Source organism: Cheilinus undulatus, linkage group 8 (genome assembly GCF_018320785.1).
Source record: "Cheilinus undulatus linkage group 8, ASM1832078v1, whole genome shotgun sequence".
Lineage (NCBI taxonomy): Eukaryota > Metazoa > Chordata > Actinopteri > Labriformes > Labridae > Cheilinus > Cheilinus undulatus.
In genome coordinates this window covers 11,035,054-11,278,846 of record NC_054872.1, presented here as the reverse complement: position 1 = coordinate 11,278,846, position 243,793 = coordinate 11,035,054, and the positions used below count along the sequence as shown (strand labels likewise).

Genomic DNA, 243,793 nt, shown 5'->3' with positions numbered 1-243,793 from the left:
AACCCACATACTCAGCTCTGCTGCTCATCCCACAAATGCATGATCCTTACAAACTTGTAAAATTGAAATAAACAGGCTTTCAAACAGTGTAAGATTTTTTTTTTGACAAGAAGCATTGTTACAACAAAGAAATGATCTACTAAACACAAAGTTCCTTACTTTTTATACTGCTGTAACTTGTGTGCCTTTATTTTCTGCACACACCGATTAAAGCAACAGCCTAAATAAGTCACATTAATCCTTACAAAATTTCATCAAGGAGACAGTCTGTAATAAATTGGGGTGAAATTCAATAGATTATTTTTTTAGGTTTTGTTTTGTTTTGTTTTTTTTTTTTTTTTGTTTTGTTTTGTTTTGGTTTTAGGTCTAATCAGTGCTAACTTAAAGCCCGTGGATTCATGAGAACAATTAATACAGTTAGTTCTGTTGGAATAACTGTCATGCGCGTTTTAAGTGACACTTCACGAGGGGGACTTTGCTCATCAAGACCTTCGGTTAGTTATTTGGAACAATAAAACATGATTGATAAGAACCCTCAGGGTTCGTCTTGAATTCAGTCAATTCACGAGCAGGCGCGCGTGCAGGGCTCGGTGTTCAGACCTGCGCATCCACTTGTTGAGTTCACAACAGTTCGCTCTATTTAAAGAGACAACAACATGGCACACGGTCTGGTCAGACGGGAGTCTGTGGAAACCGAGATGCACAAGTCTAATACAAAGAAGAAAACCTTTATTTTCACCAAGAAGAGGGGCTACGATGTTACCAGAAACCCCCACCTGAACAAGGTAAGAGCTCTGAGTTAGCTGTTTGAGTTTTTAGCTTGTTTCTGTCAACGACAAGGTTGACAAGTTGCTGCTGCATTTATGAGTGTGGGAAATATTACAACTCTGGACAGAGTAGCCGCGACCACCCATGTATCAGTATGGAAACAGATGGTGACTCCCTGTGACAGCATGATAAGAGAGTAAGCTAACACTCAAGGGGAGTGAGGACCTTCATACGGGAAGGGCTATAACAACTTTATGCTAATATAACTCAAACGGTTGCTCTTTTATCAAAATGTGTTTAAATTTTGCAACACTTTTAACACAATTTTATCACATTTTATCTCACATATCGAAAATATTTCACGTATGCCTAGTGGTTTAAGTAGGCTACTTTAATACTCTTACAAGTGGTTTCTGTTTATTTCCTGCTCCTCTGGTATTAACCCGCGAGTATTACTCGAACGCAACATTAGCTGGGAGGTATCAGCTTTGGACGCGGTTATTTTTAGATTTAAAGGGACCAAACGGTGCTGTCACACAGCGTGGGGCTTTTGTTAATACTGCCTTGTCACGTATTGCTGCCCTAAGACTGTGGTGTGGTAATAGTGCATTCTTAACTCAAGGAGAGTCACCTTAGGCCTTTCTCCCTACAGTAAGCACAACAGCAGGCCTGTGTGATTCAGCACATTGTGATAAGCTGCTGTGTGCTAACACTGAAAGCTGATACAGTATATCAAAGACTCAGAGAGGGCCGGATAACTGTCTTTATGCACCACAAAAATGTGAAAGCCTTGTCAACTTCTCTTTTCCTACACAAAAATGTGGAATTACATAATCTTGTACCAAAAATGCTGCAGAGCAGCTTTCTTGTAGATCATGAGATAAAGAGGATGTCTAAACATGTTCTTGCTGTGAAAGGGCTGTAACTCACCATGCTTGCTTTATCCAGCTTTAACTACATTATTAGCCCACTGTAGGCCCTGCCTGTGCTTTCAATGCACTGCTTTTTTACAAAAGAGCTGTTGGCAGCATGAGCCATTTCCAGTGTTTTCCTCATGGTTCGTGTGGTGTGACGGGCCCCCAGAGGTCAGACTGTGGTGACAGGGTCTCTGTCCATGGTGCTGACTGTCCATCTAAACAAGTAGCACAATTCAGGATCACTCTTATATAAGGCGTGCCCTTCAAACAGAGCATAGTCCGACCACTCTTTGTTAGAGCACTTTAACAGTGTAGTTTTCCCCCTCTGAGCCTCTGCCTGTGATCCTACTGCCCATACAAATTTCCCTAATGGAAGCTATTGAAAATCATTACCAACTGCAGGTCTATTGGTGTTTAATTGCGTATGATTTATGGTGTATTTCACTTCAAATGCTCAAAAACAGCTTTCTGTATAAAGCTGTGCCAATGTGCTAAATGTTACAGTCAGTTTACCACAGGTAAAGCAGCTGCCATCCAGGGTGGTGCCATCAATGAGATAAGTGAGACAGTGAGGTTCAAACAGGACCGTGTCCATGCAGTAAGTCATGGTGAGCTGGTGCTGGTTAATGACTCCACTCCTGAGACCACCTCATGCTGTGAAAACAAGCCTTGTGTGTTTGTTTCTTATGTGTGGAAGTGGGCAGGGAGGCATGAGGTGTTTTTACCTTCACAAGAAAACAGAAACTCCCGGTTGTGGTTGGATCATTATTCTCCAGGCAGGGTGCAATACCTCAGATGGGCTAGTATCTTATAGTTCAGTAGCTTGATGTGAGCATTTATCAGGCTTACAGAAATAGCATTGTGATGTAAGTAGTTTTAACTTCAAACACTGTACATTTTTTCCAAACAAAGAGGTACTAAGTACATTTTTTTTTTTATTACCTGTACAGTTGTGTTATCAGTCATAAGTCGGTGGACTCTTGGCTGTATAAAGTTAGTCCAATTGATCATTAAACCAATGAGGTGTTGCCCTGACAACCACTGATTGTTTACACTACAAAGAATGGAGGCTAATACTTCAGTGCTTGGGATGTGAAGGAATCTTCCTGGTGTGCAGATGGCCTAACAGTTAGGTCTGGCCTGTGGCGTCTTTTCTGCATGTCTCTCCCCGACTCTTTCATCCGTGTTTCACCTCTATCCACTGTCCTCCTCTATCAGATAAAGACATGCAAAAGATGCAATGAGCCACATAAATGTCACATTTTGCTGTGATTGTGTTGCTATAAAAGACTAAATTGACTTAATCAACATTGATTATAAAATGTGTGTAATAAAAAAGTTAAATGTTTATAATGACCCAGATAAGTTGACTCAAACAAACCAAATTCAAAGAAAATAGGCCTGATTCTTAATGTAGTTTTTGCAGGAAGTTGTTTCTCTTTGGTTTTTATGGCAGGTTAGCCAACACTTCAAGGTGCAAACCACCAAACAAGAAGTTGGTTTAACTAAGTTAAAAAAGTAACTGTCTGTCTTGTTTTCAGTGTTGGCATGCCTGTAGGATTTTATTTTGGTCAATAAGGGACCCAAACTTTGCCCTGTCACAATGTAAATATTTGATTTATTTCTATTATCATTATCAAAAAGAGTTTCATTGTTAGATGCCACTTGTCTTTATTGAATTACTCAGCCTTGATATTTTATCTGGCAGGCTGGCACCCAGCAGAGACCAGGGGAAGGACTCCACTTCTGCTTATCACCAACTAAACTCTACAGGTGGACATTGCCTGTTATTTTCCCAGGAATTCAGTCAGTGAGATAACCCTCAGAGACACTGTAATGCTCACGATGTAGGGTGATAAGACACTTGTAGGATCAAATACAATATATTCTCTGTCTCTACTTTTTCATACTCCTTGATTAGTGAATTTCTGATAACCTCATAAACATGTGTGGTTAGATTTGTTGAGTCTACTTGACACAGTTTTTTATATAGGACTGAGCATGGTAGCATGTTATAGTTACATTACTTCTAGTTGATGCTTTGGCCTACAGATGCACAATATCATAATATCAGAATTGGCAGATATGAACGTTTCTGTTGATAATTTTAGTTGATATATTAGCCATGTAACCTGACATGCCAGATGAATTTGTTTTATACATCCATCTGGAAAACCTTCAATACTCACTCTGAGGGTGACTGGATGAATGTTTGTCTGTCACATCTTTGTGCGCCAATCAGAGCAACAAAACACGTGACGTAGCCGCTACTGAGGAGTAAACTCCATAGAGAACTGCATAACACGAACCATGGCGACCGTAGACATGTCAGTACACAACTTTTGTCATTTTTGAAAAGAAAACAACTCACTGCTGTTCTTTGCTGTTCTTTTCAAAAAATGTCATCAAGTTCTGATAAACTGGCGCTGGCAGCATCAACGCTAAACTCTTCCGCCATAATTGCACCGGCCTGTTGTCGCTGCTTGCTTACGTCACGACTCCACTGTGCCTGAAAGCACTGCCCCTGGATGCTGATTGGTCCTGTCACTTTCTAACCAGGCCCAAACTTTTCAGATGGGAGCTTTGCGAGATGGATTCGCCAGTGAGAAACACGGAAACAGGCAAATCCATCTGCTTTGCAAGGTTATTAGCCATGCATATCAGCCATATAATCATCAACTTTAAATACTGACAAACTTTAGAATACCATCAGAGCCAGCTAGTGGCAAAAATGAGTTTACATCCCTACTTCAGCTCTGCTTGGAGAAACAGTTTAAAGCTCTGGCATGGTAGCCAAGCTTGTACCACTGTTGATGGAGTTTTACAGCAAAAGGTATATAAACTACTGAATAAGAAATTCAGTTTTAAATACAAGTGTAAGCATATTCTGCATTCACAAGAAAATGATCAGTTTATCAAGACCATGACTGAGCATGGTGGACAGTTTTTTATTCAAATGCTCTATGGAATATGACCTCCACTCAAGCAGAGGTCTGATGACCTGACAGCCTGTTAATCTGAAGTCAATGTGACCAGCACCCTTTTATGCCATCTTGACAACCCTGTTGGAGCTCCTGAAATGATTTTTTTTTTCTCAATTTTTGCCAAATTGGTCTGATTTTAAGTTGCTTTTGAATCTGCCTCTCAATAATGGAGGTCATTCTGGGACCCACAGATTCAGCACTTAAACCTGACCCTGTAAACTGTTTGTTTACATCTCAATTTACACCTTAGGACCCTGAATGGATGCTTTGTACCTGAGGAGCTGTTAAAGAGGGCCCATGGGTTGACCTAAATTCTTGTGAAAGCACATGGTTAGCACTTAAGATGCTATACTGACTGTTTACATGGAGGAGCTCTGATACAAAATGAAAGCTAACTCTTTCTGCTTGTCTCTCAGTGCCCTTATGGGTTCTCCTCAGTAATATGAAGGGTAAATGTTACAAGAGATGCTCTTCTTTGTTCCTGACTTTACAAGAAGGCTTTTCTTCTCCTTTGAAAACTGGTCTTCATAAATGAGCTCACCATTTGTGTTGTTATAGTGTTTTTGGAGAAAGGGCGGTTTAATAAGACTAATTAAAAGGGTTTTGGACTTCAGCAATAAGGATGTGAACAGCCTATTTTAATAGTTTGTACTTAACACAGTTCTTCAGCGGAAATCCAAAAACCTGTCTGTGGCATTTTTGTCTTAAAGAAAAATAGTAAAAGTCTTACATATGCACCTAATCACCAAAGTTTAGATTCTAGCACTAACTGTCCTAACTGTAATATTCACTTATGCTGCATAACAGGCAATTGGCCAATCAAAGTATTTAGCTGCATCTGATAAACTTTAGCCTTTCATCAGCTGGCTGAAATGACCAAAACACAAGTTAGAGTCATAGTAGAAAAAACAGACTCTTATACTGTGGTGAAACATTCACTGTCAGCCCCGAACATGAACTGAGGCAAGGAAATTAGAGGAGAAGGTAGGAAATGACTGCTAAAGCGTGCTAGCGGCCAAAGACAGGTAGGTTTCTGTGGCTGAGGCAGGGGCTCATTGTTGCCCTCCCTCTGATTTCAGTGAGCCCTGGGGATGAGGTGTGTTTACCTCCCTCAGCTGGCCCACTTCACCTCTAACAGGAGCCAGTCACAGAACAACCTGCTAATTGAAGCTGAGGGCGGCCGCGCTGAAAGCAGCCTGTCCTCACATCGACACGCTTCGATTTCCTTTTAATCTCGGCATGCACACGCATAAACATGCAGAGCTGATGCATGTACATGGCAGAAAGCTTCAGCATGCTTCATTAGCGCTCCTTCCTCCTCTTTCAGAGGTGGAAGCGGATATTATAGGTGTGTTTTGTACGTACTCGCAACGCAATAAAGAGATGGAGTGGGGTTCAAGCCGTAGAAAGGCTCCACTGTGGTGAGAGCTGGCCACGCTCCACAGACGTTCCTCTGTCTCTTTGCTTGATCACACATTAATGAGGCGTCTGTGTGAATCCTGCCGCTCTCTCTGACGTTGGTTCCGCCTGCCTTGGCCTTTAAAAACAACAACAACTCCTTTAAAAATGCTTAAAACACCCAGTCAGCCCAGAATCGGCACTGTTGTTGAATCATTGGTCGACAGATGCCTTTTCACTTGTGCTGCACTTGGAGAGAATAAAAGCTACATCCTGTCCAACCTGTTTTGCAGTTTTTTGTATGATTTTATCCTTTTTTGGCACATAAAGATTGTATTTATCAGAAAAAAGGGGAATAATCAATACACCAATTCAAATTCCATAATCCCAAGAATGCAAAGTGATCCTGTCACTTGCACTTTTAGCATTCAATCCAAAGAAAACTTTAACTAATCACCTTGATCATGCAGAAATATTTTGTTTGTCAAAGCTTTGCAATCACCAAAGTGAGGAGTCATTAGAGTGCATGAAAAGCAGAGCTTTTTGGCCAGACAGAGCTGCAAGTGGATGCCCCATTTGCGACGACAGACTTGAGATATGACAAAGAAAGATAGCACAGTGCAAGCCTAGAATCAGCTTTTTGTGTCTGGTGAGCGCCGGCCCTCGGTGTATCTGATCAGCCATTGAGGATGTGCTTGTATTCCAAATGGCGACATTCCTGATAACCCTCTGCAGCAAATGGAAGTCATTATGCTCTCATGTTAGATTAACTCTGGTTTGGCTGCTGCACTCATCAACTTTGACTCTCAGAAATGTTGCTCATTTCCTCACCAGGCATTCTTCTTTCCTAACAGACAGACACAACTAAATTTAGCAACAGATATAACTAACTGGCTTTGCTTTTATTTTGAAATGGAAATATTTTGTCTCTCTTGGCTCTATGAATCCTCCTCTGTGGTATGTGTCATGATTTGTTGGTTGCTGCACGGCAACTGATGTGATCTGGGTTTTCCACATGAAACTGTTCTCCAGCTGGTTTGTTTCTCCAGACCTGATAGGACTTTTGTAACAGAGAATGCACTTTAATAGAATTATGTCATAATTGGTGAAAGATGCCTGTGGGAAATGGCATGATGACCTGGCACCGACTTTAACCAGTGTTGTCTGGATCTTTGGTTCCCACTGAGTCACAGAATCAGCATAACCTGAGGACAGAGAGAGTGCCTGCCCAGTAAAGGCTTCCAAAGCTTTATGCCAACAGCTTTCTGTCTCGGTGAAGAATTACAGCAATGCTGTTTGCAACATTCCCATGAACAGTGGAAACATCTGAGCATTTATCAGTATCAGGAGAGGCCAGCTTTCTGCTCCCCATCAATCAAAAAATCAACAAGAGACTTTAATAAGGCCTAAGTCATTTACAAATGTTCCTAGTTATTCTAAAATGATCAAATGTTGCCACAATAGTCCTTCTATAGTTTTCTCAGCTACTCATTTCTTATCAAGAGTTTGATGAGAAAACTGATATTACAATACTTACTTGGTAGTTAGCAAAGTAAATGTAAAGCTGGTTCCAGTATGTGATCGTTTAAGTTGGTCTGAAGATGAAATTAATCTGTTGCCTGGCAAAGTTCAAGCCTAATAATATGGTCCCTTCATGCTGTCGATAAATGATATTTGTGGATGAAGCAAATGAGATATTATGTCAGTTTGTTAAATAAGTGTTGCAGGTGATCATGTGAGCAGCATGTTTCTGCAATGAGATCTAGAGAACCATAAAATACAAAAGATTGCAACGTTTAGAACAGGGGTGTCAAACTCAAGGCCCGGGGGCCAAATCCGGCCCGTGATGCAGTTATACCCCAAATCATGTGATATTTTCATTATAACTGGCCCACCAGTATGAGGTCTGCAGATTTCCTCAAGTATAAAAATGTTAACTTAACCTTGATGCTTTATAATATCCTTGTTGAGTCATAAAAATTAGAAAAAGTAAACAACAAAAATAATTTGATATAAAGTCATGAACATAGGAGAAATTAGTTTTTAATTAATTTGTGCCTATCTTTTCAACTTTGCATCTCACAGTAGGCAAAAAGTTATGGTTTTAAATGTTTATTTCATATTTTAACCTTTACATCTCATAATTTTGACTTTTATTTCATATTTTTACCTTTTGGGTTCATAATTTTAAATTTTATATCATATTTGACCTTTAAAAGTCATGATTTTGACTCTTATCTCATGTTTTGACCTTTTTAACTCCTAACTTTGACTTTTATCTCAGTTTTTTACCTTTTAAAGACATAATTTTAGATTTTATCTCATGTTTATATCTTTTTCTAATGCTAACTTTGACTTTTATCTTGTTTTTTTACCTTGTACATTCAGAATTTTAAATTTTACACCCTATTTTGACCTTTTAAAGTGATTATTTTGACTCTTATCTCAGTTTTTTGACCTTTCAAAGTAATTGTTTTGAACTTTATCTCACATTTTGACCTTTTCAACTCCTAACTTCGACTTTCATCTCATTTTTTACCTTTAAAATTCAGGATTTTTAATGTTATTTCATATTTTAAGCTTTAAAAGTAATTAATTTGAAATTTAATCTCATATTTTGAAATATGATTTTCACGATTTTGATGCTTATCTCATATTTTGATTGTTAGATATCATGATTTTGAATTTTTTCTCAGTTTTGCTGACCATTTCATCTCCCAACTTTGACTTTTATCTCATATTTTGACCCTTAAAACTCAGGATTTTTAATTTTATTTCAATTTTTGACTTTTGAAATTCAAGAATTTGACATTTTATCTAATATTTTGTCCTTTTTATCTAATTTTTTTGACTGTTGAAATTCATGGTTTCAGTATTCTATCTCATATTTTGCCATTTAAAAACATAATTTTAACTTTAAATGTTCTTTTTCTTAAATATTGACCCTCTTAGGCCCTCAGGTTAGACCCAGATTCAGAATCCAGCCCCTGCTGTGATTGAGTTTGACACCCCTGGTTTAGAATAACAATTGAGGCAATGCCAAGACAGATTTTTTTTTTTAACCTCTTTGGTCTAACACTCGCAACATGCTAACATTTCTCTCAAGTTGGACCACATAAACAGATCAGAGTTCGTTCAACAAGTGGAGACATCTAACCAATAAACGGTCTCTTGATTGATTCAGCAGTTGGGCATACCAGAGCCAGTGTTAAATCGATTGGACGCTGCAGTAAAACACTAGCTACTGATATCAGCTCAAGCCAAATTATTTGCAGATGGCCTTTCTCTTCAACAGGGCTAATACTGGCTGATACTGTTAAACTCATACACTGTGCATCCCCAGTGACGTCACTTCACAAGGAGAAGGTTCCTGTTTCTAATCTTCCTGTTAGTATGGGCTCTTATGTGTCTAGAGCATAAACAGGGCCCCTAATTTACCTTTGTTAGAATAATCAAGTCAATGAACGGAAGGAAGCTAGCCTGTAATTTTACTATTGGTCGGCTAGTCACTTCTGTCAAGACTTAAAGCATGTCTGTACTGACTAGACTGATTAGGTAATGCTAATGCTGATACTGCACTGTTCTTTCTTTCTGTCACATCTGTTTTCGATCAGTCATAGCTGTTACTGCTAATTTTTCCCCATTATGTTACCATCATTAATAAAGTGATAGCATCTTCCCAGAAAATGGGAGATACGTTTATGGCCACAGCTGACATAAAAATGTAATACTTTTGTTGTTTTGTTGTTTCTCTTGTCCCTCTCCTCTTCCTGTTTTTTTCACAGCGTAGGCAGAGGGCCGTCAACATGAGTCTGGTGTGCTCAACAGTCCTGCCCTTTAATAGAAAAGGCTTTTGTCACTAGTATGGGGTTAAATCCTGCTAGTGCTGTGCACATGGGGATTAACGCTAGTCTTTATAGTAATGTGGTATAGTCTTAATTATCTTATTAATGATTAACAATGGACTTTATTATAATCCATCCATCCATCCACTTTCCATACTGCTTGTCCCGTTTGGGGTCGTGGGGGGCTGGAGTCTATCCCAGCTGCCATGGGGTGAGACACGGGGTACACCCTGGACTTGTCACCAGTCTCTTGCAGGACTGACTTACAGAGACAGACAACCAGACCCACTCACACTCACACCTACAGCCAATGTAGAGTCACCAGTTAACCTAATGAGCATGTTTTGGTAGTGGGAGGAAGCTGGAGTACCCAGAAAGAACCCACGCATGCACGGGGAGAACATGCAAACTCAGCACAGAAAGGCCCTGACTGGGAACCTTCTTGCTGTGAGGCAACAGTTCTTAACCCTGTATCACCGTGCAGCCCCTTTATTATACTAGGGAATAGTATTTATTGTAATAGATCTATCATGATAGGCCTTCCCTCATTGCATAGTGTCTTGAGACAACTTTGGTTGATATGTTGTATTGGGAGATGCTCACCATTGTGAAAATTCCCGTGGGCATCCACTGTGCATAAAGACTTTAGTTGAGTTGTCACTTTTTTGCTTCCGTTTGCATGCATTACCTGGAAAGTCTTTTCTTTTTTACCATTTTATTCCTATTTTAGTCATACTTATGTACCACAAGGCAGCCAAACAACACCATCTATGAACTAAACTTGTTCCAGGTCTGACCGTAGCTGTGGAAGGAGCTGTGATTGGGTGACAGGCATCACTTGATGAATGTGATCATTGCATGTTGGGCTAAAGACTGTGTAGCCTGTTATGATTTAGATCTTGGATCAGAGTTAACCATAGAAAATAAATGTTTATTTACGTGGCAATGGGTACATCATTACTACCATCAACATGTTAAAGAAAAGCATGTTGTTACCATTGACCTTAGAGAACCAACTACATAAGCAGACTAGCATGACCTTACAGTCCTGTAAATATCTATGAATGGGGCCAGTTTAGCCTTTTCTCTGTTTACAGTAATTAACAAAAGCTGAGCAAATCTGCTTCAGATTTAGTTTAGTATTTAGCTGCTATAAGCTTCTTTTCTTTCTAACTCTGGGCAAGACAGGCAAATCATTTCTACTTTAAATTATTTCTTAAAATTTTGACTAAAAATTCCTCTGACCGGCATGACTTTTGCACAGCTACGTGGCCAGCTGGAGTTTTCCTTTTATACTGACTCTTTTTATGTGTGAGTAATGTTTTTGTATGCAGTGTGACATCATTGCACTCTGACTGGGTGGGGTAGAAATTATTGCAAAAATACCAGTATGTGAGTGTTTATTATAGTCTTTTTAGTGCTGATGACAGTGGTTATGAGATTGAACTCCATGATGTTTGCAGTCAGATTATGATTCTCTTTGAGTGGTGAAAAATAGGACAAACCTTTATGTCTTCAACAGCTGCACTGATCAGTCCTTCTCACTAGGTGGACTGTTGAATGCCAAATACAAATCAGAGTGTGTTTTTGCGTGGGTGTGTGGGTAGTCCCAGGTGTGGCCAGGTGTTTCAGGCTGACCTCACACATTGCTGTTGACCAGACATTCCTCTGATGGACTGAAGTGGATCAGCCAGACAGACAGAAAGTGTAGCCTCGTTCCCCTCCACTAACTTGCTGGATTTGAGCTTTACACAAAGACACACAGAGACTCTGACATTTCATAAACCAGTTTAAAAAGGTAGTTAACCTGCAGCCCCATAAGTGCTTTTATCAGTGTTTTCTTCAGGGCTCACTCAATAAACTGAGTGTAATATGATCAGACGCTTATTCAACCACCTTTACTGCCGTGTTTATTCAGCAGCAGGTCCGTCTTAATAGCCCGACCTCCTCAGCTCACTTTGGTGCTTTTTGTAAGATGGTTCTCATTCATGTGAACACAACAGACAAGCCATTAACTCGTCCCAGACGCAGAAAGGGAGACAGTCTAAGCCTCATCACCTTCCTATGAAGCTCATCTCAAGCATCCCACTTCTTTTAGCCCCTCCTCTTCTCCCCCTCCTCTTCAATGCTGCTTTTGTCTCATACATTGCCACAACAGAACTCTTTCTCAACAAAGACACAAGGATTTAAAGGCAGTATAGTGTTTACATGGCCATCATGTACAAATAGTTTTACTAAGGTCAGATAGATGGCTACCATTAGACTGAAGGCTTTAACATTTTTGAGTGTTTCTGTGGACATTTTTGCCCATTCTTTCTGTAGAGCATTTATAAGGAGAGGCGCTGATGTTTGATAAGAAGGCCTACCTGACAATCTCGGTTCCAGTTCATCCCAAAGGCACTTGATGGGGTCAAGTTCTTCCACACTAAACCCATCAAACCATGTCTTTATAGTCCTTGCTTTGTGCACTGGCATGGTAATGTGGAACAGAAAAGGGCCTCCACCACACTGTTGCAAAGTTGGAAGCATAGCATTGTCCAAAATGTCTCGGTATGCTGAAGCATTAAGCTGGCCCTTCACTATAAGGGGCCTAGCCCAAACCCGGAAAAACAGCCCTATACCTTTATCCCTCCTCCACCAAAATTCAAAGTTGACACTATGAAGTCAGGCAGGTGATGATCTACCAGCATCCACCAAACCTAGACTCACCCATCTTGCTGTCAAACAGAGATGAGTGATGAGTCTCTCCACAGAATAGGTTTCCACTACTCCATGGCCCAGTGTTGGTGTGCTGGACACCACTCAGCCTGACGCTTGGCATTGGACTTGGTGATGTGAGGCTTGCATGCAGCTGCTCGGCCTTGGAAATCTATGCATGAAGCTCTTGGAAGTTCAGGACTCTTCAGTTATGGAATCAACAGGGTGTTGGCGGCTTTTACATACCGTGTGCCTTTGCAGTCATGGACCCCACTCTGTACAGTTTGTAACACAGGAACGCAACAAATGACCATTCCTATAGTCGACTAGTCGCCGACAACTCCAACAATTAGTCGACTAGTCGGGTGCTGCGCTGTGGGATCCCTTGATGGCTTTGACGGCTCAATTTTTTATTTTAGTTTTCTTTGATAACAGCTTAAAAAGGAACTTTGATGTATTTATGAACTAAAAATATAAATTAGTCAGAGATCCTCATTCAAAAATGTATTTAATAACATTATGACAGCTACAGTGCAAAAGATGTGTAAAAAAGTAAAGTTTTTGTCCATTTAAAACCAAGGACAGGCAAAAATGCAAATATAAAAAGATAATTCATTTATTATTAATTTTAATTAGATCTTAAACTAATTATTGTAAGTTAGTTAGAGTTTGTTCCACTGTTCAAGTGTTGACAAGTAGTGAAGGAGATGACGTGCATCACTTCCTGTGTACATCAGAGGGAGAAAACGGGATGGGGGTGGGGGGTTTAATGTTATACTATTGAGTCAGGAGTAAAAAAGGGAAAGGTGTCGGGTTCTGTTTGCAGCACTGTAGTGTTACATTGATGTTTAAAGCCAGGACGACATCGCTAGTGGATGACCAATGTTCTCTAGCATAGAAGGTCAAAACGTAACCTTGCTGAGCTCGCTGCATCACTCATGAGTCCTGTGCCGTCTTTTCAAATGCTCGCATTCTGATGGTGTGCTCCTGTGATATACAAATATTACATCTTTTACAAGCAATCTTTCTTTCTAACCATCAAGAGTGAAATATTCCCAGACTTTTGAAGTTTCAGGAGGTGCAGATGTTGCATCAGGCGCCACCTTTTCTCTGTTGAGCATGTGCAGCTCTTGACAGAGTCTGAATGACAGATGGCTCACTCCATAGCATGTCAGCTTGAGAAAACAAAGTCTTGCAAACACAAAACACACCAACAAGAAGTGGATCTGCCTCGTTTGGCCTTATACCAGCTGTGTCTTCTCTCTCTACTGACAGCAGATATGTTCATTTCTTTGCTTGACTTAACATTTGTGAAGTTACACTAGTATCGTAGGGAAGCCTCAGAGAATCATCTTTCCTGTAAGTGAACATTTGATAATGATAATGAAGACAAGAAGTTTCAACAACAAAAAAAAAAAAAAACACTACACTTTGGCTCTCATAGAACATAACATGTTCACTTCTAATGCCTGTGAACGTTCCTATACTTTTTAGAATATCCTTGCTGCTGTAGTTGGGTTTATACTACAGAATAAGGGTTATCTAAGTGTTAAATTGGATTCAACCTCAGTGGAACCACAAGTGGATTAGTTGAAGGTCTAAAAGGGGTCAGCCAGTGGACACTTGGCTGCTTTCTGTGGCACACCGAGGATTATACTTCTTTTTGTATCTTTTTAAGTGTTTTAAGTTTGAGTGGACTCTGGTGAACAGGCCTCAGCTGTAGGATTTCTCTTGGGTGTCTAGTCCTGAAAAGGATGCGTTCAGAGTTAGACATGTTGATGTAATTCCTAAAAATATAAAGTTACACACACCTGTAAGTCAGATGCAGCTCTTGGGAATCATTCTGTTAACTTCAAATTGCATTAAAATGCTGACACATCAGTATTCAAACTGGATATTTAGACCAGTGACCTTGCTGATTTCTTAAAGAGTTTGGACTCTTTCCTGGCAACACTCAGGCTCCTAAGGGACCTGGATTGGGGAGCATGAAAAGACTGCCTCAAGGGATCAGCTGCATTTGAAGAAACTTATATGTCCACTACCTCCACCCACTGAAGGCTGCCCTCCTTGAGTCAACAGCAGCTCGGTATTCATGGCTGTTTGACCAACAAGCATGTCTGTACATTCACAAGTTGACACCTCTTGATTTAAGGAGCCTGCACTTTTATATTTGCTCAGGATCAGGAACTTAAGACGTTCTTTTTTCAGCCTAAGAGCTCAGTTTTTTGGTGGGGATCATGACTCATGAAAGTGGGATGTAAATTAGAGGCTGTGTTTCTGTCTGTTCTCTAATGGCAGATTTGGACAAGAGATGAGCTGTTGACTCAAAACTTCAAACACTATTTCTGGCATCTTTATCTTTCAGTATGCCAAAATTGCTGCTCTGATCATTTGCACCAGTATTTTCCACATCATTCCTCAGAAGCATTATAAATTTAAGAATGGACTGTAAAACGATCACGCCCTCTCTAGACACACTGCAAGTGCTGGAGAAAAAGCTGCTGTAATTGTGACAGGTTAGTACAAGGGCTTATACCCTCTAGTGGGTTGGACGATTAGTTTGTCAGTGAGCTCTCATTCACAAAAATGTCTTCAACAGACAATTGCAGAGCAGGAGAGAGGAAGAGAGAGAGAGAGCACTGATTGTAACAAACAAAGCAGTGCTGCAGATGAAGAAGATGCTATGGAGGGAAACAGCAATGTCTCCTGGTCCCTCAAAGGTTTAACCTTGCAAAGCAGATTGATACGCCTGTTTCCGTATTTCTCACTGATGAATCCTTCTTGCAAAGCTCCCATCTGAACCGTTTGGGCCTGGTTAGAAAGTGACAGGACCAATCGGTGGATGAGGGGCAGTACTTTCAGGTGCAGCAGAGTTGTGACGTAAGCAAGCAGCAGTGAGAGGCCGGTGCAATTATGGAGGAAGAGCTTAGTGTGGATGCTGCTAAAGCGCCAGTTTTATCAGAACTTGACGATTTTTCTTCATTAAAAGAAGAACAAAGAACAGCACTGAGTTGTTTTCTTTTCAAAAACGACAAAAGTCGTGTACTGACATGTCTATAGTTGCCATGGTTCGCGTTATTCCTCAGTAGCTGTGCACGCGCAGCTCGGTTGCGGCTACATCGCATGTTTTGTTGCTCTGATTGGCCTGTAAAGATGTCACAGACAGAACGTTCATCCAATCACACGCCTTTGCCCTTCCCCAAGTGCTTAGTATTGAAGGTTTTCCTGGTGTGTCAGGTTATCAAAGTTTTCCTTATGTCCAGATCTGCAGGCTTATTTTCAGTTTATCTTGGTAAAGACACTGATGGTGCAGGTTGTCTGGATGATATTTTATTACCCTACCTTGACTTCCAGACAGTGTTCATGCAGTATTTCTGTAGATTATCAGGATTAATCACACCCTATTTATCACATCCTAAAATTCCAGTATTTTGCATTTAAATCTATTTTTGTGTCATTTTGGATTTTTCTGTCTGTAACTGATGGCGACTGACTTTCATTTTTGATACAGACATGCATTAATAGGTACAGTGCTTAAATTTATTAGACCACCACCCAAAGTAAGGTTTATGCCACAGCTGCCCTAAATTAACAGAATTGGTAAAAAATCATTTTTTATGTTTCTGCAATGGTTAATACACCAATATGTAGAAGCTCTTTAACCCAAATGATAGTTTTAATGCTAAAATATAATTATTATTGTTATCCATGAATTTTCAAATTGACTGATTTACAAAAAAAACTGAAAAAATAGTAAAACACATTAATATTTCTTGATCAATATGTGAAATTGTAGTTATTTAGTTGCATTCCTGAACAGAAGAATGTGTTTTAGTGAATGTTATGATTGATTAATTTCTGACTTCTCAGAGAAGCCCAGTGAGCCGGCTCAAATTTGGGTATAAAAAGGTGAATTCAGTTTGAAATCCCTCATTTTTTTTTGCTACCAACTATGCTGTCAACAACACAGTAAAAGGTGAACAAAAATCTAACTTGAATTGCAAAAACAGATGACCATTCTGTGGCAGACTTACTCCATAAGATGTAGGCACTAAACAGTAAATTAATGTTCAGTTTTTCTCATTAAATTTCACATATTGAGAGAGAAAAGCTGTTTTAAAAGTGCCGACTTGGATGAGGCCACTTGAAAACACATTTTCTCCTTTAATGCGTGAAATTCATCCACAAAAATGAAACGCTGGTTTTCTGTATAGCACCTACAACTTATGGAGTTAGGTAATGGAGATGGGATTCAGAGGGGCTGTACCAGAAGACAGAATAGGTTGATGTACAGGAGGATCAGTGTCCTCATTTACCAGTCAGTTTCTGGCTCTGGTGGCTCAAACATAGTGAGCAGGACAGGTCCAGCTGAGCAGTAAGATAAAACCTCCATTGTCAGGTTATTGTAGCTTTTGAAAACTGGAAAATACAACTTACTGGTCAGTGTTCATGATGGCCTTAATTTTGTAAAGGTTGTATTTCAATTCATCACTGAAATATGTGTTGGTGGTATAACATAAGTCTTCTATGGTGTAATTTTAATTTTCATATTTCTAGTGCTTTACATAGATTTTATAATTAGCAAGGGACAAATGCATATCTCCCTCTAAATATTTCTGTTACAACCTTTACACTAATAAGTCAGTAGCTGGCCTGTCTGACACTCTGTTTCCTCTACATTTTTAACTAATGTTACTACTATCACCGACAGAGAGGAGCCTTAAAATCAAGGGAAAACATTCCTGTTGCTATCTGAACTCTTTATACTATTTATCTTTCTTTGAATTCCCCTGTAAGAAATAGCAAACTACTGTTATGGTAACAGTAGTCTGCTGTCCTGGCCATAAAGATGTAAACTCTGGCCCTATATGTGAGGACATTTCTACAATAAAGAGAGAAGAGACGAGAGAGTGAAAGCAACAAACAGAAATAAATGGCTGGCTGTTTTGCAGAGCCATCCACCTTCAGCGAAGCTTTTTTCTAGGACTGTCTTATTTTGTTGTTTGCATTTGCATAATCAGCAGTATAGAAAGATATTAAATCTTTGTCAGTAACAGTTCTGACCCTTAAAAACCAGGTTGATTGATAATGTTCTAATCCTGATAATCACTTTATTTGTTTAGAAATGAGAGTGCACTTGTGGGCCTTAACACGGCACATTTGTTGTGAGGTATTTCTCTGGGAAAAGCTTAGTCAGGCAGGATCCTGAGGACAGCTCACTGGAGCTGATGTGTGCTCTTTCTCTTCCTCCTCAGAGGAAAGGATGGATCTAAAGAGCTTTATTTACAGGGCAGTCCTCTTGAACTCTGCTGTGGTTGGAGTTTCAGCAGGAAACAGATGGGGGCATTTGGTGTTGTGTTGGGAAGATCTGCAGGATTTGGACACAAGGGTGACCTGTTGCTCTGCAAGTTCACTAAGTATGAGCATGTGCTGAAGTGAGAGCGTACATGATGATGAAGACAGATTCCAGTTTGTCATGTATTTCTGTCATCATGATTAACATTTAAACCAGTGTTACTCAGCTCTGGGCTCCTGAGCCACATGTGGCTCTTTTGTGGTAATTTGTGGCTCTTTTATGTCTTTATTTGAAATATTTTCCCCCAGAAAACCTTAAAAAAGGTCAACTTTAACCTCAGAAATTATACATTGCAAGTAACATTAACCTGTTTGTTTCCCACTCTCGTACAGTTGGCTTAAATTATCAACCTTTATTTTTCGTTTTTGTATTTCCATTGACCTTAATTGCAAACCCCCCCCCCCCCCGCCCCGACCTTTTTTTTTTTCGTTTTTAATCTATTTTTACAGATTTTGACGCCCAAGTTTGCCACTTCTTTTGCCCCTTTTGACCAGTTTTTTTCTCTTTTGTCCTGCTTTTTGCTATTTGCAAATTTTTCCACTTTTTTTGCCATGTTTTGCCCCTTCTCAACCATTTAAGCTGCCTTTTTCCATTGAATGCCCCTTTTTTTCCTATTTTTGACATTTTTTTTGTCCATTTTTATCTCTTTTCAACACTTTTTTTTTGCCGCATTTTTACAGGTTTTTGACCATTTTTTCCACCTGGAACTCATTTTTAATCAATTTGGCCACTTCTCTCCCCAGTTTTTGTCCATTTTTTCTCCACTCGTTTTTTGCCAAATTTTTGACTTATTTTCTGTTATCAATTTTTGCCATTTTTCAAAAATTTTTGCCTCGTTTATCTCGCTTTTTTTTTTCCTTTTTTTTTTTTTTTTTTGGCCCTTCTTGCATATTTAAGCTGTCTTTTGCCATTGAATGCCACTTTTTTCCTATTTTTTTTTTCTTTTTTTTTTTTTGTCCATTTAAGTCTCTTTTCACCAATTTTTTTGGCACATTTTTACAGTTTTTGGACCGTTCTGTCACTTTTGTCCATTTTTGTCCACTCATTTTTTTTGCCAAATTTTTGACTATTTTTTGTTATCATTTTATGCAATCTTTCACCAGTTTCTGCCTTGCTTATCTTGCTTTTTGCATCATTTCGACCACTTTTTGTCACTTTTTCCACAGTTTTTGTCCATTTTGTCAATTTTTTCTCCCCTCATTTTATCCACATTTTTGACTAATTTTTTTGTGATCTATTTCTTCCATTTTTCACCAGTTTTTTGCCTTGTTTATTTTGCTTTTTGCTATTTTCAAATTTTTCCCCCTTTTTGCCATTTTTTTGCCCCTTCTTGCACATTTAAGCTGCCTTTTGCCACTGAATGCCACGTTTGTCCATTTTTGCCACTTTTCACCACTTAGATTGTGGCTCTTGCTAAGGTCATTTTTAACAGTTTGGCTCTTTGGTTGATCCAGGTTGGGTAACAGTGATTTAAACTGTCAGTGGTATGTGTCCTTTAGCTGAACTATATCCTTCCTTTAAACAAACATCTGCTTTAGCCGTTGTATGGCGCTGTATGTCAAACTATTGTTGCTAAGTACAGAAACATAACCGTACTTACCTGGAGACAAATATTTGTTTAACTCCTTGGCCTATTTTTGAAACATTGTTCGTAGTAGATAGAGGCGATGTTTCCCTTCTGCTTTATAGATTATTAAAAGTCTCTTTGTGTGTTTTATGAGAAATCTCTGACCTCTTCATTCTTACTCTTTTCCTGAGACAAAGGCAAACATAAATGTACCCATTAGACATGAAGTATGAATTTGAACCTCCCACCTTCCTGCAGCAAACTTCTTCTGATACCATCTAACAGACTCAAGCCCTGGACAATATTTACTGTGGATGAATGTTATTTTAAACCTCCTCCCACATTTAGTCTTCGTTGAATGTGATGTTGTATTTTTTAGTACAAGTCATTGTTAGAGTATTTAAATCACATCCTAGCTTCAGTGAAGAGGTCATATTTCAGACTCATTGGGTTTTCTCTTCGGTTAATGACAAACCTAGGCACTGTTGTCTCACATACGTCTCTGAATGACCCGTATGTGTGGTATTTATGGCAGGTGGTCCTCTGTAGTTCTCCCTCTGACAGGTTTATTGGGTTCAGTGTGGTTCAGAGTACTGTCTATCACTCAGTGCTGCTCAGTGAGGAGGAGAGACAAGAGATAGGCTGGCCACACACTTAAGGATTTTAAGCCTGATTTGAGGCAAGACTTTCCTCCCCCGGGGGGTATCCTGAGTGGAGCCTCGTCGCAAACGACAGTGTCTGAATAATCCTCATGTTTCAACACATTTTTTTACTGCCTCCCAGACCCCGAATCGTAAATATCAAACATATTTGATGTTTACGATTCTAGGTGATAGTGCCTCTGACGGAGTACCCACAACAACCAATGAGAGCGAGCACACCAGATAGCGTCACCAGCCGGATACCTTAATTCCAGCCAGGATTTCATCCTGAGTCCTTCCCTTGTTTTATGACTTTTGCTGATCCTGTAACACATGCCAGGGCAGCCTATTGTGGAGGGACAGAGAGAGGGTATCGACAGACAATCATGTTGGTGTTTTTTTCTGAAGTCACGTGATCACACGAGGTTGTTGGCAGGTCTGCGGTCCCCTATGATCTCTCAGTCTGGCTATCGCGGCCTTACACCAGAGGACTTTGCTTAAATTCTTAAAAGACTCCAAAAACACCGACACCTGAGACCCTCTCACTTCTAAAGACAATTTGTCGGCAAGCCGTTGAGGTTTTAGTCTCAGGATCAGATTTTGCAAAGACTGGTGGTCACTAACTACAAGACTAGAATACAATTCCTTTTGAGATTATTTCCCATCATGCATTTGTTGGAAATTCCCAACAACATTTTTTGAGCAGAGAGCAAGATGTAGAGGGAGATGGAGATTGCATTTGAGTTAAAATCTCTTGTAATCTGATGTTTTTAAATCATTTACATCGAGTAGAAACAAAAGGAAAGTTAAACACCGAAGCAACTTTGCAAGTTACTGCAACAACCGAGGAACTACCCTGAAAATACTTCAGAATAAAAGTACCATATGAGAACGTGAGTCATCTCACCACAGAAACAAACTGATCAGGCTTTTACTTTGAAAATCCCAGTGGCGGTCTACTGTACCTGTCATGTCAGCCTGGAATGAACTGACAGACAAGGCACACAAACACCAAACAACTGAGACAATGAGAGCGAGCTGCAACTTTAGCAAGACTCCCATGATTTTACTCTGACTTTGGAAGTTTATTTGCGCCTTTAAATCAGAGGGAATGTTGTTAGGTGTAAGGCTGGCCTAAGTTGTTTAGTGTGTGCGTTTAAAGATGAAAAATCTTTTGAAAATCACCCCTATGTCTATGGTCTTCCACGTTTTTAAAGTTGTTTCAGATTTAAAAATGAACTAGTGTGTGGCCGGCCATAGAGAGCTTACTCTGTTTACCCTGAGATACAAAGAATACAGATTATAACATTACGTTCTTGTGAAAGGGGGAAGAACAAGATACAGGCTGATACACAGATGCAGTGAATTACAGTGAATTCCATGGTTTTCATTATAATTTCATTTCACACAATCTATGCACCACGGACCATTCAATCTTTTGAATTTCTTTAATAGAATTAATTCCCAAAAGTTCATAAGATACAGAAAAGAAAGTTCAGCTCCCCTGATTGTGAAAATTAAGGGTTATAACAATGTTTAAAATAATAATCAAGCCACCGACATGCCAGATAGACTCCTTCAAATATTAATTGTATGGGATGTATTTCAAATTCATCTGGGAAATCTCCTATTTAAAGGGTTCGGGAAGGGCAGGAGATTCCAAAAACATCCTCAGAAGGTGATTGGCTGACATATCTGTCACTTTCATCCTGAAATTTTTCAATCATAACAAATGTTTTAATGAAAAAATTGGTCACTTTGGAAAAAACAAACAAAAAATGTAACGGAACAAAGATATGTAGACATTTCCTTCAAAATAAAAGCACACCAAAGACTTTTTGCCACTTATTTTGTTTCCAGGCAGACAACTGTGACCCACTGAAAATAGTTTGGGGACCCTCTTTGGTTCCTGACTCACCAGTTGGGAACCAAGGTCCTAGGTGGATGTGAAATATATAATCGCACAAAGTTCATGTGCACAACCTGAGTGCTCACACGTTACACATGAAGTCAGGACTGACTGTGGCAGATGCCAGTGGAGCTTCCTGTGAAAAAGTGTCACACACAGAGGTGTAAGTCAGATCTATCGTCTTGTTTTCAGACTTCACATACACACACCCTAACAGCACTGCCATCCAAGGTCTGCAGGTAGGCCTGGTTCCTGCCTGTTTCTATCTTGTATGATGAAGGGAGCACATCAAAAGTCATTCCTGCTGTTTTCATGGTGATTTGAGATGCCGGATTCTGCTCCCTCTGTGAGAGTGTGTGCAGCTGTACAACAGAAATATCAAAAAAAAGCCAGAAATTTACCTGACCAGTTGGGAGCAGCTGGTCAGGCTGTCGTGTCTGTATGTATGCAGCATGACAATCGATGCATGTCTTCCAATTTAGCGTGTGAATCAAAATTTTTGTCTCAGTCGTCTAAATCAGGGGTGTCAAACTCAATCACAGCTGAGGCCGGATTCTGGATTTAGGACAAATCTGAGGGCCTAACAGGGTCACCTTTATAACTATAAAATGTCAACCTTGCTTCACCAGTAATAAAATATGAAAAAAAAAAAAAAAACTTAGCACTGGTGATAAACAATTTTGGAATTTAAAAAGTTAAAAAGATAAGTTTAAAGGCTCACAATAAGAGAAAAGTAAATTATAAGTTCAAAAAGGTAATGAAAAGGAATTGAAATTGGAAAAATAATGTTTTTTTAAAGGCAAATATATTAGAAATAAAGTCAAAATTATGAGTTTGAACGTTCAAAATATGACAAAAAAATTGTAATCATGAACATAAAAGTCAAAATATGATTCAAAATTTTAAATTGTGAGTCTAAAAGGTCAAATCATGGAATTATGAAGCCAAAGTTTGGAGTTGAAAATATGAGGTAAAATACAAAATAATTGGTTAAAAAGGTCAAAATATCACTAAATATTTAGAACTATGAATCTTAAAGCTCAAAATATTATATGAGAGGTCAAAATGATGAGTTGAAATGCTCAAAGTATGAAATTAAAAGTCAAAATCCTAAGTTTGAGTCATAATTATGAGATGCTAAATTGAAAATGTGAAATTAAAACACAAATTTATTTAATTTCCCACATTCCTGACTTCTTATCTAAATATTTTTACTCTTTACTTTTTCTGATTTTGTGACTTCACAAGGATATCTTAAATCATCAAGGATAAGTTCACATTTTTATACATGAGGAAATCTGCAGACTTCAGACTGATGGGCCAGTAATAACAGAAACATGAGATCATCTTGTGGGCCGGATTTATCTGTTCCACGGGCCGGATTTGGCCCCCAGGCCTTGAGTTTGACACCTGTGGTCTAAGATTACTCAGTGGCTTAACACTTAGCTTTGACATTGTTATGCTCCCTGCTGGTAGTGACAGCAGTAACTATGGCAACCAGTGGAATAAAAAAACGTAACTATTATTTGGTCCTTTCTGTGGAAACATAACCATACTAAATAGCAGAGGCGAAACATATTTTATACATTGGGGATTTAATGTAAATTTTAACATATTTATAAATATTGTGTTCCATTTTTACCAAGTTGGCTCCAATAAATGCTGCAGAGTATTACACACGGACCTTTTAATGACTTGCAGAAACATAAATGCCATTTCTCTCCTCTTTCATGTGATATTCTTTGTGGCACTCATGCTAACGTTTGTTTTACTGAGCTGTAACAGTGGATTCATTGTGGCTATAATGGAATTTCCACTAAAGGGAGCTTCCCCTTGATCATGACGTAGACCATCCTCGGGTAGCTCTGGGGAGTCTCAGGGTTTCCCACAGAAAGCCAAATGGACAAACTCTCTCTCTCTCACATCTTTGACACTCCTACACATTTGCATGCAGACAAACTAATGTACACCAGGCTGCGCAGGTTTTCCATTCATCAACACTACACCTGCAGGCAGAAGGCAGAGTCCATAAATAAATCCCTCAATCACACTCTGTGTATAAGGAAGGTTTAAGAAAGCCCCTCACTCTAACTTTCCAATGAAAGAAAATACAATAAAGGCCTTTGAATTAGCTATAAAAACGGCAGCACTCCTGTAACAAGCTTCGATTGTGTGGTTTGTTTGTCTTCCATCAGTTTCTGTTGCCCTGATGAAAATGTAAAGAGACTGAGGTGTCAGAGAGGGAATTTTTGAAGGGAAACACCTGTCTTGTGTTGAACAGAGAAGCAGCCACATGTGTCAGAGGGCAGAGGTCACAGCGTATGATTCTCTGGCATGTGTGGAGCTCTAAAATCGAGGAGTATGTCAGAGAAAAGGGTCATTTGAAGGACTTTTTGTTTGCTTTTACATTTTGTCTGAGCTTTATGAGAATGAGCACAGGCATCTTTGGCAGCCTCAGACTTTGTAAATCATCCTCTTGTCACTGGATTGTTTGGATTTTTTCTTGACATTATCATGCTGTCTTGATGAGACATTAGATGTAGTTAGATTGAAATATATTAAAACAAATGCCTAAATATATCCTCGGACTCTTCTGAGTGTTCAGTACATTTCTTAAAATTGAAACGGTCTTTGGATGCTATGTAATTAAAAATGACTTATTTCTACAAACTGCTGGAAATGTAAATTTTCAAAGTCCAAAATGTATGCTAACTCAGCTAACCCACTTTATAACCTGTACCTCCTTATTTCCAAACATCAAGGAAAGTAGGGTCATATTGTACAAAACCTGTCAGCACTACTGCCTCTTGTGAGTGAACATGGCTCTCTGGGTATTCATGCCTTTGCCAGTTCCCCCTTATCTTATCAAACAATCAAAAAAATAGTTTAATTTATCTATTAATTTATGCAGTTGTACAGTAAAGCCTTTTTTTTAATAAAAACAATGTAAGACCCTTTTCTTAAAACCCAGTTACCTTTATTTTGGTAATGTTAACACTGTGAATGGGCACACAGATACAAACCATTAGGAACGTTATATTGAACTTCATGGATAAGCTGATTTGCACAAATGTCAGAGAATAAGGTAGAAGGAACTGAAAAAACTTCAAGAAAAAATTCAGTTAATACTTGTGGAACAACACAAAAAAGCTGAAATTGGAAAATAGAAGTGGCAAAAGTGGCAGAAAAAGATGTGAAAAGTAATGACAGAGTGGCAAAAATGGGCTATAAAAGGCAAAAGGGGAAAAATTAGTAGAAAGAAATGGGTCAAAAGTGGTAAAAAAAATGGCAAAAATGGGCACCTAAAAGTAGTAAAAATGGGTTAAAAAATAGCAAAACAGGGATACAAGTGGAAAAAAATGGGAGAAAAGGATGACAAGAGGTCTAAAAGTGGCATGAATGAGTAATTTGAAAATTAGAACTCATACTTTGACAGTGTTCATCTCCAAAATGAGGTAACTATTAGCCAGCTTTTTAGCATCAGTGCTGCTGATCAAACACACTTGTGTTGATGTCATCAATGAATCACAACTTGGAGTGGCCAACTTGCTCAATGTTTCAGGGTCCCAGCTAATTCTGTGGGCAGGCAGGTCAGCACCACAGTCCTAGAGTGTCACAGTGATCTCTGATTGTAAACATGGACATTTCTTCTGTACCAACAACAACTGTAGGCTTTTATTGCAATACACACCGGTGTAGTAGAAGCAAAATATACACACACTATGATACAACCTTATTATTTGAAGTGCATTTTTATACTATACAATGACAGTAAATGTAAGAAGGTGCTCAGTGGTTTGAAAGTCTGAAAAACGATCATAAGTAATTGTCATTGTCAATTGTCAATATGAGTATTCAGGACACTGGTTGGCTCAGTATCAGAAATGTTGATTTAAGGATTTTGAGAAATGTGAACAGAGGATTTGAACAGCAACTTACTGATGGAAAAAGTGCTCTGACATGTTGAGCTCTAGAAGCATTGCCTGTACAGTGAAAGCACTGTGGGGTCACTATGTTCTTAGAGCCTGGTCAGAATAAGAATGTGGTTTAGTATGAAGACACAGATCAGATTTCTACAGGTTATATGAGAGCTGCAGACACAGCAGGATGACCCTGTTTCAGGAATGATGACCATCTTATGTTGCTGCTGTTTCCACTTGATTGCTGATGCCTATAGAATTTATATAGTGTAGGATGACTGCTAAAGCCATTTGGAACAATAAGTGCAGTGATGCCATCAGAATGGCTTCCTTAAAATCAGGAAATGCATTCCTGCAGAGTGTGGGGCCAATATGTAGCTCCTAAAAGAGATGCGGTGTAAGTTACCATGAAACCTGCAGAATATTTTCTATTTGAAACCTAAGAATATCTCTGCATCAACTCCATGCGGCTGTTTAATTGAAATGATTGACACTTCTACTAATTCACAGACCCCCCCCAGTGTTTGAGGGATATCCCATCATTTGGTGTAAAACGACTGACTGCAGCTATATTTTCAAGTACTCACACGTGCACACGCCCATAAATACTCTCCCATCCATTCCTGGCTTTTGCAAGATCCTCATAGAAAACGGGAAAGTGATCGAGAGCATGATAAGTAAGGAGGTCAACATTTCTAGGGGATTAGGAGGAGTAAAGGGAAAGAGTCAAATAAGTATTTGTTTTTCTCACAAGAACCAGTCCAGGGCTTACAACCATCCAGATTGAAGGTTGCTGTAGATTTTGCAGATCAAATGCAGCGAGGGGACATGAACACACATGTGCATGCACACACTTCTATGAATGAATGCATTCATTTTACCCTTCAATGCCTTCTTCTCTCTTACTTTCCTTTTCTTTCTACTCCCAACCCACTTGACCATATATTCTAATGTAAAACATAAGAGAACATATGAAACACATACACTGAAGCAGGGATGTCGACCGACTCTGCTGCGCACCGGAAAGCACTAAAGACGGCACAGTGGAGGTTTAACACTTGCTTTCTTCCTCTCTTTTTCCACCCCTTTCAAAGTTTTAAGGCCAGCAGCAACACTCTACATCAAGGCTTTACGTCATCATTGGTGTCTTTCCAGATAAGCTGCCCACTAATGCAACCAATACCATCAAAGATGCAGGCTGCACTGATAACAAGCTGGATGACCTTGCTCCTCTTCAGCCTGCAGGACACAGCATCTTTCCAAAAAGAATTTCAAATTTTGATTCATCTGACCACAGAACAGTTTTCCATTTTGCCTCGGTCCTTTTTTAAATGAGTTTTGGCGCAGAGAGCATGGTAGTGTTTCTGGATTGTGCTCACATGTGGCTTCTTCTTTGCATGATACAGCTTTGACTGAAATTTGTGGCACGGTGAACTGTGTTGAGGGATGGAAGTGTTCCTGAGCCCATGCAGTGATTTCCAGTACAGAATCATGCCTGTTTCAAATGCAGTGATGCCTAAGGGCCCAACAATGGAGCATCCAATGCTGACTTATGGGCTGGAGATTTCTCCAGATTCTCAGGATCTTTTGATGATATTTTGTACTGTAGATCATATAATATTCACACTCTGTGCAATTTTACATTCAAGGAAAATATTTCTGAAATTGTTCCACAGTTCTGAGAATAGTTTTTTGCAGATTGATGAACATCTGCCCATCTGTATTTCTGAGAGACTCTGCCTCTCTAGAATGCTCTTTCTATACCTAGGCATGCTACTGACCTGTTGCAAATTCCCCTTATTAGTTGCAAAATGCTCCTGCAGCTGTTTTTTATTAGTACCACTCACATTTCCAGCCTTTTATTGCCCCATCCCTACTATTTTGAGATGGATTGGTGCCATCAAATTCAAATGAGCTAAGCTACTATTTTTTTCACAAAATGCCTAAAATGTCTCTGTTTCAACATCTGGTTTTATGTTCAATTGTTAATTAAATATGGGTTTAGGAGTTTTGCAAATCATTGCACTCTGTTTTTAATTTACATTTTACACAGCAACCCAAATTTTTTGGAATTTGGGTTGTATTGCAACAAGCGTGCATTTCTTTTTTAACTCAACAAATGTATTTTAAAACTTAGATTCAAGTATTTGTTAAAGGTGAAACAAATATTTGTATGAAGGATGACCATACTTTTTTATTCTTTGATTTTATATTTCATACTTTTTTAAAAGTATATAATTTTTTTCTGTAGCTTTCAGAGCTTTTCTAACTTTTAAAACTAACACAGCACAGTGACAACAATTAAAGTTTTCTGCTTAGTTCTGCAATACTAAAAATTATGCAATTTTAAGACACTAACAAAAGAAAACAAGCTAAATTGAAATGAAAAGAATGCTACAGTATACTGTATGCAAAATTTTAAGCTTCTCAGTGTTTGAGAAGGTAGGCACCGTGTCAGTTTGGCGATTTTTTTATGTGGATAAAAACAACTGAAGTCGAGCAGACTGCAAATTTGCACTGCTAAATCATCAAGAAGAAGGGTGAGAAATGAGGGGGAAACTAGAAGTTTCAGTGGCCAAGAGTCACAATGTGAACTTGGCATAGTATGTATGACAAAAATAGCTCAGCATGTGAAAATTATTCCATGGCATCCACTACCCTTAACTGCTGAAAGCCACTTATTTTTTTTGTATGACTAATGGTAATGTCCCATTTACCCATTCACACCGAATTCACTGGTAACAGACTATGCTTAGTAATCCATCAGTGTTTATGTATCTCATCCATTCTCATGACACAGTAGTGGCAGCATTTTGAGGTTCAGGCTCTTCCTCAAGAACACAATGGCATGTGGTTGCATTAGCTGGGGATCAAACTCCCAACCTTCCAGTTGAAAGAAATCACTCCACAGAAATCACTGACAGCCCTGAGCTGACTTGTGTGAGTATCTGTGTCTGTGGTCAGCAGGGGAGTCAATCCTACACTCAGAGACATTTTTGAAAGATCTGTTTGGTCTCATTTCACCAGTAACACTCTCCAGGGTCTTTTTTAGTTTACAGTCATCTATCACATTTTGCTTCTATGTGCAATCTCTGGATATCTTCAGGAGCTTTCACAACTTTCTTGTATTTGTACAGTGATTTATGACATAAACCAGAAACTTCAGGGTCACCCAGTTCTCACTCTCTCTGGGATTTTTCTCAGCACTAATGGGGAGCGCTAGAGTATTCCCTGTTGCACAAACAACATATTTTAAGAGGGAATCTTTCTGAAGAATGACAACATGGTGTTAGATTTGACTTGATAACGTGATGACACATCTCTTCTAACCAGTGGTCACTGTTAAAGTAGCAAAGTTCACAGTTTTTGATTTGTTATGTGATTCTTTTTAGATGAATGAATGCGCTTATGCTCACGCTGCACTGACAGCTCTCTAGAGCCTGATGATAAGACTAATACCATCTTGTTTTAGTTTCTAGTTTTCCTCTTTGTTCAACTTTGCAGTGTATTTAAATGCTATGTGGCCATTTTCATCTTACTAGCTATGTATGCATTTGATTTCTGCACCCTTACTAAACTATCTCTACAACCCATGGAAACAGCTGTCAGTGAGAACAGGCAGGAAAAGCCAGAGATGTGGTTTGTGATTAAGAGGTCTGGAACAAGTTCTTTAATCAAACTTCAATAAGTTTGCATGATTCAATCTGCATGATTTAATCTGGCTATATGATGAAAAGGGACCCACAAGGCACAATGTGCACATGTGTAGGTCAGCTTTGGCTTAAGACAATTGAAAAACAGAAAAAACACTGTGGTTAACCAAAAGTTGTAATGACAGTTTTTCAAAAACCTTCAAAAAGCCATAACCACGTTTGTGTGTCTAGTCAAAGGCAAGCAATAGTTCTTTTTTTCATTTCATAATCAAAAAACAGTTCTATAAAGACTGATTCATGACTGACAGTGTTGTACCTTTAAATGTCTCAATTTAAAAAAACTCACAGGCAGCTATGTGGACAGGTCTTAAGATATCAGCACTTCGATGCATTTTGTGAAAAAATGCCATAATTTGCAAATTTCATTAACACACATTTTATTCACATTAGAACATAAGGAACATATCAGATGTCGAATGGGGACATTTTACCATTTCATGAAAATATCTGCAACTAATTGCATCTCTTCCATGCCATCCATAAATGCAAGTTGAAGCTGTAGCATGCACAGAAGAAGCCATAGATAAGCACAATCCAGAAATGATACAGTCTTCTCTGGGCCAGTGTTCTTTTCAAATGGACAAATGCAAAATGGAAAACTGTTCTGTGGTCGGATGAATCAAGATTTGAAATTCTTTTTGGAAGCCATGAACACCAGAGAGGGAGAGAGGGACCATCCAGCTTGTTATCACGGTTCAAAAGTCTGCATCTCTGGTGGTATGGGGTTGCATTCGCGCCTTCGTGTGAGCAGCCGATACATCTAGAAAGGCACTATCAATGCTGAAAAGTAAATAGAGATTTTAAAGCAACTCGTTCAGACAAAATCACTAAGGGAAGGGCATGCATACTTCAGAGAGACAATATTAATCCACATACCACATCCATCCCAACAGCATGGCTCCACAGTAGCAGAGTGCTGACATGGCCTATCTCCAATTCAGACCTTTCACCTACAGAAAACATTTGGCAAATTATAAAACTAAAACTCCTGTAAAGAAGACCAAGGACTGCTAAGCAGCTTGAATCCTACATAGGACAAGAATGGGACAACATTCCTCTCCCAGAACTCCAGCAGCTGATCTCCTTACTTCCCAGACAGTTGTGAAAAGAGGAGGGATGGTACCGATGGTAAACAGGACCCTGTCCCTACTTTTTTCAAACAGTTGCTGCTATCAAACTCAAATTAGCTAAAAATTTCATTAAAGGTTAAATGTCTCAGCTTCAACAGCTGACATGCTCTTTATTTTCTATTTTGAATAAGATAGGATTATGATATGTTCATTGCATTTTGTAATTTACATTTTACACAGTGTTGTTTTTTTGTGCTTCAGATAAACTTACAAATGTTGATCTACCAAAAGTTCCTCTTTTCTTCCATAAGTTACCCAACAGGTACTTAATTGTTAGCCTTTACTAAGTTTCTTAATTGGAGAAATCATTAGAGCTTCTGAAAGAGCAAATGACATCACATTAACTGGGATCACTGGACTTCACTGAGTCATTTTGAACATGCACTCCTGCATAATTTTTTATGTACACCAGTGTTAAATACTGTGTTTCACAGGATAAGCACTCTAGAGCTGTCCCATGCTGTCAATGTATGTTTGTAGACCACAATAATGTAGCAGTGGAGCACTCATTTAAAGGGATATTTCTGTATGTTGGGTTGTATGTACTTGGCAAAAGTAGTCTCTAGAGATCTTAGTGAACACTTCTCCTCTAAGCATGATGTACTTTGGGAAGCCAGGCTGTACAGCACTGCAGATGGATACAACTGCTCTGCATAATGTAGCGAGTTTTGGATAAAAATGGGCCAAAAACAATGCTGGCTTGATCGTTAATTGTGATTTGCCATTAAAATTCGGTGTGCAGTCATGATTAAAGATAGCTGTTTGTCAGTCTTAGGCTGAATCACGATTCTCCCCTTAACCCTCAATCTTACCCTGAAGCTCAGCCCTCAGTCTGAACTTGCACCTCAGAATCAAGTGCAAGGGCCATCTCGTGACTTAGAAATGGGACACCCCTTAAAAGCAGTTAGGATTTCAGACTGTAGAGGGCAATAATGAGCCAAAACTGCATCTGTTGATTCAGAGGAAGAAGAAGAAGAGGGAGAACGTGTTAATATTCAACCAATATCATGTACAAACACCATGACCACAGATATATTCAGCTGAAAGTCACCGTGTAACATGACCATTAGCGAACGCCAAACACCAGTTGTAACTCGTAGGCTTCTCTGCGACGGTTACTGGCTTGCGGTTGTAAAAATAAAAGTAAATGTTTTGCTACAAAAAGGCAAATGATCCATGAAATAGCATTAAACGAAGATATTGGAGTGGTTTTTGTAATTTTTAGATTTCTATTAACAAAGAAATTTACATTTGTAGCTCAATGTCTTCCCCGCATTCTTTCTTTGAGTGACAACCTTCAGTACCAAGGGAGCTCCAGGAACATCTCAAAATTGAAGGAGATAAAGCCCTCAAACTTGCCCCACAACTCAACTCTCAGGAGAATTGGGAAAGCCCTTGCATTTCGTGGGAGCGCGCATTTTGAGACTGAGGGGTAAGATTGAGGGTTAAGGGGAGAGTTGGGATTCAGCATTACTCAGTAGTACTCAGGAGTAATAACCAGACAGGGTGTCTTTGTGTGTCTTTATGTGTGATGTGGGGCTTTCAAAGCAGAATGTGCACACATGCTGGTCAGCTTTGTCCAGATTTGATCAACTTGTATATTTCTGCCATCGTTGGTGAGTTAACCTTTCTGTGGAAAGACTGTTTCTAGTGCTATTGTTGTTTCTTTGCTTGCTGTCCCCACGGAAGGATTCCCTGCATGTGACCTCACTCTGTGTCCCAGTTTCTGACTTGGACAGTTTAAAGAGGAGTAACCCACCAAACAAAATAACCTGAAGCAGCTTTAATGATTCTTTTACTTCCAGCTCCAGCCACGTCTGAGCAGAAACAGCCTTTGATAGCTCTGCTCCACCTCTGCATCTCCTCTCTCTCTCTCTCCTTTCTCTCTACGTGGCAGCACCAGACTGATGCTGAGCTGAGTGTGGTGCTGGTGAGAGGTCTGGTGGTTTTGTTGTTCTTATATAACAAGCCTGATTCGACACAGCCTAAAAGAACCTAGGAGTGCTGGCCTGGTCTGAGTGGTCTGTTTAATCCGGTCACCCACCAGCCAGATGCAGGCAGCCTGTTCAGTTTGTCTTTGACCTTCTTCAAAGCGTGTCTCCACCTCTTTCTTTGCCGCTCTTTACTTTGTTGTTGTCACTTTAAGCCCTGTTGTTTCTCTCATCTTTGGACTCTATCCTTTAATCCAGGCTGTGATAACTATGGGATAAATCTGTCATTCCACTGGGCTATCCACTCTCTTAACCCACCAGCTGTTTGTATAGTGTCTAGACACACATGCCATAATTGATGAAGCAAGAGGACACAGAGGTGTGCTGCTGGATAATGTGGATGTCATTGAGCGTGCATCTTCTCCTGCAGGATTAAATGCACTAAAAGTGCTCTGATATGTGGTTATTACAGATTTTATATGTGCATTTATGAAACATCAGAAGGTACACCCACCTGTATTTGAACTTTGTGTCTGCATACTTTGCATAAATCTGTTTTTTATAAAGACTTTATTTTGCATGACTTTTATCTCACTATTTTTGTATACATGCATATGTGTGTGTGTTTATAAACACGAGAGCTGGAAATGAGACGTCGAGGCGTATGACTCAGTGTTTCCTCCAGCTGTTGGCCAGAGTCTCGCCTTGTGTGGGTCAGCATCGGCCAAACCAGTGACCTCATCAAAAGGCTTCCTGTGATAGCATGTTTCTATAACAGTTTCTGCTGACTCTCAGTATCTGCCACTCTCCTGCATACGGTTTGGTTTGCTTTCCCTTACTTTGCACGTCTGGGACACATATTGAATTTAGGATTAAGATAAAAGATGTTTATGTGGGCATGTCTGAACCCTCAAGGCTCAAAACCCCTTTACTTTCAGGCCAAATCCAAATCCCCATCTTACTGTTTGTATGCTTTTCTCACACAGATATCATACTTTTGTGCATCGACTGCTATGATTAAGTGAAATGCAGTGAATGCTCAACATCAAACTGTAACAAGCAGTCTGGTGCAGGAGTCCTGGTGCAGTGTGATGAGAACACGTGGCGGTAATCGTGGGTTAGAGTCGATGATGCTGATGATGGTGTTTTACGGGAACAAACTCAGCAGTCGTCTGCTCCCTGTTTGGTCAGCTGCACAGAGGCTGATGCCCTGAGAAACTCTGACATCATGTTCAGGATTGACTCCAGAAACACTTCTGTAAGGTACAACAGTGTGGGCAAACTCGACCTCTGATAGTGACTTTCTCACAGCCCTGCTGAAGGTTACACAAATGTTAAGTCCTCGCAGTTTTATTTAAAGGTGGCTCCAAATTGCTATTTAAACTGGCAACAGCAGAGGACGTTTTATTTTACTTCAAGCACAAAGCTTTTCAGCTCCTTAGCCTCCAACTGGTGAAAAAAAAAATATCTACTGAGATTAACAGCATGGCTCATAGGCCTGGACCACTGGGCCAGCCAATCAGCTGCTGACATACTATTCCCGCATAAACTGGTTCTTCTTTGATCTGTGATCTCTCATATTCAACTGCTCAGGACTGTCAGTAGGATCAAACTCCTATGTGGCTTAAACATGGCACATGTGGAGTATGTGGAATTTGAAGGTTATAATGCTGTGCATGGCTTTAGTGAGTTAAAGCATTTCATGCAGGTATCATGATTTTCAGTGTGATACTATTAGGGCCGCATCAGATGATAAGTATCGACGATATTGCATGTAGGCAGGGAGTATTGATAGACAATGTGCCACTGAATTCAGACTTTTCCTTCATTCAAATTAAAAGTATATTTTGAAAGTCTACATGGCCATGTCTTTAGGTGACTGTGGCTGTCCTTGGACGAGACGCTGACCGTCAGATTTCATCTGTGGCAAATCAGTGAGTGACAGTTTATAGAGATAGGATTACTTAGTGTTGATGGGAACTTTACATCATGTCCTCTGTCATCAGTTTATGGATAAATGAATGTGACGAGTACTTGTATGGTCAGAAGACAAGAAAAGCACTATGAGTGTACAGTCTAGTTACCTGTTAATCACGTAATTGTTTCTATCCTCAAAATAGTGATTGAGATTTTTCTTCCTTAAAGTCCCTGTAGGGTTAAATCCAAACTTTGTGTCATAACACACTAGATATGTTGGAATAAGGTTGCTATAAACATGTGTAAACACTGAGATCTATGTGTGAATGAATTTTGGATTTAGAAAGTTGTTCAGTCCTTTCCTGGCTTGGTTTTATTTGAGCACGGCAAATTCTAACCCATGACATCACTGGTCTCGATGGGGAATAACCCCCCCCACCACCACCACCACCACTGTACCAAGTTCATCTTGGTACAGTCTGTTGTTAGCTGATGTCACTGCCTTCATTGAGACTTAACAGCCAGTTACATGCTGTGTTTTTGTTTATTGTCAGGTAAATTTCCCAACTCTATCAGCCACGGTGGACTACAGGTCATTAAAAGTATCATCATGAAGAGATTTGTGCCAAAAAAAAGTAAATTTAATCCCCAACTTCTTCTGCTCTGGCACAGAGCCAGGCACCTGCACTCTGATCAGAAGCATTTTTTAAAAATCTAACAGGATGGTATTTCTGCTCATTCAGCTGACATGCCTACACCATCCTGGAGCAGATTTTGCTGCCTAGTTTTTTTTTTTTAAATTTTGAAGCTTAATTTTATAAACTTAAAGGTTTTTTCATGACTGAAATTTGGCCTGCTTGTCTATAACACAGTGGCCTGTCATTTACCAAACCTAAAATAAAGATTTTTCTATCACTTTACAGGGACTTTAATAATAAATGGCGTTCAGCAGTGCAGACCGGCAGACAGATAACAAATTGTACCTCAGGAAAAACTTGGAGTTGTAAATCATCACACAACAACAACATCCGATTTATTGATTGAAGCAATAGTTTAAACTTTATGGTCACAACATGTTGAATGAAATGGACCAGACCCAAATCTGTCTGATCCAGTTCAGTGAGCAGAGGATTTGTTAATCACGTTGTATATTTGCATCTCAGTAATTAATTAGAGTGCAGGTCCTGATGCTGAGGAAAAGAAAACTTCCTTTAATTTGACAGAAACAAATAGGGAGGTGGAGATAAACACACGGATTATGTTTCCTTTTTGGCCAAACCTTTAAAAAGTGTGTTTTACACGTGTGTGATTGTGTGGGGGGGCTGGTGAAGTTACCACATCTGCTAACCAACTACATAAAGAAAGTCTTGACAATTCACAACAGTAACTAGACAGCTGCATAACAAACAATGGACTGAAATTATGATTAATGATTGTAATATCCAAATGATAACAAAACAGCTCAAATCTGGTCAGTTTATTTTGAATGGATGTTATTGTTTTTGAATGTCATGAATAGATATTTTTCTTTCTTCTTTTGGAAAGATAAAAGGCTGGTAAAGGTTACAAGTTAAAGACCTGAGTCAGCAGGTTTAGGATGAGGACTTTGCTTTGTTCTTAATGGCATCAACTTAGCAGAATACATGATCTGTTTAAAATGTTAATTGAAGCCATTTGTTAACACCTTTTAAACTCTTTACAGGTCTTCAGAGCGACTGATGTGGTTTAACTGTTTTTACTAAAGTGTGCTTGCACATTGACTTTGTTCTCTTTAACCTCGTGAACACTTTGTATTTAAATGCCTTGTAAATATTGTTGACTTGACCTGATACATGAAGCTCAACTGTCAGAAAACCATTCAAAAAGAGCTGAGGTGGCCCTAATGCAACATGAATGCAGGCCAGATAAATGAGGGGAAGCGGGGGTGAGATGGCTATCACTATACATCACTTTCAGCAAGTGGTTTTGCTGATAAACAAGTCATACAAGAAGGCCAGCTCTTGTAGTTTTTCAGCTCTGCCTTTTCTGAAAAGAAAGCCCCCCTTCCTCTCCCACACGGGTTTGAATAGAGAAGTGCTCTGTGGCCACACACATCTCTGCCAGGCCGTTTCTCAGTGCCAAACATTTGAGCCCTCTCTGCGCTGAAGGCCTGTGGGCTTTTGTCTCCATGTCTGATCAGCGACTGTGGTGGAGAGAGGCTCAATAGAGACGGGCCTCCCTATCGTGTTAGGCTCAGGTCCTTTTCAATAGGGTTTGTTTCTCCTGGAGCAAAGGACATCGGCTCTGAGACTGCAGTTTAGAGAACACAGGGACAGAAAAGAAAGGAAGCGAAGCCACATCCAACAGATCTCTGTTTGGAAGAGAGATTTGTGCGTTGGAGAGTAGAGAAGTGTGAGTAGAAAGGTCCCCTCTTCATGTTTAATCAAACTCTCACTCTCTGAATCAATCATGGCATTGTGCAGAGTTACATCATTTGAAAGATCAACCAGAATCTGGAAAGACTTTTGAGGGTTTGAAGATTTTGGTGTTTGTCTTTGTCAGTGCATTGTCCATCTTACCCACTTATTTAGTCTCATAGTGGGGCACAAAGCCACAAACATTCTTTCCAAAAAGAGAAAAGTAAAGTTTTGGCAAAAGAAATAGATGGACTTATTTCTTCCACATATCACATACAGCAGACCGAGGCAAGAGCTTTGTTTGTAGGATTACTTCATGGAAATTTGCAGCCACATTGCACCATTTAAAGAAGTAACTTTGTTTTTCTAACTTTTTTTTCTGCAAACGTGGTAAGTGTTAGCTGGGGATGAGTCGACCTTCAGTGTGGGAATAATGAATCTATGAGTTCTCTAAAGCTGTTGTGTTCAGTCATAGAGGGCTAACAGGTGATGCTTCTCACTTGAAACACAATATTTATTACACTGTTCCATTATCCTCTTTAGCAGAGCTACAAATTAGGCCCCCAAGCTATAACAAAGCTTGAAAGCAAATCCATCCATCCATCCATCCATCCATTATCTTCCACTTATCTAGGGCTAGGTCTGGGTGGTAGCAGGCTAAGCTGGTCAGCCCACACATCTCTTTCCCTAGCATCATTTTCCAGTTTATCCAGGGGGAATCCATGGCATCCCCGGGCCAGATGAGATATATAGAATCCCTTCAGCAAGTCCTGGTCCTAACCCAGAGTCCCCTCCCAGTTAGATGCGCCCGGAAGGCCTTCACATGAGGGCGACAAGGAGGCATCCTGATCAGATATACAAACCATCTCAACTGTCTCCTTTTAAGATGAAAAAGCACCTGCTCTACTTCAGACTTCCTCTGGATGTTGGGAGGATTCTCATTTCAAATGTTTGAATTCCCATCTCATTCTTCTGTCTTATAAGTAAATGCTATAGATCACTAACCTGACATGCCAGATAGATTTTTTTCACACATCCATCTGGAAAAGCTTCAATAGGAAACGTTTGAGAAAAGGCAGAAGCTTTGAAAAAAACTCGGAGTGTGATTGGATGAATGTTCTGTGTCTGTCACATCTCTACGGGCCAATAAGAGCGGTGAGGAATAATGCGAAACATGGCAACTGCAGACATGTAAGTACTCGACTTTTGTTGATTTTGATAAGAAAACAACTCACTGCTGTTCTTTGTTCTTCTTTTAAAGAAGAAATGTCAAGTTCTGATAAAACTGGTGCTCTAGCAGCATCCACGCTAATCTCTTCCTCCATAACTGCACCAACTCTTGCTGCTGCTTGTTTACGTCACAACTCTGCTGCACCTGAAAGTACTGCCCCTCGTCGCTGATTGGTCCTGTCACTTCCTAACCGGGCCCAAACGGTCCAGATGGGAGCTTTGCAAGATGGATTCGCCAGAGAGAAACAAGGAAATGGGCGTATCCATCTGCTTTGCAAGGTTAACAGATCACAGGTGTTAAACTTAAGGCTGGGGGCCAAATAAAAATGTGAACTTATCCTTGATGATTTAAGATATCCTTGATAAGTCACAAAATCAGAAAAAGTAAAGAGTAAAAATATTTAGATAAGAAGTCAGGAGTGTGGGAAAAGAAATAAATTTGTGTTTAAATTTCACATTTTCAATTTAGCATCTCACAGTTAGGACTCAAACTTAGGATTTTGACTTTTAATTTCATACTTTGAGCATTTCAACTCATAGTTTTGACTTCTCATATAATATTTTGAGTTTTAAGATTCGTAATTCTAATTTTTAAGTCATATTTTGACCTTATTAACCAATTATTTTTGTATCTTATCTCATATTTTCAACTCCAGACTTTGACTTCATAACCCACAGTTTGACCTTTTAGACTCACAATTTAAAATTTTGAATCATATTTTGACTTTTAATTTCATGATTGCAAATTTTATTTCATACTTTGACCTTTTAAACTCATGATTTTGACTTCTTTCTAATATATTTGCCATTAAAAACATAATTTTTTAAATTTTCAATTTCATGTTTTGACCTTTTTGAACTAATAAATTTACTTTTCTCAGATTGTGAGCCTTGAAACTTATCTTTTTAACTTTTCAAATGTCAAAACCATTTATCAGCAGTGCTAAGTTTTTTTTTTTTTTTCATACTTTATTACCGGTGAAACCAGGTTAACAGTTTATAGTTAAAATGGTGACCCTGCTGGGCCCTCAGGTTAGTCCTAAATCCAGAATCCGGCCCCTGCTGTGATTGAGTTTGACACCCCTGCTATAGATAATGTGATGTGAATTAGCTCTGTTTTCACTGAGTCTCCTTTTGTCAGAGTTGAATATGGTGGACAAAATATCAATGGGGAACTACATTAAAAGGGATAAATTATAAATGAAATCATACCAGCCCCAAATTGCATTAGCCCACTGGAAAAATACCCCGTTTGCCAGATCACCCTCTTGTTAAACATCAGTATATTTTTCTGAATAAAATACATGCTGACAAAGAAATGTGACATTGGGTTTGACATGTTGTAAATCTGACTTTGCATTGTGTCTTGAAGATAAATCAAATAAAATCAGTCTTTTTCCATTTAGCACCACTTTACAGATGTTACTTCTTGACATTTCACAAAAGGAGCTGATCTAGACCTTTCTCTTTGTCGTAGTTTTTCCAAGGCCCAACATTAATCCACCATGAGTGGAGCACTCAACAACAATCAGCAAAGTAGCAGGGACAAGGAAACTGGCCAAACCTTGACCACACCAGACTCATGATGAACCGGCATTGGCCAAAACTGTTTTTGGTCTTGGAAGTGGTTTAGAAGGCCCAGTAGGTTGAGTCAGTTAATCAGAGGGTGGTGGATTCAATCCCCAGCTCCTGCAGTCACATGTCAATATGTTCCTGGGCAAGGCACTTCACCCCAATTTGCTTCCACTGCTGCTACTGGTCCCCAGAGCAAACTCTGTCATCAGTGTATGGATGTGGAGTGCATGGGTTTGAATGGGTAGCAGTGACCGGGCAGTCAGACGAATAGAAAAGCACTATACAAGCTCAAGTTCATTTACCAAGTACCATTAGGCGGGTCTTATGAAAATCAGTACTGGCAACAAAAATGACTGTGAAATGGAGATAAACCAAAATGATTGCAGTAGTTGAAGAGGAGCGACTGTAAGAGTTGCCAGTTGTGGGACAGACCACCCGCGACTGATGGGGAGTCCCTGGACCATGCCAGGTCTAGTCTTAACATCAAAGTCATCCAAGCAGGTGGTCATGGTGGAACTCACTGCCCCTTGGTGAGTCCGGATAGAGGAGACCCATGAGCACAAGAGGGTAGATGATCCCCACCTGGTAGAGGACAGTACAGCCCATGCAGGCCCAGTAGGATTGGCAGCAGGCCAGTCTCTCCATCAGACATTTCAGTCCTCTGGACAACCACAGATAAAGCTACTAGGACACAAGCCAGAGTCTAATGCTGGGTCGCCCAAGTGAGGGTGTTTGATGATCCAAGACCAGAAAGACCCTATGACCCTGGGTTTATCACTAGGGATGTGTTCTGGCTGCTCCAGCTTCTAGTAACAACACTGACTTTTCTGTTTTCTGAATATTAACACAATGTAAAGAACATCAAGGGCATTTTTTTTATTGTTAATTTGCTGCTTCAAAATAAAACATTTCTACAGTCACAGAGCTGACATGAAGAAGTGGGAAGTACTTTTTCAAGAACCAGCGGATTTCAAAGGAGAAGAGTTTGTGAGAAACTCTTCAGAGCAGTGTTAACATTGTTATAAGGAGTGAAATCCTGTGGCTGAAATGAACCACACAGTGGCATTCAGGAGGTTTACTTGTCTCTGTAATGATGGGAGTGTCTCTGCTGTAAGTCTTCAGTCTGTGTGGTTGTTGTAGATGTAAATTAAAAGGTTGAGGAAGGAGAATGTTTAAACTTCTGCATCTTTACGCTGAAAGCGCAGCAACAGTCCCACCCTTTGAACTCCCTGGGCAGCGCAGAGGAAGAGAAGCAGAACGATCATTTTATCAGTCCCAAAGAGCTGCTGCTTTCATCTTTCTTGTTTGCTTTCTGGTGAGCTAATTAGCCGTTTCCTGCCCGCTGAGTGTTTTGGGGTGGGCATGGCAGCAGTCCGAGGTTAAAGGGTGGCACTGGCCAGCGGGGAGATTACAGGTTTGGATTTGTTACCACGGCTGCTGGAACATGGAGCTGTGGGCATCACGTGTTGGCACAGGGTGCGGGCACTTCAGATGTGGTCAGGGACATGTGGAAGCTTTCGAGGGTTTACCCTGCCCTGCCCTGTTTAGAGCTGCTGATGGGGGGAGAGAGAGCTGGCATTACAGTCAGACCCTGAAAACCTGTATTCAGACCAACAAACAGAGGGATACCCTGTGTGCAAACATGAGTGATAGTGTTTGCATTTTATGGCAGCTTTTAGGCGGTGCTATCTGGGTGTGTAGACTCTTAAAATCATGAAATATTTTCACAGTTGTGTTATTTCTGATTGACAAACCTTGTATTTTCTGTTTACATGTTGCATGTTTGGAGTTTTTAAGATTCACAAGTCAATTACAAGCTGGCTGACTGTTAACAGACTTAACAAGGAGCCACAAGGAAGGTTAAGACATATGTTTTGCTTCTTTAAGAACAGAATTGCTGGTTGAAGTTTAGGGTCTGTGTTCTGCCAAACTTGAGACAAAACCAAAAAGAGTAAACACTTAAAACTCTGAATCCTGTGTGAACTTTCAACAGTGAGATGGCGGCTCATCTTGGATTACTGCTCTCACATTTTTCCCGGCCTGTGTTGAGACAGTGTTCCGCCTTGATGCCCAAAGAGGCCTTCCTCTGACAGGCATGTTGACTGACAGTCCGACTGACAGGACCTTGGAGTTGAGGAGATTGGCAGCTCTATTTACACACTGAGGAGGGGGTTGCAAAGCCAACACTAAAGTCAAAAGTCAAAGAAACGTCAAATTCAGCTTCGTTTCCCACGCCAAAGTCCATGAAGCGTGCCCTGCTAATCTTGCCATGATGAAAGCCTCCCCCCCCTGCTCTTTTCTCCCTCCGTCACCAGTGTCCTGCTCTGACCCAATCAGCCAAAAAGTCACTCCACAGTCCAGGTCTCCCAGCAGACGCCTGTTTCTTTTCTGGAGGATAATTAGTGGTCAGTTTGGACCCAAATATAGGGCTGGTATCTGTTTCACATGTGACACTGGCAGCGTTTAAAAGGCCATAGAGCAGTATGGGTAATTATCTTAATGAGGCGTATGGCATTTTTCATGGGTCTTTTCGTTCATGTTTATGAGCCATGTTATACAGTAGAAACTCGACCCAAAATTCTGTCTAGTATTTTTGCTACTTTGACATTTTCAGACAACCTGACATGGATTAGATTTTTTTATAGACTGACCTTTGTATTTCTCCTTATGAATGAGGTTTAATGATCTGAACAGCTACATACAGTATTTTAACAAATATTTGAAATTGGAGCTGTGGCCGTGTACACACTCACCGACCACTTTATTAGGTACACCTGTTAATTGCTTGTGAACACAAATAGCAAATCAGCCAATCACATGGCAGCATCTTGATGCATTTAGATATGTAGACATGGCCTAGATGACTTGCTGAAGTTCAAACCGAGCATCAGAATGAGGAAGAGAGGGGATTTAAGTGACTTTGAACGTGGCATGGTTGTTGGTGCCAGGCTGGTCTGAGTATTTCAGAAGCTGCTGATCTGCTGGGATTTTCACGCACAACCATCTCTAGTGTTTACGAGAATGGTCAGAAAAAGGGAAAATATTTATTAAGCGGCAGTTGTGTGGATGCCTTGTTGATGTCAGAGGTCAGAGGAGAATGGGCAGATTGGTTTGAGATGATAGAAAGGCAACAGTAACTCAAGTAACCATCTGTTACAACTAAGGTATGCAGAAAACCATCTCTGAATGCACAACATGTCAGGTGGTAATCTTTATGAGGGGGATGTGGATTAGTGTAAACCAGTTACATTTTGACTGTTCTTATTTCACAGCTATAATCAATGTTACATACAAGATATAATATACAGGACACACTGCATTTGCAGTCCAGTTAGTGAATTTACAATGAAGTAACTCTTGCAAGGATTCATGAACACCTTTAACCTTGTTAATGTTGCTAAAGTTAACAGTAATACAGTTCTTAAATGCATTCTGCTTGGGTCTGTTTGTATTCTTTATGGCTCTTGTTTCATTGATTTAGCATCATTTTATATGTAGTGTCTGCCAGTTTTCTTAAACAAGCCTCAGATGAAGCTGTAAGAATCCTGTAAGTGCTACTGAGAGTGTATGTGAGCTAATGAAAGAGCAGTGACAGACTGTGAGAGGACTGAAACTCATTTTACAGCCATATGAAGCTCAGTTCGCCTTGAGTATTTTAAGACTTTTTTTCATATATATCCCTCATGGTCAGCTGTGGTTGACAGCAGACCAAACAGAGCAGCGGTGCATCGTGGCCAGCAGCTGTAGCAAACACACACAGAGTCTGAAGTGAACAGCTGGCATTCTGTAAAACAGGTTTTTTTTTGTTTGATAACTGGGGAAGGTTGTAATTCTGAGCTGCTTCTGTCTATTTGAGGGCCGGTAAATACAGACTACATCGAGCTCAGCGAATGACGGATGGATCAGAACTCTAGTTTTAGTAAATCCAAAAGCCTCTTTCAGTTGGATTTAGTCCTGTCAGCTAAATAACTAACTATGTTTGTGTAAGTTGAAGTGAACATGTTGGTTTGTGGTAACTACTAAAATGATGAACAGTTATTTCTGTTCGCTTGTAAGAAACACAAAGCATTTTTCTGCACATGTTCTTCCTGAAAGCTTGTTTCCTTCCCATTTCATGATTCATAAGTGTCCGCTTTTTAAAAGCAGGCTGCCTTTTCATTTAACAAAATGTACAAAAAAGAACTGGGAGCTAATCCATGGTAGAGCTGACGGCTCCTCTGACATCAAGGCCACCAAATTTTACCTCAAAAACTTTTTATGTCTCGTGCTTTTGTATTTCCTCTTAATGTGTGTCTCATGTGATTAAATCTTTTACTGCTTTCACATGACCAGATACACAGAAAGTGCCGGTGGCTTGGAAAGGCAGCTGCCTGGTCAAAGCGTCCATGGATGTGATCCAATTTATGGAAGCCACGGCCTTACTTCTGACTCACCAGGCAGCAACAGTAGCTGGTGTGTTGTGGCTGAGGTTTCAGCGGGTCGTTGGTCCTGTATGGATGAAAATGAACAAGAAAGTGAAAATGCTCACCGTTCTGTATCATGCCTGACTTGCAGAGAATAGTAGACAGTGCTGTTCTCCTTCTCAAAATAGAAGCCATTGCATGTTCTGGGTAATAAATCTGAGCTCTTTCTCATGCTAGGTCCACTTATTGACCATAGAGACACCGGACTATTATGAAGTCACTTACTGTAGTGGATGAAGAAGTACCAGTGTTAGATACTATGCATTGTGGTCAACACAAATGTCAATACAAGGCGTTTGAGAGCCAGTAAAGTAACAGAAAGTCACATAATTGAATTAGCCTACTTAACAAAACTGTCAGTGACTCCATCAAATGAGCTGAACCATTTTGAGGTTGCTCATTTACCAGGGACACAAAGACTGGACTGTAAGAGGCATTTCTATGTCTACAGGCAGGCCTGCCCACAGATTTGGCTGGGCTCATGACAAACTCAAAGAATAGGCTCTCCCTGGTTGTGATTTATTGATAGTATCAGTGTATCTATGTTGGATCAGTAGCATTGGTGCTAGCGTCCTGGCTAACAGTTACCTCAGTGTGCAGCTGAAAAATGTGTGAAGCTATTACTGGGATCTGTATTAATTGTGCCACTTTTTAACCCCTTCCATTAGTTTGATCTTAAAATTTGCACTTGTTATTTTGATTTTTCATCAATTTTGCACAATTTTCTAACTTTGCAAAGCAGATGGATACGCCTGTTTCCTTGTTTTTCACTGGTGAATCCATCTTGCAAAGCTCCCGGCTGAACCTTTCGGGCCGGTTAGAAAGTGACAGGACCAATCAGCGACGAGGGGCAGTACTTTCAGGCGTAGCGGAGTTGTGACGTAAACAAGCAGCAACAAGGGGCCGGTGCAATTATGGCAGAAGAGCTTGGCATGGATGCTGCTAAAGCACCAGTTTTATCAGAACTTGACGACATTTCTTTGTTAAAAGAAGAACAAAGAACAGTAGTGAGTTGTTTTCTTTTTCTTTTACTTTTTTTTCAGTGAGTTTTTTTCTTTTCAAAAATGTCGTGTAGTCGCCATGTTTCGCGTTATTCCTCAGTAGCTGCACACGCGCAGCTCAATAGCGGCTACGTCCCATGTTTTGTTGCTCTGATTGGCCCATAAAGATGTGACAGACAGAATGTTCATCCAGTCACACTTAGACTTTTTTCAAAGCCTCTGCCTTTTCCCAAACGCTTAGTGAAGGTTTTCCAGATGGATGTGTGTCAGGTTAACATTTTACTCTTTGTGATGCCCATTTTTACCACTTTGACCCCATGACTACTACTTTTAAAACCCAATGTCACCATCTTGTCTGCCCATTTTTGCCACATTTAATCCATCTTAATTCTGTTTTTAAGGAAAGGGGGGTTACATTTTTAAGAAGGCTTGCTATTACACCATAAATAACTTTAAAAAATGTTTGTTGCTTTGATAAGAGTTATCATTCAGGTAAAAACATATAATGTGGTTATCACTGCTTCACGTTACCATTTACCCCAATTTTGTTGACCTCCATGGGCCCCTCAATTTGCCTAGGCCCCAGCTTGTGGACAAGCAGTGATCTAAGCATACAAACGCCTCAGTGCCTACAAATACATTTCAAATTATGTCATTAAAAGTTCCTTTTTTTCTGGTAATTGAGTAAAAAAGAAGAACTTCCATTTATTTTGGATTCATTACTCACAAAATGAAGACTTAATTTTTGATGTTGATGAATAAAGCTTATAGCTCACCAAAAAGAATTTGAATTCCAATATCTCAAAATAGCAGAAGACACTGAAAAAAGGATCTGTTTTACAGGAATGTTGACTTTTGGAAATTATGTTCATGAATGCACCCAGTACTTAGTTGGAGCTCTTTTTGCATGAATCCCTGCATCAGTACGACATGGCATGGAGCCAATCAGTCCGTGGCACTGCTGAGGTAATATGAAGCCCAGGTTTCTCTGATAGTAGCATTTAGCTTGTCTGTATCGTTGGTCTGGTGTCTCTCACCTTCCTCTTGATAATACTTCATAGTTTCCTTATGAGGTTCAGGTCAGACCAGTTGGCTGGCCAATCAAACAGGAATACCACAGTCAGCAAACCAGTTTCTGGTAGTTTTGGCTTCACTGTGGACAGTTACCAAGTCCTTCTGGAAACGGAAGTCAGTATGTCCATAAAACTTCTCAGCAGATGGAAGCATGAACAGCTCTGGCAGATGGCTGACAGCGCTGACCAACAGCAGCAGATGACATGACACCCAAACCATTACTGAGCAACAGTCCAGTTCTCTTTCTCTGCTTATGATGTTGTCTGTCATTCAGGAGCGGCTTGACACGAACATCACAACACTTCTGTGTGTAGTGGCTCTTGATTTAACATTAATGTCTCATTTGGCTGGAAGTCACCAGTAACAAGGTCATGTTTTAAACTCTGGTACCAGTGTTAGCATTGCTGGTGTTAGCAGTAGCCTCCTGACAATTTTATTCAGCAGTGACATCCAGTAAGTAAGGTTCCTTTTGCTGTCCAGGTTGGAGGAGGATTGATTTTTTAGTGTCAGATGGAAAAGGTCAATAGAAGTCATTCTTACACGAACATACCAACTTTCCAAAGTGAGATCAATGTCTCCCCTCAAAGGTCAAAGGTCAGACTCTTCAGGGTGAAGCCCTTGACACAAAACGTGTGCATGTTTTTCAATATTCTCGCTCAGAAGTCAGAGGTGAGTGAGATCAAAGCCAAAGTAAAGGTCAAAGTGAAGCAGGTTCAAAGCGTGGGTCTTGTTATGTGTGTTTTTGAGGAAGCGTATTGGAGAAAGTGGACATCACACCAGTGTGTGAGCTAACAGCGGCCTCTCTGAACACAGATTTTCTGAGGAGAGCCCCTCTGAGAGCAAACACCACGGCACAAACAGAGGACACGTTTGACGTGCCACTTCTCTCAACACTCAGGACTGTTTGAACAGAAAAGATTGGTGAATATTTTCCTAAATATTCCATTGTTCAAAATTCAAGAAGAGTTTTCAGAGCGTGACGGAGCCAGGGGTCGAATACCAAGGGTGCAACAAGATTGGCTATGATTAAAGTGCTTTACTGGCAGAAAATTAAATCAGATCAGTTGACTTTATACTTTCTGTAGTTTCACATTTACAAGACAAACATAAGAGTCAGACTGATAGTCTCATATTTATCTCAGCAAGAAAATAATCAAACCTCTGTTGAACTTTTATTTTTACACATTTTTATGTATTTGCGAATCTGTTTCAGTTATCTTAGAATTTAAAGCGTGAAAAGTGGACCGATTGCAGATAAGTCGACATAGCAGCCTATGCCAGGCTGCATAAGTGCTTTAGTTCTTAAGAGAATAAGAGCTGAGTCTCTGATTGGTTTGATTCAGGTTATTCTAAAAACACATCCATGTACATTCAACTATCTTAATCTAACCTCTGTGTACTCTGTAATGGCACCCAGATTGTGCACCTTCAAGACACGGGGGGTAGATGAGACAACCAAAATCTCTGTGCACCATACACTTGAGATAACATCCATCCATCCATCCATCCATCCATCCATCCATCTCCCCAGGGACTCTTTCCAACTCTTCCTGGAGGATACTGAGGCGTTCCTAGACCAGACAGGATATATAATTCCTCCAATGCATTTTGGGTCTTCCCCGAGGTCTCCTTCCAGCTGGACATGCCTGAAAAATCCCCAAAGGGAGGCGCCCAGGAGGCATCCTGATCAGATGCCCAAACCATCTCAACTGGCTCCTTTGGCTGTGAAGAAGCAGCAGCTCTTCTCCTTGTTCCCTTCGGATGTCTGAACTCCTCAACCTATCTCTAAGACTGAACCCAGCCGCCCTACAGGGGAAACTTATTTCAGCTGCTCGTATCTGCGATCTCATTATTTTGGTCATTACCCAGAGTTCATGACCATAGGTGAGAGTTGGAAGAAAATTGATTGGTAAAAACTGGCTCAGCTCCCTCTTCACCGCTACGCCCACAAAACTGCTGACGCTACACTGATCCGCTTGTCAATCTTACGCTGTCTTCTACCCCCACTCATGAACAAGACCCCAAGATACTTGAACTCCTTCACCTGAGGCAGAGACTTGAGATACATGGCTTACATAATCAATATAGGACCCATAGAATAAATGTAGCTGTAAATCAGTGATTGAAATATTCACATCCTTTGAGTGTGCATCAAAAAAGTAAGCTATTCAGACCAGATCAGATTTTTAACCAGGCTCTGTTATGTGTTTATTTCTTCTGTTTAACAATGGACGTTCTAATGAACGTTTTTAATAAAACTTTCAGGGATTTTGCAGTCTTTTGGCATCATTCAATCATTCCTTCACACCACAGTTTTCCATTAGGTCCAAATGGGCCAAAACCATGCTAGAAAAATGTCCTCAGAGGCAAAGCAGAGCTATAAAATCCCATCACTGTAGGAGCCAACCTTTCAGGTTTTATATTAATTTGTTACATCTGTAAACAATACAGATGTTTCAGGACTTAACAAGACAACACTGGGAACAAAACAAATGGTAACAGAAGAGTAAAGCTGAAAAAAGATGGTCAAAACCAAAAAACGTAGAATATTTTGTAACTTTTTCAGCTATGGCAGCTAATCTAAAGTACTAACAGCATTTACATAACCCAGAGACTGGCGTCTTCTCAAAACTCACTGTTTTTTTTTTAAGAACTCACAGTCCTTTCTTGTTCTTGTCTTGTCAGTCTTTGTAACTTAAACCTGCTGTTAATGACAGCAAATCAAACTCCACATTATAAAAGATTGCTGGCTCAGACAGGGAACACAGCGAGCAGTCGATGCTCAAGGTTTTTCCCCTCCCTAACTCTGGATTAAGAAAGCAGTCAACACAGCTGTTTCTCACCCTGGATGATGCTGAGTGTTATGTTGGTGCGGGATAATGACGTATTTGTGTTTGCAGGGCATGGCGTTCACCCTGGAGGAGCGTCTCCAGCTTGGAACCCACGGCCTGCTGCCTCCTTGCTTCATTACTCAGGACGTCCAGCTGCTAAGGGTGCTTAAAAACTACGACATGCAGAAAGATGACCTGGACAGGTGAGACTGACATACTAACTATTAACACAACACAGCATCTTTTCATCTTCAGATTACTGGAGTTGAACTCTGACTGACTCCCTGGAGGATTTCCTTGCCTCTGAGCTCACTCAGAGATCCCACTGTACATCTGGAAGCCTTCAGAACACAAGAGGCAGATTAGTGATCCACATCCATCTCCTCACACCACATATTTTACAAAACAAATCCCTTCGGTTTTTTCTCCTCCATGCTCCCATTTCTCCTTCTCCTCCTTGTTCTCCTTCATGAGTGTTTTTATTACCCCCACAGCGACCAAATGAAAACTGCAGTCCAGTTTTGCATGCTTCATTGCACACTTAGAAGTCGTAGCTGTTGGCATTATGTAATGAATCTGCTGCACAGTCTGGACTCTTTAAAAAAAAGCTCAGGCCTCAAGCTGAAGTCACAGCTTCAGTCCACTGTTTTGAATTATACGCCAAAGCTCTGTATTATCAGTCTGTGAAATTGCCTCTTATTTCAGTCGCCCTCTCTCAGTCAACCATCTCGTCAGCTGTCAATCCTAATATCAGGGATGACTGAGTTGCTTCTGAGACAGGATTTAAGGTTGACAGGAATGTTAGCCTAATAAAAACAATGCAGCATCCCAAAACAGTCATTATGACTAGTTTGCAGGCATTCCCATGCTTTACCAGTGTCAGCAATAATCAGTCTCTTGGCCTTGGCCTTCCAGAGTTGGGCTCTAGTCCCGGTCCTGGATTAAGGACTTCTATTTGCCCGCCACTGCTCAGGCCTGCTGTGTGTACTCAGGATCTGTTCCCTGACTCTAGATCTTTGTCTGGTATTTACTGTTTGACACTGGCATTTACTTTTACAACCATAACTTTCACTGGTTCCCAGTCTATTTTAATCACAGATCTTGACTGCCATGTTTTCCTTTCAGTGGAATTTGTGGTGTTTTTTAATTTCTGTGACAAATTATGGCAAAGAAAATAGCTCTGCAGACACAATTGTTTATGATCCTAGATGATGGAGAGACCTTCATTCTTACTGTGAATAAACTGTCAACACAGGAAATGGATGTTCAAAGGCCTTTGCCAGCTGAAATACAGAAGAGTATAAAATGAAACAGCTTAAAGGAAACCGCATAAAGGTCTTAGGAAAGCAGTAACAAGCTTAAAGTGGTCCCCACAGAGCAGAGCTGGGTGATCAGTCATGCTGTAGTAGATTAAGATGGAGATAGATTATATCCTGGCTGCCTTGGATGACTTAAAAGGAAACTCTACATCAGTAAGTCAGCATAGATCCTGCTTCATAAAGCACTGTGTACTGTAAATATTCCTGAACCTGAGTTTGGGAAGGGTTTACCCCTTTTAAGGTTAAGGATAAGAATAATGAAAGAAACCTTCCTGCATGTTTGCCAGAATGAAATAAAATAATAGCTCTCTGGGATTCATGTTATCATAATTATAAGATGAGAATATGTAAAGAATTCTCACATTTGAAAAATCTTCTTTATGTCTTTATTTCTCTAGTAATTATTTATCATAAAAGCACTTGTAAAAATGATGAATGTCATTGTGCCTTTCCAGTTTCTTAAATATAGATGCAAGGGCATTAAGTCCTTAAAACAAGAAAAATAAAGAGACCCATCATTCTATTTAGTCAAAATTGTATTAAAGGCCCGATTGTAGGGCCAGGACAAAGCAGTGCAGGTAACCTGACATGCAAGCTAGACTTTATATTGCATAGCATATGTCCCACATCCATCTGGGTAACCACCCATTCAAAGTGTTTAGGAAGGGCAGAACCCCTGAAATAAATCTCGGGGATTGATTGGACAAACATACTGTCAGTCTTGTTATTTATGGATCAATCAGAGTGACAAGAAATAATGATTTAGTGGAAATGCACAGCTTCAGAGAGAACTCACCACAGTAGCTGCTCTGGTTGCTAACTGTAGCCAGTTATAGATATACAGTAATAGAAAAGCTGGAGCCAAGTCAAGAAAAAAGGATTCTGCCAAGAAAAGTTTTCACTGTGGTTCTTTGGTCTTCTTGTAACAAAGAAATGTGGTCCAGTTCTGATAGAAACTGCCACTTAACTATAGCCTCATCTGAACTAATCGCTTCACCAGCAGCAGCCATAACTAAACTCTGCCTGTAGGTGCCGCCCCATTCTCCTCAACAAGCGCTGATTGAACCGGTCCGTTCTCAGATCAGACACAGTTGTTTAAGATTGGAGCTTCGCAAGATGAATCTGCCTGACAACTGATATGGAGCCTGGCCAATCCACCAGCTTTGTAAGGTTACAGTTGTTTGTTGTTTAAGTAGCAACTGAACTATCACTCCTGTTAGTGCCTGTTGGCATCTGTGCACAGAAAACCAAAGTGCCTTAGATAACCTAAACTGCAGCTAAAGTGTGAAGTCTTTTGCACCAAATGATATTTAAAAGAGGCATTACAAAGATGAACATGCATTGAGCTTGTTCCACACATGCAGGTCTGTCTCTACTGTTTAATACCTCTGCATTTGCCAAGACATTCATGTTATGTTTTAAAAGTAACGTAGGTGGAGAACTTTTGTGTATTTTGAACAAGAAAAATTGACATAATAATAACCAGAGGCTGTGTAAGGTTATACTCACACATAACAGAAACACTGACTAATGATATTCAGCCCAGGAAAGTGGACATTAACCAGGGAAAGGATCCAAGGCAAACGGTGCTACCACAGCTATGATATTTTGTTTTTAATCAGATGTGAAATTATACATCACTTAGATTTTTTTTGGATCTGGTCAGTTATTCTGGGGAGTCTAACAATCATTGAAGCTCTGCTTTATTGGTTATTATGTACTGAACACACATACACATACTCCTCATGTTAAACAGTTTGCAAAAAATTGGCACTTGCAGTCATATTTGCACAATACCTCATAAAACCTTGTAATATTACCATACCCTCAGTTAATAAACTAATGCTTCATGTCTATAAGAAGGGGCATAACAACACTGTGGGTATGTAAACTGTCTTTAGAATGTATTTTTTATGAATTGGTACTTTAAAAATAAAGATTCATTTACAGTGTTTCACAACAGTGTTGTTGTACTCGGAGACCTTCTGTGGGCACAAAAGTACACTAATCTGAATTCCTGCATATTATTTCTGTAATTGTATAGGTTTTGTCATTCATTACTGTTCTTACCAGGGGTGTGGTGGTTCTGTTCATGTCTGACAGGCTGGTTGCTGGGAAGCTTATTATCTTAGATATTGTGTTTGTAATTTTGGAAAGTATATACTACAGTGGCCCTGAGAGCTCACAGCACTGCAACTTAAGAAAATACATGCAAAAAGACAAAACACAAGCAAATTAAGAAAACATCTTCATCAATTTGACAACACATGCGCAGCATTTAGAAAACACGCTGCAAAGATCAACACAACACATTAGAAAAACGCGCTGCAAATAGACCGCAACACATTAGAAAAACGCACTGCAAATACACCGCAACACAACGGAAGTGTTTCCAGAGGACACTTAAAAGTGATGCACACAAACATCTTCATCAATTTGACAACACATGCGCAGCATTTAGAAAACGCGCTGCAAAGACCAACACAACACGTTAGAAAAACGCGCTGCAAATACACCGCGACACAACGGAAGTGTTTCCAGAGGACACTTAAAAGTGATGCACACGTTCGGACACGCTTGTTGATGTTGTTGACGCGGATTTTGAGTCACAGTGGTGCTGGAAAATGAGATAAAAAGTAAGTGTTTTTGATTGATTTTAACATTGTGATCGTATGATTCAGATATTTGCCTATTGCAGTGATCTGCTGTTAAACTATCGTTAGCCTTTTGCTTTTAATTAGCCTGCCAACTCTCATAACCTGATGAAATAATACACACGGTTAATTCACTGTGAAACCATAGACTGTATATAGTGTGAAACACGCTGTTAGCTGGCTATAGTTACTATCAGAACCCTTAATAGGGGACAAGTAAGTTAAACTACCGGTGGGTTTTGCTGACATGGTTTCACACTATATACAGTCTATGGTTTTACAGTGAATTAACCGTGTGTATTATTTCATCAGGTTATGAGAATTGAAAGGCTAATTAAAAGCAAAAGGCTAACGATAGTTTAACAGCAGATCACTGCAATAGGCTAATATCTGAATCATGCAACCACAATGTTAAAATTAATCAAAAACACTTTTTATCTAATTATCCAACACCACTGTAACTCAAAATCCACGTCAACAACATAGATGTCAAGATGTAGATGACGTGTTCGCTATCTGATGGTACGTCTTTGGGGCCGCCATCTTGGCAAGGGCAAAAGAGTGAGAGTGCAACAGAGTTATATGGGCAGACAGCATTGAAAAAGCCAAATCCTGTGCTGACGCCCACAGATACGATGGGTTTCTCCCTCTGATGGTGGTGGTCTGGGTGACCGGGTTGTTTATTAAAAGTTGTTACCTTATTTAAAATATAATGCACCTGCTGTTTTGGAAGGAAATGTGGAATCTTTCACTAGGTGTAGTACTGACCGTCATCTGAATGTTAAAAGCCAGATTGGTCGTTTTAATGTTGCTGGCAGAAAGCACCTCCTGGCTTTAAGTATTTATTTTTTTACTCAATGTTATTTTAATGTCATTAAATACAATACTTAAAATATACAACTAGGTGATATAAAATTTTTTGGCGTTAGTAAAGCATGCAGTTCTTATCGCCCACTCCAAAAATATATTTGCCTTCATTTTCTGCTGTCCCACAAACCAATAAATCAGTCATCAGAAGACTGGTATTTGACTTAAATGCAGGAAAATTCTCTCGTTTTAACGGTAAGCATTATTATATGCACCGCAGAGAGAGAGAGTCAGTGTGCACCGCGCTGTACAGACAGTGTGAGTATCAGTTTGATTTAGGCTTTTTAGACAACATAAAGATGATCAAAGAAGCCAGGAACATTCAGCTTTAACTTTGCTCTCTCCTTCTTTGTTTTGCCACTTTTTGTTGTACCATAAAGAAGAAAATCATGAGAAATTAGAAATCACGTGACTCGTCGGGACTTTTACCTGTTGAGACTTTAGTTTTCCTCATGTAGCTCTCTCTCTCTCTCTGCCTCCCATCTGATGATCAGCTCAGACAATTTTCCTGGAATCTGCTAGCTCTGCGGATGTTTAAGTCAGAAATCCATCCCCTGCATTAGTAATTAAGCTGAGATTGGCCGTTGTGTCCTCACATGGCTAATATGCACTGCAAACTCAAAAAATCATCAGGTAAGAAAGGGCGTGACAACTCCCAGTGTATGCCTGCATGTAGCCTAGATTAAAGACCAGTTGCAAGATGAGAGGGAGAGAAATTATCTATATAAATCTATTTGGGGAAACAAAAACTATCTTATTATAGATTCTAAATATTCGATTACACATGTTCCCTGTACACCTCATAGACATAATAGGATTTTTAATTTAAAGTTGATCAGACCCACAATAAGTACCTCGATTTAACTCCAGTAAGTAATCAGTATGATGTTCAAGCTTTCATCCTTATAACAAAATAAATTTCATGTAGATTGGTTCAGGATTAAGCAAGGTAGGGCGGATTACAGGCGAAGTGGGCTTGTTTATAATGAGCGTTCACTAATCCCGCCAGTTCCAAGATGGCGGACCGGCAGATGCAGAGCGGCTACGTTTAATAGCTGTGGAAGCGTCATCTACGTATCCATAGCTATGGTCAAACAACATCAATAAGCGTGTCCGAACGTGTGCATCACTTTTAAGTGTCCTCTGGAAACACTTCCGTTGTGTTGCGGTCTATTTGCAACTCGTTTTTTCTAATGTGTTGTGTTGGTCTTTGCAGCGCGTTTTCTAAATGCTGCGCATGTGTTGTCAAATTGATGAAGATGTTTGTGTGCATCACTTTTAAGTGTCCTCTGGAAACACTTCCGTTGTGTTGTGGTCTATTTGCAGCGCGTTTTTCTAATGTGTTGTGTTGGTCTTTGCAGCGCGTTTTCTAAATGGTGCGCATGTGTTGTCAAATTGATGAAGATGTTTTCTTAATTTGCTTGTGTTTTGTCTTTTTGCATGTGTTTTCTTAAGTTGCAGTGCTGTGAGCTCTCAGGGCCACCGTAATATACAGTTAAAACATTGGAATAAAATGCAGAAAACTTTGCGCTTTCTGCCACATCTCAGAATGTTCCTCAGCTGATGCATTTCTATCAGTCATGGAGATATTTGATGTGGTTGAAAGTTTTAGCAAAAGCTACCTGATCTACGGGAACAAAAAAAAAAAATCTGCCTACAGAAAATGTATCTAAGACAAAATTGACTTCAACTCCAAACCCTTCCTGTGATGAATTACATGTGGCAGAAGCTAATTTGGTTTAGAAATATGAAAACAGTTTTCTTCAAGAGCAACTGTCACCACAGTGTATTGAGCAGCCGCTGTGCCTTAACCTATAGCAGGGAGGGCGTGCATGCTTTTTATCCCCTTAACAAGAGGCACCTTGTGCTCCTGGCTTTATGGAAACTACTCTGATTAGAAGTAGAGCCCTTCTGGCGTGCTCTACTTAATTTGGGTCATATGCAAACTCTCAGTTCCCGCTCAATCAGAACAAAGAGCTTGTGTAGACTATCAGAGGGGTGGATTTTTATTCTTGTATTTTTCCAGTCATTTGGAACAGAAGCAAAACAAATCTCTACAAGTAATTATTGTTCATGTGAGTTATTTTCTTCTCCTTGCTTTTCTCTTCTTTTTGCACACTTGTTGCTTTGTTTTCTCTGGCTTTTCCAGATTTGTATGAGCCTAACAGACCAGTATACAAATGCAAATGATTCCAGGACTTCTCAGTTCTTTTCCATTTCCCAAGGGTTGTCCTCAATGTGCAAACCAAAAATACCTTGGGAAGCAATTTAGTACAGATTTGTGACTCATCAATGCAACAGAATGTGTCCCAATATATGGCGGCTTTCAGGACACAATTTAATAACAATGAGAATACAGGCAGTCAAAAAACTTTGGCCTCCTTCATTCATTGACATATTCTCCTCCAAGTATTTCTTTGTAGGTCCTCATGTCACTCACAAACACACAGGAATTTACATCTGACTTTCATAAACCATCCTTCATCCCGCAGATACGAGCCTTCAAGATGTAAATGATTATCATGCTGTGCTTCCTCCCTCTCCTCCCTGTCACTCACAGATACGTGTTCCTGATGGGGCTCCAGGACCGCAATGAGAAGCTCTTCTATCGGGTACTGATGTCAGACATCGAAAGGTTCATGCCCATCATTTACACCCCCACTGTGGGCCTGGCCTGCCAACAGTATGGACTCATTTTCAGAAGACCAAGGTAAGACAAACTTAACCACACTGAACTTTAGCAAAGAAAGTTTCCATGTTGCTGTTGGGAAAAGTCAAAGCAGTGTACAGGAAGGCCAGAAGGAAGTGGGTGTTACTGTTCTCCCTCACACTGCCAATCCTTCACCACTTAGTTATGAGGTGTTTTATGGCATTGGCAATTTCATTGTTTTTGTTGCAGCGATTTCTTCAAATGCTGGCTGTGTGGTACAAGTATTTTACTGGAAAGATCTGCTTGGCTGGAGATTTTCAACAATCACAGTTCATATATAAACATCTCAGCCAAGGTTGAAGTAAGTGATCAGCCATCACTTAAGTGGCAATTGACTCTTAGATGCAAGCAGTGAGGCTAAGTGTGTTGCCTTTAACCCATAATTTTCCATTCTGAATTTTCCATTTGTGAAGTCTCAAATTCCAGCAAAATTTTGAAGGTTTTTTTTTTTTTTTTTAACAGTAAGCATGGTCCATACAACAATGCAACGCCATAGTTTGTTATTTATGGACTTAAGCTTGTAAAGTGATTTTATACTGCAGGTCAAACCTACCCATTCACTCCACATTGATGGCACAGGCATTTATGGAGAACTGGCTATCAATATCACCTAATCCCATTCATACACATCCATACCCATTTACACACCACTGAAGCAGCAATAATAATAATAATAGATTTATTTAGAAAGTGCTTTCAGTCAAAGTGCTGTACATAGAGATAAAATCACTTGACAATAGAAAAATCAGAGAATCAACAAACATATACAAACATACTGAAACAGTAAAAAAAGACATCAGTAAAACAAACAATTTAAGACTAATACGCAACAGTAAACAAGTGGATCAATCTCAGCAGTGGGAGCAAATTGAAATTAAGTTTATTGCCCAAGGACACATCAACCAGTGACTGCAGGATCAAACCCGCAACCCCCCAAATCAAGACAACTATCACTAAGCCACAGTCAACCATTGTGGTGAAAGGTAGATGGACACATAGAGATCAAACCCTTAATCTGAGAGATGAACATCTCTGCCAACTGAGGGGTCATCACAGTCAACATTTTAGATGATTAAAAGATCCATCCAACCATCCATCCATCCATTTTCTATTCTGCTTATCCCGTTGGGGATCGCAGGTGGCTGGAGCCTATTCCAGCTATCATTGAGAGGCAGGAGACGGAGTAAACCCTGGACTGGTCGCCAACCAATCGCAGAGCTGACATTTAGAGACAGACAACCAGGCTCACTCACACTCACACCTACGGGCAATTTAAAATCACCAGTTAACCTAACGAGCATGTTTTTTGGTGGTGGGAGGAAGCCGGAGCACCCGGAGAGAACCCACGCATACACGGGGAGAACATGCAAACTCATCACAGAAAGGCACTGACCGAAAGCAAACCAGGGACCTTCTTGCTGTGAGGCAAGAGTGGTAAGGTTAAAAAAAATCTACAATCAACAGTAGATCCCCTATTAAATTCTTAGTTACTAAGTACTTCACAAAGCGTCATCAGCAAAAAGAACCAAAAACAGATACTACAGTAAGAAGTAAAATGCATCTAAATTACTTTTGAAATTGTGGTTTACCATAAAGCTAGGAACACAAGTTGCTCTGGTATGTAAGATACAGTCTATTGGGGGCTCTCCCAGAGGGAAGAGGGTTTATATGAGGCTGTGTAGCTCTTTTGGTGCCATCTGCTCTTGCCCTGTGGAGTTTGAAATTCTGCTAGTTATCAGTGCAGTACCTGAGCTAAGCCCACAGTGATAGTTGACAGATGAGCCTACAGGTCACAGGTCACAGGTGAACGCCAACATCTGCTATCACTTGTCTTAACTGAAGAGTCTTTTTTAAACCAACAATAAACCAGCTTTATCTATTGAGCAGTATACCAATTGTTTTTTCCTTGAATAGATGATTATGAGTTCATTAAAGGGGCTCTATGCAAGATTTAGAAAAATATCAATGTAGCGACACCGCTGGCCATTAGGCGAACTATAACATTATTGTGTTGCTCGTCCATGACGGCACGCTCCTTGCTCATGAACGAGCCTCCGATTTATCAGCTGATACACACGCAGACCAAGGTGATTTACTGGCATCGTGTATACAGAGGAGGTAAGTGAAGTAACACTTAAAAGTTCCACCAACTAAAAATGAAAATGAATAAAGCATATTTGAACCACTAGTGCGAACATGGCACAAAGACTATTAAAAAAGGACCATATTTTTGTGACCATTTCTATGAATGAACAACTTAGCGACTTAGTGCAGCACTGACCAATTTAATTGTCTTTTTACGTGTGTAATGTGTAATGTGTATTGAACGTTGCTTAGCTCTGATAATGGTGCCTCGACCACATATATCAGATAGCTGACATTATGTGTTGAAGATATTTTACAAACTAAGTATCAAAACATAAACTCAGTAAGTTGAGTCCAGTGCCAGGAAGCAAGAAAAAGATGAAATATTATCCGGAAAACACTATATGAGTAACGTGACATTCTCGTTGTTTGGATAGCATCTTTGTAAGCAAGCTAACGTGATGTAGCATATGGTTTATACAACATAAAACACTACATTGTATTTCATGGTCCAGAGTGATTCTTTACCTTTTCCACAGAAAGACGGCCATCTCTGGATCAGTATTTATCCCGAGCGTCAAGCGTAGCTCCCTCTATTTCTCAAATGATCCATTGATATTTATCCTCCATTTCCCCCTGCGTCGGTTACACTCTCTTTTAGCTTGACGGGCTTCAGCAGATAAAACTGTCTTACTTTTTTATGTTTTCGAGGAGTTTGTGCGGGTGTTTGGGCTGAGCTAGCAAGTCGTTTACTCGCGGAAGCAGCCTTCTCCATTCAACACGCCGTTGTCAGGTATAAACAGAGCAACGGGGTGCGCGCATTACGTAGTACCCGACGTCACTTCCGTTGAGATTTTGCGGAAAATTCGGCCCGAGTTCTTCACAGAGAAACGACTCCACAGGCTTATACAGGCAAACAAGGAAGACATAAAGAGCCTCATTCTTCACATCGGGACAAAGTGCGCACCATTATATACTCAAAAGTGGGAAGTTTTAAAGCAAAAATCTTACATAGAGCCCCTTTAAAGGAGAAAAGCTGTTAAAAAGTGCTGCAAACCTTGTAATTATTGCACTGGCTGGTTGAAATACACTGTGAAAGAAGGCATATTTTCAATAGCATGTCCAGTGGTTAATGATAGTGGCTATATAGGTTCAAGCCATTTTTAAGGTATCTGAAGTCAATCTTATCCAGTGGATATTATGTTGAGTAAATTCGGCAAACCTCTTTGAAAGCTGTTGATTTTTACAGCCTGGAATTTCAAAGAGAAAAGGTGCTCAGCTGGGAGATATCGACAGTTTGTATGGACTCACTTCAGTAAGAGGTCAAAAGAGTGGAGAGAAGGCCACAGAGAGTTTGTAAAACTATCACTGAAACCTTTAATTCTTAGAAAAATATTCTTAGTGAGAACAAGAGATTGCAAACTGATTATGAACTGTGTTGTCAAAAGATCCACTGAAGTGTCTGTTCCACTGAAAGAAATACAAATAAATACAGTTAAGAAAAATAGTTTTTTGCCCGCCCATAAAGAGACTGTGACCCAGTTTTCTCAAACATGGTGACACTTCAGGGAGGTCAAGTCAAGCTTATAGTACTCCTATCATTATAATTCCTCCAATCTAGTTGAAAAACAACATGACAAGGTATATTTTTATAAGCTACATCAAATCAAAGGACTCCATTTGTTTGAAACAACACGGTCAAGGACGTTTAAAAGGCACTTTTATGTTGGTACTTAATTTTTAAACCAAGTCTGGATGTTGCTTTGGCTCTTACAGCTCCAGTGTGGTTAGCTTGAGGTAAACCTCTGTAAGCTGTTGAAACAATTCAGGGTCCACCTTGAGTGGATCTGGCTCTGCTCTGAGCACCCAGACATTCACTGGTTTCCTCTCCATCTCCTCTGTAAACACTTTAACTCTCTTCCTCTCTCACACACATATTGACCCCCTTCTGCTAGTATCTGGTTTTCCTCAGATGGGTTCATCAGGTCCAAGTATCTTGTTATCTTCCAGCAACACTCCCTAGGCATTATCTTATAGATATTAGGTTGATAATAGCTTTATTAGTGGTGCTGCATTCGGTTAAACGCTGTTTGGTTTGGCCAATCATTTCACCTTACACAGGTGATTTCCAGGGCAGGGTTTGGGTTCAGTCTTATCGCTGTGATTAGAAAAAAAAAGACCACCCTGGTCAGCAGTCCTTCGCAAGTTTATTAGCTCATTTACTGCCAGCCTTGACCACTGACTCCTAACTTAACTTATGTGGATTTAATGAGGTAAAAATACCCAGTTGTTAGCCACAGAGCATCCAAAAAAATGTGATTGCTACAGGCAGAAATTTGGCTTTAAGTCTGGACTGTCAGCATGGATAGTATGACAAAACAACACAATAGTGACTTCTTTGGATTGTTCTAGAGAGATTTCAATCTGACTTTCCCATACACTGCACAGGTTTCATCAATGGCCTGACTGATATTTCTCTCACCACTGTTAGCTGTGAAAAATCCCAGTTTGCCAGTTTGTGTCCAAGCTGTTTTACATTCACTACTTACCTTAGGTGGATCTGAAATGCTTGAAACCAAAGTTCTCACATGTACATTACTTTTTCACCCAACAGCTCCTCATTTCCTCATCCCTTCAGAAGTATGTGGAAAATATTTGTAGCATACTTCCCTTACTCTCACCCTGAGCTGACTGGAGGAGTCAAGCACTCCTTCAATCCCACACTGTGGGCCTGGACCTGCTGGCTGAGGCCCAGGGAGTGGGAGTCTGGGCCTCTAGGAAACACACATCAGGGGATCGGTTAGCAGGATACTTTGCAGGCATTGTGGACTCATGACAGATTTAGATTCTCAGCCAGGCTGATTCTAATTATTAGTTATGACTGAAAAAAGATGAGACACTGATACCCAATTTTTTCTTAGTGCTTACAGCCAATATTGTGGCTAGGTTCAGGAAAAGTTAATTTTAGCCAGTCATTTAATCTTATTGCAACAGACTGAACTTTCTCAACAACATCAGGAAATATAGCCCCCCCAAAAAAAAGGTTAAGATTTGATTCATCTTCAGAGGCAATGCTTTGTGCCGATAGATCCTACTCACTTACTATTATCAGACCTTGTTTGAAAACAGCAGGCAGTAAACTTGGTTTATGTTAGATGTAGAAAACATTCAGACAACTGCCGAGCTCTGAATATTTCACATACCTGCAAAAAGAGTCCAATTTCTAGTTTGCATCTGACTGAGGCGGATTTATGGAAGAGTTTATCAATTACCAACCACATGTCTTGATGTCTTAGTCCAACTCTCATAAACCATATTTATTCACAATAAAACATAAGCAAACTATATAATGTGGAAAATGAGACATTTAAAAAAAGGAAAAATGATAGCTCATTTTCAATTGATGGCAGCAACAAATCTCAAAAAAGAAAAGACAGGGGCATGTTATCTGATGTATAGCATCTCTTCTTTTAACAAGTCTGAAAATGTCTGGGAAGTGAGGAGACCAGTTGCTGGAGTTTTGGGAGAGAATTGTTGTCTTATTCTTGTCTGATGTAAGATTCAAACTTCTCAGCAGTCCTAAACATATCTTCTTGGCCAGATTATTGATTTTATAGAGTTCGAAAATGTTTTTTTAGAGGTGAACAGTCTGGACTCCGGGCAGACCAGTTCTGCCCCAGGACTCTTCTACTGCGACGCCATGGTGTTGTGATGGATGGAACTGTGCCAGGATAACAAGCTGGATGGTTCCTCTCCTCTTTAGTCCACAGGACACAGCATTCATGGTTTCCAAAAAAATTTCTGATTTTGAGTCATATGACCACAGAACAGTTTTCCATTTTGGCTCAGTCCATGAGGCAAAATGGAGAACTTTAAATAAGCTTTGGCCCATAGAAGACAGCAGCATTTCTAGATCATGTTTACATACATCTTTTTATGCATGGCACAGATTTAACTTGCATTTGTGGATGGTAACCCAAACTGCATTGATAAACAATGATTTCTGGAAGTGTCCCTGAACCCTTACAGTGATTCTAGAACAGAGTCAGACCTGCTTCTGATGCAGTGCCCTTAAGGGCTCAAAGACCTCCAGCATGTAACATCATCCTTGTCCCTTGCACACAGAGATTTTTCAGATTCTCTGAATCTTTTGGTGATATTTTATACTGTAGATGGCGGGATATTCGAAGTCTGCATATTTACAATAATCCTCAAAAATACCTCAGATGGATTACAAATTTCTCTGTGCGTCCATGTGTGTCTCTGTGCATGCATGTCTTCCAGCTGGACCACCACAGCAGCAGTTTAGGTCTCTAATCACCGGCTCTCAGGTGGGTATAAAGAGTTTCTGTATAGGAGCAGCAGCCTTTCCTTGTCTTGCCTGACTTTACTTGCTAATCTGTCCCGTGAAGACTAAACACTCCGACACCAGGCTCTGGATCAAAGGCCAAAGGCCAAGCCCCATTAAGTGTCAAAACATGGCTGATTCACTGATCTTTAGGTGAGGCAGAGGCAGGAAGGAGAGCAGGAAAAAGGAACACATTCACATCATTGCAAGATTAGTAGACATGCTTACTTTTATTAGTACGTACGTTCATGAGCAGACACAGTGTTCAGAGGAGTGAGTTGATCCGTCTTACTCACAGATCAACTTTCAGACACAACTTTGTGTCTGTTTTCTCCACAAATGCAGGTTGTGTACTTTGTTTGACAGGTACAAGCGCCTGCTTGTGATAGATGATAATGTTTTGTAGCAGAAAAATGATCCCAAGTATTACATGAATGTAATTAGGTTTAATTCTGTCATTTGTAGCGTCATCATGCCCTCTGTGGTGAACTGCTGTTAAGTGTCCAAATAAACTTGCTATAAAGTTAGAGCCTGACCATTCAATGAGCCTTCTTGTTAAGTGACATGAACTAATCCATCTTGCTGATGGTGATGGATGATCATTGGTAGCCTATTAGATTCTTGGTGCAAGGGTCAGCAAGTCTACTACTACTATAGCTGTCCTTCAGGAGATGGAGAGTAAGACATTCCTAATCTCTAGAGAGGAAGGGTAAAGACCAGATGCTTTACTTCTGTCTTCTCTGTAGTTCCTGCTGTGCTAGTCATGGCTCTTATTGTATGTAGAACAATGTATCTAATCATTTAGGCCCCGCCCACACAGAGAATGATTCAGGAGTATTCAGTTTCATCTCCATGTGGACAGCCAACCGCATCTTTCTTAAAACAATTACATCATACATAGCGTAGCCCACTTAAGCCTCATGGCGGGTCAAACCACAACAACAATGGCGGATACAGGGTTGTGTTTGTACTGCAGAAGCTACTGAGCTTATGCAGGCTTTTACAGCAAAATCTGATGCTCCTTTACCACCACCAAGAACAGTATACACCAGATGTTTTTAGAAGCTTTATACGCATGCTCTGTAGTCTTCTTCTCTCTTTTTGGTGAATTTCTGTGGCAGCGTTACAGCGCCACTTACAGGCTTGGCATTTATACTACAGCGTTTTCAGTCGGTTTTAGTGATTCTGTGCTCACACAGACATTTCCTGATACAATCCCGTATTTCAAAAAACATTTTCAAACTATATCATTTTCTTCTCGTTGTGGACAAGGCCTTAAACAGCTCAGCTTTATAAGAGTAATTTGTTCTATTTGCATTTACAACATAAATCAGTATGTATGTACAGTGTGTTTATGCAGATATTAGTATGTGAGTATGTATGCACATGGGTGTGTATGTATTGGCACCCCACTTTTCACCTTTTTTGTCATATGGCACTGCATTGCTTGATGGCGCTTGCCGATAATTTCTCGGTGCAGATGGCTGCAGAGGCTTCAGGTTCTGGTTTGCAGCACAGAGTTTTACACACTCTTTGTACTGAACTTTGTGCCGCTGTTGTAGATGCTAGAAGAGATTCTCATGCTTGAACGTTTTGTTGCATCATGTTTTCAGCACTCTATACAGAAAACATTGCTCTGCTCCTGTTCTTAAACTTCAAACATGAAAGAGGAGGCACAGGGTGATGTCTTTGACAGGCAGTGACAAGACAAATGAGAAGACGAGCCGGTGGCTGCACGGAAGAAAAGTATTGTGTTATTTTAATTATATAGATGTGAAAGCTATTGTCTTATACTATATCTCATTTGAAAATATATTGATATATTTGAAAAACCCCATATACCACCCAGCTCTATTGTGGATGATGATGGGAACGATATGATAGATGATAGATGGTGTATGCCTCTGGGAACTAAAGTGAATTTCTCCATTAATCCAGTGGAGCAGCAGTTAGCTTTAAACTTCTTCCAGGCAAGACCTCCTGTTCCATCTGGCATTTATGCTGCTGTCATTTCTTGGTCCATAACTTTCCAGAGTAGTGCAGTTCACCCCTTTAATCTGAGTTCAACAGCAGAATGTAGGTTACGGTTGCTGAGCTTGTGTTCATGTCATGAGGCAGAATAAGAATCTAAGTTCATGTGAATGTTGCAGTAAGGAGCGAGCTGATCCAGAAGGCAAAGCTTTCAGTTACTGTTAACCAGTCGATTTATGTCCCAAACCCTCACTTGTGGTCGTGAGCTTTGGGTAATGAGTCTACGAATGAGATCACAGATACAAGCGGCCAAAATGAGTTTGCTCCAGAGGGTGGCTGGGCTCAGCCTTAGAGACATCCAGGGGAAACCTGAAGTAGAGTAGCTACTCCTTTGCATTAAAAGGAGCTGGCTGAGGCGTTCAGGATGTCCTAGGTGATGCTCTATGGAGGTCTTCTGGGCACATCCAACTGGGAGGAGACCTTGGGGTAAACTCAGAACACGGTGGAGGGATTATATATCCTGTCTGGCCTGGGAATGTCTCAGGATTCCCCAGGATGAGTTGGAAAATGTTGCTGGGGAGAGGGATGTCCTGGTTGACTTGCTTAGCCTGCTGCCACCATGACCCAGCCCTGGACAAGCAAGAGAGAATGAAAGGAAGAAAGGCCATGAAATATCTGTATGAGCGAATAAAAACCACTCAGTAATAAAGCTCTTTCAGAAGTATTATCTATCACCTAAAATATGTAGCACAGAATGAGCTAAAGGCAGCCATAATGAGGTCTGACCTGTGACTAAACCAGAAGTTTTGAGCTGCAGGAGGTTTTAAAGGCGTAATGAGAGGGATCAGCTGAAGCCCTGTCACCTCTGGTGTGGCACACGCTGGATGATAAAGTGTTCCAACCCTGCAGATTAGGGGTATTTGAACTGTGATCTCAGCCCCCCAGGCCCACACACAGTGTTACTCTACACATGTGAGAGAGGACTCTTTTGGATTGATGAGCATCCAGGGGAATGAGAAATTAGCCTTGTCTTGTTGATCATTAATCCACACGATTATTGAACCATGATGACATGCTTGAAACCATGAAAATCAAACAACCACAATTCCACATAGAGGAAGTGCAGAGAGAGTTTCCTTCCTGATTGCATGACTTTGTCTGATGTGTCTGTTTATTGCTTATTTACTTTCCTATTGACTGTGAAGCTCCGTGTGTGCCTCGGTTAAATGGAGAAGCCTTGAGGAAACGGGGAGGACAGAATTGTTTTGAAACAACACTGATCTCATGAGGAACGTGGCAAGCAGATGAGATTATTTCTGAATAGGAATTCTGGGCTTTTAGTACCTTGTTGAAAAATATACAGAGATCAGGTGGGAGGAGGGCTTGGTGCCAGTGAAAGCAAAGGAACTCACCGGCATAGTGTGCTGTTCTCCTGCAATAACCCCTACATAGAACATATCAGAGAAAACTCAACATAAATCCACCACAAGGTCATGTTCACTGTTTTAGCTTGGAAAGTAAACTTTCATAATGAACACATGTTTAACTAAGTTACACATTCCAATCAAGCTATGAATCAACCAGTCAGTTTTGATTTGTGCAGTGCAAAATACTGGCAAATGTCAGCACACTTCACAATCAGAGTGAGTCTAAAAAGCTAACACTGTTCTATGATCTACAGGGTTGATTCCTTTTCGGCCTGTGCCCATAGCCAAGGATGACGGCTAATTTAAGTGATGCACCTAGGGCTGAAGAATTAATAATGAAATAAAAAGTAAATTAGAAGAGGAGTGATTAAAATGGAGGTGTGTCAAAGGTGACAGAGGTCTAGATTTGGATTGTAACTTGGCCTTGGGGTCACAGTTCAACAGATTCATCAGGAAAAAAGAAACAAGACGTCCCGGATGCATATTAATATGTTTCTTTTGTTTTCTTTATTTTGAACTTACAAATTGATTGAGATAACAGTTCCAGTTTAAAACTACCTGTTAAAGCTAATAATGTTTGTAACAAAGAAAGAGCAAAATAAAACCATACAAAATTAAAGCAACAAAGAAATGAATACATTTCTCTCATTTGAAATTATGAAATAGAGATGTGATATGGTGATGTGGTTGAACCCAGAATGCAGATGCAGATGACGAGTTTTAACAGATTTATTGAACACAGGTAATAGTGCAGGGGTTTAATCCACAGGTCCAAGGGAGTGAGGGTTTTAAGGGAGAGAGTGCTGAGGCTGGACTGCGGTGGAGCGGTGAGGGAGGCACTGGACGGGAAGAAGAGGCACGTTAGTAAATTGTCACATTTAACACTATAAATATGCAAAATCATAAGGTGAGTGAGAGCCGTGAGCTGGAGGTTACCACTGGAGAGTAGCAAACAAAACTCTGGTGCTGAGGAGAGTCTCTGAGGACTTCTTGTACAGCGCCTCAGCACCATGTGGGGAAGGGAGCAGGCAGGAGAAAACATAGTGAAGTAAGCGGCTGGTAACACAAAACCGGAACCGGAAATGTCAAAAATAAAACTTAATCAACGAATAAACACCACAAGAGAGGGCATAACAAAATTAGATATTTGCAACCAGGAGCTGTTTAGTAAACTAAGTTGATAAAACTTCAAACTTGTATGGTAAAACAAGTTATACCATAAAGATGCAAAGTTGGTTTACAGAATGTGGCTAATGTTAGCATTGTAGCAGCCCGTGCCTTTGATCCGTCCTTATTCCTGAGCTGAATGCTATGGTTATATGTGAGCAAAATCTGACATAGCCTCCAACACAGTCTGGCAGTGGGCCATCTGTCTCTGACAGCCACCCGTACAGACCGTTTATCTGAGGCACCAGAATATATGTCTCAGAATGGAAATACAAGCAACAACTTCATAAAGAAAGTCGGTCATGTTAGAGGTTGAAAGTTAACAACCTGACCTGCAAAACCTGATTTAAAAAAAAATAATAATAAATGCAAGTAAAAAGCTTGTCCTCCATGAGGACCATACAACCGTCGTGGCAGAATGTTATCTCACACTGTGCGACTGAATCGTTTACGACGCACAAGCACGAGTTGTGTGCTCACACTGTACGATCCGACTGTCGTGTACAACCCAAGTGCTCACACTGTGCGACCCAAGTCAGTACGGACTGTGACAGAAACCCACGGAGTTTCCTTTTTAAAAGGCTCACACATGCAGGTTGAAGCATCTCCAGTCATATTCTCCCCCCCCCCATGTCTCTCCCACTCTCTTTCTCTTGCTCTCTCTCTCTCTCTCTCTCTCTCTCTCTCTCTCTCTCTCTCTCTCTCTCCCTTTCCCGCTGTCTGTGACTGTGAGATAGGAAGCACCTTTGTGTCTGCAGCTGCAGCAGGTCGGATAGGAGTATTTCCTGCTCGTTTATTTACTTTATCATAGCGGGGTGCATCAGAAAGTCATTCCAGCCGTTGTCATGGTCATTTAGGACAAAGGAAAACAATCCCCCAAATTTGTTTATTCTGCTCACATTTCTGCTCTGACTGTGTAGTGTCTGGAGTCGTATGACCAAAATATCAAACATGCCAGAAGTCCTCCCAACCAGTCGGGAGCTGATCGTAAAGTCGTAATCGGGCCTAAATTCTCTAAATTCGTAGCTGAATTGCAGGAAAATTGCACAGTGTACACCCAGCTTAAGCTGCATTAGTTTATTGAGCCATGGAGGTATTGGAGCTATTGTACATTGCAGATGTTGCTAAAACTAAGCTCATATGCTATGTAAGCTAAGTATCTCGGTTATCTATGTAGCTAAGTTAGACTTAGCTTTGTTAAAGCACTTCATGATATTGGATGGTCTCTGAGACAAATATGACAGATGGTCTAATAAATTTGTTAGGCACTTTATGTAGCTAACGGAGGTAGATAGCTCATGGAGCTTAGGTAGCTAAAGATAAACACACAAAGCAGCTACATATGCTACGTAGATATGTTCCCTACAAAGCTACATTAGCTTTAGCTATGTTTGGGAAAGATCAGATGGCTCAAACTAACTTAGCTACATTGACTTATGTAGTAATGTTAATTATGTACTAATGAAGCACACATTCAAATATCTGTATCAATACTGGAAGTGACTTGTAAGTTTGTAAATATTGGCAAATACGGAATATCAGCAAAAAATCAAAACCGTGCATCCCTAGCTTTTGATGTCTTCATCAGTCATGTGAACTTCACCTTACAGGTCTTAGAGGTCTGTTATTTTTACTGAAAAATGGCTAATTAAATAATCAATCAGCTTCATTGGTCAAATATGATAGTGCAACAAGGAATTTGACTCCACTTAGCTTTGCTCTCAATATGCAAAATTTAAAAATTAAATATGAAAATATTAATAAAACTGGAAAAAGGTATTAAAATCTCTGATTTAAATATGAAAAAACTCCTGGTAATATTTTCTGTAGTATAGACAAGTCCATGTGCAGTGGTATAATGGTTGCAAGAGCTTTCGTACAATATTTCAATTACAATAAAAAGTTGAGTTTGTGCATGTGCATATGAAGTGCATATTTTGCTGCAGTGAGCTTTCTTACAGTATTTGAGTTACAATTAAGCAGTAATAGCCTGAGCCTAGAAGGGTACAGGTCATGGATTGAGGGGACATGGGTCCTGATAATTCACTCTGCAGACCTGATTGTTCTCTGCAGGCTGTTCCTGTCCTGTTTGCTGGCAGATCAGGAACGAACTGCAATGAACAACCAGGCAGACTCCTAGAGAAGACGAAAATGAACTTTTTATTTTCCTCCTCTGGAGCTGCTGAATGATGCATTAATGCAAGCCTCTGAATACCCACTGAGGACAAAATTACAGAGTACAGTTCAGTTTGGCTGCTGGCCTCACACCATCTCTATTGGGTGAATGTGAGTGCACAGTGGTGATATTTCACCAGCCAACAGTGGAAAATACGACTCGCTGTAGATCCCACAAAGCATATCTGATACTGTGAGTGAATCATACTTAGCCTGGTTTGTAGATTTACAAACCCAAAGGTGTCTTTGCAGCGCAGCAGGAAATTAATACAGCATATGTAACATAAGTTAACAAGGGTGGATCCTCATGAGTGACTTTGAATTGAATTTCATAGTAAATTAAAGTGAGAGGAAAAGTTGAAAGGAGAAAAGTATAAAGAAATGGGCCTTCTGCCTGAACTTAAAGTGAAATCACTGGCATTTCCTTAAGCAATAGCCTATCTATCCCCCTGCTTTGAAAGACTGTGGTGGGACTGTAAAACTTAGAAGTGGAAGGGATTGGTGAGTTAAATACGATGCCGTATGGAGTAGCATATGTTTTCAAATGTTGGCCACTTCCACCTCTTTGTACTTATGCGCTCTGTTTGTTTTAACAATGTTATCTTTCCTCCACAATTACTGCTGCAGGGGCCCCGTAAACCCACAAAGAAACCACATATTGAAAGAACCTATATCATTCCTTTATTGCACATGTCAAGGCTGATATGTGACTGTGTTACTTGGAGTGCCAAAGCTCATGTTTGAGGTGGCTTTACAAAGGCTAGTGTAGGAGGGCTGCCAGAGTCCCACCAGAGTCATTTTATGCACTTGGCCTCACTCCTGTGTGACTTGTTGCAGCCAGATTGGTATTTGTGTTGTAATGCAGTGCATGTGTGCAATGCTTAAGTATGCATATTAATAAATGTGCAATCGTGCATTCTGTAAGATTCTGTATCTTGAAAATGTGTTGACTGGTTTTCATAATATCTTTCTCATTACTGACTTTCTACCTCAAAAAAACCTTTACTCACAGGTACACAATGAAAAAAGAAGAGCTTTGTTGCAATAATACCTTTGGAAGTGCCGCTACCCTGATGAAGTAATTCCAAATCTCCCTGAATGGAAAATAAAAACAAAGATTCACTCACTCTTACAAAACATTTTTTGCATGGAAAATGTGAATAAAATTAAGCATTTTTTCATTTGATATAAAAGCATCAGGCATGAAGAGTTAGCATAAATCTTAAATCTTAGGGATTGCACCCATGCACATTCAAACCACTAACAGTATTCATGGAAAAGTATCTCAGTAATTGTTAAATCCAGGTTTGTTTCCCCCGGGAGTGAGTGGAAACTCCAAACCAAAATTTCCCAGAGTCACAGTCCAACCTTTTTGGCACATCAGAGTGTAAAACTCACATTAGGTCTAATGGAATGATGCAAAGATTACAAAAATGGAAAACCATCTTTATCAGATCCAAGTTGCTGCCTCTGATTGTATGTGATAGAGCTCAGTAGTGGACTGATGAAGCTTTATGGACTATGTGGATGAGTAAAGAAGGTGGGGCTTGGCAGTCTGCAGTCAGAGAAACTAAATGATCATCTTTATCATCTTAGTCTTGATTTGTTTATTATCATTTTTGGAAACAAAGGGGAAGACCTTGTATGAATTTGCTGGGCAAGGTGGTGTGGCAGAGTTTTCAGGTCCTTTGTTCTTGTGAGGCCTGAAGGCCAACTGAATTCCAGAGGCGGTGCCTGGATTCCTTTTATGACATTTTCTCTTTGGGGTGTCTAGCTTCTACGAGCACCTGGTGCACTTTCCCAGGCCTGATCTAGCTCTCCGCATACTGGATGCCCAGGACCCATCAGGGGCAAATGCATGTGATGTCAAGGAGTTAGCTGGGAAGATACTTGGAGAACTGGGGCATGGGCCTGGCACAGGAGGCCAGAGCAGTACAGGGCCACTGACATATGCTCTCATACCTGACCTGACCTGACCTGACCTGGCAAATTTTAAAGGTTAAAAAGCACCCTCTGTCTACCAGCAATCATGTAGCTTACAAATGACAGTATCTTAGTCCACTTTCAGATCCAAACAAAAACTGAAACATCCAGTTTCCTCACGTCAGTGTGAGCACAGAGCTTCCAACAAACCCAGAGGGTGTTTGACTTCACTGTCTCTGAGGAAAGCATTACTCCACAACAGATTTGCAAAGAATATAGTTAATTTTTGCAATTTAAATAATCCAAATTTCTCCTGTTAAATCTTTGAATCTAGACTCAGATCTTTCCTGACACTTAAACCAAGATTATTATTATTCTTAATTCCTGCTCTCATTCAGATTGTAAAAACAATCCATATGTGAAAGGAAATACACAGCTAAAAGAATGTTGATCAGTTTGTGGAGTTGTTTTCACAGTGGTAAATTTAAAGAAACATATAAAAAGCTCTAAACATGGTGTTCTGTATGTTGTGGTATGAGGCTTAGCTAAACAGACCACTAAACCCCTCTGAAAGTGGGTCAGCCTCATGTTGACATGGGACACTCCTCACTGGTGATAAGAGCAAAGTCAACAGATCTCACATTAATCTCCATCTTACTGCACTGTTTTCATATCTGCACCCCGATAAAGACATACTTCTGTAAATCAGAACCTATACGATCTGACATCAGTCTTTTAAAGGACTCTGCTTCTTTTTTGCCAGTTCAGTTCCTCCCTCTGCTTGTTAAGAGACGTGGTACAAAAGTGCTAAAAGCTAATTTCTCTTTGTTTTGACAGCTCCACCGGCTCTCAGCTCAGCTTTGGCTGTGAACTCATGTAGTCTGTCATGTGTTTGGCCCTGAGGTTAGAAACAGAAATCTAGATGGTTTCCATCTGCACACAAGGTTCTGTGTGAGAAATTACTGAAAAGGCTTCCAAACTTTAAACATTTACTACAAATCTGATTTCATTAAACCAGCTTAAATACAGCAATGTATGGTGAGAATTAAGACCAGGCACATTTTTTAAGTTTTTTCTCCAATAACAGTCCAGAATCAGGATTTAATCTTAGGAGTTCACTATTACACAGTTTATACAATTTATTTATTTATTTATTTATTAGCTGGTATTTTGCATTTTTTCTTGAAAAGTAAAGGTGAAATAAAGAATGTTTGGTCTTTGAAAACTGCTGGACACATGTTTAAAATTGCAGGATTTTTAAGTGAAATCTCTCAACAGTTCAAGAGGCTTTAATATTGGGAATTTGTTTGAAGACCCATTCTGTACTAATAAAAAAATTGGCTGTTAATAACGATTATGTTCATCTGTTTGCCTACACAAGCAGCAAAATGTTGAAACATTAAAGATTTACAGCCATTTTCCTGTGACTGAATTTATTTTACCCTGAAGCTAAAAAGAATTTCACATATTTGAAAAACAATATAACTTGAGAGTTCTTGCACAAACATGTTCAATCAGTCCCCTTTATATGTGATCCCAGCCTGTGAACATTAATACCATCATATGTCATCATGCGTGACAAATATATGTTGAGCGTATTTCAGCAGATCACCCTGAATTTAAAAGCAGACCTCTAAAACCATCCTGCTGTTTAACAGCTTCATATTTCCCTTTATACGAGGGTATGCTTTAGGTCACATATTGCACTTGAATGTTTCATTAATCTTACATGTTACATAGTAAAAGTACATCAAAATGTGCTGATTCTACACTGCATTCAAGTGTCAGTCATCAGTCAACAGCAGTTCTTAACCGACCTTCTGGTTTGAGATGATGTCACTATGAGATGATTGGTCTCAAAGGTGATGTTGCTAATTTTCCCTCACTCTTTGTGACCTCTGACACCTTTTTCCCAAATGGGATCTGACCCCAGTTAACTCCTCTTGTGACTCTCTTTTATCTGTGTTTGTAATGTCAGACTTCACAGCTCCCCTGGTGCATGAACATCACTTTAAATTTGGCCTCAGCATTACGTCACTGACAGTTACATCTCCAGGTCCTCTTTAGAGAGATGGAAAATGTCACCTAAAGGAGACTTTTATAAACATGGAACACATTGTTTTAGTTTGGCCAGAAGAATAAGCAGCAGGAAAAGAGATTTTCTTAAGAGGTGTATTAGGTTAGAATTACTATACTAAAGATATGGTGTATGACTGATAAAACAATCAAGTATTGAAAATTGAACTGCTGGTCTTTTATTGATAACTATGGTTATTTAATGGTCCATATTGACGATTTGATGCAGCTCTTCCAAGAGTCTTGATTTGGGTGTCAAATAATATGGGATATGTTTTATGATCTTAACTTTTAGATTTATTATTTGAGTCCTGTAACATCACACCAGTTTGGTCTGAAACATGATTTTGAGGTTGGAGACAGCTTTAAAGGGCTTTTGCTGTGCAAATAAGTGTTAAAAGCTGTAAAACATCATGAAATATGCAGGAGTGCATGTACAAAATGACTCACTGAACTGCAATGACCCCCAGTTAATGTAACAGACAGTATTGAAATTATATAGTGACTTTCAGGGACCCCCATTTTTCTAATGTGCACCACAGTGTTCTAAGTCACATGCACCGCAAGTTTATACGTAAGTGCAGTAATGTCAACATCAGCATTAACAATCATTGTGCCATTTCTGCAGGGGAGTTAATGCTGTCAGTAACCTGCCATTTAAGCAAAATAACAACAACTCAAAGACGAGCTCAGATGCCATGAACTGAGCCAGATTTTGGATGACTGCAAAGTCAGAGTTTATCATCAAACTAGGGGCCTGATTTTGAGCTTCAGGAAATGAACGCTCTTATATGCAACTGTTGCATGGCAGAACTTTTTTTATGGTCATCTAGTTTGACACCTTGATCTGAAATTAGTGACATGAATCCTCACACCTGCCAATAGGAGAGTATTTGCTCCTTACCTTTCTGTCATTATTAACCAGAGGGACATTTTCCAACTACTCTCTTTTTTGTCTCCAGCAAGGTTAACTGGGCTAATTTTCTTGACATGATATAGAATTCATACCGGAGTTCTATTTGAAGGATATCTGGTCCATAGGTTCCTCCCCTTGATACATTGGGACGAGTCCATAATTGTTTCTTGTTTGTTTTTTTGCAAAAAAAAAAGCTAGAATCACACAGATCATTTCTGTTGTAGCAGCAGTCTGGCTCATTCTCTTTGACCCGCCTCTCCTATGACCTGTAAACTTAGGTACAGTCATAGATACAGAACTGACATCTGCATACAATGAGCAGTTGGTATCACGCTTTTACCTCAGATTTCCATATACAGTGACCGCGGCACAATCCACCAACAAATCGTACTGCAGAGCACATCACTCCCTGTAGTCAATCAGAGCAGGTCCACAGTCAGCGATCCGGTCCAGCAGTGACACGTCCCTGGAGCACCACTCTGCTCTGCTTCTTTCAAGATACCATAGGTCCATTTTCAGCACCAGCCGCTGCCAATCTGCTTCGATTCCTGTACATCAGTAAATCACAAGCGTAGACTATCAGGTTCTTTCAAAATACAACACAATGCATGGACTCCTGATTGTAAATCATCACTATATCAGCATTGAGCCTTATCCTGCAATGAGAGCAGAAGTAACCGGGGGGCCAGAGGGTCACAGAGTTACAACTCGACATTCATGAGGAAATTTAACTTTTAACTTTAATTTGATTTAACTTTTGAGGATATTAAGCCAAAGAATTTTACATGAAACCACAGATTCTTTAAGCAAACATTATCATTTAAACTTCCTAATGTACTCATCCAATGGCAGAAGCAATAATATCATGGACTTATACCAGAATAATGATAAATTAACCCCAAAAGGTAAAATTGTCTGCTGTTGACATACTATTCTTGCGTAAACTCGCAGTTGTCCCGTGATCTCTGCCCACTGATCAGGGCTGCGCACCGCAGCACTCTAGACATGCTTGGGCGAAGTCATTCACCTTTGGTCAGACCAAACCCATGACGCAGTCGTCCTATGTGGAAATTGCGGGTTAGTGTGGCCAGGCTGTCGGCCAAGATGGGACAAGAGTCTTGTCACATAGTCTGATGTGGTGTTGTTGTGAATGACCAAAATAATTGTGTCATCTGAGCCAGTCTTATCAAGAAACTGCTCTTTATTATGCTAGTTCTGTACTGTCATAGTAAGCAATAATTAATAATCATAAATTCAAACAAGGATCAAGAATTTGCTACAGATAGAAAAGGACAAAAGCTCTCATTATCATGATTACTGCATTAACTTCAACTATCTGAGACTGAACCTTCCTCAAATAACTGCAAACTTCAGAGAAATATGCATAATGCAAATGGGTTTGTTCATTATGCAAATGCATTGTGTCTTTCTGAGGGAAACACTGTTCATGTAGAAAATGGGAATGATTATTTTCTAGGCAGAAGAGTCCTAAAAACAGGGTACAAGCTGATGAAAGAACTGATTAATTCAACAGATGTTTGCTGATTCTTTCCAAAGCATTGACAAGTGAACTTAATCATGACCATAACCACATGGTTATTATGGTAACCATGACACCAACAAACCAAAGCCCAGGAAAGTAATTTAACTGAACACGGTGATGTGTTTCAGATCCTAGTTTTAACTCAAAACACATTCAGACCATGACTAGGTTACTAAATGATCCTCATTTGCTGAGTTGGTACCAAATAATGTGGGTACTTCATTTTTACAAAATGTAAACAAGAATGAAAAGCTTGAATATTCTACATACCGATAGATTTCAATACAAGCTTAAGCCTGCTGGATAATCTTGCAGCCTTTTTTCTGTAAATGTTAAGGAAAGCATCAATTGTACAATAAATGCCAACTCCTTCTTACAGGCTGCCTTCAGCAGCCTTTCTCTGTGTGTCGTAACATTCATGATCGATCTCTCCAGTTTGAAGCCATGAAGAATTGGAAACTCTTAAAGCATTTCTCCATCTGTTTTACTGTTGATACTAGACATTCACTCGCCACCTCCCAGACGCCTACAATGGAGTACACATTTTTTCTGTAAATGTCAAAGAGAATACAATAAGTCATTAATCACTGTCGTCCATACAGCGCTCAATGGTTTTACAATGTTCCCTTAACCTCCCTGTTATCGTCAGTAACCTTATGTCTGCTTCCCATGAAAGCATGACCTATTGGAATGTTATGGGATATAAAGATTTCCTGTAAGGCATTATGCTGTCCTGACCACTTTAGCTAATGTAAAGCTACATTCATAAATAAGCACTTTGCAAATTCTGCATAACTGAAGCCAAGGAAACGGTTTGAATGTAACTTTTCAACCCACGCTAAACATCACTGCCATGTCCAAATGTCATGACGTGTGTAAAAAGGCAAATGAATGGAAAACCTGGTTGCAGTGGGCTGAAACTCTTCTAATAACCAGCTGGGTTCATCAGGTCTGTGCCTCTGATCCCTTTAGCAGGGCCTTTGTGTTGGAACAGGCCTTTCCCTGCTGTTTTCTTGCCCTTTGAGTTATGTAAGGTTGGCTGAGAGAAAGGCCGGACTTTCACAGCAGTTGTCTGGACCCTGGACTGCCTCTTTTCTACCATGCAGCAGCAGTATCAGACTTGAAACCCCAGAACTTTATGCCGTCTGGTTGCTATTTTCATCGCTTGCAGGTTGGCTTGTGCTAAAGTTTCTGTCGTTCTATGTTACGCCTCAGCGAAATATCCGTAGTAATGAAAAGGCTGATCAGATTGGTGAAATTGTGTTCATTTTGGCCTTCAATCCTCTGGAGTTCCCCCTCTTCTCAAGGCATGAAAATGCCTCTCAGGGGAAAATTAGTAGTCTCGTTAAGGCCCCAACTGATTTCAGTGGGCTGCTGTGGAATGAAGTGGGGGTGGGCTATGGTTTTCCAAGGCCAGGGCCTGGAACTGGTCCTTGCTTGTGCAGAAAGAGGGGGTTGATTTGGGCAACATGTCGAATAGTTGTAATATGATGGATTCTTGTCAAAGTCTGAGCGTGCTCCAGAGGGTGGGAGGCCGAAGAAGAAGAAGAAGAGGGCATTGTCTTGAGAGTCATACTGTACACAAGGAAGAGGGTGTGAAGGAAAAGTAAAGAAAAGAGAGTGGAAAGAGAATTCCTGTCCGTCATGTTTCATTTCCAAGTGATGAGAGCTGGTTAAGACTAAAATGACTGGGCTCTGTTGCTTCTGGATAATTTCTTGAAAGATTTTAAAAGAAAGACAGTCCATGGACATCCATCAGACAAAAGTAAATAAATACAAGGAATCTCTGGCATGTGCTCTTAGATATGGGTTATGTACTGGATAATTGTGCTTTTTAACTGAGTTTGAACATTTCCCCATTATCCATCATGCTTTTTTCTCTTCATGTATTTAAAGTGCACTTTTCTCTTGTAACAGAGGTCAGTTTCATATTTATTTTATTCAAAAATCATATTTTCCACTGCAATTAGTTGTTGTTAAAACGGTCAAAGTTTGCGTCAGCTCCGGCTGAAGCATGATCGTGGTCGTTGACTGGCACTGCCAGACCCTCCTTGCATTATTCATTTTATTTTTCTCCTGTATTGGTCTGGTCAGCTGCTTGGCTGCTTCATTTCCTTCAGGATAAACGTTACTCATGATGCCAACAGCTTCACTTTTTGGCATCACTTACCTAACTGCCTTGGAAATGATCAGTAGGAACAAAACCAAGAGTTCAGTCTCACTTATAAACCCTCCTGTTGTATGGAGGTTGCTTATAGTTTGTGCATAAACTGAAATAAAACTCTCCTCTTTCCACAGAAAACCATTAACATATTAAATACCACTCAGGAAAGGAAGCAAGGATGTTTAAACTAGTGGTCTCATTGCCTAAATATTGTGCTGTCAGTTTTTCTCCTCAGCTTGTGGTTGGATACCACATCCAGTCAGAGAAATGATTCTGTCTCCCTCTGCGTGCTCTGTTTGTCTCTGCATGTGATGATGTATCGGGCTGAATCATTTGGTGTTGGCCTGAACTTCAGAGGTTGCTCTACTCAGCTGATATGCTGACAGATAGACTGACATGTCTCTCACACAGACCAGTGTCTTCCCAGTTCATTCAGACATTGGTTTTTGCTCTATTAATAGATATATGAATAATATCACATAATGTAAAAGCCATAATGCTGGATATTCATATCATGGAGAGAAATGAAATGTTTGGTTCACCTTTGGAGAGTTGAAACCAGGACTCAAATGTTGCCGGTTACAATACTGAATTGTAATCCTCGTCATGTTTCTATTTGCCCCTGCTTAGGCTGCTCAGAAACAGCAGTGTTGTGAAAATATTGATGATTGTTCTGCGTGGTGTTGAGTGACTATGCCCAGTGTTTGGGAAACTGCTTCAAAACTGTAACTGATGAGGCTGAAAGGTACTCCACGTTGGAAAAATTAACCATGCATCAGCTTTGAAGAAAGAACCAAGCTTCAACAGTCCATCAATTATCTACACCGCTTTTCCCATTAGGGGTCGTGGAGGGCAGAGCCTATCCCAAGTGTCATCGGGCAAGAGGCAGGATACACCTTAGACCGGTTGCCATAAGGCTGACATATAAAGACAAACAACCAGGCACACTCACAACTATGGGCAATTTAGAGTCACCAGTTAATCAAACGAGCATGCAACTTAGAAAATGGAAAACGGCATGCAACAGTCTAATGTTTACCTGAAATGTAAACCACTTTGACCTTTTAACATGAAAAAAAATCATGAAATATAGATTTTAGGGCTGCACGGCGGTGCAGGGCTCAAAGCAAGAAGGTCACTGGTTCTCCTTCTGTGTGGAGTTTGCATGTTCTCCCCATGCATGTGTGAGTTCTCTCCGGGTTCTCCGGCCTCCACCCACCACCAAAGACATGCTTGTGAGGTTAACTGGTGACTAAACTGGCCGAAGGTTTGAGTGTGAGCATGCCTGGTTTTCTGTATCTATATGTCAGCCCTGCGATTGACTGGCGACCTGTCCAGGGTGTACCCTGCCTCTGCCCAATTACAGCTGGGATAGGCTCCTGCCCTCCTGTGACCTCCAACGGGATAAGTGGTATAGAAAATGGATGGATGGATGGAATATTGATTTTGCCATGCTGGTCCATTATGCAGCCTAAAATCTGACATAGGCCTTTAAGTTTCACTAGTATCTAAGATGCAGTCTATTTGGGGGAGGTCTACCAAAGGTTATAGAGGTTGTAACTGCCCTCCTCCCTGATTGCTATTGCATTCAGCAACAAATTCCACAGTGGTGGATTCGGGCTGTTTAAGGAGCAGGGCAAAAATAATAGAAATGGCACCTGCTGTAAGCAGTGGGGTACACACACACAAAACGGGTATACATTTATGTTGAAAAAACACTGGTTGGGATTATTATCTTTTAATCTGATTATACTTATTACACCTCTAAAATAGAATAGTTGAGAAGTTATAACTACACAGCCATTTACCACATCAGTTCTTGAGCTGGGTCTCGACCAGCTTCAGTTTGGAAACTGTCAGTTCTGCTCAGACAGTTGTCACTGGTGATGTGGCATTTGTGTATTTCTAGGTGCTTGGTCAGTGTTAGAAAGAAGGCATTTTGTCACAGCTTGAAATGTGAGGGCACCCTGGAGGGCACTTTACCATGTTCTGTGAAATAGAAAGGCACCCATAGGCCACTTTAGGATGTTTTGTCCACTTCAAGGGCACTCAGGAGGGGACTTTACCACGATAAGGTGCACCCTAGTGCTCTTTCTCTATTTTTTTTTAAATAAAGAAATGTCTGCTTCTGACAAAACCGCTGCTGTGGCTTGTCCATGCTAATCACTCCACTAGCAGCCCAGTACAACAAACCCTTTACCCCCACGACTCTCACAAACTCATGGCAAAGCAAGTCAGCAGAAGACCAAAAACATCTTTTCCATCTTGTAAAGCTTTAAGTGTTTGTCATTCTTAATTTCATACATAAATGTGGTCTAGTTCTGATAAAACTGCTGTTATGTTGTAGCTACATCTGAGCCAATCACCATTCTGGTGGCAGCCATTGCAACCGGTCGGTCAGTCAGGCAGTCACATTCAGGTCCATGTGTAGGGCTGACCCAGTGGTCAGCCAAAAAAATCTGCATTAAAATGCCTCTTGGATTTTACAGTAACACATTCATAGCCCATTGGCTTTCAATAGCTCTCATTCTCATTTAGTATGCTGATTGGAGGAGCTGTAGATCCAATGAACTTTCACAAAGGAACTCACCCACTCTACGTCTTTGGCACAGAGACCTATAGAACTAGAATGATAAGTAGTGTCTGATGCACCTCACTGATAATAAAGATGACTTTTTAAAAACAAAATAATGATCTAAAGTCAGATAAGGTTAAAGCCTTTTCTCTGTCTGTGACTATTTAAACCAAGATTAAGTGGCAAATTACTCTAATCTGTTGCAAATATTCTTGTCATGATATTGGCAACAGCTTGTTTTCCTTTCAGTCAGGTCTGTTGAACTTCCCAGCTTTAATAATACGATGTCTCATACGTCCCAGCAGCTGGTCTGTCGCAAATGATCTGATTTGTTCATTTTGGAGTGATGCTCATGTTTAAACTTGTTTTGAAAAGCCATGGATTTTAACTTGAGGCCTCTACCCCTGAAGAGATGTGTTTCTTTTTCTATCAGTCAGAATGATACTTGGACCTATCACCACTTCATTAGTCTTTTTTTTTTGTTTTCATGAGTTATGAGTGATAAAATTGAATGCTGTGCATGCAGGGTCCAGTTAGGAGAGACCATGTTTTCACAGTGTTTTCAGTGGAGAATTGTAACCTTTTGTTGAATGGGTTCTAGAGGGAAACGGGATGATTTCTGTCACAGTTTAAACTGCCACCAGTAGGGCATGGTGGCACCATATTCAAGATGGAGGAATACATCAATGGGGGACTAATGATTCCGCCTATGCTGCTCACTCATGGTTGAAATTTTTCATGGGGTCACTGGTGGTGGCAACCTCACCTTATTGTCCATTCACACAAACATTAGTGCATTACCCATTTTTGTGTATTTACACCTCACCACTCTGTAGGTATGTGTATTTACACATTGTTTCATTAAAAGGTCACTATGCCAACTGCTTGTCTGGTGCGGTATTTTTAGTCATTTTGCAGATTGTGTGAAGTGGTTGTCATCTAAACGTTCCTATCTGACTACAGAACTTTGGCAAAGCACAATTTTTCAGTTTATTGTTTCCATCTAAATGTGGATTTATTGTTACTCAGCATTTTTCATCTTTCCCTGAGTGCATCTTTATCCCTACAGTCTGTGAGAGTAAGGGATTCCTTTACTCAGAGTGCTAAATGTGAACACCAACAGACAGTGATCCAGTCACTGTTGTGCCCCTAACTTGATCGGCATGTCGCCGCACATGGCTTGCATAACTTTTCTTGTTGCATAACACTGAAGAAACGGTGTGTGAGTGATGTGAAAGTGCCCTGAGTAAATGAATGAGAAGTCAGAGTTGTAGTTTGATTGGTAAATGATGGCTTCAGCTGGATCAATGCTCAAACAGGTTCAACTGTCATTTAAATTAGATATGTCTTGTACATCATTTCAATGCCTGACAATTTTGTTTTATTTTTTACATTGCATTTTTAATCCAAAACTGACAACTAGAGATGAACACTTTCTATATATAAAACAAGTTGTTTTACATGACAGTGTGCAAACTATGTCACCACTTTCAGGGAGCAGTTTGTAAATTCATGGGAAATCCCACAACCTATTGAAAGCATTAATGATGGCATCATTGTCTCACCTCAGAACACATTAAAGCATACCTTGAGTGTAATTTTGCTTAATTTCAATAGTAACTAAAACAGGACTCATTGTACTTAAGAAGCCAATTAATTGACATGACTATGAAAGTCAAAGTCAAAAACAAAATCAGCCAGACCACACACCAGTTAAACTTTTCTGTCACAGCTAAACAGAGCAGTCTTAAATCTTGTTATAATTATGTTGGCAAACACAAGCTATAACAACAGCCAGCATAAGAAATCTAAGTACCAGTAGAAATATGCAATTCTGCCAACAAGCAGTCACCATCAGGGGTTGTTGAAAAATAATAATAGTAATAAACTGCCAATATTTTAGAGACCCCCAAGACTTCCCAAGTCATGCTTTCAGTCGAGCTGATGTCTTACAGTGCTGTTATTTTACCCCTTCCAGATTTCTTATGTTTTAACATATTTGTCACACTTTAATATCCGTCAAACAAATTTTAATGTTTATATTAGACAAAGACAACCTGAGTAAATACAAAATGCAGTTTTTAAATGATTCTTTCATTAACTAAGGGGAAAAGCCATATAAACCTACTTGGCCCTATGTGAAAAAATGAATCACCCTTGTTAAATCATGAAATAACTGATTTACCCAATTTTTGGAAGGCTGAGTTCAGTTTCAAGAACAGATGAGAAACCAACTCATTGACATCTATCAGTTTGGAAAGGGTACAAAGCCATTCTAAGGCTTTGGGACTTCAGTTAACCATTATTCACAAAAGGGGAAAACTTAGAAACAGTGGTGAACAACTACAGGAGTGACTGGCCTACCAAATTACTCCAAAAGGGTATTGACAACTCATCCAGGAGATCACAAAATATCTCAGAACAACATCAACAGATCTGCAGGCCTCACTTGACCCTGTTCAGGTAAGAAAGAGATGATGACCCCCAAGGCTTTTGGGAAAATACTCTGTGGACTAATGAGACACAAGTTAAACTTCTTAGATTGCATTTCATTAAAAACAGAACATCATGACAACAGTCAAACATGGGGGTGGTAGTGTGATGGTCTTGAGCTGCTTTTCTGGAACCAAGAATTCTGCTCTCTACCAGAAAATCCTGAATGAGAATGTCCAGCCATCAGTTTGTGACCTCAGGTTTAAGCACACTTGGGTTATGCAGCAATAAAATGATCAGAAACACACCAGAAAGTCCACCTAAAAATGGTTCTAAGAAAAAAATGAAGGTTTTAAAATGTCATATTCAAAGTCCAGGCTACAATCCAATTAAGATGCTGTAGCGTGACCCCCGTTCATGTTTAAAAACTCTCCAATGTGGCTGAATGGAAACAATCCTGCAAAGAAGAGTGGGCCATAATTCCTCTACAGTGATGTGAAAGACTCATTGCCAGATATCGCAAATGCATGCTTGCAGTTGTTGCCTCCAAGGGTGGCACAACAAGTCATTAGGTTTAGTGGGAAATTAGTTTTTCACATAGGGATAGGTAAGTTTGGAAGGTTTTTTATTTAAAAACTGCATTTTTAAAAATACTTGGGTTATCTTTGTCTAATATTAAACTTTGTGTGATGGTTTGTAACATTTAAGCATAACAAATCTGCAGGAAAAATAAGAAATCAGGGAGGGGGCCAACACTTTTTCACAGCACTGTATTAAGGGGAGCCATACAGTCTGGCTGCTGTTAAGTTTGCATGAAGCTCTTTCATATCAGTTTATTTATGCGACTGAAAGACTTGCTGCTTATATTCAAACATAGTCACTTCTTGCCAAAAAATAAGATGGCTAACACCAAGATGCCAAACTCAGAGCTCCAATAGTGCTGGTGATGTTAGCATCACAATGGTTGATGGGATTATAGCATAGCCTCTTTATCCTGGAACTTCAAACTTAACTTTGATTACGTAAACATCAGGAATTGATATGTATTACAGGATAACTAGAAGATTTTGCTTAATGCAGCAATAGTTATAGCACACAAGGTCCAGATAAAGGATGTGATGCCTGTTATTTATGGGGTTAGGTGTCAAAAGGCCAAACAAAATCACTTAACAAAGAAAGATTTTTTTTTCCTTGCATGGTATCATATAAATCATTCTTCAGAAATCTTGGAAACTTTTTAAGTACATGAAGATCTTCTGAAAGTGTCTTTTCAGAAGCATTTTATGTTGAGTTCAAACTGCAAAGCAGCACAACAAGTCGCCTGCCTCATTTAGCCGACATTCGCCTCTTCTTTTTGGGAAATGTCAAAACACAAGATGTTCACTCCATTCAGCTCCAATTAAGCCTTTTCAAATTGTCATATTTTTCTCTGGGGATGGACTTTAAAAGCGTGTCTGTTGTGGCAGATTTGGAGCTTAATTAGTTGAAGAAATCTCATAGTGCGTGACTGTGACCTTTCGCACCCTTTTCACAGTGGTTCTCAGTGATTTGTGTCCACTGTGTCAGTTGAACCTTATGTGGCGCGCTAACTGAGGGCGTCCGGCGCTCTGAAGAAAAGGTTATGCAGTCGGGGTGAAGAATGGTGACTGCTAGTGTTTTGTGTGGACACGGGTCAGTGAAAGGAGACCGGCTTCCTCATGGGGCTCTGTGTGTTTTGGGGTCATGGCGTGGACAGCAGTTTATCCTCATGCCGGCCCCTGCTGCTTTGCACAGACCCAGGGGTGTGTTTTGTGTTGGGCTGCAGGTCAGCGCTGGCTGCTGTTTTAGACCATCAGGTTGTTTTCTTTATGCGCTCTGTTCTTGCCACACTCTCTCACTGAAGGAGCCAGACATGGCAGCTCAGTGCTTTGTGGCACTCTTCTCATCTAGAAAAATGAGGCGGCTGCTTTTCAATGTGGTTATTTTAGCAGCGGCGGTCAGACACGCATGCACATACGCACGCACTCACAGTTCAAGTCTATGAGTGTTGATGTGAGTAGAAATACGAGATCCACAACCACGGATAGCTTTCTATTGCATAACTTTTTATTGCTCAGAGGTATGTGAAAAGATTGTAGAGTAGCTTCAATAGCTACTTATTAAGAAGATAAATCCAGACATCAAGTTAGCTGTCACACTAAATACCACTAATAATAGGTGTGGAAAATCTTCTTACAATGCTAGTACAGAAGGAAAAGTCAAAAAAGATGGTGAGAATCATTTCCTTTAAGTAATAGACAGACAGCTGGAGAAGTAAAAACTCCTGAAAGGAGTTTTTATGGTTATGAAACAGACTGAAACTAATACTGATGAAACTGATTCCTCTATATAACCTTTGAAATGGAAAGAACCATCAACTTTAAGAGAGATTTTAGTTATTTCTGCTGTTAGCCAGTGCTAGAAGAATACATTTACCACAAACGTTTTATATTTCGACTTCCAGCAGTAAATACTCACAGTTATTGGTGTGTTTGATAGTTTCAGGAGGAATAATTAGAAACATTAACCCATAATTTATTGATAATATATAATTGCCAGACTATATAATTCTTATCTTGTGTTTTTAGGCACCATGTCAGTCTTGTCCTGTGTGATCCAGACCCATAATCATATACTGTCTTAACTGTCTCTGCAAATGTGTGGGAGTTAATACACTTTAAAAAATATTGTTTTGCTGGTAGCAGGAAATATCCAATCAAATAATTCAAATAGTACTCAAAGAAATGAGTAAGCATGATTGCTTTTTTAAAGTGGGTTCATTTAACCTATATCAGTGGTGCTCAAACTGGGATCCGGGGACCCCTGGGGGGTCGAGATAATTCAAAATAAATTATTAAAGTAATGCCATGTAATTTAACATCAATCAAATACATATAGGGACCACAGCGCAATGAAACAACCATACTAAACCAATCACTCCCACATAATTCAGCTTTGTGCCGATAAAAACTCTTTTATTGTGAGATATCATGTAAATGCATCACTCATCACGCATTATAAAAGCACAAGAAAAAGCACAGAGTGCTTCTTATTTGGCTGCTCAAAGGATGGCAGAAAGTAAGAAGCCACACTCAACTGGAGAAGAGCTTGCATTGAGGTTGAAGAGTTTAAAATACAGCATCTATGAGTACAAATGGCAGTTAACATATGTTTAATCAGCGTGAGGGTCATGTGGGCGTCCTTGAAAATTTTTAAGCCCCAAAAAGTTTGAGAACTCATGATCTGTATCACCTGTTTTTTAACAGTAACTGTTGCAACACAAAAAACTAAGTAAACTAAAAATATTGGGTGTATACTGCAAAAAGCCCATGCATCATCCCTTGTTTTTTTCCTGAGGCTGTTATTGGATTAATTTGTGTGAGGAGTGGTGACCTTTATACAAGGATCCTCTAAATTTAAAACTTTGGTATTATTTTCAGGAATCAGACTTTAACACCAAAAGTTCTGATGCATGCTATAGAATATCAGGAAGATTTAATAAGTCATCCTTGGTATCTACAGTGTCTGTGATGAGCAAAGGGATGCCACCTCATCGCTAGTCATGGACTGCAGACAGAGTTCTGTGTGATGTTGGGGACATTGCATTAGCATGTGTACTATTAATGGGTATAACTTATAAACCATAGACTCATTCTGAAAATAACTTAAGCGGTTGATTTATCAAAATAGATGGAAATAAATTTTCTATCAACCAGTTATTCAAAATATAGATGCCACTACAATCAGGAAAAGCTGCATTGAATAAAAAACTTTAGCAGACTTTACCCTGCATGCCCTTTTTATCATACTTTTGGTCAAAAAGTGTAAAAAAAAAACTGTTTAAATGTGTTCTGAAGTCTGTTTTACAGCAATCATTGAAGATTCTTCAGCAACAGTAGCAGCAACAGGAAGAAGGTTCAATGAGAAATTCCTAGAAGGAGGCGCCTATCGTAGTGGAGGTGTACACACTTCTGCAATGATCTGACCCCCGTGATGCTTATATATGGAAACAGGGATGCAGTTTTCCAATTAAATGACCTAATCAAGCTATAACTGTGCACGTCAACACGCTGTTTATTGTGTAAAAATGTCAGAAGTAATACTGTAGATAAATAGTTGGCATATGTTTAAAAAAAAAGTAATTGATTTAGAAAAATACAGCAAGAAATAATAATATGAGTCACTTTGAGTAAAGATTTCTGTTTGGAATAGCATTACAGGGAGGTTCCTGTGTTCTTATTGAGGTGGTACTGGCTGATCTAACTGGGCAGTGCCTGTCTGTCTGACAAAGGTTGTTCAGAACTGGTGTTATGAATGATGTCAAAACGTCATTTCTCCTCTCCAGCATCCTCTACAGACTGGAAATCATGCAGGACATGTTGTGGCTTTCCTTTTATGTTAGCTAAACAGCTTTAATCAGAGGAAAGAATTTTCCTTTTACTCAAACCCTAACCCCAAACTAACAGTAACCCCTCAGAAAAGTTCAGTCAGGCCATCATGACTTCATTTTGCAACAATGCTCTCACCAAATATGCAAAAATCCACTTTCTTTTCCCCTTTTTAGTTATAACCCACTCACACCACACATCATAGGCTGTGGATTCGTATCTGTCTCATTCCCATGTCATCTGCTGTTTACTCTCAGTGATTCATTAAGCAGTGGGGTTTTCACCGTTTTGATTTTCTTGTTGTGAAAAATTGTCATTGCTATCTTCCAAATATCACCACTCCTTATATAATGAGACTCTTCTGACTGTGAGTGGTTAGATGTGGGATTAGTTAGTGTTTCATGTTTGTTTTTCTGTCTCTCAGAATCACTTCTACGGCTCTCTGTGGTTTAATTTGTCAGTGCCAAAAGTTCTGGAGGTCAACAGCTCTTAAGAGTAGCTGATAATGAGAGCAAGAGAAGGGGAGGAATAATAGCAAGTTGGACCTGGAGTGAGTTAGGTAACTTCCAGGCCAGGTTGACATGGATTATGTGAATCCACCATGCTGCCAATCTGCATAAATCCAACTCATTAAGTGTTCTCTAACAGTCATTATGTGAGGTTAAGCTGCATTTTCTCACAATACTCCTAACAGTATTATTGCTATGCCAGTCACAGCTGACAAGCCAGGGCTGGTGGCATTGTCTCACCTATCTGTCTGTTAGTCCATATCTTTTTTCAAAACATCCCCGTCATTTTTGTGATGCACTATCTCCAAAGCTTTGAGAAATTCTCTTCTAACTTCTCAACTATGTCCTGTCTGACTCCAGGGTAAACTGTTTAGATATGGGGGTCACTGGTCAAGGTCATAGGCCTCATTTTCATCCCTTTTTTTAAAAAGAATATCTCAAGAATACGTTGAGGGATTGTCCTTTACCTTTTCACATGTCCATTCTCATCAAAAGATGAACTGATAACAACCTTGAGCTCATAGGTACTGTGAGCACAATATTTTAAAATGCATCGGAAAATTCGGGCACAAATCTACTCTTGGACTTAAGAGGGAACTGATCTGGTTTTAGATAACAGAGGTCAGTATTTAATTAATCAGTTAAGACTTTAATTCACAAAGCATTCACAACAAAACATGCACTTACACCTCAAAGATATAAGATTTCTACCAGATCAGAAATCACCCCTTTCTTCTTAACCTACCACTTAATGTTCATTGTCCAGCAATTTTATCCCCCGCTGGAAGTCCTGGTTGGTGTTGAGGTGACTGGTCTTACAGGTTCAAGGTAATCACATATAATGTTGTACATTTTCTCATCTTTTGTTCTTTTACTCACTTTAAAAATCTAAAGTCAAAACTCCAGCTCTGTACGGTCCTCCCCTCAGTGATGACATTTGGTCCACTCTTCACATGATATCCCAGCGGTGCGTCTGAAGCAGCGTGATGACAGATGACAGATGCCAGATGTTATAGCCTGTGACCTCTGAGTGACCCGCTGAGGTTTTGGCTCTGGGAGGAAAAGCTGTCAGTCTCCATCTTCACATACTTATTCTGTTATATTTTTAATGCTGAGCTTTAATTTAACAAGTATAGATTTAAATTAGTCCAATTTTAATCCCCATCACAGTTCATCACATTTTACATTACATTACACTTTGCCCCATCTCCACACAGGATCTCTGCAGCTCAGTCAGAGTGACCATCGGGTTCTTGGTCACCTCTCTTACCCTTAGTAAGAGTCCTGGTTGTGCCAAACATCTTCTACTTGAGAATTATGGAGGCCTCTGTGCTCTTGGGAGCTTTCAGTGCAAGAGAATATGTTTGTAGCCTTCCCCAGCTTTGCAACAATCATGTCTCACAGGGCTTACCATCGCTATGTTTTTGAGAAGATGCAGGTCAAACATAGACAGGCTTATGTTTAAATAGGCCTATGGTGTATACTGCAGTATAAATTAAGAGCAGGAGAACAAATCATGCTGAACAGTTCCTCTTGTTAAATGTGAAGATGACAGCAGCTCCTACCACATCTGTGTCTTATCAAAGCATATTAATGCCATATTTTTGGTGTCTTTCTTCTTCAGAAGATGTTGTAATCTTCCTTTAACTACATCAATGTTTGATGTCTTTTTAATTTATTTTTTCCATGGTTTGGTCTTTGGTGATTCTTCACTGTATGCATGTATAGATTCTTACCGGTTGTTGTGGTTTTACAGTCACTGACATGTTACAGAGTTTTTACCTCCATACTATAACCACATGGGTGTGTTGGGTTAGTAGGATGCTGCAGCTGGACCCCACACACAGATGATCTTTTTATCCTGGGATTGGGCCGGAGGGAAGAACCTTGATGCCATGGACCAGGGAAAGAAAAGAGGGGGGTATAGGATGGGGAGACTCCTATAATGAATATTTGTGGAGCCTCAAGGGTCCAAAGAAAAACGCTCTGCTGAGGCCCCCAGCTCAACATTAAAATCCCAGGTGCCATGAGCCTTCAATAAAGTCCTGGTCTGAAGAAAGAGAGACAGAGAAGGAAAACCGTCCTCACGTCAGTGTCTGAGAGACAGCTTAGAGCTGTTTTTCCAGTAAATCTTGTATTGACAGTGTTTAAGCTTTCATGAGGCTGCTCAGTTTTAATGTTTTCCCTCTGGATGGCATGGTTATTTTAGTAACATTAGGCCTGATTAGAGTGAAGCCTGACTTACGCTTAGGGAGTAAGAGGACAACTGCCAGGTGCCCTGTGATATCTTTTAAATATGTATGTGATCCCATTGTTTTCTCTCTTTCATATGCTAAAATAAACTCTTCTGTTGTTTTTTCCACTTTCCAGGGGGCTGTTCATCACTATTCATGACCGAGGCCACATTTCTACTCTGCTCCAGAACTGGCCAGAGAAAGACATCAAGGTAAATGCTGCTTAAGCAATGAAATAAGCTGTAACATCAGTATTAAACACTTTATGTTTTCCACACGACCACACTGTTGAAATCAGGCAAGGAAAGAAAAGTGTTGAAACCGACTAAATATTACATCTTTTCATGGGATTTCTAGATATTGATAAATTATAGAATACGCAGCATTTCAAAAATATTAGAGACTGAAGGTTAAAGCAACATGAGCCCTCATCTTATTGTCAGCTTTAGTTTACTCTGTACAAACACCAGGTTTTGTTTCCCATGAGAAACTATTCAAAGATCTCTACTTTCATTAGATTATTACTGCGTTATCATAAAGCTCTCCTATGTCTTCATTACTTTTGATAATTAAATGTCATCCATCTCACACACTTTTATTAAAATAGTAAGGTCTCTGTATCCAGTCATCTGTTTGGGAGGTGGAGGATTGGGGTTTCTGTTCTCTTGACCTGCTGTACTGGCCAATTTCCCAAACGCCCCAAATATTCTTTTAATCTTATGAACAGAGAAACTATGTGCAAGTCATAATCTGGTCATATTTAGAGTGACGTTACCAGTAGGCATTCCTAGCATGTCAAATTTACCTGCAGCCTCAGCCACCTGCTCAAAGCTGTCAACAGCACAGCATTTACCTGGGTGCTGACACACCAGCTCTCATTGTCAGGGTGGTCTTATCATAAACTCACCTAACCTGGCCTACTTTTAACATTTCCATAGAGCAACAGGAGCCAAGTTAGTCTTCTGTTGATTAGCCTTGGCAGCTTTTCTGACACATATGAAGACGTGATAGTTGCAGGGGTGAAGGTGTTAATGGCCTTTATAGTCAGTATAGATTTTAGAGCTCTAAATTAGGAAAACTTACTACACACCATAAATCTGAGGGATTGGGAGAAGAACAAGGCTGTGAAAACTGCATGCCAGATGTTTCTTTTTTTACATCACTCTGATGGTGGAAAAAAATCTGTTTCAATTAGGAACATTTCACAGTAAATGCTTCTGCTGTTTATGTTAAGAGTTACACAACCGATACTTTTCATTTCAGCTAATCACTCCTGAGGGCTTTCTGCATATTTTATCATCAGTGTAGGGTTGAACAATTGAATGGTAGTAAGGAGTAGAAGACCTGGTCTTCACTGAGGTAAAAAACAAATTCCTAAAAAAAAAAAAAAGTTTTTCAATTGATTAAGATTTGAGAAAAACAGTAGCCTAAGTTTAAAAAAAATCTGGGGGGGTCAATGCCCGAGTGGTTAGGTTGCACCCCATGTACCTGGACAGCCAAGGTTCAAGCCTGGAGTGTAGCTCTTTCACCCCATGCCATTCCCTACTCTCGTGTAACTTTAATCAGGTCTTTCCACTTTCCTGTATCTCTAATAAAGCTCAAAAATAAATATTTTTCAAGACAAGACTAGGTTAAGACCTAGTATATGGTTGGCCGCAACTCTCTGGGATGCCTGTTGAAATCCCTGACTGAATTGTGAGTTCTGGTAGAGTGATTAGTTTTTGGGGTGTGTAATTATGCTTCCCTTATATCTGTGGGTTGAGAATTGAAGGACCCTAAAATTTAAAACATCCTGTCAGCAGGAAACAGCTAACCTGACACACCAGATCAACTCATATATCCACTGCATGAGTATATATTTCCCATAGAAAACATTTGAGAAGGGCAGGACTTCTCAGGAAACCTTCAGAAGGTGGTTGGAGGAACGTACTGTTCATGACGGGCTTTCAGAGCGACAAATGACGTAGTACACATGCGCTACTCTTGTGCAGGCTACCACTGCCTTGGATTGTCATTGGCGGAGCTTCATCTAAAAATGATGCCAAGGCCGACTGGGAGGCGTGCAAAATCTTTTCTGTCAAGCCAAGCTTTTAGTGTGACTCTCTGCTCTTGTTTTAATATGAAATGTGGTCCAGTTCCAATTAAACCGCTGCTTTCCTACAGCGACATCCAAGCAGGATACACCAGAAAGCCCCACCATAAGGATTGCATGAACTGTTCTAAGGCTTCGTATTCACAAAACTTAAGCATTAATTTAGTTTCACATCCATCGCGGGTAGACCAGGCTGATGTGAGCCTTCGGGCTCTGCTTTTTTGTGCTTAAAATCAGGTCCAGATAAATGTCAGTAAACTTGATTTGTGGTCAGATATCCATAGACTTGGAAACAGTTTGGGTCTCTGTCGAGTCCAAATATTTCCGATTCAAGCAGATATAAGTCCATTTTTCTCCCGCTTTGCTGCTCCTCACAGAGCAGACTTCCGTGTTTACATGCCATGTTGATCAACGAATAGGGGAACAGTTCAACCCAAGACTAACTTAGGACCACCCCCTCATCTGCATTACATTTCATGCTACATTTCATGCTGACAGTGTCTGCAGCATGAAATAAATAAATGTGAGAGCAGAGCACTTTTATCTATTTATTGATATTTAATTCTATTTATATATTTATTTTTGTATTTTCCACTTTTATACATTTATTTATATTTAATTTTTGAATCTTATTTTTTTTTTTTGTTTATTTTTACTTTTATTTATTTATTTATGTATATGTTTTTTATTTTTGTATTTATTTCTATTTCTATTTATTTTTTTGTATTTCATTTTTGAATTGTCTTTTTTAATTTTTAATTTTTGCTTTTATTCTTACGTTTATTTATTTATTTTTAATTTTGGCAGGTTTGGTCCTCCGTAGCGCTCTGCCCATGTTTTAAAAAAGGAATGTGGTGCAGTTCTGACATCACTGTCACTATGGCTAGTTCTGAGCTAATCACTCCACTAGCATGCATTGTCTACAACCAACAACTAACCATTTCCCCATAACTCTCACAAGCTGCCAAAGTAGGTCAGCAGAAGAGCGAAACCATCTTTCCCAACATGAAAAGCTTCTAGGGTTGTTTTTATTCCTTATTCCATACAGAAACGTGGTCTAGTTCAAGTAAAACGGGCGCAATGCTAAAGCTATATCCAAGGTATCTTCGCACTGGAGGCAGCCATTACTGATGGCCTTCAGTACAGCTAAACCCCGCCCATAGCATGACTCTGTATGTTTGACTTTGAAAGTATCATCACCCAGTCAGCCAGTCAGCCAGCCAGTCAGTCAGTCAGTCAGTCAGTCACATACAGGCCCATTTGTAGGGCTGACCTCATCTGTCAGCCAAAAATCTTTGGGGCTCCAGCAGCACTGGTTTAACAGGACATGACACCTTCAAATATAAAGAATGCATAAAGGGAATGCTATATAAGGCATGCAAAAATAGAGAACTACAAAAAGTTTTGAGTGCTGTGTGAAATGCAAATTAAGAACAGAATGCAATGATTTGCAAATCTGATTTTTCCGTGAAATGGTAGAATTTATCCGTTTGAACATCTGATATGTTGGTTATATTTTGCTGTCTAATATATGGGTTTATGAGATTTGCAAATAATTGCATTCACAGCGCCTCAACTTTTTTGGAATTTGGGTTTACAAAATAAAACAGATAACATCAGACTAAAGTAAAGAATTATATCCATTACGTAATAGCCTTCATTTGGTATTATTACAAACAGATTAACATTGATGTAGTGGTTTCTGAGACTTCGGTTGTGAATGAGTAACATGTTTTGTATTGACAGGCGGTGTGTGTGACAGATGGAGAGAGGATCCTCGGACTGGGAGACCTGGGCAGCTATGGTATGGGTATCCCCGTGGGGAAGCTGGCCCTCTACACGGCCTGTGGAGGCGTGCCGCCGCAGCAGTGCCTGCCTGTCATGCTGGATGTGGGAACAGACAATGAGGTAAGAGCAGAGGTCTAAATATAAACTAACAGAGTATTTACATTCATCCTTCAGTCAAAGTAGATTTATATACATTTATGGGTTGAGCCAAACTGTAAAAAAATGCTTTTGACAACTTGTTGACTTCCTATTTTCCTTTCTGAACTCAGTGGGTGTTAGATTTAATGAAACTCTCTGTACTATGAAGTAGCTGGGACATGGTAGCTTTGAGAAGGAACATCGAATTAGCTTCGCCTTCCTCCTCACCTCTCATCTCTCCTGCCCTGGACCCTTAAACTCATAATATTGTTCCAACAAATTACGTGCCAGAGGTTCATGATACAGTTTGCCAGCAGGAAAATGCTGCTTATCCACCGTAGCCAGGTAGGCCTCGCTTAGGGATTCAGCCAAGAAAAAGAAAACAAATCTCACACTTTACAACCAGGAAACACCCTTTACATAAGTGAGCTAAGCAGCTCCATTGATAGATGCCAGCTGGGAAAGCACCTCTCCCTTCTGGCAGGCACTGAGAGTGGCAGCAAACAGAGCTAAAGTTACCCACCTATGATCCCTCCTCTCATCCCTAATAGATGATTCAAAGTGTGGGCAAAGCAGCACGTGTGTCTGTAGCCTTAAACAGTCTAAGAATAGGCTGTGTGCACTTCTATATATACACAACTTTCAGTCTTAGCCCAGGGCGTGGCAGCATTAGATGCCTGTGTACCAGACATAGCAGAGCTCAGGCTGGCACAGGCTGTTCATCCTTCTCCAAAACAGTCTTCACATGACTCAGTCCTGATGTTCAGTTTCAGCAAGCATATGTCTAAAGTAGCCTGAGGATAAGATTGATGAGTTTTGATGAGTTAAGCAAGAAATCTAGAAACAAAAAGCTATGGGAGAGGTGCTGGAACTGTGCAGATGAGGAGTAGGAGACGCACTGATTGCACACAGGTCATAGCATCCTCTGTATAAAAGCACTCGCCCAATAAACACTTCATCAAAGTTAACCAGGTCACCATAATCCTTTACATTATAACACCAGGAACTCAGCAGTCATCCCAAAAAGCCCATAAAAGATATTAAATTGCAACAGTTTCCATTGGTAATGGATTAAGAGAGCAAAGTGGTCTCTCAGTCTGCCAAGTCCACCACCTCAGCTCTATATCTTTATAAGCCCAAAGTATGCAGCGCTACCTTTTGACCTTTTCTTTTACCGGCATCTATGAATTCAAAGTTTCCACAGTGTCTAGCCCTTGGAGTGTTTGATTCTGGTTGAGGCTGATAATGCCATCTGCAGATTAGATTCCCCTCTCTTACAGCAGCTTTAGACATTTATAGACATCACAACAAGACTTTAACAAGACACCTCATTGTATTTTATCTCTACCAGCCACACTACCTTATAACTGTTGCTATGGTAGGGTAAATGGATACACTTTAAAATGTGTGTGTATGTCTGTCTGCAAGCATGCATGCAGAAATCAAATGTTATCATAGCTGGGTAGAAAAAACACCCTAAAGTAGGTGGAACTGTTTTGGAAAGAAATAGGCAAATTCATACACTTTCCTGTAAGTTGCAAAAATCAACTCTAATGCCTCTGTGTTAACTGTTGAGACTGGTTTTGTCAAAAGTCTATTGTTATATGTTAAAACACCTATTTATCTTACAAATTACCACATTACAAACTTGTTTGTATGACTCATGCACATACAATGTGTGGTTTTGTAGGAAGTGCTCTGTGTCCCTGTTTTCTCTAACTCTTACAAGCAATTCATAGCTGTAGGCCAGGGTTTAAATTACAAGGTGTTAATTATGCATCTCTAAAGTCGCTGGTAGGCATTGTTTTTATGTTTGAAGAGATGAACAAGCTGTTTCCAGTTGTTTTCCCCAAATCCAATAATCCAATAACTTTGGTTCATTACCTCATGGCTCCTGGGCTGTGATTAATGCAGTTATGTGCAATGTGGGGCTGTAAAAAAAAAGAGATAAATAGATATTTTGTCCCAAAACAAACATGATGCTTTTAGGTTAAGTATTTAGCCCATATTAAAAAGAAGGAAGACGACAATCAACTCCAAAATTATCAAATTAATATTTAATCTTCTTTCTCACTATTCCAAAATTATAACAGTAAATCTTATTAATATGTTCACCAGCTGTCTATAGTTATGTTTACTGTAGTTATACTAAGACAAGTTACATCTGCCTTACATCTGGTAAACACTCATAGACAGCATTTGGGAAAGGGCAGAGAACGTTCTTTCTGTCACATCTTTACGGGCCAATCAGAGCAACAAACCACATGATGTAGCCGCTACCAAGCTGCATCCATTCCAAAGGAGTAAACTCCATAGAGAACTGCATAATGCAAACAATGGCAACAGTAAATGTCAGTACACAACTTTTTTCATGTTTGAAAAGAAAACAAATCACTGCTGTTCTTTGTTCTTCTTTTAACAAAGAAATGTCATCAAGTCCTGATAAAACTGGAGCTTTAGCAACATCCGTGCTAATGTTTTCCACCATAATTGCACCAGCATCGTGTTGGTGCTTGCTTACGCCGCGCCCGAAAGTACTTCCCCTCATCACTGATTGGTCCTGTCACTTTCTAACCAGGCCGAAACGGTTCAGACAGGAGCTTTGCAAGATGGATTCACCAGTGAGAAACACGGAAACAGGTGTATCCATCTGCTTTTCAAGGTTAATATCTGCTGTGTCAAATGAAATTCAAGGCACTCTTTCACCCAAATGGCACCGACATGTTTGATTTACCAACAGACTCCACTGATAGTTGTACTGACATACTAATGATTGACTGATGTAGTATACGTACTCCTTGGTGGCAGCACATGCCGACTAGGTGTCATATTATATAATTATCCTCCAAGAGTTTTTTTTTTTTAAAGGTTCTGCATTTTTGAAGAACTATTGACGAATGTCACCCACATTAATTTGAAATATACTCAATATTTGTCTGTCTGGCATGCAAGGTTAGATCAAACATGTTTCATCCATGCTTTTCCATGGTTTCAATCCATGGACTAAAAGAAACACTAAGAGTGTTAGTCATCTCTGATTAAAGTAAGTTTAGTTATTGGGTGCTAGTTTGGCATTGTGGGTGGAGCAGGCACCCATTCAGAGGCTGCGGTTCTCGGTGCACTGGTTGCCGGTCTTGCCACTGTTTAGTGCATGTTTTCCCCGATTCTCTCTCCCCATATTTCCTGTCTCTCATCAGCTATCCTATCAAAATAAAGTCAAAGAGCCTAAAAAATAATCTTGGGGGAAAACAGTACATTTTGACATGACGTAGACAAACCACAACTAAAATGTGCTGGTGTGTTTAAAACCCTATTTCTACACTGAGCGTATACTTGGTAAAAAAAAAAAAAAAACTCGGGAGAAGAGAAATGGCAGAGAGCTTAAAGGTATTTCAGTATTTTTCAGAGTGAATGTAATATTGACATTTATACAGAATTCAAATGAAGCACCATATGAGCTTGAGACTGCATATCTAAATTGAGATATATCCTACAAATAGCAGAAGAGTTTGGGCTAAAGGCAAAGTAGGGTGCTGAGAGACTTTTGCTTTTCTCTGGTTGACTGGTGCTGAAGTATAACACTTACTGGTTCAAAAGTTTTATCAAATACCTTTAAACGAAAAGGCTAACGTAGTTGCTGGTTTGCCATTCTTCTCTTTTTTTTTTCATTTTACAGTGATGGCAGTTTAAATGAGTTGAAATGGAATACTTGGGTCATCTATGAAGGTATATTTTTCTATGTGTAGACCTTTTAGACCATCTTTATATGTGGGGCATTGGTTAGCCTCCCACCACTATGTGCCCTGGCTCACTCTGCTGCCCTGACCATGACGGCCTGATGGGAGCAGATGGAGTTGGAAGGCTATGAGGTAGTGGTAGCTCAATATAATTATTAAAATGACTGTAATTATGGGATTATATTTGTCCTTGAGTGGATGTGGGGATAGAAGAGAAGGCAGAAGGCAGACATCCAAACAGTGGAGACCCCTGGACAATTATGACTTTGTTTGTCTATATAAATACTTTGACATTTTTAAAACATTTGCATTTGCTTTCTTGCCAAGAATAAGATGGGAAAATTACAACCACTCTTATGGTGAGGTAGTTATGAAGTTACAGTCAGAAGAGAGGTAGCTAGCCTAGCATGGAGTATAAACAGCCACCCTTATAAAAGGTCACAGAACGTGGCTAGTAAATTCACTTAAAGTAGTTATTAAATCAGTGACCAAATCCGTCTCTTTCCACCTTGAACATTTTGCCAGAATAAAGAACCATCACTCTCAAACACTGTGGCAAAAACCCACAACTACGTATTCATTACCTCCTGACTGGACTAATGCAATGGAGTCCTGTGTGGGGAACCCAGCAAAGCCCTGGACAGACTCCAGTAACTCCAAAAGGAGTTCATATATGCATTAGGCCTAGCAGCACATTACTCCAACCTTGATCAAACTTTACTGGCTCTCAGTTAAGTTCTGCATTAACTACAGAATCTTCCTCATCTACAAATCCCTCCATGGCCTTGTCCCTTAGTAACTCTTAGACCTTCTTCATCCATACCCCCAGTCCCAGACACGGGACTTGTGTTGTAGCTCTTTGCCTTGCTTTTATAAAGAAACGTGGCACTATTCTGATGAAACTGCCACTTCCCTACAACCAATCCCATCAGCAGTAGCAGCTATTGTATGCAGTGGCTTACAGCAGAACTCAACCTCCCCCTTTAACCATCACAAACCACTGAAGCAGGTCAGGGAAGCTCAAACACACGTTTTCTGTCATAAAAAGCTTCCAGTGTAGTTCTTGGTTAATAATTAATGGTGACATGTGTTGCAATTCTTATAAACTGGCATCAAAGCTAAATGCTTCACACCATTGCTATCAACACTGCTATCGACTTTCACTACAACTAAACCCCACATGTGGCTACCGCCTAATTCTTCGCAATTTACACTGATTGGTCTGAACCCTGTCCAAACCACCTGATGACAAACTGGCAAATCCACCTGCTCTGCAAGGTTACATTCATAGATTCAGTGACAAACTAGCTTGAGCTCCACAGGTAGTCTCTTTGTCATTGTTCACTATCAGCGGAGCCAGTTGGTAAAGCAAACTCATGTGGAGGTTGGTTCGGAGAAGTGCAAAAAAGAGTAAAAACATGCGTCCTGCAAAGGATAGCTTCTGTTGTAGTTCTTTGCTATTGTTCTGCCGCTGTCGCTACAGCTGAGCTAATCGCTTCTCCAGCAGTAGCCATTGTTTACTGGCTTGCAGTACAACAAAACCATTTCTATAATTACCACAATCTTGTGCTGAAGCCTATTAGGAGACAAGCAAAAACATATTTCCCACTAAGAAAATTTTCAGTGCAGTTCTTTACTCATATTTTTAAAAAAAATGATCCAGTTTTTATTAAAAAAACTGCCACTATATCTACATTGCAGCTAGTTATTTCATTGGCAGCCGCTGTTTACCTGCTCTCGTACATATAAGAGCCTCGTTCTCCTCAAATGACACTTACTGCTCTGTCAATTCTGAGATGGGGCATAAATGGTTCAAATTGGAGCTTTTGCAAGATTCCCTGACAAACATGGAATCTGGCCAACCCATCAGCTTCATCAGCAAGGTTGTCAAACACTGCTACTACTAGACTCTGTACTTGCAGAGTCAGAACCTTTGGTGTACAGTCCAACTATCACTCCTGACCCTAGTTAAAACACATTTGTGAGCACACCATGAAGTTGAACTCTTTATCCACTTGTCTTAGATGCACTGCTCAAATACAAACACTGTCGAAAGCTATCACTTCCACACAATCAGACTCTACATCATCAATGAGAAAGGTTTGTTAGTAAGCTAAACCCTGACAAATAACCTTTTTACAGGCAGCTTGAGGTCTTCATTTATCTTCTGCTGGCCTCTCACAAGTTCATGTTCAATTCCGTCCTTCCTCTATTGGTTTGTCCTGACTTATTCCTCTACTGTCCTTTTTTCTCAAATGTATTTGTTGACCTTTATGGCTTGAGTTAATCGAGCATTTAACTATTGGATCTACTATTTACAATTATGTTCTACCCCTTCTTGAGTCTGTGTTCTTTATTAAAGGGGTGATTGTGGCTGTTACCAGAGTCTGACCTATGACTAAGAGTTAACAGGCTTTTGAAAACCTGGAGCAAGTTACATCCTGAGATAAGTTTTATTTAATCTGTCACTCTAGCTCTCATCAAGAATGCGATCTGGCATTTTTCTTAATTCCAAACTATTCCTTTAATGTGTTATCAGATCATTAGGCGCCTCAATGCCTGTGAAATGTCCGTTAAACTCCTAGGTAGTTGCTGTTTTTTTCTGCAGAGGTATTTTGGTTGAGCTGTGCAATCTCATGTGAGAAGCAGCAATAAGCTCTCATTACTTTTATCACTCATATCTTTGAATCATACCTGCAGAGAAACAGGCACAGAGACACACCCAGCACAGAGGAAAGTAAAGTGAATCATCTTTTCTTCATCCTGTTACCCAGCTAGACTGTATCTGTCTGTGTAAACCAGGGCTAAACGTCACCTGGAATAACCTCTCACACTTGAGCTGCCACGAGAGTCAGTGACTTCATACTGAACAATACGCCGTTTGTGTCTTTGTACTGTGTGGGCTTTCTCATGTCCTCAGTCTACTGTCCTGTACCTAGTCAGCTATTCAGGATTTCTGGCTTCTTAAACTCTATTTACTCTTATTGCTGCAGTCGTCTTATAAAACCGCTTCGACTCCACTACAAAAAATGTAAGACAGTGTCCTTTTGTTTTATAAATTACCTGTTTGGAAAAGTTGCAAGAGTGGAAATGGAGCTTTGGTGTCTCTAGTGAGCATGAACTGTAAAGCCTCACACGAGGACTAATCCCTCCTGAGAGAAACAAGGCTGTACAACACAAAGGACAGCTTAGCCAATCAACAGAAGATAATCTGCAACAGAGAGACAGATCATGTCAACAGTTCAGCCCAGTGTCAACAAGGTCAGAATAATCAGCTGTAATGCAGCTCAGTCAAGTTCAACTTTAAAGGTAACAATTGGACAATAAGTCAAAATTTCTGCTGAAATATTTACATTCACTAAAAATGGCCTACTCCTGTGTTATATCTACTTTTAGTTGAGTACTTACATTGCCACAAATATTTTCAGCCATTTTCAAACCTCCTTAATTTCATACTAGTAACAGACCATGTTCTGTCACAGCAGCTGAAGTAACAGAGACGTCATGACAGACAGGATGTGTTTATTGTTGCCTTGAAACAGGTGGATATTGTGTTAAAGACTGCTACTGTAGAGAGCAGAACTTCTGCAGAAAGCTGCTGTTCTGTTTCTGTATCTCATTCATGGTTTGTGCTGCTCATTTGGAGCTTGTTTTCATCATGGAAAGGGTGGTGTGGATAGAGTGGCAAATGATTTCCTCAATGATTCCCTGCCACTCTAAACATCATCTTTTGTCACTGTTCTAAATAAAGACCATCCTGACTGCAGAACTTAAATAGCCTACTGTGGATTGGACCAGTACATAAACCAAGGTCCCATATCACAATCCACTTGCCCCCCCCAACACCCACCCCACCCACCAATCCCCCACTGCAATGTGGCCCCACTAGATATTTCTAGATATGCAGAAATGATATGTCAATGTCATGCCATGTAAATAACAGTGACCTGTCAGTGATTAGCAGCGACATTGATTTTTATGCATTATTTTTTGCTCAAGCTGCTCAGTGCAAAAAAAGCAGTTTTCATACAGTAGCTATAAAAATATTACAGTAATATTTTATTCTAATTTCATTGAGCTAGTTTATTTCACTTACAACTGACCTAATTTAGGTATCAAATATTCATTAATTCTTAAATATTTTAACCTTTAAATGCTACTTTTTTATGATGCCACTATGTTTTTCAAAAAGAAGAATGAATCATTTTCTATGTACTACATGTTATTTTTTGTAATTACAATAATTACAGCCTAGGGTAGGTCAGTGATTAGCAGCAACATAAATCTGTATGCATTATCATTTTTTGCACGTTCAGCAGGTTTTTTCTCCATATGCCGACTACGGTCAAAATGACGCCATCTGGTGGAGAGTAGTAAAAATGACTCCCAGATATTTAAAAAAATGCCTGTATTATGGAAGAGATATCAAAAATTGCAGTTTGAATAGGTTTTAATGGTGCATTTTTGGTGCTTAACAGCTTGAGTGTAACTCTTACTTGTAAACAAGGTATTTCAGACTTACTGTAGGTGCTGAGCTGGAAATACCAAGAGCGATTAAAAATACCTGATCTTGCTAAGATTTATGCCATATATATGAGCACAGCCAAAGTTATCAGAAGATGAAGAGTAAAAAGCACATAAAATGTACACAACCTCCCCTAAGGGTTAAATGTCAGCAGAACTTAAACTTGCTACGTTTTCACTCACTCCAGGCAATCCCTGCCAAGCCCAACCATGTTTGAGCTCCAAAGTCCAGTTTCTTTGACTTTGACTTGACCCTGGACCAACAGCCATCCTTTCAACCAGAGACGATGACATGATTTACATGCATGTGTAAGAGGTAACCACGCTTAAGCAGAGGGCCATGAGCGGATGTGGGGCACGCTAAAAAGCAACAGGGCTCAGTGTGAGTGCACCTTTACGCCTGGTGCAGCCCATACCGGGTTAATGCTGCCAACAGTGCTAACCAGGAAGACCACTTTTAACAGCTTTTCTTCATCATTATGTGAAATTCATCCACAAAACAATATAAAGGTTTACTGTTTAGTAAATACACTGTATCAGGGGCAGTCATTTCCAAGCATGAAGTAGCAATGGAGAAGGGTGGAGCTGATCAGTGTGTCTCTACTCGTCATCTTTTGTTATTGTTTTGATTGAGATCCCCCTGGCTCTGGAATACATTTAAGATAGCATTGTTAAAGAGTGTTAAGAAACTAAAAAAATCAAAATTATTTCCATAATACTTTATAATTCCTAAAGGTGAATCAATCTTTCCTCAAAATCTCCTTCATTGCATGTTCTTGCATCATCTTTTGAAATGACCACCAAAGGCGCTCTCTGATATCACTCCATCACATGAAAAATGCTTTACTTGTTTCAATTACAGTTGACCTTGGCCAGCTGTAGCCTGTTGCTGCCCATTAAAGGTCTGCCAGGAAATGAGCTGTCAACTTCAAATAAATAAAGTCTTAAATAAACCTTTGGAGCTGTTCTTGGACATGGCAGCTATTGACCCTGCCACGAAGAGGTGGCTTCTGCCCTCTCCAAGCCGCTCATCTAAGTGGCACCCTCAAATTATCCCTCTCATGTGAAGGTCGCCTGTCCCAATGAGACATGACAGGACTAATCCAGATACACTTCTCCACCCTTTAGGATCAACATTTCCTTGAAGTCAGAGTTAACTGGGAGTAGCACATAAAAATTGTGATTCTATCTTCCACCATCTGTGGAGGTATAAATCTACATCTTGTTGTGTGTTGAAACTCAGCCATACTGAGGTCCAGTGTGTCAAAGGTCTGATGAAATATGGGCCCCAATGATTACCCCAAAGGAAAATCTGTAAGTAATTTATCACTGCAAGGTGGCTTTAACGTCCTGCATATTCATCACAGTCTCACTCTCTTTCGTGCTCTGTCTTCTTGTCGTATACATGGCTTCCCATCAGCCTCTGTTCTTCATTTTCTCAGCTGTGGCCCTCAGTTTCTCAGAAATACCAAGGTATGAAGGTGGAGAGTCACTGATGCTGCTCTTTCATCTCTTTCATGTGCCTCTAAAGGAATGAGCCAAGGGGTTGATCTAAAAGTAAAAAATGAAGCCCCAGCTTGGTGTCCTTCAGCCCCTATAGTCACATATTTACATTCTTCATTCTCCTGAGGAATGCAGTGAATCTCTATCTCTAATTCTTTTTTGTTGTATTCAATTTTTTTTTACTGTACATATGAGGGAAGGTCTGTCTGGCTGTTTTTTGACTGTTAGTCCACCACTCAAGGACAGTAGATAAAACTGTCATGGAATTTTCTGAAAATATCTGTAGTCACAAGAGGGTGACACATTATTATCTAGATACAACAGCATTAGTGCTGAAACTATCAAAAGGCCTATCCTTCCTGAGGTTGAACGGTTATAACTCCGAGACTGTCTGATGCATTAATGAAGCTTAGCATTAGTTCATGCAGGACACAGTAGTGATCAGCTGGCAGCCAGCTGATCCCAGTTATTGCCTTCCAGCTTCCACAGCCAATCACAGCTACTTCTCTCAAGCAGCGGCGTATTTAAAAACCATGTACTTCTCAATAATCACTGCAATTATGCTGATGTACCAGGCTGCCACTGCTGGCAAAATTGTACCCCCTCCACCCCAGCCTCCTCTTTTATAGCATAAAGCTGTTGCACCCATTTTCAGATTCATGCTGCTATGGATTAATTGCTTCTGAACTAATTCTGCTGTATTCAATGCGCATTGCCACAAATGTATCCATCCATATGGGGGTTTTTAGCCATGCGCTCACTGGAAAGTCAAAGCATGCTGCTTGACTAACCCAGGGAGCATGTTTTGAGCAGAGCCTTCTCTGCCTAGTAAAACTGGATATCCATTTTGCAACAAAATGGTTAAATGTACAACGAGTATGGGGCAAAGGTGGCCGAGTGGTTTAAGGCGTGCCCCATGTACACGGACAGCCTGTGTTCAACTCCGGCTCGAGGCCCTTTACCGCATGTCTCTCCCCCGCTCTCGTCCCTGTGTCTGAATCTATCCACTATCCTCCTCTATCAAATAAAGGCACAAAAATGCCCAAAATAAACCCTAAAAAAATTTACAACAAGTATGTTCCTGAGTGAATTGTGCTTATTTTTAACATCAAAATTCAAAACTTTTTTACAAGTTGGGCACATGCTAAACTTGCATGATGCACAGAAAAATTATTTCCTCCTACAAACAGCAATTGAGAATCATTAATGTAGGAATGTTAGCTTGCTCTCTTAAAAAAGCTAAAAAAAAAAAATAATAAAAATAAAAATAAAATAAACACTTTAATAATTTTGACCGAATACATCTTCCCTGTAGAAAACACCATGGCCTTGGCACCTCCATTGTCACTTGCCTATTACTTTCCAGACATAAGAACTTCTTTGCAATATTACAACTCTTGATGCACATGATGGAAAAAATACTTTAATCTATACAACTCATATTATGGCTGCACGCATAAGAGGTCATGCACAGAGAATCTAGAGAATAAAGGGCTTGTCTTTTTTTCCGAGTACCACTCGCAGTTCTCAGCCAAAATAGACAGGAAAATGATAGAGAGGCAATGTGTTTGTCCAAATTGGTAGAATATTTTTGCAGTGTGTTTCTTGTTGACCCAGATGAAAGCCTGAGTCAAAATGTGTCTAAACTTCTACTATTAGATAAGTTTTATTTCCACTCTGGTACAATATGTCAAAGAAAAGATTGTGAGGGAGATCACACAGGGTGCTTACTGAGTGTGATCAATCAGTGCAGTGCCAGGTGTGTGTGAGCTGATGGCTCCTGATTGTGGCCAGGTGTGGCAGTGCCAGGTGTCCGTGTGAGCTGATTGCTCCTGATTCTGGCCAGGTGTGGAAAGCCTACTTATACTCCTGGTTTTCAGCTCTCAGTGCTGACTCATTACCTCACCTTCAGAGCTAGTGAGCGCATCTCCTTGTGTTTTCCTGTGTTTTAGTGAGAGTTTGCACAAACATAACTGACAACTTACCTGAGTATATTATCTGGGATTTACCAGCTGAAGTGGTTTAGTGCTGGAGGCCTTTGCCCAGTCCTTTTGTTTAATTTTACACTAGTCTGGTGACCTTAGTGTTTCATTGGAGGAGGCTTTTTTTTCCCCTTAGAGCTTTGTTTCTAGTCAGCTGCTAGGCAGCGGTGGTTTTGTTCTCTTTTCTCAGTATTTATTTAGTTGGGGAGATTCTTAGTTCTGGTTGCCACCAATTTGGGTACTCTCCCTTCCTTTTCCCAAATATCGCTTGCGATTTTAGTGGTTATCCTTCTGGGATAACTTTAAGAAACCCGGGTCCGCAATTGTGTCCCACTTCCCCATCCTGACAAAGATAAACACAGTACCAGTACACTTTAGGTTTTTGCTTTCCAAAGTAAAAGCTGGATTTAGTATTCCTTTGGAGAAACTCCTTTTGTTTGTACAGAATTTTTTGGGATTGAATTGGTAAGTGTGACCTGAGTTTTAAAAGTGCTTTGAGTGGTCCAACAACTAAAAAAGTGTTTTAAAGCTCAATGGGCTTAAGGTTTTCTGACCCTTACTCACTGTAGGCTCAATGATCCAACTAAAAAGCAAGGTGGAAGAACATCTCTTTAAAACACAGTATTTGTACTGAAGAAAAACTCAAAGCATATAAACCTCCTTAAACATACCAGAGTACTGAGATTTGACAGATGGTTTGATGTATTCAAGGCCAGCGTACTTCTTATCCAGCAGCAAGAACATAAACAACAATGTATAGAATGTGAGCTTCCAAAAACAGTCAAAGAGAACATAGAGATGATGGACTCTACCTGTATGGCTGGCATAGAATTAAATCTCTATTATTCATTTGATTGCTTAATGTATGTTAGAAAAATGTAAATGACTAGAGGTACTGCTGCTACCTCTACATATACAACCATAAACATCTTTGTTTTACTTTAGATAATGTATTTGATGGCAGTTACTTAAAGTAGTATTTTTTTGTGTTCCTATTGTGGCATCCTATAACACAATAACACATTTTCCCTATTCTAGGTATTTTTCTTATAAGGTGCAACATGTGATAATACTTATAAAAATTTCTAAAATACTCTGGTCCAGGGTAATATTGACTTCTCTACTTAAACCACACAGAAGTGACTAATGTCATGGTGAAAATGAAAATATTTGTTACAGGGTTAAAATTTTTCTATATGATGTTTCAATATACTGTGTGGATCACACATGGCTTACATTGCAGCAAAGCTCATCTGTAGAAACACAGGTGTGTGTATGTGAGAGGATTTGCTCTTGTGCTGTACATATATCTCTTGTCTTTAATTCACATCCCCTAAACGTCAAGCTCAGACAGAAACAGAGCACGGAAACATCTCTCTCATGAAATTCCTTGAGTTCCTCTTTCCTCCTGGTACAGACGGGGTGAAATGTTATGAGCACAGGAGGGACTCAAATACCTGAACGTACTCATAGTTTTTGTTTACAATTGTTTGTTTCCATTCAAATATTTAGAAAAGAAAGAGTAGGAAATGGGTGAGACCACCTGTAGCATACTCATATTTATTCTTGAGGTTGGAGGATTAAGCCTACATTTTTAAGCTTTATCATGACAATGGAATCACAGAGTAAGCTGTGAATGGTCAATCTGCATTGTGGAAATAGAAATCTATCTCTAAAGAGTGCATAGACTATAAAAGAAGACATATTTGGTTGTCTTGCAGTAATATTTATAACAATGATATTATTGTGCTGCAATGCCACTGCTAAATGCTTGAATTGCTACTTAAATGAACGCCTCTCCTTTGTACCTTAGAGGACAAAAAATTTGAAATCAGATTTCTTCCCCTTTACCCTGCTTCTCCTTCAGTTCCTTTATTGGTTTAAATTCCCCTTCATCTCATGGTCCTGTTTTCTTTCTCCATGTGTTTTTCCAGACTCTGCTGAAGGACCCTCTCTACATCGGGCTGAGACATAAGAGAGTACGAGGCCAGGCCTATGATGACCTGCTGGATGAGTTTATGAAAGCTGTGTCAGACAGGTAAATTCATCACCTTCCAACTCTTTTTATATGTCTGCTATTGTCATCTCTATATGAATATCAAAATATGCTCTCAGAAGAAATATGTTCATCTTTTCAGCAAACTCAGAGCACACATTTTAATGTAAATCATTGGCATGGGTTTCCGGAGTCTGTTACCTCAGTCACAGATGGTTGAGGTTACTTCCTTGAAGTTCTGGTTGTTAAAAATGTCAATCACAACTTTGCTTTGTAGCTAAATGGTAACAAGAGCTTACTGAGAAGTGATCAGAGAGGCTCAGGCTCTTTTGATTTCTATAGCATGATGAATTCCCCAGACACAGCCAAATATTATGAAAATAGTTGAGATGAACCGTGAAGTTGTTTGCTTTCCAAACTTGGCAATGGTATATTATACAGTATTTTTTAATTTGGCCAAGCATCTGAAGACATTGAATTAGTTAATAAAAATAAAACAGGCTGGCATCTTTGTTTGTTGTAACACATTGGGTGGATATATAATTCTTGATATTGCTGCAGGAACACACGCAAATCAGATTAATGTTTTTTTAGGCACTGCCATCTTGTGGTAGCTTCTGTTACTGCTGCTGTCTGCTGACTGTGACAGCAGTGCAGATATGTGAAAAATCTGCTGATGAAAATATCTTTATCAGACAATCTTTACTTTGGTTAGCTTTATAATATGAGAAAATAGAGAAAAATATTGCAACCATGCACCTAATATTTCCATATCTATAATGGTGTGCTCTTTAGACATATAGTATGTAAGTCCTGCCCCACAGGGTCTTCATTTGAAACTCAACCTTGCACAGCAGATGGACTGACCTGAGACCAGGGGGGTTACAGGCTGGGTTAGGTTGTATTGGTGTATTGTTTAGCTCAGTTGTAGCTTTAGTATGGCGGCAGTTTTATCCAAACTGGGCCACATTTGTTTGCCAAAACAAGGGCAAAGAGCCACACTGAAAGCTTCTCTTGGCAGGGAAGATGTTTTTGCACTTCTCCCAACTGGCCTTGATTTGAGTTTTTTTTTTTATCCAAACTATGGTAGCACCTAATCCAAGCTTATATTGTTACCGGAGCTGCGCATGCTTGCTACCTTATTTTGTCTTGTTGCTCTGAATAAATGTGACTGACAGAACGTTCATCCAAAAACACTATTAGAGAAGTTTTGAAAAGTCCTTTCCTTTCCAAATGCTTTGTAGAGGGAATTTCAAGGATTAATGTGAAACACATCCCATGCAATGGATTTATGAAAGCGTCTGTCTGGCATGTCAGATAGCCCCCCCCCCCAACATCTTATTGACCTTAGTCAAGATGAGCACTGTGTTCACCAGCTTGGGTGACAGAACATTCTGCCAATTGCAGAGCCTAATCATGGCCTGTAACAAATGAGCAGCACAAAACATGAGTGAGGTACAGCAACAGAATGTCAGCTTCCTGTAGTAGATTATTCATCATTGATGCTTCATCCAGCTCTTTCGAGGTAGCAATAAACTTTTTATAAAAATCAATAAATCACATAGATTCTATATTTTGCTTCTGTAATGATTTCATGTACCTCTTACAAGATTGTGTTTACTAGATATTAAAAATGAGGTTATTGTATTAACCCTCCAGTATCATTCATGTTAAATACCCTAATAAGCAATTCACAAACAAAAATGCACCCTGTGAAAACTCATTTATTAAATTATTATATAAAGATAAATTTCCCCAATTCTTATATTAATTCTTTTCATCATTTTTGTTTTGTTTTGTTTTTTGTTTTTACTACTTTCCACTTACAAAAACTGTCACAAAAAATACTGCAGATAAATATTTTTCCAAATTTTTGGCTTAAATCTTTCAGTCAACTCCAGTCCTGACCAAAACTACCAAATATTCAAATATTTTGAGGATTTTAACCCTTTAAAGGGCAGTTTGACTACAAAAAGTCCTGGTTGATTTTTATGAAAAAAAACACAGAAAATTAGTCAATTCTAAGATATAATTGTAATAGTTGAATATTTGTTGATTTTGATCAGGACTGGAGTTTGAAAAGACAAGCCAAAAAAAAAAAACAAACCAAACCAAAAATATTTATCCATTTTAGTTTTCCCAAGTAGACATTTATGTCAATGACTGGCTTATTAGGGCAGTAAATTTCTACAGAGTAAACTTGCAAAAAGTACACAGCAGAATTTCAAAATCTATCAAGAAAACAACCTTCCTCCAAAAAAAATAAAAGTGAAAATTTCACCCTTTTGCACAGAAATGTCCATGAGTGATACTGCAGGGTTAACTACCTGGAGATGAACTGTAAAGCTATCTTTATATCACTCAGAGAGGTTACAATAGTTGTACCATTGTTTAATCTCTTCTGCAGAGATCTTGCAGTGTTTCCTGTATTGGTTAACAATTGAGCTTTGAATAAAGGTGCTAGAGGGGATAACAGGAGATCTTGTTTTCTGCTGTGTTGACACCAGTGATCCCAGTCCAAAGCAAATACTGTATGAAGCCATTTCTTCCACAAATACAAATGATGTGTTAGTCAGACTTGCAATGTCATGGTGACACACTTAACCCTGTTTTTATTCAGCAGAGGATCATGCTGAGGGATCACACTGAGCCTGTTTGACTTGGAGCTACAGCAGAAGTTTAGTATTCAGCATCGTCACTCATTTGGTTTTCATACAGACTATTTTCCTCCTCTCTGAGCTGAATTTAATGGTGTCGTGCTGCTTCTCCTCTGTGCTTGTACCACATTTGTTTATTGCAGTCCTGTCCTTGATGAGACTCTTGTATACTTAATTCTTGCATGCATAGTGACATGTCTTTGAATCTCTGTGTCCCTGTGAGCCACAGAGCCATCACCGCTCCACACACATGGACCTGGTTAAGGGTTCAATCTAACCCAGAGAGAGCAGAGTCCAGAGGGAGCCTGGGTCTGGGCCCCCTCCAGCTGGCAGCAGGAAGCCATGACTCTAATAACCGGGTGGCTTCTCAACTACAGGGAACAGCGAAGCTTTTTCCTCTACGGAGCCAGATCGGTGGAAAATGAGTAATTATGGGCTCAGAGATTGGATGAATGATTGCAGCTCTGCAGTCTTTCAAGTAATATTCATGCTTAGTTTTAACTAAAATGTGCTAAAATGCTTCTGATAGACTCGTCATCAGTAGGCAGGAGTTGCCTAAACACTTAACGACCCCATCCATAATCATTATCCTTTAAATGAGTGTTTGACGTCAGAGCAGCCATCAAATTCTGTTGCTACTCCTCTTATCAGATAATCATCAGGTATTGTCTGCTGCTTTTATCTTCTCACCGACATGAATCCTTTAATCTCACTGGCTTTTCTCACTCTCAGAACAGCTTCAAAATAACCAGGCCCAAAACAAGATTTGAGACTCTGAATGTCCTAATTTAGGTGTATTGTAGGGTTACCATAATTGTACTGTTCGTGCTAAAGCATTTATCACAATAATATTGGAGCTTTTTTCTTCAGTAATTATTTTGTTTTATTTGACATTACTCACTCTAGCGTAAGCTCATTTGACACACTGAGAAGGCATTTATTGTCAGCTGTATTCACGACTTTTAGTCATGTGAATGGTGCAGAAGTCTGGCAGGCTAAAAGAGTTAGGGAAGTGTCAGCAAACATTGAATATTATGTAGAGCTGCAGCACTGACTTTTTAATTTTCCCATCTCTTCAAAACAATTTTTTTCATCATCTGACAACCAAAGAAACCCGGGAAAATCTTCAAGTTTTGGGCTCTTGTAGCCGTTGGCACTATTTCAGTCATTTAAAAGAGCAAAGTCTTTACCAGATCTTCATCTGGTGGTTGTTTCATACTGTTTATTTTGTGGAGAATCCTTCCCTTCACACAGAAACCAGACTGAAAGACATTATAGGGAAAGTTTTATGTGCTTTCAGTGCGGCTAGGTCAACCAAGTTGGGACGTGAGTGACAATATACTCTTTATCATTATAGCAGGTGCGTTCTACTTAGTTAACGCTAGCCAGAATGTTAGCTTATGTATAACAATAGTATCACTGTCAGATTTTATTTTCAGTGTCTAGAATTCACAATCTCCTCCTTTCTGGGATTTTTTTCTCAGATGGGATTCTGTAAAAGTACAGCCTAGCAAGTTAGTGTACCCAACTGAAAAATCTCTCTCTTTAGTTTAAGATTGAACTTTTTTCCAAGCAAACACAAGATATTTGTGCTCTACAGAAAGGATAAGTGCTCAGCGAAGAAGTCACTAAACCCTGTTAAATCCTTACTGTGTTCCTCCACAAGTCAACCATGCCGACTGATAGGCAGCAAGAAGTCTTCACTTAACCAGGGTTGTCAAGTGGGAACCCTCCTTCATTGTTGTTGTAAAACTTGTTAAAGCACATAGGTGGCAGTAAGGTCTGGTGACTCATCTATCTTGCAGCAATGGAAAGCCTTTCTTGTCTGCCAGTTGGATGACTCCATCAATGTGTGACAATGAAAACTGTGTACTGGTGTGGTCAAACTATCCATATCAAAGAAACCCATTTATAGCTTTCATGTAATGTCAAACACTAAAGACCTGTTCCCCTGGTGGGCAGGAAAGGCTCCCTGCTGCTTTACACTAAGTCTGGGCGATTAATCTAAATTCAATTAAATTGCAATATAGCCTACCTCAAATTTTAAAACCCAGAGGGTGCATTATTTCTTTAACCCTAAATGTGTGTCAAGAAAACAATTAAATACAGCTTGATTGCAGCAGAGACATTACTCTCTACACATCATGAAAACATTTAAATGTCAATTTTTTTAGAATAGTTTACAAAACTTCCTGCTTCCCTCATTTTTGTTTGTTTTTCTGCAAAGTCAGGTCAATAATTCATACTGCATTTGTAATATGAGTCAAATAATCGTGATTACATATTTTCAAAGTTGTTCAGCCCTAGTTCATCTATCTAATAATGTGTTGGTTATGGTATAGTATGATTTCTTGCTTGTGCTGGTTGGAAATACAGAAGATGAGAAACTTACAAGATAATTGCTTACTATATTGCAATTGCAATACTGGGTTGAAAAATACATTTACATTATTTTCCCATATCAGCCCTACTTTACACCACTGAAAGATCGTTCCCCTCAGTTGGCACCTCTCAAAATATGTAAGAGTGCTTGTAACCTTGTACAGCAGATGGATTGATTTCATGTCTCTCATCAGGCAGATTCATTTTTCAAAGCAGTCTGAAACGACTGTGCTTGGTCTGAGAATGGACCAGTCTAATTAGCATCATTTTAGGAGAACAAGCTAGTGGTTATGGGCATGGTTTCACTGTACTGTATGCTTGTAATGGTGATTAACTCAGATAGCGGTAGTTTTCTCAGAACTAGACCACATCTCTTTATTACAGAAGGAGCAGAAAAACAAAACATTTTTTCTTGGTGGAAAATATGCTTCTGCTCCTTTCCCAACAAGCCTTGGCATTTCCTTATCCTGCCATCAAACACGGTGTTAACTTGAGCAAAATATGACTGTATTTAACTTACATTACAGCACTAGAACACTGACTGATACCTGACAGGGGTCTTTATGTACAGTGTACATTTTAATTCAGTTTTTTTTCAATTCAACTTTATTTGTATAGCACATTTCATACAGGTGTAAACTCAATGTGTTTTACAGAAGATTAAAAACAAACAAAAGCAATCAGCGATTCAAGCAACCCCCCCCCCCCCACACACACACACACACACACACACACACACACACACCCCCACACACACACACACATACACACATATGTACAGTGCAAGTCATGTGTACTCCTTAGAGTACACAGGCAGAATGCTAATGTATTGTACTTTATCTAACAGTCAAAGGCATAAAAGAAAAGTAGTGTTTTCAGACCGCTCTTAAAAGATCTTAGACTGTCTACTGACCTCAGGTCAATTGGCAGCTTATTTCATAGAACAGCACCACAGTGGCTAAATGCACCTTCACCTGATTTGTATTTTACTTTAGGCACATTTAGAAGGCCCATATCTGAAGATCTGAGCAACCTGGTTGGGTGATAGTGAGTGAGCATGTCAGAAATGTACTGGGGTGCCATACCATTCAGTGATTTATAAACAAGATGGAGCACTTTAAAATCAATTCTATATTGGATGGAAAACCAGTGAAGATTTTTCAGAATGGGTGTGATGTGTTCTGTTTTCTTTGTTCCTGTTAGAATGCGGGCTGCAGTGTTTTGGATGAGTTGGAGGCGATTTATTGTCTTTTTTGGAAGTCCAGCATAGAGAGCGTTACAGTAATCTCATCTGTTGGATATGAATGCATGGACCAGTTTTCTGAATCAGACTGAGACATAATTGATCAAAGTTTGGAGGCTGTTTTGGTGATGGCAGTTATATGATGTTGAAAGTTTAAGTTTGTATCAATGATAACTCCATGATTTCTGATATGCTCACTGTACTTAAAAAGAAATGAACATAAAAGCAAAATGAATTCTTGTCTCTATTTTTGTGGACCAACTAGCAGGATTTCTGTTTTTTCTGTGTTAAGCTGAAGGAAATTCTGTGACATCCAGTGGTTTATTTTATCAGTGCATTTGACCAAGTGATTTATGGGATTGAGATTGCCAGGGGAGAGTGAGACATAAAGCTGTGTATCATCGGCATATGAATGTAGGAGACATTATGTTTCTGAATGATTGAACCAAGTGGGAGCATGTAAAGGCTAAACAACGGTGGACCAAGAACTGATCCTTGTGGCAGCCCACAGTCCAGACTGAAATTTCCAGATGTGAAATTGCCGAGTGAAACTGAGAATGATCTTTCCTTTAAATATGATTTAAACCAGTGAATGACGGATCCTGAGAGGCCTATGGAATTTCAAGTCTATGGAGTAGGATGTTACGATCAACTGTATCAAAGGTGGAGCTTAAATCTAATAATACTAAGATGGAGAGTTTGTTTGAATCATTGTTGAGTTTTAAATCGTTGATAACCTTGACCAGTGCTGTTTCGGTGCTGTAATTGATTCTGAATCCTGATTGGTAGAAATCATACAGATTGTTATGGGTTAAGTAATTGTGTAGTTGATTGTAGACGACTTTTTCTATGATTTTATTGACAAAGGGGAGGTTGGAGATGGGCCTGTAGCTCCTAATTATTGATGGATCAAGCTTGTTATTTTTGAGTAATGGAGTGATAATGGCATGCTTTAGAGAAATGGGGAAATCACCCAAGTCAGGTAAAGCACCAGGTCTCAGAAATAAAGATGTCAGGAGAAAAAGGCATCAGGATAAAGGCGTCAGATGATGTGGATGTAGCTATAAAGCATTCTGAGTATTTATGGATGTTTACACCTGTATGAACTGTAACACATTATAAGTATGTTTATAAATCATTACAGAAGGGGGAATTGTAAGTCATTATGACTGCTATTATAAGGTATTACAAATAGTCATAAGTGCATATAACTATGGTTATACCGCATTAAAGGCACATTATAATTGTGTGTGCTTATAATGAGTTATAAAGCATTATAGAGAGGAGGCATAGAAAGTGTTACCCACATGTTTTCTTGAGACCTGAAACCTATTTTTCTGATGCCTTTTTTCCTGAAGCTCTTTTTCCTGAGATGTGACGCCTTTTTCCTGCACTTTTTTTCCTGAGACGTGACGCCTTTTTTCCTGTAGCCTTCTTCCAGACACCTTTTTTCCTGAGACCTGATGCTTTTTCATATGCCAACTGACACCTCGCTCCGAGACCTGAGGATGCCCTAAAACGTACACTGTACTTATGATGTAGTCAAGCAGCATGAGTTAACTTATGCCAGCTAATTAGCACTCACCTGTACTTTAATGATGAAGAAATGCTTGCCTTTCACATCTAATACAGCAGCATTATCAAGCCAGACTCATTATGAATATGAAACTGTCCTTACTTCTGTAGACTTTCATCCTGAGAGCTGTCTTAAGGAGAGAAAGATTCCTTGCTGCAAGAGAAACACTAGTTTGCAAGGATCACTTAAGCTAAGTTCTAGCTGGAGCTTTTCTAATTTTCACTAATTGGTGCCCAAAGGGCTGTGAAAGGATCTATGTGTCTAAACGTCCTTTAAATTGATATATCTGTTTTTCTGCCATTGCCTAGAGATGTTTGCATTTGTTGTTTGTAGGAGCTGCAGGATTAGAATGCAGAGTGCACAAGTTGGTCAACTGCTACTGTCCTCCAGACTCTTACTGCTGGTCACATGACTGAAAGCAATGAATGAAGTGGTGACTTTTGTGTGGGTGGTGATGTAATGGGAGAAATCACAATACATGTCAGCTGAGGTAGCATAGAATGGCAATGCCCCTTTTGGAAGCCTAAAAACTTTCATCTACTACCAGAGATTGTGCCACCAAAGTGAAAGAGAAACTGAAGCTATGCATTCAGTGTGACTTCACGTGCTCCTTTATTTATATAGTTTTCTTGTCATTCTGCATTTAAAGTAAAAGAATATTGTGCTGTTTTCAAGTCTAACAAAAAGATTCTCAACTAACAGCCATTTAGAGTTGATGTTGATTATTATAACCATGATATTGTTCACATTCCTCTGGTACTTTCAGTGGGTTAATAATCACAGATGATTGTGTACCTTCTGCTACAGTTGCCCTGTCTGAAGCTGTCTAATGGCAGTGATAATGTGATTTAATGATGTGATAACCTCCGGAGCAGTTGCTTGGTCCATGTTAATCTGAGTCGCATGCAAAGACGCCAGGAATGTCTTCAACTATTTTAAACATTCAGCACTGAGAGAATAAGGACCAGAGAGGCTGACCATGGGGTTGATAAAATGAGCAACAGAGGAGAGGACTCAAAGTGCAGAATGCGTCTTTGTTTTTAATGGCAGCCTGGGGATTTTGGAAATAATGTGTGCTGAGAGATGCTGGCTCTCTGGAGAGAGAGACAGGGGGCTGGGGATTTATTAAAGTTTCAGCCATGCTGCCGTGAAGCCCCGTAGGGACGCTGGTAACAGACTGTGCATGTCTGTCTGTGCGTAGATGGACACACAAACGTGCACACAGGTTCGACAGCTGTGTTTGCACAGAGCAGCCTTGTCTGTGACCTTCTTTACAGAGGTCCTCCTTGACTCTGTGTGCACACAGGCTAAAAAAGATTACTTCATACCTTCTCCTCTGCTTTAGCCCCCATTCAGTGTTAGAAGTACACATGACATCCACCTACTTCCTATTAGCTGAGGATTCAGATTTCATCAGGACTCAGATGGAGTCAGATTGTGTTTCCTGAAGGAGCTGGGTCGCTCATTAAATTCCTTGTCCTACAGATTGGCCTAGACATAACACCACATGTCTGATGGATTCACCACATGAGAAAGCATCTGTTGCATTGAATCTCAGACTCTTTTCATACTTACAGATATAAATCACAATGTCACGAGTATTTTTCTACTCTATATATATATATATAAACCCTGAAAGTCCTGCTGCAGAAAACAATGATACTGGGTATTTTTCTTTCATTCCACTACCCAGATTATAAATCACAACAGAATATACTGTAAGTATAAGCACAAAGCACAAAGGAGCTTTGTGTAGATTCTCCAAGATAGCTTTAACAGTCAGATGGTAGGAAAGGTTGGTGTCGTCTTTTCATAAAAAAAAAAAAAAGAGGTAGGTCTTAAAAATTTCTCTCTGTAAATGAACATGTGAGACTTTTGTGAGCAAGCCAAATCAATAACTGAACTGAAAGATGTTCACATAATATTATCACTATTTTCAATATGTGCGTATTACAAGACCTGTCTGCTTGGATGGAGTGGATTTCTGAGCTACACTTGAGTCTCTGTTTGCAGCACTGAGCTCACTGACAGCTGCTTTAGCAGAAGTATGTTGCTAGCTAAGTTCTCTGTAAAAGATTAGAATTCGCCATCTGTAAAATCTGGAATAGACGTCTCCCTAGTATTAGATACAACTGTTCTTTTGGAACCTTTAAGGAAATTAGGTGTAAATTGTCCTCCTGTATGGCATTTTCCACTCTTTTAGTACCATCTGTTTTCACTGTAAAGAGTTTGTTCAGCTACTAATAACAGTGTGGTATTGGTAACAGTGAAGGTACTACTCCTATTTTCTGTAAATGCAATTGAATTTAATTGAATTGAATTTCAGCACATTGTGAGTAGTGAAGCTGCAATACACAGTGAAATGAGCAAATTTTCAGGTCAGAGACACTTGTCCATGAGGGCTGTAAAACAAAAACAGCGACCTGAAAGTGAATTCAGAATTCTTTAATCCTTACGCTGGGAGCAGTGCAAGGATTATAGAATAGGAAAGATGTGAGCTGCTTTGCTGGATCCAGTCAGCAGTCCTGCAGCAGCATTTTGGACATATTAATTGGGGATTTTTTTTTCAAGCAGGTGAAGAGGGCCACACACATCACAGTCAACCCAGAAATATGTAAAAGCATGAATACAAATTTCTATTCAGTCTGGCATGTTTCTAAAAATGAAAATTACAAGAATGGGTCAGTAATTTAACATGCTGATCAAAAAGCATTGGGTGATTAGAAATTACCCTGAGCTTTTTTTTTTTTTTAGATTTTCTTTTAAAGAAGACCAGGATCCAAAATATTTGGCAACATGGGAAGGCAGAGATAAAGATTAATCTGTTTTTTCAGTGTTAAACTTAAGCATAGCTGGGAATATATCAGGATTCTTGCAGCTGAAATCGACCACCAAATTGGGATATTTGTCAACTAATTGGTAAATGATGCAAAGTAAGGTGTGAAATCAGCAGGGCTTGAATTGTCTCCCTGAACCACCTAGCAGATGCTGATCCACTGGAGCTGTTCCAACACTGGTGATCAGCTGCTATTTTTGATTCCTCAACTAAGTGAAATAAAATTTGCCTATAATGTGCAAGAAGAGTCCTATAAACATAAGCAGTACCTCAAAGTGGACAGAACTTCATGTCAGAGATGATGACCATGAATGAATCAGTGAATGAAGCCCCATATGGAAGAGATCAGTTCAAACCTTTTCGTTTATCTCCCATCAAAAACCTTCACCAGGCACTGAGAGCAATAAGGAAAGCAAAACTTCTGAACACAGTGGTATACTTTGAGTTTTCACTGATTTTTTATTTACAGGTTAAACAGGTGGATGCAGACTTATTCCCTCATACTAGTTATTTAGTAGCTCTCACATGAACTGAACTTTTTGTTCTCATAACTCATAGAAGAGACTGTTGTTGACAAAGCACAGTACAAAGACACTGAAAATGATCTCACTGTGAAATCTCGACAGAAAGGATGGACTGCCTCTGTGTTTATTTTTCCATAACAACCTTTAGAAGTGGAACTCGATTAGTGTTTTGGCAGAAGAAGTTCACAAGAAGTTCAGGACTTTGTTTTGAGTCATAATCCATCATGTGCTCCTAACCTACTTTTATAGCATTTCAAAGATTGAATAAGAAATAATAATAAGGGAAAGGTTCAAGTATATACTATACATGCATAGGCATCAATTTGGGGGGGGGGATGTGTCCCCACCACTTTTTGCCAAAGGTCATTTTGTCCCCACCACACACAAATCCTTCATGTGTAAGCTATTGTAACCCTGGTTATTTTCAGTAGTATAGAAAATTCCGATGCTCCTGAACACACCATCCGCACGCGAGAGTTGTAAAGAGACCCAGCAGACCTCTGCGAGGCAGCGAGCCATGCTGCTGCTGTAGATTTGAGTCTGTGCCAAACAGGTCGCGAAAAGTAAAAAGCAAAAGTCACTTTTGCTAATAGTTATTGCCCCCCCCCCCACTTTTCAAAACAAACTGACGCCCGTGTATACATGCATAAACAGATTCAACAACATTGTTCCCAGGAGCCTGTGTTGTCCTCTCCTGTAAAATTATAAGCAATTAATCTAGAAAAAGAGTCCTATTTTTCATTTTTTCCATTGTAAAAAAATATTTCATTTTGAATTGATTTTACCAGTAGGCTACTTAAAGCAAGTAAAAGACAGCCATACTACACATTTTAAATAGTTTTCCTTGCTGGAAGCATAGGGATGAGGACCTATATCTATTTGTGGCTCTGAGAGATTATCAACCCTGATATGACATTATGAACTTTTTTTCATATTGCCCTCCAACCCTACTAATACTGTCTAAAACTAATGGTTAAGGTAAAGCAAACTGTTAATGAAACACAGTAATTAAATCACCTGGTAGGTCATTAGAAAATGGGCCAAATGCAAGACACCGCTCTGTAACAAGCTGAATTTTGCTTTATAATCTTAACAACAAACCTCCAGATCAGCCTCACTTTACGAAGTCATGTCTGGTAATAATAACTGAAAAGGCAGCTTACATATCATTCTCTTCATTCAATTCAGGATTAAGTGTGGCATTTTTAAAATACTGAGATGCTCTCCATTCTTCAATGTCCAACCAAGGCTGACTGATTAGTCTACAATAAATATTGACATGAATTTTTAGTGTCATAAATCATTTTTTTAGTGATTTGGTCCACAACAGTTAGTGATGGCCTGGTTTGCTTTGCAGAAGCATCACAGTTACATTAAGACTAAATATTCCCTTTCAAACCTGACTGAGCGGGCGTGCTGGTAGTCAAGTGGTTAGGGCGTGCACTATGTACATGAGTGGCCCGGGTTCAAGTCTGCCCTGGGGCACCATTTCCCGCATGTCTCTCCCTGCTCTCTTCCCTGTTTCCAAGTCTATCCACTGTCCCCCTTTATCTAATAAAGGCACGAAAAGGCCCATAAATAAGTCTTAAAAAAAAAGAAAAAAGAAAAAAAAAACCTAACGAGCAAGTTAGATGACAGATAGACCTTTTACACCATCAGCGCCTGTACCACAACTTATTGCCCTTTTTCTTATTTTGTCTCTAAGTTACTAAGGCTGGTCTTCATGGAAGAGTCTGTCTCTCAGCCAGAGAGCTCCTACAGTCACGTGTGGGAATGTCTTTACAGAAATCGACCTGTCATCAGTTATTAGTGAAAATCAATCCAGAATGAGCAAAAAAAAAAACAAAAAAGCTGCATCTGCTGTGCTGGTTGTACAACCCAAATTTCCAAAAAAGTTGGGACGCTGTGTAATATGTAAATAATAGCAGAATGCAATGACTTGCAAATTTCATAAACCTATGTTTTATCCACAGATCAACATAAAGAACATATCAGATGTTGAAACTGAGACATTTTGACATTTCATGAAAACATATTTGCTCAATTTAAATTACAGGACAGCAACAAATCTTAAAAAAGAAGGGACGAGGCCATGTTTACCATTATATTGCATCCCCACTTCTTTTAAAAACAGTCTGTAAATGTGTGGGAAGTGAGGAGACCAGGTTCTGGAGTTTAGGGAGAGGAATGTTGTCCCATTCTTGTCGATGAAAAATTATAGCTCCTCAACAGTCCTGGGTCTTCTTTGCCAGTCATTTTATGATGTGCCAATTGTTTTCTATTGGTGAAAGGCCTGGAAATATGGGTTTATGAGGTTTGCAAATCATTGCACTCCATTTTTATTTGTTGCACTTTACAGACTGTGTACGGTCAAGAGTTGTAGTCTAGGACCTGAGATTTATCAACAAACTGTACTCTTTTATGGCTGAAATGTTGCTTTTGCATGCCCTGTCTACATCTTTTTACATTTTGTTTGATTTTTTCACGCTGTTCTTATCACTTTTATGCATGCTGTCATTTAACATTTGTTCACTGTTAAAATCTACTTAAACCTTAAATCGTATCAAGCTGTTCATGCAAAAATGAGGCACACATGTATGGCCTGTCCTCAGGCTGGCATGATATGCACATACTTATTAGTCCATTCTTGGTAAAAGCTGTGCTTTCTTGAGTCACATTTTTGATTCAAGTTCTTTGAGAGTGAAATTTTCCTGCCTGAGAATCAAAACAAAAGACCTGTTTCCTTCATGTGTTTTTCACTAGTCACAACATAACATATTAACTTCAAACTCAGAAATGGACAATGTGACAACCCCAGAAGTATGTAGCCAAAATATCTCTATCTCCCTCTTGTGGCTAGCTGCAGTAGAGACAATAGGGAATTATCTTACAGTTAAAACCTAAAAATTAAGTACATTTTGAAGAAATTTAGATGATATAAAAACATTTACTTGCTACTTAGACCAAAATATTTCTTTTATTATGCTTCATTTGGGGATCCCTCACTTATCAGGCCCATCTTTGGAATCATCTACCTCTCTATATTTAAGAGCAGACCAAAACTTTCCTTTTTGATAAAGCTTATTGTTCAGCCAGGCTCAGGCCAGGTCCAGCTCTTAGTTATGCTGTTATAGGTTTAGACTGCTGGGGATCATAGCACACTGGGACTCTTTCTCTCTTTACAGCTGCTTCCTCCATCAATATCCTCCTTACTTCACAGTGCACTCAGTAATGTCACTCAGAGTCACCTTTGGCTGCAATCACAGCTCTGAGTCTGTGTGGATAGGTCTCAGTCAGGCTTGGACATCTGGACACTGCAATTTTACTCCATTCTTCTCTATGATACATCTCAAGCTCTGTCAGGTTGCAGCACACTTGTTTCTCTTGAATAGCCCTTTTCTAGTCTAGCCACAGATTCTCTAGTGGATTGAGGTCTGGGCCACTCCAAAACATTCACCTTGTTGTCTTTAAACCACTTCTGTGTAGCTTCTGCTGTATGCCTCTGGTCATTGTCTTGCTGGAAAATAAATCTTCTCCCAAGCCATAGTTCTCTTGTAGACTGAATAAGACTGTCCGTCAGGATTTTCTCATATTTTGATGCATTCATTTTACCCTCTACCTTTACAAGCCCTCCAGGGCCGGCTGCCGAGAAGCATTCCCACACCATGATGCTTCCGCCAACAAGCTTCACAGTGGACACAGTGTGTTTGAGGTGATTTGGTCTCTGCCAAACATAGCACCTTGTTGAAGAACTTTCTCCCTCTTGACCACGGAGTCTCCCACATGCCTTTTGGCGAACTCTAGTTGAGGTTTAATATGAGTTTTCTTTAACAGCGGCCCTCTCTTTGCTTCTCTCCCATAAAGCTTTGGCCAGACCCTGGGCAACAGTTGTTGTATGCAGAGTCTCTCCCATCTCAGCTGCTGAAGCTTGTAACTCCTTCAGAGTAGTCACGGGTGTCTTGGTGGCTTCTCCCACTTGTCTCATTCTTGCACAGTCACTCGGTTTGTGAGGACTACCTGATCTAGGCAGATTTACACATGTGCCATATTTCTTCAATTTCTTGATGATGGATTTAACTGAGCTCCAGGGACTGTCCAGTGCCTTGGAGTGTTCCTTTGTCTTAATGGTGTAATGGTAGCCAGGTACACTGATTAACCAGTCACTGGACATTCTAGTGTCTTTATTCTACAGTGACTTGAGACACATTCACTGCACGTAGGTGATCCCATTTCACTAATTGTGAGACTACTATCACCAATTGGCCGGACCTCTGTTGAATTAGATCAGTCACTTTAAAAGAGGAGAATATTTATGCAATCCCTTATTTTATCTTATGTACTTTTGTTTAGTTGACATTGCTTTGAAGAATCTGTTTTCACTTTGAGAATGAAGAGGTTTTTTGTAATTTTATTTGTCAACAAAAGCCAAGTTATTTGTTTGTTTGTTTGTAAGTCTTTATTGTCCCCGAGGGGCAATTCGGATGCAACACAACCAAACATACACACCAGACAAAGTGCACAAATACAAACACAGATCAAGACAAACACAGATCCAGAGGCAACAGCCCAACCATACAAGTACAAACCACCTACCAGCAATCAGATAGTGCAAAGTGGCACAATTTACAGAAACAGAGATAATAATGCATAACAGAGACACAGAATAAGGTGCTGATGAAACTACAGGTTCAAGGGGAGAGACGCAAACCTATAATTGTTTATTTAGAGCCACGATGGCCTTGGGAATGTATGAGCGCTGAGCTCTGGAGCTCTTGAGCCCAGGTGCTCTGTAGCGCCGCCCTGAGGGCAGAAGATGGAACTCCTGATGTAAGGGGTGTGATGGGTCAGCAACAATTGAAAGGGCCTTTCTGACCAAATGTCTGTCATATAGTGCAGACAGACTCAACTGGGGCACCCCTGTAATTTTAGAGCAGGTGTTCACCACTCTCTGCAGTTTGGCTCTGCACCTCTCCTTCAGGTTGCCAAACCAACAGATAAAAGCGAAAGTTAAAACTGTAAAACAGGTTTAAAACAGGTTTGTCCACACTAAAAGAGTTAAATTTCCTCAACAGAAAAAGTCTTTGCTGTGCTTTTGAGTGAATAGCATTGGTATTCTCCTCCCACTGCAGTTTATCATCAAAGATTGTGCCGAGATATTTATAAGTGCTCACAATTTCGACCGTCTTGTTGGCAAGACGGTCGAAATTGTGAGCACTTATAAATATCTGGGCGGTTATAAGTTATATTGACCATGATTGATTTACAAAATCAATAAAATGGTAAAACATCCAAGGGGGTGAACAGTTTTTATAGGCACTGTATTAAAAGGACTATGCTGATATCTTGCATGTACCAAATAATCACATCATGATTTCCAATATTTTTACCTAAATAAATGACTTACTCCCCTTCTGACATTCCAAGACTACCACTGACAGCAGATCTACAATTGAAGTTTGAAGTCCAAACAACTGTGAATAGTAATTATGGTCATTTTAGTGTGAGAACAGCCTCCCAATCCTTCAATCTTTCTGCTCTACAGCCCAGCGATGAAGAGATTTCCCTCAGTACAGTTAAGAGTATGGGTCTGGGTTTTTCATCTTTGGGTGTGCCCCATTCTGTTTAGGTTTCTCCCCATGATACTTCAGCTTTCATTCAAAGTAAATCCTGCTTTCCTTGTCAAAAGATATTTTTTTATTGAGGAGAAGAGGTGCTTTGTCAGACTCAGCGTTCCATTCAGAGGGTTGTCAAGGAAAGACAACAGACTCAGGCAGAATAGGGGCCATGAATACAAACGGCCTCCAGCTTTGTTCAGGGCAAAAACACTCCCTCTATCTTTACAGGCTCAGGCCACAGACCAGAGAGCTTCTACATTGGGAAGATGTGCCATTCTTTTTGCAACACCACAACCACAGATCTGCAGTTTATGGTCAGTGGATGCTCATAAATGTGCATGTGTTCACAGCTCAGTCATTCAGAGATCTGTGTAAGGTGACCCTGATCTTTCTGGGCTGTCATTTTTAAAACAAACAAGGGGATTCAGTGCTGTTTAAAATGTGATCCCTTGTATTTTCTTGAGCATATTTGCAGGTTGTGAGTATGACTCACGGCTTCTGCAGAGGACAACTCTCCCAAATCCACCTCTGGACTCGTGCATGAGCAACTTGGTTGAACTGGTTTGACCTCTCTCAAAGCGGGTTTCACCAAACCATACAAGAGCACGCTGCACTGGCAGAGGGGCAGGCCACATCTATCCTCGCCTGTCGCCTGACTCTGTCTACGTCTTCTAAAGCCCCAACACAATGAAAAGTTTATAGCTCCCTTCTTGGCCTCATTATTCATCCTCTTTACACAAGCGCTCAGTGCTTTAGAGCCGCTCTCTGCTTGATAGAAAACACATTTCTCTCTGCGGTGCTACCGCTGTGCTGGCAGTAAATCAGCCAACCCGTCAGTGTCTGTGTGAGGAATGAGTGTCGTGCAGTGTGGCAGAGGGAAGGATAAACAGTAACCAAGATATGGCACTCTCTCATCAGGATGCTAAGTTTTATTACAGATGAACTCAGGTCACTTCTCATCCTGCGTTTCTTTGTAGCCTTGCTTCCGTTTAGCTTCCTCCTCCTCCCACTGAAGTTTTAAGCAGTTTAACAGTGACTGTAACAAGTGGCAAAGAGCTTTAGAGACTGCAATAACAGTGCAAGCGCTGTATGAGGTATGAGGCGGGGTTCTTTATGAAAAGATAAGAAACTAGAGGAAATGATGCATGCTTAAGATGAAAAAAGATGACACCAAACAAATTTAAGTTTGAAAAGATGAATAGGACCTTACCTTGGCTTTTGTTCAGATGGTACTTCAGTTTCATCCCGTTTGCCTGGCCTGACCGCAATTTCCTCTACCAATCCTTCATGGAATATGAACTCTTTTCTCTTGTTTGGGTTCAGGCAGCCTCTCCCTTTCCTCCTATTGTTTTGAGGTAGAAAAAAAACATAATAAAATTTATACAGCTAATATATTTTTTCAGACAGTTACATCACTTCAAGGAGTATTTCTGTGGTTGTCCCAGCCATAGATTTGTAAGGCTAGGTGCCATCTGGGTCACCTCTGATGCATCTTTTTGGACAGAATTCTTTAATAGCTCAAAATGTATACAGTCTACGGTATCCACATCTGTGGACATCTATCCACAGAATGAAAACTGGGTTTCAAGCCATTTGTTTTGACAAGCCTGTCTACAGAAATCGTTGGGCCCCTTAATACCCAGTGAGAAGGCCCTCCCAAGATGCGATTTCTTACTATTAATGCATGTGTGTTGGATTTGTAACATTGGCATTAGCCACCTGGCTAATATTCACCTGGTTTTGGTGCTGAAAAGTACCTAAAGTTATTTTTGGGTTCAAAATGTTCCAAGTTTTCCTCAAGTTCTTCTCTTTTTGTGCAGGATATTTCACAGATACAACATTTGACAGACCAAGGCAAATGGTTTAGTTAAGTTGGCCCGCCCACATCAATAAAATCCCCCCCCCCCCCAGAAAAAGTTGGCTTATATCATTTGGAGAAAAATAGGTTTATATTTTGAAACAGGCCAGGTTTTACAGAAGCTGTTAAAAATAAAGTGTAATTTTGTTGCATTGTAAAGCATGGTGAGTATTGCAAAAGTATGTTTTTTGCAGCTTAACTTTACAGTGAATCATGTTATGCGACTGGGCCCCAGAACATTCCCACCACCATCCTTTTTTGAGTACATTTGAAATCAGTGCTTTTAGTTCTACTTAAGTATGTTTTAAGAGGAGTAACTTTACTTAGAGAAATGGTCTTTAGAGTTGGAGTTAATTGACAGTGCTGATCACCACTGTTCACTCAACTCTGTTAAGATTTAATTGATTTAAGCTCCGCCCACTGCTATTTCAAATCTGGGGGATATGTGGGCAGAGCTCCCCATAATGCCCTTGGTCAGTGTTTAGTTGTGGTTGATATCTGTTTCTGTTGGATTGTCATTGTTTTTGTTGTGAGTCACATTTACACCATGAGTGAAGTTATCCACTGAGTTAGAGCTCTTGCCTGTGACTTTCAGTGTTCCTGAAGGTGTCACAGTGCATCAGTGTGCATTCCCTGGCTATGAGGTTGACTGTGCTTTATTCTTGCCAGAGGAGACCCACCAGGTTTTCTAGACTTACCGCAGCTCTGCCATACTGTAAAATATTTACCACTTTCAAAAGTATAGTTAACTATATGTAGTGTGGATCAATATTAACACTTCTAGAGTGTTCAATTTAACCCGCTGGCATGAAAAAAAAGAACTAGGATAAAAAGAAAAAGCTGTTGACATTGGATTAAACTGAGTTTATCTACAAACATTAGCAGGTCCAGCTATCTCCTGTAGTTGCAAAAACATGCCCAAACACAAAGTAGATACAAGGATCAATGAGTTATTTTTAACTGATGACAGTGAAAGGTTCAGTTTTGGAATATATCTAAAAAGTGAAGTTCACAGTTAACAATAGCAAAACCTCAACAATCAAAGAGTCTGGCTCTCAGGTTAAAGAAAAACATAAAGTATTTCCCCTTTGTCTGTCTGCCAGTAGCTCTTATGTTATCCTTCACACCTAACCAGGTTATTCTTTCCTTCCCTACAGCTTAAAACCTGTCTCTCATCTTAGAGCACGGCAGCAGTCACTCTCCAAACATCCAGTAAATTCCTAAACCAAAGTTCCATCTGTTGAGAGGCCTGGGAACTCTGGATTCCTCTTTGTTGCTGCTAAATCTAATTTACAGACTCATAACTTTGGCCTTAGGGCTTATTTTTGTTGCATGATGTTTATGCAGGAGCTTATTGGAACAGACTTCTGTGTTGCTTTATTGAAAGTGTCTGATAGGTGGTCTGTGTAGCATCTTGTAAAATTGAACAGTGCTGATTTTACAGGAGGCCTGGGTGGGCTTTTGTGTTCTTTTCCCTCAGATTTGGTGCTTTTGTGACTCTGGTCCTTTGTGGAGGTTTGACCTTTCTCACTGAGACTCATTGTGAGGTGAAGTCGTGAAGTTTGGGGAAACAGGTGTCAGCTTGTCAAGTGTCCAATAAACAAATCATTGAACACAGATCAGTAGTTTTTATTTTCTCTTTAGAGAAAAATCCTGTCTGTTTGTTGAAAAACCTTCATACTGTTATATATTTGTATAAATCTATGCCAATGTTTGCACTGAGAAGCCAGCAATCCCTTCTGCTACAGTCATCCTCTCCCAGTGATTTTATGTGTGGTGAAAGAGCGCCCCCCTCAGGACTGATGAAGAGCCTTTTGTCTCCATTAAGATCCCTGCTTTAGTTTTCTGTAGGTTCAGAGAGATTAAATAAAGTTTTTTCTGTTTACAGGTATGGGATGGACTGTCTCATTCAGTTTGAGGACTTTGCAAATGTTAATGCCTTCCGACTGCTGAGCAAGTATCGCAACAAGTACTGTACATTCAACGATGACATCCAGGGTAAGTCGACAACAACAGACAGACTTGTACACAAAGTCACAATGGACAGCTCTGGATCCATTCTCTACATAACCAATATTTCATCTGAGTTTTGTTCTGATGAGTCATGTTTTTCTGTCCAGACAGCCAATTTACAATGAGCCATGAAAACCAGAGTAGCCTATCAAACAATTTGATAGAGTTGTCAGGCAGGATTACATGTTGAATGTTGGAGGCCAAGGATTGTTTTCAGACATCACCACATCAGCCACAGAACTCCAGATGAGGGGTTGGAAAGGATTTCAGTAACTAACAACCTGACAAGACAATAACTAGGTGGAAAGAGATCTTTTATAATAAGACTTTGACTTCAAGGAGACAGAGACATCCAAAATCCTCAATATTTCTCTGCTGTGGGTAACATTGTTAATTTTGACATCTGTTTTTAATTTTAGTCTCTCTACCCTTTTTAGTTTAAGTCTAGTTTTAGTCAAAAGAAACTCAGAAACATTTTAGTCCAGTTTTAGTCCATAAAACGTTCTAACATGTTAGTCATTTCCTTTAGTCCAAGCATTTATTTTCTTGCCTAAATCTGGCACCAAATCATGCTAGTGGGTTCTCTGCACTCTGCCAAACCTGGGGTCCCTGCTTTCTACAGCTGAGAGGCAGAATAGCTACAGATGTATTGTATTTTGACAGATTTACCCACAGTAGAGAAATATCATGGCTTCTGAATGTCTGAAAAAAACTAAATTACATTATCCCCGTTTTTACAAATCTTCTCATTCCTATCGAAAACATGCACCGCTCTCATTGGAGAACAGGTTGTTCAGCTACAAAAAGATGGAGAAGTATGCTTTTATATCTGTTTGTACAAGAGCTGTGCTCACCCTGAAATATGAGCATACTGGTGTGCAAGAAATACAATTTTTAGAAGGCATTTGGAAACAACTTGTGCTAACTTTACTGCATTTTTACTAGGCCTTAGAATGTTTTTTCTGAGGAGGTTTTGGAGTAACCTCATTATGAGCAAAAATGTCGCATCATTTTACGGACTTATGTAGAATGAGGAAGCGCTAAATTAGCATCACTAGCAGTGGGTTAGCATGGGTTCAAGACAAAAGAAGTAGCCTTTTATACATGGACAGGAGGAGAAAAAAATCCAAAACACTGATTGATTTCTTAAAATTATTATACATATGCTGTGCAATATCCTTCTGTCCCTTCTTTGGGAACCTTTCTTAGGAACTGGTCCTTATTTAAAACTAATTGAATACCCCAGTCATAGAGAAACAGTGACAAACATATGGATTAAGTCAGACTGAGTCAGACCTGGCTCATGTATGCAGCAATGACTTTAATTAAAGGTGAGACTATAATCACTGGGACTTTAGAATAGCATATTTCCAGAATGTCTGATATCTATCAAGTGTAGTTGATACTGTCAGCTGCAGCTTGTGTTTAAGAAGTAATTATCAAGCAAACATACTCAGCCAATCAAAAATAAGATAGCAGCGATTCAATTCTGTGTTTAATCCATCATTGTTGATCCAGCAAAACATGGAATAGTTGTGAGCCTCAAAAATCTTGAAGGCTCTCATTTGGCCAGCTGGGTAGTAGAGGGTCTGCAGGACTGAGTAACTTGTGACACTGATCACCTCTACTCAAGGAAAACGAGTCAGCTGGTGGGATAAATCACTGTTCCATAAACATACCAAATGTGTCAAGGATATTTCTGATAATATGTGTGTGTGATTGTATCTAAAGTTTTAGCACAAACACAGTTTCCTCTCATCTGACTTTAATGCATCATTGGGATCACCCGTCTGCAAACAAGCGTTTAAGTGCTCAAACTAGGATTGTTATTTAAAAAGAATAGTTAAAGCAGTTTTTTCCAAATGTTTTCTTTCCTTTTTGTTCACGCTTGATGGTTATTTATCCCTTCCACCTACTATCAATTAGGGTATTATATTTATATGTATTTTCATGACTTATTATTTACTATGATGCAGAGAATTTGAGAAGTATCTTTCTCTAACTTACCTGTGTATACTCGACTACATTTAAAAGTGAAGTTTAACATGTATTTGAATTATCCTGGCTAATTTTTTGCAGTTAAGTTATTTTAAACCTGAATTGTTGTTCTGTAAACTTTAGGCACTGCTTCTGTAGCGGTAGCTGGACTCCTCGCTGCCCTCCGCATCACCCAGAGCAAAATGGGCGACCACACTGTTGTGTTCCAAGGAGCAGGAGAGGTATGTGCAGTATCTATATATAAAGATAGAATCAGATTTAGTATGAATGTGTGGTCAGAGGGGTGATCTTAAGGGCTTAAAGAGTCTTTACTCTAAAATCAAAAGTTTTAAAGCCATGTATTAGCTGTTAAGAAGATTTTCTCTCACTTATAGCATCTCAAATAGACTCTAGTATAAATGAGATACTATTTTTGAAGCTGAAAATGGTCAAAACAACATTTCTTAAAGTGCAGTCTTAAAACTTTCCTTCATTCTTTGTACAACCATCCAAAGCTTATCTCCATCAATGAAAAATGATGTTATCAAATATTAAGGGAACAATGGTGTGACTCAGATCATGAATAGCAATGGATCAGAACTGCTGCTGTTTCAGCAACAGAAAAAAATTGCCTCATTTGTGCAGAGGAACTAAAATATAATGAGTTTACTCTCTATTGCTGATTTTAGTGATCATGGATTGGACATTAACTACCAAAGCTTGAATTCAGATCTCAGGATTTTTCTCTTTGTCTTCTCCCAGGCAGCGATGGGGATCGCTGAGCTGATTACCATGGCCATGGAGAAGGAGGGACTCCCAAAGGAAGAGTGTTTGAAAAAGATCTGGATGGTTGATTCCAAGGGTCTCATTGTCAAGGTGCTTATGAAGACACTACAAACCCATATCCAAATACTCCTGGCCTGACAGGCACTTAACACAAGGATGAAGTTTCCTCTTTTCCAGAGTAGTTTGACGTTTGTTTCTCCCCAAACAAGAAAAAACTTTCAGATGATTCATTAATTCATAAGACAGAGGTCATTCCTGGAAAAATCTGCAAAAGGCTTTTCAGCATTAGCGTTTGTTACACATCTGTTTTGTCAACCATATCCATGTTATTTATTCATCATTCCGCCTCTTCACTGTCCTCAACTCAAATCATGCTCACTGCTTCATCCTCTCTTCCTCCTCCTTCCATCCCACTTCATTTTTTATCTCTTGTTTCCTCTGTTGAACCTCAGGTCCAGAGATTCAAAAACAGATTCAAAAACAATTTATTCCAATACTGAACTCAACCAAGTGTCCACAGATGTTTTAATGTTGTTTAATGTCCTCCTCCTCATACGCCCAACATGAACTTCAGGGTCGAGACCACCTGACTCATGAGAAGGAGAGGTTTGCTCATGAGCACCCACAGATGAGGGATCTGGAAGATGTAGTCCGAGAACTGAAACCTACAGCGATCATTGGTAAATCAACAAACATATCCTGTCAGCTCTTTTTAGATATGTGTTTAACAGACTGGCTCTGAAAAGAAGGAATTTGTTGATAGAAAGGGCAGGTGGAACTTTTCCTGACATGAAAAACAATTTAAGATCAAATGGAGCATCTTAACGATGAGTCTGGGACTTTCCATGATTTTGAAGATTACTCCAGATCGTTTGCACATTGATGTTTTTCCATCACAGGTGTGGCAGCTGTTCCCGGAGCATTCACTGAGCAGATCATCAGAGACATGGCTTCCTTCAATGAACGTCCAATCATCTTTGCCCTCAGCAACCCAACCAGTAAAGCAGAGTGTACTGCTGAGCAGTGTTACACTCTCACAGAGGTATTCTCTCAGGACATTTGTCACCGCTGATATACTCCCAAACATTAAACAGTTCATCACTCACCTGGAATAAAAGTGTAAATAAGACTAGTGGTATTTAAGAAATATGACATGAAATCATGTTGCAGGGTCGGGGCATCTTTGCCAGTGGTAGTCCGTTTGATCCCGTCACACTGCCTGATGGGAGGACACTCTACCCCGGCCAGGGGAACAATGCCTACATCTTTCCTGGTGTGGGCCTGGGGGTCATCGCCTGTGCTATCAGACACATCCCTGAGGAAATCTTCCTCACTGCAGCTGAGGTAACACCCCAACAAACTGATGATATGCATACTTTTAGAATCTTTGTTATAGTTATTTTATAAAACATAAAGCCACACATTCAAATTGTGCTTTCATTAACTTTGTTGGCTCTGAACCAAAGAAATGGGGCTAAATCTTTATGTAATACATGTTTTTGGTTATGTTTCAACTGATTTAATTTGCCCTGTGGGTAGATACACCTATGATGATGTTTCATATTGTATAACCAATTCCAAAAAAGTTGGAGCACTGTGTAAAATGTAAATAAAAACAGCATGCAGTGTTTTTTAAAACTCATGAACCCATATTTGATTTACAATAAAGGATTAACAACATATCAGATGTTGAAACTGAGACGTTTTACCATTTCCTGATTAACATTAGCTCATTTTGAATTTGAGTGCAGCAGGCTGTCTCAAAAAAATAGAGACAGGGCCATGTTTACCATTGTGTAGCATCCCCTCTTCTTTAAACAGTCTGTAAATGCTTCGGAAGTGAGGAGACCAGCTGCTGGAATGTTATTTTGGGGTTTTTATGGATGTACCAAATGTCTTCTATTGGTTTAAGGTAGTTCAGCACTTGGACTCTTCCACTGTGAAGCCATGATATTGTGATGGAACTAGCAAGAGGTCTAGTGTTGTCTTATTGAAATATGCAAGTCCTTCCCTAAGAGAGTCGATGCTTTGATGGGAGCATATGTAGCTCTATAACCTCTATATACGTTTCAGCATTGATAGTGTCTTTCTAGATGTGTAAGCTGCCCACGCCATAGACACTAACGCAACTCCATACCATCAGACATGCAGGCTGTTCGCTGATAACAAGCTGGAAGGTCCTGCTTCTCTTTAGTCCTCAGAGCGCTGTGTCTGTCATGTCCAAGTAGAATTTCAAATTTTGATTCATCTGACCACAGAACAGTTTTCCATTTTGCCTCAGACCATTTTAAAAGAGATGTGGCCCAGAGAACACGGCATTGTTTCTGGATTGTGTTTAAATATGACTTCTTTGCATGATACATGAACTTGCATTTGTAGATGGCATGGCAAAGTTTGTTGACAGACAATGCAGTGATTTCCAGTACAGAACCATTCCTGTTTTTGATGCATTGTTGCCTCAGGGCCCAAAGATCATGAGCATCCAGTATTGGTCTTCACCCTTGCCCCTTGCTCACAGAGATTTCTCCTGAATCTTTAATTCTTTTGATGAAATTATGCACAGTCATTAATGAGACATTCAAAGTCTTTGAAATTTTACATTGAGGAACATTTTTCTAAATTGTTCCACAATTTTTAGATTTAGTAGTTTTTGCAGGTTGATAAACCTCTGCCCATCCTCACCTCTGAGAGACTCTGCCTCTACTAATGCTCCTGTTATACCCAGACATGTTGCCTATTAACTTGTTTAGTTCAGAATGCTACTCCAGCCTTTTTTCATCAGTAACACTTACTTTTTCCAGTTTTTGGTTGCCCCATCCCTACTTTTTTGAGATGTGTTGCTGCCATCAAATTCAAACTGAGCTAATATTTTCATGAAATGATAAAATGTCTCAGTTTCCACAGCTGATATGTTCTTTATGCTCTTGTGATTAAAATACGGGTTTATGAGATTTACAAATCATTGCATTCTGTTTTATTTACATTTCACACAGTGTCCCAACTTTTTTGCAATTGGGGTTGTACAAGCCTGTGTCCAAAAGCTACACTGTCAATAATCTGTGTCTTGTTCTCTACATATTTCAAACTGAGCTGAAAGTAATCAGACTTCTGGGACTCGTGTACTCAGTATTTATTTTCCGTTCTGGACTGTAACATGATCATGTGTTGTTCGTTTGTCAGGCTCTGGCTCACCTGGTGACAGAGAAAGACCTTGAGGAGGGAAGACTGTATCCTCCTCTCAGCACCATTGGGGACGTGTCTCGTAAACTGGCTGTCAGGGTGAGCACTGAGGTTACGCACCATTAAGATCACCGTAACTGTAATGCTACTACACCTCTAATATTCTCAAACCTGTGCCCTACAGATCATGGAGTATGCATATGAGAACAACATGGCCACACTTCAACCGGAGCCATCTGACAAAGAAGCTTACGTGAACTCACTCACCTACAGCACTGACTACGATGAGTTTGTTGTTGACTCGTACCGCTGGCCAGATGCCAGTATGACAGTGCAGTCATGCAAACTTTAATGCACTGAGCAGAGACAGAATGAGCCCTGGAGGGGGGCAAGAACTACTGAAATGCAATGTCATCACAGGACATGTTTGAATATGAAAGAGGCTGTGTGTAGAATTTTCTCATTGATATATTACTGTGAAGGAAATGATGACAACACATGCAGAGGTTAAGGACTGGATGTCACTGAGGCTATACAGCAGTAAAAACATTAGTAGTGACAAAGTTAAAGAGATAGTGACACAATAAATGGAAATAAGTTCAGTGTAAAGGGAAGCTCTTTGTAATACATGTGAAATATGGCACTAAAGGCAATTTACAATAATATACTTTGGGAAAGTTCTTCACTGGTAACTTTTAATTGTACTGTAATAGACAGTTACTTTATGACTGTGTCAGGTTTATTTCAAAAACTATTTGTCAAATAAAAAAGTTTTTGATAAAGTTTTTCATCTCTGATCACATTTACACAGAAATCAGGAAAAGTAACTTTAGAGAATAGATATAAAAGAGAGTGATATTTATTTTTTCTTTTCAGAGTTCAGAGTCAGTGACACACTAATTGCTTTTATTGTATCTTTTGTAGGTTTATCACCAGATTAGGACATTTTTAGGTGAATTTGATTCTTCATAGCTTGTTACTTTCTGTTAAGTAGACTAAACAACTGGATAATGTAATTTCTAAAATGTTTATTCATGCTACTCTGGCTCCCTTTAGAGGAAAATCTGTGTCATTGCAATGAAATTTGCAGCTAATTATTCAAGCTCTAAAGGGAACCCTGCATATTTAGACATACTGACTTACTGGTATGTCTCTTTTATATGTATGCTGTACAAAGGAGCACACTGCCTATATTTTAGAAAATCAACAAAACAGATTCTGTCTTAGGCTGTCTCTGTTTCCAGTACACTTTTTCAGCTCTGTCCTCCTTAAGGCCCTTTTAAAGTCCCTATAGAGTGATTAAAAAAAATCTTTATTTTAGGTTTGTTGTATGACAGGCTATTGTGTTATGAACCTCCAGGCCAGATTTTAGTCATGAAAAACATCTCTAAGTTTATAAAAATTAAGTTGAGCAGAGAGTTTATGTCATTTTAGTGTTAGGGGGGTGGGGTAAATTCCCCATCAAGACTGGTGACGTCATGGGCCCATGTATTTGCCCTGCATGAAAAAAACCAAGCCAGGAAAGGGGTGAAAAGCTTTCGAACAGTCTAAATCAAAAATTTAGTCACACTTAGATCTCAGTGTTTTCACATGTTTAGAGCAACCATATTCCAGCATATCTAATGTGTTACGACACATTTTGGTTTCACTTTAAAGGGACTTTGATCATAACCTGACTGCAGTTTAAAAGAATAGAAAAATGAGAAACTTACTGTAACGCAAACCAAGCTGAGAACAGTCAAAAAGAACACCTTGGTGGCCAACATATGCATCTAATTTTCAATTTTCTCAATGCAGAAATACTATAAGACAAACTTTGCACAGCAAACATAAAGAGGGTACCAATGTCAAAGTATCTTTATTTATCTAGTCATACAAAGTAGTACACTTGCAAAGCAGTTTGCCAGACTGTCGTCAGGCAAAGCCATCTCAAAAAATTCCAGTCCATATAGTTTGTGAGGAATGAGGCATTAGCTTTAGGGGGTTTAGTTGTACTGTGAGCTGCAGTGGTGTAGTGGTTTTTGCAAAAGTGGGTAAACTCTAGATTTATATACTCTTTTTTTGGGTATACTCTTTATTTAGACGTGGGTGTACTCTATGGAGACTGAAGAAAGTGGGTATACTCCATGTACTCCACTGCACACTGGCCGTTAGCAACCTCCAGTGGAGCTGTTGGCTCAGATGTAGATGCAGTATAGCTACAGTTTTACCAGAACTGTACCAGATTTCTTTATTAAATAAAGAGTAAAGAACAGCACTGAAAGCTTTTCATGACTGAAAAGATGTTTTCTTCTTCCTCTGACTTACTTCAGCATGAGTTTGCAGCTGTTACGGGGGGGATGTTTGAGTTGTACTGTTAGCCAGTGGCTACCGCCATGGTAGCGATGAGCTTGGATGTAGCAAAAATATCCAAACAGTTGCATGCAAAACATCCAAATGGTTGCGTGCAAAAAACACCAAACGGTTGCGTGCAAAAATATCCAAACAGCTGCGTGCAAAAATATCCAAACAGCTGCGTGCAAAAATGTCCAAACAGCTGCGTGCAAAAATATCCAAACAGCTGCGTGCAAAAATGTCCAAACAGCTGCGTGCAAAAATATCCATACAGTTCATACACTATGGTAGGACTGGCCTGTATAGCTCAGGTTAGCAATTGAGCTGTGCATGTCTCACCTCATTTTGTATTGAAGCTCTGATTGGCCCATCGTGGATGTGACAGACAGAACGTTTGTCCAATCAACTTTTAAGAATTTTTGATAAATCCTGCCCTTACAAACATTTTGCATGGGAGCTTTCCTGGATGAATAAGAAATATATCTATGTAATGGATATATGAATCAGTCTGTCTGGCATGTCAGATTAGCAAGGGTCAATTGGCAACATTCTCCGTCTGTCATCCATCTTGCAAACTTTCAAGCCAAAATGCATTTTCCTGGTCGGAGGATGACTGCACCATCCAGTGTCATTTGAAGAGAAAGAGGTGGGAACTACATACAGGGCTTAGCTTAAGTAATGTAGTGGGTTGTTCCATGAGATAAAAGTGGCACACAACTACATCACACGTTTGGTTGCTCTGATTGGTCAGTAATGTGACAAACAAAAATGTTTTAACTTGTTTTTGAAATGTTGTGCCCTGCTCATATCTGTCCATGGAGTGTTGCCCAGATGAATGTGAAACATATCCGCTGCCACGGACATGTGAAGCAGTCTATCTGGTATGTCAGATTATTAAATACTGGGTTCTTTCAACTTATCAGTTAGTTTGCAAATTTGTATTTCTTTTCTTTGGTAAGCTGATTTTTGGAGAGCAGATTTTAACAAGTAATGAAACCTGTTTTACCTTTTACCAGTACATGATATTATCATGTTTTTAGTTGTTTTAAAAGCGATCATGAGTTGATGATGGTATAAAAACAGTCTTCCTCTTAGACAAATGTATATTACATAGAAACTGCACAGACATAAACTCAGCAGTTGAACTATGATGTTTATTGCCCAGCAGTGTACTTTGCTCAGTGTTATCTCATTTAAACTGAGGATGATTTTACATTAATTAATCAATCAGTGGCCAGACAGTCAGTACCAGAGGCCTTTTCTGGCCTGCTGCCCATCCCGCTCTGAAATCAATAGAGAAGCAGTCAGACCAGTCAGAGCTCAGAGCTGAGTGTCTGCCGCTGGCACGATTTTGAGGGACAAACATAATTTTTCTCACTTTCTTTGCTTGACCCTGCCTTTTAATTCAGCTGCAGGCGAGCAGCACTCTGACATGATGATCAATATGTCTCAATGTCAGAACTGTCTAGTTACAAAGCTGTCTAGGCCACAAATGGTAGATCAGTACTTCAGCACATAAACAACTTCCCGAGGCTCTGTGTGGATTAATAAAAAAGATAATCAAATATTTTGACTTGGATGACAGGAAAAGAATAAACCTTTTGGAAACCGTATTATTCTTGTTACACCAGTCATCTTTAAGGTTAAAAAAAAGCTTTTATTTAACTCTTGAAGTGAAGCAGCTTCATGAAATTTAAACCCCAAATCTGTTTTTCATGAAAGAACAACCATAATATTTTCAAATAAAATGGTGTATTTGACCCTGTGCATTTTTAACTGTGAGCTGTTTGCCATTTTTCCATCAATTCAAAATAAATGTTTCATTTCTTCCTTACTGATTTGTAGCTTACTTTTTTGACCACCCAGTAACATTTAGCAAGGTTTGGAGTATGCTCTGCTAGATCACTCTTGAAACGACTATTTTAAGAATGAAAAGTTGAATATTGCTGCTTTAAGTTTAAATCTTCTCACATTCATTGTGTTTTTCCATGTAGGCTCAGCGCTAGATCCCATTTTAACCCCTGGAGTAAATGCCTCACTGTTAATACTGATTTACTAAATCTGATTTTGCCACTCTGTCCTATTTCCTCTCCTCTTCACCTTCATTCTCACCCTACAGTTCACCATAGCACCTTGCTGCTCACACACAGGCCCAGTGATTGGCAGCTTTAACCAGACATCACTTTGACCTTGTTTACAATCTCACATTAAACGGCACCTTGCTGAGACCTTGTGGTCAGCGCCAATCAGTGCAGCCCCTGAGGGAATGTTTCATTTGTGTGAGTCTGTCTCCTCATCCTACTTTTCTTTCAGCATAGGGCTTACAAACCACTGAACATTCATTCATATCTTTATGAATATCTTCAGGATGTTACAATGATGAAAACTGAGTGGTTTCTTGTCTAAAATTTTGATAGCTTGTGTATATAATGATTCCAGATGTTTTAGGGCTGTAGTATGTATTTGACATACATACTACAGCCCATAAGTGGGGGAAAAAGGGGAGAGCTTCCTGGGGCCCAGCCAAAATGGGGGCCCATAGAGATCAGCAAAATAATGATCAGTTCTACAGTTAAGCTCTGATAACTACATTTTATTTTGAACAATAACCACTGTTGTCAAAGCAAGAAAACATGAATTTCATTTTCACTTAATTTAATGCAACCCCCTTTTATTAAAACAGAACTGCCATTTTATTAGCAATGTTAACGATGTGGATGATGCACTGAACTATTAAGGAAGTAATGTTCAACTTAATAGCTAGGCCATGATGTGCATGAATGTTAGCATGCCAAAAAAGAAAATAGAACAACTTTTCTGAAAAAGAGAAAAGTGGTAACATGTTAGATAAATGAGCAAAATAGGCTCAAAGTGACAAAAAATAACAAAAAGTGTCAAAAAAAAAAAATGACACAAAGTGGCAAAAAGCAGATAAGCAAATACGATATTGCAAGAATGGGTAAGAAAAGGGGCAAAATATGGTGAAAAAAGTAAGACAATTGGGTGAAAAGGGCAAAAAAAAGTTGGTTTAAAGTCTCAAAAAGATGTTGCAAAAAGGGGCAAAAAATTACAAAAAAAAATGGACAAAGCGTGGCAAGAAATGGGCAGATGGTGGAAAACCTTAAAAAAAAGCTGCACACGTGTCAAATACAGCAAACACTGGCAAAAATGACAAAAACATTGACAAAAAGCAGCCATATCAAAAAGATGCTGCAAGAATGAGCAAAAAGAGGGGCAAAGAGTAGTTTAAAAAGGGTGGTTAAAAAATGACATAAAAAGGTAACACAGGAATAAAAGTAGCAAAAAAGATTCTGAAAAGTGGTAAAAAAAATTGGGTCAAAAGCTGCCAAAGGATGTTACAAAAAAGGGGAAAACTGTCTGATGAAAAAAAAGTGTTGAAAATGGGCAGATGATGCAAAAATTGAAGAAAACAAAAAAATGGTTAAATCCCACCAAAAAAAAATGCAAAAACTGGAAAAAAAATAGACAAAAAACAGATAGGCAAATAAGATGTTGCAAGAATGGGCAAGACAACGGGCATAAAGGGGTGAAAAAGTGACACAAAAGGATGAAAAGGGCAACAAATGGTAAAAATGGCAAAAAAAAAAAAAAAAATTTTGGAAAAGTGACAAAAAATGGGCAATGAGTGACAAAAAAATGGCTGAACAGTGGCAAACAGTGACAAAAACAGCCAAAAAGTGGCAACAAGGGCCAAAAGTTGCCAAAGTGGTTAAAGGTTTGAAAAAGATATTGCAAAACTGGCAAAAACTGACCGAAAGTGAAAGGAAATGGGCAGATTGTGGCAAAAATAGAAGAACAGAGTAAAAAAAAAAAAAAGGTTAAATACAACAAAAACTGGCAAAGAAGAACAAAAACTGGACAAAAAGCAGTTTTTGCAGAAAACGTTGCAAGAATGGGCAAGAAAAGGGGCAAAGAGTAGTTGTAAAAGTGACATAAAAGGGTGAAAAAGGGCAACAATGAGATCAAAGTGGCAAAAAAGGGCAAAAAGTGTCCAAAAATTGACAAAAAATGTCAAAACATGGGCAGGTGATGGCAAAAAAAAAATTGAAGAAAAGCAGAAAAAATTTAGATGCAGCAAAAACGGACAAAAAGCAGCTAATTGCAAAAAAGATTTTGCAAGAATGGGCAAGAATGGGGTCAGAAGATGGCTAAAAATGTGACATAAAAGGCTGAAAAAGGGCAACAACGGGATAAAAGTTTTTGAAAAGTGGCAATAATGTAACTGTTAGCCAGGACACTAGCACCAATGCTACTGATCCAACACACATACATTGATATAATCAATAAATCACAACTGGGCCGGGCCCATTCTCTGGGTTTTTTGGAGGGTCCCACTGATTCTGTAGGCAGGCCTGTACACAGGAGGTGATGTAAGAGAGAATCATCGAGTGTTAGTACATCTTAGCTGAAACAGTTGACAGGGAATTTCTGATAAGCTGGAAATTTTACAGACTGAATTTAACTTTGTGATGGATTTTTTGGTCATGGTTTTTGAAGCCAAGATTAGAGTCAGTATGAAGCTCCAAGTATTTGTATTCTGACACAGTTTGTGAGTTTTGTCCTCAAGTAACAATGTCATTGGTTATTTTGAGTGCAGCACTTTTACCATGAGTAAAAACAACCGAGTCATCAACAAACATTAAAGATTATTAATTATTACAGATTATATATTTTTAGTAGAATTTACTTACTAAAGATCTTTCAAAATGTCTGATCTTCTGTGAGAGATCATGGGACCAGGAGAATGATCAGAAAATGATGTGAGATCAGTCTCATGGTTCTACAGCTCCCTCTAGAGGCTAACCTTTGTCATCACAAACATTTACAGCCTAAAGTCATAAAATCTGTTTTTATGTCTGTGTAAATCTACATCTGTTTTATTTACTTCTTTTCTGTCAAAGAAACCATTTAGGAAGTATTTTGACTTCAAATTTGTGCACAATGCTTTTGAATAATCATTATTTGTGTGTATTATATAATGAGAGCAAACAAATACATTCATTCTTGTTTAACTTAGAAAACTAAGTTTTTCTTTGAAACTAATGTTTATGCACAAACAAAAGTTGTGTCTATCTAAACTACTAGCATGATATCAGGTGAATGATAAGGGTTTGTGATCCTAAAGTGTATTTCTATCCAGTGTTATCTCATTTAAACTGAGGATGATTTTACATTAATTAATCAATCAGTGGCCAGACAGTCAGTACCAGAGGCCTTTTCTGGCCTGCTGCCCATCCCGCTCTGTAATCAATAGAGAAGCAGTCAGACCAGTCAGAGCTCAGAGTGGAGCGTCTCGCCTCAGGGATGATTTACAGAGCAGCGTTTGTTTTTCTCACTTTCTTTGCTTGACCCTGCCTTTTAATTCAGCCGCAGGCATCCAGCACTCTGACACTCTGACATCACGATCAATATGTCTACGTGTCAACACCATATACATCCAGCTTTGCTGAGGGCCCCGCTACCACACATCAACTGCCAAACTAAGGTTTCACATGTTAGATACACTGATATCTACTTAATGTAATTGATTAATAGGGACATGAAAGACATCAGGAACTAAAAAGAGGAAGGATTGGATGTGATTTGGTTGAATTTACATTCTTACAAAAAGTAGATTTTAGCTGTTAGAACCTAATGTTTTACATCCTTTTGACATCAAGCTAACATCCCAGTTTACCTGTACTGTCCTGTACCTGTGCAAATGGCAATAAACATCTATTCTATTCAATTCTATTCCATGCTAAAGCATGTTTTATAACTCCATTTGTCATTGGATTTCACATATGTATAAATGAATATTTCTAATGTCTTTTTTCTCATAATCTGATAATGGCCCTTTATTAGATAAGGTATATTGCATTATGTTGTCCCTCACAGTGGTTCCCAACCTTTTATCATTAGGACAAACATCAATGTTGTGATGGTGTGCCAGGGCAACTTAATATGAGGATCTGTTCATTTTCAAGAAAAAACTCAAAATTCTCAAGTTTAAAAAGTCGTTAATCTATGAAAAAAAAAAAATTAAATTTTGATTTATTTTTTATTTTCTGGTGTCAAGTTGAAGACTTTTTAAACTTGAATTTTTTTTTCTTTTTTTTGTAAATGTCAGACTTTATAAACTCTGAAATCCGGATTTTGATTTCTTGTTAATATCGGACTTTATAATTAAAGAAATATATATGATAATAATAATTCCAAAGATTGTGACTTTTTTCTCAAAAATTAACACTCTCTTAATTTTTTCATCTTTTAGGTTGGCCCTAATACATTATTTTTCTAATAATGGTTTAAAAAAAAAAAAAATATATATATATATATATACATATCATTTTGATCTCCTCAACCCCTGGTCCATGCTTGGAACCACTGACTCAGGTAACTCCACGTCTGTTAATAACAGATGAGTGTGCATGTACATATACTTTATGTTCTTAGTACTAATGGTTCAGATTAGGGGTGGGCAACTGGGGACCCAGGGTCCACCTGTGACCCTTAACCTCACTGAAGTTAACATCAAATACCAATGAATTATAACCTTGAAGAAAACATGAAAAATCTGCCATGAAAACATGAAAATAGGGAAAATGCTCTGACAATCTTTGATTACTGGTGTGTTTTTAGTTCATTGCCATAAATCGATGCATGTCATCAGCTGTAATTGTTTCTGTAAACTTTTTCATTTGCGCCAATGAATGCATGTGCAAAAATATACAAGAAGAACCTATTAGAATAACAGCAGTTAGCATGTTCTCTGCATTGAAAAAGCAGCTTAAAATTGATTTGATGTGGTGTTTATCTCATTACATTAACAATGTCTGTTTGATCTTAAGTTTTTAAATGTTGGTTTCATAAGTGATTATGAAATCATTCTTGTTTTATTGAATTATTCGTTATCACAATGATAGAATCAAGGATGTCTGAATATCTGTATCTGTAACTTCGGCATTGATGATAAAATTGTTCAAAGTTGCCCACCCCTGCCTTAGATGACTGAAAAATAGAGTCGTGGACTAAGTTCTCCCTCCACACCCTGCAGCTCTCGGCGGCACCTTGTTGGTCACAGACTGGCCAGGTGAGTGACAGCTGTTACCCAGCATCACTTTGACCTCATTTACAGTCTCACATTAAATGGCACCTTGCTGAGACCTTGTGGTCAGTGTCACCCAGTACAGCCCCTGAGGGAATGTCGCCTGGCCGAATCTGTTCACCCATCCTCCCTGTCTCCTGTCTGGCACTAAGCCCAAAAACGCTCACCCATCTGCTCGACCACCACCGCACCCTCAGCTTGTCCTGCTTGAGTCCTCGTGTAACCACAGCTTAGGTCAGAGAGCATCAGACTCTGATTTCCTCTCTCACTGCTAAGTCATTTATCATTGATGTTATTGGTTTAATTAATCTGGATTACAATCTGGAATCACAGTAAACTGTCTATTATTCCTCATTGAATTCTCTTTAAGTTCAGCTATGTATGGAGCATCAACTTTCAATAACAGGCCAGCAGAGGGCACTCTAACATATAGTTTGAGCTGAGGCCATTAAGCCCCACATATGATTCAACATTTAGGATCATAGTGATTTGAATGCACACATCTATCTTTTGTCATCCATGCAGCCGCTTCTGTCTGTCACTGACTCTTAAGTCTGCAGCAACCTGTGCAGCTAATAATATCATATAATGACACAAGATAATGATGACCCAGAACTATAGATGACTGCATTTACTCCTCTCAAATCTGACCAGCTACATCATTGTGGACATATAATAGTTCAGGCTCCTGTTTTGTTCCTGGTCTTTGTAAGCCTGAGTCTGTAGATGCACATGGCATTCAGCCTGAGAACATGATTGTTCACTTGGACAAAACTGGAAAATATAATAGTCTATAATAGGCTAATGGGATAAATAGCATTAGATTTACACATTACTTAATGCTGGCTTGCTTATGATAACAAATCCCATCTCTGATGAAGAGAAGAGAATCATGCAGGACTCTTTAAGAAGATTTGATGACTGGCTTTTACTTAATCAATATATTTTTAAAGATATATTTTATAATAATCATGCCTTTATTGTAGAGATTTATCACTGCGGATAAATTTAGCCAATCACTGATATCAACAGCAATGTTTTTTCATTCAACCTTTGGTGTAAGACTTGTAGTATAATGTTTTACCATGTTGAAAAAATAAATAAAACTTTGTCAGGGAATTTCATCCATGAATTGACCAATTTACCTGACATGCAGTGCAGACCTTCTGCTACAAGTCTAGCAGATAAAGGTGGCCAAGAGTCTTGAGAAGTCCTGTACTGAGCTAAGGGGCTAACTGTGCCCCTTTGACAGCTTTTCAACTTAATTTTGAAAAAACAAACAAACAATCAAATGCATTTACACTGGCTCCTCCCTTCAGCTGTAACAAATTACTAAATGATCTAAAACTGCAGACTTATTTGATGCTTTAAAGAGGATGTTGGATGACTTGTAGGCAGACACATCTGTAGATTTTCTGCCTGATCTATGGGGTTTTTATGATGGTGGTCAGCTTTGGAAAAATTGTTTCTTATTTAGGGTTGCATGGTGGCGCAGGGGTTAGCACTGGTTCCTGGTTTGAATCCCAGTCAGGATTTTTCAGGATTGTGCAGGCTTTGCATGTTCTCCCCGTGCATGTGTGTGTGTTCTCTGCGGAACGTAGTCCAGCTTCCTCCCACAGACCAAACACTTACCTGTTAGGTTAATTAGTGGCTCTAAATTGGCCGGAGGTGCGGATCTAAGCATGCCTAGTTGTTTATCTCTCTATGTCAGCCCTGCGATTGACTGGCGACCCGTCCAGGGTGTACCCTGCCTCTCGCCCAATGACAGCTGGGATAGGCTCCAGCCCCCATTGACCCTGAACGGGATAAACGGTGTAGAAAATGAATAGATTAATTAATTTATTTTATTTTTTCTAGTTTTCTAGTTGGCTGTTATGCTTGTATGTGTGGCTGTTACTTTTCTGTACTTTGTTAACTCTGCTGCTGTCGGTCTGGACACTCTTGAAAAAGAAATGTTTAATCTCAGTAAGGTTTTCCCAGTTAAATAAAGGTTAAATAAAGAAATAACACAATTTTTGTCATAAAAATGCTTTTAACGGAAACATAATATTAAGTAAATAAACCTTGTGGGAAAAGTGACCAAGTTATGATGTGTCATTGGTGAATGAACCAATTCTACAAGCTGACTGATAAGAACAAACAAAGCTGGCTCCTGTTTGAGAGCCAGTTCCTTTTTTATATTGTTGTTATTCAAAATACATTTAAAAAGGCAAACTGGCACCAAATACAAAACTGTCTGGGAGACCAATAAACCTGCTGTTGTTGTATAAAGTACTCTAAAACTGTACTTGAGTAAAAGTACAGATTTCATACCAAAAAATTACATAAGTTGAAGTAAAAGTCGTCCGTCACAAAACTACTCAATTAAAAGTCTTAAAGTTTTTATTTTTCCTTTTGTATAAAAAAGTATCTCTCTTATATTGTACTCAAGTATTAAGTAAAAGTAAATGTTAATTAATAATTCATTCGACATTCAAACAACTAAAATTGCATTTATCGTTGAAAAACTTTGGCTAGAATTGTTCATCAACAGCCTTTAATCCATGACAAAGACCAGACTAAGATTAACCAAAAATAGATCTTTGATGACTAAAACTGACAAAAAGTAAGTTTAGTTTCATCAAAATGACTAAAACTAGACTAAAATGTAATTTAGTTTTTGTCAGACATTAAAAATCCATATAATTTCTCCACTGTGGGTAAATCTGCTAAAATACAGTGCATCTGTGTCTATTCTGCCTCTCAGCTGTAGAAAGCAGCGACTCCAGGTTTTGCAGGGTGCATAGAGCACACTACCATGACTTGGTACCAGATTTAGGCAAGAGAATAATTGTTTAGACTGAAAATTAAGACTAAAATGTGAGGATTTTTATAAACTAAAACTAGACTAAAATGTTTTTGTTGACTAAAACTGTAAAGGGTAGAAATTATTAAAATGTGACTAAACTAAAAGGGTTTTAATCTGAAGACTAAGACTGACTGAAAAGACTGAAACTAAAATTAAAAACAGCTGTTATGATTATCTGTGCCAGGATTTGTTCAAAGGCATTTAGCCTACAGACTAATGCCAAAGATAATCCCAGCAGTGCTGGTTTCCTGTCTTTAAGACATTTTTACATTTAAGAAATTTAACGTTAGGCAGTGAGTTTTTAAAAGCCAGTATTTCCGAAGAAGTTTGCGTAGCATGAGTTCCCTTGGTGTCGAGCCTATGGGATTTTTCAATGGGTTTTTTGATTATTGCTGAAAATAAGTTCTGATAATAAGCTATGAAACTTACGCGTTTTGTTCATAAAGATAATTTTCACAAATTGATGGTATAAGCATCATATCTGGTTCGTTAAAACTGACGAAAGTAAAAAGCTAACATCATGCTATATTGAACTACAACACAGTCAACTGAATTTAACGTCATCGCCCGCGGGTACATGTGAACGGCACGCTCAGTTGCCGTGCTTCGGACGATGACGTGTAAGCCTCTCAACAAATGCTGTAAGTCCTTGTTAGCTATCTTTAGCAACCGCCTTTATTGAGGCGTGAAAAGATACACAATTCAAAGGTGGGGAAAGTTTCAGATGTATTTCATGTTGTAGGATAAAATGTTAAACTCTCTTGAGCTTGTGTTCACCACAGACTGTATTTCAGGCTTTTAACCAAAAATGCATTCAAAATTCCCATAGACAAGGGAACCGGAAGTGCTAAAATGCTAACTCACTTCTGCGTTTTAGGACTCATTCCTGCACCACTCTATTAAGCCACATCCATTTCCTGGGAGGGGTGTGGTCAGTGGTGAAGTCAGACAGCTCAATAACATTTCAAGCCACAGACACAGAAACAGCTGGGCTGAAACAGACTGTTTTTTAGACATACAAAAAAACAATACTGGAGTGTTTTCAGCAACAGACTTCACAGGCATGTTTTGGGGACCTCTGAGACAAATATACAATAACTTCACTTAAAAGATAAAATATGTCCCCTTTAAGGGAAGAGCAGGGCCCCCAGAATTTTATTTTATTCAATCATGACACCAATTAAAATAAATGAAAACACACTTTTCATTGCAGGCTTCTCAAGGGCCCCTCCCGACCGTGGGCTTGGGTATTCAGTACCCTTTGCCCCCCCATGGCTGAAGAAGAAAAAGCCAGATCAGGGTTTACCATGGCAAACTGACAAATTGTTCTGAACCAAGCCCAACCTCCTGGTGAAAACGGACCATACTCAAGAGTTGACTGACTCCACTCCAGACATCAGACAGAGGGTTTTATTGCGTGACTGCCTACATTTCTCTGTAAATTTTTACATGACGGCACAGATCAAAACTTTGGGATTCTGATCCCTTCATCCGGAGTTCTTCGCTGACATGATGTCATCTCTAAATGACCTTTACATGACCTCCCACTAATAAATCCCTAACAATACACTGTACCTGATTCCAGCATTAAATTGATTTGACACAACAGGTAGTGGCTACAGATATTTGCTGAATGTTTATCATCAGGGGTGGTGTCAGCTGATGCTCATGTTAAACTGATGCAACAGTGCACACCTACTTTATAGCACAGATAGAACAGAGAGCGAATGGAGACTGAAGGAGCCACAGGCCAGACCTAACGCAGACTGTCTCCCTTGAGGACAACACCCCCTGTTCATTGGACATACATGGGCATAACCGTTAAGCTACCAGCGTCTCAAACACGTAGTCTTGAATCAATAACAGCAGTGTTTTCACAGTTTGTCTTTAATCACTTAACATCTTGTCTTAAATAGTTGAAGTTGTCCAAAATGAAACATTTTTAGAGCTTTCTAACCTCCTTTTCATTATTTATAATGTGTTCCAAGGAAACTGCTGCTTAAACTGAACGCACATCTAAAGAGTTGATGTTCAACTGTACCTTCAACAGACACATCTTTGACAGGCATCTTAAAGATTCTGAAGGTTTATCTTCAACTGGAAAACTTTAAAAAGAAAAATAAAAGAATTTGACAGAGCTGTGTTTATTTCGTCGTTTTCCAAAGATGAAAACCTTGGAGTATCTCGGAGAAAACTTCAAAGCCATAGGCCTTGGCAAAAATATAATGTCACAAGCAGAGAGAATCTAAACTATTCTGTTTGAAAGTGTTTTTAAAACATGTTGTTTCAACAGCCTTACATCGGCTCCTTGAATTGCAAAGCAATTCTGCCTGACTAAAAGTTAGATGTCCACGCTTTAATACACACCGACACACAACACTTTGTTCTCACTCACAAAGAGCAATATGCGTCTTTGCTGAAGGTGGCTGCATGAAGAGTTGAAATATATTGATTGCAGAGCACACTACAACCAGTAAATATGAATAGAACAGGACCAAACAGAAAACTTTTCTATGCCCTTTAGAAATAAACGTATTCATGATGGCTGGCTGTAGGTAGTGAGAAATAACATCACAAAAGCTCCCTGACAGAATAAGCTTTCCATGCTCCCGCTTTTTTATGAATGTTGCATCCAGTATAACTATGCCTTTGTTTGCTGAACAGACATCACATCAAAAAAAGAAGTTTCCCTGCAAGCACCCTGTCAGAAACCAGTGTTGGGTGAAAAGAATTATCAAAATATCTATATAAGCCTGGGCTTACATGCACACATATGGAAACTCCCTACTTACTGTACACCAGTGTTTGTATTGACTCCAGCAATAACATGGGTTACCATGTTATGATTCTAACAAAACACATGCACAACAGGTTTAACACTCTTTCTTATTTCAGCCACACAAAGTCTAAAAGCATCTGCTGGGATCAATATCAGAGGTGGAGAGAAATGCTGTAGCCTCGCTGTTTAATAGACATTTCATCTGCTGTGTCTGTTAAAGAAGGAGAACAAGATTGTTATTACTGCTGCTGCTGGAGCCAGAACAAAGCTGGATGACTGTAAATACTTGAAAACAGTGTGGAGGTCTGATTGAATTTCTTGGCTTTTAAACCAACTTGAATTATAAACAAAATAGCCTCCAGAGGAAAAAAAAAGCTCCAATGACTGCAAGTGGAGACAATAAAACCATAGTTAGTTTTCAGCAAGTGGGAACCGCAGTTCTTCAAGTGTCCACTTGAGGTTGGCTACAGAAATATCAAGAATCACCACATGTTCTACATTTACAGAAATAAACATGTTTACAGTCTGGTTAAAGAAACAATTCATTGGTAGATGCTTTAAAGAAGATTAAATTTTTATATAACTTTTCAGTTTTGGTGTTAAGAAAGAAGCCAGTTCTGAATAGTTCAATTCAATTCAAGTCAACATTTTTATTAATCCATCAACGGGCAATTGGTTCAGAGCAGCTTGTACATAAAAACATAGGTAACTAGAAAAGCACTCGGAGAGCGCAGACCTCCCCAATAGCAAAGAATTCTTTAAAAAATTCCTTGATTCAGATGATGATCCGGATCACTCCCAAAATCTAATCAGTTCTTCCTTTATGCCATTTCTGACATTTCCTGAAAATTTCATCAAAATTCGTCCACAACTTTTTGAGTTATGTTGCTAACAAACAAACTAACAAACAAGCTAGCAAACCCACCCGATCACATAACCTCCTTAGTGGAGGTAATAAAAACACAGTGACTGTGAAGCTGATATAACTTAAGACTGAAAGAGATATACATAGGACCCTAAAGAGCATTTAATAATCTGACTGCATATGGAATAAATGATTTTAAATGGCGGTTGATTTTACAAACAGGTAAAACACCACAATGTCCTGATGGTAATAGAAAAAATTTACCAATAAGTACATGATCAGGAGAAGCCAGAATACACTCAGCCTTGCAAAGGATCTGCTGGTTACAAAGGAATTTAAATCTCTCTGTTTAACCGATGATTTTTGAACATACTTTAACATTACTGTTCAGACTGCTTCTGTTTCGAGTTTTGGGCATGGCTGATATGACAATACAAGTTAGTGCGTTGGACCTGTTTGTCTGGAGGCTTACCCCTAATTTCCACATACAATGCCAATAAACAGCAATCACCTCCACGGATGTTTTATCCTTTTATATATTTTATACATCAATCATGATCAATATAATTTGGCCTTTTTGAAAAAAACAATAGTGAAAACAGATTTCTAGAAAGTTATGTTGAATACAAACATGCAGTGAAAAATAAGTGACAACATAAATATTCTCCCCCCTCAGATGCACCTTTGGCTGCAATCACAGCACTGAGTCTGTGTGGAATAAACGTGAAATAGCTGCAAATATTAGCGCTGATTTAAAGAAAGTGGTGAATACAGTAGATGATAGGAAAATGTGCATCTCTCTCTCTCCCTACTGAAGAGAGGTCATTATCTTCATCTGTGACCTTTGACCTCACCATGCAGACCAATCAATAACTGAAAATCAATTAACTCTACATATTGATCACACAGGCATAAAGAGCAGAAACTAATACTAAAACTAGATACTTTTTAATTTTTTTAGCAACACATTTTCCCTCCTCCCACAGCCAAAATTTGTCATGTTTCACAAAAATAATGTAAAAACTATTTCTGCAGTATGAAGTACTTTTTCTGGTGTGAGACAACACAAGCTGCAAAAACCAGTGACCTTTATTTTCTCTGCACATTGTGTGCCCTGCTGGCTGGTGGTGGACTGAATGAGGACAATAATCAAAAGCACCTCCGTTCAGCAGCACTATACCGTTCTGCCATTCCCGTGAATGAGTCTGTGACTAATTAAAAGAGACGTCTGTGTTTCACAGACCGTTCGTGAGGCCCGCACGTCGCACAGGTTTTAGCCTGAGAGGCAGTGGTGGGCGCAGGTTTCCGACAGCCTGTTGTTTCTCGGACGGGTACCACGCGCGGATACCAAGCAGGAGCGCCAACGCCTTGACAACTTTTCCATAATTAGATGAAGCCTTGCACTCAGCGTGAGGATTCTTACACTAAAATCTAATGTGACATGTGTGATCACGACCCAGAGTCCTGTTTAATTAAATTTTGTTGCAGTACAGGCGCACAGACATCATTCCCTGCAGCTCTCATCACTGAAAAAACACATTCTGCTTAAATAGGCCACTTTGGAGCATTTTGAACAAATGCATGCAGGTTTGAAGAGTTTATGCTTTAACTTTAACTTAATCATACTATGTGAAAGATTAAGATAGTTTGTTTCATGGTATTCTATCTTGTAGTCGAAGAATAGGAAAATTGAACATGTTTAACCCAGTTCAGTGTGGCTTCACGTCATGTTGCCTTTAGCCGTTGAGCATGTCTTTGCCGCCTTTTGAATGTCGGCACATGCTAGCCAGGCTTGTGCTTATTATTCTGCTGCAAGCTCCAGATGGATCAACACATGCTGAAAATATTACAAGCAAGACATTTGAATCTGACCTAAATCTTCTGCTCCACCATGCAAACAAGTCAGTCTAAAGACATTTTTGGTGACCCTGGATCAGAACATTCGCTCTGCATGAGATGTTTTTCTCATCACTTGAAGTAAAATTATGATTTGCAGCTCTGGCAACATTAGCTTGAAACATCTTATTTGTACAATATTAGTTTGGGCAAGCATTCAATTCATTTTATAATATTTTTTGTGTTTTAAAAAGGGGATAGGTTTCTGGGGCTCGGCTAAATGAGGGGCCCAAGAGGAGGGCAGCAAAATCATGGTCCATTGCAAAATGAGTCTGTGATAAACCGGATTTATACCTAACTGGAATAGTAAGACTTATCAAAGCAACAAACATTAATTTTATTTATTCATGCAGTAGAACACTGTGGCCTATTACAGAATGTAATCCAGTTTTCTTAAAACAGAATTACCTTTTTCGTAGCATTAACAATGTGAAATTGACTAAACAACTTGTAAAGTAATGTCAGACTTTATAGCTAAGCCATGATGTGCATGAAGATAGAGATGCCAGAAAAAAAAGTAGAAGGAATTGAGACAGGTTTAATGTAAAAATACTCAAATAATTGCAAAAATTGGTTAAAAGTGGCCTAAATGGATTGGAGGTGGCAAATGGCAGGAAAAGTGCTTAAAAGGGCTAATAGAGTGGCATAAAATGGATTCAAAATGGTAAAAGGGGTCAAAAAGTATCAAAAATGGGTTAATAGTAGCAACAATGTTGCAAAAATGGCCAGATAGAGGTGTGAAAATGGGTTAAAAAGTAGTAAAAATGGAACAAGATCAAGTTGGCAAAAATGGGTTACTACAATGCAAAAAAAGGGTCAGAATGGGTGGAAAAAATGTGAAAAGGGGTTTATATTGAAAAAAAAATGAAAAGTGGTTAAAGACTGGTAAAATGGGAATAAATTAGAATAAAGTTTCATTAATGAGGGACACTGCAGGTGAAAGGCCTAGAACCAACTGGGGAAGGCCCTTTCATGGCATTTTTTCAGGGGCCAAGCCAATTGTTTGGGTTGGCATGGATTCATGAGTGGTTTCAATTTTTTTTCTGAATTTGGGTCACCATTTAACATTATTAGGAACCACTGCTACAAAATGAGATTAACCAGAGGCCCTCTACAGACTGAGTGTTCCAGGAAATATCCAAGAATGTCTTAAACATTAAATTTAGTCTACAGTAGTTTCTCTGTAGTTAAGATTTGAAAATGACTACTATCTTGACTTAAACACATAGTATTGAAAAATCCGCCACCAGGGGGCTCTCAGTCAAAACAATAACCAGGAACAAGCCATTGTTAACCAATCTTAAATGGGCCTTAAATTATTAAGTAGAATAATTGTGCATTATTGCATTTTTTTAACAACTTGAGTAATGTTTATACACCATTCTATATATTTGTTCATAAGGAAGGATTTTACTACACCCCTTTGTAACTGTTCTGAGGGGCATGGAGGAACTCAAAACCATGGAAGAGGGGTAACAGAAATGCTACTGTGTCTAAAAATCCCCATATTAGGCAGCAAAAGCAGATTGTTTATTTTTGTCTATTTTTTGCATTTATAATTTATGTATTGTTTTAATTGCAGAGTGTAGTTTGATGATTGGGTCGTATTACAGATTGAAATTTATCTTCCACAAGTACGCTTATAGACCATGGTGACAAATGAAATGAATTGTTGAGAGGTAAGCCCACCATCACAAATGCACTCAAGACCAGTAAGAGAGCACAGATAACAAAACCTGAATACACACCCAGACGGCCTTTTGTCTGAAATCACATTTAACATGCATGCATTTTACAGCATTAACATGCATGTATTTGCAACAACAGCCGTGGTTATTGTTTTCTGCTTCTTCATTAATTCTATAATTGTTCGCCTGCAGTGATTTACTGCCAAGTTTTGTGAACATCAAAGCTCCTTCAATTGGTCTGAAACCAGAGATAATCCATTAAGTTAACATGCGTGTTAGATCTTGAGCTCAATAAGTTGCCTAATTAATAAAGAGAGGAAACCTCAGCCTCTGGTTTGTTTGGATATAGAAGCTATCATTGTGTCTCTATATGGTGATGGTGTACCTAGCGTGTATGTTAGTGTGTAGCTGATTATAATGAGAACACTGTGGTGTATGTGATGGTAATGCAGCCTCCAGTGCTCTCCTTGCCCATTAATAACCAGGTTCCCTTTGATGTGGCCACGCTGAGCGAGGTGGCCTCTTCCCTGCATCACTTGGGGCATGTGAATCCACCTTCTGTGTTATCCCCTTAACTGCTCAAGAGTCCACCTGAGTTAGTCCACCTGACGACAGATTAAAGAACCTGCAGAGGCTGTGTCTGTGCTTTGTGATCTGTGTACCATGATAACACAGTCAGGGGAGGTTTTTGGGGTGCCAGATAAAGAGCTATGTGAGGACCTGCTTTTGCATTTACATTTATTTCCTAACTAGTTTGTTCAATACTTGCTCCTCAGCTCTTAAAAGAGCACTTCATTATCAAAACTTCACACATTTCAGTGTGCCAAGTGTTACTTATGAAAATAAAAAAATATATGGTCAATTTTGGTGTTAAATCATTCTCCTGTTACAAAATTTCCTGCATTTATTGCATACCAGTTTACCTCAAATTATCACAAATTTATTATTTTATTATATCTTGGAGCTACAATTTGCCTGAAGACATTCTGGGGCTTTTTTTAGAGGCCTGGACCTTTCCTTTTGGGCCAGTGGTCCTTCCCAGGGACATTTTTTGATAATCAGTCTAATTTCAAATTATTTTATATCACTCTTGCCCCTTAGCATTCTAAATACAACATCTCAGTCATTCAGAGAGTATAGTGACTATATCTTGAGGCCCGTTGAAGCACAAGGCCCCAGGCCATTGCCTACCTATACCAAATGATAAACCCACCTATGCACACACTTCCCTAACAAAGAGGTACACAGATTCAGTGAATATTACTTGTTTAAATGACACAGAAGTGCAGGAGTTTGAGTCTTGTGACTGTTTTTGTGAATGAAAAAGATTGATACAGGATATAGACAAAGAGTCTGAGATATCCTGACTTATTCTATGTAATACTTAAGTTGAAGGGAAAAAGTCACACCACACACAACAGGTATGATGTACTTCTTATTAATCCCTGCTTACATCAATACTAATGCACCACAATGCTGCTGGCAAATCTTAACCTCCTACACCCCAGCCTCCTTTACAGCATAAAGCTTGTTGCACCCTCATATTCAGATTCAAGCTACTATAGATTAATTGCTTTTTAACTAATTTGTTATATTCAGTGTGCATTGACATAAATGTGACAATGGAAAGTCTAAGCATGCTGCTTGACTAACCCAGGGAGCATCTTTTGAGCTGAGCCTTCTCCGCCACTTGAAACTGTACCTGTATATCCATTCTGCAATAAAATGGTAACAGACTGAAAGGAAAGTTCAGTTCATGACATCTCTGATCACAACATGGGGATGTTTGTAGTGTGACACATACACTCTACCACTCTACTTTATTTGTTTCTGTTATGATGTAAACAGACCAACCCCTGCTTGATTTGGGCCCCTCATCACCATTAAACTGTACAGCTTCATATCTAAGCTCCTGAATCGATAAAGACCCCGTCTTTCCTATCTACTGTCACCCATTCAGATGAGTTTTTATCAATGAAAGGGAGGGGGCTAGCATAATTTGGGCAAAATGGGTTGTTCTTGTTAATTTTAACTTTACTTCTGACTGGTCTATTAACAAAAAAAGTGAAGCAGATTTGATATAAGCCCTAAGTGTCCTGATGAAAAGTTTTAATGCATCCACATTATAATATATGTATGTATTTTATTGGTTTTTATTGATATTTTTGTAAATGATTGGATAAATGTAAGGTTTTGTGGAATCAGAATGGATTTTTTAAAACATAAGCTCCTGAATAGTGTGTTGCAACTAAGAATTGAGCTTTTAATGCCAAATTTGTTGTTGTATCAGGATGTAAACATGTTTATTCCTGCTGTAAAAATCAGCAGTTTAACATGGGACCTAATGAAGGTAGCTGAGCTTTCACAGCCACCCCCAAGTGGACACTTGTGGAACTGCATTTTTTTTTTTTTTTTTACACTTTCCCATTGACTTTGTTTTTCAACACATGAAGTTGCCACTTAACAAGAACAAAGAAAGTTTAATAACACAAAATTCAAGATTTTTTTTTTTTAACTCACAGTTCATTGTTTCACACCTGCGCTGTCAAGTTGTAGTTGGGGATTTAGATGCAAAGTGTCATCAGTAGAATCATTGTTGGACATTGATACAACAGAAGGCGATCAAATGTTATAATTGCTGTATTGACAACTAATGCCTGCTGCAGAAAAGCTGCACAAAAGAAGTACAATACTGACTTATTTGGGGTTAAAAATAAAAGGCAATCTCTGCAGTCAAACATCATAGTACAGGACAGGCTTTTTATATTGAAGTTTTATTTTCTTAAAAATAACCCAAATATTCCACAAATTCAGCCTCGGCTAGCTTCTTTAGTGGCTTTTTTTTAGATACTCATCTGTTTTTGCTGGTCTCTGAATGTCTCACAGGCCTGTAAAAAGCACCTGATCAAACCCTTGACCTTGTGGTGAATACTTGCTGTGCTTTCCTCCACTCAAACCCAAACCTTCACAAACTCTCACAGGAAGAAGTTCAGGTCAGATAATGTAATAAAAAACACATGCAAACAAAAAGGATAAATCAGAAACAAGTGAGGACAGCACTGTCTGAGTGTGTACCTGTCTGTGTGAAGTAGATCTGTGTGTTGGGTATGTTGGGCGTCTGCTGGCTGTGTATGGTTGGATAGTCCATTATCTATTGTCAAGGCACAATGGTCTGGAGGCCAGGCTATGCTGGCCAAACAGCTCCAAGCACAATACCTGTAAACAGCGAGCAGCATAATTGAAACACAGCATTCTCGCAATAACAAAGCACATCATGAAGAGGAAGGTGGGATTTTTAAAAGGAAAGCTTATCTGTTCAGAAGTGTGTTGCTAATAAAAGGCTGCAGCAATGAAAGTATCAAGTGTAACCTCGTTGTTTTTTCCTCTCTGTTTCTCAAACTGCAGGTGCTCTGACAGATGTTGTTTCTACAATGCTGATGTTTAAATAAACCAATATGAAGCTACAAACTTTAGATTTTCAAGCTGGGGGTCCCAGCTGGGGGTGCTTAGTGGTTACCGAATCATGGAGGGCAAGCAAAACCAACTTTTTACATTATTTGTGAAAATGACATTTTAATATGCCTTTTGAGATGCTGAAAATTGAAATCTGTACAATATTTTAGCAAATCAGATTCTTAGAGTGGCTCATTTTCAAATGGATTACCATCCCATGTTGTAAACAAAGATGTGCAAGACCATTTTGAAAATTTCATCATCACCCCTGGACAACAGACAGAAGATTGTATAATTTATTTCAGTAAACTAGGATTATGCACATTAACCATATCCTTAACACGTCAATGTAAATATGTTGGAATAGCACCGTAACTAAGAAGGGTGATTATAAATAGCACAAAACTGGTTTATATTTACAGGACACCTGAACAATCAGCATGATAGCACACAGAAAAAAAAATTGTTTTATTAATAAGATTCTCACAGATCTTTGCAGACCCACATACAATATGCTTGTTGTCTTGACCCCATTTCTGTGTAGCTTTCACTGCCTTGGGTCATTTTCTTGCTGGAAAATAAATCTTCTCCCAAGCCATAGTTCTCTTGCAGATGGAATGAGATTGTCATCCATGATTTTCCTATATTTTGATGAATTCATTTTACCCTTTAACTTCACAAGCCTTCCAGGGCCAGCTACTAAGAAGCATCCCCACAGCATGATGCTGCCACCACCGTGCTTCACAGAGGGGATGGTGTGTTTGTGGTGATGCGCAGTGTTTGGTGTCTGCCAAACATAGTGTCTTGTTTGATGGCTAAAAGCACCGTTTATGGTCTCATCACTCTCACTCCACCTAACCATGGAGTCTCACACATGCCTCTTGGTGAACTCTAGTCAAGATTTGATTTGAGTTTTCCAGAGTAAGAGTTGTATGCAGAGTCTCTCCCATCTCAGCTTCTGAAGCTTGTAACTCCCTCAGAGTACTCATAGGTGTCTTGGTGGCCTCTATCACTAGTCTCCTTTTTGCAAGGTCACACAGTTTGTGAGGCCGGTCTGACCTAGGCAGATTTATACATGTGCATATTCCTTCCATGATGATGGATTTAACTGAACTCCGTAGAATTGTCAGTGCCTTGGAAATTTGTTTTGTCCATCCCCTGACATACTTTTCAATAGCATTTTCTCTGAGTTGTTTGGGGTATTCTTCTGTCTTTGTGGTGTAATGGTAGGCAGGAATACTGAATAACCAGCGACTTGACCTTCCAGACCCAGGTGTCTTTAAACTACAATCACTTGAGACACATTCACTGCACTCAGGTGATCATCATTTTCTGTGAGACTAGAGCACCAATTGGCTGGACCTCTGTTGAATTAGGTCAGTCACTTTAAAGGCTTTAATGAAGAGTAAATATTTGTGCAGACAATTATTTCACCTAACATATTTTTGTTTAATTGAAATTACTTTGTAGAAATCTCTTTAAACTCTAACATTAAAAAGTTTTAATTTTTTGTCAAAAAAATATACCTTATCATATTGACTATGATTGATTTATAAAATAAATAAAAAGGCTACAACATCATAGGAGTTTTTACAGGCACTGTATTTCTATTTCAGCCAATAATCTCATGTTGTACTTTATTTAAGCATTTATTATGGTAACATAACATGTTTGGGGTCAGGCTCCAACTTAATAACTCCTCACAGATTTTACATACAGAATTTGAAGAGTGATAAGATAACTGCGGAACCAACAGATGGATGCTGGGGTGGAGGGGGGCTGAAAGCGGGAGCACAGTGCTGATGCAGAGCAGCAGGCATTTGCAGAGCAGAGGAAGAGACTGGAAATCTTGCAGCTTGAATAGACCACTAGTTTAGGAGGATGCAAACCATGTGATTTGATTAAGATGTATGTCAGGTGTGAATCATTACGTTCGAGATTATTGACAGAACAAACTTGTGAGCTTCATTTTATTCTATGTAGACTAAAAATAAGTGGGAACTCTACATACCAGTATACTCTGCACTACACCACTGATGTCAATCAACTGTTAAGTGTTGGTAGGATCATGAAAAGACATAATACTAAAAATTTTACTGGAAATTGTTGGTCATGGCAATGTACAAATAGTTTTTTTTTTTTTTTTTTTTTCAAGAGATGGCTTCTCATCAGAAGTTAATGTTGAATCGTATCAATGGAAATTTTGAAAAACGAAAATCTGGATTTTTCTCCTAAACTTTCTTTGCAGCTCCTCTTAGGCTTTCCTCGGTTATGTCTGGGGTGATTTGGATGGCACTGCTGTGCAAGAATGAGAAACAATTTATCTAAATTATCTAAAGTATTTGGTGTCATTTGCATTACTCTGTAATATAAGAAGTCATTTAATTGTTTAACATGGGAATTTGGAAAAAGTGGATCCATGTAAACATAATAAGATTTCCCAATGATAATATATATAGCTTATTTTTGCAGTTTGACTGGTAAATTTATAGTTGTTTTAAAGGAAGATCCCCATGACTTCCCACAGTTAGGATATGTAAGGAACAAAAAGTAACCAGTAGATTAAATTTAGGCCTTATAATTTGAAACATTTCTTGATTTATACAGAATTGCAAGTGACGTTGCCATTTTTCCTTCCGTCAATGTTATTTCCGTGTTAATTCATGGTCAGTCACAACCCTGGCCTAAAATTATTTCAGAATCAGTTTTATTGGACAAGTATGCTTATGCAACAAGGAATTTGACTCTGGTTAGGTCTGCTCTCAATGTACAGGAATTAAACATCAAATACAAAAATAAACTTACAAAAGTATTAAATTAAGATTGATATATGTTCAAGCTTTTGCTGGTATTATTTCTGGTATATACAGTACAAGTCTGTGTGCATTGATTGTATGGTTGCAAGATAGGCAAAGGGTTCAGGGATGCTGACTAGACATGATCAGAGTACCAAGATATAAAAGGATGTGGGCAGATTTGCATGATTAGCATTGCAAATTTAAAATGCAATTTTTTTCATTAATTTCCTTTTGATTTCCAAAGACCATGAATTTAGATTTATTATTAGATAAAGTTAATTGACATCAAACCAAGTTTTGACACAGTCCAGTTCTATTTCAACATCACTTAAACAATCGGTTTAAGAAGAAAAATATAATTTAGTATCATCTGCAAATATTACATATATGAAGTAGTAGAAATGTTGCAAATATCACTGACTTAAAGTACACAATTTTGGACCATTTAGCACAGTGTAGTTAGTGGGGATGCTGCATAAGCATCCACACTATTGTTATCTTGTTCTTTATTTTTCTGTTATTCTTGTGTATGCAGTGATGTGCGTGCAGGCTCGAAAATATGGTGACATAGTGAATCTGAGTCTTTTGTTAGATACTGCGTCTGTTCTTTTGTTGGACCTAAGGACAGGAGAGGATTAAGTTAAGTTCTAGACTCAACCTTTATTCCAATGACCACGTGAAAGGTACTCGGCCAAGCTCTTTCTCTCGTCACGCAGGATTGAGAAAAAAAGAGCGATTTCCAGGTGTGTGTCACATTTATCTTCACAGGAAGGAACCCTGTCAGGACAATGCCCTCCCTATCCATTCTCCTTCTTGGGTGCAGAAGAGACAGAGAGCACTCTCACAGAGCTGTTGAAAATAGTATAAACACAACTATGTGGCAAAATACTATGTGTATGTTAATGTAAGCATGTATGACCTTCTGTGTCATGCCCTTTTCTGTTTATCAAACGTACAGACAGGCAAAGACACTGCTTCATCAATGCATTGTGTTAACCTTAGCAGTATTTCACACTTTTATGGCTAACATCAATGATGATGAAAAAAACTGTGCTAAACCTGAAAAACCAAAGAAATCAGAAAATTAGAGACTACTTTGTTTCCTGTTGAATCTGAGCTCGGTCTTATTGTGACAAAGGGAAATGTTGATTACTGCTCAGAAAAATGATCCTAGCCTTGCTATGTGCCTTTCCTCTGCTGAAACTGCACCTGATAACCAAAACTCTGCTCTGTTCTTTTTTCAAGATGGTGTGCTTAGTCCTTCCGTGCCGGGTCCAGGGAAGCGTGCCATGTCAAAGCACGGAAGAGTGTACTCATGCTGGTCAAATGTACTGGACTTTTAGGCTCAAACGTACCCAGGAACAGTACAGATTGCCCAGTGTGAGTGCACACTAACTCGGTAAAAAGGCAGTTTTGTGTCAAAACCCACTCATATTTAGATAAAACATGAACTAAACCATTAAATTTTTCAGCAGTGAGTGAAACATGAGTGTAATTTACTCTTGAGACAGAGAATGACCGCTCATGCTATGAGTTACCGGGAACTAGAGCTCTGTGAGATAAAGATGGAAAGACAGCACTCGGTTATCATCCTGCACAGTTTGTCATCAGTTCCCAGTCCTGTAATTTAGAAACGATGACTCTTCTGGTGTACTTTTCAAAGTAAAAGCTTAACCCTTTTCAAGGCCCACTTTGAGCGGCCCCGTTTTCACAGACTTTTATTTTAAAGTCGTTTCTGGGACATTTATTTAGTGAAGAAGTCAACTGCAAGTTGCTTCGCTCTTCGTTGGCTTCTCTGCCAGACTTTCGTATTGTTTAATAATAACAGTTCTAATTGCCTAATAGTGATAATAATTTGAAATATCAAGTTATATTAAACTTATTCATCTGAGATCTCTCTTTTACGCCTTGCCATTCTCTGTCTTTTTTTGTGCACATGCTGGACTACCTGTTAGCAAACATTCTTAAGATTGTGTTTTCTTTCGTTGTTGGAACGAGGTTGATCCACAGCGTAAATCCACCAGGGAAGTAATCCTTTTCCTGCTCCCTGACGCACGCTCCAGCCTCCGCGCAGAGAATCAAACTGGTACACTATTTACTGTCTTCTGTCATAACTGCTGCCTACTTGCATGTTTCTTTCTTTTTCTTGTATTTTATTTTCAGGTCCTAATTTCACAGGTCTGCCTGCTCCTTTTCTCTCTTTCTTCGCCTCTTCCTTCACGACACATCCTCCTTATATTTTCTCGTCTTATTTTACACATTATTTTAACCACATATCAATACAGAAAAATGACATCAAAATACCAGAATGACAGCAGATACCCACATGTCATACCATTAAATATACAGGGAATATTTTCTTTTTAACTGTACAACGAAAACCTGCCGTTTTCCATCATTTCATTCATTACCATAAGTTAAAATAAACTCATTTTAATTTTCTTTTTAGTGACACTGTCACAAGGTACTGCATGACTCCTTCTCGTTGCTGGCTCCAAATCTGCTCTGAGTTCCTCCAACAGCTCCAAAATGGCAAGGCTGGAAAGGCGATATGTTTTAATGACTGTTTCTACATTCATTCCAAAAATGTTCACACAAGGGTGAAAAATGCGTTCTTTCATCCTTTCAATGTCTCCTTCTTGCCACAATAACTGCAGCCATGTGTGCGCAATTACGCATACAAACAGTTTGCACCTCCCTTTGAGAAGTGTTAAATATAGGCACAGTTTCCATGAGCAAAATTGATTTTAGGTTTGATAAATCACTTTGCCTGTGCTAAAATAATACATTTACTTTTTCTCCTCCCAGCACACGCACAATTGCGTGTAAACACCCCATATTGCATATTCATTGCAGTGAACATACTAACTGGATGCAGACGCGCTATTTTGCACCTTTAAAAGACACAACCCTTAGTGCACGCTGTTAGTAAATGAGTTTGTACATTTCTTTGTGTGTGCAATGAGTTTGCACACATTTTTATACACGCAAACCTTAAGTAGATCCGGCCCTAAGAGGATTAATGTAATAATAATACCCAATAGCAGGTAGTGAACATATGCAATAAACATTAAATTTACGTACTTGAACAAGACCTCTCTAAAATTAACAGATGGAGTTCCCTCCTCTGTGTAATGACCTGCCTCCTGCAGGTAAGACTTCTCTTGAGCACTGCTGAATAAAGGCAGAAAGACACAAGAGACTCATTACTATCACATTAATGGAAATAATGTATTGTCAATTTTTTTTTAAATGTAATTTAAGGTACCTAATATTAGGGATACACAATATATATGACATTAGTATCTGCAGATATAAAAATTACTGTCAATATTTACAACTGATATTTGTCTATAAAAACCTGCCTATATCTATGGAAGCTCATTTCCGCCACTTAACAAAATGTGCAAGTTTAGGCAATTAAAAAAAAAATCCTAAGTCATAATTATGAGCCAAAAAGTCAAAATTATAAGATAAAAAATCAAAATTGTGAGATAAAAAGTCAAAATGATAAGTCATAAATATAATTATTATGCGAAATCCCACATAAGTAGATTGAAATGATGTAGTAGTAACTGCCTCTGGGTCAAACCAACCAAAACAACAGAGGGCGAGCATCTGTGGGGGTGATTGAGTTTCACTTCAAAATTGGCGTAAATATAAAGACATTTAATCCGTGCTTAGTTGCAGGTATGCTTTTTGACACCTCTGTCAGCAACCAGTTGAAATCCTCTGGACAGCTGCCCAGGTACAGATGGGTGTGTGCCAAATGCACAGAGCTAATATTACATGTCAGTAAAGAAAATGTACTAATAGATTCGAAAAAGATGGCATTCAATAAGACAATTGAGCCATTTACAGAACGACTTTGCAAAAGGAGCTCATTTCATCTGGCACTAGGATTCATATGATAATATGAGCCATATGGAATATGTATCAATGGGAGCATTGGTGGCTTTTCAAGGAAGGTCAAATGGCTTTATGCCTACACAGCATTTGGCATACACCCATCTGTACCTGTGCAGCTGTCCAGAGGATTGCAACTGGTTGCTGACAGTGGTGTCAAAAAGCATGCCTGCACCTAAGCACGGATTAAATGTCTTTATATTTACGCCAATTTTGAAGTAAAATTCAATCAATCACCCCCACAGATGCTCGCCCTCCATTGTTTTGGTTGATGACAACTGGTTGGAATTCGACCAGATCCAAGTTTCATGATGGCAGTCACATTTCACCCCAAAATCTAGCTACACTGAAAAAAGTAAAACATTGGTTGAACTTAAAAAAAAATGAAGTAATCAATCACACAAAACATTTTGAATTGAATTTTTTTTTTTTTAATTAGGTAAATGTACATTTTTTTAAGTTCATAGAAACTATGTTTAAAGGTTTAGCAAACCTAATTATTTTGAATTGTCCTTATCTAAAAATAAAAATTTACCTGAATCAACCGATATAAATATTCCACTCATTTGAACTTAAAATGTTTAAGTTCATACAACCATTTTATAAAGATTGGAGAATTTTTTTTTAGGTTGTTTCAATTAAAAAATAATTATTGTTTTTATTTTAAATGTAAAGTAAAGCAAATTAAATTTTCTAAAAATGCTTTAAATAGAGAATACAGCACACAATCCTTTATCAATCCAGCCATTTTCTATACCGCTTATCCCTCTGGGGGTTGCCGGTGGTGGGGGCTGGAGCCTATCCCAGCCAATACAGAGTCACCATTTAACCTATTGAGCATATTTTTTTGGAGGTCGGAGAACCCAGAGAGAACCCTCGTGTGCACAGGTGTGAACATGCTAACTCTGCACAGAAAGGCCCTGACTGGGAAGCAAACCAGCGACCTTCTTGCTGTGAGGCAACATCTGAACCACCGTGCCTCCCACAAGTCAACTCAACACATTTTTCCTGAAAACTCTTGCTACTTTGGCTCGATGAGAGAGCAGAAATGTATTAAAGGGGACATATTTTACCCTTTAAGACAAATTTTTATCGGTGTCAGAGGTCCCCAACACATGCCTATTAAGTTTATTGCTGAAAAAGCAGTAGTATAGGATTCTTGCAGGAAATGGATGTCTCTCTCCTGATGTTTCAGGCACTTCTATCCAAAGTTTGAAGAAAAACCTGAAAAAGTGATTTTTGCATAATATGTCCCCTTTAAAATACTGCAGTGAAATTGCAACCATGTAAGAACAAGAACATCTCAGAAAAAAAAAAGCTGACAGTCTCTGAACTTGAGCTGACATATTTGTAACCTCTGGAGATAAACCTCAGCAGTAAGGGCAATCTCTTAGAGGGAGCCATAAAGGCTAAGGATAAGCTATATTTGGATTAATTCAACTGCACACAAAGGTTATGTTTTTCCTTTCCGTTATCAACTTCGCATTTTCTTCTCAGTTGAAGTTGGTTCGGTGGATGCCTGTGCTGGAGCGTAGAGGGAGAGCCTATCAGAAAGTGACGGCTGCTGTTGCATCAAGTGTTTTTTTGAATCCACTCAGGACCTACGGGATGTTGTTACAAATGTGCATGCGCACAGCAGGCTTAATGCTATAAAAATACATTAGATTCAATGATAGATTTTAATTTGGTGTCCAGCTGCCAGTTTAAAAAAAAATATAGGTTTAACCATTATGATAATTTAGAAGATTTAGACTTAATGAACAAATCAGTAGTTTTAGGCTGTTAAAAAACAAAAAATTACATCAATTCAACAACAGCATTGTTGTACTTTTTCAGTGTATTTCAAAAATACGAAAAGTGTGCCTGCGACTAAGCATGGATTTAATGTCTTTTCATTCAAGGCCAATTTTGAACTTAGGTAAAGTTAGAAAGATATTCACAGATTCAGCCTTTCCACCATAATTACTCAGCAGAGGATCATCACATTTACAAAATCCCTCAATCACCATACATATGTCTATGATTTCAATCTAGATTTGCGAGATCTCCCAAATCAACTGGCTTTGCAAGATCTGTGTTTCAAAAAAAAAAAAAAATTTCTCCCATTTTTAAATTTTTTTTCTCCCACGTCTCTTAAGGGGCTCCGTACCATCCAAATGAATACAGGGAAAAAAAAAAAAAAAAACTAAAATAACATTATTTCAGATAGGCCAGCTCTTTAAATCCTCTCAAACTCCTTCAACTTCTACAGACTTCATGTTTGCTTTAAAATGTAGACAAACTCTTCAGCTATGTAGGTATGATTCACATTATTATCTTTCTTATCTTTCACAGATTTCTTATAATCACTGATAAAACTTCATGAATATTTGAGCTCTCTCAGACGCTTACAGTGGGGGTAAATGACGAGGCTTAGAGTGATGACATCATTGCTAGAGTGCAGGACAAGAGTTGTGAGAGGAGGCAGCAATTCTGAACAAACTGTTCTCCTGAAAAAAATATTTGCTCCGGAGAATTTTTTTTTTTTTTTTTTTAATTTAAGATTTATTTTGGGGCATTTATTAGATGAAGGAGGACAGTGGATAGAGTTGGAAACAGGGTCAAGAGTGGGGGAGGGACATGCGGTAAAGGGCCTCAGGCCAGATTTGAACCTGGGCCACCCACATACATGGGGAGAATATTTGAGGTCAATACTATGGAAATAAAATCCTATGTTTATTTGAGAGCATGCTGTAATGTTTGAGAGCAAAGTTTCAAGTTTTGAGAGCAAAGCCATTGTGTTTGTCATGCTTGAGAGCAGATTTACATGTTCTGCTATTTTACAGCCTAAACAACAATATTTAGTGTAATATTAGGCTGTTAGGTAATACATATTCTGTGGTGACTTGTAACGTATCTGGTGCTAAGGCCTGGATACATTGGACAATGTGAGTGCAGGCCAAGGGGGGGACAGGGGAGGTGGGTCAAATGGCTTTAACACAGTACGAGCACAGACTGCCCTGTGTGAGTACCATAGATGGTGAGTGTGGTCTAATCTGTCACTCATCTGCCCAGTACACACACCCTGTTATCTGCCTGTAAAGGGGCTCAGACTGTTAGCTAAAGTACAAACTCTTAGGAATTCACTAGTTATTGAACAGTTTTTTATTCCAGAAAATCATTTTTAAAAAACCATATAGACATGAATATTTATAAAACAACACCCCAGTCTCCCATCCCATCTCCCATGACAGACATCTATCTTACCACTGAGCTAATGGACAAGCTGGTGACATTAGCACAGTTTAGCGAAGACGACACCGGAAGTGGCCAGAAAAATGGATAAAACACGTATGTGTATTAACACTAGAACCGCCACTGCAGTCTGACGGACGGTTTGGGATTTTCGGATGCCAATAAGTTTGTTAAAATTAAAATTCCAAGCTTGTAGTGCCATGAGTTTTCCTAAATATATGTTCTGTATGTTTTCTGAAGCTTATAAGGTTGTCTAATAAAGCACTAATGATTTCTGAGCATTTATTCCTCCAACCGCTGCTGCCGTCACACAGACGGCTGTGGAAAGAGGCATAATGATACATTTCGCGGAAGTGATTTTCCCGCCGCTGTTTTTTTTTTTTTTTTTTTTTTTGGGTTTGATATAACGTTCCATCCAATTACGTCATTCTTCCCTATATATATGTGCAAATATTTTTTGTTTATGCGCGGGAAGAAGGAGACAAAGGACAATAAACAGGCATACACAGAGATACAAACAAACAAACAGACAATCAGATCTAGACACACACACATAGTGAGACATAAGCAAACATGAAGAGAGGACAACCTAAAAGATTTTCTGTAGAAGAGGCTTTTGCCAAAATTCAGGAGATGAGTGAGGGGGAGTCTGATGGTGGTGAGATCGGTGGCAGTGATTTTGACTGGAGCACGGAGGACGAGAGCTCGGACTCCGAGCCTGAACCACGGCCAAAAAGGTCAAAACCTTTTGAGCCAGCTGCCCGGTCTGCGGCGTTATCAACCCAAGGTAGGAATGCTGAATAATTTCATTTTTATTCGTTTTTAGATTGTTATGGTTGATGGTGGCACAAGTTATTGACTATAGCTAGCGCAGCTCAGCAGTTTGACAAACTGTAAATATGGTCTAAAACTAGACCTAGTTTATCTTGATGCCTAGCATAGGCTACAAACAGTAAAAATATTTATAATCGTCCTCACTGAGAAATAAAAACAATAACTAATCCCAACAGAACAACCTGATGTCGCACCGGAGTCTGACAGCACTCAGGCTTCATCTTCAGGTAGGACAATAGTCTATGAAAGGCAGTTTACACATGTTTATCCTACATAAAATATGAAACAAACTTATAGCAAACAGGCACAAAACTCGTCTTCCCTTTCCCATCAGCAGAAACACCAGCTGACATGACAGCGGCCACTCCGCCGGACGCACCGTCCACAAATCATGGTAGGCTATATTTATGGCTAAACTCCAACAAAGTTCACCAAAACTCATATTTTTCGTTGACATATATTTTTGATAACGAAAATAATCAAGAAAAAGGCAGAATGTGATTTAACAATTATACATCTATGATTTGTTATCAATAAATGATCGCATCCTTTTTCTCTTTCTTCTATGAAACTTTGAAAATTGCGCAGCCTCTCATCAGGTATATGTACTATTATTTTGCAGTCCTGAGGCAGTGTGAGCAGGCGAAAGATGGGACCGTGTGGGAGGTCATCCAGCCTGGCGCACAATCGGGGAGAGCGCAGTCCCAAAATATGCTCACCGAGTCCGCGGGACCCACGGCTCACGCAAAGCGCAATGTTGAGGATGCCGTGAGCGCATTCTTGTGTTTGGTGGACAGGAGGATGCTGCAACACATGCGGGACTGCACTGTTGCAGAAGCCCGCAGTGCCGAGGAGAGGTGGGATCTCTCCGTGGCTGAACTAAAGGCCTTCATTTCCCTGCTGTATGTGAGGGGGGCGTACAGCAAAAACCTCGAGATGGAGAGCCTGTGGTCCGAGGAATGGGGCTTGCCATTCTTCAGGACCACAATGCCAAGGAGCCGCTTTCGAGAGATTATGCGCTATCTGCGCTTCGACAAAAAGAGCGACAGGCGTGCACATCTGTGCACTGACAAATTTGCTCTTTTTTCTCATGTGTGGAGCAGCTTCATTGATAATTGCATTGCCTGCTATAAACCCGGAGCCTACATCACGGTGGACGAGCAGCTGTTCCCCACCAAAGCAATACATGGCCAACAAACCCGACAAATTCGGCATCAAATTCTGGTTGGCAGCAGATGTGGACTCTAAATATCTTTTGAACATGTTCCCTTATCTGGGAAAAGAGGAAGCACGACCGGCACACCTAGCCTGGGAGAGAGCATGGTGCTGAGGCTGCTGGAGCCCTATGTGGGAAAGGGCAGAAATGTCACCACTGATAATTTCTTCACCTCACTAAATTTGGCAAAAACCCTCCAACACAAACACACCAGCCTGATTGGAACGTGCAACAGGAGCAGGTGTGAGCTTCCACCTGCGGTGCAGCAGGAGCGAGAGGAGCTGTTCTCGACAAAGGTGCTGAAGCACGACCGTGCCACCCTCACGGTGTACCAGGGAAAGCCCAGGAAGAACGTGGCTCTCCTCAGCACCATGCACCCATCTGTGACCATTGGGGCTGACAGGAAGAAAAAGCCAGAGACTGTCAGCTTCTATAACGTCACCAAGGTATGCTGGAGGTTTATGAATAATTGATCATGTTTTTGTTGTAGAGATCATAATTGATATATTTCTCTACAGCGCTAAGGTGATTACTTGTTTACTATGGTTTAAGATTTTATTTCATTTTATTTTATTTTTGAATGCTGCCATCCTGCTTGATTATAGTTTTTTCTGATCTATTACTTTACCAGGAGGGTACTTAGCAAGGAAAGGTGTTGCAGTAGCTTAGACTATTGCTATTATTATTATTTGTCTTATTATTATTATTATTTCTAATATACGCGTTGCCTGCTTCTGCCCGTTGTCATAGGTGGGAGTCGACGTCCTGGATCAGATGGCTCGGCTCTACACCGTAAAAGGTGGAACAAGAAGATGGCCTGTTGCCGTTTTTTACAACCTGCTGCAATAAATGCACACGTCCTCTTAAAATCCTGCACCAGCCAGACTATCCCAAGGAGAGCCTTCATTTTGCAACTGGCCAAAGAACTGCTGGAGGAGCACCTCAGTGGCAAGGTGTCGCTACAGCCACAGGCACTGGCAAACAGGAGGCAGTGCCAAATCAACAGCCAATGCAAAAAAAAAAAATAAGACGGGTAAGGGTTGCCACCGACCCGTGTGTGGGAGATGCGCTGTCAGGGTGGAGAGCTTTTGCCCCAAGTGCACGCTGTAGTCGGCGGCGCTCTCCGCGGTGCTGATCCTGACCACTGTTCCATTTGTTTGTTCCACGTTTTAATAGTTTACTAATCAATTTGATCATTTGTTCGTGTTATTCTTTAATTGTTCACTAATCAATTTGAGCATTTGTTCCTGTTATTTTCATTGTTGCAGTTCTACAGTTTTTGCACTAGTTTGTTTTTTAATGTTTCACGTTTTGCCAGTTCTAGCAACCTTGTTATGTTATTTATCATGTTATTATATGAGTGTGAGTTCATGAAATAGCGCTGTGTGTGTGAGAAAGAAACAGAGCGAGAGAGAGAGCGAAAGGGGGGACCAAGTGAGCGAAATGCAGAACCTGTGCAAATAAAACATTTGTTAATCTTCCCATCACTTCGTTGTATCTCTTCTTCTGTTACATTATATGGCGTTATATAGAGGAAAAGCAGTTACGGATAATTTTGCTATTAAATGTGTTTCAACAAATTGCCCATTTCAACAGGAGACCTGGTGCAGGGGTAAAAATAAAATTAAAAAACACACGCAATCACGAACATTTTAAGTTAAATTCACACAAGGTGTAGTAATAATGTTTTCAATCATGCCCAGTTTCATTGATATATTCTTTCATCATCATAACTTAAAGTAACAGCATCAAAGGAAAAGTGTAAATGTGTGTTACTGGGCAAAACAAGTGAAATGCTACATGACCGTCTCACAGACGGCTGCGGCGCTGGAAGGGGGCGCTAGAATGTTGGCGGTCCTAGTGTTAAACAATACAACATGTACTACTGCACTGACAAATAAACTTGTTTAATCAATAATTGGATTTAATAACGCATCAATGATTCAGTCAAACTGATGTAAAAACGATAGTCCGCTGGTTTCCTTAAATTTCCCAGACGTGAGCTGAACAACAACTTCCAGTGCATCTGGAGTGACTGAGCCATCACTCAAACACTCGCTGGCCAATAGGGATATGCCCCAGAAAAGCCTGCCCACATGTGACATTTGTGTCAAAATGTAAGCAAAAACTCAAGGAACGCAAACAAAGGATCGTGGAGCGCAAACGCAAAACAGAGAAGCGAGAGCAAAAGTCTCATCAGCGAGAGAGAAAAAAATTGAACCATAAACAAAAAGAGAGATGTTCAAAATGTAAAGACTAATTATTTGTTTGCAATTTTGGAATTTTACTCTCAGTGTGAACTTTTTTGCTTGGATCACATTTTTTTGTTCTCAAATGCTAATTTTTGTTTGATACTGAAAAAGTTTTGTTTGCATCTTTTTGACACAAATCTCATTCCATAGGTTCGCTAGATTGAGCAGAGGGTCCAGTACAGGCAGCTCCTCTCCCATCTCCCATCTGTTCCCACTCTAGCGCCACTTAAAGATGTCATCGGTAACTTTTGCTAACCAATGCTAATTTTTTCTGTTCTATTTAGATTAAATGTTAGTTCATCCATAGAGAGCGCTTAATGATAGGAGTAAAATGACACTATTGCAAGATCTCTGTGTTTCCATATGCCTGAGTAATCAGAAGTCAAAAGTTCTCCTCCGCTCCAGGTATCACCGACCAATCAGATTCGCCTCTGACTTCTCTACCCTGATTGGTCGAGGGACAGATTTTAAGGCCTTTTGCACTCTGGGTCCGATTATTTCGTCCCAATTCTTCGCACGTCAGAAAATAAAATCGAGCTCATGTTGTTTAGATGACATTTTCAGACTGATGCCAAAATATTCCTCCATCATATTTTTATTCAGAACAGGTTTGATTTTATGCGAAATTTCACATCAGTCCAAGTCATTTAAATCTATGAGTGATGATTCAAAACAGCGCCCGCTGCTTCCTCCTCGCTTGCTCACCCCCGCCAGACCCCTCCTCCCTCCCTAGCTCTCTCCTTCTCCCTCGCACTAACCTCACTTTAAACACCAAAGTTTGCTAATTTATTCTGTGGATATAAACCATGGAAATATAACATGTAAGGGTGGTTCATGATTAAGATCAGCGCCCGTTACTTTATTCTCTCTCGCTCACTCACCCCCGTCCAACTCCTCCCTCTCTCCCACTCCCTCTCTCTCGCTGTAAACACCGTATTTTGCTGGTGTAACATGTGGATATCAGCTATGGAAATACAACAGATAAAGGCATACATTGTAACCAGGGCTTGACAATGAGTGTGTTTGAAACCGCATACTACCTACTACATATTTCCATACTTATACTATCCATACTCAATTGATCAGACAGTATGCAAAGCATTTACACTACAGCATACTACATGATAAACCACAATGCATTGCGCTTCTACCCGAGCCAAAATCGACAGGCTGAAGCTGATGTCACTTTAGCTCTAAACTCTTTAAATATATCACTTTATCGTGATTTTTTTAAAAATCAGGCAAAAAAGGGGCCGTGTAGATCCCGAGTGTGTGTCGTTTCTTTGTCCAAATACCAATCGTTTAAAATTTTGTTAGGACGAATTCGGCGAAATTTAAGCTAGCCGTAGTGAGTAACGCACTTCCGGTTATTTTCACAAAATAAAACACCCCTTTCCTTTCTCATACATAAACCCCATAATGATAAATCAGTGCTTTTACTTTGAAAAACAAAGCCGCGAACCTACCCGCAATATATCTTGCTTGACACCGCCATTTGGACTGATCTCGTCCCGTTAACGGAATTTGACCAGTCATGATGCCTTACCATCGGAGAGTCTTGTCGGCTATGAGACGAAGATCGGCCCACTGTCTTCGGTACATCGTGGTTGCTATCGACTTGGACTTGTTGTCAGATGCAAGTTACTTGTATTTATTTTATTTTTTAAATCAATGTAAATCCAATGAGAAATCACTAATATAACATGCCTCCTAGCATAAAAATTGGAGGGAAAATTATATCTATAACCTTACTCAGCTTGGTAAATTTACATCATTGAGAAACATTGTGAATTGAATAAAGTTTATTAAAACAAATTACAAAATAACCAATGATGTGTAACAAATTTCTAATAAAATCTTTTACAGGTGGCTTCAAGAGGGCCATATTGCAGGGTGAATCCCCAGGTTCCTCTTCTGCGCCTCTATTTTAATGGAGGTGACACCAGGAAGGACTTCCGTGTGTCCCGGGAGTCCCTGGAGAGCCTCATCCAGCTTGTCGCAGACAAGGACCATGGATGGGGAAAGTCCTTTCAGGTCCTGGTGTTTGTGTATTGGTTGGCCTGTGGCATTTGTGGCCTGTGGTTGTGTCAGAGGCATTTGAAATTCCCCGCACCACATGCCATGACATGATCCACGGGGTCAGCAGGGTCATTCAGGGGGTGTTCAGGAGGCTCATCCACTTCCCTGATATGCAGGAGCTGGAGGAGATTGGTGCTGGATTCCAGCAGCTGGCTGGTTGCCCGGCTTTCTCCAGAGTGGCAGGAAGCATTGATGGGTGCCATGTCCGCATTGTCCCTCCTGGGAGGTTTGCAGGGGACTACTTCAACAGGAAGCTCTTCCACTCAATCTAGTTTCAGGCCATCTGTGACCACAAGGGCCGTTTCCTGACGTGGTGGTGGGCTTCCCTGGCTGCGTGCATGATGCCAGGGTCCTGAGGAGCAGCTCCTTTTATGTGCACCAGCTGTACCCACCTCCTGGATGGTACCTGATTGGGGATGGTGGATACCCATGCTTGGCTGAGCCGATTTGCCTGTTGACACCCTTCAGGGAGCCTGTCCGCAATGCCATGGAGGGCAGGTACAACGCCAGGCTGTCCAGGGCACGGTGTGTGGTGGAGAGGGCATTTGGAGTCCTGAAGACGAGGTGGCGCTCCATTTTCCTCAAGGCACTGGAGGTGAAGGTGGAGTTTGTGCCTGAGGTCATCACTGCCTGCCTCTTTCTGCACAACCTCTGCATCGCCACTGGGGACATTTTGGAGCCTGAGCCTGTGGAGGAGGAAGATGGTGGTGATGAGGGGAAGGCCATGAGCCAGTGCAGTGGTCTGGGGACACACTAAGGAACAGGCTGGCAACTGCAGTCTCTGCACCGAGAGACCGGGTTCTTGTTCTGCAAGAACATGATTATTGTTAATACAGGGAGTTTAGTTTGTTCTGTTCTTGAAAGATGTTCTAATAGTTGTGATTGTTTTTTTCAACCCTGTTGTAAATAGTTAGTGCCTCTTAAAAATCCAACCCCTCGTCCAAGTCGTAAGAGGTGGAAACAGCTAAAGTACAGGATTGCCAGGCAGGGCGAAGTATGGTGGGTGGTTCAGTCACCCTGGCCGATACAGTAACCGAGAAGGCCTGTCTGGATCTACACCTGGAAACATGCTGGCAAACGGGGCTCTGGCAAATGTGCAACAGAACATTGCCTTTTGGTGAATCTATTGAAACATATAAAACAAATATTCTATTTCTTTCTGTCAAATCTTCTACATCTATATAAATTGTTAACATTTGAGTTACTGCTTTTTAATTCAAAATATATTTTGTTTTTAATTATTATTTGCCTTTGTCTCTTTCTGCATTGTAATTGTGCAATTTTCCTTGTGTGGGATTAAGTTCTCTCATTATAATTATCAACATCTGGGAAACCAGTCACCTGGTTACAAAAAACATATTGGTTATATGAATGTATGAAACTTGAGACATGATAGCAACTGTTTACCAAATCTATAGAATTAAAATACTTTTCTATTTAAATGTATAAATAAAATGTATTTTTTTAATTAATCTGTCTACAAAGGTTCTTATTCATCCAGTTCATGGCTATCCAAAGCTGTCACTATTCACTCTGCTCTAACTTCTACATCCCCATACTGTTTTTAAGTTTTTGAAATGTGTAAATGTAATACTGGCACTGTAAAATATGTGATATGATCAAATTTTATCTTTTCTGATCCTATTCCATTCAAAGTAATCACTATCATCAAGCTCCCGGAGGAAAGTGACCCAAAAGTCACGTTTCCCCTGGGAGAGTCCTGATGTGGATGCTTGGGGGGGGCACTGCTGTAGGCGGTGCCACAGATGAGGTGATGAGGACAGGGGGGGTTATAGATGGCCTGTCCCCCAACACCTCATCCATGGCACCAAACCACTTCCAGTTTGCAGCAGTGGGCTCTCCCCCCTCCGTACTCACACCTGTGCGAGGAGCCTTCAGTTCCTACAAAACACATACAATATGCACAGCACAGACACATACACGGACAAGGTTCTGATCATGATTCAAATGCTTAACTTTTCAATGCTAGTCAAATACTCATCGCCATCCTGTTTATCTAAGTTGTTTACACTGGCACTGTAATGCTTTTATTATTCAACTCACTTTATACTTTTGTTTCAGATTCTCCCATTTCTTTTTCACATACGAGGCCTCCACCTTTCCCTCCAATCCATTGTCCTTCAAAAATGTTCTGTACAAGCAAAATAGTTTTGGACATTTGTTTGCTTTACACAGCTACAACAACATCTTCTGCTCTTAAACCCTGCCCTTGCACAAATCCACTGAGGAAAAATTCCTCACCCAGGATGGCTATTTTAATATATAGCCTATGTTATGATCATTCAAAGACAAAAAATACTCAAAACCTTTCACCACTGCATTGCGCCTTCCGGTGAAGAGGGCCTCGTTCTCCCCCTCCACCTAATGAGGCGCTCCTTGTCTTCAGCGGTCCCTTGAAGAAACAAACACACCAATAACGCTGAGATAAGCGAACTAACTTGGGATCTAGGTTAAACATTAACCAGGTTTATAAGTATTTCTACATCACAAGTCCTCGTTCTTGGCAAACTGTATTATATTAGCTGATAACGTAGTTTCTACTGCTAACATTATGAGACATCGAATGGGCTAATGCTAACCGGCGGGAGCGATAACACAATGTAATGTTACATCTAACGACCAAAACAACTGATAGAAAACGTATACTTCTTCATCTGATATGTCTACATATTACTCAACCACATACAAGCCGTCAAGTCGCTGAAATCCTTTACAATTTACTCACATTTGTATTGTTCTTTTTGTGGCGCGTCCATCCTTCTCCTCAGTGCTCATTCAGAATTGTTTTTTTTCCTGTCCTGTTCGCGGAAAGGAAGTGACGATCAGTCACGTCGCGTTGCATCTTGGTTAATTTGGGTATGCGTAGTAAGCTCATGTTGCATACTCAACATTTCTGGCAAATGCAGTATGCATCCGGGAACTTCTCGCATACTCAAAAATCGCATACTGCCAGTGTAGACACACTGCATACTCAAATAGTTAGTATGAGTAGTTGGTAAGTATGCGGTATCGAACACAGCCATTATCTTTTTTGCTTACCAGCCACAGTGGCTAGTGGTTTTGCAAACTTACTAGCCACTTAGTATTTCCACTAGCCACAATTTTGATGTTGAAAACTATGAGCTACAATATATGTCAAATTTGGTACAAAGGGTATGATACAGTATGACACGTGTGCTCTACTTCTCCTGTCCTCTGCTCTATTCTTCTTGAAACTGTATGGTGGAAATGTCTTCATATGTGTTTCTAAAATTAATTAAAATATCTTTTTAAATAATAGATGACATATATTTGGTGCATGAAGCTCACATTTACAGAACAATAAACAACTTTACTGTCTGTTGTTTAATAATATAAGCAAAAAAAAAATCACTGTTTAGTTTAATTCCCTTTGACTCCAAAGTGAACTGTTACAGACTTTTATCCTTCTGCCTCTGTTTCTCACTGCCTCAGTGCACTGATTTAAATTTTCGGAGTTTCTCTCATCTTTTATATGCGTTAATGATCGATATATGGCAAATTATTATACAAACGTATTAATAACATTTAAATTATGTGCGCATTTGCGGAAGTTTTATCCTTTAGAATGCCCTCAACAAAGAAAGAATATAGATGGAGCATTACTTAAATAATATTCAGACACACTGCACACCTTGGCTCGCATGATCGAGACAGACACACAGCTGGAGCGCACATGCACACAAACACACGGCGCTGATGCATTGATCCTCTGTGGAGAGGGTGGCGCTGTAAAGCAGAAATAATGATCAGGTCTAAGTTTATCCTCCAACATTCTGAAACCTTTTCCCTAAACAGATAGAAGCCTTCAGTCTAAATTACCAACATGCCAGCGCGAGTGTGTGTCTGTATATGTGTGAGTGTCATGTTTTTGTGTGTCATGCAGCATCAAAGCCCTTGGCACTGCGTAAAAACGCACGAATGGATGAAGAGACCAGCCACTTTTCAGTTGTTTTGGGGGAAATCTGAGGCTTGTATGTGCCAAAAACACCTCTCTGTAACAAGCCTAAATCATAAAGGCTAACAGACAAGCACTTTCAGAGTGAAGCATTGTGACACTGATAAATTCAACCCGCCATTGTGGCTAGTTAGAGTCATGCTGTTACCCGCCACAGCTGAAATCCAACCGCATTTGGCTAGATGGCGGGTGTCAATGTCAAGCCCTGGTTGTAACCTACTCACAGCTCATAATAGAGACAGAATTTATAAAGTTGCTCTCTCTATTTCTCCCACATGGCTCAGTGCTATTACGCATGAATGGGTGCTGAATGAAGCTCTCTATCAGGATGGATCGTGCAGAATTTTTGACAGAGACGCAGGCTCGTAGTACGAAACTATTTGCCACATTCTCTGAATTTTCGCAGGGAAGGCAAATAAAAACACATCGGATCCAATGTGCAAGGTCCGAGTGTGTGACGTTTTTTCGGATTTCGGATCTGAAAAAAACACATCCGAAAATAATGGACCCAGTGTGTAAAGACCTTTATTCCCTTGCCTTGTCAAGGAGTTCTTGCTGCATGAATGCACTTGAAGAAGTAAACAGCATTGATCATGGCTGAAAATGGCTGACAGTTGTCCCTCAAGGAAGAGAGACGATATTCTAGTTTTTCTTAACACAGCTATCAGCATACCAGTAACAGCACAACTAACACTGCAAATGCTCGGAGAGAAGAGGACTGAGCAGGAAATCAAATGAGAGTAAATATTGGTGCAGCATGCCACAGGTAACTGGCCTTTTTCTTTATTATGCTACATTCAGAGGTCACATTAATGAATATTCTCCGGCATTGACAGATTTTTTTTTTTTTTTTAAGGATGACAGAGAATTTTGAAGGTTGTCCGTCATTTTGACAGAGCCTGCATTTCAGCACGCACACAAAGATGCACCTTTTCCAATAAGCACACATGGACTATCAAGGAGGCTATTTAATCTATTAAAAATCTTGTACCCAATGGGCTCTCTCTCTCTGACCTCGACACTGTATTTGTAAAAGCGCGTTGGTCTCCATGCTGACAGCACACTGAGATGTTGCTGCAGGTGTCTCAGTACACGGGTCGGCATGCTGAGTGTTAAGACCTTTGCACAATGAGCCCGTTTCATGTTGTTCTAATCAGGTCTGCACACTGGTGCTGAAATTGTTGTTTTATTCGTTTCGTTTTTTCGCAACAGGTTCGATTTTATGCAAGATTTCTTATCAGTCCAAGGTGACCGATGATTCAAGACTGTTCCCGCTGCATCCACCTGGCTTGCTCACCACTGAAGCATCACTTTAAACACCAAAGTTTGCTCATTTATCATGTGGATATCAACCACTGAAATATAACAGAGATGGGTGAACAATGATTCAGATCAGCACCTGTTGCTTTATTCTCTCTTGCTTGCTTACCACCGCCCGGCCCTCCCTCCTCCTCTATCTCTCTCTATCTCTCTTACCAAAACTTCACTTTAAACGCCGTAGTTTTCCTGTGTATTATGTGGATATCAACCATGAAAATATAACAGATAGAGGCTTATGTTTGTAGCCTACTCACAGGTCATAACACAGAATTAAAAAGTTGTTCTCCATCTCTCCTGCTTGTCTCAGTGCTGATGCATGAGCTGTATGAAGCTCAGTAACAGGATGGATCCAGCATGATTATAAAGGAGTGACAGAGACACAGGCTCGCAGTTCGAAACTATTTGCCACATTCTACAAATTTTCGCAGTCAAAGTCAAACATACCTGACAAAGTGTGCAAAGTCAGAGTGTGTGATGTTTTTGTTGGATTAGACACCTGTGGAGCAGACAACAATGCACACAGCTCCACAGTACAGCCTTTCAACAACTTGTTGCCAGCTATGGTCGTCGAACTACAACATCTTGATATTAAAAATTTCCTTTAAACTGTACCTGATATCTTAAATGGTGCAGTTCATAGTAGCTTGCTTAAAGACAAAGATTGTTGCTCCACTATCACTGCATAAAAATGAGGAGGAGTAAATGCTGCGCTGCTGTGTTTATCTCTCAGCGCCATTTAAAAATGCAGAACCTCAAAGATTGTTTTTTGAATGTAAGTTTAGAAAGGGTGCTTCATTAATTAGAGACTAGAAATAAAGTCATATTGAATTATATTACAGATATTAAAGAAAAAATTATAATGACGGATTGTAAAATGGCATGATGGAATTTTTACGACCCTTTCCGTCAAAATTACAGATAACAAAAACAGTCCAGCGCAACCTCTGGCTATGTTGTCTCGCAACGAGAAATATAACTGTTATATAGTATAACTGTCACCTGCTGTAAGATTTAGCTTTGTTGAGGCCTACTTGCCCGCGGCGTCTCGTAGCCTTGTTGACTGGGGAAATGTCACTGCCGTTGAGGCCTCATTACCCCAAGTTAGGAGGATTGGGGAAATTCAGGATTATATGAACATACAGTCATTCATACATACATACATACATACATTCCAGAGCCCAGCTGGTAGGATAATTTTTTAGTTTTAAGTATCATTATTTTGTGCTATAGAAAAAATGACAGGGAATGTATGGCATTGTGTTAGATATTGGTTTATAGACACAATAGATTTTAATTTGCATAAACGACTAAACTGTTGTCTTCATAGCATGCATTCACTGGAGGTTTTAGCCCATTTGTTCTATTTACAGATCCATTAAGTTCATTGGAACATTATTACTCCAAGGCAGTGATCAGCAAACACCTGTGACCCTGAATAGATAATAATGAGGGCAGCTTCATCTACGTATGTTATATTTATGTCAGAGTGCTCAATACAACAGCAAGGCCATTGAAATACAGCACAGATAATCTACAGCCACACTGTTTAATTTACAGGGCATTGGACTGTGGATCAGTGTTCTCTGATTTCTTTTGTGCCTTTCATTTTTGTTTAAACAGGACAGGTGGTGACCTTCAGAAGGAGCAATGGTGGGATGCACTTCCAGCTGTGAAACTCTATTAAACCATGGATGAAGATTAAACTCCTAAAGCTGTACTCCTACCTCCAGACCATGTCCCAGTCTGCTGCACTGAAGATCTCACAGGACAAGCATTCATTGCTAGCTGAGTTCCAGATCTTATGTCTAAAATGCTGTTTAATTTATCTAATAAAATACTTTTGGACCATATTTTCTCACCTTTTATGCAGCATTGTACTTGGTGATATATTAGACAAAGTGACAGTGATATCTTACATAAAAGAGGATGACGAGTATGTTTTACTGATTTATTTGAAGAGTAGCTTGAAACATATAAATTGCACATTTATGATTTTATTTTACCCTTAAATAAAAATGTTTTAGCTGCACATCTACAAGTAGTTTACAATGCTAAGAGAACAAAGTAAAAGTATAGCAAGTGTTGAAATCGCTCAAGTTAATCTAAAGTATAAGGTAAGATCAAATTCTAAAGTGAAAAAATACATTTATACAGTAAAAAAAAAAGGAATTAAAGTTGATAACCTGGAACCTAAAAAGTGAAATGTATGTAAATGTCCACAGTAATAAAACAAACATGTATGATGATGATGGCTGTGAATGTGAATGTGGAAAACATGCATTCAAAAGACATACCCACTCTTCTGCTATTTCCTGAGCTCTTACAGGCTTCACCTCTACGAGATCTTTGTCTATCGGACCGTAGGCTATTGGTCCTCCATGTCCACGTCCGGCCATGGTCGCTTCTCCCTCGGCTCTGCAGCTTCGGTCGCACCAGCCCACAAAATCCCGGCCCGGCTCCTGCTACACCTCGCCTTCCAGCTGTGAACGGTCCTGACTTTTAGCCACTGCTGGAGTCGAGGCTTCCTTCTTTTTCATACTGAAAATAAAAGTGTGTTTCTTTATTCAGTGCTCGCTAGCGTTTTTAAACCTATACTGTGTTAGTTCAATGCTAACTAGCCGGCTAGCTGCTAGCGTCGTCCTTGTTTAGCTGGTATAAGCTATCTGAGCTTCCTTTCTGACAAATATTCAAATGTGAAATAGCAGGATGTAAATCCCTGAGCTTTACATTTGAGTTGTTTTTGGACATCACAAGCTTTCTTACCTTAGAATGAGATACAGCTGTATTCCTCGCGTCTTCTGTTGACAACTGTCCGACGCCATGTTGGTTGGGAGATACACAGGAGAGGAGCCGCCTATACAGGACGCGCGGCTCAATCTAGCGAACCCCCCGAGCAACTATGCAGCATTACTGTGATTGGTCAAACCGATACTCACTTCCTATAAGCTGAGAGCAGTTTTGTTTCGTGTGCGAGCAGAAGACATCCGAGAGAAGAAAAGAGATGTACAAACAAGGTTTTGAAAGAAAAATCTGAGCACAAAATGACAATGTTTTGCTCTCAAAATGTAAATCTGCTCTCAAATATGAAAAATGCTCTCAAAATGGAAAGGCTTTGCTCTGAAAACTTGAAACGTTGCTCTCAAACATTAGAGCATGCTCTCAAATAAAGATAGGATTTTAATTACATACAATAGGATCATGCTACCATGTAATCAAGCAGCAACCTCCGGTTGTGAAAAATGAAGCCGATGCAGAAGTGCAAAAAACTGATATACCACGAGTGTCCACTTGAGGTTGGCTGCAGGAACACTGGAAGTCCCATCTGGACACCTGTTAAACAGCTGGTTTTGACACTAGAAATAAACTGGTTTACAGCCTGGTTCAAAACACCAAATGTGTCTCATTAGCTAGTGTCTTATTGTGCTCCCACTATACGGGGGGCGGGGGGGGGGGGGGGGGGGTTGTTGTACCACGATCTTTTGGATTATATTTCTGCTGAAAGCTGATTGGCACGTCTCATTTGATTTACAGATAGCTCGGCAGGCAGAGGCTCTGTTTCTGTCAATCAGAATGCTAGCTAGCAGGCTGACAGGAAGTCGTGCATAGTGGGTGGGCCGTTAGGTTGATCCAAAGTTTGGTTGAGACTGCGATTTCAATATGGAAGCCTCCACGGATTGTCTTCAAGAGCCGTTTGAGACTGCCTATTGTAAGCAGACAACTGACATCACACAGGGTTTGACCAATTCTTTCTACAATCTATGGATGTAATACGGGCTTTGATCACCACGCCACCTTTAGACACACACGTCACACATCAACACTCCCTTAAACTTTCACAAGTGGCTTTAATTTATCGTTTTTAAAGTGCTCATCTAAATAGCATTATAAAACAATGTGCTTAAGTGTAAATCTTGAGACAAAATTCTAAATGGCTCTGTTTTAAATTTTTTTTTTCTTTACATTTTTCACTAATCAGGTATTGCACTCTTCAGCTTTTATGCAATTTTAACCATTTTTATGCTTTTTAGCTATTTTTATGCCTTTTAGCTATTTATGCTATTTATATGCTATTTTCATCTATTTTATGCTATTTAGCTATTTTATGCTATTTTTAGAGATTTTTATTCTATTTTCAGCTAATTTTTGCTTTTGCAGCTATTTTCAGCAGTTCTTCCACATTTCAGCTCTCAGCATTCCCACACAATTTCAGCTGAAATTACATTTTGATCTAGTTAACTTTTACACATTTCTCTTTACCTTCTAAATAGCTCTCCAGCCAATCAATAATTATATCTTTTAATAGACTAATGTATCTTCCCATCGTCTGTACATCGTCTTGAACAGCTTTGTTGTTTGAAATCAAAGGAGTTTGTGCAAATCACAAAGACAGCAGACATATCATTAATAAATAATGCAATAATATACATTAAATCTCAATAACTACTAAACACTCCTTTGATACCCACAGACTGCTTTTAAAGACAAGGTAACTCTTTATATGAAATTCAGTCAAGTTAATTTAAACATTTTTAATAAAATATAGAGCAAAACTTGTTTTGAGTCATGAAATTGTATTTACAGGCCATATTTTCCAGCCCCATCCTATGCTATATGTGTCCCTGACTTTGCAAAGCCTTGTAACTAATGTTTTAGAAAAGAGCATATTCCTGATTAGACATGTCATAATAAAATAGATAATCAGATGACAGACTGCATTGATTTGCTAGCTTATAAACTGTTACGCATCAGCACACTAATGCATTAATCTCTCATTGTTGATTGGTTCAAATGTAGCCTTTTTGGAGCCCCTAGCACTGAAATCAGAGATGTTATCATCATGTATGTTCTAAATGAGGCCTATCGGTCCTTTAAATGACATACGCGTGTGTGCAAACGCCCTTCATGTAGGTCACTGAGTCTACATCCATCCATCCATCACCTCCACCCACCAGGATCTTTAGCAAAGCAAGAGAGAGGGAATGAATCTAAAAAAAGAGCCTTGTGTTGCTCACGCTCGGCTGCATGTGCTCTAAGTAACAGTAATCCAATCAGATAAAAGACTAGTCAACATACAAGTTTTCCCAGATATCTCAGCCGCTTCCTGCCCACCACAAATTCACTAGTTCCCTGTCAACTTGTTGGCTTCCATTATCCGAGCTCTGATGGCATGAACCTAATTCTTTTGACGTTGTTCTTTAAGTGGGTTTTGCGATTAGGCTCATATTTCTGCCTGTTTGCTCTCATGCACAATAAAAAGCCTCAGCTCCCTCTGTCTCCCTCTCTGCCTTCATATATCTTTTGTCTCTCTCACCATGTGGCTGTTAAACTTGCGCCGATGTGTCCCTGTTTTTACACTGAGCCTAAATTCAAAGCCACTGGCTGGTGATTGTGTTTTCTTCTGGATGCTGTTGCCCACTCGCTGAACTTTACAGAACTGGTTGTCTGAGGTCAGTGAAATAGACAACAGAGAAAAGTGAACATGAAAATAATTTTGCCTGCACCTGTTTTTATGACAGCCTGCATTCAGAGCCGCATGGATTGATTTACTTCAATGTGATATTTATGCGAAAGAGTGTATACCTCCACTTAGTCTACTGTCTGCACTGAAGTTCTAGATTGACAACTCTTGCTCTAAATAAAAAGATATTTGGTGTTCAACCTTCTTACATGGTTGGTTCTTGGCTAAATGACTTCACAAAGTCACCTCAGCTTGGGGACTGTGTTCTTATAAATTAACCTGCATAAGGTTCTGATTCCCAGAGTCTCTGTGGTTGAACATTAGGTACTGTAAGATCCAACATTTTTTTGGGCATGGGTCCAAGGCTGACCAAGTAAGGATTTCTTCTTTCCTTTACTCCCAGAACACATAGGGTCTAGGCTTTTCTCTCCTTTAGAGCAGTGGTTCTCAACGTTGGGGTCAGGACCCCCTTAGGTGTCTTGAGACACTGAGAGAGGTCTCCAGATGCCTTAAAAAAATAAGAATATTTTTTTAATTACACTATTGCCACTTTATAACCATTTTACCAAGTTTTAACCCGTTCTCATAACTTTTCTCACCAATTTTACCAAATTGAACACATTTGTCAACCCTTTCCACCACTTTTTTCTGCCTATTTTTGCTACTTCTAAACCAATTTTTGCCACTCCCCACCTATTGTTGCCTCTGTTGACCCATTATTGCCACTATTAACCACTTTTTACACCCATTTTTGCCAATTTTAATCACATTTCACAATTTGATATACTAATTTTTGCCGGCTCAACCAATTTCTGCCTATTTTTCTGCCTTAGTTAACCCTTCTTTGCCAATTTATATCAATTTTTCATCCCATGTCACCAAATTTCCACCAATTTTGCCACTTTTACCACTATGTATGCCCGTTTTTGGCACTTTAACCTATTTTTACAGTTTTTATCTAATCTAATCTAATGAGCATACTTGAAGAGCCCATCTTTTTGTTTTCTTGAGCTGTTTTTAATCATGTTGCTGTCAGGCTCTTATTCATTGTATGTATTTTTCCCTTGTGTGAGAGACGTGTTAGCTAAGAGAAAGTGTGACCACCCCTTCTCATGGTCCAGTTGCCTATTGGTAAATGCCAAAATGCAAAGCCATATTTAAAGTAGAAAGAGGAGGGTGAGTGCTACATGGGGTCAAAAATTTCTAAAACATTGCCGTGTCGCAGTGTCGGGTGCTCTTCAGAGATCGTTTGTGTCCATCCATGACAGGTAAAGAATATGATGCAAAATGAAGAAAAAAATAACTGGCCAATTAACTTGCAAATAAAGTCTGTAGTAAAAACGTCAGTTTAAAGTGAAAATCAGAGGGAATGATGAAATAAAAATGCTTCTGGACAGGGCTTTGGTATGTCAACATACCATGACCAGTTGGGATCACACATGTAGTGTGGCTGGGCTGTTGGCCAAAAGGGGACAAGATTTTTGTTGCATAGTCTGACATGGTGCCATGGTGAACGACCGAACATTATTGAATCTGAAGTGAGGCACCATTTCTTCCTGACTTTTACTCCAGGCACCTCATTTTACAACTTGGCTGATCTAGGGCTGCAACAATGAATCGACAAAATTGATAAAAATCGATATTTAGAAGTGTTGGCAACTAATTTGTGTATCGATTAATTGAGTCGCAGGATTATGGTGTCACTTGGTGTGGCACGGAGTTGTTTACATCACAAGCAGGCGGCTGATATACTTTACTTTCGCTTAGTTTAGTACTTCTCTTTTATAATCTGATGATTAGCGGGAAAAATTGAGTAGATATATTCATCATCAACCATGTCTCATGATGGAGATGAGATGCTAGCAATAGCTTGTTGTCGTTAAAAACTCTAGCAGAATTTCTGTTATGATATGAGACTTGATAAAAACAATAGTGATGGACTGTCAGGCGTTCATGTAATACATGATATCAGCCTCACTTCATGTTTTAAATGTCCGCTAAAACAGGAGAGAGGAAGGAAAAGCATGAGCTGCAGTCACAGGGCGAGAGGAGCAGTTGTGTCTGTTTCTGTGTATGTGTGACAGAGAGGAGAGATAGTTTGTGTCCGTCCGTGAGTAAAGGTGAGTCTAACAACAAGCATTAATGAACAAATCGAGAAATCAGCCCTAGGCTGATCTCAATAATCTGCTACTGAACTGCTTGTGAACATTCACTCCCTCGATCTTTGGGGACCCTAGGTTGTGGTGGGGCCCTAAGCAGCCACTTACTTCGCTTATGTCTTAGGCCGGCTCTGGCTTTCCATGGAGCTGAAAGGTGCACTGACAAATAATCAAAGTGTACCATGAGCTCCTTATGTGGGTTTGGAAGTAAAATGTCTGTTCGGGGGATTGAAAATACGCTCACCCCGGCAATACCATAAGGAAATGTTGAATCACACACATGGTCGCTAATTTTATATCTTTAAGGATGCAATGCATTAGTACAGGGGTTTTTCAAGTGGAAGTGGAAGCCCCCCCCCCCGAAAGAACATAGTGAATGCTGCCATTCCAACCCACCCATGAAAAATATGGTTTCAAAAAATGTTGAAACAACTGTTTCTACACATCTGTCTAATTTTTAAACTTTTTATAACATTTGACATTTTTGTGTCCATATTTTTAATGTCTTTCCGAGTCTCGGTTTATTACTTTCTGTGAAAATACTGTTGCCAGTATGGCCTTATTATCATCATGCCCCTCTAGCTCAGTGGGGACAAAGAGTCTTTTGTGTTTGATGCAGGGTTGCACTGTGGAGAGGAATAGCTCTAGGTAATCCTCCACCTTTAGCCTTGCTTGGTCCTTGCTTTTGATTGTTGTCACTGCTGAAAACCCGCACTTCCACACTCACACTGTGCTGCCTTTGAATTTACAATGCCAAACGTCTCTGTTGCTTTTTTTTTCCTGACAGTATTTCCTTTAACTTCCTGTCAAAAACTCTCATGGCCTAGTCCCCAAACTTTGACATTTGGTTTCACTAGACACTAGAGTTAGCACAGCCTCATGCTGTCATTAGCCAGCACCTCTTTGCAAATGGCTAACTGCAACTGTGGAGCATTGTTACAATAGTCAATTAAAACCCAAACTTTAAATAGTTTTGGTAATAGTTCCTTTTCCTGCTTTTAATTTCAAAAAATTTCTCTGTCTCTCTGCCCTGCATATTGCAGAACTTAGCTTAGAAGACAACTTTTTTCTCTTGTATATGTTTTCTTTTCCCCGAGTCCCCTAGCACCCCCCAGTGGAGACCCACCTCAAAGTTTAAAAACCTCTGAGTTGGTGTAAAGGCATACTAAGAGCACTGTTTGCTCGATAAATATAAAAAAAAAAAAAAAAACGATATATATTGGAAAACTGCTCCCAGTATCTCCGTATTATAACTACAAACTTTACATTTGCCTCAATCTCTCTTCTTCCCTTCACCGACCGGTCGCAATCTAGGGAAACACGCCTCTCACTGCCTGCAGCGACGCCTTCCAGATGTTCCTCAGTCCTGATCTTCACCCAGAAAATGAGGAGGGGTCATCATGTGACCATCTGACTAAGCTGGTCTTTCTGGGTCGGTCAGCCTGCCTAGCGCTCTCCGCTGCTGCTCTTTCAGTACCCTGAGGGCACAGAGGCTGGTCAGTTAGGCCACATTTCCTCAGGCTATGGGTAAACTCAGGCAGGTCTTGGGTCCAGAGGTGCCACCTCAGATTTGCCGTTAGTTGGTCTGAAGGGCCTCTGTGATGGGCCTGGATGTGATCGGATCCGAGTAGCACTAATCCACTGGGCTGGTTGGGGCGGGTTGGGACTCTGGTGTCCCATTAAGTTTGGCCTGGAGGATCATAAGGTTACAATTTCCAAAGTCTGGACAAGCCCTGGGTAATGCGATTCGAAGGTCTACAGCGCAGAGATACTCATAAGATGACCGAGGAAGAGAGAGCCATTAGACTATCAGAGTGACAGAGAGGGAGAGAGAGGTGGGAGGGTGAGGAGGAGAGGACCGTGCTGCCTCAATGTGAAGACTTTTACACAATCTTCACAATCCTATGACTACTGCTTTTCAGAGAAGGACCGTTCAGTATGGGTGATAATGCATGATCAAGTTAGGTGCATTAGCATGTATGAAAAAGTCCTGGGTTTGTGTTTTTTTCCTTTAAATGTGCTGTTTTCGTGTTGGTAAGGTGTTGTTACAGTGACATTATCCTTTTATTTACACTCATGAAAATTGCAATATCTCAGTATAAAACTATTCTGTTAAAGGTGATTTAAAATTAACCTACATTTCAGAAGATTGGCCTGTGTGTTTCACTATTTTGGATCATATCATTAGATTGTTATTGTGACCACATTTATGAAAGTGTTGATTTTACTGCTCTATGTGGTCAATGGACAGGTACTTCTAAAATATTTAATACAGTGCTACAGTGTTTCTTAATATTTTAAAAGGTCTTCAAACATCTATTTTTTCTGTAAAACCAATTAAAATAAAATCAAAATAAAGCAGAGGAACAATGTGGCCTGGAAACACATGCAGCTGGTCCAACTGGTTCTTACTGTGATTAATACATGAAGACTAAAGAAACAGATGATTATAAATTGATGCATACATACAGTATTCATATACTGTTAAATTGTATTTATCTATTGACTTTGTTTTTATTGTATGTTCATCTCCGCCCAGCAATCTTTCCAAGAAAGTCAGACAGATCATACGTCAAATGAATAGAATTTATAAGCATTTGTGTGAATTATAATATGTATGTATACATTTATATAATATTGTGTATGTATTAATATGCATAAATCTTGAGATAAACTTTAGAATAAACTATATAGTTAGATATAGTTAGAGATTAAAATGTAAAAGGTACAAGTAGATTAAAAACTTTTAATGTGTTTAATATTACTTTCTTGTCACGTTTCTATGGCAGGGGTGCTTGGATCTATGCCCACAGGATCACTGACTATCAAGATATGTGATAAAAGCTCCTGGGGTGTAGAAACAATGCACACCTGGACATATTACCAAGCACTTGCCAGTAGGTGGCGGCAGAGAAATTTGTTCCATTTATAAAGTGGTGCAGTAGCAATGTAATCTTGTCGGCAATCCCGGAAGTTAGCATCGCATGCGTTGAGCCTATGAGATTTTTCAGTGAGTTTTTTGATTATTGCTGAAACTAAGATCTGTCCAATTAAAGTTTATCAAACTTACACATTTTGTTCATGAAGATAATCTTCATAAATTGATAATATAAGCATCATATCTGGTTCGTTAATCTAACTGACAAAAGTAAAAAGCTGACGTCATGCTATATTGAACTACAACACAGTCAACTGAATTTAACATCATCACCCACAGATACAAATGAACGGCAGGCTCAGTTGCAACGCTTTGGAAGATGATGTATAGTCTTCCCGACAAACGTTGTAGTCCTTGTTAGCTGTCTTTTAGCAACTGCCTTTATTAAGGCATGAAAAGATATACAATTCAAAGGTGGGGTACGTTTCAGTTGTATTTTATGTTGTAGAATAAAATGAAAATGAAAAAAAAGGATATATGTAATAATTTCCAAAAATCATCACAACTTTATCCAAGGAGACTGGCTTTTGTAGCCTTTCAAAAAGAGCTGGAGTACGGCCAAAGCATTGTATATATTTTTATTATTATTTAAGTTTATTTCGTAAATCAATGCTAATGGTCAACCTTTGCATCTGTCAGCAGGTTTTGCAAATTTTAAAGCAATAAAGTGTCAAAATGATGCTGGATATGACTATTCAGTGTTAAATTGATTAGAAAAATACCGCGTTTATTAAATTCCCTGAAGTGGGGATTTTGGAGATACAGGGTTTTAGCCCAATGACAGCAATTTATTTGCTTGCAAACTTTTAAAAACCAGCTGTCTGCAATGTGACAAGCAGAATCACAGGCGACTACATCAAATGGCTTGATTAGAGCTGCAACAGCTTAACCTGACATGCCAGATGGATTTGTTTCACACATCCATCTGGTAAACCTCCCATAGACAGTGTTTGGGAAAGGGCAGAGCCTTTGAAAAAAATTTCAGAGGGGGATTGGATTAACGTTTTCTCTGTCACATCTTTACGGGCCAATCAGAGCAACAAAATACGTGACTTAGCCACTACCAAGCTGCGCCCCTACCGAAGGAGTAAACTTCATAGAGAACCACATAACGCGAACCATGGCGACTGTAGACAGGTCGGTAGACAACTTTGTCATTTTTGAAGAGAGTACAACTCAATGTTGTTCTTTGTTCTTCTTTTAACGAAGAAATATCGTCAAGTTCTGATAAAACTGACGCTATATCAGCATTCATGATAATCTTTTCTGCCATAATTACACCGGCCTCTTGTGGCTTGTTTACATCACGACTCTGTTGCACCTGAAAGTACTGCCTCTTACTTCTGATTGGTCCTGTCACTTTCTTACAGGGCCCAGTCTGTTCAGATGAGAGCTTTGCAAGATGGATTAAACAGTGAAAAACACAGAAACGGGCGAATCCATCTGCTTTGCAAGAAACTATGGATGTTCCTAACCATCTATTTGGTTTTATCTGTTAAGTGACCTTGAGTGTTGAGAAAGGCGCTTATAAATAATGTATTATTATCATTATTATTATTTCCCCATTAGGATAAACGCTCATTTAGATTTCATTTAACCGACTAGACTAAAGCCGGGTATACACTGTGCAAATTTCCACCAATTCAGTCACAAATTTTGAGTCCCATGACTCACTTGAAGGTCACGCCAACTTTCAGTTGGATGGGGTGTTGTTTGTTGTGCTGTGCACAGGGGGATACGACAGCTGACAACAACCCGATCACACTCTGACCAGCTAATCCCGACTGGTCGGATGGATTCCTGACATGTTTGATATGTAGTCGTATGACTCCCGACACTCCCACAGTGAGAGCAGAAATATGAACAGAATAACTTTGGAGTATTTTTTCCTTTGTAAACTGGCAGAAAACATCCTTAATGAACATCCCAACAGCAGGAATGACTTACTGATTCCTATCCGTGGACCTGCAGCTGACACGGAGGTGATGCTGTTTGTGCATGGGATAGAGAGAGATAGCAGTAGGGAGAAAGAGTTAGAGAGGATATGACTGGAAACATTTCATTCGCAGTGTCTGAGACTTTTTAAAAAGCAAATCCTACAGATTACTGCCACAGTCTGTCCCAACTTTAATGCACAGTGTGAGCACCCAGGTAGTGCACGACCATCGCACCATATAGTGTGAGCACATAAATCGTGCACTAGTGTCATGCATCGTAAGCAAGTCAGTTGCACCGTATGAGTTGTTCTTTTTATGATTCATCCTTCTTTATCTTTATTCCTTCAATGAGGCCATGTTAATAAAATAATCAAATACATTAAATCTGTATAAATACTAGTAACAGGGCTTTTGTTTCAAATAGGAAGCCTGGCAACGAAAGATTTTGTCTAACTTATTAACAGCAACCAAGGGCGCTGGGTTTGACCAAGACTCAATTGTTGGTTTTATTCCTATTAGTGTTAGTATTTGTGTCAATACACTTAATCAAATGATACGCCAAACCATTCTCTATCAGAACATGTTAAATATGGCTGCTTCGCCAAAATCTCCAAGCCTTACACTATAAATTAAAGGTTTTTCCTTCTATTTTCATGTCTTTATGTGGTATGAAGTCAGGTTTATTGTATAAGGAGTAAAAGAGGAGCTCCAGAAACGGTTGGAGTGGCTGGATGAGTCAAACATAGGACTCAGAGGATAGACACTCATGTCAAACAAACCATCAAGGTTATCTTTTTAAAGCTGACAAAAAAAAGATCTTTATTTACTCTTTATCACAAAAGTCCAGACTTAACCCCCTTTGTCCTTAGATCACCCTACTTAATTTCTGAATTCTTGCTCAAACTAATTAACCTGGCACGGCAGATGGATTTGGTTCACACATCCATGCTGTTCTTTGTTCTTCCTTTAACGAAGAGAATTCGTCAGGTTCTGATGATAAAAAAAAAAACCCTTTAGCAGCATCCACGCTAATGTCTTCTGCCATATCTGCACCGGTCTCTTGTTGTCGATTGCTTACATCACGACTCGACCGCGCCAGAAAGTATTGCCCCTCGTCGCTGATTAGTCCTGTCACTTTCTAACCGGGCCCAAACAGTTCAGATTGGAGCTTTGCAAAATGAATTCGCCAGTGAGAAACACGGAAACGGGCATATCCATCTGCTAATGTTACAGACTTATGTGTTTAAGTTGAAACGAAACACATGAATAAAAGTCGGATATCTCAAAACATTGGTGAGTAGGCTAAATCCCAAACCAGGGTTAACATAAAGATATGGCTATACTGCTTTTTAAAAGTTTTCCTCTTCAAGAATATGTTCCTTTAACCATGCAGTTTTTCAACGTATCAGTTATTCACATCAATAAGGATTCTTGTTTTCTTCCCTGTGAGGTGGTTTACAGGTGAGAAATGTATAACTGAAGGATGTTTAGGTTAGTGACGCTCCCTTACTTAAACGTCTATACCTTTAAGACAAACTCGTAGCCTGCAGGCACCATTGCTCAAATTAAAGCTGATGTAATCAGATTCAATTATGTCCTGAGGACATGTCCCCTTTACAGTCCTATTTTTCTGATCTGTTTCAGGGTTCAGCTCATGATATTAATTGGATCCCAGCCTTGCTTTCTTTATTAGACATGACACTCCAAACAGGCCTGTCTTAATATGCACCATAATAAAAAAGAAAAAAGAGTGATGGAGGAGAGTAAACCTGAATAATTAAAATTAAATTACTGACCACTTACTATGGCAATTATGGCCAATTAGCCGGCACGTGGGAGAGTGTGAAGATCACAGCCGGCCTGGATCTTCAAATGAGCATTTTGACACTGTGACCTGTTTTAGCCTTCAGGGGCCAAATAGATGTTTGGGGGCCATTCATGATGTCAGGGAAGCCTTCAAAAATCACACTGAAACACTGACACAGTCATTTTATAATTCACAAGTTAAATTATGTTTTAACACATTAACCCCCAATCTGCCATGGCCACCTCTGGCTCTGCTCTGGATATGTCCCTGATGCCAGAGATAACAGTGAACCTGTTTTTAGAAAAAATAATTAAAAAAACATCCATCCACATGATACATAATGAGTGTGAATTAATAGATGACTCTTTTGAGTTTAACCTCTACATTTACAATTTGACCTTTCCTATCAGTGAGGATGTTATTACCGCCAAACATTCACAGAATTGTGGGATTTTGTTTTCAGACTCCTTTAGTCTATCCTTGTTGATTGTTTACCAATCATTTCAGGTCTGCTTGTCCAGGGGCATAGCTAGGGATTTTGGGCTCCCAGAAAGAATATTACACAAGTCCCCGCCCCAACCGCTTGCCACACAACAAATGCTGCATCATTTTTACAATTATCTATGCATTTAAAATGTATTTTTGAACCATCATTTCTGGATTTATGAGCAGTTTCTTTTTTTTTTTTTTTTAAACAATGGTTTAATTAAATTTACTTGTTTTATTTCGCAGTGCTGGACTATACTATTTGTACATTTTGAGGGAGGAGCAGCCAGCCAAACTCACCAGCTAGCAAACTGTGACAAAAGTCACAGACATTCTGCAATCATGCCAAGCCAAGAACATAGCCAGCTTGAAAAGGCTGACCAGGGAAAATTGTCAATTTAAATCTGACTGGACTAAGCAGTTTTGTTTGTTTAAGTTTGCTGAGGATTGCAATGTTAAAATTTATATGGTGAAACTTTACACAACACTTTTGGATTGTGAGCTAGTAATATTTTAAAAGTGAATTTTGTCTGGTTTGTTAGTAAACACCTATATTAATTTATATTCATTTGTGATTTTAGAAGAAACAATATCTGGGTCCATTCAAAAAAAGCTGAATGGCACGAATGCCTAACCTGCTTGTCCGGGTCACGTGACTTTGGAGACCTATTACACACAAGTAACAAATCTCAGCAGCTCCACTCTTGCATATATGAACTCAACCATCCTTGTCACTCAATGTGGCCTCCAAGTCAATTTCAAAATTGTAAGAAAATATCAAAAAAGTACTCTGAGGCCACATGTAAATACCAAAAAAATGTATGAAGACCAAATTGTAGACACATAAAAAAAATAAATATTTCTATGAAAATTTTTGATGGCTTGTTACTCTATCTGAATTTAAAAAAAAAAAAGAAAATAAATGGGGATTTTTTTATGTTGCAGATGTTTTATTTTATTTTTGAGTACTATTCTTATTTGTTTTCATCTATTTTATTTTTCATCTGCTTGTGCAAACATTTTAATAAATTTTTAAATTAAATTAAATATAAATTTAAATTAAGTTAAATTTAATAGAACTAAATACAGAATGGCATGGATACATCATTTTATTTGCTTGAAATCTGTACCTTTTAAAAGAGTGATAGTCCAATATTTTATTCTTTCTTCAAAAGTTTCGGTATCACAATTGGTAAAATTACATCAAAAAATATTGGTATTGTATCAAACTTTGAAAAATTGATACTGCCCATCCCTAGTTGAGACACAATCGCCTCTATATACTGAGCCAAAGGGGGACCATAATGTAGAACAATTATGCATGTTTACTAATGCAGTTGTGCCTCCACTTTATCATTTGGGGTATAAAAACTGAATTTCCATATCAAAATAAAAGCCATACTTCTCCTAAAACAGAAAAAATATTTGCTTCAGTATTTAAATTCTAATAAGGACTGCATGATATCTCTTTGTGCCGTTGTCACAGAGTTCAACAACCTGCCGTGAGAGCGCGTAGTGGCACTCGTGTTGTGCTCTGTTCCAAACATAACAGCTTTCGTATGGCTCAGAGGTTACTGAAGGGATGAATGTTAAATGCTTCACTTCCCCACAGTAATAAGCAGCGTTGAATCTTCACTGACAAACCAATGGTCCACATAACAGTCAGTGTCAGAAAAGGCAGCATATTAATTCCTGCTGGTGATTTTGGTCTTAAGTACGTCTGAGTTTCCTTCGCCTGCCTGTTTATTCCTCACGTCCAATGAACGAGCAGACAGATGAAGTGTTGTCTCCTCATCACCTTTAAAGAGAATATATTCTGTCTCCTTTTCTGCCTCGATGAAAAGACCTGGGAGGAATGAAGTCAACCATAACTGTACTTCTTGTTGGGGCACAGCCAGCGTTATCTGTGCTGCAGAGATCTGAGGCAGTGAGGACATTCAGTATGACACCAGCAGTGCAAAGAAAAGCATAAATTCTTCTTTCTGTGCTCAAGCTTATTGTTCTTCTTTTTACTTGAGTTTAGCAGCTTTCTTCTCCCTAAATATTCAAAGCTTTGGACAGGATAGCAGATCATATTAAGTGCTTATAGGGACACTGGAATTCAGGTCTAAATATTTGCGGACAGGTGATTTGGCGTGACAGACAGGCCATCAAGAAGGCGTAATGGCCATCAAGAATCCCGGCTTCAGCAGTGACCCCAAAATCACCCTGCAGATGTCGCCTATCTTTACAGTCTCACAGTACATTTCCAGAACCTTTTACCTTTGTCACACCTACAGACTGCATTTGTCGAGAATGCTGCTGGGTTAACATCTTAATTCTTTGCCTGTGGTCAAAAGTATCTGAATGTGCTATTGTTGTAGTTTTCTCCTTAGAAAAATTTTGTGGCCCAAACCTTGAGGTGGTGGTGAGCTTTTTTGCAGATAGAGAAAGGAAGACTTGTAACTCAAGACCACTGTGTGACCTCCTTCATAGCTTGTGAATTGATTTATTTAGAAAAGAAGAATAGGCAAGGCCAGTAGCAATTGTTGGGAGAGTATTTTCAAAGAGTAGGAAAAATAATGAAAGTAACCCATTTGCCTTGCAATTCCTTAATTCTTAAGGCAATTTTTCCAAAGCACTATGCAATGCCCTCCGCTCTGAGGTTTTGCTTCAATACGGATGAATATGTTTACATGAGTCTGACTGCCCTAGAGGTCATTTGCATTGCTTGGTGCCAATCCTTTCACTTTCCAGTTCAGTAAAATTCTGAATTTCTTTTGACAAGTTGTTTGATTTCTCTGCAGTTGAGCGGTTTGTAATGGTGAGCCGTCAGGTTCTTCTACAGATGAGGTGTGAATGAAAGAGGCAACTCTTCATGGAGCCCTTATTAGAATGAGAGACTTCGAGGCCTCGCTGTGCTGACCTTAGTGACCTTCAGCTGTCTTAAAGCCCCACAGGCATTTCACGCGCTACACTAACACTTGACTGTTGACACTTAACACGACAACGCAATCTGCTAATGGATGGATTTTATTCAAATGCTGCATGACTGTTTTAAGCTATTCTACATGCAAACAATGTGGATAGAAACAAAATTCCAGGTGTTCTTCATGATGTAATGTAACGATAGCCTTTATTTTTTAATTTATCTTTAATTTTTTGAGATTTATGAACATCATTGTGGGTAGCTGAAGCCACCCTTAAATGTTCATAAGCCCCTAAACAATGATAACAGTTAAAACAGAGACTAAACTGATTAAGGAATGCACCACCTTAAGCCTTAAGAGCCGCAACTAAAGAGCCGCATGTGGCTTGAGGTTTTTGCACTCTGAGTCCAATATTTTCAAATGCGTTTCTTCTTTTGTTTTTTTTTGTTTTTTTTTTGTTTTTTGTTTTTTTATTGTTTGTTTGGGTTTTTTTTTTTTTACAGATCCTTAATCCAAAAAAGACAAAAAATGTAATCCTGCTGTCACCTTACCTGGCACGCCAGATGGATTTGTTTCACACATTCATCTGGGAAATCTTCAATACTAAGGATTTGGGAAAGTGGAGAGGATTTGAAAAAAAAACTGGTCCCGTCACTTTCTAACTGGGTCCAGACGGTTTAGACGGGAGCTTTCCAAGATGGATTCACCAGTGAGAAGCAAGGAAACAGGCGTTTCCATCTGCTTTGCGAGGTTAGCTGTCACTCCAACCTTGCACACTGAGTCTGTTGCATTTTTTTTCACTGTGAAAATTCATTTAATGAAAAACAAGTGAGGATACACCTGTCCCTCTGTCACTGCTTAAAGATTACTCTGGATCCATCCATCCTGACAGAGGTCTTCACAGCTGTGCCAGATTGGAGAGATGGAGATGAACTTTTTATAATTCAGTCTTTCTTAGGTGGCTGTGAGAACAAACTTATCTCTCATATTTACTTGGTCGATATCCACATAATACATGGGCATATCATGGTGTTTAAAGTAGAGGTTTCAGCATGATAGAAGAAGGGGGGGTGCTGAGCAAGCGACAGAGAGCAGCAGGGACTCTTTTGAATCATCAGTTTCCATCTAAATGACTTGGACTGATCCTGTTCTAAAAAAAAAAAAAAACATTTCTGTGTCAGTGTGCAAATGTGATCAGGTCAACATGAGATCAATTTTCTTTTTTTAACGGTTGAAAAATACAAACAAATCAAATGGACTTGTGTGCAAAGGCCTTAACTTGGAAAGAAAATAGTACACAAAGACAGGTCTTAAATGCCAAATTGAAATGAAAACTTTGTTGTTTTTTTGTAATCCATATATTATTTCCATCATGTGCCCATGCAACAGAGAAACATGCGTAATAGTAAGTTCAAACTTCTAATGCCCTCATTTTAACAATTTTCTTCAGTCAATCCTGCTGATGCTCTCCCACACAAATTTCATGATTATTGCAACAAACGTCATCATCAACAACCAAACACACATGGATCACATTTTGGGACATTTTGGTAACATGTAAACATGTAGTCATTTTAGAGCTGAAAGTATATCAAGGTATTAATAGGTCGGAAGTTATTAATTTGTGCCACTTGTAACCGTTTTTTATCCCTTTTTTCGCCACTTTCAATTTGCTACTTTTTATACATTTTCACATTTTGTATCTAATTTGCTCCTTAAGCCCAAATTTTTAACCACTTCAAGCCCATATTTGCTCATTTTAAATCCCCTTTCTCCACTTTTCTAAAAGTTTTGCCACTTTCTACCATTTTTTTCCTATTTAAACAAATTTGTGCCCCTTTTAATTCCCTTCCCACTACTTCTTCTGCCCATTTTACCTCTGTAAACCCATTTTTGCTACTTTCCATCTTCTGTAGCTTCTATTAACACATTTATTTCCAATATTAAGCCTTTTTCAACACTTTAATGCCGACATTTGCTGCTTTTAACCACATTTAACTCTTTGTTATGCCAATTTTTATGACTTGTAATCCCTTTTCACCACTCTATGCCTGCTTTTACAATTGTAAGCCCCTTTTTGCAACTTAGCTTCAAATAATAAATTTTTTGCCTATTTTTTGTGCCACTTTAAACACATTTTTGACACTTTAAAGCAAATAGGTTGGCATTTTAAAAAAGGCTATATACTGTCATAAATGATTACATAAACTATTTGTAATTTTGCTAAGAGTAGGTGTTTTTAAGGTAAAATGAATATTTTATGTTTATCACAGCTTAACTTTATGATGGATGATGATTTTGCTGACCTCCAGGGGCCCCCCATTTGGTTTGGGCCTGGAAGGCTCTCCCCTTTTTCACCCCTTATGGTCGGCTTTATGTAGCCTGTTGCATCCCATTTAACCACAGAATGATCCACCCATTCATTGTTTCACTTCATTTCAACTATAGACTGATTAATCAGTGCATCTATATATTATGGTTTTGGATTGAGGCTGTGTTGCTCATGGATAGAATAAGGTTGGGTACCACTGGTGTAGACTGTCTTAAGACACAGAGAGAGGAGTATTAAAAAACTACATATTTTTAGATTTTATATACATAAATTATATTTTACTATATGCAGTAATGTATATGTTACGAATTCACCCCAACATATAGACTTTAAATTACCAACTCATGGACAGTTATTAAAAAAGAAAGACCTCCTGAAGGCTCAGCAGAGGATAGGTGGAGGGTCTTCCAAAGAAAGCAGACAAAGAGCTAGATAACATGGCCTGATAAATGCTCTACAACTCATAATAAATTTAAAAAATCAAGACTTTTAAGTTATGATTAAAAAGAAGACTTTAACATTTTTTATGAAGCAAAGAAAAGAATTAATTGATTTGCTGGCATTTTGAATCCAAAGTATACTTAATCTGCCATTTTAATCATCAAAATATTTCTGTCTCTATGTCAGAGGAGCCAATCAGAGCAATAGGACACTGGTTGCAGAGCTGGTTCAATGTATTTCAAATAGGGAAGCATTTAGAGATTCCTGCAAGGGTAGAGACAAGGCAGCCAATTATGATAACAAGAATATTCTATCAGGAAGGCAAAGGAAATAATGAAAGAGAGACTTCCCATAGCTTTATTCTGCTTGATTTGCTTTGTTTGCTGGGGCCAAGATGTTCAAAAACAGCATTTCTAGCCTTAAGCAGCATCATTAATTCATTATAAAAAGAAAGGTAGAGTAAGAGAGGGACCATCCATGTGATGGATCGCAATAGAAAGGACGTTTCCCTGAACATGCAGTTGAATCCAGTCCGATGCACTTTTGCACAGCGCAGTAAGCTTGTCTGAGTTCACAAGCCAATCCTCCCTCCAGGTTTAAAACTGCACTGGGCTTCTCACAGACCCCAGGGCAAGGCATTCATACGGCGGGGCGAACCGCATATTAGACACATATGGTGCCGAAACAGATTTAAGAAATAAGCTGTCATCAAATAATCAAATCATTCATGTTTCAGAGAGCAATAATGGAGGTATGCATGCAGATACGTCCGGGTTCTTTTCCTAGTGGGACTCCTTTGTGTGTGCTTGGTGTGCCTGTGGACAAAGGCTTGTTACTGTCGCCCGCTTCTTTTCTTCATGGGAACACAAAAACATGCACACAAAGGATCATGCAATAATTACAGAAAACAAGCTCCATTCAAGTGAGGACACCATGGCTAGTTAATAGAAATAAGATCAATGCTGCAGCCTATAAGATCCATTTCTAAATGCAGATGATCAGAGAAAAACACCGCTTTGTATCGGATGGTATAGAAAACAAGCAGACTCCTACACAGTCAGAAGTTTTTATTTACTACAATTACATCCTTGCAATAATGTGTGTGCTCTCTTTTTTTCAAATATGATTTTTTTTAATTACTCATTTTAAAAAGCTGTATCATATTATTTAGTTCAGTCAAATAAATATTTTGTTTTTTTCTATAAAATAGCCAAAAAATCTAGAGCAAAGTGTAAATATGTGGTTCATATTCCTGACTAATAAACACAACTACAGGGTTTTTATTTTGATCAGATTTTCACCGTTTTCTTTAGAATTACCAAGAATATCTCCAACTACTCATACGCACTGCTGTTTAAACATCAATAAAAGCAATTTGGAGTCATATCAAGCAGTAATGTTTTAGCTGAAGTCATGTAAGATTGCAAGTGTTGTTTGAGTAAATGTTTTTCTTCCAGTCAAAAGTAGAAGCCAGCACTTTTCCCTCTGATAAGATGACTGCTGATCAATTCCCACTGGTCCAGATAGGCACTGAAATTAATTAATTAGAGCCTTATTCGAGCAGTGGCTGGATATGGTGCACACTATGCAAGCACTAGAAAAGACAAGCCGCTGCTTCCTGTACCCTGTCTGCACTCATCCCATCAACGTCAACAGAGCGCAGCATCCTCGCTGAGAAAACAAGCCAGCGCAGAGGGAAAGGGGGAAAAGAACATGCACCACTCCGCCCACCAAACCCCAGGCTCTGCTTTTTTAAACCCGCGCCTCCGCTTCAGCTCGTGCTCCGCCCGCTCGCCTGCTACCCCCCACCCACTCACCCACCCTCCACTTGCAACCCTAGGCCATGAGTCCAGGCTGTGCATGACAGCTCCAAACATCCCCTGCCACAAATGTTTTCCCAAAGCTTCCACTTTGGTGACCCTATCAGCAGATAAAACCTCCCCACAACCCCTGATGGAGTGTGCCTCTCACTTTTCTGAATGTGTCAACAATTTCTGGCTGGCTGGCCAGACACGGCGTCCTGGCAATGTCTGCCGCGCTTGTGTGAGTGCGTGTTTGTACTTGCCTATGTATGTTTGAATATATTTACGTCTTTGTTTTTTTCCTGTCTTTTTCTACATAAAGCAGGACAAAAAAAGGGCCATGTCATTCTTCCACAACTTAATCAGGAGCTACACACAGGAGAGGGCTGCTGCAGCACGGACCTCCCTGATCATGTTAATGAGGTCCCCTGGCTATGCAGTCATTGAAGTATAATTGACTTGTTCGTCTCTTATCTTCCTAATAGACACTCTGACCCAGAGCACGTTTATTTCGCTATGAGAAATGTCAAGAAGAATTGGAAGTTTCCTCAGTGTGCCCATTAAAACTGAAGGCATGCCACCCTGTCTCCAGCCAGCCAGGGTTGCCATTGGCTCCCTGCCTCATTATGCAGATGCCAAATGTAAATAAATGATTTGCAGATCACTGCTGCCCCCACTGTTCTCCCTCCTGCCCTCTTCCCAAACCTTGGCGGTTTGTCTAAGCCCAAGATGGACAAGAAAGGAGGGCAGGGAAGAAGGGAAGGAAGAGAGGACACTGTCCAGGAGCACCGCGATGATTCGTCTCTCTGCAGTAAAATAAATAATACAAAGGTAGTAATTATAATAAGACATGTCCCTGACTTGAAAACCTGGTGAAGCGCATTGATGTTGTTACAGCCACGTATGTCTCGTGGCTTTCAGGACCCATCAGAATCAAACAGGGCTGTGTGTAATGTGGAGGGACCAAGAGGCAAGCTGCGTAAGCGAGCGCCAGGCGAGGGCAAGACCAGTGACTGTGGTCACACGCTTGTGGATATGAGGGGGAACATCTGTGCAAATCAGCAGCCTCTATCCTCCCTGCATGTCCACCATGTCTCCTCTGGCCAGTTGCAAAAGTCGCGGAGAAATTGCTTTTGGTCACGGAGCAATGTTTGCTGAAAACATCTTCCTTAGAAAGGTCCAGTTTCTGCACGTTACACCTTCTGAATCTTCAGTTTCCCAGGTTGCTTTGTTTCAATTCAGCTGCTCCAAGGTGGTAGTTGGTAAAAGTGCTGCAAAGAATTGTGGGATTAATAAAAACATATTTTTGTAATGATGAGTAACTTTAAAAAGCAAAATTGCTGTAGCCTCTTTAAAGATGATATTCAGTTGGCCTTTTTTCTTTATCCCAATTTAAAGATAAAAACTTAAACACCAATAAAGAACCAGTAGATCATTTACACTAAACTTGAATGGCTTATGGCAGTTTGTATTTTGGAGTACGTCCTTTAGCCTTTAACAAGTTGCAAGAAAAAATACAAAATAAAAAAGAAGGGGAAAAAACTGAGAATCTTCAGTACAACAGTTTTAAATATGCAGTACCATTAGCACAACTGAGTGTTGTAACTAGAAAAGAAAGATGTATAATTTTCATGATGTAATAGCCCACAAACTTCCCTTTGATTCTTATGCATACAAAAATAAAGATGTCAAAAAGCCAGAGACCGACTCTCCTGTCATTCCTCCTTATTTAGCGTGCATTAATGAGATGACTGTAGCTGCCTTGTGTGCCCCCTGAAATTTTTATTTTCTGATCAGCTTCTGTGTGATCGTGGCACTGGCTGTGCCTTGACTTGGAGACATCATTATAGTAATTACCACAAGCTCTAGTAGTTGCAGGCAAATAATCTGCCGGCTTCATTTCCCCCCCTTTTTGCTGCAGCTCCACAGAGGAGGGGAAATTACATTTTTCACCAAGCCTTTCTGTTGTCTGTATTGTGACAGCGGTCATACTCCATCACGTAGCCCCTCTCTCAGCTATGAGTATCCCACAATCGGAGTAATGGTGAAAAAAGAAAAAAAAATCTGAACAGAGGAAACAGCCTATTTACACTGCAGGCCCATACCACCTTTAGATTGTGAATAGAAGAATAAGCTTACTTCTGTGACTACCATTCATTTGCATTTATATCAGAGGTGGTTAAAAGATCATTTCTAATTCAGTGGATCAGAAAAGAGATTTTCAATTAATCTTAGTGTTGCCACAAGGTAAAAATGTATTCTTTGATTTGTCCTTTTTACGTTCTGAATCTTTTATTTGCTGGTTTTTATTTAACATTTTAAAGAATGTTTCAAGCTGGCACAAATGTGCCTTCGATGACTGGTATCCATTTGTTCTATGACCTGTAAGCTCTTTTAAAATAAGAAAATGCAACAGTGAGAATTTAACTAACTTTAAGGCTGCATTTCCCCCAGAATGCATTGCAGAATCAGTCACATACTTAAAAATACAATACTATATATATATATACTGTATATTGTATGCAAATATACATTTTGTAAAGGCAACTAATTCTTTCAAAAGAGCTTCATTCAACTGCCAGTCTCACTGTCAAACACATGTTTATGAATTAAGGATCAGTCCATTCCAGATGTAACCTGACACGCCAGATGGATTTTTTTTCAAACATCCATCTGGGAAAGCTTCAATAGGAAACGTTTGAGAAAAGGCAGAGGATTTGAAAAAAACTCGGAGTGTGATTGGATGAACGTTCTATCACATCTCTACAGGCCCATAAGAGCACCAAAACACGTGACGCAGCCACTATCGAGCTGCACGTGCGCAGCTAGTGAGGAATAACGCGAAATATGGCAACTATAAGTACTCGACTTTTGTCGTTTTTGAAAAGAAAACTCACTGCTGTTCGTTTTTCTTCTTTTAACAAAGAAATGTTGTCAAGTTCTGATAAAACTGGCGCTTTGGCAGCATCTACGCGTATCTCTTCCTCCATAACTGCACCAGCTCTTGCTGCTGCTTGTTTACGTCAGGACTCTGCTGCGCCCAAAAGTACTGCCCCTCGTTGCTGATTGGTCCTGTCACTTTCTAACCGGGCCCAAACGGTTCAGATGGGAGCTTTGCAAGATGGATTCGCCAGGGAAAAACACAGAAACGGGCATATCCATCTGCTTTGCAAGGTTATTCCAGCTGCTTAAGGGTCCTAAATGTCTAATTTTAAATGGGTTTGCCTAATTATTCCAAATCAACCATTATTCCACTCATCTTAGTAGAAATATTAACTTAATAATACAAATAATACTGTTCACATATTTCCTTTTCAGTTTAGAACAAATCTTTTTTTTTCAGTGGTTAAGTTCATGTTAAAATTTCCAATCTATTGTACCTATAAAAGCAAAGAAGTCAATTACCCTAAGTTTAAGACAGTAGAAAAATCCAAAGTAGCACAAAACCAGTTTTAAATGCAAAATGGTTGAATTTTAGAATGCAATAAAAAGGGTGCGATTAATCACAATTAACTACAGAAATCATGGGATTAATTGTGCTTGGAACATCTTTTGGCGGCCCTAAATAATACTTGTGAGTACAATTCTGAAAATAACTTTTGCTTTTAGTAAGTCTCATTTACAGCAAGATATATCATGCAACATAACGAAATAACTGATTAATTTCATCCTGTAGCTTTTATTTTTATTTTGTTGCAGTGATGAGAATTCCAGCTCTTTTCAGTGATCTGGATCATTTGGCTCGGCTCAGCCATCTCTCGTCTTCCAAACAGCTCTTCATTCAGGTACCAGTTTGGCTTCATTAGACCTGCCAGTTTCAGCAAAGTTATAACATATGATTGATATTTGTGTGTGTATTTATTCCATCTATGCTCAGTTTTCAAAACTGATGAAAATATTATGTAAATATTTAATAACTAGAAAAGCACTCGGAGAGTGCAGACCTCCGCCATTAGCCCTATCTCCCAATAGTAAAAAATCCTTTAAAAAATTCCTGGATCCAGATGGTGATCTGGATCACTCCCAAAATATAATCAGTTCTTCCTTATGCCATTTGTGACATTTCCTGAAAATTTCATCAAAATCCGTCCATAGCTTTTTAAGTTATGTTTCTAACAAACTAACTAATTAACTAACAAACAAACCCTGCCGATCACATAACCTCCTTGGCGGAGGTAAAAATCTACTGTCTCCCCAAAACACCTTGTGGGTCAGATGAAAACTAATCACTGGTTGGGATGTATGACACACCTGACATAAAACATTAATGCTACACCATCGAACATGAGTCCTTAAATACACGGTTTGCCTGAGGTAACGGATAGAAGATCATCCCTACTAATCAACCAAACAACACAGAGACACACACAATCTGCAAAATAATAGTAATGATAATATTAATAGTAATATAGATATAAAACAGCCCCCAAATGGGATCTGGCTCTTATCATTCACGTGAAAGAGCCAGATCTTTGAACAGTTCATTCACGAACAACCTATCACTAGCATTTTGGTGTATTTCTTTATAAGCTATCCAAAACCAGAATGTGGCAATTTTAAGAAATGCACATGGGAATCAAAGGATCAGCAATACTTTAAACTCTATATAGGTATGAGTAGGTGACAGTAGTAGCATGTAATAAAAAATGTAAGCTCATGTGCTTTGAAATGTAGTGGAAGTATTTTTAGGTATGCATAAGTTTGCCAAATTGTACCATATTTGTGGTATTTGAGAGTTCCTCTATATGTAGCATGGCTTGGAATAAATCTGATAGTTTACATTTGTTTCCTCTGACGTAGCTTCAAGGTTAAGGTTTTTACAAACCAGATCCGTTATTTTCAGATGGGTTTTATTTGGATCCATGATCCGAAAAAAATTCTCATGCACTCAGACCTTGCATGCTGAGTCCGTTGTTTTATTTGCCTGCATCACTATTATTCTTAGAATGTGGCAAATTGTTTTATACTTTCAGCCTGTGGTGCTGTCACTACTTTAAAAATCTCTCAGGATCCATCCATGCTGACAGAGAGCTTCATACAGCACTGGCTCATGCATCATAGCGCTGGGCCAAGTTGAAGAGATGGAGAGCAAGTTTTTAATTCAGTCTCATTTACAGTGTGATCTGTGAGTAGGCCACAAACTTCTGCCTTTATCTGTTATGTTTCCATAGTTGATATCCACATAATACACGGGCAAATCACAGTATTTAAAGTGAGGGTTCAGAGTGAGCAAGGAGGAAACAGTGTTGCATCTGAATGACCTGTACTGATGAGAAAATTTGCACTAAATTTAACCTGTTCTAAAAAAAAATAGTGATGACTGAAAGTTTCGGCATCAGTGTGCAAACATGATTTGAACAGCATGAGCTGGACTTTATTTTTTGATGTGCAAAAATTCGGATGAAAAAACAGACTGCAAAGGCCTTCAGTCCCACAAGAGTAGGCAGCATTATCAACAGTAGGTAGCATTACTATCACACATTTATAACTGTTAGTCCGTCCCCATAATATGATGAGGCTTGTTAAGTTAGCTAGCATAGTGACGAACGTGCAACATAGTAAGTCACAGGCGAGCGCTGTTATCCTTTCCTTGATATAACCGTTTGTATAAAATGCAAAACAGTGGTGTCACTTAGGGCTAGCAAAAGTCAAAAGTAATGCTACATTATAGCTATCTTTACCTTTGGTTTGACATGTGATTGTTTCACCAAACTTTATGCAAGCTAAAGTAGCCACCTCCACAAGCCAGTCATGCCAGGTTAATAAAGAAGCTTACCTGCATCTTCAGCAGACTCATGAACCCATCGTGGTTTCTTTCTTTAAGTGTGTGTGTTTGAGAGCAAACACCGTCTCTGCTTTGGCATGGTGGGGAAGTAAAGCTGGGGTAGTAGCAAGCAAATAAGCGAGCAACTACAATACAGCAATACCGCTAAACCTTCTGTATGAAGTCAGTTTTAAGATGTTGCAGAGTGGCAAAAAGGAGGAGCGCTGCCACAAAAGAGAGAAGAGGAAAAAGGAACGTGTTGTACAAGAGAAGTCCCCGAATGATGAGTTGTTGCAACATTTTAGGGTTATATGGAAAATCTGTACACAATTATGATTTTTCATGGCAACAGATTTGAACCAGTACACCTAAGAAATATTCTGAGAGGTATCAAGGACAATTGGAGCAATAATATGGTGTGGAAAATCAAACAGACATACCACTAAATACAGTAGTAAAGTGTTGCTTGCATGCATGGTCCTAAATTTTGCTGGACATTCCAAGTATAAGCAATAAAAGTGTTTTATCACATTAGTCACTTTTTGCTTTTATATTGAACAGTTCCCTCTGCTAAGCTTAAAGGGGTTATGTGTAACTTTTAGAAAAAAATCAGTGTGGCGACACCGCCGGCCATTAGGCAAACTACAACAGTATTGTGATGCTTGTCCACAACAGCGCACTCCTTGCACATGAATGAGCCTCTGGTTTATCAGCTGATACACACGCAGACCAAGGTGATTTACTGTCACTTTGTTTACAGAGGAGGTAAGTGAAGTAACAAAATTAAACACTAAATGAACAACGTGGTGTTAGTGTTGTTTGGATATCATCTTCGTAAGCAAGCTACCATAATATAGCATATGTTTTATAGAACATAAAACACTACATTGTATCTGCCTTTTCTAAACAGGAAAGGCTTTTTTTCCTTTTCTCTAACTGACTTTGAGAAGAGTTTGATTTACCAACTGACCTCTGAGATATTTAGGATTCTGCCCCTCCCAAACATAGAAAACTACAAAATATATATCAATATGTGAATCCATGTATTTGGCATTTAATGCTTTGAAATTTAACAAAATAGTAAACCTGCAGCTATGATTTTGCAGAATACTACACATTAAATACTGATGCCTCATCTGCAAAAATCAATCCAGTCTAACTACTACCTCTTGATGAAAACAAATGTGACACTTTAACATTGCATTTCCAGTGCTCTGTGTCTGACATGAATGCAGTTTAGAGAACACACTGAAGGAATGCCACATGCCTGTACATGCTGCCTCAACTTTTGGATAATCCATGCACTGAATCTTGGCTTACTTAGTCCTGCCTTCTTGCACCTAACCCCAAAATTCACCCAAACATAAGGGTGTGAAGGCCCATTTAATACTTCTTGCAGCCCTAGTTCAAATTTATGCAGCACTTTGTGGATTAAAAATGATTTTGTTTCATGGTAATATTCAGAAAACACAACATAAATGGATGAAATCCAAGGCATGTGTAAGCATGTGTCATTTAAAAGCTCATCTTGTAATAGGTAGTACAGTATTTTGTGTGATTTTTGACTCCCAGCTTTTGCTGTGTGATCATTTTGTTTCTTTGTGTGCACAATATAGATAAATAAATCAAAGTTTTGTACCTAGCTGCTCTGGTTTTCTTTTAACGCGAAGCTTTCTTCTCCTCATGGTCCCTGCTCCCCAACCAGTCGTGACAGATGGGGTCCAGCCAGAGCCTTTTTCTTCTCAAGGTTTCTGCCGTGAAACAGGTATGTTATTTCCATGCCCTTGTTGATGGTGGGCTTATTGGGTCTTTGTAAATAACACAGAAAAAACGACTGTCAGACCTGTGCAATTTATCAAAGGCTCCCTTTGATAACTTCTATTTCTATGATTGACTTCTCTACCTCTGTAAGTCTTTGATTTCTTTTACTTTTCACTTCTACATTTGGTGTTAACAAATAGATAAGTCAATTTTCTGCTCTGCATGAGTAAAAAGTCACTCTGACCTTTAGTGAAGATGAAGTATAATCTACATGTAGCTCTACTGAAAGTTCAGTAGGAAGATTATGCACTGATTTACTCGTGCTAACTCTTTGTCATGTGTTCATGCCACATGCTCATGTCCACTCCACTCCCTCACTGCTAGCCTATAATATAACACTAACATTTTTTAAACATGGTCTTCTCTTCCACCATTTTCAATTTTTACATGCAGACGCCACCTCTGCATCACAGCCAGCTTTTTGTATTTTGATCCCTTTTCCTTATCCCACCAGCCTCAGATGACATCAACAGCCAACACCTCCATGATGTCAATTTTTATTTTTTTTATGCCCTTTTATTGTTGATAGCAGGGTCACACACATCATGTTTTTGAGACTATCTTGAAAATGTGATATCTCGAGAATGCTTTCAGGGGTTTTTCTTCAAACTTTGCACAAACGTTCATTCTGACTGCAGAGTGAAGTGATTAGATTTGGGAGATCTTGAGTCGAAAGTGAAGGTCAATGGGCCTCATGTTCATTCCTTGCTTCTGAACACAACAGCTTAGGGACCTTCAAACTCACAAATGTCTACATTTTTCTCAATGAGAAACTGAATCAGGGACAGCTGGTCAATAGAGGATACTAGCATGCCACACAACCACTCCCCACAATGAGAATGAGAGATGTCACCTGTATGAGTTTTTAAAAAAAACAGTTTACATATATAACATAGATGCAATTTTTAAAAAAAGTAAATACCATGTAGTTGTTGAGGGAAAAGGTATACTCTGCAGAAAAATAGGTAGACAAGCACCTAACGTTATTGATTGTGTTTCTGGCACAAAAATCTGCGCTCTTAGCCTCACACTGACTTTAAACATGAGTTGCACAAGTGCATTTGCTCCTCTTCATTACAAGAGAAGCTGCACAAAAAAATACACCGTTGGATACTGTGCTAATACATTCAGCCTGCTTATAGCATTTTCCATCATGTGTTAGCATCAAGCTAAAGCTAGGCACATACTACAAGATAATCATGCTGATTTTTGGCCTTACTCCCCACTTTCAGCCAAAGCCAGCAAAGACCTGATAATCAGATGGTTTTAGAGATTATCTTAGCAGATTCTCTTGTAAGGTACGTTGTGTTATCAGTACCCTTTTTTCCCCTTTCCAGTCTGCTTGAGAGCAAATCAGAGCCCCTGTGGCTTAAGATTTGTCTGGGTCTCATCACTCCTGGTAATATGCTTGTAGACAGCGGGTGGTTTTTTTAGGCCCTTGAATATTCTCTGCATGACCAGAGGTTTGTGGCAACCCTTCTATCCAGCCAGACAGTACCCTAGACCTTGCTCACTCAGCAAATCCACCCCTGATTCTTCTCTAAAGGTGTGGACTTTGTCATTTTTTTCAACAGCTTATTTCCCCATGCCCCTGGTGATAAGCAAGGACATCCAAAGCACGACCAGGGTTGTGTCAAGCAGTAAGCCAGGTTAGCTTGTGTACTCTCAAATTGTGTTTGACGGCACAAGATAAGGAGTTTTGAGAGTGGAGACTCTGGTGGTTTGCAGAATCTGTTAGTAAATGGTTAAATCTGTGTGGGGTTTCTCACATTGAAAAAAAATCATTAAATAATTCAGAAGTCTTTGTGTGGCAGGCTCAGTAAAATAAAACGTTCCATCTATGAAAAACTGCAACCCATCATGCATCAGCCACCTCTGAACTGAATATATTTTGAAGGTCAAGGTCAAAAACCAGCCCAGCCCTTTCACTGTCCTACTGTAAACCCCACAGCATCACAGGACTGTCTGGCTGTATTCTTCTTATCCCTTTCCAAATGTGTTTTCTCTGTGTGTTTTTTTACCCAATTTTCCTGGCCTGTCTGAGCCAATTGTTTAGCAAACATGATTAGCATATCTTTTATCTCTGAAATGATTTTTGATTAAGCACTAAAAATTGCATTTCGTCACTAAGCTGAAGTGTACTCCAGTGTTAGCTTGTGTGCAACATTTCTGAAGTGCCTTTGTTGTTCCTCACTTGTCGTCAGCCACCATAATTCTCTATTTAACAGACGAACAATTAGGAGAGATTCAATTAATGCAAATACATAAATGAGAACTGGTGAAAAGAAAGGCATAGAGAGAACCACAAACAATAGAGGTATTATAATGATTAAAAACAATTTATATGGATGTGAATATCAGCCGCCGCTTCAGACTCACATTCAGCTTAGCTTGAGCTTAGGAGGGGCTGAAGTGTATGCTTCATATCGGCAGAATAAAATATACAGATTTAAGAGTGTCCCCTTAGATGGTCAGGGTGAGAGTCTGTTTGTTAAACCTGACTGTCATTTTGGAGAGAGCCAGATAATTTTTTCCAGCCTATAATTAGGTATTCAAGCAAGGCTGAGCTGGTCAATGTCTGCATGTTCTCTTCTAATTAGACCAAATTGAACAATTTGTTTCTCCTTTCAAACCTCAAATCATCCCCTAATCTAATAGTCATTTACATCAGAGGTGACAGCAAGCGGCACTGATAGACCTCTCTACGGCTTTGTGTCACACAAGCACATCAGAAGTGTGTTACTGATAATCACCACAGCAATTAAGAGTTAAGGAGTGACAAAGGAAGACATCTCTTTTTTTATGGAAGATCACATTTATCATTAAAAAACCTTTAAGTTTAGTGTAATATGCATTTTCTCTTACTTGTTGGCTTTAGCTTTAACCAGTTTAACAACCCATTAATATGATTAGGGATTCGGAAAGTGTAACACTTCTTGTTTCACAATATTTAAGCTAGTGTAAATAGTTTAGAAGTGGTATGTTGTCCATAAACACTTCTGTAGGGGTGACTTCACACCTGGATGGTTTGGAGAAGTTGTGATGGATGTTCCCCTTTGGCTCGGATTGTTTGGACCTAAATGAGCATAGCAATTTAAGTCTGTTCAAGTTGATACCACCTGAAAGACTCCCCAAAAGAGGAGGCCATGAGTGACCTTCAATAGTGAACCCTTAAAGTGTTTGTAAAATGTATTCATTACCTGAAAAAAGCTTTTTCCTCTCCTGGAGCTCTAAAGTGAATTCCATTGTATCATGGCAGATAGTCTACCTGAGATTACGCAGCAGATTCAGTTGGTACTGCGAGATTGATTGACACATGCACTGGCAAATCAGAAGTGAGCTTTGGCGTGCAGTGCATTGGTCTATAGATCAAACAGCAGCTGTCTTGGTGATACCGATAATTTACATATACTGACAAATACAGAGAAAGTGCTGCAGGCATGTTGCAGTGTTTTGTTATTTCCCAATTTCCACCAGCTAGAATTGGAATGGGGTTGTCCAAAAACAGGATGTATAAGCATTTTATAGTTTTTGCTGGGACATGGGACACAAAGTCTGAAAACGGGACTGTCCCGGGTAAATCTGGACGTATGGTCACCCTCTTTTAGCTACCTGTGTAATTGCAGAAGCAACAGATGTTGAACCTAATGAGAGTACTCACAAATGTCTCTTGTTTTACATCAAACTGGCTCACCAGATAACCTGGACGGATTTGTTTCACACACACATCTGGTAAACCACACATAGACAGCGTTTGGGAAAGGGCAGAGTCTTTGAAAAAAAACTCGGAGGGTGATTGGATGAACGTTCTGTCTGTCACATCTTTACAGATCTTATCAGATCAACAAAACACGTGACGTCGTAGCCACTACCAAGTTGCGTCCCTACCGAAGGAGTAACCTCCATAGAGAGCTGCATATGGCGACTGTAGACATATCAGTACACTACTTTTGTTGTTTTTGATAAGAGAACAACTCACTGCTGTTCTTTGTTCTTCTTTTAACGAAGAAATGTCATCAAGTTCTAATAAAACTGACGCTTTTGCAGCATCCATGCTAATGTCTTCCGCCATAATTGCACCGGCCTCTTGTTGCTGCTTGCTTAAGCACTGCCCCTCAACGCTGATTGGTCCTGTCACTTTCTAACCAGGCCCAAACGGTTCAGACGGGAGCTTTGCAAGATGGATTCGCCAGTGAGAAACACGGAAACGGGCATATCCATCTGCTTTGCAAGGTTAAAGACTTGTAGGGTGCGTCATGAAACTTCCTGTTTCATGGCAAACAAAAAAAATTAAAAATAAGCTGTCTTGAAGCAACTGGCAGTTGTAAAGAGGTTAAAACAAACAATGACCGTAACTTTCATTTTTCATGTTGGCATGACATTTTTGTGAAGTTTTGTTGATACGAAACTAGATATCCACATTAATGCAAGTCAATCAATGACTTATCGGTTAATAAATCAACAAGCTTACTTGCATCTGACCCAAAAAGAGTGACTACAGTTAGAAATTGAAAAAGAAAATTTACTTTGATTGAGTGCAAAAATATTGTTCAAGCTGTTTACTTATTAAAATTACTTTAAAAAAAATCTGTTTCTCCATTTGCTCAAAATCACGGATGTGTCACACTGGACAAACTAAAGAGACAGTGACTGTAAATTAGCTCATCTCTGTAAAAATTAGACAATCTCAGAGATCCATTCTGCTTTAATTAAAATCAATCAGATAATATAAACAATATCTTTGTTTTTTGAATGACTTATAAATGCAAAAGGAATTGGGACTAAACCCCAATGCAATGAAATTCTGAGTCATCCTGATCTAAACCTGTACATACTATGTGACCACACTAAGCATAAGACATCACTGCGTTGTTTATCAGAAAAAAAAGAAAGAATGAAATGTGTTGCAGACCGTGATCTTTGCCCTCGTATTAATAAGCACAGAATATTACCACTAGTGATGCTAATCCCCTCCGCAAGTGTCTCTATATAAAGAGTGTGTTTGTTTCTTTTTGTGCATCTGTGTTAGTGTGTTTTCATTTGTGTATGAATAGATTATGACTGTGGGGGTGCACGTGTCCTTGAGTGCGTGTGTGAGCGGCAGCGTGTGTTGAACATGTGCTGGCGTTCTCAGAGGAACAGCAGGGCTCTAATAAGGACTAGTCCTGCATGGCAGCTGGTAAACTCTGTCCTCAGAAAAGGTGTCTTTTATTCATACACAAAGGAATGCAAATTAGTCCCAGTGCCGAGTGGACACTGAGAACGGATCCACATGGTGCACACACTCACTCTCGACATGCATTGAGAGTTGCACTGCAATGCAACTTCCTACAATCAAAAGAAAAACAAGCAGGACTAATGACAAGGCCCACCCGCACAGCTGTTTGGCTTGTTTGGGTGAGAGAAAGTGCGTCTGTGTGTGTGAATGTGTCGAAGCACGACCTGTGTTTAACCGGGTCACCAAAGGGCTTTTATCTACAGAAACTTGTTAAATGTTGACGTTTCATGAGCTTATATGCAGTGATGGGAGTAATGCATAAAACAAAATAAACCATTAGAGCAGTGGTTCTCAGCTGGTCTAACCTCAGGACCCATAACAACTTCCTCAATGAAAAATCACAACCCTGACCACTCAGACTCATTCAAGAAAAGGCTTCACTTTGGACCTGAAATGGGGAAAAAAAAAACACATTAAAAAGTGCAGTAGTGTAGAAGCACCAGGATTACATGCATACATTCATTTAATTGTACTGTTTCCTGTGGTAACATGTCCACTTTGGTAATTTAAAGAGAAATAACCATGGAAAAACTGCTTTTTTTATCAACGAAAAGTTAGATTAACAAAACTGCAGTCTCAAGAAAACAATCAAAACTGACATGTTATCACAGCAAAGTTAAGTAGAATAAAATAATATGCATGTATGTCCAATGCAGGCTTCCATAAATGATATGTAGGAGTGTTTAAAGATTAAAACTTTTGATTGTGATTAATCACAGAATTTCTGTTGTTAATTGTGATTATTGGCAACCTTTTCATCGCATTTACACTTCCACTTTTTGCATTTAAAGTTATGGGTAATTGATATTCTGTTTGGATACAAACCTACATTATAATAAATTAAATGTTTTAACATGAACTCAAGCACAGAAAAAGGAACTTGTTATGGAAATACTGGAACAGCTAAATGGCTGTTTTTTTGATAATACAAGGTACAGTTGACTTCTGACTTGTTCACTGAGCTAAGTTTTTAAAGTGAAATGAGACATTTAGGAGAAATGGTGTACTTAGCTTCACTGTGGCTGCAGGGAGAGTCTGCAGTGGCTTAACTATTTACTCACAATGCTGGGAGGAGTAGAGGACTATTCACCCTTTGCCATGACTTTCAGTTGTCCGGTGAGACCATGGGTGAGACTCTCAGTGCATCTGTTGGTGAGGCAGGCAATGCTTCCGCCATGACAGGCAACACGTAGCCAAGCCAATGCTTTGCTTCAGCGGGACTCCACCCCACCGTGGAAGGAGTAATTGGCAAATTAGATTTTGGGAGTGATCCGGATCACTGTCTGGATCCAGGATTTTTTTTAAAGGACTCTTCACTGTTTGGAGATAGGGCTAATGGCGGAGGTCTGCACTCTCTGAGTGCTTTTCTAGTTTTTTGAAGGCGTTGTGGTGATTGGTGAGCCCAAGGTTATTTTGATTTCAGTTAATGTCCAGTTTGGTTGTAATTAAAAAACAATGACTAGTTTAGTTGAAGTTCATGGTATAATGTTTGCTGTCAAGTCCATTAGTTGTGTAACGATATGCCGGACCAAAGGACCCAAAAGCAGACACAGGAATCAAGCACTTTCAAGTCCGTTTAATCAGGAAAAAGGTTCGATACACGGGAGGTCAAAACAAGCAGGCAGAGGTACAAAAACGGCAGGCTAACTCGGAAACTAGGACGGGAAACTGGGTCAAATAAATCACGAAGGTCAATCAGAAGTAAGGCTTGAAGGAATTGGACACAAAGGAAACAAGACGATATCGCACAGCAGACAGGGAGTGAATGAGCTAAATACACGAGGAGGGGAACACTCAGCCGGGGATCACCAGGTGCAGTCACTCGACAATCAACACAGGTGAGACACATGAGGATGATCAGGACACAGGGAAACAGGTAGGGATGGGCAGGAAGGAGTGATCTGGAAAAGAGACACTAGGTAAGTATCCAAAATAAAACAGGAAATGAAAGACTAGAAACATGAGGGAAAAAGTAACTTAACTAGGTCAACCTGGAGATGTGACAGTATCCCCCCCTCCACGGCTGGCTCCAGACGGCCCAGGAACATCAGGATGTTCATTGTTCATTGAAGTTTTTGATGAGCTCTGGGTCCATGATGTCTCTAGCGGGGACCCAGGAGCGCTCTTCAGGGCCATAACCCTCCCAATCCACCAGATACTGATAGCCACGGCCTCTTCTTCTGGCAGCTAGCAACTTTTTGACGGTGTAGACTCTTTCTCCATCAACGAAACGGGGGGGAGGAGGGGGCTTGGAGGTGGGGACCAGAGGGCTGGATTTGGCGGGTTTAAGTTGACTGACGTGGAATGCAGGGTGGACTCTCATGGTTCTGGGTAGTTTTAACTGGACAGTTACAGGATTAATAACTTTGGAAATAGGAAACGGACCAACGAACCTGGGAGCAAGCTTCTTAGAATCCAGACGCAGAGGCAGGTTTTTAGTTGATAGCCAAACTTTGTGTCCACAGTGATACTTGGGGGCCTCAGACCTTTTGCGATCAGCTGCCGTCTTGTGTCTGGCTGAAGCTCGGAGGAGGGCTTGTCTGGCTCGCTCCCAGGTCCGGCGACAACGTCGCACCAGGGTCCAGGCAGAGGGGACAGATACCTCCTTATCTAGGGCAGGAAAAAGAGGAGGTTGAAAGCCGTACACACACTGAAAGGGGGACATGCCAATTGATGAGTTAATAAGTGAGTTATGTGCATATTCTACCCACACGAGCTGGTTGGACCATGAGGAGGGGTTCTGGGAAGCCAGAATGCGCAGGCCCGTCTCCATTTCTTGATTCATCCGCTCAGTTTGTCCATTCGATTGAGGGTGAAATCCAGAGGAGAGGCTCACAGTGGCTCCAATCAGCGAACAGAATTCCTTCCAGAACCTGGAGGTGAACTGGGGGCCCCGGTCCGACACCACATCTCTAGGGAGACCATGTAGACGAAAAACATGGTGCAGCATAGCCTCGGCTGTTTCCTTGGCAGAGGGCAACTTGGGTAAAGGGATAAAATGAGCCATTTTAGAAAATCTGTCCACCACTGTGAGAACAGTGGTGTTACCTTCTGAGGTGGGGAGTCCCGTGACAAAGTCCAGGGATATGTCGGACCAGGGCCTCTTGGGTACCGGAAGAGGATGGAGCAGACCTGCCGGATGCTGATGGGAGACCTTACTGGAGGCACAGGTGGGGCAGGCTGAGATGAATTCCGAAACCTCCTTGTCCATAGAGGGCCACCAGAAACGTTCTTTAAGGACCCCCAGAGTTCGGCTAACACCCGGGTGGCAGGAAAACCGAGAGGAGTGTGCCCATTGGATAACCTGGGAGCGGAGCTCAGGAACAACAAACAGGCTACCAGGTGGACAGTTCACAGGGGGGTTAACATTATGGATGGCCTCCTGGACTTTTCTCTCTATCTCCCAAGTAACATTAGCAACAACACAGGAACGTGGGAGGATCAGTTCAGGTTCTGCTTTTTGCTCCTCATTAGAATGGATTCTAGAGAGAGCATCAGGCTTAACATTCTTATTACCAGGTCGATAGGGTAAAATTAAAACGATTAAAGAATAATGCCCACCTGGCTTGCCTGGCATTCAGTCTCTTGGCTGTTTGAAGATATTCTAAATTTTTGTGGTCAGTCCACACCAAGAAGGGTTGAGAAGATCCCTCCAGCCAATGCCTCCACTCCTCCAGTGCCACTTTGACTGCCAGCAGCTCCCGGTTGCCTACATCGTAGTTGCGTTCAGCTGCAGAAAGCTTGCGTGACAGGAAGGCACAGGGGTGGAGACGATCATCCTTGGAAGAACGTTGAGACAATACAGCTCCAATGCCTACATCAGATGCGTCTACCTCAACAACAAACTGATTGTTAGTGTCAGGCAGAATGAGGACAGGAGCAGAAGAAAAACAGTTCTTAAGTCTGACGAAAGCTGCATCAGCAGCAGAGTTCCACAAAAATTGCCTCTTAGAGGAGGTAAGCTCATGCAGGGGTGAGGCAATAATGCTAAAGTTCCGAATGAATTTTCTATAAAAGTTGGCAAACCCCAGAAATCTTTGAAGTTCTTTGCGGGAAGAAGGTACTGGCCAATCTTTGACAGCACTAACCTTTTCAGGGTCCATCTGGATCTGACCTTCTGCAATGATGTATCCTAAGAAGGTAACGGAAGGTCTGTGAAACTCACATTTCTCGGCTTTGACGAAAAGCTGGTTCTGAAAGAGGCGCTCCAGGACCTTTCTGACATGACTGATGTGGGTTTGCTCATCTGAGGAAAAAATTAGGATATCATCCAAGTAAACGAATACAAAGTCATTTAACATATCCCGCAGAACGTCATTGACCAGGGCTTGAAAAACTGCAGGAGCGTTAGTAAGGCCAAAGGGCATAACTAAATATTCGTAGTGACCCGTGGGAGTGTTAAATGCTGTCTTCCATTCATCCCCCTCCCTTATTCTGACTAGGTGATAAGCATTTCGCAGATCCAGCTTAGTGAATATTTTAGCTTCACTTAATTGTTCAAAAGCAGATGAGATCAAAGGGAGGGGGTACCTGTTTTTCACAGTGATGTTGTTAAGGCCCCTGTAGTCAATGCATGGCCGAAGCGATTTGTCCTTCTTGTCCACAAAGAAGAAACCAGCTCCTGCAGGTGAAGAGGACGGCCGAATTATCCCTGGATCATCTGCGTGATGGTGCTGAGCTGTGCTCCCAACTCTGCCGTGGTAGGCTCTTGTCGTCCGGCCAACTGCTGCACTAACTGTCCAAGCGCTTTAATTTGCTCATCCTGTTGAGCGAGGCGCTGACCCCGCGCTTTGAGCGCCTGTCGCAGCGGGTCAGAGTCTGCTGGATCCATTGTTGGCGAGATCGTACTGTAACGATATGCCGGACCAAAGGACCCAAAAGCAGACACAGGAATCAAGCACTTTCAAGTCCGTTTAATCAGGAAAAAGGTTCGATACACGGGAGGTCAAAACAAGCAGGCAGAGGTACAAAAACGGCAGGCTAACTCGGAAACTAGGACGGGAAACTGGGTCAAATAAATCACGAAGGTCAATCAGAAGTAAGGCTCGAAGGAATTGGACACAAAGGAAACAAGACGATATCGCACAGCAGACAGGGAGTGAATGAGCTAAATACACGAGGAGGGGAACACTCAGCCGGGGATCACCAGGTGCAGTCACTCGACAATCAACACAGGTGAGACACATGAGGATGATCAGGACACAGGAAAACAGGTAGGGATGGGCAGGAAGGAGTGATCTGGAAAAGAGACACTAGGTAAGTATCCAAAATAACACAGGAAATGAAAGACTAGAAACATGAGGGAAAAAGTAACTTAACTAGGTCAACCTGGAGATGTGACAAGTTGCCTTGTCTATTTAATTAAACCAGTTCAGGTAAACAGTTAAGCATTTGTGCATCCAGCTGCTGCTCCATTAAGATATTGTATCCTCAGTGCACAAATAGCATGGGATTAATTGGATTAATTTGCATCAATTTTTGACCTTCATCCCAATGCAATATACAAGCTAATACTGACAGCTCCAGTTACCCAAACATGACCAAAAGCATACATTCAATTCCAGCTCTATCATCACAGCATGGCAGACGTTATTGAGAAGTGCACAAAAATGACTTCATCAGTGGACTTCACTATTTTTCAGTCACATCCTCTGGTTTTCAATACATTGAAAAGATACTGTCTTACCTCTTTAATATGAAAAGATCAAACAGGTCTCAGTGTATCAAGCATGTCAGCATACAAACAGTCCTTTTAATCTTTTTTTATGTAGCATAGCGTTTATTTAAATGGTGTTCATTGTACTGTATCTAAAAAAATGAAGGCCTTGAAAACAGCTGGTAGGTTAAAAGAATACATAGATTTTTTTCACATGAACAAAAAGAGCTCTTGACCTGACATACTGTATGTTTCATGTGGATTAGTGTGTGTACTTCAGGCCTCATTATGAAAATCTAATGTCATAAATGCAATAAAAATGCAGTTTGCCATCTTGAACTGTACATCAAGTCATAAAAGACAAAGTTACACATGTAATTGAAATGCTGTTCTTATTACTCAAAGCTACCCTAATAAGATGTTTCACAGCAGTTTTTATGTAAATCAGTACAGTATGTCATACAAAATCAGATGGCAACCATTTCACTAATACATATAAACAGACAGTTCCACTACATTTTTAGCTATTTTCAGCCCACTGTTTTGATTTTATTCCTGCAAAATCATTGCTTTCATGAGTAAAAGGGCATAAATAACTACTTTAACATTATTATTATTGTGTGTGTCTTCCATAGTCATGAACTGCTGAAGAAAGGTTATTTTGAGTCTTTGAATTTAGAATATTGACAAAACATCTTTTGGTGATGCTTTTGCACATCTGCATTAAAGCTTTGGGATTTAATCTGGCTAAATCTGAACTTCATACACAAACATTTGCTCTATACTGTACCATTTTTATTTTACAAAAGCATATGTTCATTGATGACATGAGAGATAACTGCAACTTAAGAACTAATCACAACCAAAAGTAAGGCCACACTTGGTTCTCACTGCCTGACAACCTTCCAACATATTCTCCAATGTAAGATTTTTTATTTACTTCTGCAATTTGTTCCAGCATATCAGGTATGTTGTCCAATGACAGCACAGGGTGTTCCACACACACAAAAGTCCTGAACACAAATAAAAAACATGGCAGGAGAAAGAAGAAAAATGAAGTTGGTCCTGGGAGATTGACCTATGAGAGTAAAGTTTGTCGAGCTCTGGCACCAACATCCCTGCTTTTGTGATGTGCTATGTCCTCAAATTAAAATAGTTTAATTAATTTTAAAAAATACACCCATGAACGCTGACATACAATACATTTACACAGGAGAAATATCATGAATTTTGGATATTCAACAGTTCAGCACTTACATTTAAGTCTTGTGTTAGTCCCCTTTAACAAGACTAAACTTTTTTTTAATCATAAAGTTTTCCTCATGAAAAAGAAAAAGATAGTTGGCTAACATTTTTAATCATAGTTTTAGTTGCCAAAATGAACACTGATGGATTGTGATTATAACTAGGTTTTGAAAAAGAAAGAAAGAAAATGGTCAACAATCATACTTGGATGGCTGTAAATATACCTGGGTGGCCCATCCAAGTATGAGCTATGTGAGCCCAGGTCAGCTTCACCTCTTTATCTGTTACTAGGTTGACCAAAAGTCATTTCAAGACAAGGTTTTGCTTCAGTAGTTTCAGTAACCAAATTAGAAATGTAACTCAGACTTCATCCAGTATTTTTATACAGTTCATGGTACCATGGTGTAGTCAGTCATGTCTGCAGTCTGGTGGACACAGAGGAGGCAATCATCGCTGCTGGGGCCCTAAGGTTTGAAAAATCCTTCCTGAATGCCCCTGTGGTGATAAACATGATAAAATGCCCTCACAAAACATGGCACGTGCCTTCTTTGGTGCCCTCTAAGTGGACATAACATAATAATGGACCCTCTAGACTGCCCTTGAATGGTGGGGATGTAATGGTAACAAGCCCACAGTATGGTATTGATTGTGGTATCAAAAAAAAATTTTAAAATACAGCAAAAAAAGTGACGTCTGTATTTAATAAACAACATCTGCACCTTGAATATTACAATATGTGCAAAAATAGTGCAGTATGTGTGCATAGGCTTCAGTGTCCACCACTGAAATTAGCAGTAGATCTGAATTTTTCATACACACCCCAAGATCTGTTGAGTCGTCCTGCTGTTGTGGGGAAGTGGGATTGTGAAAGCTTCCTTAAGATTCTACCACAATTCTGGTTATATCTCTTCTAAGTAGACACAGTTTCACAAAGTGCCCTCTATGGTGCCTTATCAGAGTATGAAATTCCCTCTTGAGGGCTCATGTCTAACAGTGGAGAAAATGTATTAAAATACCAAAAGCTTCTCAGTATAAAGTTCATTTTCACTGACATCACAACTTGTGTATCTTAGGTTGCTTTCACATTTGGCAGCCGTGGTGCAATTTCTCCCCCTCTCCTCTTCCCCCATCTTACTGTCACACTAGCAACAATAATCTGTGTCCAGGCCTACTTGGGTATGTGCTCATTCTGATACAGCGGGTGGCCATACGCATGTAGCTGGTTTGCAAACCTACCAAGGAGGAGAAAGTAGTAGAAGCTACCGTGGCAACCACTTGAGTCATGAACTGAGCGAAGATTAGTAATGTTTTCACCCTGCAAAAAAGTCGATCCACCCATCATTAAGATGCCAGCAATGTCGCGCTTTGCAGTACAGCTTTTTTTGAGGTGACAGGAAACTTTGATTGCCTTGGCATCTCATCTCACTGACTCCAACTTTTGTTCATCAGTAAGGTGAGTCATAACTGATCACTTGTTGACTTGATTCTAATGATTTTGACCTTTGAATGAGGAAAAATGTACACAAACTTGACCGGAGAAAATAGTTTAGTTTTTACGATATAGCTGACGTGACACTCAGATGCATTCACATCTCATTTGAATGATGGTAAAATCCACTTGAATTGGGCCCGAGACCACCTCCCCAAGTGGGCCTGGGCCTGGTGCCAGGTATGGTTCTTTTGCATTTACAATGACCAAAATTAACTGGATGTTGGGCTTATGTCCACTCAGATCTGGGAGCAGGCCCTTAATATTATTAAAATAAATGGTTAAATACTTCCTCATCTGTTTAATTACAGAGCTGTACAGTACAATCACATGATTGGAGCCCTAAAATCTTGCCCTGTTCCTCACACATCCTGTGTCTGCCACTGGGTGAGGTCACGATATCAATTTATGGCCCAGTGATCAGCTGATCTGGTACAATGGCAACCAGAGCAGACAAATAGATTGCATATTGCATTATCCATGACCATTAGAAATAAATGTTTAGAGTCAATTTAAAGTTACAGTTACCTGGGAAATTACTGAGAGACGTCTTTATTAGAGAAAACCGTCTGAGCAGTTTCTTTTATTTTGGTCACTTGGTAAGACGCATGAGATTTAAGGTGTCAGGAAGCAGCGCATGGAGCTCATGATAGGTATTTGCAGCATGGTGTCATATAGAAAATGATTTCAACGTGCTGAGAATAGCATGAATAGATCCCCTGTCAGATGCAGCAGTGAAGATGACCCAGTGTGAGGCCAGTCAGACTTCAAAGGGTGCCAGCTGTTTTCTCAAACTGAGGGGGGGTTGGAGGAGGGGGCTGAGTGGGCTGAAGAGGAAGATTGAGATGACACGTCGGTTCTCCAGGAGTGTCACTTTGTGTAATAGGTGAGTGGCGGGTATTCATCTTCCTTTAGAGAGAGAGGAAGAATACTCTACATGTACATCAATGAGACTTCAGTAATTACTTATTACTGCACATATGGATGAGATGGGTGATGAGGGGACTTGAGATGCACGCAGCTCTTCCTCCATCTGAAAACCACCTCCGGGGTGACTTCAAGAACATCTCTGTAATGTTCCAAGACAAAAGTCTCATTACAGGTAATTATGGACTGCCTATATGCTGCCCCTGGCCTCCCTTTCTGCCTCACCCACACTACTTTTATCCTCTCATTCAACAGGAGAAGCAGCCTGGAAGAGGACGGCAGGGATAGAGTAGGGGGAGGGGATCAGGCTATTACCTGGAAGCAGGCAGTGATCATGGCCGCTGAAGCTTTACTGCACTTCCATTCATGTGGAGTGGCTCACTTGTGGGCAGCAATTACTACCAAATGATCCAAACTGGGCCTATTGATGAAATAGCTGGACTGACGGACTGCAGAGTGGTTTTGATATTTGCTTGTGTGTATGGTAGTGTCCTATATGCTTTAAAATAGAGAAGATCTGTGTATTTGTGCTCTGTATGTGCTTGGGTGGCATTCAACAACTAGTTAAGGGGTATGAGCATTGAATTCTACAAACAGAGAACATGCACTCAAAAATCGACACTGCATATGACTTGCATGGTTGATTCAGTCTCAAAAGCAAACAATTTATATGGCTTCTTTCAGACAAATTCAATTGCATTTCAAAGTGCTTTACAAGAGAGCAGAAAAGTCATTGATAAAAAGTTTAGAATAATGAAAGGATTAGAGCCTGCTGCACACCATTGTTAATATAATAAGATAAAAAGAGACAGAATTTAAAAAAAATATGAATTGATAAAAACAAACACATTGAAAGTTCATCTTAATCAATCAGTTTATTTGTAAAACCAATCAAATCCATCATGATAATTAATAAAAAACTCATTTGTGAAATGGGACTTCCAAAAAGGTAAACTCACCGACCACTTTATTAGGTACACCTGTGTAATCTCTTGTTTACACAAATAGCTAGTCAGCCTATCAAATGGCAGCAACTCAGTGCTTTTAGGCATGTAGACATGGTCAAGATGACTTGCTGAAGTTCAAACTGAGCATCAGAATGGGAAAGAAAGGGGGATTAAGTGACTTTGAATGTGACATGGTTGTTGGTGCTAGGCTGGTTTGAGTATTTGAGAAACTGCTGATCTACTGAGATTTTCACGCACAACCATCTCTAGAGTTTACAGAGGATGGTTTGACAGTGGGGAAAGAATCCATCGAGCATCAATTGTGTAGATAAAAATGCCTTTTGGATTTCAGAGGTCAGAGGAGAATGGGCAGACTGGTTGGAGATGATAGAAAGGCAACAGTAACTCAAATAACTACTCTTTACAGCTGAGTTATGCTGAATACCATCTCTGAGTGCACAACACGTTGAACCTTGAAGCAGATGGGCCACAGCAGCAGAAGACCACACTGGGTGCCACCACGGTCCTTTCTCACCTGAAAAGTGAACTTTTCTTTGTCAGCGGCGCTTTAGAAGCTTTCATTGGACATGGACCGGAGCTTGTGCAGTGCAATTACAAAGACTGGCTAGAGAGGGAGCTATTTGCTCCGCAGTGCGCTTCACAAGCAGACGGCTGATGATCGTGGTGAAGTATGCGAAATTGGAGGTAAGAGGTGGGCAAGTGAGGTTCTACATCAGGTCGTCATTAAAGATTTTTTGTTAATGCAAATATGGACATATGTACTATAGTGCAGTCCTGTGGTATCTGAATGCTCAAAACGGGTCATTAATCAGGATGATGGCATTGTCAAGCAAGCCCCTGTGTCCTCTGTGTGCTGGTCATTTTTAAGGTCAAACTCATAAGTCCCAATAGAGATGGAGTTGTAACAACTTATTACTTAAATTCTTAGGTTATTTGCAGATAATGTCACTTCACAGCCAAAAAAAAGACTCCACATGGAGGGCAGGAGGTGATTCCTGCATAAATGAGTACTATCAAAAGGCCAAAGTTTTGCACTGTTCATAGCTCTGCCAGTTCTTCAAAAAAAAAAATTGTGTGGGGGGGGGACTATTTAAGGAACTTTTGCGTCCTAAAATTAGTGACACACAAGGCCATCCATGAGGTGGATAATGGGGGGTATTTCTGGGGCCCAGCCAAAATAGAGCCCATGGAGGTCAGCAAAATCATGATCCAGTGTAAAGTTAAGCTGTGATAAACTTATGCTATTTTTGACCAGAATAATAACCATTTATTAAAGCACCAAGAAATGAATTTTAATTATTTATGCTGTAGTACAATATAGCCTTCAAAGTAACATAAACCCATTTCTTAAAACAGAATTACCTTTTTATTGATAATGTTAATAATGTGGATGGGCACGACTTCATAGCTAGACCGTGATGTGCAAAAACATCAGGGTGCCAGGAATTACAGTAAAAAAAACTGAGACAGTTTTACTGAAAAAGAATTCAATAATTGTAAAACAGACAAAAATGGGTTAAAGTGACAAAAATGGGTTGAAGTTGAATAAAGAAGTGGAATATTGGTCCAAAAGTGTGTGTGTGGTAGGGCAAAAAGGGTTAAAAGTAGCAAAAAATAAAAAATAAAAGTTCATAAATGGGTTTCTTGCAAGAGCACGTAACCAGTAGCCAAACCTGCATTGCAAAATAGTGGAAAAAAAATTGGAGGCTTTCTGAGAGAAAAAAAAATAATTGCTTTTTAAGTTTTCAGTTGTGCATACATTTGATCCAACACTGTTTTGCGGCACATTTTCACCAAAACCTTTTAAAACCTTTAAAAACCAGCGAGTTCTTTTTAAAGGTGCAATGTTCACTAAAATCACTGGAGGTGTAGGTATGCTGTCGACACAATGCCGTCGTTGACCATTTGAAGTTCTGCGTCGAGGGAACACGTCGCTCTGCAATCCACCGCCATAACGCTAGGGGGGTGTGGCTGTGTGTGTGTGTGGTTTCAGAGGAGTCACATACAACCAGTAGTCGATATTACATGTTGTTTGCACAAAAGCACAAACCAGAGGTTGCACTGGACTTTTTTGTTGCCCGTCACTCCTTTAAAATCACACTGGATCCATCCTGACAGAGAGCTTCATACAGCACACGCTCATGCGTCTTAGCGCTGAGACAAGTTGGAGAGATGGAGAACAACTTTTTAATTCTGTCTCTGTTATGACCTGTGAGTAGGCTACAAATGTATGTCTTTATCTGTTAGATTTCCATGACTGATCTCATGGAAACTACGGTGTTAAAGTGAGGTTTCAGAGAGAGAGAGAGGAGGGTCTGGTGGGGGTGAGCGAGCAAGAGAGAATAAATCAACAGGCGCTGATCTGAATCATCATTCACCCATCTCTTTGTTATATTTCCATGGTTGAAATCCACATAATAAATGAGCAAACTTTGGTGTTTAAAGTGAGGGTTCAGTGGTGAACAAGCGAGGTGGAAGCAGCGGGAACCGTTTTGAATCATCGGTCACCTTGGACACATAAGAAATTTCGCATAAAATCGAACCTGTTACATAAAATACAGGAAATAAAATGGCAATTTTGGCATCAGTGTGCAGACATGATTAGAACAACATGAAACATGCTCATTGTGCAAAAGCCTCTGCATGCCGCATTGCAGTATGTGTGCTAATAACAGGAAGAAAGACCAGAAAAAGCAACTGCTGGAAATGACGTTTTAAGCGGACCAATCACAGCCCTTGCGGTCCACGTCACCGCGACGCGTAGTCAGGATTTTTTGGAGGTGCGCGTCAGGCTATGGCGTAGGGGTCCACGTTGACACAGAGGGCTATGCGTAGCTACACCGTCAACGCGATGCAGAAGCATAAATCAGGCTTAATGCTACTACTACTGATATGTACCTCATACGACCCAATTTAAAAACATACTGAAATATCCTTAAAGAAAGCATTGATAAATTTTTACACACGTTAGTTCTAAAATGCATTTGTTTATTTAAACTTCTATCAATAAAACTCTGTTGTGCTCAGTACACGTCCCTTCACACACGCCCTGCTCCCCTCTCACCATGAGCTCGCCAGTGTGGAGCTGGTGCAACAGGCAGGGCTGTCATCCACAGATCAGAGGCAACAATGGCGCCTTCCTCGGCCGTCTTTGAATATGTCACTGTGGGAACAGCATAATCAACCCCATGTCACCACCAGCTGCTCCATCCAGACCACATTAGAATAAACAACAGGCGAGGAAGAAGCAGAGTTAAAAAGAGGGGAGACGAGTGGGTAAGAAAGAAAGCAATACACTTGTCTTGTCCGCCACCAATGGAAAGATGATATTGTCCTGGGTCATTTGGCTCCGTGTCAACACTTTGCTCCATCTGTGGCCGCAGGTGAATGAGGAGCAAAACCTGAACCAGTGGCTGAAGTGATGAGGATCCTCCTCCTCTCTGTCTGTCTGTGTGATTCCCTGCTGTCTGTAACAGAAGACAGTGGTCATGCTATGTTCAGAGACAACCTTTGTTTTAAATGTCAGATTCCATTTAGAATGAACAGGCCTATTGGACTTTATATTTTTCCAGACTTCCCCTCAGAGCACTCCCTTCACTGATGGACAAGCTTTTCTCTTTCATAAAACTCTGTGGAAACAGTTTGGTTGAAACAGCAGCAAAGATTTACCAGTACCCCCTTAGACTGAGGAGAAAGGAGAAAGCAATAGAAAGAGGAATGAAAGCCCAAGTGTCCAGGCACCGTGACCACAAGAGCAGCCATTGTTCTTATTTTTGAAAGATTTCAGGCAGGCGTGTGTTTGACAACAATGGCATGTCCTTGGAAAACTCTGACAGAATATGAATGGCGGTTTTGTCATCATCTTTGACAAAGGACTAGTACTACCTGTGCAGAAGAGGCTATGCTTCCAATTTCTACGAGGTCGAACACAGGTCACCCTCAAACATGCCAAAATATAACATTTTGTGACAAGCATGGCTCTGAGGAGCTTCCCCAAAACTTCAGGAGTCAAAATGTGCTGAAGTCACCTTGAACTAACGCTGTGAGTGCAGAATTTCCCGCCACCATTCTACATATGCAGTAAATGACATAAAATATACAGTAGGTTGTGTAATGCATATAGCACTCTCTATTCAGCCTATTTGAAGTGCCCTCTCACAAGCCAGAATCTCTTCTTCTCTCCAGTACCTGTGAATTATACAAAATGATGCATTCACCATTGATTTTATCAGTCCACTGTAGTTGCTAGTAATCCCATTATAACATGTCTGTTAGTACAATAGCCAGATATGTCCTGAATAAAAGAAGCCTTTCTTTGCCTTGTCAAAGGTAGGCTGTATTCCAAATTACTTCTTCAGAAGTTAAAAGGCCCAGGGCCTAATCAGTCTATTATACCAGGCTAATAGATGACCAGTAATTGCAACTAATAACTTATTACTCATCTACACAAATATTCTAATAGCTTGTATTTAGAAGCCATTTTTTTCAATGGACATAGTATCAAGAGGAGGGGGTCCTATTCACAAGCCAGACAGAGAGCAACACAAAGAAATACTCCCACAAAGGAAGCTGAGAAAGCAACCTGTAGCATGTTTTTTCTTCTCTTAGCTGGATTAATATCTAACCTTATTCATGGGGATGTGAAACCTCAGCTTCGTCTTCATCCCCGGAGCTGTCTAGCAGCAGGGCTTTGTTTGGAGCCAAGCCCCTTTTGAGGGAGAGACGGCGCCGAGAATTATAGATAATGTCCTCCATCCTCTCTCCCTGCTAGCCTGCTAGGCCTCAGACACAGAGCACAGTGGGGACCAGAGAGGTGGACACAGTGTACACGATTTGAGCTACAGCAGCCATTGTAGTCCCGACAGGGCTCACAGGTGGAACTGCATTTAGTCACAGCAAGGTGGCAGGGATCAAATTACCTACACGACACAGTAATAGAGCTCAGTACATCACACTAACATTTGTTTCATGATGGTATCTGTAGCATCAAGATGTTTAAATTTCATTAATGTATGTCATCCTATTGAAGATCATTAAATATCATTAAGCTCAACAGAAATGGGATGAAAGTTCAAATGTAAACATTTTTAGTTTAATTTTCCAATAGCTTTAACAATATTATATACATCACTTATATGTTTTTTATTTTTCAGTCAAGCTCTAGCATAGCATTTTAACAACATTACACAATGTAAGCCTAGAAACTCACTGGAAAATATTAAAATATTTTGGAAATTATGGATAATCAACAATGTCAAAGAAAAGGTGAGGGACCCAACTGCAGTCAAGATGGCCGACATGGGCATCGTGATACATCCAATCCATGCCGGAAGTCCCAGGCGGAAGTTTCTTCTTTTTTGTTATACTCAGCTGCCAGCGCCTAAGCCTAACCCTAGGTACTGGATCTCAAATATATCACCTTCCCCACTGCCTTACCCTGAACCTAACCACTTGGGTTTTAATGCCTAAGCCTAATCTTAGACATACGGACTTCCAGTTGAGACTTCCGGTAAGGATTGGATGTATGTCGGCCATCTTGCCTGCATCAAGGTACTCTTGAAGAAAAGGGATATGGGTGAAATCCTGGTACATGATATGAGCCATGTTTGTGAGCTATAAAACATCCAGTTTGTGACACCTCCCAGTCTGCTTGGTCCAATTGGCTGTAGTGGGTGTTCAGTCTGAGGCTGCCCTATCTGTAATCACGCTAATCAAATGTTGTGATATTTAAGATTCAAGATGATTTGATGCAGAGGAAATTGTATCGGTAGTTATTACAAGAAAGTGTATTTTGCTTAAATGAGAGGTCTGTGCCATGTAATGAAGAATTTAACCCTTTAGCCAGTAAGGATGCCGGTTCGGCACTTCACAGCATCAACCTTGGTCCTGTACTGCTCTGGCCCCATCTCTCCAGGTATCCTCCCAGCTGACCCCTCCATGATCGCCAGCAATCTGGACCAGCCTACTGGGTCCTGAGCACCCAGTATGCAGCCAATCCTTCCTATCCCTAGACACACTATCTTGCCAACGATACCCAAAAATGCACCGAAGAGAAGCCATCACAAAAGAGTCCAGCCAACGCGGCTGGCCTGAGTCTGCATCCAGGCCTCACAAGAATATAATAAAATCAGGGGAACCGAGAACCAAAAGATTCTGACTTTCATCAACTTCCTCAGATACCACAAACTCCACACTGTCTTGCACAGCGAACCCATCACCTGATGCGTGAGACCAAGTCTGTGATTGATCTCAGCCTTGTAGTCAACAGATCGATGGATTTCACTGCCTAGGTAGGTGAACTGCTCTACAACTTCCTCATTCTCACCATTAACAGACACAGATTCAGTGGCAGCCTTGGCCCAGGAGGCATGCATTCCCAACACTTCATCCTCCTCACTCAGCAAGTTAAGAGCCTCCTCAAAGAAATCTACAGTCTTCACAAGGATCACAGCATCATCAGCAAAGTCCAGATCAATGATCTGGAAGCCCCTAGATGACACTTCACTGTTTACTGCCCCTGTTACCCTCCCCATTATCCAGTCCATACAGGTACTGAAGAGCATAAGGGCCAAGACAGAAGGAAGAAGAAGAGGTGGAGCCACAACACTTCACAGCACTCTAGGTAAACATCAGCTGGATGAGCAAACATAGGATCACAAACAACTCTGATGTTCATGTGACTTTTTCTTCTCATAATAGTCATTTTGCCAACTGGACATAGAAGGCATCATAATTAATGCTTTGTTAGCTTACACTCACAGCTAACATAAGTTAGCTAAAAGGCTTTATGGTGCATTCAAGTTAATTTTGAAATCAGAGATTCCAAGATGCCATTAGTATCATCATCTTGATTGCCCCCTGATGTTGGAATTCCAAAGTAGAAGCTCTGAGGAACTTCTTTGCCTGAACTACCAACTCATACAGTAGAAACTGGAACATGTTATTCTATTCCCTGCTCAGAAATGGTCAGGATTTCAACGCGGATTTTAACTGAAGAAATTGTCTGGGTATAGTTAATGAAATGCCAGTTAAACATGGGATAAAAAAAGAAAACCAGTGCAATTTAACACTAAAAGTTGCATGTTAGAAATAAAAGGATTGGGTTTCTAGAATGTAGACGTACTTTTGCTTGAATCTACTCTTAGGGGGAAGCATCATTAACAAATATGTTTATTGACTACAATGCACTGAGGACTGAATAGGCAGAGTACAATAGCGGTAGTTAAAGGGGCAGGACACACAAAAACCCACTGGGAGTATACAGCCCCCACTGATCAATGACCTCATCCAGAGTCAGTTTGTCTTTCAAAGGCGGTGAGACCAAAGAGCAGCGAGGCCTTTTCAGCCACGCAGATAACAAACCAACACCAGACACCCAATAAAGAGACTTCCACTTCATTTAAAAGCAATTAATATTCTTGGCTGGCCGGCGTGATCCCTTTGGTGTGGCAGGTCTGTACACGCCCCCTGCACTGTAATGGAGTTGACTGGTTAACTCTGAGTCTGTGGCCACAGTGTTGGCTGCCTGGGTGAGAGCACTGATGCACAGTGGGACACAGTGTTTAGATCAGAGTGAATGGACCTGTCTCACAGCCCACTGCACCCCAAAAGAGCCTCCTTTTCTTCAGCTCTCTCTCTATACGTATCTCACTCTTTCCGTCTTTTCCTCTCTGTATTTCCCGTCCTCTTTCTCCTCTCCACGTTCTCTCAGAGTCGATTTCCACTATTGTTTCCTTTTCTCCTTTTCTTCCAAAAGTTCTCTTCTTCACTCCATTTGAATAGCCTTTCAGCAGGAGCATGGGTTTAAATAGTTTGCCTTTGTAATCTTTGGTAATGATTGTCTACTGAGGATGTGAAAGACATGCTGGAGTGAAATAATATTCTGCTCTTTTAAGCACACACAACCTTGCCCATGACACAAGGTTATAGTACAGAAAAAGCTGAGAGAGGAGGTAACATATTTTATGATGAATATACTGTTAAATACATCCACTGGATGTGAATATACAGCAGCAATACGAAAATACAAATCATTTCAGCCTTGTGGATCCTCATTCTTATCAAGACTATGACTTGACTTTTTGCTCCCAGCTGCTACTTAGAAGTGAAACTTGGACCTCTCCCAGTTGAGCAGCTGAAAAAAAAAATGCTGTTTACTTTGACATGGCAATGACTCTGTGATTTATAGTCCCAAACAAAGAAAACATGCACTTGACAGGAAATGAAGTAAGCCAGAGTCAATTCATTGTATATGAAAAGGAAGAAGCCTTGGCAGTAAATGTGCATTATTTTTCTATAATGTTTTCATAGTCACAGGGCCTGAGCTCTGTCCATGCATTTATTTGTGTTTTAATTCCACTGAGCCATCCAATAAAAACAAAGACATCCACATTTGAGTAAAAATATAGTTAGAAATGTTTTAACTGGACTTTGAGAATCACAGGACGGTCATCCCAGTAGCTCTTTGAGGACCCGTCCACATGGAGATGAAAACGATATATTAAGATATGTTTACGATATTGTTTCGTTTTGAAAAAGTTTTCCATAAAGACGGCATTGTTTCAGGAAATATCTGCATTAGCACGGAACCGCTGAAAACACTGTAACGCTGCCACGGACATTCGCCAAACGAGAGAAGAAGATCACAGAAAACTGACACAAACTTTCCTCTAGTTGCCCGTCTGGTTGTTTTCTGCGTTGGATTTAAGAACATATGGTGTATGCTTTTCCCGGTGGTGGTAAAGGAGCATCAGATTTTGCTATAAAATCTATAACAAGCTCAGTAGCTTCTGCAGCACGAACACAACCCTGTATTCAGCCATTGTTGTTTTGGTTGGATCCGCGCAGGCGTCGTAAGAGAGCTACGCTGTATGTGACATAATCATTTCAAGAAAGACGCGGATAGCCGCCCACACGGGTAGTCGTTTATGGATTTTATACACTCTGGGACCCGTTTTCAAAAAGTATCGTTTACAGTCACCCGAAATGCCATTTCCGTATGGATGAAACGCCGATCCAACAAAAACTTTTGCTTATACACCTGAATTCGTTTCCGTATGAACGGGGCCTGAGTCTACAGGTGCAGCATTGCTTTGAGGTAATGCCAATGTATGCAAACATTATCAAAATGGAAATACTATCTGTCCCATGCTTTGCAGGTATAAAGTTTCCATACTCATGCTTTAAGTTTAGTTCAGGAAAAAAATACTAACATTTAGACAACACTGGGTAAGTAGGACTGTCACCATTAATGCATTAATCTCAACACAGTTAATCAGTTAATCAAATCTACAGTCATTTGGGCAAAATGAAGCAGTCCAACCTAAAAAAAACATTCAGTGCTTACATCAGTTTGTTCTTGATCTAATTGTTCCAAAAGTGTCATTAACATTCTAAAATCACAATACACCTAACTGGCCAGATGCCGATGTCACCACCATGTTGCCAGAGGCTGGTCCGCTACATCAGTGGTTCTCAACATTTTTAGCCCGAGACCCCCAAAAATAATGGTGCCGGGGACCGGAGACCCAATAATGATAGGACAACAAAGCCAACAACAGGGAGAGTGTCAAGATTTGGATTAGGAGTGGCAAAAACAGGCAGTAAAAAAAGTGGTGTAGGGGGTTAAAAAATTGAGAAAAAAATGGGTAACGTGTAGCACCACAATTACAAACCCTTTGAGAAAAGGTCAGAAGAAAGAGACCAAAGGTGTGGAAAAATGTTTTGAGACATTGTGCCAGCTCACACTGCACCCCGGTAGATCAGTTTCTGTTCCAAAAACAAATCACAGTTTTTGATCACCCTCCCTATTCACCTGATCTAGCACCCAGTAACTGTCCATAGAAGACCTAATGCGCTGCTTTGATTAGTGAAAGACCTGAATGCAGTTGTGTGTCGATGCAGAAGGGGAGGAGATTGAAGGCGAAATAATTTTTTTCTATCTTCAATAAAATTGTATTACAGCATTAATCTCATTTTTAATAGCCATACGTCATATGCACACTAAGATAAGAATTTTTGAATGTATGGTGAAAATTACACAGGTATTCTTTCACTTCAATCTTTCACTTGCAAAGTAATATTTCTGCAAAAGTATGAGATTCGTTCTGTAAGAGAAAGGTGGTTCAACAGATAAACAATACCATTCAGTGCCTTTAGATTGACTAAAAGTGACCTGAATTGGTTGCTGTAGTTGTAAAGTCCATTAAAAGACTAAAGGCCTCGCTGATGGTGTTTCTGTGCTGCTCTGTAGAAGTCATGTGCATTTATAAGTTAATCAATACTTTTAATTGCTTCGCTGAGTTAGTGTATGAATCTTTTCACAGTTCTAACTTCTGGCTATTTCTTTTCTTCACACTAATTATTGAGTCACACAAGAAGACTGTACATATTCCAGTTGCAGTGTTTACTTTGAGTAAAAGTGAAATCCTTCCTTTGATAGCCATATTTTATTGTAAAAATTATCTCGCCTATGGTTTACAAAAGTGAAGTCTTTCCTTTGATATCCATTCTTCATTGTAAATTTAGCACATGTATGGTACACGGCGATGAATGTCCTTGAAAACTGTGAAGAAAGGTTTGGCTTCAGAGACCTTGTCTGACAAGTTGAATTGTAAGGACAAGTGCATTAGCAGTCGCCTGGTTGTTTAGTAGGCTGTGTGTAATGAGAAAATCAATGGAGCACATTCAACACGTCTGCATTCACAAACACAGGTGACAAACAAAGAGCTACTCACACAGTAGAGCTTATACATTGTCAGAGCTCAGAAACATTCGTCTTATAGTCGTGTACCAACCAAGGTAAGTGGAGTCTGATTCATTCCTTAGCAGCGTCACCAGGTAAATGTTACCCTCTAATGGGCTGAGTAAACAGCCTGTCGATAGTAGCTTGTATCGGCCTGTGGGCTTCATTTGACAGCACTTTAACCTGCCAGTCGATCCAGACCTGCCGCACACTTTCTCTGACTCCACTCAACCTCCATTCACTCAGTCTCTGCACTGATAGTTTCTATACAGTGATATACATCAGCTTGTTACATTTATAAATTACAAATTCATAAAGAAATGCAAGATTGGTAAGTTTTGCAGACTTGAATGATCTAAATCATTGCATTTGCAAATGATGTATTTAGTTTATTTCACTTTCTAAATCAATAAACTTTCTTGGCTAAATAGAAGAGACAGTTTTGCTGATTTTAGCTAAGCTCTGCATGAAGAATGGAATCAAAATGAAAGAGCTAACCGTGCACAGCCCAGAAATGAAATATAATAATAATAAGTATTTAAAAAATCACCAACCAGCACTTCAAAGGTCTCAAGCAAAATTCTGTAAACAGTGTCCTGTGTTTTTGACCACACAAAAAAACAAGATTCAAAAAATTAATCGCATTTGTCAAAGAAATAGTCACCCATTTATTTCATAAAATAAACATTTGTATTTTCATTTTAGTTTTTGTCGAGGAAAAATAAAGCTAGGCTGTCCTTTTCTTTTACCTTTTTGTAACCAAACAATCTCAATGTTCCAGCATCATATTTACCAGAGTAATCACCAACCTTTCTAAAGAAGTTTTGCAAATTATTAGGAATAATTGTTGTCTATAAGGGCCTGTTAAAATTAAGGCTTTCATTTTTTTTGGTAGCACTTAAAACTTGAATTTCAAGGAAACTCTATACTTAAATTGCAAATTTGCTTTCCTTGGTAGCAAGTGTAATTTGCCTTTAATAGATATGGAATATTATTGTATGCATTTTGCCTTTATTTGTATTTTTTTCCTATGTAACATAAAACAGTGTAAAGGAATCAGATCCTAGGAACAGAAACAGCCAAAGACTTTGAAATTCCTTATTTTCTGTGTTTAAATTAATCTAAGAGCCGCTTTACTTGAAGTGCTATAATTATCTCCCTTTTTCATTGTCACTATTATTGCTACTATTAAAATTACAATGATCAGTGTATACATTTGGTCATGCATATTTTAAGAACAGTTACCATTATCATGGAAATTGATGGCCTGCTGCTGAGGACCCACCCGTCTACAACTGTGTCCATTATTAGCACCACCCTTACATCTGTCATTATTATTACGAATGTTTAAGTGAATCCTAAGCTGCGAATCCACTAGTGCAGGGGTGTCCAAACTTTTTCCACAGAGGTCCACATACAGAAATAAATGAGGATTGCAGGGCCACTTTCATATTCCTTGTCATGAGGATTTTAAAGTTAGTAAGACCAATTCAATGAAAGTTAATACTAGTACATGCTTGGTGATTGAGGACGCCTAAATGGCTAGTTGATGGCTGACAGGGCAAATAGACAGTCATTTTCAGGATTTTAGGGAGCCAGTCAGATTTCAGAGGGGCCCGTTTAGCCCTGGCTACCACTAGCTCTGCCCTTGAAAAGTTGATAGTGATAATCCATCGGGACATTATTCATCAAGATATCTTCTTGTCAAAATGTTTGTTTACAGATTTAACATGGTAGCACTGCTATGTGCTGAAACCAGGAAGTACAATACAGTTAAGCCTATATCATTTTAGCTCTAGAATTTGCTGCAGGCCAATAAAAAATGGGCTGCAGGCCGCATTTGGCCCCTGGGCCATAGTTTAAATACCCCTGTACTAAGGGGTTCGGTTTGATTCAGAACAGTTTGGCACAAACCTTACACACCAGATAAACTGTTTCCAATATCCATAGCATGAGGGAAGTGCAGGACTTTTAAAAAAAACTTCTCGGAAGGTTATTGGAATGTTCTGTCTGTCACATTCATGACGAGCCAATCAGAGCGAATAAAGTGAATAAAACTGATGCCAAGGCCGGATGGGAGACTTGTGGTTCTTTGGGCTTTTTTTTTTTTTTTTTTTAAACAAATGTGGTCCAGTTCTGATTAAACTGACACTTTCCTACAGCTACATCTGAACTAACAGCTACAGCGGCAGCAGCCATCCACCCATAAGTATTTCAAACCCAGCCTATTAATATGTATCCTTACCATTATGACTAACAGTGTAGCCTTATAGAAGAAAATATGATTACGATAGATATATTCCAGGACTGCCATAAATTTATCTCATTTTCCATTGTTGCCATGTCTATCCATTTCTGTTTCCGCCCAGTTACACCCAACACAGCTTCAGCAGATGGCTGTTCACCACGAGTCTGATGCTGCTGAGGTTTCTGCCCATTAAAAGGACATTTTTCCTGTTGTTTAGTGTTAACCTGACATGCCAGATCTGGAAAACCTTCAATACTAAGCATTTGGGAAAGGGCAGAGGATTTGAAAAAACTCAGATGGGAGCTTTGCAAGATGGATTCACCAGTGAGAAACAAGGAAACAGGCGTATCCATCTGCTTTGCAAGGTTAGTTTAGTGCTATTCTCATGGTGGATCAATGTACAGTCTAAATAAGACAACTAAGAGTATAGGCTAGACCACAGACTGTAAAAATAATTGGACAAAGCCTGGTTGACATCAACAGTTTGACTACAACAGGCGGGCTCAAACAGCTTTTGAAGCTAATTTTGAAATCGCTGTCTCAACCAAACTTTGGATCAACCTAATGGCCCACCCACTAAGCTTGACTTCCTGTCAGCTAGCTAGCTAGCATTCTGGTTGACAGAAAGGTATCTTCTGTCTTTTAAGCTATCTGTCAATCAAATGAGACGCACCAATCAGTCTGCAGTAAGGTTTTTCCTGAATATAATCTAAACGATTGCAGTACAACCAAAGTACCCCCCGCACAGTGAGAGCACATGAAGACATTAGCAATATGAATTGGTGCTATAGAAATAGAGATTGATCGATAGACTAAAACTGTTGCCTTGAGCAATGAGTCAGTAGTGTCCTGCACCATTGTTGTTGATATTGGAGGCCCTGCCGATTCTTGGTTTTGATTGGTTAGTGAGAAAGTTGTGACAATGATGAGTGCAACAATGTTCAGACAGTGGAACTATTTTCAGCTGTAAATGCAATAGCAGCTGATGCAGAAGGTATTCTTTGATAAAAGATGCTCCATGCCAAAAAAAAAGAAAAAAAATTTATACTCTAAGTTCACTTTAGCTGATGCCAGGCATCATCACATTTCATCTCAGATTGATGCTTCACATGCTGCAATAGCCTATATAACAGTCCCCACAAGGTCAATAGGATGAAAGGCATCACCAAACAAAAAGTAAATAATCAGTAAATAAGTTTTTTAAAAAGTCTCTTCATGTGTGAGCTTAGATTGTGTTTATCAGCTGACATGAACAGATCCAGAGCCCGTAAACCTGACTGCTTGATGTGAGGGACCTAAACAATGGACATTGTAGTTTTCTGAAAACTGTGCAAATGAAAATTCATCCTCATTATTCATGACATCAAACAGGGCTGGGGCCCAGAGCGGGCTCATTTGCAGCTGAATGTAGGAGGCAGCGGAGACAGTGGCCTGTTTAGCATGTGTTTGTGTTGTAAGGGTGGTGGAGGATGGAGGAGGAGAGGGTACCAGTGGGCCACAGCTGGTGTGCCACAGTCTTAACCTTCTACCTGCTGCTATCACAACTGACAGGCTGGGCCCCGACCAGGGACTAATAGTCTCCCTCTGACTGAAGTTGAGGCTTTGAACTCTCCTCGTGCACGGACCTTGTTACCTTCATGTCTGCTTGTTTATCCATGTGAGCCAAAGTTGTCAGCTTGTTTTCTACGCTGCAGTCTTGCATATCATGCTCATCCATCTGCCTCTGTTACCAAGGAGAGTGGAATATTCCAGTAAAATGCTCCCAAGCACGATGAAGGGTATTGCCTTTTGAATAATGATAGTTTTAAATAAAATACCTTAAAGCTACAGATGGTGATTGTCCTGCTGTCTGTCCTTTTTGATTACAACTTGTGTCCTTTTGATTCCTCTCTATACAACTCCTTCCAGTTCTGTCTTTATGTCAGCATGTATCAGAGTGTCTTTTCATGTTCAGCTGTGCTTTTTGTCCTTGTTTGTGTGTGTTTCATCCTTCAGTGCAGCTCTGTGAAACCAGCTGTGTGTGTTTACTCTACCTGGTTTACCTGCTCCAGGAGAGCAGACTGCCAGCAGCGGCCCCATCACTTCACATCCACTCTATCAGACCCCCGTCACTGCTGGGGGGGCTGGATGTCTAATCCCAGATTTGGGATCTACAGCTAGGTCACTCCTGAATGAGGTTGTTGTGTATGGGATCACATGCATGCTTTATGCATGCTGGGTCATTTGTTCCATCTCTGTCCAGCTCTATCTGACCAGTTGTGCGTGTTGACTCTACCTGTGTTCATCTCCTGGTCTACCTGCTCCAGGAGAGCAGGCTGCCAGCAGCACACAAGTCACGCCACATCAGCGCTGTCAGGCCTAAAACAGGCTGAGAAGGCAAGACAAGCAGTCCCTGCTCCTCTGTCGCAGAGTGAGGCATGTTTTTGTGTAGCCAACAATGCTTCATTAGAAAAAAAAGAGCCAATTGAAATATTCAGCTGGAGAGGAAGTGCCGCATGCTTCACAAACAGAGTCTCCCTAGTGGGTGTGTGAGCATTTGTGTGTGTAAATACCTGGGAATGTGGCCTTGAAGGAAAAACACAAGAACATCACCTTATGTTTACCTCCTCTTTGTCTGCGCTGCATTGTGAGAAAGCAGGTGCTGCAGCAAAGTGGAAGAAAACATGAAGGGTACTAAACAAGGACTACCTCCTATCTGTTTCCTGTGCCAGATTTTGCGTGATGTAGTGATTGGGTCCAGGTGTGCAACTTCAGGATGCTCTCACTGATTCTTCAAACGAAAAATTTCTCCCACTCCTACTCCATCACGCTTTAGCTCACATTTATTTGCAATGTTTCAGTACAAGACCTTCATCAGACGGATTTTTATACCTGGCCTTATTTAGATGATACTTAAGATCAACAGAAGTGTTCAACTTGCATTGCTATTATTACCTTTATATATTATAGACATCTCTCTCTTCACTGCTATTTATATTCTCATTACTAGAACACTAACATTAAATCCATGAGTATACAATACTACTTTACTACTATAATAATTAATAAAAGTTGTCTCTATTTCATTATCATGCTAGATGCTAATGGTAATATTGCATTGTTCTGATTTCTATCAGTCATAGTTATTGCTCATTCCTTACACATTGCTACCATCATTTTAGGCATAATAGTCATATCCTACAGAATGGGAGATACATTAATGACCACAACTGCCATAAATGTGTCTTTCATTAGTTGGTTTGTTGTTTCTCTTGTCCCTCTCCTCTTCCTGCTCTTCTCCACCTCTCTACCCTTCCTCTCCAACTCCAGTGCAGCTTCAGCAGAATAAAATGAGTCTAGTCTGCTTGAACTTCCAACAGCCTGTTAGAGGGAGGTTTTTTGTCACCACTGTTAGGAGCTAAATACTGCTAGTGCTGTGTTCATGGTGGTTAACACTAGCCTTTATTATAATAGGCCACAGCAGAGAGTATGGTCTAGACCTGGCCTCTTTATAAAGTGTCTTGAGATAACTTCAGTAATGAATTGGCGCTATATAAACAAAGTTTGATTGATTGAACAGTCATTGTGCTATAGCCATTAAGTTAACTTAAAGGGATATTTCAGAATTTTTGAAACTGTAAGCTTCTTTTTGCAGAGAAGATGTTTCCGCTTTTCTCCAGACCAGCCTTGACATAGTTGTAAATTGTTTTGCTTTTCATGGGGGAAATAAATTTTGGGCTAAGCTGTGTTGGAATGTTCAACAGTCTTGAATGCATCATGCCAGCAGTGCACACAAAGCTGCGACTGTGTCACCTTTAAATGATTTTACAAGATTGAGGTAATTGGGGGCTGCCTCTGAGAGAATGATGGGGCTTTTCCATTACATGGCACGGCTTGGCTTGACTCAGCACAGCTGCCCAGTGCAGCAGGGAATTTGCTTTTCCACCACAACCGAGCTACACTGTCTGATCTGTAAGACTGTACATTGTGTTAAAACAAAAAGCAAATTGTAGACCAACAGCGCTGCAAGCTTTCATACTATCTCTCTCCCTCTCTCTCACTGTCCGTGATCAGTAAACAAACAATAGTTCATGCTTATCATCAAAAGGAGAGAATTTTCCTGCATATATGTTAAAGAACAGTCTCCTTATTATTGATTTGTGGGTCTCTAAAGAGCAGAAAATGAACACAACCATATTTTTGTTTGGGTAATGAGAACTGCATGCTTTACTAGCACCAGAATAAATTAAAGACTGACTCTGTCATGGACTAAATGTTTCGAACATCTTCAGCAATATATTTTTTAAAAGTATAGAATTCATTTGTCTACAAAGAGAGAAAAGGGTCAAACTTTTGTTATTAGATGGTGCAGAAAAAGGTGTATTCCTGGATCTGCGCCTGGTCCTTCTCAATCTCACTCTTCAGTGTGAGAAGCTGTGCGCACCCATCGGACCTAGAACGCACAAAAATCTCAAGTTTTGGTCTTGTATCATAAATATTTAAGCAATGCAGTGAATGCTGACACTGCTGTAACAGAGTTATGACAGCTGGAGCAGACACTCCAAACACTTTCTATGGGAGGTTTCTCAGATGAATGTGATGTCCTATGCAGTATCAAATGAAAAAGTACATCTGGTTTGTCAGATTAATAAAGTGCAACAGATGGGCATACTTTCTCCCACGCTGAGGTGGAAGAACAAATAGCTGGTAGCTGAAGCCTGCATTGAAAAATAATGCCAAAGAGGCTTTCTGGGAGGAAAATGAAAAGCTTCAAAAATTTTCTATATAGTGTACAAATGAGTGAGCATTGTTTTTTGGCCCATTGTTACCTCAAACTAAATTATGCAAAGGAACTGACTTTAGCACTAGCTTCTCCACTAGCACTAGCTTCTCCAAGCAACTCCTGTTTACCAAGTTCAAAAATACTGAAATACCTCTTTTAATAGTGGCTCTAGATAAATAAATGTTGATCTTAATATCAAAATAAGACATGGTATGAACTCCAGAAGTACTAAAATATCTCTGTAAATGATTCATGAAAGGTCCTAGATATTTTGGCTTGTATTTTACGAGACCACTCAACCATTTGTTATGCAAAGATGCTTAAATTGTATTTTATAAAGAACATGCTTGACACAGTTTCTTATCATTCCTGTTGCTCAAGGCCAAAATTCAACTACCTCCTATGAAATGTTTGGAATCACATCTGCTTCATTTCTTTCACTACAAGACATCTAAAGCATCTGAATGACTGGCAAACACATTTTTCAGCTAAAGAGGCCACGACATTCAGTGACTGCTTAAAGCAGAATAGGTTTTTATCCATGCAACCATTAATATAAGAATTATTTCTGTATTGATGGTTTGATAAAAAAAAATTCCACTCCATATTTTCTTTTTAGTCTGCACTGGCCTGTGAATATAATAAAGGAAGTCATTGCACCTGCCAAGCTATGAGGTGCCTGGAATTTGAAGAAAAAAATCCCACGTCTTCACTATTCTTCAAGAATTACGAAGCCTTGAAATTCTCAGCCATGTTTTTTTTTTTTTTTTTTTTTTGCGCAGTGGTGGCAAATGACTGAGAGTGAAGGGAATGATTTAATCTTGATTCATGGAGCTCTAGATC

General features: G+C 39.6%; 1 protein-coding gene across 1 annotated transcript; it reads left to right on the top strand.

Annotated features, from left to right (window-relative positions):
- The first annotated feature begins 612 nt into the window (after positions 1 to 612).
- Positions 613 to 139,340, top strand: me1 (malic enzyme 1, NADP(+)-dependent, cytosolic). The gene is made up of 14 exons (XM_041793221.1): positions 613 to 785; positions 49,333 to 49,466; positions 56,664 to 56,813; positions 90,902 to 90,977; positions 94,604 to 94,765; positions 108,464 to 108,567; positions 129,105 to 129,214; positions 131,351 to 131,448; positions 131,969 to 132,082; positions 132,567 to 132,672; positions 132,892 to 133,034; positions 133,163 to 133,336; positions 135,173 to 135,271; positions 135,357 to 139,340. The coding sequence occupies exons 1-14, from the start codon at positions 657 to 659 to the stop codon at positions 135,522 to 135,524; spliced, it is 1,767 nt and encodes a 588-aa protein (XP_041649155.1). The 5' UTR covers positions 613 to 656; the 3' UTR covers positions 135,525 to 139,340.
- Positions 139,341 to 243,793: the final 104,453 nt, after the last annotated feature.

Excerpts from the sequence above, each read along its gene's own strand:
- me1 (XM_041793221.1), top strand. The coding sequence starts at position 657 with ATGGCACACGGTCTGGTCAGACGGGAGTCTGTGGAAACCGAGATGCAC. Across the intron at positions 108,568-129,104 it reads ATGAAAGCTGTGTCAGACAG|GTATGGGATGGACTGTCTCA; the intron begins GTAAATTCATCA and ends TTCTGTTTACAG. Across the intron at positions 131,449-131,968 it reads TGTTCCAAGGAGCAGGAGAG|GCAGCGATGGGGATCGCTGA; the intron begins GTATGTGCAGTA and ends GTCTTCTCCCAG.